This window comes from Chrysemys picta, chromosome 7 (genome assembly GCF_011386835.1).
Source record: "Chrysemys picta bellii isolate R12L10 chromosome 7, ASM1138683v2, whole genome shotgun sequence".
In the NCBI taxonomy this organism is placed as follows: Eukaryota; Metazoa; Chordata; order Testudines; family Emydidae; genus Chrysemys; species Chrysemys picta.
In genome coordinates this window covers 88,939,711-89,175,989 of record NC_088797.1, presented here as the reverse complement: position 1 = coordinate 89,175,989, position 236,279 = coordinate 88,939,711, and the positions used below count along the sequence as shown (strand labels likewise).

General features: G+C 43.6%; 2 protein-coding genes across 8 annotated transcripts in view; one reads left to right on the top strand and one right to left on the bottom strand.

Annotated features, from left to right (window-relative positions):
• Positions 1 to 12,483: 12,483 nt before the first annotated feature.
• Positions 12,484 to 180,126, bottom strand: MCU (mitochondrial calcium uniporter). 4 transcript variants are annotated; one of them, XM_005301737.5, is made up of 8 exons: positions 179,888 to 180,126; positions 41,632 to 41,701; positions 35,098 to 35,268; positions 27,542 to 27,646; positions 23,000 to 23,160; positions 21,985 to 22,188; positions 16,864 to 16,980; positions 12,484 to 14,317 (listed from the first exon to the last, which is right to left on the bottom strand). In XM_005301737.5, exons 1-8 carry the CDS (start codon positions 180,005 to 180,007, stop codon positions 14,240 to 14,242), a joined length of 1,026 nt encoding a protein of 341 aa, XP_005301794.1. In that variant the 5' UTR covers positions 180,008 to 180,126; the 3' UTR covers positions 12,484 to 14,239. The 4 variants fall into 4 exon arrangements, with proteins under 4 accessions (XP_005301794.1, XP_005301793.1, XP_065408070.1 ...); XM_005301736.4 differs by having other exon boundaries at positions 21,985 to 22,191; positions 179,888 to 180,111; XM_065551998.1 differs by lacking the exons at positions 41,632 to 41,701; positions 179,888 to 180,126 and adding an exon at positions 38,470 to 38,563 and having other exon boundaries at positions 21,985 to 22,191; positions 35,098 to 35,577.
• Positions 180,127 to 227,696: 47,570 nt separating this feature from the next.
• MICU1 (mitochondrial calcium uptake 1) overlaps positions 227,697 to 236,279 on the top strand; it is a 228,532-nt gene continuing 219,949 nt past the window's right edge. For 2 of the 4 annotated variants that reach the window (XM_065552023.1, XM_065552022.1), the window contains exon 1: positions 227,697 to 228,046. In XM_065552023.1, coding sequence (XP_065408095.1) covers positions 227,712 to 228,046 — 335 coding nt within the window. In that variant the 5' untranslated portion in view covers positions 227,697 to 227,711. The remainder of the gene's footprint in view (positions 228,047 to 236,279) is intronic. The other 2 variants (XM_065552021.1, XM_065552020.1) reach the window with 2 other exon arrangements.

Below are 236,279 nucleotides of genomic sequence, written 5' to 3'. Positions count from 1 at the left end.
CCTCTCCAGAGACCCCCGCCCCTAACCACCCCCGCGGGATCCCACCCCCTATCCAACCCACCTGTCCCCTAACTGCCCCCACCCCTTATCCATCCCCCCTGACTCCTTACCATGAGATGAAGCTCCTAGCCTCCCCGCAGAGCCAAATACTGTCCCATGGGAGTGCGCAGCCCCAGCCCCCAGAGCGCTGCACGTGTGGCGACATGAGGAGGGGGGAGCGTGTCTGACTCCCTGCGGAGCCCCAGCCCCCAGAGCGCTGCGCACGGCGGCACAACTCCAGGGAAGCGGGGGAGCATGTCTGCCTCACCGCGGAGGCAAACGCTGCCCCACGGGAGCGCACAGCCTCGGCCCCCAGAGCGCTGCACGCGTGGCAGCATGGCTCGAGGGAAGGCGGGGGAGGGGCCAGCGGCTTGCTGCATTTGGCCAGGCACTCCGGCCCAGGAGCGCGGACCCCGCAGCTTGTCATGCCGGGGAGTGGAGCCATTTTCCCACCCCTGCATTAGGGTGTGCCTGGGCACACCCGGCACACCCCATGCGCACGCCTATGCCAGTTATGTATTACTGTATATTGCTTCCCTGGCTGCTCACATCCATCCCAGCAGTGGCTGTCTTTCAGGGGTGAAGCAACTTCCATATGTACATAGTTTGTAAATGCTTTTGAGATTTGTTGGGATGAAGGTTGCTATATTAATACCTGCTACAGCCCCCGCCCATAAAATAGGGTTGCCAACTTTCTACTCACACAAAACCAAACATCCTTGCCCTGCTCCACCCCTTCTCCAAGGTCCCACCCCCTGCTCATTCCATCCTCCCCACCCCAGTCGCTTGGTCTCCCCACCTTCACTCACTCACTCATTTTCACCAGCTGGCTCAGGGGGCTGGGATGCAGGAGGAGGTGAGTGCTCTGGCTGGGGGTGCAGACTCTAAGCTGGGACCAGAATTTAGAAGTTCTGGGCGTGGGCTCCATGCTAACTCTGAGGCCGTGGGTTGAGATACGAGAGGGGGTTGAGAGCTCCGGCTGGGGGTGTAGACTCTGGAGTGGGACTTGGGGTGCAGAAGGGTGGTCCAGGCTGGGATTGAGGGGTTCAGAGGACAGGAGGGGGATCAGGGCTGAGGCAGGGGTGCAGGCTCTGGTCAGCGTTTACCTCAAGCAGCTCTCGGAAGCAGCGGCATGTCACACCTCCGGCTCCTACGCAGAGGTGCGGCCAGGTGGCTCTGCGAGCTGCCCCATCTGCAGGTGTCGCCCCCGCAGCTCCCATTGGTTGCAGATCCCCGGCCAATGGGAGCTGCAGAGCCGGTGCTTGGGGCAGGGGCAGCATGCGGCTCCCCCTGGCTGCCCCTATGTGTAGGAGTCAGAGTGGGGACATGCTGCTGCTTCTGGGAGCTGCACAGAGCCACGGGAGGCAAGGAGTCTGCCTTAGCCCTGCTGTCCCCCTGACCGGCGCCGCCAGGGTCCCTTTTCGAGCGGGCTTTCCAGTCGAAAACCAGACACCTGGCAACCCTACCATTAAAAAAGGTAAAACTTTTAGTGCATGTTGTAATAGGAGTTGTGAGATAATGCATAAGGTCTTGCAACAGATGGAGAAGAAAAACTAAAATTCACCATCCAAAGCCAGGGAGCACGGAGACTCTGTCTTCTGGGAATGAAAATGATCATCGCTAAACTAAAATCGAAGGGAGAATATTGCAGCAAGTCAGTACTATTATGGTTTGCCATTTTCATTCAGAATCTGATTCATACTTGAATTCAAGGGTAAATAAACTGACAAGTTTGAATTGAAATTCCTATTTGTGTTATGTGTGTGTATATATATTATTTCTCTGCATACAATTTCATTGCCTTCTGCAGCTCTTTTTGTGTATCAGCTATATTAATTTTGATAGTAGCACTGTGGAAGTTGTATGTGAATGACTGATGACTATTAGCAATGGCATCTCACATTCATTCAACTCCAAAGACTAAAAGCTCACAGGCATAGCCCCATAATGGTCTGTCAGGGAACCCAAGCCTGTGGAGATTCCAGCCTTTTGAATGACAAAATTATACTAAACCCCTGACCTCTCCTCTCTATTCCAGGGATTCAGTTTAAAGCTTTAAAGATGCAATGTGCTGTATTTGATCCAAATCTACCTTTGAATTTCTTCTGAATATGCAGTAAAGATAAGGAGCTCATGCAAGCTGTGAGAAAGCCACCACCTGCATAGAGCTCTTCTGTCAGGATACTCATACCTGCCACCCACTTCCTCTCCCCCACAGCCTGGTCCAAATGTAATCATGGATAAGCTAGAATTGTGACCCCCCCCAAACAGGGAAGGTTTAGGTCCAAACTAGGTTTGCCTGGAGCTATTGGTATATGGAGGCTGAAATTCAGGGAGGGAAAGTAAAGTGATGAACTGCAAAGTCCTATCAGTACTTCCATAAGATAGTATTTATTCAAAGTATTGTCAGTGCAGAGGGTATGCTATTGAGTGGTGAGGTATTTCCTGGCCAGTACCAGTTCATGACAGTTCAGGACAGAGGAAATGGCTGAGCCATTTGAAGTGTATCCAATTACACTATTTTGCAGGTACTCACCAGTCAAGATGCAATGTGCTTGATTTACTAACCTTATACAGACAGCTCAGCCTCCTCCTCCATTTAGTCAGATCAGAAAGGCTCATACAGCTTATCTACACAGGGGCATTCACTCATTGCACCATTTCACTATTTGCCATTGTTGACTTTAGGTAACTTCGCCAGAAAAGACAGTTACCTTTTCCGTAACTGGTGTTCTTTGAGATGTGTTGCTCATGTCTATTCCACAATAGGTGTGTGTGCTTGCCACATGTACCGGTGCTGGAAGTTTTTCCCCTAGCAGTACCCATAGGAGAGCGCCCTAGCGACCCTGGAGTGGCACCTCCATGGTGCAGTAAAAGGGGCATTGCGCACTCCCCCCATCCTCACTTCCTTCTTGCCAGACAACTCCGACAGAGGGGAAGGAGGGTGGGATGTGGAATAGACATGAGCAACACATCTCAAACACCACCAGTTACGGAAAAGGTAACTGTCTTTTCTCTTCGAGTGCTTGCTCATGTGTATTCTACAATCAGGGCCGGCTTTAGGCCAATTCCACCAATTCCCCCGAATCGGGCCCCGCGCCTAAGAGGGCCCCGCGCCCAGTGGCAGGGCCGCCCAGAGTTGGGGGCAAGTGGCAGAGAATCCCTTCCCTGGCTAGTGGCACCTTTTTAATTTTTACTCACCTGGCGGCGCTCTGGCTCTTTGGCGGCACTTTGGTGGCAGGTCCTTCAGTGCTGCCGAAGACCCGGAGCGAGTGAAGGACCCGCTGCCAAAGACTAGGAGCGCCGCCCGGTGAGTACAAACCCCACGTGGTTTTTTTACGTGTTTGTTTTTTTAGTCATCCCTGTCGGGGCCCCATCGAAACTGTTCGAATCGGGCCCCACACTTCCTAAAGCCGGCCCTGTCTACAATAAATGATTCCAAGCTATATCTGTTGGAGGTGTGAAGGAGTTCACAAACTCTCGGGATGGAGAATGGCCCTGCCAAACCCAGCGTCCTCCCTGGTCTGAGAGACAATCACATAATGTGAGGTGAAGGTGTGAACTGAAGACCACGTGGCAGCCGTACAAATGTCCTGAATGGGGACATGGACCAAAAAGGCAGCTGACAAGGCCTGTGCCCTAGTCAAGTCAGTCTTAACAACTGGTGGTGGAGGGATTCCCACCAGATCATAACAGGTACGGATGCACGAGGTGATCCAGTTGGAGAGCCGCTAAGTGGAGATCGGTTGACCTTTCATGTGCTCGGCTGAGGTGATGAACAGTGCGAGGACTTTCTGAACAGCTTAGTCAGCTCCAGGTAAAAAGCCAGAGCCCGTCTCACATCCAGCGTGTGGCGGTGGCGCTTCTCACCGGATGCATGGGGCTTGGGGCAGAGGACCGGCAGAAAAATGTCCTGACCCATGTGATAGGCGGAGACCACCTTCAGGAGGAATGAAGGGTGTGGGCGGAGTTGGACCTTATCTTTATGAAATACCATGTACGGGGGCTTGGAGGTCAGGGCCCTGAGCTCCGAGACCTGCCTGGCCAACATGATCGCAACCAGGAAGGCCACCTTCCATGACCAGGAGCACGTGGCTAGCGGCTTAAACGGGGGCCCTGTGAGACGGGCCAACACCATGTGGCAAGCACGCACACCTATTGTGGAATAGACATGAGCAACACATCTCAAAGAACACCAGTTACGGAAAAGGTAACTGTCTTTTCTGGCGAAGTTACCAGAGGTTCCACTGTGGACCTAACATATGGAAAGAGACGATCCAACCCCTTAAGGAATCGGCCCGTCATAGCCTGGGAGAATACCGTGTGGTCCTGCACCAGCGGATGGAAGGCTGATATGGGCGCCAGGTGCACCTTGACTGACAAGGGTGCCAGGCCCTGGGCTCTAAGGTGAAGGAGGTAGTCCAGAATAAGCTGGATTGGGGTGGTCACCGGGGAAACGCCCCGCTCATCCACCCATCTGGAAAACCGAGACCACTTTGCCATGTAGGCTCAGCGTGTGGAGGGCCACCTGCTTTCTAGGAGGACCCACTGAACCCTTTCTGAGCACGTCCTTTCCTCCCTACCTAACCATTGAGCAGCCATGCTGTGAGGTGGAGTGCCACTAGATTGGGGTGGAGGAAGTGGCTCTGATCCTGGGAGAGCAGGTCCAGGCAGGATGGCAACGGCCACGGCGAGGCGACCGCCAGGCCCATGAGGGTCCCGTACCAATGCTGTCTGGGCCATGCCGGGGCAATCAGAAGGACCCGGGCTTTGTCTGTCTATCTTTTCCAGGACCTTGCCGATCAGCAGGAATGGGGGAAAGGCATAGAGAAACTGGCTTGACCAGGACAGGAGGAAGGCATAGGAGAAAGCACCCCATTCTTGCCCCCCCTTGGAGCAGAACCAGGGACAGTGATGGTTCTGCCAAGTCAGGAACAGGTCCACCTGGGGAATTCCCCACACTTGGAAAACTCTGTGCACCACCTCTGGGTGGAGAGACCACTCGTGTTGAGAGTAGAAGTCCCTGCTCAAGTGATCCGCCCGCGCGTTCCGAGCGCCTGGCAGATGGAAGGCCTGTAGGCAGAGGTCGTGGACTACACAAAAGTCCCACAGCCTGAGGGCTTTGCGGCGGAGAATTGGGCCCTGCCTTGCCTGTTGATGTAGAACATCAAGGCCGTGTTGTCCATGAGGACCCTGACTACCCCGCCCTCCAGGTGTGAGCAGAAGGCCATGCATGCCCGCCATACCGCCCTGAGCTCCTTGAAGTTTATTTGGAGGGTCAGATCCTGAGCCGACCACAGACCTTGGGTCTGAACGTTCCCCATATGGGCTCCCCATCCCAGGTCTGACGCGTTGGACACCAGTTCCAGCGACAGGGCTCTGACCCTGAATGGGACCCCTTGGAGCATGTTTCTCGGGGAGGACCACCACTGTAGGGAGGTGAGCACTGGCTCGGGTACAGTGAGGACTTTGTCCATCCTGTCCCTGGCCTGGGAGAACTCCGAGGCCAACCAGAGCCGGAGGAGCCTCATCCTGAATCTGGTGTGACGGACCACGTATGTGCACACTGACATGTGACCCAAGAGCTGGAGGCACGCTCTGGCTGTTGTCACTGGAAACCTTGTGACCGTGTCAATGAGCCTCTTCAGGGTCTCGAACCTGTCCGGTGGGAAGGATGCTCTGGCCGATGAGGTATCCAGGACTGATCCGATAAACTCTATGCATTGTACCAGGCCTAACGTGGACTTGGTGTTGTTTACCAACAGGCCCAAAGTGGTGCACGTGGACAGAAGGAGCGCCACGTGATCCCACACCTGCGATCGGGAGCTGCCCTTGACCAACCAGTCATCCGGCTAGGGGAAGATCTGGACCCCCCAGTGCCTGAGGTAGGCTGCCACTACCGACATACATTTCGTGAATACCCTGGGGACACTGGACAGGCCAAACGGGAGGACTGTAAATTGGTAGTGTGCCTGCCCCACCGTGAAACGGAGGAAGCATCTGTGCCCCTCGAATATATGAATGTGGAAGTATGCGTCCTGCAGATTGAGGGTGGCGTAGCAGTCCCCGGGATCCAGGGAGAGGATGATGGAGGCCAGGGAGACCATGCGGAATTTGAGCTTCACCGTGTACTGGTTCAGGCCTCGCAGGTCTAAGATGGGCATGAGCCCCCCCTTTGGCCTTCGGGATAAAGAAATAGTGGGAGTAGTACCCCTTGCATCCCCCGGTACCGCTTCCACCACTCCAAGGCCCAGAAGCCGTCCCACCTCCTGCTCGAGCAGAGCCTCGTGCGAGGAGTCCCCCAGGAGGAACGGGGTGTGTGTGTGTGGTTGGGTGTGAAGGAAGTAAACTGGAGAGTGTAGCCCCAGGAGATGGTGTTGAGGACCCATTGGGCCGAGGTCAACTGTGACCACTCTGGGAGGAAAGCAGACAACTGATTGGGGAAAGGAAACTTTTTTGAGGATGGATCCCGGATGAGAACTGGCAGGGCGCCCCCGGGCTTCCCATCAAAACCGCCTTTTCCCTGCTTGCTTGTCCTTGGACCCAGGCTGGGGGGCAGGCCAAGACTGCCTCTGTGGGCGCCTCTTATAGTCCCACGACTTCTTATATAAGCGGTCTTGTATTTTGAATGGGTGGCCTGAGCAGGAGTCTGCTGCGGCTTGAACTTAGGTTTAGCCAGAGCCAGAACATAGAGACCCAGAGTCTAGAGAATCGTGCGGGAGTTTTTCAGGCCATGCAGCTTTATATCCATTTGTTCCACAAACAGAGCTTTCCCGTCAAACGGGAGGTCCTGCAGGGAGGTCTGCGCCTCGCTGGACAGCCCAGAGAGCAGGAGCCATGAAGCGCTTCTCATGGACACCACGGAAGCCATGGATCGCACGGCTGTGTCTACTGCAGCCGAAGTTGCCTGCAGGGTTGCCCTGGCAGCTGCTGTGCCCTCCTCCACCAGTGCTTTGAACTTCTTCCTGTCGCGATCTTTGAATTTGGGCAGGGAGCCCCACAGATTGAACTCATACCAGCCCAGGAAAGCCTGGTAGTTTGCCACCCGTAACTGGAAGCTCGAGGACGAATGAATTTTTCTTCCAAACGAGTCCAGCCTCCTTGAATCTTTATTTTTCGGGGTAGGGGCTGGTTGGCCCTGCCGTTCCCTGTGGTTGACTGATTCGACCACCAGGGAGTTAGGAACAGGATGGGTGTATAAGTATTCATGCCCCTTGGCAGGTACAAAATACTTACATTCTGCTCTCTTAGAGATAGGGGCCAATGAGGCCGGAGTTTGCCACAGGGCATTTGAAATTTTCGCCACCTCTTCGTGGAGAGGCAAGGCCCCTCTGCCCAGTGCCAAGGACGACAGTACGTTAAACAGGGAGTCCGAGGGCTCCTCCATCTCCTCTGCTTGGAGGTGGAGGCTTGATGCCACCCTTTTTAAGAGTTCTTGGTGGGCCCTAAAGTCCTCCTGTGGGACGGAGGGAGGAGGGGCCGTAATCACCTCATCCGGGGAGGGTGAGGAGGCCGGTGTGGTACTTTGTGTGCCCACCGGCACCGGAGGGTTCACCACCTGGTTAGTCTCCGGGCACGGTGCTGAGGATGTATGTTCCACCGACTCCTTCCTCAGAGATCTGGAGAGGGAGGCCGATGGTTCTTCTGAGGCTCCGGCCACCAAGCAAGCCCCCACCGGGGACTGTGTCGGGGGCCACGGTGCTCACTGGTACTATTGGACTGGCCACGGGGCCTGGTGCCACTGCACCTGCTGTGGGACCAGCAGAGCCAGCTGTTTGGCCTGGCTGGCCTGGCCCATTGATGGGCAACTACGAAGGGAGGCTAGGCTGACATATGACCTGCTGCTGTCCCTGGACCGGGAGGAGTGGCGGCGCCGGGAATGATGCCGACCACGGGACCGCGATCCCGATGTGGAGGACCAGTACCATCAGTAACAGCTGCTCCGCGATCGGCTCCGGCAGGCAGTCCTGCAACAGCGAGACGCCGGCGATCGACAACCGGGGCTGCGGAGGCGGTGCCATGGCGGGGTCCTGGAGCAGGACGAGGAACGGGAATGACATCAATGTTTTTGCCATGACCGGCTGCGATAGCCCCTCCGAGACGAGGACCTTTGGCGTCATCTGCCTTGGTCCCGGTGTTCGCTCCTCGAGGCAGAGCGGTGCTGAAAGTTTTGGTCAGATAGAACCCAACCAGACAGCCTGGTGGGCGTCGAGGGCGATCCACGTGGACTTTGCCCTGAATGGATGCTGGGCGGCAAACGGCGTCGGGAATGTTCCCTCGACCAGTACCTAGCCGGGGGTGACTGCAGAGATCCCAGCGGCAGCTTGCCTCTGGAGCGCAAGGCTGACATCGGTGGTGCTCCTGGTACCGGCATGGACATAACATCTCGGGCTTCCTGCAGGGCCTCTGGTGTGGAGGGCATCCGGACATCCAGGGAGGCCTGCTCCGAATGGGCCAGGCTACTCCACTCAACTTGAGTCGGAGGCCTAGAGGCCGGTGGGGATCAAGGACTGCCCAACATGGATCTAGCCTCTGTCCCGGGTTTACTCCGGTGCAGTGGCGAAGAAGGCCTCTTCCTAGCCTTCGTGGCGTGCCCCGTGGACAGAGAGTAGTGCCGACTAGTGGATGGCGCCGAAGCGTCGCCACGCACCGACACCACAGTGCCCCGGTGCCGACTCGGAGCAGCACATCGGAGCTGGGGTCAGCACCGACTTCATCAGAATAGCCCGGAGTCTAATGTCCCTTTCTCTCTTGGTCCGAGGCTTAAACGACTTGCAAGTATTGCAGCGATCGCTGAGATGGGTTCCCCCCAAACAGCGTAAACAGTCCGTGTGCGGATCACTCAACTGGCATAGATCGCCTACAAGTATCACATGACTTAAAACCTGTGGCACGGGGCATGCCCCGGCCCGGGCACTCTAGCTAAACTAAACTAAACTAACTACAGGTACTACACACTGAATGAACAAGCAGTTTTGGGGACGAGCTACAGCAAAGCTGGAGCAGAGCAGTTCCAAAGCACCTTCACTGGCAGCAAAAAGGAACTAAGGGTGGGGAGAGCGCGCAGCGCCCCTTATACCGCACCATGGAGGCGCCACTCCAGGGGTCGCTAGGGCGTTCCCCTATGGGTACTGCTAGGGGGAAAACTTCCGGCACCAGTGTACATGGTGAGCCTGCACACCTATTGTGGAATACACATGAGCAGTCACTCGAAGAAGAACCATCCTTATAACACATGAAAGTTAGATGGAAACACTACACCAGTGGCTGTTTGAGCTAATGAAATCTTTCACTGCAGAAATGATCCTGGAAGGCCTGAGAGCCCCTGGCTGGCAGAAGGTGGAAGAAAAAGCAGATCAGCACTTCCTGATGCAGGGAAGCCATTGAAAGCCTGACACATGCTGTAAGATCCCCATCCGCAGTTAACTGGAGGATGTGTGCTCCAGATAAGCCTGGACATGGTGCCAAGATTAATTGAGTGTGTGTCAAGGACTTCTACTTAGATAGCTCTTGTTTCTGTAAACAAGCTGTCCCAGGACAGAGCACTCATGCAGCACCTAGACTGAATTCACAAGATTTTAAACAGCCCTTCATTTGGCACTACTATGGAACTTAAATCACACACATGTGAAGAAAAAGTAATCTAAATTTAAAGGTCACGTTAAGATTAAAAACAAAGTGTTGATGAGGCAGTGCAGTCAGCCTCGAGTTTAGGATGCTTGGGGGGTGGGGGGAGGTGTTATTCCATTCCTCATTTGGCAAATATTCTATTGGAAATTCAATTATACTAATTAGCACCTACACAGCATTCATCCATAAAGATCAAAGCACTTTACAAGGTAAAATAAGCATTATCCCAATTTACAGATGGGGAAATGGAGGCACAGAGAACTTGAACTTGCCCAAGATCACAGAGCTAGGCAACAGCAGAACTGGGACTAGAACCTACCTCCTATTTCAGTATCCTGCCCTTTGGATCATGCAGGCAAGGCTACAGACTGGTACCTGCCTCTAATGCTCTAGATTTGGAAACCAAAATTTGCCACCCTTCTTATGTACATCAAAGAATGCTCTGGTCTGGCCTTCTGCACTTAAGGATCTAAAACAAGGATGTCAGTGTGAGATCAGGAATGATTATTTAGGGTGAACTGGCAAGAGTTTTCAGGATTCAGTGGCAACATTGTTTTATGGGAAATGCTTAGCATTGCTCTTTTTAAAAAATTAAGTTTCTAGCTTGCTAGAGAGCAAAATTCATATTAAGGCCACTGGCATACACACTCTAACCACAAATACAGCATGGCTTTCAACTCAAACAAAAATATAAAGAGTTAAATAAGATGATTCAATAGCTCAGTTAGTAGAGGAAATCTAGCCTCCAAGGATAGAACCAGAAACAATGGGTTTAAACTGCAGCAAGGGAGGTCTAGGTTGGACATTAGGAAAAAGTTCCTAACTGTCAGGGTGGTTAAACACTGGAACAAATTGCCTAGGGAGGTTGTGGAATCTCCGTCTCTGGAGATATTTGAGTAGGTTAGATAAATGTCTATCAGGGATGGTCTAGACAGTATTTGGTCCTGCCATGCGGGCAGGGGACTGGACTCGATGACCTCTCGAGGTCCCTTCCAGTCCTATAATCTATGAATCTATGAATCTTTACTTGATGAGGTGTGGTACAAGATATCCTGGGACAACAGCAGCTTCAGGATCTCTTACCAGCCTAGGGCAGTTCTAGCATATTACAGAAGAGACATTGGAGTTTGTATGTTAGAGAAGTGTGAACTGCAAAGGCAGTTGCTTGTTATAAAATGGATGACTAACAGCTGGTCTATGGAACAACATCATTGCTACCTATAAGGAGAGGGGAAAGGTTAGAGGCAACTCTGGATGGACAGACCTCCAGGTTAGGGTCACCCGGGGCAATGCAGAACTTGAATATCACCTCTCTTGTCTAGGGGAGGGGTATAACACTCCACTCGCTAAAAACACACTTTTAAAAAGAACAGTCACATATCTTGGAAGTGATAAGCACACAGCCTATTGTCTCAGCAACTGAGAATGAACTTGGGAGACAAAGGAACAGATGAACTAAGGCAACAGTTCCCATAATTGCAGCTGCTTCCATCTTGCCGGTGACAAATTACACTGGAGCTGGTGCATGCAGTGTTGCATTAGGCAAGGTTGTCTATGCTTAAATTGGTAACAACTAGAAATTTCATTACTACCTGTTTGGCTTTTAAACAGAAGAGAAAATACATGCAAAAAAGTGCCAGGAGCTCTGAGTTTTTTGGCACTTCTCAGACTATAACCTGGTAACGGTACCCTCCTCCATGTGTCAATCAGATGTGCATTTTGGTGGGGCTAATGGGCAGGGAGAATTATTCAGGTAAGGACAACTTGCAGGGAACTGAGACTTACAGGAACACCAGAACAGACAACCAGCCCAGTAGAAGATTGTAGAATCAGTAACTTCACCTCACCTCCTCCCTCCCTCGCTCTGACTCTCCTCTGGAATGATAAAGGAGGTAGGGAAAAGTTCCTTCATGGTATTTCCATGCCCTGCGACTAGGGATTTTAGCTTTTAGTGGCTACCAGAAGTAGGCCCAGAATACTTTTGGATGCCACTTCTGCCCAGTTCTTTATGTAAAGGATGTTCCAAATGGGTGTGTCTAGAAGAGGGAAGGGACTAATCTAACTACAGTATTGGAAAAAAGTTGCTGTTATCATACAATTAAACTTTATAAAAATTGACCGCAATTACAGATAGGTAAAAACAGACACTTTCAACCTGGTTTTAAATCCTAAAAGGGGCTGTGTGGGAATACTAGCCAATAATTTATTCCACAATCAAACAGGAGAAAATCCTCTGGAACCCAGTGTGTTGAGATTGTAACCAGGATAAACGAAATACCCTGCTAATTATGATCTTAACAAACAGCCATGAATAGCAGGTAAATGTTTGTGTCAAACAAACCAACACAGCCACTAAAGTCTTAAAAGACTTTAAATCTCTGAATGCCCAAATCCAATGAAAAGCCTTTAAAATTAAAAATGCTGGGATAGCTTGAGGTCTAAGGACACAGGTTGCTGCATTCCAGATAAGCTGCACCCTGGATATATTGTTATGCTGGAGTTCCAGCTTGCCAAGATGTCCTCTGATTTCCTCAACCTCTACAGTGACGTATACTGTTCACAACAAAGGTGGTAACATTTGCACAAAGCTTTTACAGAAGCACTATTGATGGAGCTCATGTGTGACATAAGATGGTGACAGCTCCATTTGAGTCTGAACAGGAAGGTTGGTGTCTGCATCAAAATGGCCTCAAATGAGATAAGGTCAGGGAAATGGAATTTGAATTAAAAGAAATAAGGGGAAATTAGGAGTTCAGCTGCAGTCTGAGGGACGCTCCCCCCTCAACTGGGGAAAATAAAGTTTTTTAAGAACACTTGAGTTCAAAAACTGAATAGTTATTTATTGTTCCAGAAGTACATTGCTTTATACATATTTCATAAATGATACAGGATTTTACACATGTTCAGTTTTTTTTTTTTTTTTTTTTTTTAAAGTAAGGATTTTTCTCCATGCCCCTCCCTCACCCCAACACACAGCAAGGTTTCAGCTACAAGACTGTGTTCATTTTCTTTCCCTTTAAAACTCGGCACGCAAACAGGATAAAACAGGTACAAAATAACCCACATAATGTAATTAAAACAAAAAGACAGGGAAAATGTGGGGAGAAAAAATTAGAAACATGCATCCATTCAGTCCAACACGCCACCGAGTGAGGAGAGGCAGCAACAATCCCATCTGTTTTTCCATATCTGCAAGGCACCTGGCATCTTAATATTGGTTTGGTTTTTTTTTGTTCTTTTTTAAACATGGTTCTCCAAAAACTGGAGCCTCTCGTCAAGACACAGTGAGAAGTAAGAATGAACTGTCAAGAGAAACCCCCATCTTTTCTGTGTATTATGTGTGGAGCTTATAAATCAACTAGTTTCAGGCAAGGTGGAGAGCAATGTGTCGGTTTGCCAACCCCAATGTCTTTTTTTAAATAAGAATGGGAGATGCAACTAGCCACCCCTAAGAAATCCTGACCTGTGGCCATCAGAGTTCATTGAAAGCTAGCTAAATAAGGGAGCGGGCTAGCAAATCGAAGTGGAATTCTGTATCTTTTGCTACAGGAACCTTGGCCTTCAACAAAGCCTACAGATATGGCAGTGTACCACAAATGAGACCATTTATCCCATTACACAAGCAGTCGAACTTCATCAAATTTAATTATTCCCATTCTGAAACTGCTTGGTTAAGTAAGAGTCATGATTCTGAGTCAATTTCCTAATCCTTGAAACCTTCAAGGTTTGGTCATCCAGGTGGCTACCAGATTTGGGGTGGGAAAGACGAAAACCTTCCTTCCTTAAGACTGAGTATAAAAACTCTCATGCAATGTTGCCATTATTTCTAGAGGTAGCTCTAGAGCACTGGGACACTTCGCACTTGAAGACGGTATTAAGGAATAATCCAGAGTGTCCATTATCAAACATTTAGAACAAAGAGTTCCATTTCTGATTTGGATAAAACTCATCAGTGTAACAAACAAGTAATGGAAGAAGTCAGTGGGAGGGGAGTGCGGGTGGGGGTGGGTAGGGGAAACTCATGATTTTCAGTAGAAAGCAGTCTTGCAGTAACTTTACAAAAAAGACACTAGGTCTGACCAGGACTGTGTGTTAATGGTGATGGAGCTCATTGTCTGTTCACCAGCCATAGCTCCAGATGGCTTGGTTTTTTGGTGCGTTTTGTTATTGAAGTGTGTCAAAAATCAAAAAAGGAAAATTTAAAAGAGCTCAGCAGGCTGCTGGTGCATTATTGAGAGGGAGACCCTGCAAAGCTGGAAGAAGACAGCCCCCCAGCATTACATTCTCATTATGAAAACCCCCAATCTTGTATTTGTACACCATTTTCATCCAGATACAAATGCTTGCATGTGACAATATTTGCCAAGCCCTTTTTGAGGCTAACATTCCACAATGCCCGATCTTCAGATTTCAGAGATTTTTCCCCCACGGTCCTTTTTTGTTTTAAATTAAAGGTAAAAACCCTCCACCCCCACACTACCTCCCAGCTTTCACCTGCAATGCTTTAATTAAAAAGGCAAGAGCTATGAACAGGTTTTCTTTTTGCTGGGATTCAGACATTCTTTGCTGATCAGTCTTTATCATCGATTTGCTGGACAGGCAGGTGAACCTGCAGTGGGTCCCGAAGTCTCTTAAGATCCAATTCTGCCTAAAAGTAAAGATAAAGTATAAAGAACAGGTTTCTTAAACATCTTCATCAGTGCCTGCCCTCCAACCCCCAGGTGCCATAAGAGTAAATATCCAAAGAGAAAGTCTTAAAGTCATAGTCTTAGTATCAGCAACAGCTATTCTGGTCATTATAGTCACTTACTGAACGTTTTCTACACCTAGAACACTACTCATCTGTTCTGGTATTCAACCATTACAAAATTAACTTAACAGAAGCCAGAATCCATTGAGACAAACTAGTGTCTTAAAAAAACAAACAAAAAAAACAATACAAAAGTCAAGGAACTACCATTGTGTAGTCTTTGCAAAAGGACACTCAACAGCTAGAATCTCTTCTGAACAGGGACTGTCATTTTTTCCTAAACCACCTGTAACCTCCTTGGGACAGGTGATGTGCCCTACAATTCTGTTAATAAATCCACTCTCAGCACCAATGTTGTTATATAAATTAGTAGTAGCAGCAATAAAAGACATCTGTTTTTTCAAGGTGGCCTGATAGAGGACAAGCTGGTACAGCCACAGAGTGAACTGCTCAGACTTGCAGGTTCACCAAGTGGTACAGTCACCCACAGGGGTGGCAGGTTTGTAGAAATTTTGGTGGTGCCCAGAACCCACCCCCGCCCAAACTCCACCCCCCACCTGCCCAAGGCTCTGGGAGGGAGTTTGGGTGGAGGAGGTGGTCTGGGGTGCAGGCCCTAGGCAGGGACAGGGGATTGGGGTGCAGGCTCTGGGAGGGAGTGCGTAGGGAGGGGGTGCAGGTTCTGGGAGGGAGTTTGGGGATGGGAGGGGATGCAGGGGTGAGGGCTGTGGCTGCAGATGAGGGATTTGGGGTGCAGGAGAGGCTCAGAGTGAGATTAGGGGTGTAGGGGGTGAGGGCTCGGTCTGGGGCTGGGAATGAGGGATTTGGGATGTGGGAGGGGCTCTGGGTGAGAGTAGGAGTGTGAGGGGGAGGACTCTGTCTGGGGCTGCGGGGTTTGTAGTGTTAGAGAGGCTCAGGGCTGGGGCAGAGGGTTGGAGTACAGGGGGATGAGGGCTCTGGTTGGGGCTGGGGATAAGGTGTTTGGGGTGCTGGAAGGGCTCGGGCAGAGGGTTAGGGTGCGGGGGGATGAGGGCTCTGGCTGGGACTGGAGATGAGGTGTTTGGTGTGTTGAAGGGGATCAGGGCTAGGGTAGAGGGTGCGGGGGGCTGAAAGCTCTGGCTGGGGGTGGGGGGTGTGGGGTGGGGCAGGGCTGGGGATGAGTTTGGGGTGCAGGCAGGCTGCTCTGTGACAGGGGCCAGAGAGGAGGACTCCCTCCAGCCCTTTCCCTGCCGGCAGCAGCGAGCTCTGGGGGAGGAGCCCCGCTTTTCTGCCCCCCCCCCCAGCAGCACACTCACCCCTACCCCTGTCACTGCATGTGCTCCTAGGGCCTCTCTCAGGTCCAGGAATCTGCCTCGCCTCCTCTGCGGTGGGTGCCAGGGGGTGCTGCATGCGCCTCCTCCCCTGCTGTTGCCCCTGACTGTAGCCTCACTGGGGGTGAGGGATGGGGCTGCCTCCTTGCCCAGCATGGGGCAGGAACGGTGACCGTGGGCAGGGGGCCCCCCCCCTGTGCTGGTGGAGGGTCCCGCCGGAAAAGGGAAGGGCAGGCTCAGAGTCAGTCTACTCTGCCCTGGCAGTGGAGATGGGGGGCACTAGGACCCTGCAACAACTGCTGCTGCAGGGAGGCAGCATGAAGCTGCACGGAAGAGACAGTGACTCTCTGCTCCAGGTCCCTGGAAGGCAAGAGGGGGCCAGGGGACACTCAGGGGAGGCATGGGGGGGTGGCAGGTGGGACTGCGGGGGACACCCAGCCCCAAATATTGGTGGAGCTGGGCTCCTGGGCTCTGAATATTGCTGGTGCCTGAGCACCACGTGGGTATAGAACTCGCCACCTATGGTCACCCAGTAGCACTAATGGAATTACATAAGAGTGGTAAGGAAAGCAAGAACCTATAATCATCAGGCCACATACTGAAAGTCATTGTAACCCTCCAACTGTCTTCTAAAAGCACCTCCCATCCCCATTCTAGAGCAGCAGAAAACAACCGTTGCCTACTATACAGGGCTCTTGATGATCAAGACACACCCAGGGAGACATGAACTGAGTGGATGAAAAGTCTTAACCCCTTAGTAGATCCATAGTGTGTAGGTGAACAGAAGCAGAGAAAGGAGGAAATCTAGACTCAGACCCCCTGAGGCATGAAGTGCTCCAACCATCTCTAAAAAGATGCAAGGTTTGCCAATAGTTTCTCAGAAGCCCTTACAGATACATGGCTCCTTTTTCAGACTCCATCTTTGAACAGCAGTTGCACCTGTTTCCTTACGCATAGCGCATGCCAAAATACTAAACCCAACTAATTGATGGCTGCGACAAGAAAGTAGACTGGAAACCCAAATTAAGACAGAGACTATCATTCTACTTTCACTTGAAATGCACCCATCAATAATGGTTAAAAACACAAATGGGGGATGAGTTCTTTCGTTTTTACTCCGGCAAAACCTTGAATTACCTGAGCAATTGCATCCTTGAGTTGATTGTATTTCTCTAGGTCAAAACGTGTCTTTTTGGCTCCTTTATGGAAAAATAATAAGTACTGTCTGTCTCTGGCATCTGGGTAAACATACTCCTGGAGAGAAAGAGAGGGGAGCAGAGCCAGGGGATGAGAGGCAGAGATAAGAATTAAAATTCCAACCACAGGCTGCTACTAGCTCAGCATACATTAGATGTGCTTTTTGGGGAGGAGGGGCTGAATGGTTACTGGTGATTGAAGTGTGGGTTTGCTTGCTAAATGCAAGCAGTCACTCCACTTCAACACTTACCTGTCTCTGAACCTCAATCCTGACTTGCAGTAGCCCCCCATATGCCCTAAATTTGGGACTCTTTTGAGAAGGAAGAGTTAAGTGTGCCAAACCATCAAACTGTGGGATTATTCTGGGATGCTGGCATATGCGCATGTGATGGGGTGTGCTCCCCCACACTGGCCATGCAAAAGCTGAATTAGGCCCAGATGGGCCCAATCAACTAATTAGGCTGCAAAGGGGAGCTTTAGGCTAGAGACAGGTAATTAGAGAGAAGTTCACCAGCTAGGGTGACCAGATAGCAAGTGTAAAAAATCGGGACAGGGGATGGGGGGGTAATAGGTGCCTATATAAGAAAAAGCCCTGTTCATGTACTGCAAGGGGACAGTGCTGCAAACTTCAGTGCAGGAGAAGGTAATATCAGGATTGTGCCTGGTACTGATGTGCTCGGTACAGAAGTGAGTAGCACTGAAGACAGCTGTACTAGAGAACCTGGTACCATAATCACTAGTGCTGAAGACCATTGATTCTGAGCTAATCCCAAATGCCCTGGGCCTTGATATCAATTCTCAAGGCAGTACCAGAGCTCAGATCAAGCCATAGAGCCTCCGTTGAATGAGAAAGGTGAGATGACTTAGATCTCTTCTTACTGGGAATTCCTGTTGGGGATCTGCCCCTGCTTTTCCTTTTTTGTCTGAGGGCTTAGATTTAACAATTCTAGCTGAGTCCAAAGAAGGCATGGTCTTCAAAGACAAAACACGGGAGCTAATGGATGTGGAAGTCACAGGGCACTAATAGACTGAGGTGAAACTTATCCAGAAGATCTGCACTGCCTGGATTGAAGGCTGAATGCATGGAGCAGTCCAATGAACATTTTCAAATGTGCTTTCCTAGCTTTTAGATCCTTTTAGAAAAGGACTTGCACATCACCCACATATCAGGGATGTGTCCTTCTCCTAAAAAAAAAAAGACATCTTATATGCCCATCATTTATTGGAACTGCCACTTGGCAAGCAGGGCAAGACTGAAAGGCAGGAGGCTTAGGGAGGGGACATTATTAAGTTCCAGTACTGGCAAACTCCTGATGAGAAAAGAAAAACATACAAATTAAGAAATGTATAAAAACTATCAACATGTTGCCAATTGGCAACTACCAAACTATCTCAACCTAATTAACTCTAATATGTACACAAATATTTACAGAAAAGCAAGAAAGGGATGAGTAAAGGGGTATACACTGAGAAGCTCCATCTTGGAGCCCTGGGTGGTGAGAAGCAACCAGTTGGGTCCACTGCGCTTTGGTACCCTCTGTACAGGAGCACAGGAATACTCAAAGCATATGCATGGTCCTAGTGGACACTGCTGGCTGCAAGACTGATGGGGGGCACATGCACTTACAGTGTAATACATACAGACAAGCATTTGAATAAGAATTGCAGATCTTCAAGCAGGTGAGTATGAATGGGTTTTTCTACAGGCTTGGAGTGCTGAGAAAGGGGGCGCAGACAGGCAGAAGGGGCACGGAAGTTGGTCAGACAGAGAGGGAGCTGGATGGGCACTACAACTATGGGCACTACAACTACAACTGGATACTCTCATAAGAAACCAACCTTCCACACAAACTTCCTCATGGATAGACTTTACAAAAACTAGACAAGCCATTTACAAGACAAACTTTGCCTCTCTACAAAGGAAAAAGGACACTAAACTATCTAAACTGCTACATGCCACAAGCAGCCACAACAGTAGTTCCCTTAACCCACCCAGCAATATTGTTAATCTTTCCAGCTATACTCTTAGCCCAGCAGAAGAGTCTGTCCTATCTCGGGGCCTCTCCTTTTGTCCCTCCAGACCCATGAATATGATACAGTTCTGCGGTGACCTAGAATCCTACTTTCGACGTCTCCGACTCAAAGAATATTTCCAACATACCTCTGAACAGCATACTAACCCACAGAATCCTCCCTACCAGCACTACAAAAAAAAAGGATTCTGCATGGACTCCTCCGGACGGTCGAAACAACAGACTGGATTTCTACATAGATTGCTTCCGTCGACGTGCAAAGGCTGAAATTGTGGAAAAGCAACATCACTTGCCACATAACCTCAGCCATGCAGAACACAACGCCATCTACAGCCTCAGAAACAACCCTGACATCATAATCAAAAAGGCTGACAAAGGAGGTGCTGTCGTCATCATGAATAAATTGGAATATGACCAGGAGGCTGCTAGACAGCTCTCTAACACCACATTCTACAGGCCATTATCCTCTGATCCCACTGAGGATTACCTAAAGAAACTACACCATCTGCTAAAAAAACTCCCTGACAAAGCACAGGAACAAATCTGTACAGACACATGCCTAGAACCCCGACCAGGGGTATTCTATTTGCTACCCAAGATCCATAAACCTGGATATCCTGGACGCCCTATCATCTCAGGCATTGGCACCCTAACATCAGGCTTGTCTTGTTATGTAGACTCTCTCCTCAGACCCTACGCTACCAGCACTCCCAGCTATCTTCGAGACACCACTGACTTCCTGAGGAAACTACAATCCATCGGTGATCTTCCAGAAAACACCATCCTGGCCACTATGGACGTAGAAGCCTTCTACACCAATATTCCACACAAAGATGGACTACAAGCTATCAGGAACAGTATCTCTGATAATGTCACAGCTAACCTGGTGGCTGAACTTTGTGATTTTGTCCTCACCCACAACTATTTCACATTTGGGGACAATATATACCTTCAAGTCAGCGGCACTGCTATGGGTACCCGCATGGCCCCACAATATGCCAACATTTTTATGGCTGACTTAGAACAACGCTTCCTTAGCTCTCGTCCCCTAACGCCCCTACTCTACTTGCGCTACATTGATGACATCTTCATCATCTGGACCCATGGAAAAGAAGCCCTTGAGGAATTTCACCATGATTTCAATAATTTCCATCCCACCATCAACCTCAGCCTAGATCAATCCACACAAGCGGTCCATTTCCTGGACACTACTGTGCTAATAAGCGATGGTCACATAAATACCACCCTATACCGGAAACCTACTGACCGCTACACTTACCTGCATGCCTCCAGCTTCCATCCAGGACACACCACACGATCCATTGTCTACAGCCAAACTCTAAGATATAACCGCATTTGCTCCAATCCCTCGGATAGAGACAAGCACCTACAAGATCTCTATCAAGCATTCTTAAAACTACAATACCCACCTGCTGAAGTGAAAAAACAGATTGACAGAGCCAGACGAGTACCCAGAAGTCACCTCCTACAAGACAGGCCCAACAAAGAAAATAACAGAACACCACTAGCTGTCACCTTCAGCCCCCAACTAAAACCTCTCCAGCACATCATCAGAGATCTACAACCTATCCTGAAAGATGATCCTTTACTCTCACAGATCTTGGGAGACAGACCTGTCCTCGCTTACAGACAACCCCCCAACCTAAAGCAAGTACTCACCAGCAACCACACATCACTGAACAAAACCACTAACCCAGGAACCTATCCTTGTAACAAACCCCGATGCCAACTCTGTCCACATATCTATTCAAGTGACATCATCATAGGACCTAATCACATCAGCCATACCATCAGGGGCTCGTTCACCTGCACATCTACCAATGTGATATATGCCATCATGTGCCAGCAATGCCCCTCTGCCATGTACATTGGCCAAACCGGACAGTCTCTATGCAAAAGAATTAATGGACACAAATCTGACATCAGGAATCAAAATACTCAAAAACCAGTGGGAGAACACTTTAACCTGTCTGGTCATTCAGTGACAGACCTGCGGGTGGCTATATTACAACAGAAAAACTTCAAAAACAGACTCCAACGAGAGACTGCTGAGCTAGAATTGATATGCAAACTAGACACAATCAACTCCGGTTTGAATAAGGACTGGGAATGGCTGAGCCATTACAAACATTGAATCTATCTCCCCTTGTAAGTATTCTCACACTTCTTATCAAACTGTCTGTACTGGGCTAGCTTGATTATCACTTCAAAAGTTTTTTTGTCTCTTAATTAATTGGCCTCTCAGAGTTGGTAAGACAACTCCCACCTGTTTATGCTCTCTGTATGTATGTATATATATCTCCTCAATATATGTTCCATTCTATATGCATCCGAAGAAGTGGGCTGTAGTCCACGAAAGCTTATGCTCTAATAAATTTGTTAGTCTCTAAGGTGCCACAAGTACTCCTGTTCTTCTTTTTGCGGATACAGACTAACACTGCTGCTACTCTGAAACTACAACTATTGTACTTCTCATCCATCCCCTCAAAGTGCTGCTCCTATTACTCCTAGGAATACATAGGAGCTCATAGACATGAGAAATTACCCTACTTCCCAAATTAGAAAGAATTGGGCAGTAAAACCAGGAAAAGAACCAATTGAACACATTCTTCTAGCTTTCCTTCTGTGCTCTATAAGGTAAGAACCCTCCTTGATCTACAGGAATAAGGTTCCAGGCTGATCTAATTCCAAGTTATTAAAAGCTAGTCACATGCACAGAGAACACCTACTGATAGCTCTGTTTTATCATGGCAGACTAATAGTACTCTCCTCAACCAGCAAGATACTGCCTCAGTTATGAATAGCTAGTGCATATCCAGTAACAGATTAGGGTAATTTTCATGTTCATGCCACCAGTAGTGAATGGGGAAGTTTGGTGTGTGTTGGGGGAGAGAAATAAAGGTATCGTGAAAGGGGGCAGGAAGGTGTCCAAAGGGCATGCTTTTCAAAGCTTTGCATAAGCTAAATCTGTCATTAAGACGATGACAACACAGAGGGCAAGTCTTACCTGACGTGTCATTACGAAGTAAGCATACATTGCCATTGCACTACCATAGGTGATAAAGTAGGTGACTGGCTCCATAATGTCCCAAGAGTACTCCCACCAGGTGAGTCGGGCCAGAATCCCAAACTGAGTGGCCATGTAGGCCAGTCCACCCCACAGAACCCAGGTGGTCCTCTTCTCTGCTTTTCTGCTGATTTCCATTCTGACCTGCTGGACACAAACAAACAGTTTTGTATTCTCAATACCTTATGGGGTTGAGACAGTCATTCTGAGATCAGGTAAAAAATAAAGGTATACTTTCTACGAAAGTGGTTAGAGTTTACAGGTGCTTAATTTGAGTGTTATAGTTGATGCAGAAAGAGCTCAGGGAACCCAAAACTAACTCTAGCCTCTTTTGGGTCCACATCTCACATATTTACTTTGCTTAAATTATAGAAACTTAGCCACGGCACCATTTATATTCTTGTCAGAAATGTAGATGACTACGTAGGTATACGATTGTCATCACTATGCTGTTGGTGTGTGCTTTGATCCACTATTTTCAGTCTTTGTCTTTTAATATGTTTTATACTAATGGCTGCTCTGGAGATTGTTACAACTACTTATGATATCTCTTACTTTTACTGTATCAAAATATTGCTTTGAAATCAATATGGTTCAAAATATTTATTAGCCTGTCTTGTTTGCTTTATTTGTGTTTTCTTCTTTTCTCTTATCAAATTAAATAAATAAAATGGTTCAAAAATGAAAACACTTTTTGCAAGAATGTGGGGTCTTGGTGTGTGGGGCCAATTTGGGAAGCCACCACGTTTCAACTCTATGCAGCGATACTATTTATTTCTGTGAAGACGATAGACATGGCTTTCCTCTCATTGAGTGAGCCAGTCTTTACGTTTCAAATGGGTTTTAAAGCTTAATGTACAATTAGTGCCACTATTTAAGACAGACTTCATTATAACCATGAAAGTAAATGGGTTCAGTGGATAAGTAGATTTCCATTGGAGATTTCACATCTCACCTTTTCCAGGGGTGCTAGCTGCTCCTTGAGGTCTTCTAGCCGCCCAATCAACTCCTTTTCCTTGTTCAGTTGGTGTTCCTCAATGCACAGAGTGGTGTACAGCTGCTGAACCAATGTCTTCACATCATTCAGCGTGGTTGCATCTTCATGGCTTAGGAGGTCTAAAGAAAAAGGAGACTGCTTTATGTGCCTTTATCCACATTGGTTATCATGTACTCTTCAAAACAGCTATGGGATTCCAGGGATTTGCATTAGTATCTATTCGGCTTGCAGAGAAAATTTATAGAACAGTCTATTGGAGAGCTGCAGCACTCGAGTTTTAAGCAAAGTTATGAAACTTTCTAGGAAGAAAGCTATGCTTCACGCTAGATGCACCTAAAAACTGATAGCAACGGCTATACTGCCTTATACCCAAATATTCCAACATAGCCAATTAACAGAATAGTCTTTATCCCAACACCAAATATGGAATGCTTATTAAAAATCAAGCAAGCCAGTAAAGGAGAGTCATAGCTAATTAAATACTAACTAGTATATATTCCATGCAGAAAATCTCAATAATTTAAACATTAAAGTTGAGAAATCAAGCACTGTAAAGCCATGAAAAGCAATGTTAAAAGATTGGAAGCTTAATTTTAATTCTACTTACTTGTATTATGGCTGCCTTAAAATATGTTATCCAGTGTCAATTTGTCAATACAAGTTAGAACAGGGGTGGACAAACTACGGCCCAGGGGCTGCATCCGCCCCTCCAGACGTTTTATTCCGGCCCTCAAGCTCCCGCTGGGTAGCGGGGTCTGGGGCTTACCCTGCTCTAGCTGGGGATCAGGATTGGGGGCTTGCCCCGCTCAGCTCCTGGAAGCAGTAGCATGTCCCCGCTCCGGCTCCTACCCATAGGAGCAGCCAGGGGGGCTACGCACGCTGCCCCCACCCCAAGCGCCACCCCTGCAGCTCCCATTGGCTGGGAACCGCGGCCAATGGGAGCTGCAGGGACAGCGCCTGCGGATGGGGCAGCGTGCAGAACTGCCTGGCCACACCTCTACGAAGGAGCTGGATGGGGGACATACTGCTGCTTTTGGGAGCTGCTTCAGGTAAGTGCCACCTGGACCCTGCACTCCTAACGCCCTCCTGTGCTCCAGCCTCCTGCCCCAGCCCTGATCCCCCTCCTGCCCTTGAACCCCTCGGTCCTAGCTCAGACCACCCTCCTGCATCCTCAACCCCTCATCCCCAGCCCCACCCCAGAGCCCCCACCCCCAACTGAAGCCCTCACCCCCTCCTGGACCCCAACCCCCAATTTTGTGAGCATTCATGGCCCACCATACAATTTCCATACCCAGATGTGGCTCTTGGCACAGGCACCGACTCCGGGGCTGGAGCACTCATGGGGAAAAAATTGGTGGGGGCGGAGCACACACTGGCAGCTCCCCACCCCGCCTCCTCTCCTGAGCGGGCCGCCATGTCCTGCTTCTCCCTCCAAAACAGCTGTGTCGCGCGGCAAGCCTGGGAGGGAGGGGGGGGGGAGGAGGAACGCAGCGTGCTTGGGGAAGAGACGGGGCCAAGGCAGGGATTTGGGGAGGGATCCAATAGGGGCAGGGAGGGGGCAGAGTCGGGGGCAGGGCTGGGGGGGGGGGCGCGAGCACCCACCGGCGCCAACAAAAGTTGGCGCCTGTGGCCCTCGGGCCAAAAAGTCTGCCCACCCCAGAGTTAGAATGTATATAAACTTGTATACAGTAAATTGCAGTATACAATCTTCAGGTTTAGCTTGATTTCTAGATTTTACTGAGACTTGGAAACCAAGCTAAGTTTAAAAAATATCCATTCAGTAAAAACTAAAAAATATTTGTAGCTTTAACACCAGCAGCTCCATTGTAAGAGATGGCTCAATATTAAGCCACACTTCTCATCTTTCATTTAGATCAAATATCAGCAGACTGTTTTCTTTAATGTAAACAATAAATCACCTTTTAAAAAGGAAGTAGCTTCTACCTGAATGCTTGGCTGAAAATATCTTTTTAACTCAACTTTGTGGTTTCTTGGCATTTATTTTCTAAAATATATTGAAAGAGTATTTGTAAAATGAAAATACAGCTGAAAAGTTAGATGAAACTTAATGGTGGAGATTGTTGGTGAATAATAATTTTACAGCCATCAGCTAATCAAGGAATTCTCCCTAGGAGAATGAGCCAGAGTTGGAAATTTCAATTTGCATAGCTGATCCTAGACTCCATCTGAACCAGCACTACTACTGTCTGTGCTACCACACAGCTGAGCTGTGTAAATTTAGCAGGTCTAGTCATCATCATGTATTAGAGTTCCATGAACTGTTCTACACTGGGACAAATAACTTCTCCTCTCAACACAGAAAAGTATATAATGGTATATTTGATTTAACCAAGGGAAAAATGAGAAGTTAATTGGCAGATTAACTTTGTATAGTGTCTTAAGACTGGTTGAGAAGAGCTTGGGGTCCCACTGGTTTATGGTTAGGAGACACGTTCAAAGTCTCACTCATTCCTTGAACCAATAGGGGTGTGGGAATGTGAGGAGGGAGATTCAGTATTCAGAGAGGGGAAATTACCTCTTCTGGCTCATTAAAGAGGTGAGCAGATGGACTCCAAAGGGAATTCTCCATTGACTCATCTGTTCAGAGACCACTTTGATGTGTGAATTTAAATAGTTGGAGCTTTTGTTTTACACAGCTATTCATAGATTCTAGGACTGGAAGGGACCTCGAGAGGTCATTGAGTCCAGTCCCCTGCCCGCATGGCAGGACCAAATACTGTCTAGACCATCCCTGATAGACATTTATCTAATCTACTCTTAAATATCTCCAGAGATGGAGATTCCACAACCTCCCTAGGCAGTTTATTCCAGTGTTTAACCACCCTGACAGTTAGGAACTTTTTCCTAATGTCCAACCTAAACCTCCCTTGCTGCAGTTTAAGCCCATTGCTTCTTGTTCTATCCTTAGAGGCTAAGGTGAACAAGTTTTCTCCCTCCTCCTTATGACACCCTTTTAGATACCTGAAAACTGCTATCATGTCCCCTCTCAGTCTTCTCTTTTCCAAACTAAACAAACCCAATTCTTTCAGCCTTCCTTCATAGGTCATGTTCTCAAGACCTTTAATCATTCTTGTTGCTCTTCTCTGGACCCTTTCCAATTTCTCCACATCTTTCTTGAAATGCGGTGCCCAGAACTGGACACAATACTCCAGTTGAGGCCTAACCAATGCAGAGTAGAGCAGAAGAATGACTTCTCGTGTCTTGCTCACAACACACCTGTTAATGCATCCCAGAATCATGTTTGCTTTTTTTGCAACAGCATCACACTGTTGACTCATATTTAGCTTGTGGTCAACTATAACCCCTAGATCCCTTTCTGCCGTACTCGTTCCTAAACAGTCTCTTCCCATTCTTGTCACCCAGCTCTGAAGGCAGCGCTGCTGCCAGCAGCAGCAGCGGAGAAGTAAGGTTGGCATATTGAGCATGGGGAAGGGGTGGAGGCACAGAAATAAACAGAGGGGGACAGAGCATGCAGAAAGAGAGACGGGGACGAGCATGGATAAGGAAGAGGAATCACAGTGCGGGAGAGGGGAATCACCAACAGGGGCAAGGGGGAGCTGGGAGGGGTCCGGTCCCGCTGCCGTGGTTGTCTGAGGGCTCCTAGCGGCAGGCTTGCTAGCACCGAGCTGAACTGTGCTGGGGCGCAGCAGGCGATGTGAGGTGTGCGGGGCTGAACCTTGAGCTGCAGCAAGAGGCAGCAAGGGGCGGGGGCCCTCATACTCCTCCCTGGCCCTATGTGGGGGCAAGGAAGCCTCCATGCTCCTGTATGTGTGCCCACAAGATGTAGAGCACAGCCCCCACAATTTTCTGACTAGCCCAGCTCAGCCCCCACACCAAGAAGTGGCTGGTGGCGCCCCTGTTTGCAACCCTTTATACACTCTGCTTAGTTTATTTCGCTGAGGGCTAGCATCATTCAGCTGTCAACACAGCTTCGGTAACAGAGATGGTGGTGAGATTTTGCTACCTCTACTGGCCACGTAGGTAGTTGGGAACACAGTAGGTGCCACATTCAGAAAACAAATCTCCACTACTTAAGTGCCTCAGAATGGTGGAAAGGATTTGTATGTGGAGGGTTCTTCCAAACCAGATGACAGTAGTTTTAATAGAGGTCACATTTTGGATCTAAACTAAAGAGCTTAACACCCCATATTAAAAGTTAAAAAATGCTAAATCAATTCCACTAGTTTTCTTCATTTATTCCTTTATTAGTAGGGGTGTTGCTTGAGAACAGGATGGATATTTGTTTATAAATGTTTGATGCTATATACAATTATACAAACATTGAAGTTAGGACTTCAAGTGGATGATTACACAATAGGAAGATTCACTTTAGAAATACTTGTATAAAAACAGGTTGTCCTTCACCTTTGAAATGTCAATTAGTTTGTGAGACTGAAGTAGCTCCTTAAATAACTAAGTGCAGAATTTGCTACTAAACATTTTTGAAATTATTTTTCAGATGCAACAAATTGGTTTTACCTCTCTTTGGTGGTCGAACATGGTATGTTAAGTCATTGATGACCAGTTTGAAGTCATCCAGCAGGAGGAGGTCTATGCCAGTTGAAGAGGCTACTCGTGTACCATCTGTAAGATAAATCACAGATGGACTGATTAAGGATTAGGAAGAAAACATTCACTTGTATTACTGCAGTTAAAGAAGAAGCGGACACCGTTACTTATACAATTTCTGGGCTAAGAAAGTGTTCAGGAACTCTAATGATTTCCTAGTAGCTAGTACTCTGCCATACCATTCAAGATCTCCCAGTTTATATTCCTGACTTGGCAAGGACTGACTCGTTTTCTGAATCATTTATAGAGGAAAGTAATCCTTCAGTAGTGTGTGTGGTCTAGTAACTAGGACTTTCAGGAGCCAGTCATGTCTTGCTGTCAGTTGGATATTCTAACATGCTACCATGTTCTGCAATAGTACAGACATTGGATGCCCTGTATCTAATCATTTGAGCACTGCAAATCTGCGGATATCTGCTTTATATCTGTAGACCATGTTTGCAGACTGGATGCAGATACAAATTTTGTATCCACGCAGGGTCCTACTAATCATGCTAGTGTAAAATATGATTACTTCCACCCTCTATGTAAGAATTGACAACAGCTTTGACACATCCAACCCAGCGGGGTGCTCCTTTTTGAATTTCCTATCTAAGGTTTTCTAGAAATATATCTAATTCTATGTGTCATCAGTCTGTGACCCCACAGTAAAAAACGGTTACCTACCTTTCATAACTGTTGTTCTTCAAGATGTGTTGCTTGTGTCCATTCCAAGTAGGTGTGTGCGCGTGATCGTCAGAAGGTTTTTCCCCTAATGGTACCCGTTGAGTCAGCTGCGGAGCCCCCTGAAGTGGGGCCTTCATGGCTGTATATATATAGGTCTCTGCTGACCTGCCACCTCTTCAGTTCTTTCTTGCCAGATACTCCAACAGAGGGCAGGTGGGTGGGTCTTGGAATGGACATGAGCAACACATCTCAAAGAACAGTTATGAAAGGTAAGTAATCATTTTTTCTTCAAGTGATTGCTCATATCAATTCCAAGTAGGTGACTTCCAATTAGTTCCCGAAGGAAGTGTCGGAGTTCACCGAGTTGCAGACTGGAGCACTGCTCTACCAAAAGCAGCATCATCCCTACCCTGCTATGTGATGGCGTAGTGCGACAAAGGTGTGGATAGACGACCACATCGCCACCCTGCAGATGTCCTGAATGGGGAGCTGCACCAGGAACACTGCAGACGAAGCCTACACTCTGGTGGAGTGTGCTGTCAACACTGGGGCCAGAATCTTTGCCAGGTCATTGCACGTCCTGATGCAGGCTGTGATCAAAGAAGAAATTTGTTGGGATGAGATAGGAAACCCTTTAATCCTTACAGCGATGGCGATGAAGAGCTGCATCAACTTTCTAAACAGCTTTGTATGTTCGATGTAAAAAGCCAGTGCACGTCTAATGTCCAGGGAATGGAGCATACGCTCCCTGTCATTGGCATGCGGTTCCAGGAAGAACCCTGACAGGAAAATGTCCTGATTCGCATCAGTAGGAACTGCAACACTACTTTGTAGGGAAAGGCAACTGGACCTTGTCCTTATAGAAAACTGTATAAGGGGGCTCAGAAGTTAACGCTTTTTGCTCAGATACCCTTCTGGATGAGGTTATGGCCACTAGGAAAGCAACCTTCCAAGAGAGGTAGAGCAAAGAGCAGGTTGCTAGAGGCTCGAAGGGGGTCCCATGAGCCTGCAGAGGACCAGGTTGAGGTCCCACTAGGGGGGACCAGTTACCGCACCTGTGGGTATAATCTGTCTAGCTCCTTAAGGAAGTGTCCAACCATGGGGCTAGCAAATACTGACTGCCCTGCCACACCTGGGTGGAAAGTGGAAATAGCTGCCAGGTGCACCTTAATTGCTGAGGCCGCCAGCCCTTGTTGCTTTAAGTAGCGTAAATAATCCAGTATAAAAGAGGATTGAGGATTGGAGTGGAGGGATACCCCTCTGCGAGGACCAAACAGAGAACCGTTTTCACTTGATCAGATAAGTGGCACGAGTGGAGGGCTTTCTACTGCCCAAAAGAATCTCCCTAACTGAATCGGAGCACTGGAGCTCTAATGAGTTCAGCCATGGAGTTTCCATGCTGTGAAGTGGAGACATTCCAGATTGGGATGCTGGAGGTGGTCCTGGTCCTGCGTGATGAGGTTCCACTGAGAGGTCTAACAGTGTGGAGAACCAGTGTTGGCGGGGCCACACCGGTGCTACAAGAATAAGGGATTCCTTGTCCTGGCGGACCTTGAGAAGGACTTTGAGGATGAGAGAAAAGGGTGGGAACGTGTACAGTCATTATCCCACCCATGAGAGGAGAAAGGTGTCTGAGATGGAGCCGGGGCTGTGGTTCAGGAAGGAGCAAAACTGCTAGCACTACCTGTTGCTGCGGGTCATGAACAGATCAATATGTGGCCATGAAAGAACTTCCTGAGGTGATCGGCTAGTTCATTTTGTGAGCCCGGCAGGTACGATGCTGCTAACTGTATCGAGTGGGCAATGCAAAGTCCAACCGTTTGAGGGCTTCTTGGTACAGGAGAGAAGAGCGAGCACCACCCTGTTTGTTTATATAGAATATTGCTGTGGTGTTGTCTGTCAACATTGAAACACATTTGCCCTGAAGACGGGCCTGAAATGTCTAGCAAGCTAGACGCACTGCTCCATAGCTCCCTGACATTGATGTGCAGCAATAGTTCTGCCTGGGACCATAGACCTTGAGTCCTGAAGTCACCCAGGTGTGCCCCCAACCCCGGCACCGACGCATCCGTGACTAGTGAGAGCAATGGCTGTGGCTTGGAGAAAGGTACTCCCACATAGACCACCTGCGTCGGTAGCCACCACCAGAGGGACTGGAAGAGCCGAGGAGGGAGTGTGACCAGCCTGTCCAGCATGTGCCGGCTCAGCCTGTACACCTCAGCCAGCCATGGTTGGAGAGGGCAGAGCCGCAGCCCTGCGCGCTGCATTATGTAGGTGCAAGCCGCCATGTGACCCAGCAATCTTAGGCAATGCCTGGCTGTCGTGGTTGAGAATTGATGGAGACCTTTGATAATGGCACTTAGGGTCAGAAAACGAGACTCAAGAAGGGACGCCCTGGTTTGGGTGGAGTCCAAGAGGGCCCCAATGAATTCTATTCTCTGAGTGGGGGGTTAGGGTCTATTTTGCCACATTGAGGATGAGACAGTCTAAGGAATGTTGTCTGCACCAGGTTCATGTGCTCCTCCACCTGAGCTCGAGATCGCCCCTGGATGAGCCAATATTCCAGGTATGGGAAGTCTTGCACCTTGTGCCTGTGAAGAAAGGCCGCCACGCACTTGGTGAACACCCGAGGAGCTGCCGATAGTCCAAATGGGAGGACCGTGAACTGATAGTGCTTATCACTGACCAGAAATCGCAGGAAGTGTCTGTGGGACGGGATTATGGAGACATAGAAGTATGCGTTTTTCAAGTTGAGGGCGGCATATTAGTCCCCCAGATCCAAGGAAGGGATGGTGGAAGCCAGGGAGACCACGCAGAACTTTACTTTCTTCATGAATCTGTTGAGATTTTGCAGGTCTAGAATAGGCCTGAGACGACCCTTGGCCTTGGGGATTAGAAAATAACGGGAGTAGAACCCTCTGCCCCTAAATTCCAGAGGAACCTCCTCTCCCGCCCCGAGTAGAAAGAACGATTGCACCTTCTGCATAAGGAGTTGCTCATGAGAAGGGTCCCTGAAGAGGGACGGGGAAGGTGGGTGGGAGGGAACAGAATTGGAGAGAATATCCCAATTCCACCGTGCTCAGGACCCAGCAGTCTGAGGTGATTTGAGACCAGACATGGTAGAAATGGGATAGACAGTTCATAAAGGGAGGGAAAGGATCCAGGCATTGAGCTAGTGCTCTGTCCTTGGGTGCACCTTCAAAAGTTTGGCTTTGCGCCCAACTACAGTTTAGCCAAGCCCTACCCCTGGCCAGAGGAGGACTGCAATGGGTGCCTCCTGTTACACCTGCCCTGCTTTCTACTAAAATACTGTCTAGGAGGGGCAGAGTAGAATCGTGTGGTGGTCTGGGGTTTAAACGGCTTTCTTTGAGGGGCCAGTGTGTCAATCCCCAGGGACTTAAGGGTCCCCCGTGAGTACTTAAGGCTATGCAGCCTTGAGTCAGTCTGCTCTGCAAACAGGCCAGAGCAATTGACGGGCAGGTCCTGGATAGTATTTTGGACCTCTTGCGAGAGCCCAGAAACCTGGAGCCAAGAGCTGCGCCTCATAGACACTGCCGCGGCTATAGTGCAGGTAGCTGAGTCAGCAGAGTCCAGGGCCGCCTGTAGAGATGTCCTGGTCACCACCTTGTCCTCCTCCTGGACCACTGAGAATTTGGAGCGTGAGTCCGCTGGGAGGAATGCCTGAAACTTCGCCAAAGTGTTCCAGGAATTATAAGCATAGCAGCTTAGGATCACATGCTGAATAGCTATCCGAAGCTTGAGTCCTCCGGTGGAGTATACTTTCCAACAGAAGAGGTCCAGCTTCTGGGCTTCCTTGGATTTAGGCATTGGCTCCAGTTGCCCCTGCTGCTCCTTATGGTTAGCTGCCTCCACCACCAGGGTCGCAGGCTGGGGGTGGGTAAACAGGTGCTTGTATCCTTTGGATGGCACAAAGTATCTCCACTCTACCCCCTTAGCTGTTAGTAGAGGCAGGAGTGTGCCACAATACCTTGGCAGTGTTTTGGATAGCTTTAACAAGGGGCAAGGCTACCCTTGATGACCCTTCTGGGGCCAAAATATCGACCATCGGGTCCATGTCCTGCATGACTTCCTCCGTTTGCAAATTAAGGTTTTGGGCCACCCTCCTAAGAAGGTCCTGATGGGCCCTAATGTCCATGGCAGGCAATGTGATGGATGTCCATGCCACTGCCTCATCAGGTGAGGAAGAGGATGACCCCTTTGGTTGCATGGAGTCTTCCAGACCCGGGGCGGAGGGGGGGCTGCCTGGATGTACGCCCCTTGCATTGCGCAGGTGGCTGCTGTGGTCCCTGGTGCTGCGGTGGCTACAGCACCAGCGCTTGTGCCAGTGAATCCCAACCCCGAGGGGATTATTAGGCAACAAACATGGGCCTCTGACACCATGGCCCTGGACTCCGGCACTTGGGCTTGGTGATAGGTCCATGGTGTCCAAAATGCCCACTGAGTCGACCCCTGCCACTGAGGGGACCAAGACATTATGGGCACCGGTTGCCCCTCATCCCGCCTGGGGATCAGTGCTGGGAGTGGTACCAGCTCTGGCAAACACGTAGGAGTCCGCCTCTGACTCAGAAGAAACGTCCGAGCCCGACCATGGTGGAGTGGATCCAGACATTGCTGGGGAATGGTGCCGCAGCGATGGGAAACGGTGCCACATCATAGTGGACTTGCTCCTGTGGTGGACAAGCATTGGTGCTACTGCTGCTGAGCAGGCTGATGGGATAGCAGGCTGTGCCGTCATGGCAATCAGGTCCCTTGCTACCTTGAACATGTCCAGCATGGAGGGAAGATCAAGATCCTCCTCCAGTTCCTTCTGTACCACGGAGTCCACCAGGATTGATGGACCTGCACACTCCGATGGCTTGGTAGGGGAGCGCCCCCTATCAGTCCTTTTCTTCTTGAGTGGCACCGGGGACTGCGAGTGGTGCCGCATGCTGGAGCTGGTTCTCAGTGCCAGGGAACGACAGTGCCAGGGCTCCTTAGATGAGTCCTTCCTCAGCGCCAAAGCCTCCCGCACCAAGGCCGGTGCACTGGGAGCGAAGGGCTGACTCCATGAGGAGGAGTTTCAGCCAAGAGTTCCGCTCCTTTTTAGTTCTGGAGATAAAGCCCCTGCAGATTTTACATCTGTTCACTTTCACCCAGGCACTTAATACAGGAATCGCGTAGTCCCCCTGTGGACATAGGCTTAAGGAACGACTCACACGACTTGAAGCCCTTAGATCGAAGCATGCCCCGGTCCTGGGGAAGGGGTTATTGCGGGGGTGGGAGGGGACCCCCAACATAAACCTAACTAACTTAAACTAAACTACAACTAAGCTACATAACTGTTTACAGATAGACAAGAAAGATGACCAGTAGGGAAGCACTTGCAAATGCAAGAACGAGAGCTGCTCCAATGACTGTCACTGGTGGTAAGAAGGATCCTATATACATGGCCACGAAGGCACCACTCCAGGGGTCTCCACTGCCAACCAGACAGGTACCGCTAGGGGAAAAACCTTACGACGATAATGCACGCGGCGCGCACACACCTACTTGGAATGGATATGAGCAATCGCTAGAAGAATAACTGTTTTAAAGCTGTGGTGGTGCATACACCATGGGTGATCTAAGCACAGTACTTGAGTGTACTTTGCTCTATGAACACTCCTTCTTGCAAACTGATTAGAGGGCTCCAGTTGTGTCACTAGCAGAGTCTCTAAATCAGGTTTTTTTAGTACACTCCTGCCATGCCTTCAGTCTAGACATTAGGGTAACCACAATCAGGACTTACAGTGGCCATAAGGCAGTTTAGCTGAGCAACTGTACTTTGCGTGATTAATAAAACTTGTTTGGAGACAGGGCACAGGCTATCTACACAAGTTCATGAGGGAGCATCTCTATAAAGCAAAACCATTTGCTTGTTAAACAGAATTTCAACTGAACGAATATTTTAGATTGTAGGGTTTAAAAATATATTTAAAGAAAAAATACTTGAACAGCAGCAGACCCTTTCTACTCTTCCTGGAATGATTTAATTTTGTGAAGACCATAGTAAGGAAAAAAAAAGTGATTCTTCTCGGACTTCTTTCAATAGAGTGTCTCCATGGATAGTCTCTCATACTTGGATGCTGGTGCCACTATCAAGCATGGATTTACAAAAAAGACCTAATTTTCACAGTGAGAAAATGCCAACACCTTTCTAGATATTTGGATCTGATAGGCAGGGAGAGGGAAAACAAGTTAATTAATCCATGTTTATATTTCTATTCTCAAGGTAGTTTTTTTAAAGTGCCCCATGGTACTTTGATTTACCTTTTTTGCTAAAAGGATTCTCATTCAGAGGTATTAATGTGAAGCTCCTCTTTGCCACTTTGATATCCTCAATCATTAAACTCCCAAATACCTATGCAACTTCTAAAAATGAGGTTGTTTGAGCTGTTACATTCACACAGTTACAGTAACTAATGCTGCAGCAAGGGCCAGTGTGCTCTTGCTCCACGCAATTTTCATTATGAATCACTTTTTTAAGAAGGAAACTATAGCTATAGCAAAAAGTAGTTTCTAAGTTGAAGCTTGATGTTAGAAATGTCCCCTCTCCCTCCACATTACTGTCTACCCGGTCCATGAAGTATATGAGCATGCACTCAGAACTAATAGAATATTCCCTATGTTGGAGGCTGCACTTCCACTGGTAAACATGTTCAAGACATTACTTTTAAAAAAGTTTAAGGTCTGAAAAGGTGCTATAGTTGAATGGAATAAGGTGATATGGGTAGTCCATTTGTTTGCATAAATAATCGTACCTGGGGAGTAGATTGCGACCCGGTCAATTCCCCGGTCCTCTGCCTGCAGCTGTTGTAAGAACACTCCAACAGAGTCTGAGATAGGTTTAAGCGTGAACTGGCAACGCTCGCGCCGGGATGGAAGATTCACAGAAATCACAGGTAACCCATTTTGGTAAACCACTGTCACATCTAGAGAAAAGAATATTAGACTCAAGACAGACCATTTCCAAATATGCAGTATAAGGAAAAAAAAATACCTTGTATAACAATCTTGTATATGTCCCATGAAGACATGGCAGGGATGGTTAAATATCAAAGTGGAAGCTCCAAGTTTTTAATTATTGTTTATTACTACACAGACAGCCTTATCAATCTTCGTGTTGAAGGATATCAGAAGTTCTCCCTCCCCACAAGTTCACAGCATCTATTAACTTTCTGGTGCTTTGTTGGAAAGTCTTAAAGTGGAGTGTGATTCTTAGAGATATGATGAAAGTGTAGCTATTGGACAAAAGTGCATGGTAATTAATAGCAGCAGTGATAAAAAAATGTTCTTTAATCTAAGCACCAAACATTTGGTACTTTGCAAGACAAAAGGTCTTTCAGATTGTAATCTCTGAAATAAAGACAGATCACACACTAGGAGATCCAGCAAAAGGACATACTTCAGAAAAATTATGTTTTTACTCTGATTAATTCAATTTTTCCCTATTTGTGTATAATGAACAAATCAGCCTTAAGTAGGACCAATAAGCGGACAGTCAGAATTCTGTCAGAACATACTACCTTTTCCTCTCTTTAATCCTAGTTTGTGCTCTAGAACATAAGTTTACTTACCCAAGTTAACAGGTCATGTGGCTAAATTCCTTGGCCTTTGCTGAAGCTCATCTTCGAGAGAACCAGAGTTTGTGTCTTTCTATTCCAATAAGCAATTGGGAACCTCTATCTATAACTTCCAGTGGTTTGAGATCTGTCTATGGATCAGAGCCTGCATTAAACTGCTAGGATTTCTATAGTAACATTTCTTTTGCTAATTTTTATTCAGCTCTCTATCTGACTTACAGTGAACCTCATCAGGGTACTTGGAGATCTACAACTTGAATTTAAAAACACTCAATTTATACCATCACAGGTTCAATATTGTGTTTTATTTTATGTGGTCTGATGAAAAAAATGCAAGTGGTCGTTGATTATGTAATCTATATGCAAAGTGTCAGTTGTTCAAAGTAAACTCATATTACTTATGCAGCTGTAAAACAGTCCTGACTAGAATAAATATAACTTCCTAAAGTGTAGGGGTATCCATATTCTCCTGCATCAAAATTTGCACTTCACTGAAAGGAAGGGATACATAATTTTCTTTTCTAAACCATTACACACACACACACACACACACACACACACACACACACACACACAGAGAGAGAGAGAGAGAGAGAGAGAGAGAGAGAGAGAGAAAACCTCTAATTGTCTGTAGAAATGTATATGGTAAAGAGCTTACATATTCGTTAAAAAGTTTATGCCTCAAAACATTCAGAGTGTTTTTCAGCAAATTATTATTAAGGACTCCCCTGGGCTCTCACATAATCATGGCAGAAAACCTAGATTATTTTCCCAAGCAAAAAAAATAAAAAAAAATAAAAAAAAAAGTGCTTTCACCTTTGGGAGATAGCCAAATGTAAATTAGTAGCTTATCAGAGACCTCTTAAGCTATCCAATATGTGGTGCTTATTGACTTTTCTACTGAGGCATAATTCACATGCACATTTTCTGTTATACTCCATGCTGGTAGCACAAACTGTTACATCAGAGACTGGAAATATTTTAATTTCAGATGATGCCCTGGTCACACATGTCTTAGACCTGACCCCAATGCTGGGAAAGAATACTCCTTACAGAAAACCTCCCTGACTTTTTGAGGCCCCAGTGTCTACAATATGGTTTGTTTTTTTTGAAGGGGAGGGGGGAACCAATGAGATCAACTTATTAAAACTAACTCAACTGCACACACTATTCCTACCCTCTCTTTCGAGAATGTAAATTGCTATTAGGAGACACTAATTAAAAAAAACAACACACACACTGGAAAAGTGCAAAAAGCTGATGGCAATTTTCTAGAACTGATACAAGTTGAGTTTTAAAACTTAACGAACAAAACAGAAGAAATGTAATGTAGTCTGAACAAGACAAAGCCAGAGTTGAATTAGCCCTTTACAATGACTTGTAACCTGGCCTGAATTCCATAATGAATGTCATTTTTACTTTTTGCTCACCAAAAGCAGTGCACTCTTGGCATGTGTTGCCAGGACACAAGGCCTCTACAGTGATATCTACAATTAAAGACTCCCAAAGGATAACACATTGATTTCAAAAGAATTACAGGTGGTATTGATGTTTAATTGCTTTACACTTCCAGACACTGCAACAGGATGAAACACAAAGATTTCTTTATTACATTCCCTTATACTTTTGAAGTGCTTTAAGATGTCTAAAGTCAGGGATCCAAAAATCACTAGTCACTTTTGAAAATGTAGACTAGAAAGTAAAAAGCAATCATATCAGATTTATCTGAAAAAAGTTGTGCTTGTTTGAACAGTTAAATGGCATTTCTAATCCCATGCTAGCAACTATTTTTAGGTTACTTATGATTTTGATAATGGAGGTCAATGTTTGCCACCTCTTTCACATTACTATATTGCCAGTATATCTACAGGATATCGGTTAGTGTCAGGTAAATTAATGATTTTTCTACTGTGGAGAAATGAGCTCAGAAGGAATTCTGTGACAAACTGGATGAAGTTAAATTGTTTGTTTTTTTTCAAAATATTAACATATTAATATTATGTTTTTTTAAAATATTAATTGATCCTGTGGCTGGTATGCACACAACATAATATAAAATCTAATACAAATTATATATAAGCATGGAGACCATGGGCTAGTATGTGCTAGGCTCTAGTTCAATGTAAAAAAATGTTGGATTTAAAATGCTAGTCTGATCACATAGCCCGTGGACCTTCTCCATTACTGGAAAGAATGAGGGGATGCTGTTTCAAGCTGTCTCTACACTAGCAATTATCTGATAAACTTCCACAGTGACACTAGGACAAGTGCAGTTCCATTGTCTCGAACACTGGTGGAAGTGTGTAAACTGGCCATTGGCATTTTCATCACCATCTGCTCAAAGCAGATCTAGATGACAGTAATAAAAATGCTGCAAACAAGTCTATACTAGCAGTACCCTCAATTGCTAGCACCAGTATAAGATTTCCAAAAAATTTCAAGTGTAGATGAAGCCACATTTCCTTAGGATGACTGGTCTGTGACTATACTGTGTCTTCTTCACAATACCTTATACAATGAACTTAAAAAAAAAATATATCATTCTCAAACCTTATTTACAGCTGGAATAGGCCCATAATTCAGCTGGATCATGGCTGATCCTCCTATCTTCCAGTGAAGGTCAGGCCTTGTCAAACCTTTACTACTGGGGGAAAAAGCCTCAGGTAAGAATGAAACTGAGGACCTCAATATTTCCAACCCAATAGATCCCAAGAAATAGAAACATCAGGCCTCAGGGAATTGATATGGGAAAAGTCAAAGAGGTAGTTGTATAATGAGATAGCCAACCAATATGCAGTATCTTTGTCAGACCTAGCCCTTTGATACCCCTGTGTGGTATGTGACCCGTAGGATTGAGAGGCATATGTAATCGAGTACAAAATGTTTATTTTTAGCATGTCACTCTGGATTAATTTTAAACCAATATTCTAACTTATATCATGCATTTAAAAGTAATGTCATGCATATACTATTTCACGTACACAATTTTCCTACCTTTTTTTTTTTATTGTAAACCGGTCACTTAATGAAAACACAAAGGTTTTTGGAAAACCTCCAGTTAAGCAGTTAGAGTTAGGGGTGGGAGACTGAACTTCATCCTTGCACTCTGTCTGAAATTTTAACTCTGCAAATGTAAGCCTCAAAAATGCAGTGTGGTGTGGTGTTCTTTTGTTTTTTAAGAAAATGTGGTCAGTATTACCTTGGGAAGTGTATTCAATATTAACATTAAAAAACATGGGCGTGTCAAATTAATACTTAGGGTTGAACATTTAACAAAATTACTTGAAGGAATAAAGTGAAATACCAAAGTACACTATGAGAGACTAAAAGATTCAGAACTCATCAAGTCATACCCAAACTATCCTACATAAATTGCATAATCGTATCAAAATTTCACCTGTCCTTCCTTTTATTCACCCTCCCTGGTTCATTTAAAACTTATTGTTATATCTGGTTCCTAAATTTAGCTTGTAAACGCTAGTCTATATGTATTCACTGGCTACACTCAATGTTTATGTTTGTATATGAAAAGCTGCAACTCTCACTAGCACACTGGATCATCCTGCACAAGCACCGTCTACAGTTATCTTGAGCTATGGAGCCATAAAGCAGACAATGTAGAAGTCTTCGGTTTTCATTTTGTAGCATGAGTTTGGTGAACTGGACCTTCATTTCACTAGAGATTACCTTCTTTAGCAACAGATTCCCTTGCCTTATGTCACACAGTGACGCTATTGAAAAGCTCAGTATCTGAGCCCTTTAACTGTAAAGAAAGGAGGAAACTGCTTTAGTAATGAATAAATGATCAAGGCAAGGATCGAGTAAGTAGTTGGTACAACTGCACTTTAAGTATGTTCACTGTTTATTAAATATCTGTCACATAAAAATACTGGGTACATATAGTTCTAGCAGAAGACTACTTAGCATGAATTTTTGCTGGACAATTATATTCTTCCTTTCTTAAAGCTAGTTTTGTAAAAGTGGATATTAGAAAGGTTAACTATAGTTCTTTGCAAATGACACTTTCGTCAAACTGTGACTGGTTTATCTTATATTTAGTTTATCCACCAATTTAATTAAGATCACAGATCTATACAAAACTTTTGGGCTATTCATTCTCTCAGCAGGAAATATTTGCAATTTGGAGCACTTGTTATACTGTATGTTTTCACTAACCTGCAGAACTATTCTGGGATACAAGACTACAAAAGTGCTCTCCAAAGATTTTTCTTCAAATGTACATATAACTGGAGATCTAGCACAAGGAGCTTTGGCAATGACCCCTTTGAATTCTGATCCACTTACAATTTTTGGGGGGTGGCAGAAATGTATATTAAAGCTTCTTTTAGCTTGAAACTGCATGGCTGTGTTGTGGGAGATTTCAGACACACTCCTGTGTGTGGCAATTACATTCTTTTTACATTCGCATGCAGTGGAAGAAGTAACACACGCACCCTATCCAGAGATTCTCAAACTCGGGGGGGGGGGGGGGGGGAGAGGAGGTCACAAGGTTATTACATGGAGGATTGCAAGTTGTCAGCCTCCACCCCAAACCCTGCTTTGTCTCCAGCATTTATAATGGCGTTAAATATATTAAAAAGTGTTTTTAATTTATGGATGGGGAGTCGCACTCAGAGGCTTGCTATGTGAAAGGGGTCACCAGCACAAAAATTTGAGAACCACTGCCCTGTACAGACTTGTATAACAATAAATCTAAATATGCTTGGCAAAGATTGAGACAATGTTTTTGTTCTGGATAGGTGGCTTACTTAACAACATGAAATTAAAGTAACATTTATAAGGTGTGCCTTCATTTGCAGTTTGTAACATGGAAGTTTTTAATGCCAGTTTGTAAATTCTGATCTCTTGAAACTATCATTTCATCTCTATTTTGGGGTAAAACATGGCTGATCCTTTGCATTGCCTCCACAACTTTCCCAGACCCCGTTGACCTAGAAGTACACTGGTGGGGTGAGGCTAGGAGATGCTTTGCTGGACTGGTGTCCCCCTTCAGCTATTTCAAAAGCAGCACAGACTGGAGGGAGCTGGTATGAAAAGCTATGGCTTGTTTGGAGGGAGGAAGAGGAAAGATATAGGAAGAGTAAAAGTAAAATTGTGCTATATTTGGGGCTCAGCAGCTATTTTGCAAAAGAAAGCCAGGGACTGGTTTAGTGGCACAGCTACATGGCATTCTGTAAGATGATGAGAGTGACCTTCAAGACTCCTTGTTCTCATAAGCAAATGAAGTGGGCTGTGGACGCGATGTATGGTTTCTGGGCATGAACATTAATCAAGCCTTTCTGAAGCAAATGACCACTCTCTTCTTAAGTCAGGGAATGAAACTGATGATAAAAAATCCTTTCATCTTCCTCCTTCCTTCCCAGAGGGAGGGTGCTACCATGGTGAAGCAGAACTAGGGAAAACTCAGGGAAAGAAAAGGAGCAGCTGCCCTAGAAGGATTATGTGCATGCATTTATCCAAACTTCAACAAAAGACATAGGGGGAGGCCAATTTTTTTTATTTTACGCAAGCGACTTTATGAACAATATTTCATACTGCTGTTGTCTTAGCATTGCCATTTCATCTCCACCCCCACCCCAGTCCCTGGAGAAAAATTAGATGGCATCATAGGAAAAATAAACAATCACACTGGGTGATTTGAGTTGGAAAGTCATTCAGAAACAAGACTAAAAATTCTTTGCCAAAACTCACCATCAGAGGGCACAACTGTACTGCAATGCACCACTCTCAAGCTCTGCCATGGAGAAAGCCTCTGGTGCACCTAGAAAATCCAAACACAGCAAAATGGAATGGTTAATAAAGAGCAAATGCTGGGTTATGCCAGTCTCTCAGACTCTCACCCCACTGCCACCTCTCTCCACACATCCTAATGACATTTATCTAGGCATATCCTCCTATCTACCACAAGGATGACAGCAAGTCAGGAGTATCGGTCAAGAGCAGCATCTTTTGTTGCCATCTGTCATCCAGAAGGGATTTACCTCCTCAGCCACGTTCATGTCTCATGGTTTCTGCCCACCAAATAGTGTAGTTAGAGAAAACTTTAAAGGGGCAGCTTAGAAATCAATGTTTGTTGGCGTAACAGCCACTTTAGCTTAAAACTGAATTTTTGAACATTAAATTTGAGAGAGTCACAGGTAGAGAAGGCAAGAAAAAAACATAAGGTAAAGAGCAGTACAAGTAGATAACACTTGGGAAAGACAGAAGGAACTGCAACATAATGGGTGAATAGAAAGAGTTATGAAGAATTGATCATTTTGTCCTTTGGGTATATAAATCAACAAAAACAGAGGAAAAGGTCATTTTTATTATGTTTCATACAAGCAAGCTTGTATACAACCACCTTACCAGAATCAGGGAAAAAGGGGCAAGACCACCAGGCTGAAAAAGACTGCCTTGCAGTAATCAGGAGAAAAGTACAGAAGTGGATTAACTTACTTTTGTATGTATTGACGTTATTTACCCTCGGTAAGCCACATATATTAGTTTGTAGAGGAGAGCCTAGAGTCAGGCTGATTTAAGCACTTGTTTCCAGAAATATTGTCTTCTAGGATAACCCCACTACATGGTGTTTAAGAAATGCTTACTGGTAGATTACAGCACTAGCACAAACCTACAAAGTCCCCCCATTTTATAAACTAGATGGTATTAGTCAAGATGGAGCAGTCTATATATTTAAGTAGTTAGTACATTTAGATATTTCAGCTGTTTGTGACCATGTTTAATTGCAAATTATTTTTGTATTCCAAAGCCTGTATTCCAATTACAAGTGTACCTTTAGTAAAGATTCTTGCTTTAAATGTTTTCTGGACAATTTCTGCATTGATCAGAATTTTGTATCAAGAACTCAAACGTGTTAGTTATTGCTGTACCAAGTTGTTAAATGAACTTAAAACTATTGGGTTAGGGGCAGGGTGGATAAAAATCAATGATTTAAAAATAAATAAATAAAAAAGATTTTTTTTATTTAAATTGGATTTTTTTGATAAAATGCTTTTTGAGGAAAAAAACCTATCTAAAGATAGTTTTAATTAAGATACAATATAGCTCAAAGATAGCTCATCATGGAATAGAGATTATCAATCCTCATTCTATAGTACGAGACAATATATTCATGTAATATTTAAGGAAAGTTTTGTAAATGAGTTCCAATAGTTCATGGATTAGGGACCCAATTTTATGGGGTTCCAGGGGCTTCTCTATAGACTATTTAGGTTACTCTTTCTATCTACCCAATGGGACTCAGTGCTCAGTCTAGAAGATACCATCAGAGATGCTTAGTTTTGCAGTTCTCAAACTGTGGATTTGTGTCTCCAGAGATTGCTTGTTAACAGCAAAACTATTTTTAAATAAATTATAAAATAATAGATAGAGGTGAGAAATAACAGACCTCAACCCTATTGTCCCTCTGCACATTTGTGTACACAGAGTCAATACCTTACCTCTCTCTAAAAGTGCAAAGTTTCAAAAAGTTCAATGAATAGAAGATTGTCGGGGATGGAATATATCTGGACAAGGAGAAGTCTAGAGATAAATGTGAGAAGGGAGGGACAAGCAGTAGAAACAAAAGTGAAACTGTTTGAGCAGTATATTCCAGAAGTCTTGAGGTCTTTCTGAGTGTAGCCTTCATTGATTTGAGATCTACCATGCCATTCTCTCACTAGACGGGAAAACCTATAATGGCAGCAGGCCATAAAAGAGACGCAGTTTGGGAATAAGAACCATTCAAGAAATATATGTTTGCTGATGATGTTTTAAAAAAAGTCACACCAGTGAACTGGTGGAAGTTACTTAAGCACTTGGATTCAGAGACTGTTGAAGTGATAATCTCACTTTTAACAGCAGTAGCTTCTTCTGCCAGTGTAGAAAGAATATTTTCTTCCTTTGGACTAATGCATTCCAAATTGAGAAATCGTTTTGGACCTGAAAAAGCAGGAAAGCTTGTTTTTCTTTTCCAGATTATGAACAAACAGGAAAATGAAGGTGAAGATGACTGAGTTAGCTGCAGAAGCCAATATTTTAAGTTTCTCATGTTGACCTGGCTGACATAATCGATTTAATTTGTTTTTTTAAAAACGGTATTTCATTGAACTATTTTAGTTAAAAACAATTTTAAAAAACCCCACAAACCTGATTTTAAAAAACTTAAATGTTTAAATGAATTCAAATGCTTGTTTTGTTAAACTATTATATGTTTGCGGTTGAAAAAAAAAATCCAGAATACAGAACGTTGTTGTTTTAGTTAAATAAAACAATTTAAATGTCTGTCTGGTGATGTTCCCCTCCTAATACAGCATGACAAGAAAATCCTCCAAATATTAATGATTAACCTGTTGAATTGGAGATAGTTCACCTCCCAATGACTTCATAAATATCTGCTTCAATTACCTTCGGTGAATGAAATAACCAAACAATCATTCATTTTCTGATATAGCTGTAAAACTAATCTGAAAAGTTTTCAAAATAAATCACTTAAAAATATAGAGTGTGTACCTTCTAAAAATGAAACCTACATCTATCTCTGAGTTGTGAAGACTATGTATTAAGGTTATAACAACCAACAAGAATGCACTTTTATGTATAAATCCATGAGTAAATAGTCTTCCTGACTAGTGATTTAAATCATGATTTAAATCAAATCCACCCTGGTTAGGGGAATGTCAGTGGAATAAAAATTGCTTTCTCAGCAATTTAATTTCCCTCTCTCTTTTGAAAGCAGTTGTACAAATTGAATCCGGACCCTAAAATCACAATTTTTAGGCTGGGAGATATGTCCACCTGCTGAGAACATTGAAAATTCTAAAAATCCAATGTAACTGGTATTGTATTTTCATTATTTTCTCAGCTTTGAAAATGCAAATCAATGCAAGTCAGTTTCACTTTAGCTTGGGGTCAGTTACATTTTGAACATCTCAGAGCTGTGTTTGGATGGTGAACAAAAGAGAAATGGTCATTTTAAAAGTCTGTCTGAATTTAAAAGAAATGAATTTACACACTTCTACTGGGCTGGAAAAAATCTTGCTTTTTGCTGGAAAAAGTCTACATTTTGGGCCAAATTTAAAATTGCAGTGTCCCTTTAACATTTGAAAATAGCAAGTCTGACTAAAAGCAAAAGATGGTTAGGAATGAAGATCTGGATATTTAATCTGACTGTGGGATCCTAAGAGGAATACTGAATGTCCACTGCTTGAGCTACAAAGCAAAACCCGCCCATTAAGTTAGAAACATGGCTCAATGTGCTTTGAAACCAACTGTTACAGCTCCAGATGTCCTGGAAAATGGTGGTGTTCCCCTCTCTTTGCACTTCTGTTACACAGCGAAGGCTGTGTTAGCATTTGTACTGGAAATTCCAATTGTCAAAAGCTGTTCAGTTCATATGTAAACACACAAGGCTGTAAATATGACATACAGATGTCCCTAGTTCACGAGAAACTAAGACCCTTTTGAATGAAGTTGAAATCACTAACTTCATACTTACATTAATGCTTCTAAATCTACATAAAGTCCAACAGCCATCAGGTATGCACAGATAGTAAAGTTGTGATTTTTTTAAAAATTAAGTGTTCTGAAGACAGTTCTGACGTTGCTCAATATTTCATTTTTGTTTCACCCTGTTTCAAGGCAGAACAGCAAACCCTTTAAACTTAACACTTTTAATCCTTTCCCCCCTTATCTGAAGCCACAATCTGTATGCAGAAACATCAGATACAGAATTACCATACTGCCTGATTTTTGCAGGACAGTCCGAAGTCTGACAGCTGTTCAAACAGTCCCAAATATTCTTTAAGGCCTGTTTTATCACTACCACATAATTGTCATCATTTCAAGTGTTCTTTCTTTAAAATCACACACATTACCCTGGTATGACGTGATGATATGAAGCCAACTATCCCTCAAAACAGTGTCAAAAGTGGCCGTTGTGGAGATATTACACTAGGATTTTAAGTTTAGGAGGCGAGTATGCAGCAGGTGCAGACTAATGCTAGAAACTTTCCTACTTCAATGCAAAATATTCTTCAAAACAAAGGAAGAGGGAAAACAAAGAAATTATGTGGTGTGTGTGGCTGTTCTAAGGCAAGGTGTTTAACCATTGACCATTACTCTAAGATGGTCAAGCACTCATTTTCACACAACACAGATAACAAGGCACCAGATCTATTTTGTACCTACACATCTTTAGGAAGTGCAGGCTTTGTAATTTCTGAGTTATACAGAATCAGTTTAGTTTTGAAACAAGGTTTTCAGTAACCCTATGGAAAGAATTTGGTTCTCACTTCACTTTATAGATTCATAGATTCTAAGGCTAGAAGGGACAACTGTGATAATCCATTTTGACCTCTTGTGTAACACAGGCCAGAGAATTTCCCCAAAATAATTCCTAGAGCATATCTTTTGGGAAAATATCCAATCTTGCTTGATTTAAAATGTCAGTGACAGATTCTAACAAGAACCTTGGTAAGTTGTTTCAGTGGTTGGTTTTTAATCATGAGAGTAACTGACACCTTATTTCCAGTCTGAATTTGTCTATCTTAGGCTTCTGGCCATTGGACGGTGTTATACCTTTCTCTGTTAGATTAAAGAGCCCATTATTAAATGTGTGTTCCCTATGTAGATATTTATAGACTAATCAAATCATCTCAACCTCTTCCTCGTTAAGCTAAATAGATTGAACTCTGAGTCTATCACTAAAGGCACGTTTTCTAATCCTTTAATCATTCTCATAACTCTTCTCCAATCCCTCTTCAATTTATCAGCATCCAGGTTAAAATCACATATCACTTACATTCATCCCAAGATTCAGAACTGGGCCTCAGTATAATGAGGCATTGTCAACAGACATCCCATTCCATGCCAAAGTGTACTATTCAACAGGTTTACAGGGAAACATGGCAGAACAATGAAATTCTGGACCAAAAGAGCAGTTCATTTCATACTTCACTGATCACGTCTCACAATCAATCATTTGAGAACACTTAGTTCATAGCCAAACTCTCTAGTTTTAGCAAAGTGATACACAATAATTATATCCAAGCTCAAACCGAGGCACACATTTACTGTACATTTAATATGAAGAGAGACTAGAACTATGAATTCCCTTTTCATGTCCATTCAATCCTTGACCTCTCTGTCTTGTCCAGAATGGGTTTATTGCTTCACATCTCAGTAGGTGTATCTACACAACATTTTGGATTGAACAGGAACGAGCCTCTAGCCTGAGTCAACGTACTTGGACTAGGAACTATGCTCTAAAAATAACTGTATAGATAGAAAGCCTATGCGTGGGCTTCAGACTCCAACCTCCAGCCCAAGCCATGACTTCAAGACACTGTCTATACAGCTATTTTTAAAAGCACTAGTGTGAACCTCCTTGCACCAAAGTTTGCTGATTCATGCTGGGAGGATCTCTACTGCTCAGTCCAAAATACTATGGAGACATACCCAGTGCTGCTTAGCAGCTCCACCCATGCAAGCAGTGGTGGAAGTGGTAGTGCAGACACTACGTCTACACTACGAAATTAGGTCGAATTTATAGTAGCGGGTTTTACAGAAATCGGTTGTATACAGCCGATTGTGTGTGTCCCCACATAAAATGCTCTAAGTGCTCTAGTCGGCGGACCGCGTCCACAGTACTGAGGCTAGCGTCGACTTCCGGAGCATTGCACTATGGGTAGCTATCCCACAGTTCCCGCAGTCTCCGCCGCCCATTGGAATTCTGGGTTGAGATCCCAATGCCTGAATGATGCAAAACAGTGTCGCGGGGTGTTCTGCGTACATGTCGTCAGGCCCCTCCCGCTCCGTCAGAGCACCGGCAGACAATAGAGTCACGCCTTTTTACCTGGGTTACCTGGGCAGACAACATACCACGGCAAGCATGGAGCCCGCTCAGATCAGCTCCCATCACCATATGTCATCTGGGTGCCGGCAGATGTGGTACTGCATTGCTACACAGCAGCAGTAGCTAACTGCCTTTTGGCGGTAGACAGTGCAGCATAACTGGTAGCCGTGGGGCTGGCAGCCGTAGGGCTGCATTGCACCAGACCCTTGCCTTTTGGTAGAAGATGGTATATTACGACTGGTAACCATCGTCGTCGTACTGCAGTGGCTGTCAATCATGGGCACCTGGGCAGACATGCAACTGTTTCGATGATGATGGCTATCAGTCGTAGTATGCTATTTTCTGCCAATCGCCCAGTATTGTCTGCTAAGCACCCAGAAGAGGCCGAAGGCGATCTGGGTGCTGGCAGATGTGGGGCTGCATTGCTACACAGCAGCAGCCCCTTGCCTTTTGATAGAAGATGGCATATTACGATTGATATCCATCGTAGTCGTATTGCAGTGGCTATCAGTCATGCTGCACCGTCGGCTGCCAGCTTAAGATGTAAAAAAAAGATTTGTTCTGTATTCATTTGCTTCCCCTCCCTCCGTGAAATCAACGGCTTGCTAAACCCAGGGTTTTCAGTTTAATCTTTGGAGTGACCATTCTGTGTGACAGTTGTTTGTGTTTCTCCCGATGCACAGCCACCTTTCTTGATTTTAATTCCCTGTACCTGTACGCCATGTCCTCATTCGGCCCTCCCTCCCTCCTTCCCCTGGTCCGTCAGATACTAGTTTTGCGCCTTTTTTCAGACCAGGCGCCATAGCTAGCACTGGGATCATGGAGCCCGCTCAGATCACCGCGGCAATTATGAGCACTATGAACACCACGCGCATTGTCCTCAGGGCCGGCTTTAGGCCGATTCAGCTGATTCGGCTGAATTGGGCCCTGCGCCAAGAGGGCCCCGCACTGCAGCTCTCCACCCCGCCCCCAGCTCACTTCCCCCTCCTCCCCTCTCCTGAACGCTCCGCCCCCTCCCCTGCTTCCCGCGAATCAGAGATTCGCGGGAAGTCTGAAAAGAAGCAGGGGCGGGCCGGCAGCACAAGGTGAGCTGGGGCGGTGGGGGCGCGAGAAGGGCTCCAGGGAGGCGCTGCCCGTTCCCGCCGAGCACGCAGGCCCCAGCGGCTCTGGCCCGGCTCGGGTCCGGCCCAGCCCCCGCCCGGCCCCCGCGGCGCGGGTCAGGTCGGGTCCGGCCCGGCTCGGCTCCGGCCCCCGCGACGCTACTCCGGTCCAGCCTGGCCCCGGCCCGACCACCGCGGCGTGGCTCCGGCCCGATCGGCGCGGCTCAAGCCCGGCCCCGCGGCGTGGCTCCGGGTCGGACCCAAGCCAGGCAACCCGGGCCGGAGCGCGGCTCGATTCCTGGGGGCGGGGATGCAGCAAGCCCCGCGCCCAGGAATCGGGCCCCGCTCTTGCTAAAGCCAGCCCTGATTGTCCTGGAGTATATGCAGAGCCAGGACATGCCAAAGCGAAACCCGGACCAGCCGAGGAGGCGATTGCAGCGCAGCGACGAGAGTGATGAGGAAATTGACATGGACATAGACCTCTCACAAGGCACAGGCCCCAGCAATGTGGAAATCATGGTGTTACTGGGGCAGGTTCATGACGTGGAACGCCGATTCTGGGCACGGGAAACAAGCACAGACTGGTGGGACCGCATCATGCTGCAGGTGTGGGACGATTCCCAGTGGCTGCAAAACTTTCGCATGCGTAAGGGCACTTTCATTGAACTTTGTGACTTGCTTTCCCCTGCCCTGAAGCGCCAGAATACCAGGATGAGAGCAGCCCTCACAGTTGAGAAGCGAGTGGCGATAGCCCTGTGGAAGCTTGCAATGCCAGACAGCTACCGGTCAGTCGGGAATCAATTTGGAGTGGGCAAATCTACTGTGGGGGCTGCTGTGATCCAAGTTGCCAGGGCAATGAAAGACCTGGTGATATCAAGGGTAGTGACTCTGGGCAACGTGCAGGCCATAGTGGATGGTTTTGCTGAAATGGGATTCCCAAACTGTGGTGGGGCCATAGATGGAACCCATATCCCTATCTTGGCACCGGAGCACCAAGCCACCGAGTACATAAACCGCAAGGGGTACTTTTCAATGGTGCTGCAAGCCCTGGTGGATCACCAGGGACGTTTCACCAACATCAAGGTGGGATGGCCGGGAAAGGTACATGATGCTCGCGTCTTCAGGCACTCTGCTCTGTTTCAAAAGCTGGAGGAAGGGACTTTCTTCCCGGACCAGAAAGTAACCGTTGGGGATGTTGAAATGCCTATCGTGATCCTTGGGGACCCAGCCCACCCCTTAATGCCATGGCTCATGAAGCCGTACACAGGCAGCCTGGACAGGAATCAGGACCTGTTCAACTACAGGCTGAGCAAGTGCTGAATGGTGGTGGAATGTGCATTTGGACGTTTAAAAGCACGCTGGCGCAGCTTACTGACTCGCTCAGACCTCAGCGAAAAGAATATCCCCATTGTTATTGCTGCTTGCTGTGCGCTCCACAATATCTGTGAGAGTAAGGGGGAGACATTTATGGCGGGGTGGGAGGTTGAGGCAAATCGCCTGGCCGCTGATTACACGCAGCCAGACACCAGGGCAGTTAGAGGAGCACAGCAGGGCGCGGCGCGCATCAGAGAAGCTTTGAAAACGAGTTTTGTGATTGGCCAGGCTATGGTGTGAAACTTATGTTTGTTTCTCCTTGATGAACCCTCCACCTCCCCCCACCCGGTTCACTCTACTTCCCTGTAAACCAACCACCCCACTCTCCCCTCCCCACTTCGAGCACCGCTTGCAGAGGCAATAAAGTCATTGTTATTTCACATTAATGCATTCTTTATTAATTCATCACACAACTAGGGGAACAATTGCCAAGGTAGCCCGGGATGGGTGGGGGAGGAGGGAAGGAAAAGGACACACTGCATTTTAAAACTTTAACTCTTACTGAAGGCCAGCCTTCTGATGCTCGGGCAATCATCTGGGGTGGAGTGACTGGGTGGCCGGAGGCCCCCCCACCGTGTTCTTGGGCATCTGGGTGAGGAGGCTATGGAACTTGGGGAGGAGGGCTGTTGGTTACACAGGGGCTGTAGCAGCGGTCTTGGCTCCTGCTGCCTTTCCTGCAGCTCAACCATACGCTGGAGCATATCAGTTTGATGCTCCAGCAGCCGGAGCATCGACTCTTGCCTTCTGTCTGCAAGCTGACGCCACCTATCATCTTCAGCCCGCAACCTGCTCTGTTCATCCCGCGATTCAGCCCGCCACCTCTCCTCCCGTTCATATTGTGCTTTCCTGATGTCTGACATTGACTGCCTCCACGCATTCTGCTGTGCTCTATCAGCGTGGGAGGACATCTGGAGCTCCGTGAACATATCGTCCCGCGTCCTCCGTTTTCTCTTTCTAATGTTCACTAGCCTCTGTGAAGGAGAAACATTTGCAGCTGGTAGAGGAGAAGGGAGAGGTGGTTAAAAAAAAGACATTTTAGAGAACAATGGGTACACCCTTTCGTTACAAGGTTGCATTTTTCCTCTTATAGTGAGGGCCTGCCGGTTTCGTGTGAGAGATCACTCATGCAGTGCCAGGCAACAGATTTCGGCTTGCAGGCAGCCATGGTAAGCCACAGTCTTTTGGCTTTTTTAACCTTCCTAACATGCGGGAATGGTTTCAAACAGCAGCGCCCTCATTTCCCATACCAAGGATGAATTGGGTTGGCCATTTAAAATGGGTTTGCAATGTAAAAGGAGGGGCTGCGGTTTCTGGGTTAACATGCAGCACAAACCCAACTAACCCCCCTCCCTCCCCACACCTAATTCTCTGGGATGATCACTTCACCCCTCCCCCCACCGTGTGGCTAACAGCAGGGAACATTTCTGTTCAGCAGAGCAGGAACGGGCACCTCTGAATGTCCCCTTAATAAAATCACCCCATTTCAACCAGGTGACCGTGAATGATATCACTCTCCTGAGGGTAACAAAGAGCGATAAGGAATGGATGTTGTCTGCATGCCAGCAAACACCGGGACCATATGCTACAATGCTTTGTTATGCAATGATTCCAGACTACATGCTACTGGCCTGGCGTGGTAAAGTGTCCTACCATGGCGGACGGGATAAGGCAGCCCTCCCCAGAAACCTTTTGCAAAGGCTTTGGGAGTACATGAAGAAGGAGAGCTTTCTGGAGATGTCCCTGGAGGATTTCCGCTCCATCCCCATACACGTTAACAGACTTTTCCAGTAGCTGTACTGGCCGCGATTGCCAGGACAAATTAATCATTAATTATTAAACACGCTTGCTTTTAAACCATGTGTAATATTTACAAAGGTACACTCACCAGAGGTCCCCTGTGTGCCCTCAGGGTCTTGGGCGAGTTCGGGGGTTACTGGTTCCAGGTCCAGGGTGACAAACATATCCTTGCTCTTGGGGAAACCGGTTTCTCCGCTTCCTTGCTGCTGTGAGCTGCCTACATTACCTCCATCTTCATCTTCCTCACTCCCCGAACCCTCTTCCCTGTGTGTTTCTCCAGTGAGGGAGTCATAGTACACGGTTGGGGTAGTGGTGGCTACACCCCCTAGAATGGCATGCAGCTCCGCGTAGAAGCGGCAAGTTTGCGGCTCTGCCCCGGACCTTCCGTTTGCTTCTCTGGCTTTGTGGTAGGCTTGCTGTAGCTCCTTAATTTTCACGCGGCACTGCTGTGCGTCCCTGTTATGGCCTCTGTCCTTCATAGCCTTGGAGACCTTTTCTAATACTTTGCCATTTCTTTTACTGCTACTGAGTTCAGCTAGCACTGATTCATCTCCCCATATGGCGAGCAGATCCTGTATCTCCCGTTCGGTCCATGTTGGAGCTATTTTGCGATCCTGGGACTCCATCACGGTTACCTGTGCTGATGAGCTCTGCGTGGTCACCTGTGCTCTCCACGCTGGGCAAATAGGAAATGAAATTCAAACGTTCGCGGGGCTTTTCCTGTCTACCTGGTCAGTGCATCTGAGTTGAGAGTGCTGTCCAGAGCGGTCACAATGAAGCACTGTGGGATACCTCCCGGAGGCCAATAACGTCGAATTCCGTCCACACTACCCCAATTCCGACCCGCAAAGGCCGATTTTATTGCTAATCCCCTCGTCGGAGGTTGTGTAAAGAAACCGGTTTAAAGGGCCCTTTAAGTCGAAAAAAAGGGCTTCATCGTGTGAACGTGTCCAGGCTTAATTCGATTTAACGCTGCTAAAGTCGACCTAAACTCGTAGTGTAGACCAGTAATCTTTAATTACCAACTGTTTCGAGGCCTACTCTGAGCAGACTTATATGATACAGTGATAAAAATGCCAGCATCTTGCCTACTCTTAATGCTCCCACTGGTGCTACAGCAATGGGGGATACACAGAAAAGCATCCTTGGTGAGGAAGCCCATGACTACCAACATGGAGGTTAATTGGGACAGTGGTTTGTGTGTTGTGGAAAACTGCCCACTACAAACTGGATGGCAACCCTATCAACTATTTCACCTAGGCTAGCATAAGTATCCTGATGGTAATGATTTTTGGTTACTAATGTCTGGAACTTGATTTAAACCAGGGACCAAGACTAAGCAACAAAGAAATATGAGTTTCTTTTAAATTGACGTTATTACACATAAAAATATGCTCATTGACAATCTTGAAAGTTTCCCAATTGCAAACTAATCTAGCCATATTTGAGAGCCAAGCTTCAGACCAGGTGCTTAGAACTCTTGAATCACAATGTGAAAGGACAGCACATATTTTCTGAGGAGGAGAAGAATGTTAAAAAGGTTTAAACCAATGAGAGATTGTATTATTTATGATGCAAAATATTTTAAAAACTTCAACATATTAGTGAATGCATACTGCAGTGTTCATGCCAGCAACCTACGAAGGAACCCTGTCAAATCTGTACTGGCCTGAAATCTGATTTGAGCCAATTAGTCTTGTCAACAGTACCAGCCATTTTTCTTCCATACTCAGTTTTTCACTGTGTAAAACAGAATGCTTTTTGTTGGCTCTGACACTGGTTACCTCAGAAGCTACTGGTTAGAATTCCTATGACAAGACAAAATTACTACTAATAGAGTGTTATCTGGTCTTCTGTTCAGCCTCTGGCTTGTACATCTGACTGCACCTGGAATGAGAAGTCCTATTTATGCCTATATGTTCCACTCCACACTATTATCTAAGTTTTTTTTTTTTTTTTTTTTTAAGCTTCTGAGAAGTCTTTCATTCAGAGATCTTTCCTTCCTTCTCCCCTCTTAGGTCCCTCCCTGAACTCATGAATCCTTAGCTGTCCAGCAGGATTTCTCCAGGATTTTGGAGAGTACAATTACGGACATTTTTACTTTCATTACCAGATTTACATCAAGAAATAACTTTGTATGGCAAAAACAACCAGGAGTCTGGTGGCACCTTAAAGACTAACAGATTTATTTGGGCATAAGCTTTCGTGAGTTAAAACCTCACTTCTTTGTATGGCAGGTTTCCTCAAACATTTTCCAACACGATCTTTAGAGACATTCACAGTGTAAAAGTATTCCTTAACTAGTTATGTATTTTAACACATCTTAGGCTATTATGTGTATATTTAAAAGTCTGCAACCCAATAAAATGCACACCAGTAGCCTGATATCATAATGTTCATTGTTACAAGGGCAACATTCAAGCCTAAAGGATGCTGCCCTGTACTGTAAAGCCACATGAGAGATCAAACTTAAGATTCATGACCTTTCATTCCCTGGCTAACAAGGGCTAATTTTTCTTTGTACAGATTGCATCAGGGGCAAAATGGGTGGGAGAAGGAAAACAAGAGGGACAATGGAGGAGTTTTATTCATGCCCCACTTACACCTACATGGTTGGAGAGTAACAGAAGTATCCTGCTCCACTTGAGTGTCTGGGAGCCGTGCTATCAGAGATGCTCTGTTGAGAAGACCTCACTCTTGCAATTCATGTGTTCTCACCAACTTAAAAACCACACCCAAGAAGCTGCATTGTTCACTGTGCACAGCTCCTGCTTCCCACAACGAAGTCCAATAGACTTAGATTTAATCAAATGGCTTAAGCTCATTTCTTGTTCCCCTAGCTTCCTGTTCTTCCCTCCCCTCATTCAACTACCTACTGAATGACGGTTTTGCCCTGAAGAAATGTTTTAGTGTTTGACCTCCAAACAGATAAAGGTCCAAAGTGGTTGTCAAGGTAACTGAGGCATGTCTGAACAGCAATAAAAGTCTCTTAAATCCTTATGTTTTACCAGGACATAGAAGGCAGACACAAAAGGATAATGCCAATAATATTTGGGGAAGCATTAAATCTTTTCCTCAAACGCCGAACAGCAGACTGTCTGAAAGGTCTGGAGGTTGGTTTCTACTCCGCAAAAGAAGCTTCCCTTACGGACGTAGGGGTTACAGTCTGAGGTAGTTGAATAAGCCTTCCACATTAGAGACCCTTTGGTATTTTCCCTTCCCATCCCCTTAATTATGTTACCTCTAGTCTATTACCTGTGTGCAGCTTCAGCTCACATTTATATTCCTTTCCTAGCAGATGTACATAGGGTGAAGAGCTTAAGCCGTGGGTGGCTACTATAAATATTTCCCTGTCAGTGTGTTTCCTTCACTCATCTTTTTTAGTAAAAGAAACAGGTAACAAGCAAATTCCAGGAAAAGGGTGTGTGTGTGTGTGGGGGGGGGGAGTGGAGAAGAGACACAGTGTGTTTTGGGGGGACAGTGTGTGTGTCAGCATGCTGTTTTATAAGTTCAGACAGTGGCAGGAAGCAACCAGTCCTGAGGCAGGGGAAACTCGGACATCGGACCCTGCCTCACACACACACACACACACAAAACCAACACCCCGCCTCTGTGTTCAACAGCAGGAGCATTCCACATTAATTGTTTACTTTGTGTCCTGGAGCAGATGAGCACAGCACACAATGGCTGCCAGAAACGGTGCTTTGAAAGGGGAGGGGCGCATGTTTCCAGGGCAGCTGAGTTCAAAACAATGAGCAGAATGGTCACTTGAGGCATTTTGGGACAGCTGCAGAGGCCAATTACAGCACAGAAAGCAATCAAGTGTCTACACTGGCAATAGAGCGCTGGAGCCTCTGCGCAAATACCTCTGCGAGAGTCATAAGGCTGATTTTTTTGCAGTGCTTCAACTGAGGAGAGACTGTGCACAAAGTGGCTTGGCAGTGTGTACACATCTGCAGTTTGAGTGCAAAAAGCTGCTTTACTGCGCAGAAACTTGCCAGTGTAGACAAGCCCTGACACTGCGTCAAGCTAACTACATCAATATTTACTCTACATCTCTCATAGAGGTGGAGTTAAGTCAATGTTGTGGGAGAGTTACATCGGTGGAAGTGAAATTTTAGAGCTTCTCCCGTTGGCATAGGCATTCCACTTCTCCTAGATTCAGTAGCTATGTCAACAGGAGAAGCACTCCCATCGACATAGCGCTGTCTGTGCTGGGGATTAGGCCGGTATAACTGTCTCGCTCAAGGGTGTGGATTTTCCACACCTCTGAGCAGCGCAGTTATACAGACAAATTCCTAGCGTCAGTAATGCAATATGTCCATTCTCATGGCTTTTCTGTTTTACCTCTGCTCCCTGCCAACGTTATGTGACTATTTACAGACCTGTAGTTTTGTAGGCAGCAGGGGATGCCTAAGAGAACAATCGAAGAGTACAAGAAATTGCTAACAAAGGTTTATACTATAAAGATTTAAAACTACCAAAAGGCATCCAATTTAATCAGTGGGCTAGAGAGCAAACTAAGTTGTATATGAACTTTTACTTTCCCCATTTCTACATAAGTGAAGTGTCTGATGTTTCTCTGCACACCCCATCCACACCTCTTCTATTATAGAAGAGACCGAATAATGCTGACCCACTGTTCACTTTAGATGAACATACAAGAGCGTGGGTAACACAGCAGAAATTGAAAGAGTGAAAGACTATTTTTCAGTAGGAGTAAATCTTTATCAACATAATAAAGAAGGTACCATATGCAACATCCCCTACCTCCCCACCCCTGAGGTTCACCCACTCTGTACCCAGGTGTGGAGCTTTCCCACAGGCATTCTTCTCTCCCCAGCAGATCTTACATTTTTTCCTAGTGCTCCTTTGCAAGGGGAGGAGAAGTGAACCTGGAGTTAATGCCTTGTGTAGAAGGGACAAAGCAGTAATCTGGACCCTGTTGTCTAGGTATGTGTAGAATTGCAGCACTGTAAGCTTTCCTTTAAGTATGAAATATTTAGCAACCCAGTGGTGGATTATTAGAAACATCATACTCCTCCCCAGACAGCAGCTTTGAAATTCCAGATAGTGAGTCTGCAAGCGAAGAAAATGCTATGGATTTATAGCAGTCAGAGTAGAACCAAAATCCTCAACCCTGGATTTATTTTACTTCTCAAATAACAGACAGCTCTAGAAACTTTGTGAACATATGGACTATTTAACTGGTCTTGCCCTCAGCACTCCCAAGTGTTCTTCTGGAACAGAGATGCTCTCTGAAGCATTAAATATTGCAGGAGAACTATGCACTAGAAATTTTGCACAAGGATAATTTAATGTCTTTGGATAAAGTGGTTGTACAAACAACTTTTCTTATCCCAATACGATAGCCCAATTCTCCTCTCCATTAAATGTAACTTTTGGATTTACAGTGTAACCAAGAGAGGATGCTGCTGCTACTACTAGAAATCAATTTGCTAATAAGTAGGCCACCAAATGGACTGCACTGATGAACACTAGTTCCACACAACTCCACTTTCACCAGGGTGAGAAAAAGGTTGGTATTTAACTGGATTTCTTAGAAGAATAAACGGCTGGAACAGCATCTATCTTCATAGTACAGTCATCAAATCATCAAATTAGAGCTATTTAGCTCAATATTTTGAAGTAATCAAAGACAGAGCTCCTGCACTACAAAACTGAATACAATATTACATAGATAAATGGAATATGATGCAGTAGACAGTAGCTACTCAATAGAATTTCAGGAACAGATATAATCCAAGTGGATTATTTCAGCTGAGGTCAGCACTGTTTTCAGGCCAAACCTAATATGGTGTCAAGGGTAAGCTCCCTGGGAGAAGAGACAGCATGCCCCAATAAGCTACTTCCTTAGACGACATCTCACAAAGCTGCATGGGTGGACTGATGTCAAGTTCTGATTACTGCTATTTGTTTATTTCTGTCATTTCCAGTCTTTCCCTTGCCTTAGAACAAGAGCTGAAGTGGGACCGGACATCTGCATGTGTATAAAAATACTGGTAGTCAAAGCTCATCTTTAGTCATATATACACATTTATCTAAACATACTTTAACTCATTGTATAAAGATATTCTGTCAAACTACCAAGAAAAGCAGATGGATGGATAGATGGATGGATGGATGGGTGTGTGTGGGTGTGTGTATTTCAGCAGTTGTCAAAGAAGGTAGTTACTAGATGTAGGCAGCAGCCACTTAAGCTTCTTTGTCTCTGCAGAGTGGTCACCTTTAAGTATAATTTATTTTTTGAAGTGTTAACGTGTTAAAAGCACTTGGATTCATTTTGTAATGATTTCAGTTAACATAAGAAATGGCTTCATGCAAAGCCTACCTTTTCTAACTCACTCTGAAATCAAAAAACCTACACGAACTGAAACCATGGGCACAAAGTCAAAATTATTTTACTTGTAAAAAAATTACTAAAAAAGGTCATTGCAAATATTTGCAGTGGATTTATACTTCTAACCACCTGAAAAAGGCTTCCACTGGAAACCATGGCACAACTTTTTGACTATGACAGGAAAGCACAAAGAGAGTTCTGATATGTGAAGAGACCAAAACAACATTTAACAGTCCTTGGGGCTATGAAAAGCCTACTTTGGATACCTCAAATTACTACTTATAGGCCACACATCAGATGTATATGTATTCCACAGTAGTTCACCAGATTTTATTCTACAGCACTTCAAACTTTCCTTCTTTACAACGAGGCTTTTGCACCAGGTCTGAATAGTAACATATTCATGTTCTATCAGTCACTTAAAAATGAATAAAATGCCAAAATCCTAGCAACTTAAACCAAATCAAGCCCACTTTAACCAGCAATGTAGGTAACAGAGTGCTTCAAGGTGGGCCAGTGTTTCCATTCTACCTTCTGCTATCAGAATCTTCAACTTGGCTACTTTAAATAAAGTGATTTAGGGAAGACAGCTTGCTTAACAAATGTCAGCCCCATTCGATTTTGTCTTCTTAAGCTAACATAATACTTGTGAAAGGTGCCAGGTTTACAGTTCTGTAGAGTTATGTTCTTTATCTAAATAAATGGCACAATATGGACAGAAGTGATGCAAGCTTTCCCAAGAACGTGCAATAACCTGGAAGAACCACCTTCAAAATGAGAAGATAGTTCTAGTTTTCATACCTGTGCAAAATGACCTCTCCTGAGTCCAAGACTCAACAACCACCGTGGGTTACCTCTGATGGACTAACATGGAACTAGACTCAGACTACAAACTCATTTCACACAGGTCAAATTACCATTAGATAATAATGTTACTCACCATCCTAAATGCCAAATTAAATCGGAGTATGTAAAAACAAAAAGCTCCATATACCTATACAATCCCAGGAGCCATAAAAAAGCTATGTCTGCTTCATGATTTAATAGTCTAAGTGGTTACATTTTAAAAAGATAGAAAGCATTAAACTGTTCCTAGCTAGAGTTCAGGAGAGGTCCTAAACATGTCCAGGTTGAGAGATTTTACAGAGACCGCTTTTATTTCCACTGGGGGAGAAAAAAAACAAAAAAAATCAGTGAAAGGGGAATTCTTGAAGTTCTGCTTTTTTTTTTTTTTTTTTTTTTTTTTTTTTTAAAGCAAGATTTCAGCTTCTGCAGAACAGCTGTGAGAATAATTAACCATTGGGGGGAAGCATTAAAAAAAAGGAGCATTGAAACTACTAGAGGTGATATAAATGATTGTCAGATTGAGCAGCAAGTCGTTCTTAAAGATTACCTATCGTGTAACAGTTTCAACAATGGTGGTTGTTATCGGAGACCTGTATGTCTGAATTGCCATTAGCTACCTGAACAGGAGAGCTAACTCCCAAGTTATCTGGAGTTGTAAATTATCCTCTTTCTAGGATTTATAAATAACTTTAGAAAGAATTAAGTCACATAATTAACAGTTGCATCTATTCCAAGAAACGAACTTCTTCCGTTAGCAAAAACAATGACAGTTTATAACACTTGTTACCATGAAGAGTACTGAAATTTCTAATACAAATAGTATTATTTAATTACATGCACGTGACCGTATTCCATTAAAGGAATAGAAAGCAGCTCTTTTCTTTTGCATTGGATTAACACATGTGGGACACAAATTAGTAATCCTGAGATGTGGGATGACCTTTAAAAATTTAGCATCTTCCTCCTTTACTTAAAATCTCCATAAGGTAGGGCAGTAAATTTATAGACTGGACTTAGTTTCTTCAATACAGCTATGTAGGTTTCTTCTAGTTTTGATTAGATGAGCAGAGATTATTTCTCTCAGTCAAAGTTGTACAGCACTCTCCAACAGTTTCATTGCTGTATTTCACTTCATTCTACACAACACCCACCAAACCCTATCTTTTAGGCCTGGTCTACACTATGAGTTTATGTCGAATTTAGCAGCGTTAAATCAAATTAACCCTGCACCCGTCCACACAACGAAGCCATTTACTTCAAAATAAAGGGCTCTTAAAATTGATTTCTGTACTCCTCCCCGATGAGGGGAGTAGTACCAAAATCAACAATGCCATTTCGAATTAGGGTTAGTGTGGCCGCAATTCGATGGTATTGGCCTCCGGGAGGCCACAGTGCACCATTGTGACCTCTCTGGACAGCAATCTGAACTTGGATGCACTGGCCAGGTAGACAGGAAAAGCCCCGTGAATTTTTGAATTTCATTTCCTGTTTGCCCATCGTGGAGAGCACAGGTGACCACGCAGAGCTCATCAGCACAGGTAACCATGCAGTCCGAGAATCGAAAAAGAGCACCAGCATGGACCGTACAGGAGGTACTGGATCTGATCGCTATATGGGGAGAGGATTCCGTGCTAGCAAAACTACGTTCCAAAAAACGAAATGCCAAAACATTTGAAAAGAATTTCCAAGGGCATGATGGAGAGAGGCCACAATAGGGACTCATATCAGTGCTGCGTGAAAGTTAAGGCGCTCAGACAAGCCTAACAAAGAAGGCAAACGGTCGCTCCGGGTCAGAGCCACAGACATGCCGCTTCTACGCTGAGCTGCATGCAATTCTAGGGGGGGCTGCCACCACTACCCCACCTCTGACCGTGGATTCCAAGGAGGGAGTAATCTCAGGCATGCCCGAGGATTCTGAGGACGGGGAAGATGAGGAGAAGGATGAGCTTGCGGAGAGCACAGCGCTCCATTCTCCCCAACAGCCAGGATCTTTTTCTCAGCCTGACTGAAGTACCCTCCCAAGACAGTAGCCCAGACAATGAGGCCATGGAAGGGACCTCTGGTGAGTGTACCTTTGTAAATATAAAACATGGTTTAAAAGCAAGCGTTTTTTAATGGCTGATTTGTCTTGAGGACTTGGGATGCATTCGCGGCCAGCACAGCTACTGGAAAAGTCTATTAACGTGTCTGGGGATGGAGCGGAAATCCTCTAGGGACATCTCCATGAAGCTCTCCTAAAGCCTTTGCAGAAGGTTTCTGGGCAGTACAGCCTTATTCCGTCCTCCATGGTAGGACACTTGACCACGCCATGCTAGTAGCAAGTAATCTGGTATCATCGCATGACAAAGCCTGGCAGCGTATGGTCCCGGTGTTTGCTGGCATTCAAGCAACATCCGTTCTTTATCTCGCTGTGTAATCCTCAGGAGAGTGATATCGCTCATGGTAACCTGGTTGAAATACGGGAATTTAATTAAGGGGACAGAGGTCGCCATTCCTACTGGGCTGTTTGCCTCTGGCTGAAAAGAAATCCTTCCCTGCAGTTAGCCAAGCCAGGAGGTGAGGGGGAGGGCATTGGCGCTGAGCTTTTCGCATTTGGCTAGTAGGGATCTTCCCTGATACCAGCCACGCAGTCGGGGGAGGGATAAAGCGATCATCCCAGATAATTGGATGGGAGGAGGGGATAGTTTGGTTTCTGCTGCTGCATGTTAACAGGAAAAATGCAGCACTCAACGGGCTTTGCTTGGTATGTGGGAAAGGAGGGCGCTGCTTTTATGAAGGCTGCAGAAGCCGAAAGACAATGGCTTACCATGGCTGCATGCAAGCCGAATTCTGTTGCCCGGACCTGCATCTGTGATCTCTAACACCAAAGCCGCAGGCACTCCATATTAAGATGCAAAATGCGACCTTGCACTGAAATCACATGTGCTATGTAATGTGAATAGTGTTGTTCACCATGAAAGAGTAATAAGCATTGTTCTGTAAAATGTATCTTTTTAAAATACTTTTTTCCCTCCCTCCTGCAGCTGCAAATTTTTCAAGCCTCCCTCCTCCGTCCCGAAGGCTATCTCAGATAAGGTGGCGAAAAAAACGGACGCAAGACGAAATGTTCTCGGAAATCATGGAATCGACCCGCAATGAAAGAGCTCATCTGAATGAGTGGAAGGTCACCCTATCCCAGTACAGAAAAACTGCCAGTGAACGTGAGACCATGAGAGACGAACGTGAGGAGAGGAGAGACGCTCAAGATGAGAGGTGGTGGGATGCAATGCTGGGGCTGCTGCGTGATCAAACTGACATGCTCCGGTGTCTGGTGGAGCTTCGGGAACGGCAGTAGGATCACAGAGTGCCGCTGCAGCCCCTGTATAACAGCCCTCCCCCCTCACCATGTTCCATAGCCTCCTCACCCAGACATGTAAGAACATGGGGGGAAGGCTCCGTGCACCCGCCCACTCCACCCCAGTGGATAGCCCAAGCAAAAGGCTGTCATTATTTTGAACTTCTGAAGTGGCCTTTTCCTTCCCTCCTATCCTCCTCCCAAACCCCACCCAGGCTACCTTGTCAGTTCTCTTCCTCTTTTTATAATCAATTAATAAAGAATACATGATTTTTAAATGATAGTGACTTTATTTCCTTTAAAAGCAAGCTGTGATCGAAGGGGGAGGGTGGGTTGCTTACAGGGAATGAGTCAATCAAGGGGGCGGGTTTTCATCAAGGAGAAACAAACAGAACTTTCACACGGTAGCCTGGCCAGTCATGAAACTGGCTTTCAAAGCTTCTCTGATGCTTCCTGGTGTGCTCTTCTAATCGCCCTGGTGTCTGGCTGCGCGTAATCAGCGGCCAAGCGATTTGCCTCAGCCTCCCACCCCGCCATAAAGGTCTCCCCCTTACTCTCACAGAGATTGTGGAGCACACAGCAAGCAGCAATAACAATGGGAATATTGGTTTGGCTGAGGTCTGCGCGAGTCAGTAACGTGCGCCAGTGATGTACAAATGCACATTCTACCACCATTCTGCACTTGCTCAGCCTGTAGTTGAAACAGCTCCTGAATATTGTTCAGGCTCCCTGTGTATGGGTTCACGAGCCATGGCATTAAGGGGTAGCCTGGGTCCCCAAGGCTAACTATAGGCATTTCAACATCCCCAACGGTTATTTTCTAGTCCGGGAAGAAGTCCCTTGCTGCAGCCGTTTAAACAGAGTAGTGTTCCTGAAGACGCAAGCGTCATGAAACCTTCCCGGCCATCCCACGTTGATGTTGGTGAAATGTCCCTTGTGATCCACCAGTGCTTGCAGCACCATTGAAAAGTACCCCTTGTGGTTTATGTACTGGCTGCCCTGGTGCTCCGGTGCAAAGATAGGGATATGGGTTCCATCTATTGCCCCACCACAGTTAGGGAATCCCATTGCAGCAAAGCCATCCACTATGGCCTGCACATTTCCCAGAGTCACTACCTTTGGTAGCAGCAGCTCAGTGATTGCTTTGGCTACTTGCATCACAGCAGCCCCCACAGGAGATTTGCTCACTCCAAATTGATTCCCAACTCACCGGTAGCTGTCTGGCGTTGCAAGCTTCCACAGAGCTATCGCCACTTGCTTCTCAACTGTGAGGGCTGCTCTCATCTTGGTATTCTGGCGCTTCAGGGCAGGGGAAAGCAAGTCACAAAGTTCCAAGGAAGTGCCCTTATGCATGCGAAAGTTTTGCAGCCACTGGGAATCGTCCCACACCTGCAACACTATGAAGTCCCACCAGTCTGTGCTTGTTTCCCGGGCCCAGAATCGGTGTTCCACAGCTATAACCTGCCCCATTAACAGCATGATCTCCAAAGCGCTGGGGCCCGCGGTTTGAGAGAATTCTGTGTCTATGTCCCTGTCCTCATCACTCTCGTTGCTGCGCTGCAGTTGCAGCCTCCTCCTCGCCTGGTTTTTCACTTTCTGGGTCAGCATAAACTGCACGACAATGCGCTAGGTGTTTACAATGTTCATGACTGCTGTCTTGAGCTGAGTGGGCTCCATGCTTGCCGTGGTATGGTGTCTGCACAGTTCACCCAGGAAAAAAAGGCGCAAAATGGTTGTCTGCCATTGCTTTCATGGAGGGAGGAGTGAGGCTGTACCCAGAACCACCAGCGACAATGTTTTTTGCCCCATCAGGCATTGGAATCTCAACCCAGAATTCCAATGGGTGGGGGAGACTGCGGGAACTATGGGATAGCTATGGGATAGCTACCCACAGTGCAATGCTCTGGAAGTCAACAACAGCCTCAGTACATGGACGCACACTGCCGAATTAATGTGCTTAGTGTGGCCGCATGCACTTGACTTTATACAATCGGTTGCCCAAAATCGAATTCTGTAAATTCGGAGTAATCCTGTAGTGTAGACATACCCTTAGAGGGGTAAAAGTAGGTACTTAAGTAGCCAGTGTTTTTCCTTCCTTTTTTGTTTAAATCAAACCCAGATCTTTATGGCGATATTATTTAAAAAACAACCTTAAAGAAAATAGTTAAAGTTAGATTTCAAACCTAACCCTCCTTCCATTAAAAGTTATTGTTTCAGCTTTAAAATAACCTAATAGTAAAAAAATTTCAGCCTTTCCAAAAAGAAGAGTCTACAACTGTGTTAATGCCCAAAACACCCGACGTGACTCCCAACCATAATCTAGACTTAACAACACACATGCACATGCAGACTCCATTCTTTGATTCTGCCAAACAACTCCGTTTTGGGTATACAGAAGATTTAAATAATCTATTATTTTTCCACAATTCCAAAACAAACTTAGCCTCCACAGTTGCTTGGTAAGCAGTTTACCCCTGCTCAAGTTTGTGCTTTGAAAGGCTTAACTAAAGACATTAAGGAAACATTTGAAAGGTAAGAAATTACACATGGAGTACAAGATTCAAATTTTGGCGTCCATCAAGCAGCTGAATTCCATTGTTGCTGGCTGAAACCATGTACCAATTACAGGTTTTCTCCTGCCTCAGACACAAACTACCCTGTATTTCAGGTTCTTTTAGTGGCAGAGGGATGGCAAACATTTTTCAGCATTTCACAGGCATGACCCTAGATGTGAGATCATATAGAACACATGATCAAAGCATGTAAACATTAATTTAAACTGTCTCACAGCACATTGGGCTTCTCTCTTTTAAGGCATACCGTGACTTTCAAGGTGATATTTACCTAAAACCAAGAATTCAGGGAAAAATTAAATGCACAATTGTTGTTTCCTTTTACAGTTTCGCCCCTCCTGAAAAGATGCTTATAAATCAACAAGGAAGCAGAACAATTCTCTCGATACATTAAAAGTAATTCAGGACGTACTTTTAAAGAAGTGAACTATCAGAAATGGGAAATTTTTTTAAATGTGAATTTTATAAAATTAAAGTTGTGACCCTTTAAAGTTTAAGCTACTGAGAAGATCAGAGCTAAAACAGTAATCAAATGTTTCTGAAAATGACGAAGGCAAATACTAAAATATCATGGGACAATTGTCAGAGCTTGCTCATTCTCAGGCCAACAACTTCTACAGTGTGTCCCAAATAGACCCTCAAAAGCAGAGGGCAAGGTGAAAATAATAGAATTGTTTAGGCTACTAAAATATTGATTTTTACAGAATCACATCTAACAAGTGAAAACATCTCAAACATGCTTAGCAGATACAGTTAATGCCACTCTAGCTACTTTAACTAACTTTGCATGTGTCTTTAGATGTAAAATGGATTCAGAAAAGTTTCGGTGGTTTAATGCTAGGTAGACAAGACATTCACTCCTTCACAGCATGTCCTGTTTTTATAGCATCTGGTATAATATTTAATAATGTTGTCATAAGAACATAAAAATGGCCATACTGGGTCAGACCAAAGGTCCATTTAGCCCAGTATCCTGTCTTCTGACAGTGGCCAATGCCAGGTGCCCCAGAGGGAACGAACACAACAGGTCATCATCAAGTGATCCATTCCCTGTCACCCATTCCCAGCTTCTGGCAAACAGAGGCTAGGGACACCATCCCTGCCCAAGTTCCACAGGTTGACGGTGTGTTGTGTGAAGAAATACTTCCTTTTGTTTGTTTTAAACCTGCTGCCTATTAATTTCATTTGGTGACCCCTAGTCCTTGTGTTGTGAGGAGTATATAACACTTCCTTATTTACTTTCTCCACACCAGTCATGATTTTAAAGACCTCTATCGTATCCCCCCTTTCATCATCATGTCCTTTCCAAGCTGAAAAGTCCCAGTCTTATTAATCTCTCCTCATTTGGAAGCCATTCCATCCTGCTAATCATTTTTGTTGACCCTTTCTGAACCTTTTCCAATTCCAACCACATCTGCACGCAGTATTCAAGGTGTGAGCATATCATGGATTTTTATAGAGGGAGTATAATATTTTCTGTCTTTTCTATCCCTTTCTTAATGATTCCCAACATGGTTTGCTTTTTTGACTGCCACTGCACATTGAGTGGATGTTTTCAGAGAATTAGCCACAATGATTCCAAGATCTCTTTCTTGAGTGGCAACAGCTAATTTAGACCCCATCATTTTATATGTAAAATTGGGATTATGTTTTCCAATGTGCATTACTTTGCATTTATCAGCATTGAATTTCATCTGCCACTTTGTTGCCCAGTCATCCAGTTTTTACAGATCCTTTTGTAGCTCTTCGCAGTCTGCCTGGGACTTAATTATCTTGAGAGTTTTGTATCATCTGCAAATTTTGCCACCTCACTGTTTACCCCTTGTTCCAGATAATTTCTGAATATGTTGAATAGGACTGGTCCCAGTACAGACCCCTGGGGGACACCACTATTTACCTCTCTCCATTTTGAAAATTCCTACCTTTGTTTCCTATCTTTTAACCAGTTACCAATCCATGAGAAGACCATCCCTCTTATCCCATGACAGCTTACTTTGCTTAAGAACTTTGGTGAGGGACCTTGTCAAATGCTTTCTGAAAATCTAAGTACACTATATCCACTGGATCCTCCTTGTCCACATGCCTGTTGACCCCCCCCCCCCCTCAAAGAATTCTAGTAGATTCGTGAGGCATGATTTCTCTTTACAAAAGCCATGACTCTTCCCCAACAAATTATGTTCATCTAAGTGTCTGACAATATTGTTCTTTACTATAGTTTCAACCAGTTTGCCTGGTACTGAAGTCAGGTTTACCAGCCTGTAATTGCCGGGATCACCTCTGGAGCCCTTTTAAAAAAGGGATGTCACATTAGCTATCCTCCATTTGGTACAGAAGCTGATTTAAATGATAGGTTACAAACTACAGTTAGTAGTTCTGCAATTTCACATTTGTGTTCTTCCAGAACTCTTGGGTGAATACCCTCTGGTCCTGGTGACTTATTACTGTTTAGTTTATCAATTGTTCCAAAACCTCCTCTAATGATACCTCAATCTGGGACAGTTTCTCAGATTTGTCACCTAAAAAGAATAGCTTAGGTTTGGGAATATCCCTCACATCCTCAGCTATGAAGACCGATGCAAAGAATTAATTTAGCTTCTCCGTGATGGCTTTATCATCCTTGCATGCTCCTTCAGCATCTTGACTGTCCAGTGGCCCCACTTCCTGCTTCCGATGTACTTTAAAAATGTATTACTTTTTGAGTCTTTGGCTAGCTGTTCTTCAAATTCTTTTTTGGCCTTCTAATTATATTTTTATAGTTCATTTGCCAGGGTTTATGCTCCTTTCTTTTTATTTTCCTCACTAGGATTTAACTTCCACTTTTTAAAGGATGCCTTTTTGCCTCTCACTGCTTCTTTTACTTTGTTGTTTAGCCACGGCGGCACTTTTTTAGTTCTCTATGTTTTTTAATTTGGGGAATACATTTAAGTTGAGCCTCTATTATGGTGTCTTAAAAAAGCTTCCATGCATCTTGCAGGGATTTCACTTTTGGCGCTGTACCTTTTAATTTCTTTTTAACTAACCTCCTCATTTGTGTGTAGTTCCCCTTTCTGAAATTAAATGCTCAGCAGAAAAAAGTCTGCTACATTAGAACATATGAAATACAACACTACTATTATAGAAAATGCCATGAATTTGGAAAGAAGTCATAATGAAGAAACTAGTATTGTGCTACACTACATAAGTAAGGAGCACATTTTTTGTATTACTGTTATTTGTACGATGACAACTAGAAATCCCAGTCATGGACCAAGTCCCCATTGTGTTAGGCATTGTACAAGCAGAACAAGTAAGGTCTTTGGAGCTCTTTTTGTTCTAAGTATAAGATGAGAGAGACAGAGACAGACTACCAGGGGAGTACAAGGAAACAACAAGACAATATTGGCCAGCATGATAGGCTGTGATTGTGCCCTAGCACAGTAACAACTTTATGAAATGTAATTAAGAATACAGAATCCCAGCCAACTGACACCTTCTCACTGTAGGTCAGATTAGAATAGCTAGGGTACTGTACCTTACAATTTGGTTGCACTAACAATATGTGAGGAAAGAATGCATGCTTGCACTCTGGGAGATGACACTGGCAGGAAGTTGGATTGTTTCAGGAATATTCAAATCCACCAAATACAATAAACAGAACTATTAGAACTTTATGTCAATACTAGAGACTACAGAATTAACCCCTTGTCCAAAAGACAACTGACATAAATCCATCTAACACAATCTTAGAAGGTAGGGGAATAGACCAGGCTTGCAAAAGCAAATCCTTCCTTTCAGGCTGGGCACAGTGTACGATATATGATTGCAATGATCCATGTTGTTTCTGAATAAGAGGTGTGACTGAGGATTGTTAACAGTAATTCAAAGTGCACTTTGGCTCAAGGAACACAAATTAATAAACTTTCAGAAGTGGGAGTGTATGTAACAAAAAACACCAGTAAAACTAATTTAATTGGATTCAGAAATTAGATGGATTTGGTTGGCTGGATTCCCCTCAAAATTGAAAATAAAGGTCCTTGAAACCAAGCAAGAACTTTTGCTTTTTTAAAAGATAGTATGAAGTTATTATGAGCGATGCCCCATTAGCGAGGGAACAACAAAGGTTAGATAATGGGCAAGCTTGATAGAACCAATACAACCTAAAGGCCTTATGAAATGGTTAAAATTTATTTAACAATCACTACCACAACAGTAAAGAAAGGGAGGCAAAAGTGAACAGAAATCCCCAGAAGGAGCATTATCTTAACTGATGGAACCAGTTACTTAATCTATGTGTTGCAACAGGACCCAATGTTCATTTGGTGTTCCTCTTATAAAAGTTTTCCTGTAATTGGGATTACTGAGACACAGGATGGCCTTTAACAGCTTAGTATCTTCCTCTTTCACCTACCTTCCCCATGAATATAAGAAGCTTCCAGACTGAATTTTGCTCCATTACAGCTATATGGGTTCTACTGTAGTACCTATGTCCAAACAGCTATTGGAGTTAATGGGTACTGACCCATGACAGGGATATGACCTTTTGTAACCCTGACCCAGGCAATTTGATTAGGGCTAGCAAAAGTCTCTTACCAGCACTCCTGCATGTCAGACCCTCCATACAATAAAGTTTGCTTTTAAAAGAAAAGGCTTAAAGTCTGGTATGGAAACTAGAACTGTGTGGGAAAAGGTAACTCCAGAGGATTTTAATATCTTGAATGAATGCCAAAAATATTGAAATTCTCCACAAATGGAAAATGTGGCCATTTGCCTGGCATGGCACATTGGAAGCTCTAGGGTTCCTAGGGTCCAGGGCCATTTGCTTGGTAGAGTGTCCCGGACACGTGGACCCTGGCAGCCCCGATGCCAAAGAACTGGAAGCTTGGGAGCTGATATTCCCAAGGCTCCCAGGCTCCTGACTCCCAACTATCCCATCTGGGGGGCTGCCCACAAGCCTTGCTCCACAGCAATCCACCAGGAAAGCAGCGGAGTAGCCTAGGAGCGTAGGTAAAGTTCCTACGCTGTCAACCAGGCAAGCTGCAGAGCTCATGGTGGGTGGAACTGCCAGCAACCTTACCTAGTTTTCAGCAAATCTTAGTCAAAATGGAACCATCCTTTCCTAACCTTCTGAATGTTTGACCAATCTGCATTCTAAGGTGGAAATATGTTCCATTGGAGAACTTCCAACCAGTTCTAATGGAAACATTCTACCTAGATAAATTATTTTGGGGAGAGACAGTAGTTAAGGTCATTAGAGTTCCTTCTAGTCTACACAGTGTAACTCATTGAAGTTCACCTCAATCAGTAAGCGAAACTGTACACAAGTTTGATAACAACAGGATAGATCTAGAGACTATTTGGTGAACAAATAATACGTGCAACAGATTCATACCCATAAAATGAAGCTGTCTGCTCCCCAAGTCAGGAGCGCAGCCATAGGGAGCCATAAGCCATCATAAGAAGCTGTACTCATCACTGGAGGGGAAGGTGGACAAACAAATACAAGTGGGAGGACCCCCAGCATTTACTGGCATGGGAGCATTTTGGGGTGGGGGGGAGAAACCAGGAGGAGGAAGAAGCGAAGGGGTATGAGCCTGAGGCAAAAGGAAGAGACTGGACTTGGAATCTGAAAGGGGCTGAAGGTGGGGAAAGGACAATGCCTGAAAGGCCAATGGTTAAGAGTAGAAATAGATTCCAAGGGGGGTGGGGATGGAATTTATTCTAAGTGTGAGACTGTGGAAGAGTTTCAGTGGGGAGGAGGGTTGAGGGACCTTGATTTGTGAAAAACTGTGGGATGAATTGATTTAATTGTGGGTTGGAAAGCAAAATTGAGTTACAATTGGAATGACTTTATTGTAATTTGTGGGGAATTAATGATGTACATGGGGGCAGCATGAATTCTTTTTTTAAGTGGGGAAGGAAAATTGATCCTATGAGGAAACATTTGTTGAAGAGCAAAGATGGAGAATTTATTTTTAAATCTACTAATCCTTATTTCGTGGTAGTAACAGGTCCTGGTTGGCAAGCAGCAACCAGTAAAGTAATTCATTAGATGGCCTCACTATTAAAATTTTGGAAACCTCTGGTCTTGTCCACTCTTTGCAAATAGAACCATCACAAATCATAATGTGTATTGACAGTCACTGCTTGCCTCAATGGATCACTGCCATAATGGATGTCAGAGGGTGCGGGGCATAAATAGAAAACCCTCTATTCAACATTCACAACCGTTTAAGGCATTTGCCAGGAATTCCATTTGTTTGAGAATTGCTGACACAGTGAATTAAGTATTGCAGTCAGGAGAGCCATATTTCACATCACATTCTAAATGAGTACTAGCCGCAGACTGATACTTTACCAAGGAAGGGCCCACACATGGTAAGGGAAGAGAAGAGATACAGCAATGGTTTTAGTGCTGAACCACAGTATGATGTGGCTAAACATATCTGAACCAGTCAGAAAGGAGACCTACTCTACCCTTCAAGTTGTGAAAGATACTAATTTTTAAAATATTTTTTATACAGGCAGAGTATTTTTGAAAGTAGAGCATTTGCAATATCACTCAGTCATTGAGATGACATGACAGTCATACATGGGAAGGTTAAAATCTAAAAGAAACCAACATCCTGTTAGCAAAAATACTTATATTGTACTGGTGACTGCACTAGTCTAATCCCTGTTCGAGTGCACACCATTCCTCCGAGTTTCTCAACTACTGAAATCTCTTTCAGGGTTATCACATGCATCCAACACAAGGTCATACCCAGCTTAGTCCCTAGACTTCTAGACTTATTGTATACAAAACTCCTTTTTTCACTACTAGTTATTTCATTTGCCTTGAAATAGGAACTGCACACACTGATAAATGAATAGTAAAAGGTCACTTAGTTTCTCTGTAGCTTTTGTAAATATCTCAGTACCAGTATTGGATCTATTAATGTCAAGAATTATTGGATAGCACAAAACAAGTTGTATACCAGAGGAGTACATTAGATCTCATTTGGTATGGTACACTCACTAGCCATTTTCCGTTACTAAAAATAAGAAATTTTAGCAACAAAGAACCTGAAATTGTTGATCAAGAGAGATCATGATAAAAATTTTTAAAAGAAAAAAATTCTTTTTACATTCCCAAAGGATTTACTGGTAATTTACACCTTACCTTGAGATCGTGAAGTTCATTTTTTCTTACTGGACAACAGAGAATTGATTTTTGATTTAAGATATGTAGCTATAGCAACAGATGTTATAAAAGAATTCTGTAACAGGTTAAATTACAGAGTTTCACCATCATTTATGACTTAGTTCAGTGGTTCTCAACAACAGATGAGAGCACTTGATGATCCACTGAGAGCTGCCAAGTCACATGATTTTAACTCTCCTTGTTTCCACAAGTTAAATTGTATGCAACAAAGCTTTAAAAAAAAAAAAAAAAAAAAAGGTTCCCACTATTACATTTTTCCCTGCAAGCAATTGCTATGTCACTATTGGGATTCCCTCTGAGACCTTTCCACTTGGCTTATCTAGAACAGCTTGCCCAGCCCTGGAAGAACCCTTCATCCAGTTCTCTGGAATCTAAAAAATTCAAGTTTGACTCCAGATTTCGTCACTCAGGTTCCTTTGTTTGGCAGATAGCAAAACTACGCTGAGTTGATCAGACTCAAGCGTAGGGGGCTGGTATAGGCCAGGCCTCAGCTACAGTTACAGACTTCTATGGACCCAAGTGGCAGGGAAGGTAGCCTATTTCAATCTTGATTCAGGTGGAGGCTTCAATAGTAGGTAGGGGCCTAACTTGCTTCGGGTGCTTTAGTAAATCCCAGTAGTAAATTTTTCGGTGCCTAAGTAAGTTTGTAAATCTGGCCTGTGAACCATTATATGCAAATGTTTGAAAAAATCCTGATTAGTTTATGCCTGGTTCTATCTTGCCCCCTTAACGTGATTGAACCATGGGAAACCAGACAAAAATAGCCTCACGTGAACAAATAGCTCCCCATGGAACATCAGTGCAAGTCTGAGAATTGCTGAGATGACATAGTTTCATCTACTCCTGCTGTTTCATGGGGAGGGACTGGTTCTACTCCTGTAACTTGAATGAGAAGTTATTTCTAGAGAGTTTTGTTTTTGTTTGTTATAGTTTCAGATCATTTATAGGGTCTCCTGTTTTCTGGTGACCAGAACCTTACTTAGACCTTTATCCTCCTGAATCGAAGAAGATGAAACAAGATTGTTAAGAGGATGTATAATTTTACAATAAGGTCTATGGGGAGACTTCCTTTTTTCCTTGGGTATCAGCATCTTTTTTGTAGATTTGCCAGTGAAAACATGAGAGGGGTGAGAGAGATCTTGCTGTAGGCTTCCCAAAGACGGCAGAGTGTTTACTGGGCATTTTGGGGCTGAGCTTTGTTTTTCTGGGGAACACCTGCCTCCACTTGTGCTTCCATCTGGTACCTACTTCTGTATCTCTCAGAGGTTTGACCTTGGGTCAGGAATATTGTTCACTGCTTGTGGGAAAAATCTCATCCAGGGAGGGAGATGTCTAGGAAAATATTCACCCAATCATTCCTCTTTGCGAAAGATCCCAGTTCTAGTTCATCTGTCATTCTGGATAGCTACAGCCTTCTAGAGCTTATCAACTGTATTGTTAGATCATTCAGAGATAATCACTAAATTGATATGAAATATACCCACTGGCCAAAAGGGACAAGCCTACAAATCACTGAGCTCCATGTTGCACTGCTGTTAGATCATTTGTTTGAGACACAACTCGCTTTTTGATAGCCCCAGGAGAACTGGCAACATGATGGTATGTAACAGAACAGTTTACTGCAAGACTATCAGTTCTTTGTAATTAAATAAAGATTATAGTAATGTTGAAAACAAGGTACAATGTTTACAGCTAGGATTCCAAGACAAATTCCTAGAAACTACATTAGACCACATCAGCCTCAACTTTGAAACACTGCCTTGTATGTTTATTGCATTAACAAGAAAAATCAAGATTGTATTTAAGTCATTCATTGCTACTTGAAAAAGCCTGTTGGCAGAAAGTACTAAGACCAACACATTCAAATTGATGCACCATTCTTGGCAATACCAAGTAAAATAGGATTCTCAGTCTAAAGAACCCACTATAGTTAGCCATCCTCAATGGAGGGAATTTCACACCAACTTGATCACCAGGTCCTTTTAAAAAAAAAAAAAAGTCAGCTAATCATTCTGAAGTCTCAAACAAATGGATTTACTTCAAATAATTTCTGCTTAATCGGTAGCCTCAGCACCAGATGGTCACAGTAAATCACCAAGTAGGAAATTTCAGTACAGCAGTTTGCACCTTATTGTAGGAAATGCTGTGTTCACACATAGACTTACATTGGTGCACCTGTTTGTGGTCATAATTAGGTCAGTGTTGCCAAATACTTACATAGCACCCAGCACTGCTACAGTTCTAATGACCAATCAGTGTAGGATAGAAAGGAATTTATAAAATCATCATGTTTGTGCCAGTGAATTTACAGGCATTGTGTCAGTCATGTTGGCAGTTGTGCACAAGATTGGAATGTGAACAAACAACCTGCATTATTCCTGAACAAAGGAAACAGGTTGGTTTATCAACTCCCTCCAACCCCTCCCCAAATATACTTGTGAACTTTTCACTTCACTAATTTTTTGTAGTGATCTGGCAGACTCCTAATTTCATAGGATCTCAGGTTAAGTCATCTGAACATAAAATAAAAGCAGTTTCCCCTAACTTTGCAAAAGTGCATTAACAATGAAACAAAGAAAAGCAGAAATATAATCTCCCCTCTAGAAGTATTTTCTGTTTTAAAAAACTGCATGCACACGCCCACTCAGAGAATTCTGTAATTACTATAATTGAGGTAACTTAACTAGAGTTCAGACCATTATTGGCCACCCCTACAAAAACAGGGATCTTTTGTACAGGTTTAGGGAGGCTTAACATTGTCATCACACTTGAGAAAAACCAGAGAACTATTCTTGAGTTTTTACATATTTAAAGATCTGGACCGACCATCCTGGCAGAATGAAGTCTGTCAGTCACAAAACAGATATATACTGGAAAGCTGTTAATGAATGCTCCTCCACAGATGTGCCTGACTAGTCCTACACTTTTTACAGAAAACATCAGAGTGCCAACTGGTTTTATTTGCAGTGATGATTCTTTGTGGTAGGTATCTGTTAACCAACATCAGATCAAGACCACAAACTCATTTCATATACACCAGTGAATCTGAGACATCCTTGAAACACTGATTAGCCTTCTTTTGCTCCATAATTTTTCTTGCCCCAAAAGAGAAATAGACATAACCTGATTTAAACGTGATCTAAAGTTTTATCTCCAAATCTTACTGTAAATTCTTTATGTAAGTCTGTTCTTTGCTGAAAGTGTTTCATAAGTTAATCAGTTAGTAAGCTCCACTGCACAACAAAAGTATACTTGAGTAAGACCACTCCAACTACTGCATAAAGCAGAAGAACATTGTCTTCAGAAGGATCCCCATTGATATAGTGCATATTATATAGTTATGCAACATTGTTTATATTTTAGAAACAAAACCATCACCACAAAAACTAAACTCTTTTCCAACAAACTTTTAGAAGGGGTTTTAATGCTGCAAGATAACCAAATTCAGACCTTCAGAATACGAGAAATCTTGGAAGTAGATTGCCTGGTGTGGTTGTAAAGTTAGACAATTCTGCTAAACAATTCCAGCAAACAAAAATCCTTTCTATTGAGTTTGATTTTTTTTAAAACAAAACAAAAACAAAAAACCCCACTATTTACATTGGATTCAACATTTCATTGGTCACGGCAACAAGTATTCACCTTAATGGGGCAGTCAAATGTATATATGAATGTGCCAGCTATCTGGCAGACAGTTTAGCAGCAATTGTTAACAGCCAGTGAAGAGAAAAATCTCACTTGAGCTTTTTCATCTTTATCAACTGTAGCTATGAAACAAACTCTCCTGCATAGCTCTCAACTATCTGAAGAGAAGAAATATCATTTACTTGTTTGCTAGGGAAAGTTAAGGTGCTACAATTCTCTTCAATAGTGCAACCCCTTAAATACATGCACTGTTACTGTAACATCAAGTACACAAAGCAGGGTTGAAAGAAGACAAGTTTATGTGGTGGTGGGTTGGGTTTTTTTGGTGGGGGGCAGGGAGGCAAGCTTTTTTGATTAATGCAGCTTGATTGTTGATTTGTGCAATGCTTTTCTCTTTTCCCACAGGGTGAAGATTCTTTATCCAGAATTGCATCCAGTGAATCCAGAGAGCAGCCAGCAGAAGCCACTAAATGATGATACTGTAGACTGAGTATTTTATTTCACCTGTTGGTCCAGATTGCCCAAAGTTTTGATAATAAGCTATTTTTTAAGTGGAGCTTTGAAGCAGGCTGTCTGGGCTTTGGGACAAATGGAGCATGAGCCCTCTGTAGTTCCCATTACATATGATGCATTTTCTTCATTGATTTAATGGATGAGAGAGAGATGATTCTTGATTTTGAACCAGCAGATCAGTTCATAGTATAATTTAAGGAAAAGCACACACTAAAAAGTCACACTGACTTCTCCTTCTACACAGGAAGCAGCAGTAGGTCTACAGGGCTTTTTTCCACTGAAAGCAATATTCCTTTCCCACAGTCTCTTTAAACTTAACACCCAACTGAAGAAATACCTGTACATCCTCGTCTCAGGAATGCAGTCTCTTAATTCAAGGCACGTTGTACGTGTGTCTGAACGTAAAAAATGATTTTTCAATCAATGTGGATACTCTCAGCTTTTAGACATGATCAGTCAGCATCTCTTAACTACACTTGCCTAACATCAGTGTAATCGCACACAAAGATTCAAGAGAACTCATCCAGATTTTTGTGCAGGGAGATTTTAAATCAGAGTATGTATAATTGAAGTCTACTAGTTTTCACATGCTTCTCAGGATAAACCCAATCCTAAAATATAAAAAGTGATACATCTCTACCTCGATATAACGCTGTCCTCGGGAGCCAAAAAATCTTACCGCGTTATAGGTGAAACCACGTTATATCGAACTTGCTTTAATCCGCCAGAGTGCGCAGCCCCGCCGCCCCGGAGCACTGCTTTACCGCATTATATCAGAATTCGTGTTATATCGGGTCGTGTTACATCGGGGTAGAGGTGTATATGGCTGGATTATGCCACCTATTCACCACACACTATTGACCTAACATTTTATTATTTAACCTCATAATGCAATCAAAAGGATGAATATCCTGAAATAAAGGAAGTTTAGTATCTTCTATAGTTTTGATCCAGTAGATTATCAAAGTAAATTTTAAAATGCTTCTCAACTTGCCCTGAATTACTGAGTATCTAACAGTTAAAAAAAGGAAGTTTGGTTTCATAGGAGAAGCAGCAGATAGAAGGGCAGAGAGGCATTTGTGCAGATGCAGAAGTATTCCTTAAATCACATTGAGGTGGAGTGCTCATGGCATTTTCTCATCTGATCTGGATTTCACTTCAACTTTTTGTGATAAAGTTATTGTTAGCATAAAACAGAATGGAGCTAAAAGGGGAGAAGTTATTGAAGCTATTCCAACCCAAGGCCAGAGATGGGGCTCAGCTGCAACTCTGTCACATAAGCCCCTGCCTTGGGAGAGTAGAAGACCTGTGTGAGAGGAAGCAAAGATTCACGTCAATGAACTTTATAGTATAATAGGACTGGACACTACGCAAGCCTCTGACCTAACTGAACTCAGGCTAGAATCAGCTTCTGAATCTGTACATCAGAGCTGTGAATCTTGGAACCTGTTCCTGTGCCCCAGGACACTATGTCTTGTGATGAAAATATTAATTTGACTTTACAGCATGTTTAATTCTAGGATTTCTAAGTTACAATGGTAATCAAGTAGCATGCTCAAAGATGGGAAGAAAGCTTGGCAGGGTGGCCCGCAGCCTTACCTGATCATTTTTGCATAGCACACAATACTTTGGAGAATATTCTAACACCAAGAAAAAAAAAAAAGTTCCACAACCAAGGCTGCTGCCATCAGCTGTCAGGAGCAGATATCAGATCACGAGTTACTGAAGTTTTTGAACTGTTTCCTTTCCCACTACCATATTAATTAGCTGTATATGCTCCAGCAGTAGGTAATTTTCCCTTACAATTACAAGAGTCCATGGCAGGCAGGCTGCCTACTGAAATTGCAATGAACAATTTTACCCCATGTTAAGCTTTCACATTCCACAGACACAAGGCACACAGTCTTAAGTTTTAATAACCCTAATTTGCTAAATCGGATTTACCATAGGACAGAAACCTATACCCATTATTCGCATTCCCAAGTTCCTAATTTGTGCTACTGTCCTTCTGCATTTAGTCATCAATACAGCACAGCCTGCTGTGTATTACCAAATTAAAGAGATATGTACAGCGAGTTATCCCTGGGCTAAAGTACAGGCTTTTGTAACTATCCATTTTCATTAACTGTCCTTACTTTTTGTCACAATAGTCTAGTGCTCTTTATTACCACTGAGGGGACAACCACCATAATCTCTTTAGAGCACTAAGACCCAGGAAAAATAGGCCACAGTGCTGCAAACTTAACTAGTTTCTTGGCTAATTAACAAAAGAGAAAATAAGATTAATCAGATGCATGCATGCTATGCATCAAAATTTTCACTCATACTGAAGCTATTTTTTAATTTCTTGCGTAGACAAGCGGCTAACTGAAAGAGCTATTGCTAAACAGCTCTCCACGTGGAGACTTCAAGGTGGGGAACTATTCCAGAATAGCCATTGCACTTAAATGCACACCCTACATTAACATGAAATAATTTTCAAGTGTAGACAAGTAATACTTCACAAAAAGTGTTAATATCAGTGCAATTATTTGTGTTTTCAGAGAACTTTTTCATCCAAAGATGTCAATACCAGATTAAATGTCTAGAAGAGGGACTTCTATGCAGGATTGAGGTAAATGAAAACAGACTAGAAAAAAATTAAAGTTAAAAAAGTGAAAAACACAAGTAGTTTATATTCATCAATAAGATCTAAATTAAATAAAAAAAAGACATAAAAAGACTGCTCCTCACTCACCCACCCAGCCTCCTACTCGATACTCCAGTGATAGCACATATTTAACCCTGATTTGCATGAAAATTAATGTGAATACTCTTGTCAAACCAGAGAGAGAAAAACATACACTGGTCTGAAATTATGTTCATATCTGCACTAGTGCTAAAAATGCCCTACTAAACAGAGGAAGCAGTTTTCTAATAGTAGCAAGCAGATTGTTATCTGACCTTAATGAGAATGGAGAAGGAATATTGATCTTAAAAGCAAGACCAGGAAAAAAAACCTTGATCCCTGAAAGTCCTTCCCCCGCTTCCCCCGCCCCCCAGCTGTCATTAAGTGAAATGAGAAGTTGGACAGCAAGTGAGGGCTCTTAAATAGGAAACCGCAAAAGATACCAGGCAACAGCCCAAACTGCATCTGAATTTGTAGAGGAAGGGGTAAGGGAGATAGAGTAATATGACAGAAAACATGGAAAGAGTATCTTCAGGATTGAGGTGGCCGTTTCTCCACCGTTATCATTTATGCACACTGATGTGTCATTGAGTTACATACAAAGGGCAACGCAACTGTCATTGATTTAGAAAAAATTACTGAGACTTGTGGAAAAACCAGTTAAATGGATGCAAAGAAAAGAGACGGTAAAATTTTGGCTATGCCAACATTTAATTCTCCTTTCAAAAAAATCTTGCATTTTAGACTGCAAATTAAACATCCCTTTTATTTAGTGAAGATATGGGAAATGAAAGGAAGGGAGATAGGGAAAAGAACCCAAAATACTGACTATATGTATTTGTTTTGCATTCTCCTTGTTGGAAAAGTAAACTCAGCTGACTGCATTTTCTAAAACTACCTCTGGATTGGACAGGTATTTTCCTTCACAAGATTTCAGGTCCTTTCTGGCCTTGGAATCTATGAAAACAGCCAGTTATTGCTACAGGACAACGTGGAACACATATGTAAGATCCATATCTTTTTTTATTCGTTATAAAAGGCTGAATGAACCCACATGGAAGCATGTCACACTGCAACTAGATCACCTGGTTGGCTGTTAATCCTCTTGTTATATGATAAAGTTACTGAAAAAAAATTGTGGGAGTGACTAAAGTTACTTTCCAAGCCCAGCTTTGATTATAGACCATTCTGGCAGACCAGTGGCATTGTGACTTGTAACCAGGGGGTTTTGGGGGTGGGGGGGGGAAATGACTTTTTCATTTTGTGATGTCACTTAGGAACTGGACTGAACTGTGCATTCTCATATCACTAAGCTATTACAAGGCAACCATCAACTGCACCCTCAGAATGCATTTCAACAAGTAACATAGGGATTAAACACTCTATAGCTTATTACCATTTCCTAGATTTATACAGCCCTTCTCCTTGAAGTAAGTACAGTCACAAATGTAACATTCCTTTGGCGAAAGTGTTAAACAGATACCTTCTTACCCACCCCATGACAGTTTAACAGCTGCAAGGTGAAAGCCTAGTGTATTGACTAAATCCTTTTTCTATTAAAATAGTTTAGTGTCAAAAGCTGAGAGATCTAGAAATGTATGATGGCTACTCTGTTTGCTTTTATAGTCACTGTAGTGCTAGTATCTAACATGTTAAGTGCTTAATATAAACTCTATCCCCACCCCTCCCTTTCCAAATGCAAGTTTCAGCTACTATTAGAATTCCAGGTCAGCGGGTCAGTCACACTGGACTGTACTTAAAAAGGAATTAAATTCACAGGACATCTTGTGACTGCAGGACTTCCTTTCCCCCACTTCACCTCCTCTGAGCCCACATGCTGGCCTAAAATATTTCAGGGCCTATAGGTAAAAAGGCTATTCTAGCTATCATTTCAGCATTGAATATAATTTAATAGAGGTGTGCATAAAGACATATATATTATTCTGGGGGACTAAGGATGGAAAAGGTTCCAAATGGCAGTTAACATTTCATTTAAACCTTGCCTGAAAGAGGTTTACCACCTTCCCTTGGCTGTATACCGTTCATATATGCCATCTTCACTAGGCAGCACATGAAGTTCCAGCAATCTTCTCACATCCTCAACTCCTGCCAATCTCAAGGACCAACTACCCACTCAATTTTCAAACATTCTGTTGGCGCCTTGCTCAGACTCTTAATCCTAACACTGATAATCACTCAGCTGCTTTCAACGTCATTTCATCCCACAGTGCCCAACAAACTCCAGAGATCCCATGCTGTGCTGGTGAACTTGCCAGGAAGATAATTACTCTCTGTTAAAAAAAATAGAAGGAAACAGAAGACAGGAGAAGAGTATTCAACACTACACAATTTAAATTCTGACTTTTTTATTTTATGACAAAAGGGAGAAAACCCAAGAGGTTAAAATGTGTTTTATTTGCAAAGATGATTTCACTTTGGCCTTTATTTAAAAGGCAGAAACAGTTAACCAATGATTTCTCAATTTTCCTTTCCTGACAAGTAGATAGGATTGAAAGATTATACAACAGAGAATTTAATCTCAGAAGTATGAACTGCCACCCAAGTAAGCAATGAATTAATAGTATAAGGATGTCAGGTCTAGTGGTAAGAGCAAGAGTAATGAGAATCAGCACACCTGGATTCTATATCCACCTGATAGCATCTCACTATGACATGGACAAATCACTTAACCTTATTATGCCTCATTTTTCTTACACATTCCCCATTTACCATTCTCAGATGACGACTGTGGCGTCTAATGTTTATTAAGCATTTTGAGATCCTTGAGAAGTATAAATGCAAATCAATCACCAAGAACACCATCAGCATAGCTGCAAGTTTTCAGTAATTCCAAGAGAATGACAGAACATGCAGTAGGACTGAACCAAACTTTTAACACTAACAGATCCCTCCAGCTCAGGGATGAGGCACAGTGGTGGAACTTTGTTCTGCCCATACGGGGTCCACTGAGGTCATCAACTTGAGATTTTAATCAAGACTAGTGATAGTTGTTTTGCCTAAAAACGCCAGCTCCTGGAGTCAAATGATTACATAAGAATCTCTGTATTTTTTCTAAACAAGTAAGTTTCTCACTGATATGGTTACAGAGAAAAGTTTGAAAATATGACGCCACTTCCCGCAGCTTCCATTGGCTGGGAACGGCAAACTGCAGACACTGGGAGCTGAGGGGCTCCGTGCCTGCAGACGCTCCAAGTAAACAAAACATCCCGACCCGCCAGTGGCTTACCCTGATGGGCCAGGATCCAAAGTTTGCCAACCCCTGAAATATAGGGTCGGCTTATGAAAGGGTCATACGTTTTTTGCTATTTTTACCTAAACATCTTGGGGGGTCGGCTTATAAACAAACGGGCTAATGAACGAGTATATATGGTAAAAACAGAAATATACATACTTCAATTATTGCTTCCTCCTGAGCTATTTATTGCTTATTATAGTAGCTATGTGATATCATAGTCAACTCTACCATTCAAACAATATTACTTGTAATAAGTTTCCTGGATATCATTGTGTGTGCACAGTAATTTTTACTTCTAGTGGTTTTTACTATCATCTAGTAGCAGTGCTTGTTACAGACCTATAAATAAATAAGCAACAGGGAATCCCAATAATGCTTAGGGCTGCATGATTTTATCTTGTAATAAGAGTGATTCAATATGAGGTTTGTATTTCAATCCAATGCCTATTACACCCTGCTTGCCACCACATAAAAACAAAACAGACAAACATGAAGAGTAGGTTTGAAGAGATTTCCCTTTTTTGACTGGGATTTCTTCTAAGGTCTCGCTTAACGCATGATTCATTGCCCAGATATCGTTCATATAGCTTGCCTTTAACCGTTTAGTGTGCCAGTACATATACACAGCAGAGACTTCCTCTGACCCCTTCACTTCACACACAAATGAGGCATCAAAAGTAGTACAGACATTTATGTGGTATAAAAATGAAAAGATTACAACAGCCACGATCAAAAGAAATATGTTCTAAGGTACTCTGCAGAAAACTTCTGTGGTAGTGGAATGAAAATGGAACCATGAAAGAAGTTTATGTTTACAAAACCGAAGCAAACTCAGAGCTCCTATCCTTTGGGTCACCAGCAAATGGGAATACCAGGAGTACAATGGGCACTCCTAATCACTGGGGTTTGGAGAGTTCCAGTCCCACAGAGTTGGGAGCTCCTCCATCACACATCTCCCAACTTAACAGCTGCTTTGGCTGTTTCTGGACTTGCACTTGAAGCTGCAAAGGTTATGTCACATATCACAGCTTTATTCAGAAGGGACAATTCTCCCCCCACTTGACACTGGCAAGGAAGAATAGGGAAAGCAAAGGAAAAAGGTGGAAAAACTTACTTTTTTCTCTATGCATTTGTTGCGTCAAATACATGTCAAAGGAATTTTAAAGGCTCAGGTAATAGGTTCCAAATGTCAGTAATAATTATATTCACATAATACAAGTATAGCTATACAGCCTACATGAAGGGTGAGCTAAGGATTTAATATACTGGTAGAAAGGAAAGCATCTTACAATGAAAGGGTAAAGGACAGCTTTATAACCACAACCAGGGCCAGCTCAAATCCCTTAGTCACTGGTAGTGAAAGAGGAAAAGAGGCTGAAGAAAGTCACTATAGCAATGGTTGGGACAAAGTCAACAGATGCCCTGGGCATTTCCAATTACAAAATAGTTTACAACTCAGAGCTACTCCCCCCTACCCTTTATTTATTTTTTTTAAAATCAGGCCCCACAAAACACGTATTGGCATATACCCAAGTCAGCCAGCTAGTATTTTAGTCTATTCCCTTTGGCCCTTTAACAGCTTCTATTATTCTTTCTTCCTCATCCTCATGTCCCTCTTGGTTTGCTGTTCAATTTCTTTTTTGAGCTCTGCCTTTTTCCTACATAGCACCAGTGTTCAGAGGTACAATCATCAGATCTATCACAATTAGAGCTGTCAACTGATTAAAAAAAGTTAATTGTGATTAAAAAAATTAATCTTGATTAATCACGTGATTAATCGTATTGTTAATAATAGAATGCCATTTATTTAAATATTTTTGGATGTTTTCTACACTTTCAAATATATTGATTTCAATTACAACACAGAATACCAAGTGTCCAGTGCTCACTTTATATTTATTTTTATTACAAATATTTGCACTGTAAAAAACGAAAGAAATAGTATATTTCAATTCACCTAATACAATCTCTATCATGAAAGTTGAACTTACAAATGTAGAATTATATACAAAAAAATAATTGCAACCACAAGTAAAACAATGTAAAACTTTAGAGCCTACAAGTCCACCCAGTCCTACTTCAGCCAATCGCTCAGACAAACAAGTTTGCTTACATTTACAGGAGATAATGCTGCCCGCTTTTTGTTTACAATGTCACCTGAAAGTGCGAACAAGCGTTCGCATCGCACTGTTGTAACCGGCATCACAAGATATTTACATGCCAGGTGCACTAAAGATTCATATGCCCCTTCACGCTTCAACCACCATTCCAGAGGATGTGTGTCCATGCGGATGATGAGTTCTGCTCGATAATGATCCAAAGCAGAACGGACCAATGCATGTTCATTTTCATCATTGAGTCAGATGCCACCAGCAGAAAGTTGATTTTAAATCTTTGGTGGTTTGGGTTCTGTAGTTTCTGCATCTGAGTGTTGCTCTTTTAAGACTTCTGAAACCATGCTCCACACCTTGTCCCGGTCAGATTTTGGACGGCACTTGAGATTCTTAAACCTTGGGTCAAGTGTTGTAGCTATTTTTAGAAATCTCACATTGGTACTTCTTTGCATTTTGTCAAATCCACGGTGCAAGTGTTCTTAAAACAAACATGTGCTGGGTCATCATCCGAGACCGCTATAACATGAAATATATGGCAGAATGTGGGTAAAACAGAACAGGAAACATACAATTCTCCCCCAAAGAGTTCAGTCACAAATTCAATTAACGCACTTTTTTTTAAGGAGCATCATCAGCATGGAAGCATGTCCTCCAGAATGGTTGTTGAAGCATAAAGAGACATACGAATGTTTAGCATACCTGGCACGTAAATACCTTGCAATGCCGGCTACATAAGTGCCACGCGAACGCCTGTTCTCACTTTCAGGTGACATTGTATAATAAGAAGCAGGCGGCAGTATCTCCCGTCAATGTTAACAAATTTGTTTGTCTTAGCAATTGACTGAACAAGAAGTAGGACTGAGTGGACTTGTAGACTCTAAAGTTTTACATAGTTTTGTTTTTGAATGCAGTTATATAACCAAAATAAAAAAAATTAAAAAAAATCTACATTTGTAAGTTACATTTTCACGACAAAGATTTCACTACAGTACTTGTGTGAGGTGAATTGAAAAATACTATTTCTTTTATCATTTTCACGGTGCAAATATTTGTAATCAAAAATAATGTGAGCACTGTATACTTTGTATTCTGTGCTGTAATAGAATCAATATATTTGAAAATGTAGAAAGACATCCAAAAATATATAATACATTTCATTTGGCATTCTATTGTTTAACAGTGCGATTAATCACGATTTATTTTTTTTAATTGCAGTTAAAAAAATGTTATGAGTTAATCGCGTGAATTAACTGTGATGAATCGACAGCCCTAATCACAATATAATTTGCAGTACTTGGATAATGTTGCCAATGGCAGCTCAAGAGCACCATATATTCCAAATAGCCCCCTTTTCTAGGCTTTGCCTTCTCTTCGCAGGAAAGAGTGTCATCTTGTTTGGTGTAGATAGATTCCACATTATACAACACTGAACCCAGTGCAACAGTGCAGCCAAAGGGAAATCCAGGGCTTCAACACTTCATCTCCCTCCTGGAGTTGCATTTTAAATAAGACTAGGTTTCGGCGTCACAGTACAATTACTTTTACATCCCTTTCTGAATCTCAGTTGACTATGTGCCAATACATTCTCTACATAGACTGACTGTACACAACATCCATCCCACATATCCTTAGAGGTCTCCTCAGCGATATCTGGACTACCATGAATCTTTATGGAAAGAAGTTTCACTTAGACCTCTCAGTACAAACTTACAAATGGTAGAAAGCAGGTTATGTAATTTTTATGGTAGTCTAGCTTCACTGCTATAGAAGTATATCCCAGTAGTGAGTTGAGGGAAGGCCTCATGGTCATCTTAGGGCACTCTAGATATATAAACTTTATAAGTAGGAAGAAACAGAAGTCAAGTGGAGGACAAGAAACTCCTTCCTGAAACCTATGCATTAGTCCTTCAGACTTTTTTTTTAATTGCAATTAAGCCTAAATTTAGTGCAACTTTTATTGTGCGTATGCCTGAAAGTTACTCCAGATGTCATAACACTGCCATGTGGAAAACCTATGATCATTTGCTTGCCACTTACTCTCCTAGGCTGTGTAGAGGGGAAGAACCATGGCTTGGCGTTCAATCAATGATTTTCATAGATTCATAGATTCTAGGACTGGAAGGGACCTCGAGAGGTCATCGAGTCCAGTCCCCTGCCCACATGGCAGGACCAAATACTGTCTAGACCATCCCTGATAGACATTTATCTAATCTACTCTTAAATATCTCCAGAGATGGAGATTCCACAACCTCCCTAGGCAATTTATTCCAGTGTTTAACCACCCTGACAGTTAGGAAAAAGTTCCTAATATCCAACCTAGACCCCCCTTGCTGCAGTTTAAGCCCATTGCTTCTTGTTCTAGCCTTAGAGGCTAAGGTGAACAAGTTTTCTCCCTCCTCCTTATGACACCCTTTTAGATACCTGAAAACTGCTATCATGTCTCCACTCAGTCTTCTCTTTTCCAAACTAAACAAACCCAATTCTTTCAGCCTTCCTTCATAGGTCATGTTCTCAAGACCTTTAATCATTCTTGTTGCTCTTCTCTGGACCCTTTCCAATTTCTCCACATCTTTCTTGAAATGCGGTGCCCAGGACTGGACACAATACTCCAGCTGAGGCCTAACCAGAGCAGAGTAGAGTGGAAGAATGACTTCTCGTGTCTTGCTCTCATAATGTGAACTTTGATGGAAATGTACTTTTTTGGAAGAGAAGAGGGGCTATGATGTATGGCTTTGATGGTAGAGGTGAGATTAAAGTGAACAGACACAGAGTGGAGAAAGATCTGAAATGACTGGTCAGGGAGGTAGAATTTCCTTCACCATCCCTCAATAGAGAACTTGAATGCATAAATAAAGATCAATTACCCTTAAGAGCAGCAGAACGTTAACTTGCAGCTCCACAAGAACTCTCCAAGTGAAAATATGTCAGTACTTGGCTTTCAAATTACCTAGAACATAGAAATATCACTACACTCATGGACAACATTAAACATATAGCCATATTTCATTAGATAAAAAAACTCCTCAGTGGTCCTTCTGGGTATCTGAACCTGTTTGGAATACAGCCAGTATATTAGCCTTTTGCAAACACAGAAAGGAAGGGGTTAGCTATGGTGAATCCGATCAGTAGTAGTCACCATTTTGTAAAGAATCCAGTACAGGTCTGTCGCATCTTACACGCATTTAACATGTGCGATTTCAGCTTTACGCGGTCGGCAAAAACAAAAACAAAAAAACAAAATAAAGAGAAAAATAACAATTTTAATACTGTACCTATTGTGCGGGCGATTCCGCCCGCCCTTACACTAAATGTAATTTTGACTATATGCGATTTTCGCTTTACACGCTGACTGAGAAACATAACCCCAGCTTAAGATGCGACAGACCTGTACATTGATGCTTTCAGACAACTACACATTTCCTCCAAGGATATGTCTATACTGCAATTACACACCCACAGCCATAGGTGCTGACTTTCCCTCTGCCGACTGGGTGCTTGACCCCACCCCACCTCTGCCCCGCTTCTTCCCATCCCTGCATCGCACTTGTCCCACCCCCATTCCAGCCCTTCCCCAAAGTCCCCTCCCCACCCCGCCTTTTTCCTACCCCAGCCCTGCCCCCTTCCCATCCTCATTCCACCCACTTCCCCCAAGTCTCTGCCCCTGCCCTGCCTCCTCCCCTGAGCGTGCCGCGTCCCACTCCTCCCCCACCCGCCCGGAAACTCCTAATCACCACCAAACAGCTGTTAGGCAGCGGGGGGGGGGGGGGGAGGAAGGGAAGCACTGGGAGGGAGGGGGAGGAGCGGGGACGCGGCACGCTCGGGGTGGGGGAGAAGGCGTGGGGGGAGCTTGGCTGCCGGTGGGTGCAGAGTAGCCGCTAATTTTTCCCTGTGGGTGCCCCAGCCCTGGATAACCCACAGAGTCAGCGCCTATGCCCATGGCTGGCCTGTGGCCAGCTGACTCAGGCTAAGGGGCTTGGGTTAAGGGACTGTGTAATTATGGTGTAGATGTTTGGGCTCGGGCTGGAGCCTGGGCACTGGGACCCTGCAAGGTGAGAGGGACCCAGAGGTCAGACTGCAGCCTGAGCCTGAAAGTCTACACCACAATTAAACAGACCCTTTGCCTTAGTCCTGTAAGTCAGCTAGCACCGCAGGTGTCTAACTGCAGTGTAGACATACCCTAAGGGTCTATGCAAAGAGAAATACGTGCTAACATTTTGCACCTTGCCCCTCTAGCTAGCTCTACTTTCTTTGCTTCCCCATTCCCACAGTCCTTCACACAATGAAATTCAGCTAACCAGGATAAAATTTGAGAGGTGACTGACCAAGCACATTGCTCAATGCTATCAAGCCCTATAAATTGAGTTTGACAAGAGAAACCACAATCAGAGCCCACTTGGAAAATGCAATTCTCCATTGTGGTTCACTCTCATTCCTTTGGAAGATATAGATATAGACCTTCATCAGTTTTGAATATTTGCAGCAAGAGGAAGTGCTGTTATGACAGCTGCATATGATACTTCAGTTGGCACCCACAAGCTGATCCTTGGACATCACATCCCAGCGCATCGTGAAGAGAGGTGTTTTACATCAGCTATAAAATCATCAATTCTTCATGACCATTCAAATCTCTTTTTCTGTGCTTGGGGAAAGGGGTGGCAAGGGTTTGAAAATGCTAACTCCTTGAAGCTTGTGCATAATTTATCAAGTTACTTACACCTAGTAGTTTTACTCTGCAGCAGTGTCCTAATGTACTGGTTTTCAGCTACAATAGAATCATAACTGGAAGGACCTCTAGTCCAGTCTCCTGCACTCAAGGCAGGACTAAGTATTATCTAGACCATCCTTGACAAGTGTTTGTCCAACCTGCTCTTAAAAATCCCCAATGATGGAGATTCCACAACCTCCCTAGGCAATTTATTCCAGTGCTTAACCATGCTGACAGTTAGGAAGTTTTTCCTAATGTCCAATCTAAACATCTGCAGAGACACACAGAGTTAAGTGTCCCACATCTACTCAGTGACACATGAAGGGTTTAGGCAGTCCTTTTATGTTCAATTTTAGCATTAACTGACGAGTTAGAATCCTCTGTGAGACAGCCAGAATGCCTGCTCCTTATTGATCAGTTTAACTGAGGGCTTGTTGCCAGGTATTGAAAGAAATATTCCAGAAAGAGGAAGTTGTTTATGGCATTAGGGAAAACAAATTCACCCACAAAACTGAATATAGCACTTTTACTTTCAACACCATAATAAATCAATCCATGTATTCAGTTATTTAATGTTGTCATGTTACTGGATTTAAGTTGTTGCTGAATGCTCGTTCCACACATATAACTTAAAAATATGCATGTTTTTCCAGGGACATCCAATGCAGAGTGTGGGGGCAAGGAAAAGTGGGGCACAAGTTTTAGACCTTTCCCTGGCCATCTCATCTTATGCAGTCATAAGCCATTTGCATGCTATCCCTGCTTGGAATTTCATACTGTGGTAATATACCATTCATTTCCACTGGAGCATGACTGACTGAGCTCGAGTCCAAATGCCTCACACTACAACTTTAATAGCAACTTGCGTTTTCTTGGTGAAGAGGGCAGGTTAGCAGGAAAGAATTGCCAAAAGTCACAAGTTCCAACCCGTGCCTTTGGAAACCCTTCAACACTCCCAGATTTCTAGAGGAAGGGGTTAGGCTAGCTAATTTCATAAGTTTCTTCCTACCTACAGCACAAATGCTATTAAAAGAATTCTGACTATGCACATTTTGTCCAATATAGCCTCCAATAAAGTGGCAAGTAACATTTGGCCACATACTTTCGTAAACACTTGAGTTTTTCTGACAATCACTATTTATTGGTGACAGTTGCAACACCAGTTGGCAGACAAATCAAGGCAGCATGCTCTTAAAATGATCAAGCCAGCAGTTGGGAATTCCTTCATCTGCCATGATTTGCCACAACTGAGTCACTCTCAAAGAATTTGAGAAGAGTAGGAAAGTTTGATTCATTTTCACCATAGACTATGTAGAATATACAGCTCATACAAGGCTTCGGTCATGCATCCAAGCAAGGAGGAAGGTGAGGCAGCTCTACAGATGGGTTTTATTTTATTTTTTTCAGTGCAGTTATTTTCAATGGCCCCTTTTGATGAGAACTAACAATCCTTACTGTGTATACAAGTAGAAAAACTGATTGATTCAGTTTGCATGAAACCCTTTCAATTAATTACTAGAAACACTAAGCAAAATATTAAGTCTTGCTGCCCCGCCAGCTATCTGGGGAGTCAGAGGTGAATGGTCACATACATGCTCTTGGAATCCAATCCTACTTCTGTATTTGTCAGCACTGACTAACCTGAAAGCCACAACCTAGACAAACATTGTTAACAATGAAAGGCCCATTTAGATAATTAGCGCAGACAAAAGCAATGTTAAATAATGACAGAGTTCAGTTACTCATAGGAGGACAGATTATATTATGAATATATTTCCTTTCCCTCCCTACCACTACTCATTACTACAACAGCTTTTTGGAAGAGCCTTTTTGAGTGCATGCCAAAAAAAAAAAAAAAAGGTCATCACAGGTTGTTCAAAAAAGAGATAGAACAAATTGCAGGCACAGTTGTGTAAAGCTGGATGAGTAGTGTGGCAGAGGAACAGCAATTGTAGCAGTGACCAAGAGATGATAATCTTTTCCATGTGGTAACTTCAAAGACAGCTTCTGTGTGACTGTTCATTGGTGGGGGACCAAGAGATTTATATATTATAAAGACAATCTTCATATGGATGGTGAGAGGGGAAAGATTTTGACAGGGTCTTTTTCTTGGCCTGCTAAGAAGGGAAGTAGTAAGATTGTGCATTCAAGTTCAACTTGCACATTTCCTGACTTAAGTTCTTACTCTGCCAACGCAGTATTGCCTTAAAATTTAGCATTTAATTTTTTTTTAATTCTATTCCATTTGAGTTCTTAGACCAACCCATCAACATGGCATCTGAAGAAAAGCCCCCAGTTCTGTAACAGCACTAGCCAATCTTGAAGCACTTATAGTGGTCTCAGTGTGCTGAGTGTTTTCAAAAGGGAGTTTCCTTACCTCATAACTAAATGTAGAGATTGGAAACTTGATATATTTGCAATGCTCTTGCTTCCTTTGTGGGAGCAGGAACATGTCTACTACTGGACAACAGAAATACGGATATTAAGATAAAATTATCAGGCTGTTCGCTGGGAATGCATTGTAGTTGCATCAGTCTGCTTGAGGCCAGTCAAGGATATACCCAGGGTGGTGAAGCCACAGAGTTTGGCATGCCAAGATAGTAAATGGCAATATTTTCATACCTAAGAATTAAATAAACATATGAAGCCAAAAATGTTTCCATCCTAAAATGTATACCGTGTTCTTATGCCATCTCGCATAGTATTTTTACAGCTACTGTATTACAATAGTTGACTATGCACGGAAAAGAACAGGAAACCAGGAAGACATCCTGGGACAAGTATGATCAGTTCTGTGCTCCTTGAGTCATTTGGGAAGTTGGGCACAGTGCTGAAACACACCTACTCACAGTCATTGACAGAGCTTTCTACTAATAGGTCTGTTACCCTCTCATTCATATTCATATATTATATACACACCCATTCACAGAAAGCATGCAATTTAAGCATTTCAGGTGTAGTTCTATCCTAAAAGGTTACTAAAAATGGCATTGTGGTGTTCCATATTAGTTGTCTCAGATGTCCATCTCACATTTGCTGAGTTTGTGAATATAAGAGGTGTTCTGGCTCACAAACAAGCCCTGGGCTCCGAGTCAAGATTTGGGGGAGGGGGGTGTGACAATGCAGTTCTGGCGGAACCCAACTGAGAGCGCCAACTCAGGACAAATTGCTAAAACAGGGCAGTTACAGCCCAAGGCTGGGGTTTTTCCACCTCTAAGGCAAACCAAACCAGCCAGACTAGGACGACTTCGGTCTCATCCCACTGGCTAACCGCAAGTCTCACAAGCAATCTCCTTAGACACTCCAGTTTCCCAATATTACCACCAGGGCCACACGTTATGGGGACAAATGGTTATGAAAACCAATACCCCAGTAAAAGAAAAAGGTTCTCCTGATCCCAAAGGACCAAGCCCCAGACCCAGGTCAATATACAAGTCAGATCTTACCCACAAATCACGCTGCTGCCAATCCTTTAGAATCTAAAATCTAAAGGTTTATTTATAAAAGGAAAAAGATAGAGATGAGAGTTAGAATTGGTTAAATGGAATCAATTACATACAGTAATGGCAAAGTTCTTGGTTCAGGCTTGCAGCAGCGATGGAATAAACTGCAGGTTCAAATCAAGTCTCTGGAATACATCCCCAGCTGGGATGGGTCATTCAGTCCTTTGTTCAGAGCTTCAGTTTGTAGCAAAGTTCCTCCAGAGGTAAGAAGTAGGATTGAAGACAAGATGGAGATGAGGCATCAGCCTTATATAGTCTTTTAAGAGGTGTAAGAACACCTCTTTGTTCTTACTGTGGAAAATTACAGCAAAATGGAGTCTGGAGTCACATGGGCCAGTCCCTGCATACTTTGCTGAGTTACAAGGCGTATCTGCCTTCTCTCAATGGGTCCATTGTATAGCTGATGGTCCTTAATGGGCCATCAAGCAGGCTAGGCAGAGCTAATCTCAGCTTGTCTGGGATGTCACCCAGAAGCATAGCATAAGTTTGCCATACAGACAGTATAGAGCCAATATTCATAACTTCAACTACAAAACTGATACACACATATAGACAGCATAATTATAACCAGTAAACCATAACCTTGTCCTAGACACCCCATTTGACCCCCTTTATACAAGATTTGGGTGCCACTACAGGACCTTGGTTGCAACAATGATCTATACGGTCCCAGTTTATGTCAATAATGTCACAGGGGGGTTTGTTGTTGTTTTTTGTTTTAAAATCTCATGGATCACTACCAGATTTATGCCCTCACTGAAACCTGTGCATCCCCATTAGCCTTAAGCAGGGCCGGCTTTAGGAAGTGTGGGGCCCGATTTGACGGGGCCCCAGCAGGGATGACTCACCTGGCGGAGCTCCCGGTCTTTGCTCCGGGTCTTCCGCAGCACTGAAGGATCCGCCGCCGAAGTGCCACCGAAGACCCAGAGTGCCGCTGAGTGAGTAAAAATTAAAAAGGCACCTAAGTTAGGCGCTCTTCTTTAGGGCACGGGACCCTCTTAGGCGCGGGACCCGATTTGGGAGAATCGGCCTAAAGCCAGCCCTGACCTTAAGTGAGTTTACAAAGAAATCAAAAAGGGCATGATCTGAAGGAATGGGGTTTCATAGGTTTAAGCTTCTTCTGAGCTGCAGAACATTTAGAAATGGTTTAACAAGGGGAGATGGGGCGGGTGGGTGGTGCAGGACAACCTGACTCACAAAGCCCAGGCTGAATTTGTGGAACTAGTAACTAGAAAAAGATTTTTGTTTGCAAACTAAGCCCTGGTCTACACTACAAAATTTACTTTGGTATAACTTATGTTGCTCAGGGGTGTGTGTAATCCACACCCCTGAGCTACGTAGTTATACTAACCTACGCGCTGATGTAGACAGCGCTATGTTGGCAAGAGCTCTCCCACAGACATAGCTATTGCTTCTTGTGAAGGTGGAGTTATTAACCTGATGGGAGAGCTTTCTAGAGCCGGAGTGGGGAACCTCCAGCCCGCTGCTTCATTTCATACAGCTCGCAGCAAGGCTCTGCTCTACAGGCCGGAAGCCCCAGGCCTCAGCCACTCCGGTGGGGCTAGAGCCGCAAGTGCTGGCTTGCCCTGCTGCGGAGGGAAGCTAGGGTTGCCAGACGGTTAAGAGTCCGGTTGGCTCCGTGCAGCTCCCGGAAGTAACCGCATGTCCCTGCAGCCCCTAGGAGCAGGGGCGACCAGGGAAGCTCCATTGGCTGGGAACTGTGGCCAATGGGAGCTGGGGGGTTGCAGGTGCGGGCAGTGCACACCTCCCAGAGCCCCCTGACCCCTCTGCCTGGGGCCGGACATGTTGTCCTCTTCTGGGAGCAATGCAGAGCGAGGACAGGCAGGGAGCCTGCCTTAGCCCTGCTGGGCCGCCAACCAGGAGCTGCCTGAGGTAAGCGTTGCCCAGCCAGAGCCTGCACCCGGAATCCCCTGCCCCAGGTCAGAACCCTCCCGGGACCCTAACTCCCTCCCAGACCCCGCCCCCCCCCCCGCCCCAACCTCAGCCGCCTCCCACACCCAAACTCCATCCCAGAGCCCGCACCGCCAAACCTCCTCCCATACCCCAACCCCCTGCCCCATCCCTGAGTCCGCTCCCACATTCCAAACCCCTTGGCCCTAGCTCGGAGCCCCTTCCTGTACCCCAAACCCCTCATCCCCAGCCCCCCCCCAGAGTCCATACCCCCAGCCAGAGCCCTCACCCGCACTCGAACCCCTGCCCAGAGCCCCCTCCCGCACCCATAACCTTTTATTTCTGGCCCTACCCCAGAGCCTAGGGGAAGCCCCGAGCCTCCACGCTCCACCGCAGGGCTGTGTTTGGCCCATGACTGATTTTTTTTCTGTGGGTCAATAGTCCGTGATAGAAAAAAAGGTTCCACCCCTGGCTTAGAGCATCTTTACCAGAAGCACTGCAGCTGCGCTGCTGTAAAAATTAATAGTGCAGACCTGCTCTAAATATATTTGATAAGGAAATCAGTGAGACACACTGACTATGCCACTTTTACAGAGTCACTTTTCAGTGTAGAACTAATACTTTAAGGTAGCATAAGTGCATTATTCTGTGACCCCTCCCCTAGTCTACTCTCTGGTCCCCTGGTATTACTGCAATTTTTCGGCAGTTTAAGTCAGTCTAAACCTTTAGATAGTCTTGAAGTGTTTTTAGCACATCAAAATCATTTGGAGTGGGTGGGGTGAGAGGGGAAATGGAGAGAGGATTGACTGCAAGGCTAGGAAATTACTACTTAATCTCTGCAAGTTACCAGCACTGTAGTTTGGACAGTTGTGTTGGGAACAGACAATGATTTAATTTATACTTTTCTTTTTCCTTCTCTTGCACCCCAACTCAGCTTTGACAGTTTTGCACAGAAAATGTTTGCTAATCTGGGTCATGATATTCTGATTACCACTGTAACCGAGGACAAAATATTTTGATTGCTACTTTCACTCATAACTGTAGCATTCACATTTTAGGCTGAAATTTTCTGTGTTTGGTCTCTTCTTGAAGGGGACTTTTTGAAAATCTGAGCAAAATCTCAGCTGAAAAATGGCTGAAGGAAAGGTTACACATGCTGCTATTCTAAAATATTTTTGCCACTCTCATAAGGATATTAGGTAAAGATGGCTGATCATGTACAAATCTACATGTGGCACAACTAGCCCTCACTGAGTTCTCTGACTGGTTTAAAAATGGTTTTGAATAAAAGGAACATTTAAATTGTTCACTGAACATGCACTTGAAAATTAAAGCTTTCTGTGCAAGCTTAGACACAGTGTGCATGTGTGGACAGTATGGGAAGTAAATACTTTTCATACCTGGTTAAATGCCTCTCATTCTCCTTCCCCCAACCAATCAATATTCTGGTACTGGAGTATTAATATTTCATTGTTTTTAAAATTTGCTGATGGAAGCAAGCAAGCTCATCCATCTGTTTCTGCTTCCTTGTAATGTATATTTTTATTTTTTTAAACAGCTCAGCAGCAGCAGAGGAACCAGTAAAGGTTTTGCTATTCAAACTACATGAATTCTACTGCACACTCTGGTGTGATGGGGGGAGGAGTTGGAGAACGGGGGGGGGATGGGGAGAACAGAGGCCAACTCCCTCTGGTCATTCCAAAGGCAGATTTTAAATATTTTTTGCTTTTTTTAAAAGGAAAGAAAAAAAAATCACCCCAGAGACAATCTGATAGAGGATATAACATTGTAGCTTTCAGTCAATACAGACAACAACCCTGCAGCAGCAACACCAAGGTTACTAGTGGCACTCTGTCAGTTTTACTGGAAGGGCTTTCCATGTCTGTTATTGCTGTTTGCTTTCCTGGGGGTGTGATGTACGTGGAAGGCAGGGAGATACTCTTGCTGGATCATGAAATTCCCTCTGCTTACTGAAGCAGCAAGGTTAGTGAAGAGCGTTATGCTGCTCAGAATCCCAGCTCCCCCAACAATAGCAAGGTTCTAATACTATGCAAGTGTCAGTCGGGCTTAGTGACAAAATTAAGCTTTAAAATAAACTCATTATTAAATACTGTCCTCCTTTCTCTCCCCCCACCCTTCCTAAAAAGTGACTGGTAACTATCAGCTTTAGGAATTACCTTTGGTGCAGGGAACTCCCATACTATGCCCTAGAAACACAAGGCAGTTCCGCAGTCTCATTTCCAGCATGCTGTCACGTGCAGGTTTCCCCAGACACTTAGAAATTATTGAGTCTGTTCTTCCCCCTACATGCTTGTCAGTCACGATTAAAATTTATACGCGTACACAAATGCAGCAAGGGGTTTTCCAGATGAGCAAGGACATTTCAGAGATCTAATCTTTTCATTTAATCTTGCAATCACCTTGCATGATTCTGTGTCTGAGTTTGAACAATACAGGCTATTGGTAGGCATTAATTGCATTTACATCTCAACCTCTTAAATTGTTCCACAGGTAACCAAATTTGAGCTCTTTATTTCTCCAAATATTCCAAAATAAGCCCCTCTCCCAAGTAGTTTGAATACCAATTTTATAAAATTAGAGCAGAAACGTTAACATTGACATCTTCCCCACCCTCCACTCATTTTATTCTTCTTCAGAAAGCATGCACTTTTATTTAGATGTAAATCTGTTCAAGAATTGCATTAGATACTACAAGTTACTCCTGACGGAAGTATTCTGCTTTCCAACTACAGCCAACAGATGCCAAACTACTGCTTCCAAACCAAATTGTTATGAAATAATGAAGCATGTTACAGAAGACAAAATTAGTCTGCAGCACAGACTGGTGCACTGATGGGTGCCATGTTCTCTACACACGTGACATTAAGCAGCAGAGTTAATCATGCAGAATAGCAAGAGAGAGAAGACTTTCTGAGCTAGTGAGTGCGCTTAGCTTCTAGAATCAGGCTTCAAGAGCTAGGTTGTTCTTAACCTGATTTGGAAGTCACAATAAGTAGGAAGGCAAATACTACAGATTTTACTTCGTTTTTGGAGAGCAACAGTAGCTTTCTACTGCAACAGTATAAAACGGGTGCCAAAAATCTGTGCCAAAATGCCCATAGAGATGGAAAGAATCATGCTCAGCCCTAGGTGAAGTATGGACAGCAAGAGCCCCTAAGATTGCTTCATCATGAGTCTCTTATGTAGCATTCAGTTGTATACAGAAGAAATAAGGTGAATAGACTTGCTTATGTTAAATTTTTTACACCAAAATGTATACTAAGGGTACGTTTACACTACCTGCCGGATTGGCGGGTAGTGATCGATCTATCGGGGAAATCAATTTATCGTGTGTAGTGTAGACGCGATAAATCGCTACCCGATCGCTCTCCCGTCAACTGCTGAACTCCAGCTCGGTGAGAGGCGGAAGCAAAGTCGACGGGGAAGCGGCAGCCGTTGATCCTGCGCCGCGAGGACGCGAAATAAGTGATTCTAAGTCGATCTAAGATAAGTCGACTTCAGCTACGCTATTCTCGTTGCTGAAGTTGCATATCTTAGATCGATTCCCCTCCCCCACTGTAGACCAGGCCTAAGAAGTGAGCTTTCAAAAAGGTTCCAAAAACTAATTCTGGTGCTTTTCGTCGGCAAAACTTTTGTCGGTCGGGGTGTGTTTTTTCCACACCCCGACCGACAAAAGTTTTACCGACAAAAATGCAAATAGTGTCTGTTCTAGAAGAGCCAGTGTGCTCACCCTCACATGACTTAGGAGCGACTTGTCTTATTCCTAATAAGGTCCGTCCAGAAAGATAGCTGTGATATGGGACCTTAGTTTGTAATACAAAGGAGGCTGAGAGTGAGATTATCCAAGTTCCAACCACAGCAGACCGCCTCAAAGGAAAATGTTAGATATTTTATAAAAGCTAGAGGTGCAATGTCATACATTCAGACCCTGCACTATTTCAGACAATAAAACCATCTGAAGACAGTCTCCAGTGATACTCCTGAAACAAGAATGGTATACATACAGCACTGCAGCAACTTCACTGAACAGCGTAATACAGAAATTAATTTTCTGCATTAATCAACCCATTTCCTCTATTTAGCTGGAGGAGAGAAATCACCAAAAAAAAAACCCAGTCAATTGTTGAAATGTAAGACATTCATGGCTCCCAGAGATGAGAGAAGGGAAGACGTTGATCTGAAATGAAAATCATGTGGTGAATCTGACAGATTCTTTTAGTCATTCTTGGATCCAATCATAATGCAGAAGCCATTGCCTAACACCACTGCTGGATACTAAGAGACTATTAAAATTAAAAATGGAAAGCACAGATCTTGCTTAATGGTTTGACATATTGTTTACTGCATGAGAAATGCAGAGGCTAGCATAAAACCTGGCTTGCAAAAAGTGGTATGGCAAGAACTGAGTGAGCTTCAATGGACAGGATGCAGAATTCATTCTTAACTATACTAAAAAATACTCAGTGCTCTCTCTGCAGAAGCATAAGGTGAATGGGGGAAATGGGAGAGAGACCAAAGAAAGAAACAAAGGATGTCCAGATGAATAGATATCCCATCTGTTATATTTTGAATTTACTGACAAGGCTGTACCCCCAGAGTAGACTTTCCCTCTTTCTCCAGAGGAAACGAAGGTGCTTGAATGCCGACTTGTGGCTTCTCCATCACAAACAAAGTATCAAATTATCAAATTAAAAGTCACAATCATCAATTTATACAGCTAGGATATACTGGTGAGGTCCCCCCAGATCTCAGTTTCACTTTCTCCACTGGTTCATTAGAGTAACCTTCAGGGCATAACATAAGGTATGCTTAAATAAATAAATAAAGATATCCTATCTCCTAGAACTGGAAGGAACCCCGAAAGGTCATCAAGTCTAGCCCCCTGCCTTCACTAGCAGGACCAAGTACTGATTTTGCCCCAGATCCCTAAGTGGCCCCCTCAAGGATTGAACTCACAACCCTGAGTTTAGCAGGCTAATGCTCAAACCACTGAGCTATCCCTCTCCTTCTCCTAGACTTTTGCCTGAGGATAATTACAGACGGTGATGGTGAAGTTGAATGGTGAATAAGTGTGTCAATGTGGCCCAATAAGAGGCTAGCATATTGGGGAACCATTCTAGTACCCTGGCTAGTCCCATGGTTTGGACAAAGTGTTTACTGAAATGTAAAATTGTTATGCGTGTGGATAAAATGGATGAGTAAATACACCAACAGAACCTGCTTCAATACAGAAATAAAATCCCTTCTGACCGCACACCTCTACTTGTCACCTACCATCCCACACTAAAACCCATTTGATGTATCAAGCAATTACAACCCATACTCGATAGGGACCACATCCTGAAAGAAATCTTTCCTGAACTGCCTCTTCTGGGCTTCAAACAACCCCCCAACCTCATCATCCAAAGCAAGGTATCCACAGACCAGGACACACCAACTCAAAGTAGCACCTGACCCTGCCACAACAACAGATGCAATATCTGTAGACATATATGCACCACTATGAAGACCAAACGTGCCCCACAACTGACCTTTCAAGACCCCTGGATCCTGCACATGCCTATCATAACATGTGGTGTACCTCATCCAGTGCACTAAGTGCCCCAATAGCAATTATGTGGATTAAACCAGACAATCACTACACTCCCCAATGAACTCTCAGAAAAATAAAAACAAACACATCACTTATAGGAGAACACTTCTCACAAAGTGATCACTCCATATCGGACCTCTCAGTCATCACCCTCAAAGGAAACCTGCACAACACCTTCAAAAGATGAGTCTGGGAGCTTAAATTCATAACTTTGCTAAGCACTAAAAATCATGGACTGAACTGAGAAATTGGATTTATGGCTCACTACTACACACGCTTTGAAGGTTACACAGAGCTCTTCTTAAGCAGGTCTCTCTCACCAACAGAAGTTGGTCCAGTAAAAGATATTACTCCCCATCTTGTCTCTCTAATGAAGGAATATAAGCAGCTGAACTCTCAGTGCTTGTTACTCCCATTCCCTCCATCCCAGGAGGGGCAACACTAAACATTTTAGAGCTTAAAAAAATAATATGCCCGTCATAAACAAGGGAAGGGGGAATATTGAAAATGTAGAATATATTCTTAAACCATCTAATCCGACTACATGAAATGTCACTTACTCTTTCAAAAGAAGATCCAAATCTGGCATATTGAGACATCCTCGCCCTATTCAGCCACACTAGCATTGCAGATGTGTTTGAATGCAAAAAAAATACTTCTCTTCAAAGCAATCCTGTGTATATAGTGTGCACCATTACAGGCAGAGCTGGTAGCATAATCTATAGTTAAGGTTGTCCGACACTTTGCATTAATACACATTTCCATGGCTTATAACTCTGTGAAACAACTGTTAAGGCTGAAATTTTCCACACCAGGCATCTTTCTCAGGCTGAATGTTTTTGGCAAGTTTCAGAAAAAAAGGTTCAGCCATTTATGAGAAGGAAAGTAGGTAAAAATATATTTTACCTGATTTAGAAAAGTTCTCACAAACCTTTAGTTAAGCTCTAACACCCTCCATACTTTGAAGCAAGGCCTTGAAATGGCACTCTAGTATCAAGGATGTGCGTTTTACGATTCATTTGAAAATATGTTCTATTTTTGACCAAGTTCTGAGCCTCTGAAAAATACAATTTGCAAATTATCTGTAGAGACTTGTTACAGTTTGGCAGCTAAATTCTCAGAGATCGTCTGCACTGGGTATACTCATCCCATTACAGCTCCCATATGTCAACCGGATTTGGCATGCACCAACCCCACAGAAACTGCGTATGCTCCATTTCAGAGCTACAGAAGCACAGCAGGACTTTCTCTGCAATTGTTGCTCCCTTCTCCTGCTGTGGGCTGCTGTGGCACCAAACACTGGAACAATGAGCAGGCAGTTTCTCCTGCACTCTCAACGCTCGCCCTGCTGGCACCCTTGCAAGATACAGAGGAAGCAGCAGCAGCTATATTGGAATGCAGAGGAATGAGAAATGGGGTAGAAGACAAGGGGGACTGCAAGAGCCAAATGGTCAGGGTAAGCAGAAATGGAAAGTTACAGAGAGGGAGGAGCTAGATATGTGCAGGAACTGGGGTGTGGCAGGAATTGGAGAAGCGGCAGAAGGGGATAGAGGCAGGCTGGGGCACAGGGGGCAGAAGGGTCCAAAGACCACTAAAGCACAGTCCTCTCCAGCAAATTTAACTGGGAGACTTCAAGTCTCTATATGCCTCTATATTTCAATAAATAGCTCTGAAACCCACCTGCAAAATGTGTACGTCATCCTCCTCTCCCGCTCACCCGCAGTGACTAATTCACAAAGGGTAACCGCCTTCTATTTCTCCATTTACTTGGCTAACTCCAGCGGTAGAGAACTGCACTGTGGATCTAAAGGTTTAAATGCAAGTTGACGGTCATTACTCTTTCACATGTTGGAATTTGTTTCAGTGTCTTAAAAATTAGGAGATTATATTAAAAAAAGCCTTCACTGAAAGTATGTTCAGGCTGAAAAGTCAAGCACTCAAAAATTAGGAAATTCCAGAACAAAGTTTGCCTGTGCAACCTGTCTCCTTTGTGCATATACCTTATGATACAGTTTTTAATTACATGGTCACATTTTTTCCACAGGACTCTGCCTCACTCAGTGCACAGGATGGATAGTGCTCTGACTCAGGTCTGTGTAGTGAATGAGGCACTGTCTGTAGGACTCCTGCCTAATTTGCTGCATAAATTGGCAAGTGTGTAGTAAACGAGTCAGGGTATTACAGGAAAAGAAATAGTCTCCTGGTTTAGGCAACTAAATGCCACCCTGCATAACTGGATTCTATCACTGCCTCTGCCAGAGTTCATATATGTGTGACAAGTCACACCAAAATTTTCCATAGTGAGCTACTAGTTTTTTCATTTTTTGGGTGAATAGTCAGACTTCCAAGGCCAAATTTTCAGAAGATCCAAGTGTTCACAACTGCAGCTGAAGTTAACTGGAGCTGTGCTTTGAACATATCTAATACTATCAAAAAAAGGTTAGGTATTCTGAAAAAAAATCAAGTGCTAGATGTCTCAGGTTGAGCACCTAAAATTAGTGGACCCTTTGGATTTAATCTTTCTGTCTCAATTTCCTAGCTGTAAAACTGGGATAATATCACCACTTATTTCCACATGGGTATTGTAAAGATAAATTCACTTTTGTTTGTAAAACTCAGGTATTATGGCAAAAACACCGTAGAAACACCCATGAGGAAATAGTTTCATATTGAGTGCAGTGTTTGGATGGTATGTATTAATCATGTATTTAACAGAAGATTAAAAAGAAATATTGAACAACTAACCATTCACTGAATAAGACAGGGGTTTCTGTGGAGAAAATGGCATGTCATCATATCCTTAAAGACTATCACAGTGCATGTGTACAAGCAGACCAAATTTGGATCTAATATATGCATTAAAGTACAAAAACACAGTGACCAAAATTTTTCTAACAACTAAAAAGTTTTAAAATCTATTCTATTAATTTCTAGGAACTTTGCAGGAAATCCCAGTACCTTAGAAATGGTCAGAAATATATTGAATAAAATGTAAAAGGCAACAGATTGCAATACAAAACACCAATATTCACTTTGAGAATGTCACTCACTTGTCTATTAATATTGACTTAGAAAAGAGAATAAAAACTAATTATCTTTCAGGTAGGCGCTCCATACTTTGCATGTTCATATCACACAGAAAAACTTATGCGACTGTTTTATCAATGTCTGAACAAAATGAAAGCCTTATACCAGGGTTAACAGGAGGGCATGTCAGCCATCTCTATTCTTAACAAACTAACAATCAACTAGGTTTTGCTTGTCTAGAGTTCAGAGGCGGAAAAAGGCCAAACATCCACACCTTCTTGGTACTTTCTTCTCTAATTATTCTAATAATGAATTTGTTAATTTAGTAAAAATTCTACCAGTTTACTAAGAGGAGGGAAGTTAGCTTATGTTTTCTCAAAGTTGTTGCTATAAGTAAATTATTTTCTCACATAATATCCAGTCTTCCTATGTGGCATCTCCATTTGTGGAAGTTTGCAACCATAGCAGCCCATTTCAAACGATCCTGGGCTAATCTCTTTGTGGATGAAGAGTCCTTTTGATTCACCCTACCTATCACATTGTTCATCCAGGATTTTATTTTTCCACCTTGTGTTCTTCTGCCAACAACTTTTCCTTTTAATCAGTCTGTTGGAAACTCTCTTTGTAGTAAGGGATGGCCAAGTTGCATGTTTGTTTTTGTTTTTCTCCTGAGATGCTAGCATATGATTCCCCATAAACAGCAGCTTCTAGGTTCATCCATCAATAAATACATAGAATATTTTTCTGGATACTATTTCCAAGGAGAGGTGACAGATTCTTTATAGCATACAACCAGAAAGGAATCCATAGCCTTTGAAACAGAACCATAATAAAGCGCTATGACAGACTGTAAACATCTTTAAAAGGTTTACTATATATCCCTCCAGTTCAGTGGTCCTGTTTCTAAGTACATGGTTGTTAATGATTACAAATGCATATAGCACTTTTTATCTTTGAAGTTCCAAAGCTTCACTAAGCATCCTTGAACTCCAGACAAATCTGCTGCAGGTATTGTGTTAATTAAATTGTGATTTTGGCTTGAGTGAATAATGTTTTATAGTAGGCTGAGGAAGGAGATCTTTGACTTTGATGTGGAAAAAAATGGCTTAATGTCCTCTGACATCTTGAACTCTTACCTAGTCATATGCAAATAGGATGTTTAATCTCCATCTTTTCATTTTAGGTGCGTCTTGCCAGTTTCTGATAAGAAGCCAAACTGCTGCATGATCTGACCAGGAAATAGAGCCTTACTATGCTGATGTTGCTGTATGAAGCAAAGAGCTAGAGATTTTAGAATATCGGTTCTTGCATATATTCTATGGCAGTGGTTCTCAACAAGGGTTATGCGTACCCCTGGAATATGCAAATGTCTGCCAGGGGATACAACAATTAATCTAGATATTTGCCTACTTGTACAACAGACTATAGGCAATCCTCGACTTTACGATGTTTGACTTATGTCGAACTGCACTTACAACGTTTCTGAATTGACCCCCTGATTCGACCTACAACAATTGGTTTTGACTTTACGATGCTCGGTCCCACAATGGAGTGTATTGAGGTTCCGAGTTATGACATTTCGACTTACAACGCAATTTTCAGGAACCAATTGTGTTGTAAGTCCAGGGACTGCCTGTACATAAAAAGCCTTAGCGAAGTCAGTACAAACTAAAATTTCATACAGGCAGTGACTTGTTTATACTGCTTGTCAAGGCTGTATCCCCACTTTGAACTTTAGGGTACAAATGTGGGGGCCTGCATGAAAACTTCTAAGCTTAACTACCAGCTTAGCTCTGGTCCGCTGCCACCATCCCAAGGCTAATTTCCTTCCCTGGATAGCCTTGAGAGACCTTCACCAATTCCCTGGTGAATACAGATCCAAACCCCTTGGATCTTAAACAAGGAAAAATCAATCAGGTTCTTAAAAAGAAGGCTTTTAATTAAAGAAAAAGGTAAAAATCATCTCTGTAAAATCAGTATGGAAATTAACCTTACAGGGTAATCAAACTTAAAGAGCTCAGAGGACTCCCCTCTAGTCTTAGGTTCAAAGTACAGCAAACAAAGATAAACACTCTAGTAAAAGGTACATTTACAAGTTGAGAAAACAAAGGAAAACTAACACGCCTTGCCTGGCTATTTACTTACAAGTTTGAAATAGGAGAGACTTGCTTAGAAAGATGTGGAGAACCTGGATTGATGTCTGGTCCCTCTCAGTCCCGAGAGCGAACACCTCACAAACAAAGAACACAAACAAAAGCCTCCCCCCCCCCCCCCAAGATTTGAAAGTATCTTGTCCCCTTATTGGTCCTTTAGGTCAGATGCCAGCCAAGTTACCTGAGCTTCTTAACCCTTTACAGGGAAAAGGATTTTGGAGTCTCTGGCCAGGAGGGATTTTATAGTACTGTACACAGGACAGCTGTTACCCTTCCCTTTATAGTTATGACACTGCTCTATACACTGAAGTGCAAGTACAATCTTTATATTCTAACTGATGTATTTTATAATTATATGGTAAAAATGAGAAAGCAATTTTTCAATAATAGTATACTGTGACACTTTTGTATTTTTATGTCTGACTTTGTAAGCAAGTAGATTTTCAGTGAGGTATAACTTGGGGGAACGCAAGACAAATCAGACTCCTGAAAGGGCTACAGTAGTCTGGAAAGGTTGAGAGCCACTGTTCTATGGGGTATTGAAAATGAGTAGTTTCTTCTCTTGGGACTAAGACACCTCCAGAAATCACAGAAACCATGTTTAAACATTAGAGAGATTATTCTGTGTTTGATTTTCTATACTTTATTTTACTGCTGTCTGACCTAACCTCATGTCCAGAACACAATATAATTGCCTCCAATAATAAGATTTCCTTCTCTAAAATCTTCTAGTATGTGAAAGTATTTCCTGGGGAAAAAAAGCATTTCACCTTGATTTGGGGTGTAAGTACTTCCTAAAATTAGTATTCTATCACCAGTTCTACAGGTAAGTAGTAGACATCTGCTTTCATTACCTCTACATTTATCCTTTAATTGGAAAGATACGTTTGGTAACAATGATTGCTATTCTTTTACTTGATGTTCCTGGAGAAATGTAAAGCATGTGGAACCAGTTACCTTTGATGTATTTTTTATGTTCCTCCTTAAGGTGACTTTCTTGTACAAAGCATATATCTGAGACTTCAAGCTTTGATAGCTTGAAAAGCTTTTTTCTTTTTAAAACTATTAAGAGCACTGGTATGTATGGTGTAGAATTTAATTGTATTACCCAGGATAAAATATACAAATTGTTAGCTGGTAGATAATATTCTTTAAAGAAAAAGAAAAGTCAAATATAATCTGAAGCCCTAATTCAAATCATTGGATTTTTTTGCGCCCCCCCCCCCTTTTTTTTAAAGTAATATTTTTAAATTGAAAGTGCATTTGTGCTATTGGTAGGTTTCTGCACTCAAACAAAAATATTCTTCTGCATAAAATATCAAATTTTCATTCTTAAATCTAAATTCATTTGGATCTGAAGATTTTGTTTTCATTATCCCAACCCAACTTAACCTCCAAACCTTTTAACTTTTTGAGCTCTCTTCTCCCCGCTTTTCCTTTACAAACTGTCCTGCCCACCCCTCCATCATTTTACAAACATGTAAAATTAACACCCTCATCATAAATACCTAGTTAAACTTTAGAGCATTATCCTTAGTTTCCGCAATCTCTTCCCTATCTTCTCTCCCTTAAATCCTTCACACCTCAAAAATATACTGAAACAAAAAAACCAAACAAATCCCTTCCCATTTACAATGTGGAGATTCCCAAATGGATGTGGCTAACCAGCCCACTCCTCCCATACGGTGAACTCCCTCTGGGGGGACCTCAATACCCACAGCCTGTGTGAAGCTGGGGCACTGTAATTTTTTTTAAAGAAAGAATAATATCTGTGATGGAATTACACTCAGCCATATTTCAGGCATTACATCCTATTTTAGCACGCAGCTGCACCTCTCTTCCAAATCATACAGCTAGCACATTTGTAATATTTGTTTTCCGTCCCCATTATATTCTGGGACTTAAATAATACCCTTTTAGAGTGGTTCAGAGTATTTCATAAGCAAAGCGGACACTCTGTTTCCTATCCATCATTTCCCTTCCTCTTTTTAAGATTCATCTTGAAGGTCCATCTCCTTATGAATCTTTCTCAACTTCACTGTTCTATTTTTGGGTGATCCCTTTCTCCTAAGTTTAACTAATTGCCAATCTTTATTTTGGCTTTCTGGTTCAATGTCTGTGTCCTCATCCAAGTCTGGATTGCCTTCTACTCATTTTAATCTTTCAAAGCTCCCAATAACCTCCTCCTTTTTCCTTTCCTGTACCTTGTGGGTGAAGAGGAACTTAAGAGCATCCCTTATGCTGATAGTTTACTTTAGAAAAAACAGGTAATTGGTTGATTTATCAAAGCAAATGAAGTGAGATAAAAGTATAGGCTGAAAGAGAGTAAAGTGACAGTTGTCACTAAATCACCTGGTCAGATACGGGATTACACAAGGGTCAGAAAGTCCTGAAGCAAAACGAAAAAGCTCATGAAGGAGGTCAAAATGATATGAACATAGCTCAGATGCAAGAACCAATGAAAACATTTGTACCATGTGTTGGCAATAATTAGTGACCTGCTTTTGGATGTTAAAATCTCTCGAGGCAAGCTCTTCAGAGAAGGCTTCAGAAGTTGTCCAACCCTAACTGAGTCCTTTGGGATTGTCCATTATCTCAACGGAAGCAGTATAGCACAGGTTACTTTAAATCTTCAGCTCTGCATGGAAACAGATTTCAACCCACCCTTAATTTCAACAAGACAGCCTTATTTAAAAAAAAAAAAAAGGCAATCAGAAACTCTTTCTCCAGTATACTCAAGACCCTGTAAGGTTCCCTTTTTTTTTTTGTCCCCAAAGCATTTATTCTTCACCAGAAATTGAATTTTCAAATGAAAGACCTTAGTGTAGTAGGAAACAGCAAGAACTCACCACATTGGAATGTACACGTGATTAATTAGCACATCATGGGAAATCTTTGCTACATTAACTACTGCACCTACTTTGAATAATAGAAGGCTGGTAATAAGCCAGTTTTAAGATTTATCATTCTATGTATTTATAGTTGAAGAGATGCAAAGACTTACAAAACTTTTCTGAGAGACCATATAAAAGTCATAGCATGCATTTTAGAAAACTATTTCTTTAGCACCAAGCTTAACATGGTAAGCATTCTGGTACATCATTCCCAGCATTATGTACCAAAACCTAATATCTTTGTATAGTGCATAACTGAATGGAAGCACATGTGGTGGCAAGGGAAAGAGAAAAGAATAGGTTTCCAAGAGAGAGGGGACAAGATCCCCCTGAAGAATTAATGCTCCAACTACGCATCTGCTTGCAGCTACTATCCTTCCATCCTAGCTATTAGATAACCAGAGGGAAGGTACAGAAACTTATATTCAAGGGCATATATTCTGATGAACCAACTACAGTCATTAGTTGTTACCACAAAAGTCAAGTTACATTCCTGGTAACTTTGCATGTTAAATCAATAATCATCATTGTAATTTTTGTTGAAAGATAGGCTAGTCTTTCACCCATTCATTGTTGCCAATTGAAGAGTTGGAGCCTCCAGAAGCATTCATAGTATGCTTCAGTACAAATACAGTTATGACCACTGTACAAAAATTAATTCAGTGTTTACAATTTGTTTCGCTGTGGTGACAGTGAAACAGCATATCCATTTCCCTGCTACGAGGGATATCCTAAAATAGCCACAGGTTTGTGCATTTCAATTGGCTGGGCAAGGTGGCTCAAGGTCAAAGATACTTGAGTCACTGAGGCATCCTTTTCATTTTTAAAGCCTGGTTATAGTCAGAAAGGGGGCTAAATATGGGACATTTTCCTACTCCTTAGGCCTCCAGTCAAACGTACAAGTCAAAATGAAGATTTAGAAGAAGACTGGTACCACCTCAATTTCAAAATAGCTGAAAAACTCAAAGATATGTACGAAACAACATGGACCTAACCAAGAACAAAAATTATTGAGTTGAAATTGTTGAATTTTATTGTTAATGCTCAAGGTAAAATGCGGCTTTGTAATTCTGCATTTATGTTAGCTCTAAAGGGGTAAAATAAAAGGATTGATAGTTTTTTGCTTAGGTTATTGACAAAATGGAATGGAGCAGACATGCAATACTGGGGTGGTATTTTTACCATGTCATTTTTATAGTCAATCATATTTTAAAGGGGACTTTCACCCTGAGTAAAAAGGAAAAAAAATAGTGTTTACATTAAAAGCAATGTACTGAGGCAGTAGCTTTCTGAATTCCCACTTCTATTTTTGTTTTAATGATCGTCCCGTCACTCAAAGAGAACTAAACTTAGAGAGGTCTTAATTTAAAATAGTTTCAAATGCCCTCAGCCATTGTCTTGCACTCTTTACATTGAAGATTGAGCTCTGTACTAACACCAGGGTCAATAAAAAAAAAAATCAATGATTTAAAAAAAACAAACGGATTTTTTATTTAAATCGGATTTTTTTTTATAAAATGCTTTTTGAGGGAAAAAACAAACAATCTAAAGGTAGTTTTAATTAAGAGATCTCATCATGGAATAGGGATTATAGGGAATAGGGATTATAAATTCTAATTCTATAGTATGAGAATATAGTCATGTAATACTTAAGAAAAGTTTTGTAAATAAGTTCCAATAGTTCATGGATTAGGGTCCCAATTTTATGGGGTTTCAGGGGCTTCTGTATAGATTTAGGTTAATCTTTCTATCTACCCAATGGGACTTAGGGCTCGATATAGAAGATACCATCAGAGATGCTTAGTTTTGCAGTTCTCAAATTGTGGATTTGTCTCCAGAGTTAACATGCTTGTTAACAGCAAAAAGGTTTTTAAATAAATATATAGGTGAGAAATAACAGACCTTAACCCTATTGTCCCTCTGCAAATTTGTGTACACAGTCAATCCTTTTCCTCTCTCTAAAAGTGCAAAGTTTCAAAAAGTTCAATAAATAGAAGATTGTTGGGAGCGGAATAGATCTGGACAAGGAGAAGAAGTCTGGAGATTAATGTGAGAAGGGAGGGACAGGCAGTAGAAACAAAAGTGAAACTGTTTGAGCAGCATATTCCAGAAGTCTTGAAGTCTGAGTCTAGCCTTCATTGATTTGAGATCTACCATACCATTCTCTCACCAGAAGGGAAAACCTATAATGGCAGCAGGCCGTGAGAGAGACCCAGTTTGGGAATATTTTAATGAAGTTCCTCTACCTGTGGGTAAGACAGGCATGCGTGCATAATGCAAACAGTGCAACAAAGAAATGCAAAGCCTGGTTGGCCGAATGGAACAACATCATGAGAAGTGTTCCTTCTCAGGCGGAAGCTGTGTTGAAGATGATGAAAGGAACATGTCTAAACGTGCAGGATCTTCAGATTGGTAAACTTTATTTCATATTTCTTTCTTAAGAGCTGCCTTTCTTCCTTCTGAACTATTCTTGAATTCTCATGTTTGTTGTTACTCTATGGTACTATCATTTTAGATGCAGTTGTGATAAAAAATAAATAGCTGAAATAAGCAGATCTTCCTTTTACAATTTCACCTTTGAAGTAGTACTGAGTGTCAGTGAATGCAACGAGTAATACTAAATGAGCAGTATGGGAATAATCATTAAATAACTACATTGACTTATTTTGTTTAGGAGACTCCATCTTCAACATACAGGATTCTGAAGATTATCCACCTTCAAGATCACCATCATTTTCTACAGTTTCAGTTATCTGCCAATGATAGTGTTTCAGTCACATCATGTATGTCACATAGCCACAGTATATCACCTGTAGCAAAAAGAAAAAAAAAAATCTCCATCATCCAGAAACAACCATAGATAAATTTGTGATAAGAACCAGCAGATTACAAAAAGAGGTAATTGATGAAAGAATTGTCCAGTTTGTTTATGCAACAAACTCTCCTTTCCGTATGATTGAGAACCCAAACTTCATTAACACGGTTCAATCATTAAGACCAGGCTACAGTCCACTCAACAGAGCAGATGTTGCAGGCAAATTGCTGGATAAAGTGTATGAAAGAGAAATTGAGCAGTGTGCAAAAGGTCTAGAGCAGGGGTGGCCAACCTCTGACTCCGGAGCCACATGTGGCTCTTCAGAAGTTAATATGCAGCTCCTTGTATAGGCACCAACTCCAGGGCTGGAGTTACAGGTGCCAACTTTCCAATGTGCTGGGGGGTGTTCACTGCTCAACCCCTGGCTCTGCCACAAGCCCTACCCCCACTCCACCCCTTTCCGCCCCCTCCCCTAAGCCTGCTGTGCCCTTGCTCCTCCCTACTCCCAGAGCCTCCTGCACGCCATGAAACAGCAGATCGGGAAGTGCAGTGAGGGAGAGGGAGGCGCTCATCAGCAGGGCTGCTGGTGGATGGGAGGCACTGGGAGCCAGGGGTGGGGGAGCTGATGGGAGGCTGCTGATGTATTACTGTGGCTCTTTGGAAACGTACATTAGTAAATTCTGCCTCCTTCTCAGGCTCAGGTTGGCCATCCCTGGTCTAGAAGGTAAAATTATTAACCTGAGTCTTGATGGTGGAGCAATGTCCACAATGATCTTGTTGTATGTGCTTGTGTGACAACAGAAGAAGGGAATGTCTTCCTTACAGAAACAATTGATACATCAGGAAATGCACACACAGCAGAATACTTACAAGAAGTAGCAGGAAAAACTATAACAAACTGAAAAAAAAAATCAAATGTCTAGTACGCAGCTTGGTCACAGATAACGCTGCAAATGTATCCAAGATGAGAAGAAATTATTTAGAAGAGACTCACAAGCTAATAACATACAGTTGCAGTGCTCATTTGATGCACCTCCTAGCCAAAGACTTCAGTGTTCTAGAAATAAAGGCTAATGTTGTTGAAATTGCAAAATACTTCCGCAACAACCACTTGGCAGCAGCTGCTCTGAAAAAAGTGGGAGGAACCAAGCTAACTCTCCCACAAGACGTGCGATGGAACTCAGTAGTGGATTGTTTTGAGCCCTATGTCAAGAACTGGCCTAATCTGATGACAGTTTGTGAACAAAATCGTGAAAAAATAGATGGCACTGTCACAGCCAAAGTTCTCAACATTGGGCTCAAGAGAAATGTTGAACGCATGCTGAGTACCCTGAAGCCTATTTCTGTAGCCTTGAACAAAATGCAAGGAAATAGCTGTTTTATTGCTGACGCTCTTGAAATTTGGAAGGAACTGAGTGAGATCTTAAAAAGAGATATGCAATGACAGTTAAATTACAAGCATTAAAAAAACGAATGGGACAAGCACCATCTCCAGCTCGTTTTCTTGCAAATATTCTCAACACTTGGTACCAGGGTCAAACCTAAATTGCTGAAGAGGAGGAGTTGGCTATGACATAGACATCCAGCAATCATCCCTCCATAATGCTAACTATAATCAATTTCCGAGCTAAAGGTGAACCATTAAAACATCATCAGCAAACATATTTCTTGAAAGAAAGTCACACCAGTGAACTGGTGGAAGTCACTTAAGCACTTGGATTCAGAGACTGTTGAAGTGATAATCTCACTTTTAACAGCAGTCACTTCTTCTACCGGTGTAGAAAGAATATTTTCTTCCTTTGGACTAATTCATTCCAAATTGAGAAACCGTTTGGGACCTGAAAAAGCAGGAAAGCTTGTTTTTCTTTTCCAGATTATGAACAAGCAGGAAAAGGAAGGTGAAGATGACTGAGTTAGCTGCAGAAGCCAATATTTTAAGTTTCTCATGTTGACCTGGTTGATATAGTCGATTTAATTTTTTTTTTTTTTAATATTTCATTTAACTACTTTAGTTAACAATTTTAACAAACCAATGTGACTTAAATGTTTAACTAAATTCAAAAATTCATATGCTTGTTTTGTTAAAATATTATATGTTTGCTCTCCCATTCAGAAAGAAAAATATTAGCCAATCTCTGAATGGGACAGGAGAGCAATTTTCAATTTTCCACCACTGAGCAAAACTTAACCAGCCAACAAGAATTAAGCTAATGCCCCCAAAGAAACACGAAGAGCACTTGCATTTTTACCACCATTGCAGAAACAGAGAAGTGAAGTCAAGGAATGGAAGAATATATTTCCACATAACAACCCTCTACAACCCCCTCAGTTAGTCAAATCAATAAAAAAAAATAAAAAAAAAACGCGATCATAACGACTCCAGCCTTACTGAGACTATATATGTTAATGGTTTGCCTTTGGGGCTCTCTATATGGGGACCTATATTTTGGTAAACATCCGTTTACTTACAAACTTGAACAGTCAATATAGAGGGGTCTGTTTGTAAGTCTGAACATTCCTCTCTCCTCATAAGACAAAAGGGGGATGTAAGTTACTTACCTCTAATTCTCACTTCTCAGAAAGAAATTAGAAATCCCCCACTCTTGGATCCAAGCTTTCAATGGAGAAAAAAAAAAAAAACCTGGCTGAGTTCCCTTCTTACTTTAATGTTCTCCGCTGGTAAACTACCTAAGTATGAAGTGACACACACTTATCCACAGCAGATTAAGCAACAGTATTAGTCTCAACTGATTTGTTGTTTTCCCCCAAAACTGTATAGACTCTAGCAAGCACAAAACCACTCCCAACTCTCTGGGGAGAAGGGAAATGGAAATATATTATAGATAAGTATTTTTTCTCTGAAAGGCAAGCAGTATAATAAATCCTCACTCTCAGACTGAAATTCCAATAATATTTAGTAACACTAAGATGTAAACACTTGTTACAATATGAACAAGTATTTATAATGTAATGCAATTAGCATGGTATGCAACAGTAACAAAAATTAGATTTTTTTAAATGTAGAGATGATTAAGACACCTCTTGAAAAGACAACACAGGAAAAAAATTACTTATGGAAACATCATGAAAAGTTAAGCCTACGGGGGCATGAGATCCGGGCTACTCCCAACTCAGAAACAAGTTCTTTAACACTGATGGGCCAAACCTGGCTTCATGCCGTGATGCTGAGTCCAAGCAACAATGCTTTGACAAAGTATCTGAAGAACTCCGATGGCTGCCCTGCAAATCTCCTGGATAGGAACCGAACTGAGGCTGGCTACCATCGCTGACATGCCTCTGACCTCATGCGCCTTAACATGCCCTTGAAGGTTCAGGCCTGCTAAGGAAAAACAATGAGAGATTTTATCAGACAGCTATTTCTACATGTTCTTGGAGATATCCAGACCTAATGTATTAGGCAGGGTTTTCAAAAGAGCCCAAGGAAATTAGGTGCCTAAATCCAACTTCAGTACAATCTGGATGCCTAACTCCTTTATAGATCCCCAACCTTACTGTCCGAACAAAAAAAGTGGGATGAATGTTCTATAGCTTTATTTCATGTGAAGTAAGAGTTAAGGATCCTTTCCACATGTAACGGAGATGGTGCTAGGTGAGTAATTAACTGCTCAGACCTTTAAAACATAGGAGTTCAGCCAGATTCAGACACAGGGAGCACAGATATGAGAATGGAGATCTATTATATTACTACTTACCTTCTTTTCCCCTCACCCCTAGTTGCTGCTCACCACAGCTAAGTGGTTTTTAAAAACTTGGCATGAAACTTAGTCCCCTCCTCCTAGTGACTTGCCATGCTTAAAATTTAGTTTGTGTTTAAACAGCACATTACAAGTAGTATTCTATTTTCCTATGTGATGCACCAGATACTGTTAAACATGTTTTAAGCAGTTCTAGTCAAATGAATGCATTTCCTCTTTTTAAGAGCTGAAAAACAAAAAATATAAAAAATGTAAATGACACTAAACTGGGAAGAGTGGTAGATACGCTGGAGGATAGGGACAGGATACAGAGGGACCTAGGCAAATTAGAGGATTGGACCAAAAGAAATGTGATGAGGTTCAACAAGGACAAGTGCAGAGTCCTGCACTTAGGACGGAAGAATCCCATTCACTGTTACAGACTAGGGACCGAGTGGCTAGGGAGCAGTTCTGCAGAAAAAGGACCTGGGGGTTACCGTGGACGAGAAGCTGGATATGAGTCAACAGTGTGCCCTTGTTGCCAAGAAGGCTAATGGCATTTTGGGCTGTATAAGTAGGGGCATTGCCAGCAGATTGAGGGACATGATCGTTCCCCTCTATTCGACATTGGTGAGGCCTCACCTGGAGTACCGTGTCCAGTTTTGGGCCCCACAGTACAAGTAGGATGTGGAAAAATTGGAAAGAGTCCAGCGGAGGGCAACAAAAATGATTAGGGGGCTGGAGCACATGACTTATGAGGAGAGGCTGAGGGAACTGGGATTGTTTAGTCTGCGGAAGAGAAGAATGAGGGGCGATTTGATAGCTGCTTTCAACTACCTGAAAGGGGGTTCCAAAGAGGAGGGATCTAGACTGTTCTCAGTGGTAGCAGATGACAGAACAAGGAGTAATGGTCTCAAGTTGCAGTGGGGGAGGTTTAGATTGGATATTAGGAAAAACTTGCTCACTAGGAGGGTGGTGAAGCACTGGAATGGGTTACCTAGGGAGGTGGTGGAATCTCCTTCCTTAGAGGTTTTTAAGGTCAGGCTTGACAAAGCCCTGGCTGGGATGATTTAGTTGGGATTAGGTCCTGCTTTGAGCAGGGGGTTGGATTAGATGACCTCCTGAGGTCTCTTCCAACCCTGATATTCTATGATTCTATGACAGGAGTCAAGTTATGCCTGTAACAACAACACAATCTGTCACACTACATATGGGTACTAACAATCTGCAAGGGAGGGGGGAGGCATTTCACTATTCCACAATGAATTCTGAGTCATAAGTGTTAGCAAAACCTCAGAGTGCAGCTCAGCTGAATCCCACTTAGTGAGACCAAGTGGAAAGATCACTGGATAGATGTCACAGGCACCCATGTTGGAGAAGAGAGTAATTTCTCACACACACACACACACACACACACACACACACACCATCCCCACGCGCACACACAGAGAAAGTACTTTCCTCACAAAGGCAACCACAAATGTTCTTCACTAACTACTCTTTAGAGACCTCCTATTTAAGGCAAGTGATAGATTTATGGTGGAGAACAATATCCTAAACTTCACTTACATTTAGAACCAAGCTTATGAAGTTTGTCAACCTTTTGTCACATACCCACCATTAACTCCTGCAGCATCTACCAATATTTACTTCTTGCTTTGAAGTGGCCATGTAAATGAAAAAATTCAACTCCAATCCTTGGAGATTAATTTCCTGCTTAATATAGCAAAGCAAACTCATGCCACAGCACACAATCCAAAGATCATTCCAAAAGGCAGCAAGTAATATTTTATGTTACGAAGCTCTACATTCCCATTTGGCACAACTACAGAGAACCAATAAAGATTACCATTAAGTTCAGGGATGCACTATTATGGGCTCAAACTTCTCACATTCTTTTTAAAAGATAATTTTAAAATGTTAAGTGATTAGTCAAGAAAATAGTTTCATTGCCACAGGTCTTACAATGGGGCAGGAGAGTAAACATATTTAAAGGTTATAAAACAGTAAGCAAGAATTTTATGTTTGAAGTAGCCACTTTTCTGTGTGTAGTTACTATCAACTGTATCATGCTTGCCAAAATATTCTGAAGTATAAAGCATGCAACAGCTTCAAAAGAACTGTTATTCTAATACATCAAAACCATCTTGTAAAAAAGCCACACAATCTTTGTGTGAGGTTCACGAAAATTTAAGTAGTACAAAATGCCTATATTAAGGGTTTCACCTTCCAGCCCAGTAGAATCTTCTTGGGAGGAAGCAAAGTGGTACAGAGTTTGTAATACCATCTCTCCAGGGAAAGTAGGCTGAGGAACCACTGACTATCTCAGATGTGAAGGAAAGACAAAATAAGCAGAGCAGGGAGTGACAGGAAGTAGAGAAATCTGAGCATTTGTTTTTTCAAGGGGTTCATGGGATTTTTTGTTTTGTATTTCCTTTTTTGGGGGGTTGGAGCTGAAGGTGAAACAGACCGTCAAGAGCTACTGCTCTTTTGCAGTAGGTGAAGAGAAAAACTAGGGAAAACCAGCATACAAGTGTCAGTTCTCCTTTAAAAAGGAGGGATAAGGCAAGCCAAGGATTCATTAAAAAGGCAAGAGGAGAGCTCTGAATCCATTGAGTTCAAGGTACCCGAAACTCTGTTTGATCGGAAGGAGCCCAGAATTTATTAACTGATGTAGGAAGTGTCAATTTATTATGTTTTGGGTAGCAAATTTGACTGGTGAGAGTGTGAAGACGTGGCAATTTAAATTTAATAGATTTGACTAGAGGGAATTGGTGGTGGGTATTTGGCATTTTTCATTCAGGTTACCCTAAGGTAAACAGTTGCATAAGTAGGTGTTGAAACTTTTCCAACCCTGCACCCAGAAGCAAAGAAAATGAGAGCAACAGAGTCATCAGCAACAGAGCAATTTTCTACCTAATTCGTCTCATCTCATTCTGGCACCAAACCTTTACATCAATACCTGTCTTGAATTAGATACCCCAAATGAACTTACTCACAGTACCTCCCTACCCAAGACAACAGGTTCCATCTAGATAATGACTGTTCATCCATAGTTTGCTCTCCTATAAAGAGTTTATCCAACTAGGAGAAAAAACAGCAAATTATATTTTAAAATTAATTCTTTGTCTTAAAAGACTACATTACATCCCCTCTCCAGTCTTGCTTGTTGAAAGTCACTAAATACCTTTCTCCTCCCAAGGAAGAGAATAAATCGTGTAGTCCTGCAACTACGTTCGGTCCCATATCATAGAAATGTAGGGTCCTCAAGAGGTCATCTAGTCCAGTCCCCTGCTCTGAGTCAGGACCAAGCATACCTAGATAACCTTTGACATGTGTTTGTCTAATCTGCTCTTAAAAACCTCCAGTGATGGGGATTCCACAACCTCCCTTGGAAGTCTATTTCAGACCTTAATTACCCTTATAGCTAGAAAATTTTTTGTAATATCTAGCCTAGATATCCCTGCCTCTATCAATTAGAACAGGGGTGGCCAACCTATGGCACTTCAGAAGTTAATATGCGGCTCCTTGTATAGCACTGATTCTGGGGCTGGAGCTACAGGCGCCAACTTTCCAATGTGCCAGGGGATGCTCACTGCTCAACTCCCGGCTCTGCCCCCTCTCCACTCCTTCCTGCCCCCTCCCAAGCCTGCAGTGCCCTCACTCCTCCCCCCTCTCCCAGAGCCTCCTGCAAGCCATGAAACAGCTGAACGGGAGGTGCAGGGAGGGAGGGGGAGGCGCTGATCAGCAGAGCTGCCAGTGGGTGGGAGACGCTGGGAGTGGGGTGGGGGAGCTGATGGGCAGCTGCTGATGTATTACTGTGGCTCTTTGGCAATGTACATTAGTAAATTCTGGCTCTCTCAGGCTCAGGTTGGCCACTCCTGAATTAGAAGCAACACTAGCTCCTAGTGCACCCATTATAGTAAAACAACAGACACACTGAACTGGGGATTCTGAAATTCAAAATCCAGCTCTTATTTGAAACTATAAACTGAAATATTACCCAAAGATTTTTTTCTGTTTCAGAGAGTACATTTACAGCACTGTGCAAGGGCATCAACTGCTATTTGTTTAGCAAAGTATTAGGTGTGACACTTTCATTTTTACAGTTTGGTTTCCTATCAATTTTTGGTAGACACTGTGGTATTTCAACAGTATTGGATACAAGTTTTTTTCCTTATCCCCTCTGCAAGACTTCCTTTTCCTTTCTCTATTTTGGTGGCACCCAACAGAGCAAGACCTGTAAGTTATCCAAAAACACATACTTATGACAGCAGGAAATGCATGCTTTGGTTCTCATAATTGCTGGCAGTTATGGTTATGTCTTAACTCTCACCCTAGACTATTTTAGTTTTAACACTTTCTAAAGCCATGAACTCAAGAGCACTGAAGTTTAACATAAGTAACAGGCAAGAAGTTAAATATTTGCCCACTGTCTTAGGGAGACATGGAAGAATTCAGGTTGTGGTGGTTTTTTGTTCTGTTAAAAAAACAACAACACACACACACTCCCCCACAAATTCTTTCCAGATAACTTTTTATTCCCTGTAAGCACAAGAAGCTTCCCACAAAGCATTTAATTCTGAAGGGGGAAACAAATTCTACCTTGCTCTGAGGGCATGTTAATCTTATGGGTCCTGATGCAGCCTGCTGGGCTTCTATTGAGGATGTACTCCCACATCCTGGTCAGACCAGCAATATTAAGGAAATGCACTGTGTTTGCTCTGCACACGTGGAACACTTTTAGAACACAGCCACCTTGAATCACTATGATTTAGTAACCTAGAAAACAAATTGGGGAATTCTTCCAGGGTTTTACTTCAAAGAAAATTTGCCCCAAGAAAAAGTTGTAGCGATTTTATTACAAAGCTTGTGATATTTGGTGTTTTCTTGGAGCCTGGAGTCAGGTAATTACATAGATTCATAGATTCTAGGACTGGAAGGGACCTCGAGAGATCATCGAGTCCAGTCCCCTGCCCACATGGCAGGACCAAATACTGTCTAGACCATCCCTGATAGACATTTATCTAATATACTCTTAAATATCTCCAGAGATGGAGATTCCACAACCTCCCTAGGCAATTTATTCCAGTGTTTAACCACCCTGACAGTTAGGAAAAAGTTCCTAATATCCAACCTAGACCCCCCTTGCTGCAGTTTAAGCCCATTGCTTCTTGTTCTAGCCTTAGAGGCTAAGGTGAACAAGTTTTCTCCCTCCTCCTTATGACACCCTTTTAGATACCTGAAAACTGCTATCATGTCTCCACTCAGTCTTCTCTTTTCCAAACTAAACAAACCCAATTCTTTCAGCCTTCCTTCATAGGTCATGTTCTCAAGACCTTTAATCATTCTTGTTGCTCTTCTCTGGACCCTTTCCAATTTCTCCACATCTTTCTTGAAATGCGGTGCCCAGGACTGGACACAATACTCCAGCTGAGGCCTAACCAGAGCAGAGTGGAAGAATGACTTCTCGTGTCTTGCTCACAACACACCTGTTAATACATCCCAGAATCATGTTTGCTTTTTTTGCAACACCATCACACTGTTGACTCATATTTAGCTTGTGGTCCACTATAACCCCTAGATCCCTTTCTGCCGTACTCCTTCCTAGACCATCTCTTCCCATTCTGTATGTGTGAAACTGATTTTTTTTTTCATAAGTGGAACACTTTGCATTTGTCTTTGTTAAACTTCATCCTGTTTAACTCAGACCATTTCTTCAATTTATCCAGATCATTTTGAATTATGACTCTGTCCTCCAAAGCAGTTGCAATCCCTCCCAGTTTGGTATCATCCGCAAACTTAATAAGCGTACTTTCTATGCCAATATCTAAGTCGTTAATGAAGATATTGAACAGAGCCGGTTCCAAAACAGACCCCTGCGGAACCCCACTCGTTATGCCTTTCCAGTAGGATCGGGGAACCATTAATAACTCTCCGAGTACGGTTATCCAGCCAATTATGCACCCACCTTATAGTAGCCCCATCTAAATTGTATTTGCCTAGTTTATCGATAAGAATATCATGCGAGACTGTATCAAATGCCTTACTAAAGTCTAGGTATACCACATCCACAGCTTCTCCCTTATCCACAAGACTCGTTATCCTATCGAAGAAAGCTATCAGATTGGTTTGACATGATTTGTTCTTTACAAATCCATGCTGGCTGTTCCCTATCACTTTACCACCTTCCAAGTGTTTGCAGATGATTTCCTTAATTACTTGCTCCATTATCTTCCCTGGCACAGAAGTTAAACTAACTGGTCTGTAGTTTCCTGGGTTGTTTTTATTTCCCTTTTTATAGATGGGCACTATATTTGCCCTTTTCCAGTCTTCTGGAATCTCTCCCATGATTTTCCATGAACATCTCAGCTTTCATTTGAATAAAGTTTCTATCCCTCTTGGCTGCATAGAAAAAAAATGGAAAAAACTTGACCACTGAAGGCTCAAAAACAAGACAAATAAAAACGACCACAAATTATTTTTAAAATCATGATTTTTAAGCCAATCTATTTTTCAGTGCTTGCATTTGGCAGTACTGAAGTGGGCTGTATGGCTGAAATATATTTCCTACAGAGTAGAGATGTGTTTCCTAACTCTCAAGAGATGAGCTAGGAGGACCAGGACTATACAAATGAGAAGTCATGAAACTTGGATTAGGGAAGTTTAGGAATAGAGATGAAGGAAAATTCTGCATCAGAGGTATAGCAAAGAAGACCTCAACTGAATTACTGTTGGCTCTCAACAATATACTAGGTGTTTTTTGTTGTTGGTTTTTTTGACAGGGTAGAGGGGTACTGTCAAACACACACACAGTAATGTATTATCTGCTTGTACTTTTCTTCAAAGCCTATACATATGCTCCTGCTAGGCCACAAAGCCTGGTCTACACTTTAAATTCAGGTAGACATAGCTACAATGCTCAGGAGGTGGGAAATGTTGGCTCCATAGTTACGCCATCCTAACTTCTGGCATAGACACAATTAAGTGGATAGAAAAATGTTTCCATCAATCTAACTACCATCACTTGGGGAGGTGGTGTTTCCATAACAATGGGGGAAAACATTTTTCTCTCTATACGCTGCAATCTACACTATGGAATTATTGTACAATGCCAAAGCTATGACACTATAGTCGATGTAGTGTACACATGGCTCAGGTGGTTTCCAAAGCTCCTTTTTCCCCTATTAGGAACATTAAAGTTCTATTCATGTTTAAAATATGATAGGCGATATCTATTAGGGAAGCTCAAGCTGCAAAAACCCACAAATAACCCCCATCCAGTAACATGGAGGACACACTGCTTTTTGGATGTTCAGCTGAAAGTTATAGCTGTCACACAAAGCTATAGCAATACTGGGAGTAGAATTATTTCAGCAGAATTGAGTCACACCACTTTATTCTGTTGTGTCAAATATTTTTTAATGCTTATAAGTGAGGAATGGATACCACTAACAATAGCCCAAAATAGTGCAGGCATTCTCCTCCCACCCACAGCTATACAAGAAGACTCCAATTCTTCTGTACAGCCAATTAACATCCTGTTCTTGGTCTTTTGAACCAGGATGTGACATTAACATCCACTGGGCATTTGGCAAAGAGTAAAATTATTTCCATTTAAATAGCCAAGCTGTGCTTAAATGGCAATTTTCAGGTGTAAGGCCTTAACCTACATTTCTTCTACTACTACTACTACTACTGTTCTAGGGATGGAGTTAGGGCACCATTAGTATGAACAGGATTTTGTCACAGCATAAATCACTGCATAATCATAGTAAAAATTATAATTTCACACTAGGACCATCTTGTGGACTCAGCTGCTGTGCATCAACAGTTTGTTAATTCATTTTGATCTAGTCTTTTTTGAAACAGGCCTGGATCAAAGTGAATTTGCCATTTATGTGGACCCTACTGCTGCACATTAACAGTTGGTTTGTTTGTTTTGATGTTGTCCCATTTCAAAGAGGAATATTGTGACGGGTTGGATCACAGAAACCCCCTTGGGAGCTGCCACCCGATGTGCAAAGACTACCCCTGCTTCTGTTTTCCCTGCCAGCTCAGGACTCCAGCACCCTGTCTTGCTGAGCCAGACACTCCCGTCTGGCTCCAACACAGACCCAGGGTCTGAATCACTTGTCCCAAAGCTGCAAGTTTACCTAAAAACAGCTCACAGAAGTGCGCTTGTCTTTAGCACTCAGATGCCCAACTCCCAATGGGGTCTAAACCCAAATAAATCCGTTTTACCCTGCATAAAGCTTATGCAGGGCAAACTCATAAATTGTTCGCCCTCTATAACACTGATAGAGAGATATGCACAGTTGTTTGCTCCCTCAGGTATTAATACATACTCCGAGTAAATTACTAAATAAAAAGTGATTTTATGAAATACAGACAGCAAGATTTAAGTGGTTCAAAGTAGTAACAGACAGAACAAAGTAAGTCACCAAGCAAAATAAAATAAAATGCGCAAATCTATGCCTAATCAAACTAAATACAGATAATCTCACCCTCAGAGATGTTTCAGTAAGTTTTTCTCAGACTGGACACCTTCCAGGCCTGGGCACAATTCTTTCCCCTGATACAGCTCTTGTTGCAGCTCAGGTGGTAGCTAGGCGATTCTTCATGATGGCTTCTCCCTCTCTCTGTTCTCTTCCCCCCTTTATATATCTTTTGCATAAGGCGGGAACTCTGTGTCTCTCTGGGTTTCCACCCCCCCTCACTGGAAAAGCACCAGGTTAAAGATGGATTCCAGTTCAGGTGACATGATCACATGTCACTGCAAGACTTCATTACTCACTTGCCAGCACACACATATACAGGAAGACTCACAGGTAAATACAGCCATCTGCAGACAATGGGAGTCATCAAGATTCCAAACCATCATTAATGGTCCACACTTTACACAATTACAATAGGCCCTCAGAGTTACATTTTATATTTCTAGTTTTAGATACAAGAGTGGTACATTTATACAAATCGGATGATCACACTCAGTAGATTATAAGCTTTGTAATGATACCTTACAAGAGACCTTTCGCATGAGGCATATCCCAGTTACTTACATTCACTTATTACCGTATTTTCTCTAAAACTATCTCAGTTACATTATATTGACCTATTATCAAGTTTTTATAAAACCATATAGACTGCACAATGTCACAAATATATTAAAGCAAACCAATGAACTATTAATGAGCAGCTTGTAGGATCCATAAAATTGGCAAAATTTACAGGCTCCTTGACAGTGGTGACCACCATGATAATCGTATCCTTAACCATTACATTACATATTTGAAGCCAGCTGAGTCCTAGGTTGCCACACTCATGTGGGAAACAAGAGTTTAATTTTCAGTCTCATACCAAATTGACAGGGACTAGCAGTGCTAAGAGGGTGCTGAGCTCCAGTTGGTAGTGAGAGAAACACCTAGGAAAAGGAACAGTGAAACACCTGAGTGCAATTCATGTGAATTCCAAAAGTCAAAGGCCTGGTCTACACTACGGGGTTAGGTTGAATTTAGCCACGTTAGGTTGATTTAAAAATGACCATGTCCACACAACCAACCCCGTTCTGTCGACCTAAAGGGCTCTTAAAATCGACTTCTGTACTCCTCTCTGGTGAGGGGAGTAGTGCTAAAATTGACTTTGCTGGGTCAAATTTGGGGTAGCGTGGACGCAAATCGACAATACTGGCCTCCGGGAGCTATCCCAGAGTGCTCCATTGTGACCACTCTGGACAGCACTTTGAACTCAGATGCTCTAGCCAGGTACACAGGAAAAGCCCCGGGAACTTTTGAATTTCATTTCCTGTTTCGTCAGCGTGGCGAACTCAGCAGCACAGGTGACCATGCAGTCCCCCCAGAATCGTAGAGCGTAGTATGTTTCTACACTCCCCTTATCTCCGTCCCTGAGGTTATTGCAGATTAGAAGGTGAAAAAAATGCACTTGCGATGACATGTTTTCTGAACTCCTGCAGTCCTCCCGCACTGATAGGGCACAGATTAATGCATGGAGGCATTCAGTGGCAGAGGCCAGGAAAGAATTAAGTGAGCGCAAAGAGCCGAGGCAGGACGCGATGCTGATGCTAATGGGGGAGCAAATGGACATGAGGAAGCGTCTGTTGAAGCTGCAGGAAAGCCAACAAGAGCACAGACCCTCACTGCATTCACTGTATAACCACCTACCCTCCTCCCCATGTTCCATAGCCTCCTCACCCAGATGCCCAAGAACGCAGAGGGGAGGCTCCGGGCACCCAGCCACTCCACTCCAGAGGATGGCCCAAGCAACAGAAGGCTGTAATTCAAACAGTTTGATTTTTAGTGTGGCTACAATAAGCAATGTGGCCTTGTCCTTTCCTCCTCCCCCACCCCACCCGGGGTACCTTGTCCATTATCTCTTTTTTTTTTTAATTAATAAAGAAAGAATGCGTGGTTTCAAAACAATAGTTACTTTGTTTCGAAGGGGGGAAGATGGTTGGCTTACAGGGAATTAAAATCAACAAAAAGGGGGCGGGTTTGCATCAAGGAGAAAAACACACAACTGTCACACCGAAGCCTAGCCAGTCATGAAACTGGTTTTCAAAGCCTCTCTGATGTCTTGCTGTGCTTTCACGGAGGGAGGGGTGACTGACGACATGTATCCAAAACCACCCGCGACAATGTTTTTGCCCCAGGCGGCATTGGGAGCTTAACCCAGAATTCCAATGGGCTTCAGAGACTGCGGGAACTGTGGGATAGCTCCATGAGTAGATGCTAACCACAGTAGTGAGGATGCACTCCACTGACTTAATGCGCTTAGTGTGGACATACGAAATCGACTGTATAAAATCGATTTCTAAAAATCGACTTCTATAAAAATCGACCTAATTTTGTAGTGTAGACATACCCAAAAAAAGCAATACCAATAGCTCCAGAAAGTCTCGATCCAAGATAATATATTTGTTGCTGAGTCTTAGAAGGAATTAGGAGAGACCCTTTACATGACAAAGGGTTTGTCTACACTTAGAGTGGCACAGCTGCACCAGTGCAGCACTAACACTTAGTGAAAATGCTACCTACACCAAGATGAGGGCTTCTCCCATTGACATAGCTACTGCCTCTTGGGGAGGTGGAGTACCTACACTAATGGGAGAAGCCCTCCCGTCGACATAACCCCTGGTGCAGACAGCACTAAGTCAGTATAACTGCGTCACTCAGGCGTGTGGATCTTCCACACCCCGTGTGAAGTAGTTATACCGACATAAATTGGTAGTGTAGACCAAGCCGGAAAGACCCCACCTATTCCATCAAATTGCAAACTTTGCATTTGCACAAATGAACAGTTAATACTGGAGTGCATTGCTATACTGCTCTTTCATTCCAGTGTATGACAACATTTTACAGACATTACATGTAGTTACATTATTATATGTAGTTGTATTATTACATGGAGGTTTTCAGCAGATTTATTAAGATACTGTGTAGGGGCCGGATTTGACCGGTCTGACAAGGACACCCCAATAAGCCTTTGAAGTTTTTAAACTCTAAAAAACAAGTCCAAGATTTCAGATTAATGATGATGCTAGGTGCCTCCATTTTTGCTTAGCCCAGACATCTTCAAGAGGCCTGCTTTTCAGGGTTCTGTGATTTCTGAAAGTCAGACGCCCTCCTTTACAATGTCCCAGAAGTTTGATGCACCAAAACTGAGACACCCAAAAATCACTAGTCACTCTTGAAAATCTTGGCCCTAGTCTTTTTGACTTTCCAATTGCTCAAACATTACAGTACTTTGAGAAAGAGAATCGATTTGTTTCTAAGAGCCATGCTCAATTTTGGCAAAGGTCAAAAAACAACTTTCAACTTATCTGGCTCCCTTGTCAAGATCCTCCTGCCTCTTTTGTCATCATATTCTTTGTTTCAGTTTCATGGATGCACAGATTTCAAGGCCAGAAGGGACCACTGATCTTGTTTGACCTTCTGTATAACACAGGCCATTTAAAGTCTCCAAAATAGCCCCTAGAACACATCTTGTAGGAAAACATCTTATTTTGATTTAAAAATTGCCAGTAATGGAGACTCCAAAACTGTTGGTAAACTGTGTCAATGCTTAATTACCCTCACTTAAAAATGTACTCCTTATTTCCAGTCTGAATTTGTCTGGCTTCAACTTCCAGCCATTGGTTTGTGTTATACCTTTATCTGCTAGATTAATGAGCCTATTATCAAATATTCATTCCCACATAGGTACTTCTAGATACCAGCGTCCAGATTGCTGTCTTCCTAAACTGTGTTAGGGAGATCTCGGGGATGGGTGCTGGTCCACAGATCGGTCATTGAGAAACACTATACTAGACTATAATCAATTCTCCCCTTAACTTTCTTTTTGTTAAGCTAAGTAGACTGGACCCCCTGAGTGTCACTATAAGGCATGTTTTCTAATCCTTTAATCATTCTCGTGGCTCTTCTATGAACCCTCTATAAATTTATCAACATCCTTCTTTATTTGTGGACACCAGAACTGGACACACTATTCCAGCAGAGGTCATACCAATGCCAAATACATAGGTAAATATCCTTTCTATTCCTGCTCGAGATTCCCCCGTTTATGCATCCAAGGATTTCATTAGCCCTTTAGGCCACAGCATCACACCGGGAGCTCATGTTGAAATTATTATCTACTCTCATCCCCAAATCCTTTCCAGAGACACAGTTTGCCAGGATAGAGATCCCCATCCCATAAGTAAGGGATACATTCTGTGTTCCTAGACTATATAATTTACGTTTAGGCATATTAAAATGCTGTGATGTGAGGAGGTTCTGAAGCCCTCCTGCTTAAGCTTCAGAGCCCAAGCTCTGGCCTGAGTCACATCTTCAAAGTGATGCCTACACAGCTATTTTTAGAGTGCCAGCACAAGCCCCACTAGCCTGAGTCTGTTGACCCAGGATGGGAGGCTCATTCCCGTGAGCTCCAACATGCTGTGTAGACATACTCTAAGAGTCCTGGGTAAAAATTATACACATTGTCTGTTCTCTCGGTACTAAAGGAGATAAATGCATCGAGCAAATACACTAAAGTAAGTAGTGTTGTAGTACAACCTCTCACACTCAAATGTAAGTCCACAGGGGTAATTCAAGATCTCAACTCTATACAAAAGCCAACTATAAAGAGAGTTTTGGAAAATCCCTCTCCCTCCACAAGTTTGTGCATGACAATCTTCGGTGGGGCCAACATCACTTATCCAAGGCACAAACAGTCTGGAAGAGTTCATATACTACAATTTCCCTTAAACCTATCAAACTAACCAGCGGTGTTGTTCAATTGACAGTTTGACATACAGTTCTCACTTTCCATGCAGTAAAAACTGTCAAGAACACACAACACATTTATGATTAATCCTACATGTTTTGCAATAGACAAACTGATTAATTTTGATTCCTTAATGAGGATTTCTTGTTTTCTATGAATACAAACCTAAAAGTAGCACGCATCTCTTAACTACAGTTAATCTTTTTATGTTTTAATTTGCTGAAGCACTCAGACAAATGTGTAATAAATTTATCACCATCTTTATTCATCAGTGACCAGCTCTGTTTACTGTATTCATCTTCAAGAGGAAGAGAGTGGGGGGAGGGTAGATGCACATGCATGTGGAAACACTATATTCATTAAAGTTACTGTATTATGTTCACTTACATACTCTAGTCATCAGCCAATATCACACACTTTATAGGAAACTAATCTCAACTTTCTACTTTTACACAAAAGCTTCTTACTCCCACTATCAGATGACCCTTTTTAACAGTCAAACAAAGTCCTGCAAGGCAAGCTGCTATAGAGCAAAACTACAAACTAATACAATTGAGCAAGGTTTTGGAGCTCAGTGCAATAAATGGCAGGGACCTGCTCATCACAGGAATGCATTAGAACAGTGACAGTTCCAACAGTTGTGGGAGCAAAAGTGTCACTTCCAGAAATATGAATGGTCACTGCTACTTGGTCATGAAAGTTAAAGGTATTGGCAAGTGATCACACACTCTTCTTCTGAGATGTGCAAGTGCTAAATAGTCTCTTAATAATGGACTTTCTTTAAAGCAAAGATTTGACTTCAACAATTTTCACTTTGAGCAAAAATATGTTTTAATAAATAATGTATCTGGTTGCTACTAAGCATTACAAGTAACCATAGTGAAAATCTAAAAGCTAGATGAGGGAAGACTATTAAAATTCCTGTTATTTGCTGGAGCATCTAATTTCCATTCAGTTTTTTGTATAGTACTACATTAAACTTAGGGTTTTGAGCCAGCTAAACATCACTGAAAGTTATGTTTATTTCAATTGTCCACTATGATACCAGTCAGCTCTGTGTTCTTGGGGAACCAGGGCGCAGTATCCAGCCTGTCTGACTCATGGAAGATACCACCACACCCGCGCCCCTTCCCCCCTCCCCCCCCCCCCCCCCCCCGCACACTAGTCTTTGCTTAAACCAAAACCCATCAGAGAAAAGATTTACAGAGAGCAATGAAGAGCGGATGGGAGACACACCTAGACACCCCCCCCCCCCCCGACAAGGGTGACAAGATTAAGACATCTCCATTAGCATACAGAATGAAGAACAGAGACAACTCCCCTAGCCTCATCTGCATGTAGGATGGGACAGGGAGACATCTCAATGTGCATACAGCATGGAGAACAGAGAACTGCACTGAACTCTGGGACTAGAAAAGCAGGGAAGCACAGCATCATGGGGGATCTCTGCTCCAGATGCTAATGAACCTATGCCTGCACACACCCGGCTCAGGAATTATCAGACCAATTCTAGTAATGAATCCTTGATTGATATCCAAAATACTGAAGCAGCCTAGTTGCATTGTGAGCTCCCTGGAAGAAAACACCACCCATAGCCAAGAGGGATCAGCTCCTATTGTCTAGCCCAGGGATCAGCAACCTTTGGCACACAGCATGCCAAGGTAAACACCCCGGCAGGGCGGACTGTTTACCTGCCGCATCCGCAGGTTCGGCCAATCGCGGCTCCCACTGGCTGCAGTTCGCCGCTCCAGGCCAATGGGGGCTGCGGGAAGCTGCGGCCAGCACATCCCTAGGCCCGTGCCGCTTCCCGCAGTTCCCATTGGCCTGGTACGGCGAACCGCGGCCAGTGGGAGCTGCTATCAGCCAAACCTGCGGACACGGCTGGTAAACAAACTGGCCCAGCCCGCCAGGGTGCTTACCTTGGCTAGCCGCGTGCCAAAGGTTGCCAATCCCTGGTCTAGCCTAAATAAAACGCTTGAGTCATCAGTTTACCAATAAACAAATCTAGTGTTCTCCCTTGAACCATTGTATTTTCTCTACAAAAATCCCTACTCACCCTCCAGTCAATGTTCTGATGCATAGACCCAAGCGCTGCATCAATTCCACTGGGACTCCATCTCCTGACTGATCATGCTGGGGGCTCTGCCTGTCTCCTGCCCTCAGGACTCTGAGCTACCACCATCACCTGGGAACCCTGACCAGTTCAAGCTTCAGGGAGCGGTGAGATCCCCTTCTTTCTCTCTCGGTTTTCCTTTCTACCTTAGGTATTAACCTTTAATAACGTATGTTATGTTGGTTTAGCCCTTCTTGTGTAGTTATCACTATTATTCAATAAATAACTTGTATGGTTAAGCTGGTTGCTTCTCTCTCTCTTGCTGAGCTTTACTCTTATGTTTTTAGCTTCCCTCATTTACTCTACAGCAACGCTTCTTTTACCTAAGCTAAAGATCCCTGCAGCGCCCAAAATACTGTGGGGTTTGCTCATCAAGTAGGTCACTACCAGTACAATGGTGATGTGAGAGTGGGGATAGGGACGTGCTGAATCTGGGACGCATAAGGGTGGCAGCTTTAAAGTGCTGCTTGACCCAGTCCATTGAGCCCAGGTGCATATAAGCTGAGGCAGCTTGAAAGTGTTGCTCAATCCAGCCCATTGAGTCCAGAGACATGTAAGGGGTCAGCTTGAAAGTGCTGATTGACCCGGTCCGCTCAGACTTACTATGTGAGAGAGAGAGTGTGAGTGTGTTCGGTTCTGGAGGAACCCAGTCCTAGGAAAGCTAAGTCCTGCAGGATAGCTTCATTGGGAGGGGACTTGCATAAGAGAGGAGTAGAGTTCCATATGAAAACACACATGACATAAGCAGTACATTGATAGAATTACATAACATCCCTTTCTCCGCCCCAACCCCCCAGAAGAGTAACCCAAATAAATGAGCATACCCCAAAGTAACGGGCAAATCTGGTAATAACTATTACTTACCCTTTCTAAAAAGGAGGGAAAATCAGTAGTTTACATTTTCTTTTTTGAGAATCATTTCAGAGACAACATTCACCAGGATCCTACTTTCATCTCAACTAACATTATTGCCACCACAGGCATTCGTGGGAGGAAATACATTCTTCCTTGCATTCTTTTCTGGAAGATCCTCAGGTATAATGCGGATTTTGCAATTAAGTTTCATCTGCAACATTCATAGGTGTTTCTGTTAAACTGGGCACCCAATTTAATTGGAAGGTTCCAACACTAGCATCAGACAGCTGGCAGAAATTAAACACATACAAGCATAACCATTTGAGAAACTTGAAAATATGATTTCTGTGCTTTACAGCCCAACTTTACAAAACACAGTGAGGCTCATTTTAACTAATACCAAGATTATCTAACAAATAGAGTTCCAAAGCACCATGTGATGGGGTGTCCACCCCACACAGGACTGGAAGGGGTTAAGGTGGCCAAAAAGGCCTATTAACTGCCCAGGCTGCACCTGGCGGAGAAGCCAAGGAGGGCTGGAACCTAATTGCTGATGGTACCCAGCTGAGGAGGAACAAGTGGGGCCTATATAAGCTAGGAACAGAGCGGCTGCAGTCACTCCCTGGGAAGAGGGAGGAGGGTTTGGAGCTGGTACAGTCAGGAAAGGAGGGGAACCAGGAGTTGTAGGAAGCAGCCCAGGGAAGGAGTAGTGAGGGCTGGAAGAGTAAAGCCCAGAACTACTAGGGTGAGGGTTAGGGTTGCCAACTGTCTAATCGCACAAACACCCTTGCCACACTCCCTTCTCTGCTCCTTCCTCAAGGACATGCCCCTGCCCTGCCCCTCCTCCGAGGCCCTTCCCCCCACCCACTCCAACCCCCCTCCCTCCATCGTTGGCTCTCCCACACCCTCACTTTCACCGGGCTGGGGCAGGGGTGTGGTATGCAGGCTCTAGGATGGAGTTTGGGTGCAGGAGGCAGCTCAGGGTGCAGACTCTGGGAGGGAGTTTGGGTGTGGGAGGGGGCTAGGGCAGGGGGGTTGAGTGCGGGAGGGAGTTTGGGGTGCAGTCTCCAGCTGGGCGGCACTTACCTCAGGTGGCTCCCCGAAGCAGTGTCATGTCTGATAGTGGCTCCTAGGTTTAGGGGCAGCCAAGCAGCTCTGTGCATTGCCCCTGCCTGAAGGCCCCACCCCCGCAGCTCCCACTGCACATGGTTCCCCGTTCCTGGCAAATGGGAACTGTGAAGTCAGCACTCGGGGCAGTGCGTGGAGACCCCCTGGCCACACCTCCATCTAGAAGCCACTGCTGGACATGCTGGCTGCTTCTGGGAGTGGCGCGGAGCCAGGGCAGGTAGGGAGTCTGCCTTAGCCCTGCTGTGCCACTGGACTTTTAGCACCCTAAAACCTCCCGGGCGTCAGTGTGAACAAGGTGTTGCATTACTGCGCTCTGATCAGCCTTGGAAACGTCCTATAATCCCCTTAAGTCAAGTGGCCACGCTTGTCATTGTTTTGGAATTGCTGCAGGAATGTGGATATCAAAGCAAACCATTACTGTAGAATGCAGTGTGTGTGTGTGTGTGAGAGAGAGAGAGAGGCAGGGGGAGGGGGATCTGCTGCTGTCTGAATTTACAAGACAGTATGCTGACATGCTCTCAGGCCTCCAAAAACCCACTCTCTCTGTCACACTCCACCCCCACCCCCTATTTGAAAAGCACATTGCAGCCATTTGCATGCTGGGATAACTACCACAATGCACTGCTCTCTGTGGCCACTGCAAGTGCCACAAATGTGGCCACGCCAGTGCGCTTGCAGCTGTCAGTGTGGACAGATTGCAGCGCTTTCCCTACTGCGCTCTATGAAGGCTGGTTTAACTCAAAGTGCTCTACATTTGCAAGTGTAGCCATGCCCTACAGTTGTCAATTCTATGCTCAGAATTTAAACTGAGCAAAACAGCAGGGGGCAGTTTGATCAAACAGATTCCCCCTCCATCACCCCCGCCCTCATCATTCCCACATCCCTAAATCTTCTGGTCTAAAAGCATCCCAGGCTACCATTAAGCAAACTGTTTGCAACAGGAAAAACATCAGCCACTTGCATATATTGCAGTCTATTTACTCCACATAGCTTTGAAGTTTTCTGATGTGGAATTAACTAGTTTCTGAAACATCAGAGTCCAACTCAAAAGCTAAATATATATCGAATTTCTTTGTGCATTACTCAGTCTTCCACACCCATCCTAGACTGAAGGAAAAGTAGAGAAGGCAGTAACAGCAAGCAGGACGAGAAAATTGACAAGATGCAGTTTAGATAGTAAAATCCACAAACTAGACACAGTGAAGCCCACTCCACCAAACCATATCCCTTCAAGGCAAATAAAAGTGTTGTGCTAGATCTGAACAATTGTATCAGCATCCTTAGGAAACAAACATTACTACAAATGTATAAATATCAACAAGTCACAGAGGCTAGACTGTTACCCTAACATAAGCACTCCTCTGCACTTCAATGTGTTGGATAAGCTGGGTTCAGTTTTACATTTAAGTCCATGGACTAGAAATACTGCAAAGATAATATGCTGAGCTCCTGTGGAATGCATCAACCAACACAACCCCTTCCAACTAGTTTTGGGCAACAGACATACTCTGAAGCATGTGCCTTCTAATCTTTATGAGAAAGAGTTCAGCAGAGATTGTGATGTTTAAAGCAATTGCCTCAGACTCTTGAAATGCTAAAAGCCACAGATAAATGAAAGCTGTCCAAGCTCAGAGATCTCCAGACATTCTTTTATTAACTATCAGCCTTGGTACCCCCAACTACAAGGAGTAGCTCCAACTCCAGTGCGAGTGAAATCCCATCATAGTCTCTTCATTTTGGGGACATCTGTTGGAATCCAAGGCTGCTAGTGTCAAGTTCAGTGAAGGAGGCCAAGTCAGCATTTTTAAAGTGCTGTACCTTGGGGGAGCACTCTAACCCCCCATATTCCTCATCTATATACAATTTTGATATTACATATAAAGCATGCCTTGTAAGGTATCAAGGGAATGGTTATGACCCGCTGAAAATCATTTATCTATCCATATATGTATATCATTAATTCATATGAAATTATGAGAATTGTGTTGTATGGTTGTCACTAAAACATACTGTAAACTGGGGAATCAGCCAGATATTAGCTCCCCAGAGGCAACAGTAAGGAAAGTAACCAACAACTGGGCAGGGTGTCAATCAACCCATCAACCACCAATCTCCAGCAAGGGACCTACAATGCAGTGACTCACCTGCATGAGGCCACACCAGAGGAATTGCTCAACCTTGCCTGGACTTGTGCTCCCCAAGCACATGGGACTGAGGGTATAAAACAGAACAGTGGCCACATGCTTGGCCTTCCTCCTTCACCCACCTGTGCTGCAAGCAATAAGGACACACTGAAGACTCCAACTGAGGGGACTGAACCAGGTTTAAGGGACAAACCTGTATATCAAGGACTGCAATAGCCAGTGGGATGAGAAAAACTGCTTAATCTAGATCAGTGGTTCCCAAAACTTTAACAACCTGTGAACCCCTTTCACTAAAATGTCAAGTCTCGTGAACCCCCTCCTAAAAATGAGTATTTCCAGGGATTTTCTCCTTTACGTGAGTATAAATTATAAAAGCAGTGATCTTGGAAATATAAAATTTGTTTTTATGACATGCTTATTACACACTATTAATTATTATTTATAATTACATTATGAAAACGGCAACACTCTTTCAGGATCTCACTTCCGTAGCTTGTATCACTTTGAATAAGCCTGTTATGAGACAAGGCTCTTATGTTTCATCAAGGAGTATCAGATTTGAAACAGCATGAAGGTATTTAAGAAGCCAACTCAAAGAATTCCTCCTACATAAGCATTCAGGTCTTGACTAGTCCAGGCAAACAACGCACGTTACAACAAAGCTTAAACTTGTTCTTCATAATAATTTTAAAAACAATACTAGCTGCTTATTTAATTTTAAAAACAGCAAAAAATATCCACCTCCCTTTCCATTTCTTATAAAGAGTCTTGAAGTTTAAATCTCCTCAGTGTGATAGAGATGCTTGCTTTGATCTGTTTAGCTCTTGGAAGTCCAGGAGCTCCAGGCTGCTGATCCTGTGCTGTCTAGGATCCCTAGGAACAGCTCTGTCCGCCATTAGGGAATTTTTTCCCCCCCGAGAACCCCCTGTAACATTTCGTGAACCCCAGTTTGGGAACCACTGATCTAAATATAAAACTGGACACTAGGAAGTTTAGACTTGAAATTAGACGAAGGTTTCTAACTATTAGAGGAGTGAAGTTCTGGAACAGCCTTCCAAGTGGAGTAGTGGGGGCAAAAGACATATCTGGCTTCAAGACTAAGCTTGATAAATTTATGGAGGGGATGGTATGAGGGGATAGCCTAATTTTGGCAATTAATTGATCTTTGATTATTAGCAGGTAAATAGGCCCAACGGTCTGTGATGGGATATTAGATGGGGTGGGATCTGAGTTGCTACAGAGAATTTTTCCCTGGGTGCTGGTTGGTGTGTCTTGCCCACATGCTCAGTGTTTAACTGATCGCCATATTTGGGGTCAGGAAGGAATTTTCCTCCAGGGAAGATTGGCAGAGGCCCTGGAGATTTTTCGCCTTCCTTTGCAGCATGGGGCACAGGTCACTTGCTGGAAGATTCTCTGCACCTTGAGGTCTTTAAACCACGATTTGAGGACTTTAATAACTCAGACATAGGTTAGGGGTTTGTTACGGGAGTGGGTGGGTGAGATTCTGTGGCCTGCGTTGTGCAGGAGATCAGACTAGATGACCATAGTGGTCCCTTCTGACCTTAAGTCTATGAATCTATGTTGCCCGGTCTAATAGAGTTGAGAGTTCAGACTGCATGGTTATATTTTCTTTTCTTTTGGTAACTAACTCTGACTTTTTGCCTATCACTTAATATCACTTAAAAATCCATCTTTTGTAGTCAAACATCTTTGACTGTTCATCTTTACCAGTGAGTTTGTCTGAAGTGTGTGGCAAATCTGCTTAGGTTTTGCAAAAGCTGGTGTATATTCATTTTCCACGGATGAAGTGGTGAACCAATTAATAAATCTGCACCCTCCATCTTGAGCAGTGCAAGATGGTATATTCCTGAGGTACAGTGCTGAGAGGATTTGGTTGTGGTGCCTTTCTGTGTGTGATTCATGAGTGGCTCTGGGAGCATTCATGCAATGTAACTGGGTGTGGAGTCTCCACATGTGGCTATGCTGAGTGATAACAGCGCCTGGAGGGGTTTGCTGCTGGTCACTCGCAAGGCATTGTGAGAGACAGCCCAGGCTGGAGAGAGTTAAGGGGGCACAGTGGTCCCACAGTCACAGGCTGCACCCTTCACATGGGATCCCATCACATACAGCTTTGACCCATCTAGGACCATTTCTGAAGGTTTAATGAAAGCCACCATCCTACATCAAAACTGAGAACAGTTTAGAAAAATAATTAGTGGATATGTAAATAAGGAAGCAACTGGGTTTGAGATAGAAGTGATCATAGAATTAGAAGGAACCACAAGGGTCATCTAAACCATCCAACACAGATGGCTATCTAGCCTCCTTTTGAAAACCTCCAGTGAAGAAGCTCCCAAGGCAGTCTGTTCAATTGGCCTAGTCTTCTTACAGTTAGGAAGTTCTTCCTGAGATTTCATCTAAATCTGCTATGCTGTAAGTTTGAACCCATTGCCTGTTTTTCTGCTCTCTGTAGCAAAAGAGAACAACTTTTCACCATCTTTTTCATGGCAGGCTTTCAAGTATCATAACCCCCCTTAATTTCCTCTTTTCCAACCTAAACATACCCAGTTCCTTCAGCCTTTGCCCATATGGCTTGCATTCCATCCCTTTGATCATCTTTGTCCCTCACCTCTGGATCCTTTCCAGTTTCTCTACATCCTTTCTATACATTGGTGACCAAAACTGGACACAGTACTTCAGCTAAGGCCTAACCAGCACTGAGTAAAGCAGTACAAATCACCTCCCGTGACTTGCATGCTATGCCTCTGTTAATGCAATCTAAAATTGCATTTTCTTTTTTTGCAACTGCATCAAATTGCTGACTCATATTGAGGTTGTGATCCACCATAACTTCCACATCCTTCTCAGCAGTGCTGCTGCCAGTCCAGTTTTTCCCCATTCTGTATTTTTGCATTTGGTTTTTCTTCCCTTACTGTAGCATCTTACAGTTGTCTTTGTTGAATTTCATTTTGTTGTCTATAGCCCAGTTCTCCAATTTATTTAGATCCCTCTGAATTTTAGCTCTACCCTCCAAAGTGTTGGCAACCCACCCCCAAGCTTTATGTCATCTGCAAATTTGATCAGTATGCTCTCTAGTCCTACATCCAGGTAATTAATAAAGATGTTAAACACCAGACCGAGAACAGATCCCTGTGGAACCCCAATTGAGATCTCCCTCCAATCTGATATCATTCCATTAGTAGTTACTCTTTTTGTTTGCAGTTATTTAACCAATTATGTATCCACTTAATGGTAGTTCTCCTGAGCCCACATTTCTCCAGCTTACTTATCATAATGTCATGTGGGACTGTGTCAAAAGCCTTGCTGAAGTCCAGGTATATTATGTTCATTTCATTCCCCTCATCCACAAAATCAGTTATTCTGTCAAAGAAAGAAATCAAGTTGGTTTGGCATGATTTGTTCTTGGTAAATCCATGCTGGCTGCTAGCGATTACCCCTTCATCCTCCAGATAGTCGCAAATTAAATATTTTATACATTGCTCTAGTAGCTTCCCAGGTATCTAAGTCAGGCTGACTGGTCTATAGTTCTCCGGCTCCTCCTTTTTCCCTGTTAGCCCTTCAACAGTCTTCCAGGACCAACCCTCTCATCCATGAGTTTATAAATATTATTGCCAGTGGCTCCAAGATTTCTTCTGCTAATTCCTTCAGTACCCTTGATGAATAGCCTCCAGCCCTGCTGATTTTAACTCATTCTGACATGTTCTTTATTTATCCTTATCTGCATCCCTTCCCCTTTATTGTCTACAGTATCTTGGCTAATCCTTCAGTCATGCTATTTTTTTGTGAGAAGACTGAAGAAAAGTAATCATTGAACAGCTCTGCTTTCCTATCATCTTCCATTACCAGCTCATCTTCTCCATTAAGCAGCAGACCCCCCCGAGTCCTTGATCTTTTTTATCTAACATATTTGAAAAACCTCTTTTTGTTGTCTCCAACATTTCTTGCCAGCTCTAACTCATTCTTTGCCTTGGCTCTCCTGATTATGTCCCTACAGGCTCACGCTATTCCCGTGTATACTTCCTTGGTGACAAGGCCCTCCTTCTATTTCCTGCATGTATCCCTTTTGGTTTTTAGATAGCTAAAAAGCTCCTTGTGTAGTCACACTGGTGAAGCAGAGACGTGAAAAAGTGACCATTATTTCTTAGGGCTAGTCTACAACGTGCAGCAATGCTCACCAGAGAGGTGCAAACTGTAAAGCGCTCTGAAGCGTTGCACTATAGCAGTCTCATGTAGACCCTGCTGATAAGTTCTAAAAGGTACCTAGTGTGCATTATCGTAGCACTGTTTCAACTGGGACTACATCAATGCGCACTAGGTATCTTTTAGAGTGCATCAACAGGATCTGCACAGATCAGTTAGAGCGCAACGCTTCAGAGCGCTTTACATATTACACCCCAGATTACACTACAGTGGTGCACATTGTTATACCATGTAGACAAGCCCTGAGTGCTGCATAAGTACAAGAACATAATGAATCTTGTTCAAAATCATCAATTTACAAGTGATAAAACTGATTTAGAGAAATATGTCTGAATTATGAATTCAGACAAGCAAGCAGGTAATTTGCATAATGTCCATCAGCAGAGAAACTCATCACACTTTAGCTTACTGCACATTGTCACCATCTGTTAATAACTGGACAATTTTCTAAGCAAGGTGGTAGAGAGCCATCTAAGGCAATGCTATAGAATGAATGTAGGAAACTTGGTTAGCCTTCAGAGTTATCACAACTTTCACAACTGCTCAAGTTACATTCTTGGTACTAAAATATTTGACATACTTAAGTTCCCCTCCATCACCAATCCTCCCTTCCTTGCTGATTATACAGATTCCAGTAAAACAGATGCAGCTATAGATAGCACACTACTTCTTCACAGCCACCTGCTCAGCCTCCATTACCCTGCAAGTCTTCAAACAGAAACCAGTGGTATATATGGCAAAACTAGCTCCAAGAACAAGGGCTTAAGAGCCTGCTCTAACAAATAGCATTACTATGCAGTATTTATCTATAGCCAAACTAAGGCAACATGAAGCAATTAATGAATCAATAACTTTAGGCAGCTGCATCTCAAACCCAATAGACGTAATCTATTACACTTAGATTTAACCAGTGGATTAGGACAAATAGAGAAGGCAATATTCTGAGTCTGGCCTGAGTTTCTAGAATTATTCCTTCCAAGCTGAAGATGCATTTTCAAAAAATCAACCTCAGGACTTCCTTCGTTTTGTCTGTTAGAACAGTGGTTTTCAACCAGTGGTCCATGGACCCCTGGGGGTCCACAGACTACATCTAAGATTTTCAAAAGATTTTCCGCACCTCTATTTGAAATTTTTTAGGGGTACGCAAATGAAAAAAAGGTTGAAAACTACTGTGTTAGCGGATGGGGTTTGGTTTTCTGTTTGTTTGTTTGTTTGTTTTTTAAACTCACTGCCTCTGGAAGTATTTTGTGTTGCTTCCAAGCACCAAAAGCAATCCATTATGAAGCAGTCCCATAGTTTGGAAGAAAGCCTTTATGCAACATATGAGAAACAGTGGACCAATGTTGGGAATGGAATCTAGCAGGGTGGATTGATTTATATTAAAGTGATTTAAATCAGGAAGCAGAAAACTTTGATCAATTTTTTATCTTGCTTTGTATTTATAATTTTTAGTTATTTTCTTAAAGAAAGGTTGCTTCTTGCTGGTTGGTAACCATTAAAACGTGTTGATTTGCATTGTATTTATATAAAATATATAAATTGCATAATGAATAAAAATAGCATGCAAGAGTATCTGCTAGTTTTAAAATCTTGGATATTGATCACAAATCATTTCTAAACACTAGCTACAATTAATACTTCCTTTGTTTAATTAATCCATTAGTTTTAAATGCAGAACATTTTTTAATAAACTCATTTTTCCCTTACGTATCCACCACATTTAAGATAATAAGACGATTCTTTTACATTTTAAATTGAACTCCAATTTCCACCCGAATGCAGCTTGACAAATCATGAATAAAAAAAACCATAATCTAGTAAATAAGAAATACATCATTTATCATCTTCTAATAGAATATTGTAAAAAATAATATTGAATAGATGCATGTTAAGATATATAATTGCTTAACTAAATGTGTAAAAATAGAATGTATCCTCCTGGTTAGCTGACAATAGTACCAAATTTAGTGTAAGGACTGTATTTAGCTGCAAGTCAACATGTTTTAATGGTTACTGACCAATAAGAATCTCAAACTGGGCGGTACAGAATGTATTGGGGGGGGAGGGGAAGAGGAGATAAGAAGCTTTTGAGGGGGGAAAAAAGCCTTACTGTGCACATTTCACCCACAACAATGAATAACTAGCTGATTCCTCCTGACATATCAGGTCCTCAGATGGCACTGTGCATTTTGATGGATTTCTATTAAGCTTGCATAGCATTATACAAAGTGGCTGCCATCTGTACTTTAATCTGTTCGCTACAACATGGTGTGCACATTTAATTTTAAGGCCTTGGCTACACTTGCGAGTTGCAGCGCTGTAAAGCCGCCCCCAGCGCTGTAACTCACTCCCTGTCCACACTGGCAAGGCATTTGCAGCGCTGTATCTCCTTGGTTGCAGCGCTGCATGTACTCCACCTCTCCGAGAGGAATAGTGAGTATTGTGCTGCCGCTGCAGTGCTGCGGCGCCAGTGTGGCTGCCCAATGCGCTGTGAATGGCCTCCAGAATTATTCGACAGTATCCCACAATGCCTGTTCTAGCCACTCTGGTCATCAGTTCAAACTCTACTGCCCTGGCCTCAGGTAACCAACCATGTGACCGACCCTTTACATTCCCCGGGAATTTTAAAAATCCCCTTCCTGTTTGCTCAGCCCAGCGTGGCGTGGAGTGCTATCAGCTAATCTTTCCAGGTGACCATGCCTCCACGCACCAAGCGAGCCCCAGCATGGAGCAATGGCGAGTTGCTGGACCTCATCAGTGTTTGGGGGGAGGAAGCTGTCCAGTCCCAGCTGCGCTCCAGCCGTAGGAATTACGATACCTTCGGGAAGGTATCAAAGGACATGATGGAAAGGGGCCATGACCGGGACGCCCTGCAGTGCAGGATTAAAGTCAAGGAGCTGCGGAGTGCCTACCGCAAAGCCCGTGATGCAAACGGCCGCTCAGGTGCTCCCCCCTGCGACCTGCAGATTCTACAAGGAGCTGGATGCGATACTTGGGGTTAACCCCACCTGCACTCCGAGCACCACCATGGACACTTCAGAGCCGGTGCGGGGGTGGGGGGGAGGAGGAGGAGGAGGAAAACAGGAGTGATGGTGGTGGGCCGGATGGAGACACCCCGGAATCCCTGGAACCACTTGGTGGATGACAAACAGAAGAGCAGGTTCCCGGTAAGCGTTTTTTTTTTCCGGGAAGGAATTTTTTTCGGTGCGGGCTCTTTGGGAGAGGAGGGTTAAGCATGCATGCCTAGATGCGGAATAGTGCACTGATGTGGTTTATCACATCGCGGTAATCAGCCTCGGTAATCTCTTCGAATGTCTCATCCAGAACGTGTGCAATGCGCTTGCGCAGGTTTATAGGGAGAGCCACCGTGGTCCTTGTCCCAGCCAGGCTAACATGTCCGCGCCACTGTGCCACAAGGGACGGGGGGGGGGGGGGACCATTGCTGCACACAGGCAAGCTGCATATGGGCCAGGGCAGAAGCCGCATTGCAGTAGAAGACCCTCCCTTGCTTCCCAGGTCACCCTCAGCAGCGAGATATCGTCCAGGACAAACTCCTGTGGAAAATGTTGGGACAGTGTTCAGTGTAGGTGCCCCCTGAAGCTGTTGGCTCTCCCCAAGGCACAGAAACCCAGAGGACAGTGCAGCCCTGAAACAATCAGTCCCCATTACTCACCATTTTGAGGCTCCCGTGGGATATGTGTGCTCTGTTTCGGACGGGAAAATTATGCTATTGTGTAGACCCTGTGTGTTTTCTAGTCCTTAAGTGCGGGGGGAATCATTACTCTGTCTGGTATAAACAATGCTGCCTCTGTTAAATGTTACGTTTTGCCTATACAGCTGCATCAACCTTGAGACCTCAGCCGTCTCTCTTATCGCCTGCTCAGAGACTGCAAAGACTCAGGAAGAGACTGTGAAAAAGCAAAGAAGACATGCTGCAATCAATTAAAGAGAACGAGAAGGCACGGGACTGGAGGGAGAGAGAAAGCAGGATCCGCCAGGAAAACGCAGCGCACCGGCGGCAAAGCACTGATAGGCTCATCAGCATCCTGGAGCGTCAAGCAGATACTATCCAGGAGCTGGTAGCCAAGCAGAAAGAGGAGCAATACCGAAAACGCGAACGCCACCCCCCCCCCACAGCCCTTGTCCCAAAACTCTTTCCGTTGTGCCCCACTGTCATCTCCAACCCACTTTCCCCCAACTTCCGTGTTCTTCACGCTACCCGCTGCCTCCAACACCAGTATCTTCACCACCCAGCCCTGAAAACCACGACCCTTACCCTCTACACTCAACCCCCATCACCATGCAGTATAGCTGCCCTGAAGTGCAGCACTCACTGCACAGCACACCAGACAGGACATACACGAATCTGTGATTGTACTGTTCCCACTCCACCCCTTTTTTCTTTTCAATAAATGGATTCTTTGGCTTTGAAAACATTCTTTATTATTGCATAAAGTAAAAGACTCCTTAGCCCAGGAAATAAACAAGCACTGCAAGTCTGCTTGTCTGCTAAGCAGACACTGATTCCTAAAGATTGGAACTACTGCACTTCATTCCCATGCAGGGCACCAGATATCACTGCTGGTTTTCAGCCTCAAATTGCTCCCTCAAGGCATCCCTAATCCTTGCAGCCCTGCGCTGGGCCCCTGTAATAGCCCTGCTCTCTGGCTGTGCAAATTCAGCCTCCAGGTGTTGAACCTCGGAGGTCCATGCCTGAGTGAAGCTTTCACCCCTCCCTTCACAAATATTATGGAGGGTACAGCACGCGGATATAACCGCGGGGATGCTGCTTTCGGCCAAGTCCAGCTTCCCGTACAGAGATCACCAGCAGGCCTTTAAACTGCCAAAGGCACACTCCACAGTCATTCGGCACCGGCTCAGCCTGTAGTTGAACCGTTCCTTGCTGCTGTCAAGGCTCCCTGTGTAGGGTTTCATGAGCCATGGCATTAATGGGTAAGCGGGATCTCCAAGGATCACAATGGGCATTTCAACTCCCCCTACCGTGATCTTCCGCTCTGGGAAAAAAGTCCCAGCCTGCATCTTCCTGAACAGCCAAGTGTTCCGAAAGATGCGAGCATCATGCACCTTTCCGGGCCAGCCTGTGTTAATGTCAATGAAACGCCCACGGTGATCCACAAGCGCCTGGAGAACCATAGAGAAATACCCCTTCCGATTAACGTACTCGGATCCTAGGTGGGGTGGTGCCAGAATAGGAATGTGCATCCCCTCTATCGCCCCTCCACAGTTAGGGAACCCCATTTGTGCAAAGCCATCCACTATTTCCTCCACGATACCCAGAGTCACGGTTCTTCTGAGTAGGATGCGATTAACGGCCTTGCAAACTTGCATCAACACGATTCCAACGGTCGACTTCCCCACTCCAAACTGGTTTGCGACCGACCGGTACCTGTCTGGAGTTGCCAGCTTCCAGATTGCAATAGCCACCCGCTTCTCCACTGGCAGGGCAGCTCTCAATCTCGTGTCCTTGCGCCGCAGGGTGGGGGCAAGCTCCTCACACAGTCCCATGAAAATGGCTTTTCTCATCCGAAAGTTCTGCAGCCACTGCTCGTCATCCCAGACTTCCATGACGATGTGATCCCACCACTCGGTGCTTGTTTCCCGAACCCAAAAGCGGCGTTCCACGGTGCTGAGCATGTCCGTGAATGCCACAAGCAATTTCGTGTCGTACGCGTTACGCGGCTCGATAGCATCGTCGGAATCATCACCCTCACTCTCACTTCGGATCTTAAGGAATAGTTCGATAGCCAAACGTGACGTGCTGGTGAGACTCGTCAGCATATGCCTCAGTAGTTCGGACTCCATTTCCCACAGACTGATCGTGCTGCACAGAAACCATTGAAAGATGGTGCCAAAGGTGGACGGAAACAAAGGGATTTCTGGGATGCGAAGCGATGCATCACGGGACATTGGGACAGGACCCAGAATCCCCCGCACCCACACCCCACAGCGCCAGAATGGGAAAAGGTGCTCTGTGGGATAGCTGCCCATAATGCTCCCAATAGCGCTGCAATTGCTGCAAATATGGCCACGATAGTGGCCACGATAGTGCACTGGGCAACTGTCAGTGTGGACAGACTGCAGCACTCTCCCTACTCAGCTGCATGAAGTCAGGTATAACTCACAGCGCTGTACATGTGCAAGTGTAGCCAAGGCCTAAGTATGGATACGATTCTGCTATGGAGGTCACAGATTTAGTGACCTTCCGGACCTCCGTGACTTATTCTGGGCAAGCCCTGGGGCTGCTGGACCATTGTTTTGTTTTTGAGTGCAGTAATATAACCAACAAAAAAAAAAAAAAAAAAAAATCTACATTTGTAAATTGCACTTTCACGACAAAGATTGCACTACAGTACTTTTATGAGGTGAATTGAAAAATAATATTTCTTTTGTTTCATCATTTTTATAGTGCAAATATTTGTAATAAAAAATATACACTTCAATTTCAATCACAACACAGAATATATATGAAAATGTAGAAAAACATCTAAAATATTAAATAATTTCAATCTGTATTATATTGTTTAACAGGGCGATTAAAAGTGCAATTAATCACAATAAATTTTTTTAATCACAATAATTTGTTTTAGTTAATTGCATGAGTTAACTGCAATTAATCGCCAGCCCTAATTTTTTTTTAATCGGTATATGTACTTGTGTGGCAGGGGGCATAAACTACTACAGACACAAAGAAGGAAGGCACAATCAAATAAATTTGAGAAGCACTGGAATAGATTATAGTAAGTTTAGACTTTAAGACTGATTTTTTTTTAAGAAAAGGTTTTTAATTTAAAAACCCATTTAAAATTTAAAAAACTTTTTTTTGCAAGTCCTGCAATATTCTGGTGCTTAACATGACTCCAGCACCTGATGCTTTATTACATGAGAGAAAAGTATTATTAGGCAGATCAAAAAAATCATTTAAAGAGAAACTTGCACAAAAAAAAACCAACAAACTAACAGCAATTTTTACAAAAGTATATCAGAAGCAGGAAGCCTACCTGGCCAGTGGGGCCACTGGCCAAAGTGTTAAAGGAGCACTCAAGAAAGACAAGGCCATTACAGAAAAGCTCAATGAATTTTTTGCATCCCTCTTGAATGCAGAAGATCTGGGGGAGATTTCCACACCTCAGCCATTCTTTTTAGGTGACAAATCTGAGGAACTGTCCAAGATTGAAGGGTCAGTAGAGATGGTTTTGGAACAAACTGATACATTAAACAGCAATAAGTCACCAGGACCAGATGGTATTCACTCAAGAATTCTGAATGAACTCATCTGAAATTGCAGAACTATTAACTGTCATATGTAACCTAGTGCTTAAATCAGCCTCTGTACCAGATGACTCAATGATAGCTAATGTAACATCAGTTTTTAAAGCAATTCTGGCAACTATTTTCAGCACCAGTCAAATTCTTTGAGGGTGGCAACAAGCATGTGGACAAAGATCCTGTCGATAGAGCGTAACTGGACTTTCAGAAAACCTTTGATAAGGTACCACACCAAAGGCTCTTAATCAAAGTAAGCAGTCATGGGATAATAGGGAAAGTCTTCTCATAGATAAGTAACTAGTTAAAAGACAGGAAACAAAGGGAAGGAATAAATGCCCATTTTTTACAGTAGAGAGGAAAAACAGAGGCATCTCCCAGGAATCAGTACTGGGACAACTGCTGTTCAACATATTCATCAATGATCTGGATAGTTAAGTCCAAAGCTGACTGTGAAGAGTTACAAAGGGATCTCACAAAACTGGATGACTTGGCAAGAAAATGGCAGATGAAATCCAATTTTGATAAAACAAAGTAATGCACATTGGAAAACATAATCCCAACTATATATACACACACAAAATGATGGGGTTTAAATTAGCTGTTATCACTAATAAAGAGATTTTGGAGTCACTGTAGGTAGTTCTCTGAAAACATCACTCAATGTGTAGCAGCAGTCAAAAAAGCTAACAATGTTAGGAAGCATCAGGACAGAGATAGATAATCAGACAGAAAATATCACAATGCCATTATATAAATCCATGGTATTCCCACACCTTTAGTACTGTGTGCAGTTCTAGTCACCCCATCTCAAAATGGATACATTAGATATGGAAAAAGTACATAAAAGAGCAACAAAATGACTTCGTGGTAAGGAACAGCTTCCATATGACGAAAGACTAGGATAGGTGACCGGGGACAGTGTGTGTGTGGACACATGATAGACATGTATAAAATCATGAATGACGTGGAGAAAATGAATAAAGAAGTTTTATTTACCCCTTCGCATAACACATGAACAAGGTGTCACCCAATGAAATTAATAGGCAGCAGGTTTAAAACATACAATATAAGGAAGTACTTCTTTATACACCACACAATCAACACAACCAGGGGATGTTATGAAGGCCAAAAGTATAACTGGGTTCAAAAAAAGAATTAGAAAATATCATGGATGATAGGTCCATCAAAGGCTATTAGCCAAGATGGTCAGGGACACAACCCCATGCTCAGGGTGTCCCCTAAACCTCTGACTGCCAGAAGCTGGGACTGACAGGCCATCACTAGATAAATTGACCTGTTTGTTCCCTTTGAAGCAACTGGCTGCTGTCGGAAGACATCATACTGGGCTAAATGAACCACTGTTGTGACCCAAGTTGGCTATTCTTATGTTATGAGAATTTCATCTTTCATTTTAAAAAGGTACGTTTCTAGCTCTCGTGGTTGCTGAAAAAAAGAAAAAAACAACAACTTGAAAATATGAACTCTGAAGGCTCAAATACCAGAAGACAAATGAAGAGACCCAACAAGGAATCTCATGATGTGTGGCTTAACTCATGGTTTTTGAACACTTGGTATTGATAGTACTCGTTCCCCGCCACTCAAATTTTCTGATTGCTTTTTTGTTAGAAATGCAGATCCTGTCTAGGCAGAGAGGAAGCCTATGACAATGGCTCATAAATAATATAATGACAAAGAAAAGTCAGAAGATGAAAAGGTGAGGTCTAAACAGGAAAGGGTTTTTTAAATTGCTGTTTAAAACTATATTTTCTATGTCCCCGGAAGTGAGGGGGGAGGGGTTAACACCTACTTAGCTGTTCTAGCATCTTCATAGTGGAAGCCTTTGTCAGAGTTTCAACATAGTTTCTGTTCAATTAACATGCTGACAGCTCACAATAAAATTACTCTGACATCCCAGTGGCCCTCCAACCACGCTAGATTCTACATTTCTAAAGCGCAAAAAATTTAAAATTTTCAAAAGCAACAGAGAGTCCTGTGACACCTTTAAGACTTACAGATGTATTGGAGCATAAGCTTTCGTGGGTGAATGCCCACTTTGTCGGATGCATATAAACAAGCATGCAAACATTACATGCATCCGACCAAGTGGCCATTCACCCACAAAAGCTTATGCTCCAATACATCTGTTAGTCTTAAAGGTGCCACAGGACTCCGTTGCTTTTTACCGATCCAGACTAACACGGCTACCCCTCTGATACTTAAAATTTTCAGTTCTTCATATCTCATAAGTATGTTTTCATGCTTCAGTCAAAGTTTCCACTCAGATTTTCTTCAGAATGCAGTTTGTGTACCACTCCATATGGATTAACTCCTCCCCCTCACTTTTTTTTTTTAAATCCTCCCCATCTGTTGAAAGGGAAGTTTGGTGTTCATTTCAGTTCTAGGGTTTAGTCACCGGTTAATAGACGGAGAAGAAATAGATCTAGTGGTGCAGCTTAACGAGGAAGGATTCAGCGTCACCATGGATGCTGCTTAATAGCCTAACTTCACCTTCATCTCAAGAGTCTCAACAAAATGCAATTTCAAACATTCTTTTTAATTGAAGATGGCTCATCTGCTCCATCCCTATCTAACAATGCCATGCGACTTACACTTCAGCTAATACAGTGGAGTACATTCACAGATAACCCATAATTGGCATATTGTGCAATTTCAAGAGTTATTGACATATGGTAGTATTTGTCTCAGTCATTTGACCTTTGGTTCTGTGCCCACATCCTGCCAAGTCCCAACCAAAATGAAATGATGGACAAATCTTTTGTGTATATTCAGTGAAGTCACCATTTTGCCACCTTTATGACAACACTTGCTATAACAAACTTGGAGCAGAAAGGGTATTTTCCTCCATAAGCTAAGAGGTCCTGCTATAAACCAACGTCCGTTGAGCAATCCCTTAAATTTTCCAAGAGCCCCAGTAGTTACTCCAACAGGAGAGTCTCACACATATAAAGACCCGAAGTTATTCCTAACCTGGGTCTCCCAGAATGTAGCAATACCTACAAGACAGGATAGGGGTGAATAAAGAATTGCTAGTAAAAATAAAACTCTGCTTCACATGCAGGTGTGAGGGTGGAGCGTTGTCTAAATTCCAAATTGAAGACCCCTGCAAGTCAATACATTTCTATCAAGCCAAACTCACTTCCACCTACCAGCTTTGTCACCCAGACAAGGCTGACTGTCATGATTCTTGTTGAAAAAAAATTAGATAATATCAATGAAACTTAATGAAAAGTGATTCCAGTTGCTTCACGTAGGAGTTGTTTATCTAAGCAGCATAGTTACTACCCTAAACTGGGAGAATATGCAGTATTAGTGCTATTTCCATCAATACATAGAGAACAAAAAAACTGCTATTATTAAAGAAATGAGTTTTAAGTTTCTATGGCATCCATTTATCTACTCAACTTTTTTTAGCTGGGTAGACCAATACTAGATTCAGTGTTAGTTCGTAGTGACAAAGTAATCCATGTTTTGTAGTCAAGTTAATGCTTTCCAAATGAAAAGAAACCTTCCTGTATTTTGATCTGTTTATGATTTGATTGCTGATACTATCCACATGGCCTTAAAAGTCTAATTTCTGGACTTGTGTGGCCGCACGTATTGCCATTTACCACCCCACCCCCTCCAAAAAAGCTAGGCTATTTAGCATCATTGTTGTGCCTAGCAGTTGGACCCAAGGAGCCTGCGATCTAAATTACAGGTAATAGAAAGCTAATTTAATCTCCCTTAAAAAAATCCTTTGTATAACAAACTTTCCCTTAAGTGGTATCCAAGATTTTCATGCACACACTGTGCTTTGTTTTAGGCTTGCTGTGCAGAACTCTTGATATCGGCTTTTTTTTATTAAGGAAAAAAGCGCACTGAAATACTTGTTTGTTTTGGAGAGCAAGAATTAAACTGACTTTGTAAACAAGAAAGAGAATCTTAGTCCAACCAACTCTATGGGTTTCTAAAACAGACTCCTTAAAAGTAATTTGTACTTTGTTATTTCAAGGAAGGATTTATAGGTGCTGCTTTTTCTCACCACATTTTCAGTGAATGCTAAATCAGTGTGTATATTTTCCTCACACACCCCATTTCCACAAACATAGGGTTACCATATTTTGAGCCTCCAAAAGGACGACACTCCACGGGGCCCCGGCCCCGCCCCCAGCCCCAACTCCGCCCCTTCCCTAAAGTCCCCACCCCAACTCCGCCCCCTCCCCTGCTTCCCGCGAACATTTGATTCGCGGGAAGCCTGAAGCAGATAAGAGGGGTGTGGGGGGAGGAGGCGCGGCCCAGTCTGGCCCCCCCCCGGCGTCTCCAGCCTGGGTCGGCTCAGGCCCTGGGGTGCCGGCCCCGGGCCCGCCCCAGCACCGCCGGCCCCTGGCCCGCCCGGCACCGCCGGCCCCTGGCCCGCCCGGCACCGCCCCTGGCCCCGCATGTCCCGATTTTCCCGGACAGGTCCGTCTTTTTGGGATTTCCCCCCGGACGGCGATTTGGAGCCCAAAAAGCCGGACATGTCCGGGAAAATCCGGACATATGGTAACCCTACACAAACAATGTAACAAATGCAGGTTCTTTGGTTGAAAGTTCCTAGTTACACACACAGTCACTAGACTTGAGCAATAGAACTGCCTTTTTGCCAAATTGGTAAACAAACAGATTAAAAATACTATTCATATGTAGTCCCTGAAGCCAGCCACAGACTAACCTGTTCTGCCAGATCACACAGGTAATGAACTGCTGAGTACATAGGACAGGTCAGATTCCTGATAAGGGAGTGGTAAGCCACACAAGGGCCACATTTCACACAAAACATGAGTCCTGCAGCTCTACATGTGGTTTTATGGCTGGGCATTGCACTAAGACAGAAAACTACACATGCCATAGAAACACTTGCTCAAAAGGATGAGAGTTACTAGGTGGAACTTCCCAGATAAATTAGGGCAACACAGAAGGCTTAGGCATTTACTCAAACTCTTATCCAAAAAACATCTAACAATTACTAGCTGCTCAGATGAACACTTACACAGCCTGAAAATGCCGTGGTTTGTTTTTTTTTCCCCCCTCAGCAGACTGAAGTTAGCCTATTCTTCCCGATATACGCATTCTAGTCAACATGCTACTGCAACAACCCTTGCAAAACACATCTAAGTAATTTCTTGCCTATAGTAATTTTTTCAATTAAGTTTACAGCTAGAACTGAAACAGTTATGAAAGTACACCCACAATGCTATTATTTACAAGTTAGCTGCTGCTTTCTTTATTTGTTGAGTTAGGTTTCCATTGAACCGAAACTGGGGGAAGGAGGAAAAGTCCCTCAGAGAGTTGTCCTGGTGAAACTAAGTGGAATAGCCATGTCCCCACAGATCTCCCTAGGAGGCAAATTTGTTTCTTCCCGAAGCAATCAGAAGTTCCCAACATTCTGAGCACTGGTCCAGCTGATGCTCTTAACAAGTCAAGAATGCTAAGAAGTTAAAATATAAGCAACAGTTGGTCTTCCACCTTTTTAGATTTGCCTGTGAAAGCTAGTTAAAAACATTTTCTTTTCAATTTTGTCTAAGTCAAGACCACTTCTACCTGCTTGTGCAAGACCTAGAGCAGCGGTTCTCAAACTATGGGTCGGGACCCCAAAGTGCGTCAAAACCCATTTTAATGGGGTCGCCAGGGCTGGCAGACTTGTTGGGGCTTGGAGCTGAAGCCAAAGTCTGAGGCCCACTGCACAAGGCTTTGACGCCCCCCAGGGTGGCAGGGCTTTGGGGGTTTGGCCCCTTTACCCAGGGCTAGGGTGACCAGACGTCCCAATTTTATCAGGACTGTCCCGATATTTCCTTGTTTGTCTCGCGTCCCAACCGATGTGTGGCTGGGACACTGGACAAACAAGGAAATGCTCCGGAGCCCAGAAGTGCTCGCGCCCCGGGCCCCGACTCCTCCCCATCCTCCCCCCCATTGGCTCCCTCCCCGAATCCCCGCCTCTTCCCCAGGCTCACCATTCCTCCTCCCTCCACAAGTGCTGGAGGGAGGCCCCAGAGACGCAGGGGAAGCGCGGGGCCAGGGTGAGTGAGAATCCGGCCTGGCCCCGAGCGCAGGCAGGACTCAATCGGGTGGTAGGGAGAGTATGGGGGTGGCCTGTGGAGCCAGGCGGCGGCTGTTCTTCCCCCGGGGCAGCAGGACTTGGGAGCAGGCGCTGCTGCAGCTCCCATTGCCGCGGGGGGAGGAAGCGGCCGATGGCCAAGCTCGGCGGCTGTGGCTCTGGCGCCCGGGCCTGAACCCGGGCCTGCTGCAGGGACCCAGCAATGCGCACGCTGTGCCCAGCCCCTGGCCAGTCGCATCTGGGCTGCTGCCCAGCTGGTACTATCCCGCAGTGGCCCCGGGGCAGAGGCATCAGCAGCCCAGGCCCGTTCGTTCCCCTACGGGATCAAGCGGGACGGGGGGGCTGGGGCCTGCTGCCCCCACTCCGGGGCTGCCGCGAGATAGCACCAGCTGGGCAGCAGCCCAGACACGACTGGCCAGGGGCTGGGCGCAGCGTGCACGCTGCTAAGTCCCCGCAGCAGGCCCAGGCTCGGGGGGTTCGGGCCCAGGCGCCAGAGCTGCAGCCACCGAGCTTGGCCATCGGCCGCTTCCTCCCGCCGTGGCAGTGGGAGCTGCAGCAGCACCTGCTCCCGAGTCCCACTGCCCGGGGGGGGAGAACAGCCGCCGCCGCCTGGCCCCGCAGGCCGCCCCCCTACTCTCCCTACCGCCCGACTGAGTCCTGCTTGCTCGGGGCCAGGCCGGACTCTCACTCACCCTGGCCCCGCGCTTCCCCTGCGTCTCCCGGGCCTCCCTCCAGTGCTTGTGGAGGAAGGGTGTGTGGGTTTTTTTGTTCTTGTTTTTTTTGCCCCGCCCCCTCCCGCCAGGGCTCAGAATGAGTTGCACCAAGTCCTTGGCCAAAAATAGAGCGGTTGCAAGTTGAGCTAGCAGGGAAAGTGTTTGCTTGACTCATGTCTTTACAATATGAAAGATCCTCAGGATAAGCAACATAAATGTGAAAAAACCAAGCCCACTACCCACCAGAAATCCTTACATTGCAAATCAAAGCACAAACCTGTTTTATCCAAAAGATGGGTTTATATTTTATCTGTACTAATTCACAGAAGTTGGTTTAAGAGAAAAAAAACCAGAAGGCTTTATAAAATGTTAATTGGCATCCACATACAGGCAAGAGGATCCTCTAATACTCAATAGAAACAATTTATTCTACAGATGTTTCTCAGCTTGCCCATTTTAAAAATAGTCTGCGGAGCAGTTTTCAATCTACTTTACTATTTATAATCCTGGGGTTTTTTAGAAACATGAAAAATGCATTCATATGTTTGGAGTTAATGGCGGGCCATTTGCAATTCTAGCCTGAAGCAAAAGAGCTAGGGTGATACAGGCAGCCACTGCATATTGTACATACAGTACAGGCATGCAAGATTTTTATACATCTTTCAAATGGGCTTCCCCTGTGCTTTCCAGAAGAAAGACCCAGCATTCTAGTAACGGCTGGCCAAAGACAACAGAGGTAGTTCCCTCCAGATCACAATGCCATTCCTTCAGCATGGTGGAAAAGCATCAGCGCAGAATAAAGCACAAGTGCTTTTTTGCCCCACAAGTTACACATTCTGCCTCTGCGATGCTCCTCACTCCTGTCAGCTGGTGACTGCAATCATCCCTCTGATCTCTCAAGAGCACAAGCCCACCAATGTTTAATGTTGAATATTTAACCAAGACTGTCCAGCTGTGCACCACTATCATAAACCTACCGTTTTCAAGCACCCCCACAGGAGGGTGGAAAGGAAAGAGAAACCCCCCCCAAGTGTTAACAGCCTCCCACAAAGGTGGTCAGATGAGAAAGAAAGACCTGTCTTCCCCATTTTGGGGTTAACAATCAGAACAAAAAGATAAGTGACCAAAGTGATTAGAGGTATGAAAAAACTTCCATATGAGGAAACACTAAAAAACTGGGCCTGTTTAAATTTGAAGAGGAGATGAATGGGAGGATATATGAGAGGTGTACAAAATAAAATAATGAATAGTATAGACATGGTAAAATCAGGCACTCCTATTTACTCAGTCAACATATGAGCAAAGATGCTCAATTAAACTGAAAGGCAATTTTAGAATGAAAACTTTTACACTATTAGCCTATGGAGATTATTGCCAAACTATAGCATTGAAGCTAAGAGCTTATCATAGTTCAAAAACTATTAGGCATTTATATAGATTAGGACATCTGCAATAACATCAGATAGAATTATAAAAGGGTCAGAAGTTCAGAAGAAATACAAATCCTGTTGCTTCACAGCATGCAACCATCTCTGGAGGAGGAGGAGGCTACCCCGATAGCTAGATCATTCAATTACTCACACTTCAGGCTTCTTACACCTTTCTCTGAAGCATTTAATACTGGCCACCTTTGCAGATAGGATCCCGTACTAGATGGAACATGGGTCTGACTTGATATGGCAGTTTTTACGTTACTAAGTATTTACATGTCTATTCGGCTCTAGCCTGGCAGTAACACAAACCTATATTCATTTAACTCAATATGGCCTTTCTAAATGTTGTATTACAAATAAAAAGTTTGTGGATATGCATTTTTGTTGTTGTTGAATTATCCTCAAAGCAGTATATGTGAACACTAATTCAGGAAAAGAAACTATTGACCCCACCTCTGACATCCTGTACTGTACATGCACATGTAGAACATACGAAGGACACTCACATGAAATCTTTTCTTTAATGCTTAATAGTATTAAATAACTTGGCCCATTTCTGCATACCACCTGCAAGCTACTAAAGTCACCAAGGAGCTCTATGCTAAATAATCCCAGTGATCCTTAGTTTGTGTGTACTCTATGAGCCAGCAATATTATTTATTGATATCATTATTGTATGGTACCTTTTTGAACTGCAGATAGAGTGAACAGAGCTATGCAGTTTGCAATACAATCAGTTATGATCTTAGGAATTACTGTTTTCTCCCTCCTTTTCACCCTTTAAACACAAGGTACTATATAATCCCAAATGTAACTGTACTGCTCACAAATTAGTTTAAGAATGTATTTTGTTTAAAAGCTTAAAAGGATCCAAGAACTACAGTGTTGATTTTAGGTGACATCCTGCACTAACATAAGTCATCAATTACAATATAATGGAGGTTCTTGGAAGTGATAAATACCCACATCAGATGGAATGTATCAAAGAGACCCCATTGTAGTATCAAGCGATTTGTTAGAAGCTGTGTTATATCCGGATAAGGAGGAATTTTAGAAAGCCAAACAGTTTACTGCTGCCGGAACTGCAGCACTGAATTCCTTTGGGGGCTCTGTACAGCTTCCAAGAAGAGAGTGGAGGGGGATGGAAAGTCTGTATGAAAAAAATGATTATAGCTTCTCTCTGCCAGGGTTGCCCTCAGCCCCCATCTGTGAACACATGCTTACTCATGCTGAAAGCCTGCAGCATATTACTGACGTCAGAATCATTCTGTATAGCTTCACTGCCAATTGTATCCAAAAGGATACACACATACAGAGTAACTTTGCTTTATTACAAGCTGAAGTGCCACATTTTTCAAGGATAGTATACACCTCTCCTTCAGTCTCCTATTGCTCTTAAAAGTGTGTGTTCTCAACCTATTGGTTTTTGACAGCCATGGGGATAGTCATGAGGTGTCACAGATAAATTTCAGAGGCTCACATCTTCCATCCATTCTTTTATGGATAGATAAAACAGGAAGTTTCAAAATTTTCCTCAACATAGGTCAGAGAAAGGAGAATGTTGAGAATCCCTGCTCTACTGCAAAATGAAAATTGGGAGCAGTAATACTACATTGCCTACTCCTTCCCAGCCACCAATTTCTAGCAAAAAATCAGTTCATATTAATGGTCATTGTTACTTCTTGGCTCAAGATCCTAAAACACTGGATCATTAAGAGGATCACGACAGTCCTCTTAGCTACATAATAAACATCTCCACATTTAAAAAGAGTGGCTCGGAATTAATCTTTAAAATTTGATGAACTAGGACGATCCAGATGTTTGTTTCATTATAATCTAGATTTTCACCCAGTAGCCATACACTGCAATCTCACCATCAGCACCCTGGTGCCTTTATATAAAATTATGTGTGTTAACTATCCCCATATGTGAGAGGCCGCTACTATTTCCCCCAACTCTTTCTCCAAAATGTTGACCTTGTCTAGTACTTTACAATTGAGTTAGAGGCATCTAATCTGTCTCTGCATCCCAAAGTTCACATATAGTTAGAGCCCTACCAAATCCATGGTCCATTTTGGTCAATTTCACAGTCATAGGATTTTTAAAATCATAAATTTCATTATTTCAGCTATTTAAATCTGAAATTTTACGGTGTTGTAATTGTAGGGGTTCTGACCCAAAAAAGGAGTTGCAGGGGGGTTGCAAGGTTATTGGGGGGGGGGGGTCGGTACTGCTACCCTTACTTCTGCGCTGCTGCTGCTGCTAGCGGCAATGCTGGGTAGCTGAAGAGCAGTGACTGCTGGCCGGGAGCCCAGCTCTGAAGGCAGAGCTACCGCTAGCAGCAGTGCAGAAGTAAGTGTGGCAATACTATACCATGTCACCCTTATTTCTGCACTGCTGCCTGTAGAGCTAGGCCCCCAGGCAGCCGCCACCACTCTCCGGCCACCCAGCTCTGAAGGCAGCAGCGCAGAAGTAAGGGTGGCATGGTACAGTATTGCCACCCTTACTTCTGCACTGCTGCTGGAGGGGCACTGCCTTCAGAGCTAGGTGCCCAGGCAACAGCCACTGCTCTCCAGCCACCCAGCTCTGAAGGCAGTGCAGGAGGGTGGCAATACTGCAACTTCCTTTAAAAACAAAAAACAAAAAAAAGAAAAAGAAAACAAAAACTTTCGCAACCCCCCTGCAACTCCCTTTTGGATCAGGACCCCAAATTTGAGAAACACTCATCTTGTCCATGAAATCTGTAGAGTATAGGGTAAAAGCACACGAAGCCACATTTCACGGGGGAAGAGACCAGATTTCATGGTCCATGACACATTTTTCATGGCTGGGAATTTGGTAGGGTCCTATATATAGTAGAACCTGAAAGATACAATCACCAGAGTTATTGACTGACCGGTCAACTGGACACCATGTGGAACCAGAAGTAAGCAATCAGGCAGCAGCGGAGACACCAAAAAAAACCAAAACCCAGCAAATACTTCATTGTTCCTGAATTACATCTTAAAGGTAGGTACACCTGGGTTGCCTGTCCCCACCCCCAGCCCACCCATTATTTGCCACATGGTGGGGGTGGGAGGCAGTCACTTGCAGGTAGGAGGTGAAGATGCTGAGATGGTTTCACAGGCACAGCTGTGAGCCCCCGAGCAGCAAGAGCAGGAGCAGCGCTGGGGTCTCAAGCCATGGGTGCAGTTTCTCCCCCCTTTCCCCAGGTCAGCTGAGAGGGGGACAAGCTTGCATGGTCAGTCCCAGATGGGAAAGCAACTTCCCGATCTCCTGCTGGAACCTGGCCTAGAATCTTTGCTGCTGGAGCCCAAGCTCCTGCCTAACACTGTGCTCTGGAGGAGCAGCTCAGTTTTAAAGGGCCACAGCCCCAGGGTGCCTCAGTCATCACACTTGCAGCCACAGAGCTAGAACCAGCTGCTTGTCCTCACCCTCACTCACCAGGCAGCCATTTACTAGTAGGAAGTGCGAGGTGAAGACGCTGAAGTTTGCAGGCACAGCTGTGAGCCCCCGCTCCAAGCAGTCCACCCTGAGGAGCATCCCATAACATCTTGTTCAGAGTTACGAATGTTTCAGAGTTACGGACAACCTCCATTCGCAAGGTGTCTGTAACTCGGAGGTTCTACTGTATTTATCAAGCGGCAGCTTTATGCATAGGCAGCTGCATAGGGACCCACTCATCCAGTGGCTCTGCACATACATATGACCCATAGCTGAGTGAAACAGCCTTTGGCACAAGTGAGAAGAGATTGGACAGAGCCCTATATATCCTGCTTCAGAGAGGATACTCTGTATTTATATATTAATATTTTGTAAATACTCAAATATATCTGACCACTTCTTAAATCCGTATTTACTAGTGGGCAGAATGGATTAATGCTTCAGCTATACTGATGCAATTGGTACTTCCAGCAAGTTCCACAATACTCCAGAAATGGCTCCACTGACCTCTCTGGTCAAGGTTTTGCACTCCAGAGTGGATATGTATCACAAGTCAACTCTCAAATATTTACATTTTAAATATATAAATTCTATACATAAAATTGTTATTTATAATGTGTATGTCTTAATCAGTACATATTTTAAATGTTTACATATTTAACTAGCATAAGACAGATAAACAGCAGCGTGAAGTAATCTGAGACTGGTACTTACAAAGTAGTGCTACTAAGACTGCTGTGCATGGATGGGGTGCTCTGTGTGCACCCAGAACAAAATGGTTACCATGGACACTTTGAACCAGTGCAATTTGTACTGACTGAATCACACCAGAACAGGTTGCAATCATGCCACCCTCTAACAGACAAAGCTTAAGAACTCAAGCTCTTTAAAAAACTATAGCAACAAGTGGAAGGAGGAAAAAAATAGATGCATCTTTTCTTAAGTGATAACAGCCTCAACAGCTTCTTGTGTACCAGACACCCAAACCTTCTCTTGTGTGTGCACCATTGTTGGTGGAACCGATATGCCACCCAAATCCACTTTGTTCTTTGTTGAGTAGAACTCTGGCAGCAGTGCACGCTTCCAGTGTCATCAGTTAAAGTTAATTAATGTATACTTGGGTATGAGAAGAGATGGCTGAGGATGATGGCTGCTCAGCCAATCCAGAGCCACTCTCACAGCATAGTGCTTGCGTTTCTGGTTAGAAGAAGCTCTCTGCAGATATTTAGAGGCCTGCAGCTCTTAAAGGGTGATAAAAGTAATGAGGAAATCAAATCCCTGGGGCCCTTTCTAGGTCATGTATAGAAAAGAAGCTGTTATTCTCTGTCCTGAGGGCAGGTATTATATGAGTGCTATCAGCTCTGACCTACTTACAGCAGTTTTCTACATGGGGAACTCCAGAATTAAAGTGTTTGATGCACTGTGTTTCAGTTCAGGAAAACTAAATCTTGATGGATGACTTCATAAGGATTAGGTACTTCAAAAACAAAACCAAGCTGTTGTTCAACAGAAGCCCTCCATAATCATCACCTAACACTTGCCCGCTGATTGTCATCCATAATGCTGTTTTAATGTTCCATGCAGGGTGGATTGATTTAAAATCGGTGATTCAAAATCAGGAAGCAGGAAATGTTGATTTAAATAAATGTCTGTATTATAAAGAAAAATTTCCAATAATCCATCCAGGAGCTGGACATTGGGGTAGGATGGGAGAATCTTGGCTGGTGAAACCTGTAGCAAATACTTTGCACGTGTTTTGGGTACAGCAATCTATGGACACCAAACAGCAGCATAACTGGTCTAAGTCTACTGTAACAGGTCAACTGGTAGAAGTGTTTCCAGAGATTTGAATTATTCTTACTCAGCTCTTCTATCAATACAGTACAAGTGTGGTGCCCACCATCGTAAAAAGTCATGAATGGGTCCCGTCTGCTCCCTCTTAGTCCCACCCTGCCTACTTATTACAGTGAGCTTTCTTGTAAAAGGGAAGCTCCTGTAATTAATTCTGCATTACACCAAACTGATTGGCACACTAGTGCAGAGAATAAAATTAAACATGCCAGCTCCTAAGTGGAAACATGATTCATCAACAGGGGAAATTTTCAATAATTACTTTTTTATTAAACAACCTATATGGGTAGCTCTGTTTGCCTGTGCTGAGTAAAAGGGGCTGCTCACTTTGACAGTTATAGAGAAACCAGACACTACTTCACAGACAAGTGTGACTATTTCCATATGAACATTTACACCAAAAGTAAATCAAAATAATTAATTTTAACAGGGATTAAACTAGATCACTTGGAAATTGATTGAGGGGAAAGTAACTGATTTAATTGCTTTCAGTGAGCTAAATTTTCTAAATATAGAAACAAGACTGATGGACTATTGTTTAAATATTATTGATTATAGTAAATATTTCTGGATTTTCAAATTACAAAGCCAGATTTTCCATTTTAGGGGAGAGGGATAGCTCAGTGGTTTGACCATTGGCCTGCTAAACCCAGGGTTTTGAGTTCAATCCTTGAGGGGGTCACTTAGGGATCTGGGGCAAAATCAGTACTTGGTCCTGCTAGTGAAGGCAGGGGGCTGGACTCAATGACCTTTCAAGGTCCCTTCCAGTTCTAGGAGATAGGATATCTCCATTTATTTATTTATTTTTAAACGACAAATCAGAAAGCTCAAGCTCCAACTCCAGTTTATATTTAGAATTTTATATTTCTAATTTCCTTCCATGAAGTAGGAAAACAGAACCATCTTCCATCAAGAAAGTTACTAAGTCTGCAGCTAACTAGTTCATACTGAACAGGTGTATCTGTCATTTAATTGTCAAACACAAAATGGATCCCACTTTAATACAGATATCGATGTAAATTATCATGTGTTTCCATAAAACCACAATGATGCTTCATCATTGCAATTCCAAAAAGACATCCCTAAATAATAGTGCATTCCATCATACAAAAATGTCAATCCAGAGTAATTCTGTTTTACAAATGCTGCCAAATCAAATAAATTAAGTTAAAATTACTGTGAACAGAACTGTTTATATGAGTGAAATATTATGTAGCAACTTCAATTCAAAGGACATGTGCATTGTATGAAGAGATATCAAACGAAACAGACAATCCAATAAGGGAAAGGAAAGCTCATGTTACATTCTGAAAACAAAAACTGTTTACCCGTGTAGAAGAGCACTACCAGAAAAGCTGTATTCCCAGTTCTGGACTAGTTTAGATCATGATTGTCCATTTTTCCAGTGCTGCTTACCTGAGTAATTACTGAAGCAATGCTTCAGTTCTCTCCCAACCCAAGTTTGCCATGAATGAACTTGCAGTATGACTGGAGGTACTAAAGATCCATCTTAAACGATGAACCCTATCTCCCTTGCCTGCCCACTCACTTTCATATTGGCTCAAACAGTTCTCCTATGATGAGTACAACATTGCTCTCTGGGGCTAGGCTTCTTAATATACAATACGTAGGAGTAAACATGAGCTATTAATGGACACCATCTTGGGCAAAAAGTAGTATTTCTTGCCTCAAAGCAGCCAAGTGACCTCCAAACTAAAACTCCTGGCATTACATAATGAAAGTCACAGATTAGTTAAACTAAATTCTGTACATTCAATCTACAGTGGCAGCACTCTCACTGCAGCCAACATAAGCATCTAGGTGTTCACCTAATGTTTTCTCCTATAGCCTTGCCCTCACTTGCCTTCTTATAGATCAAGTACCTGGAAATGTCCCAAATATCATTCCCTCTGCTGTTTCAGCACTTAAATGATGTGTGACATTTATTAAGTTTAAGGGACAGCCAAACAAAACAGTACTGCATCATTTTTTGCAAGTCAGTCATACAAGCACAACAACATATCTGGAAATTACAGCAGGAAGGTAACGTTCCTCCCTGTAGTTCTTGAATTTATTTATGAGTTTTTAGTAATACAGATTACTTGTATACAAGTCTTGCTCACAAGGATACAGACTAACTTGATTCCCTTGCAACCACCCAACTCGTTCCCATTTAATACCATATCACCAAATTGAAAGGAATAGGAATGCAGTTGTGTATTAATTACCAAAACTGCAAACTGCTAAACAATTAAATCCAACAGAACTCCAGGTATTACAGTTTGTACCATTAAAAAAAATAAATCTCTGACTAGGGCTAACACTCTTTTCAGCAACAAGCCCTTATGAGCTCATAGGATGTGTCTAGGCAGTTAGACACCTGCAGCTAGTCCATGCCAGCTGACTCAGGCTTGTGGGGTTTGGGTGGCTGCTTTAACTGCAGTGTAGATGTTGGGGATCCTCTGGGACCCTCACACCTCTCAGGGTCCTAGAGCCCAGGATCCAGCCCAAGCATCTACATGGCAATTAAACAGCCTCTTAGCCCGAGTCAGGTGGCACTGACTAGCTGTGGGTTTTTAATTGCAGTGTAGACATACCTTTAGTATAGCAGATGCCATTATGAATTTTGAACACACTATGGTCTGTCATGTGAAGAAACAATCTCTAACTTCTGCTTTTACTTCTGCAGAAAGCCAAGAGGATTTCGCAAACATGATAAATGAGAGCATTTCCACTCCAAAAAAGGAACAGGCTTTTTGCTGTGCAGTATCAGCATTTTTCTGTTCACTGTCATCTAAGGAGAAAGCAAGTTACTCTTCCTTTCCCTCTCCCTCACAAAAAAAAAAAAGTCCAGCCACTACAACCCAGGCAAGATTCTTACTGCTTAACATAAGCACCTTATAATAGGCTTATTCAAGTTCGATACACAGAATACGTTCCAGTTCTGTCTCAAACCAGAACACATGGCTGAGACATGAGAGATCAGACTGTACAGAGAGACCTTTAAATCATTTTTCCTCTATATAGTGTTTATTATCACACACGATCTGTATATTGATTCATTCTCATCAGCAGTCCTCCAAACCCCAGAGGCAAACTTCTGGCCTCTGGATGGTTCTCTAGCATTAATATGGGATAGCTCAATGGTTTGAGCATTGGCTGCTAAACCCCGGGTTGTGAGTTCAATCCTGGAGGGGGCCATTTAGGGAACGGGAGTAAAAATCTGTCTGGGGATTGGTCCTACTTTGAGCAGGAGGTTGGACTAGATGACCTCCTGAGGTCCCTTCCAACCCTGATATTCTATATAAACCACATGCATCTCTTGAGAAATTAGTTCTGACATTGCCCCTTTATTTCCCCCCGTTATCTTAAAATCCTCATCTGTCATTATGACTACACCTGCACTCAAGAGCTAGGGGTGCGGTTCCCAGCTCATGTTGACCTTCCTGCACTAGCTGCTAAAAATAGTAGTGCAACCATGGCAGCATGGGCAGGGCAGCAGCAACATGGAGTAAGGCAGGTTTGTAGGGGGTGGAGTCCTGAGCCTGTGCCACCACTGCCGCTGCCTGTGCTACCGTGGAAAACACACCCCTAGCTCCAAGTGTAGACATAGCCTAAGAGAAGGCATTATATATTTAAAGCTTTCCCATTTTTGGAGGTACTTTGCCAAGCAGAGTGCATTCCATTCTGAGTCAAACAGCAAATAAGAACAAGATTGTTATGTTATGGGAAAAACACTAAATAGGGTTCAGTGCTCCATTTAATAGGAATAATTTTAAAAATCCCTCTAAAAATAGTTTGTCAACAGATCTTTGAAATTCAAAATATACCTTGGATTCAGCCATTCTGATTAAAGCTCACTGTTTGCATTTTGACTGGTAGTATGAATATTTATTACTTTTGCTACTTTGCAGATTAGGAATAAGGAAAATGCACAATAGGAACTTTTTCTGGTAGCAGGAAGTGAGGATTTTAGCGAACACTTAATAGTATTTGTGAAATTACTATACGAGGTACCAGGAGACAAAGGAAAAGAAAAACAAAATCTCCATTTGAAGTTATCCTAGGAGAGCAAACATTTGTGAAAAAAGTGGAAGGAACCCTCTGCAACATTTCCACGAGTCATTAGCACATTGTCAGTTTTTCATTGAGTGTAATGAGATGGGAGAAGGTAACAGATTTAAGTGCTGAATTTCTGTTTTACTCCATCTTGCTTCTTTTGGATTTCAAGTTTTTCTTAAGACCTAAGAAACCTCTCTGGAGTATGAGATTTGTTATTTTAGTTTTCAAGTTAAGATTCCCTTTACCAGTGTTACAAACACACCTACAGGCCCCAGTCATGGATAAGGGTTTGAACTGTACTATATATCGTAAAAGCACATAGAACACTGACTCTGTACCAAAGAATTTACAGCATAAATGCAACACAAGAAAGAGGTGTACAACAAGATGGAGGGAACACAAGGAACAGAGATGAGACTGTCTGATAAGCAGAAGACACAGTACACCAACTTTTAGCAAACAAGCTTTAAGGGTAGAGATTGTGTCTCCTACCGAAACTAAATGAACCACAGTCTCCATTCTACCATCATCATATCAACAAGAAGCCAGAATGATGGCTGAAGAAGTTACAAATAAAAACAAAGACAACTGTTAAATTCTGTCTTAAAGAGCCTCACAATGGTGCAAGCTACCCACTCCCTTTTAAAATTAATATGATTATGGGGGTCATACTGCATTATCTAAACAAAAAACAAAAACAAAAACACACACACCACCACATTGCTTACGTTTTTACACAGAAATAAAGAAACAGAAAAATTTTGGCTGGCTCAGAGACTTGGTGAATATTAGACTACCAGCCAAGAGAAAGAGGACAGGAGCAACATAGGACTTGCTCCTCTGGCCAGCATTTGAAAGATAGAGGATGGACTGGAAGTATTAGAGATAATACTCAGCGTCTGGAAGAGAGAATGCAGTTTGCACTGCTTCCTGGCAACTCCATGTGGCCATGTAACAAGAGACAAGCATTTGCCACATCCCAGCTCCAGGGTATGTGCAGACTTAGCCAAGATGATAAATTTGTGGTAGATATGGCAATTTCCCGCATACCCTTGGGAGACTTTACTGAGTTATGTTGGGGCCCATTGTATTACATGCAAAGTTTATGTATTATTGTGGGCTGGGATTGGATGTAACCTCTGTTGGGGAGGGAGGAGGTGTGATGTGTGGCCTGGGAGTTCAAAGGACTATATTGAAAATGTGCCAGGCAAGAATGGACTTTTGATACCGTAAGTATGAAGTGGACTTCATGAGGAACACCAAAGAAGTGGGATGTAGCCCACAAAAGCTTATGCTCAAATAAATGTGTTAGTCTCTAAGGTGCCACAAGTACTCCTGTTCTTTTTACCAAGGGAGAGGTTAATGTAAATTCCCCACCTCCAGATATGCAAAAACCTAGACTTTTGAAACTATGCTCTGAGGAGTGGGTCATTGTCTGCTGTCCAGTCTCTGGGAACAGGTAGTCAAAGCCAGAGTTATGAAAACAAAAGGCTGAAATGCCCAGCCTGGGTTCTAGTTCTGAATCTGAAACAGTTATGAACTTGCCACCATGGGGAAAACCCAGCTGTGAGTTTTGAAGGACTGACACCAACCAGAGCTTGAGACTGGAGTTGGGGGTGATCTCTGGTAAGCTTTTCAGCATGCATAGGTTCTTTTATTGTTTTTAATATTGTTTCTCCAATATGTTTACCCTGTATTACAAGATGACTGTCATTCAGCATCGGGTTTTTAATGCCCATCAGGGATGCAAAAAGAACATCTGCTCACCTTCCCTGGAGGAATAGGTCCTGCAATTGTTTGTTACACAGGAAGTCTGCATAGCACTGGTTCCAAAGCAAGTACAGCACACAAAAGTCAGTCTGCCAAGTCTCAGCTAAAAGTGCTCTCAGAAAAGTGACAGTTATGTCATTGTCCATGATGAAAACTCATAAGCTCAAAAACGTTAAGACTCAAATAGCTTATTTAAGCATATTTTAACACCTCCTTTCCAATAACCATACCACCTCAGCTTTATTTAAGTGTGTGACTGACCTCCCCAGACCATTTCAAGCCTTGCACTAATCCTAAAGAAGCACTACTACAGACATACTGCATTTAACAAATGACGCTATTCTGTCAGTCTAAGGCTTAGCAATTGTACCTGTGTATAGAAGTACACCCAAAGTCCTCCTTAAATGGAGCACACAATTGCAATCCCCAAATCAAATTCAAAATTATTATCCAACTTATTGGCTTTATAAGGCTGGGAATTACCTCGCTGCATGGCAGTCCCTGCCCCTCCATAAGGGCTAATTCAAGTGATCTACCAAGATAAGCTCAAATACTCTGAATTTCTGCTCACCCACTTATCAAGGTATAGCTATGCTACTTGAATTATTCCTAAAAGCTGCCACAGAAATTTAAGGACATCATAATTCACCCTCTTCATGAAGAGGGGGAAGGTACTTTATATTTTACAAGAGGCAGCAAGCCAGTGTGAGATCATCTACTATTGGAGAATTATTTCATGTCATACTGGAACACTATATGTTTCCATCTTTATTAATAGGATGCAATATGAGACAACAACATGGGGAAAGTAAAGGGCTGCCAAAATTTTAACAGGAAAAAAAGGATGAGCAACTTTCTTCTCAATGCTAAGGCCTGATATGTCCTAGAGGGCCTAAAAACATTTAGTTTGCTGAAAAACCATGTAGCTAAACACTGTTTAATATTCCAGCAATACCCAAGGTGGTTTATTCACCAAAAAATATTCCTATAATTATAACAGTTACTCCATACACTCCTACATTACCATCTTTCAGTATCAGAAATAGAGCAATCATTCAGGTAGGTGAACCAGCCCAAACATAGTGCTTTCTGTCTTATGAAGTTTCTAGACCTAAAATGAGAGTGCTGCAAAAGCAGCATTCAGCTTGGTGGAAGGCAGTGAGGAGTAATGGAGGGAGAGATGCTGAACAAAACACCCAGAGAGGTGGTGACTGGAACATAGGGGAAACTAAAGAGGAATAATCATGGGAGGGAGCAATCCAAGGGTGGACAGTTTAGGGAGGTGCAATTCCTTTCAGGTTTGGGTGCACAACACTATCATATAGCCCTTGAACATGGTCTGGACAGAGATATTAGAGCAGGGGTGGGCAAACTACTGCCCGCCAGCTGTTTTAAGCCAGCCCTCGAGTGCCCACTGGGGGCTCCAGCCAAGGGAGCAGGGTCGGGGGCCGCTCCACACGGTTCCCGGAAGCTGCAGCATGGCCCCTCTCCAGCGCTTCAATGGGAGCTGCAGGGGCAGTGCCTGCGGACGGGGCAGCAAGCAGAGCTGCCTGGCCGTGGCTCCGCATAGGAGCTGGAGAAGGGACATGCTGTTGGTTCCAGGAGCCGCTTGAGATATGCACTGCCTGGAGGCTGCCCCCCTGAGCCTCTCCCCATGCCCCAACCCCCTGCCCCAGCCCTGATCCTCCTCCCACCCTCCAACCCCTTGATCCCAGCCTGGAACACCCTCCTGCACCCCAAACCTCTCATCTCCAGCCCCACCCCAGAGCCTGCACCCCAGCCCAAACCTGCACCCCTTCCCACACCCTAACCCCCCTGCCCCCGCCCTGATCCCCCTCCTGCCCCTCGAACCTCTCGGTCCCAGCCCAGAGCTCCCTCCTACACCCCAAACTCCTCATCCCCAACCCCACCCCAGAGACCGCACACCCAGCCAGAGCCCTCACCCCACTCCACCTCCCTAGCCCAGAGCCCCCTCCTGCACCCTGAACTCCTCATTTCTGGCCCCACCCCAGAGCTTGCACCCCCAACCAGAGCCCTCACACCCACACCCCAACCCCAATTTTCTGAGCATTCATGGCCCGCCATACAATTTATATTCCCAGATGTGGCCCTCGGGCCAAAAAGTTTGCCCACCCTTGCAATAGAATGACAAGACTGAACTGAATCTCCATTAGACGAAACTTAAAGAAGAGAATGACCTGGAGTCATTCCCATTTTTGTCCAGGCACCCCTGACCGACCTCACTAAGGCCGGCCAGGAGCACCCATGTCTGCCCAGGCGCCCCCGACCAACATAACCAAGGTCAGCCAGGAGTACCTACGGGACGACAACTAGCAGTCGTATTGCACCATCTGACGTCCGCAAGGCAAGGCAAGGCAAGGCAAGGCGATGCTGCTGTGTAGCACTGCAGTACCGCGTCTACCAGCAGCACCCAGGAGACATACGCTGACCGTGAGCTGAGTGGGCTCCATGCTTTCCGTGGTAAATTGTCTGCACAGGTAACCCAGGAAAAAAGGCGAGAAACTATTTTTTGCCATTGCTTTCACGGAGGGAGGGGAGCCTGACGACATGTACCCAGAACCACCTGCGACAATGTTTTTCCCCCATCAGGCATTGGGAGCTCAACCCAGAATTCCAATGGGTGGTGGAGACTGTGGGAACTGTGGGATAGCTACCACAGTGCAACACTCCAAAACTCAACACTAGCTTTGGTACTGTGGACGCACACCACTGACTTAATGCGTTTAGTGGGGACACACACAATCGACTGTATCAAATCGATTTCTAAAAAACTGACTTCTATTAAATCGACCTAATTTTGTAGTGTAGACATACCCTTAGAGACTCTCTCCTACCCTCTATTGGTATTTTTTTGCCAGAAGCTTTTGGAATCTCAAACCAATATGGGGGCAAACAGACCATGGATAAGGCAAAAAACTGCACACTCAAAATGGATATTTCCAGCCTGACAGAGAGTTCATAATCTCACACAGAATTCATAAATTATACAGATCCTCCAAATCATTACACACGCAGCCAATTATGTTTGGCAGCACTTAGAGGTTACAGGGCAATGCTGACTAGCTCCAAGGAGTGTCCATTTTCAGTTCACCTTAGCCAGGAATGGCCAAGATGCAAGGAATTAGACAAGGGACACAGCTTTCACTTGTGGGAAAGAGGGCAGGACAGCTTTCTGATGCCAAACAGTTCAGCTATCTCAGGAAGTGCAGCAGAAAAGTGAATTTCTGATGCAGATAATTTTTTCTGCATTAGCAACATTTAGCTGCTCCAATTGTCAGAAATGTGTCATTCTTCTAATGTAGACCAGTAAAGAGGTCTCTAGAGACAGTCCAACACCAGAACCTATCTGGAGATATTATAGAAGTGTTGGGTTAAGGATTTTAGCTTGGTGGACCAATTGTGGTCACAGCATGCTCACCCCAAGATGAAAAGAGACAAAGAAATGTGATGAGCTCTACAGTATTATTACAACTCATCTGACAGTCAAGCTTCTTAAGAAAGGTCTTAACTACTCTTGATTTGAAATTGTAGTTATGATATGGGATATTCCAGGAGAGTAGGGCTCAGACAAGCTGAGTAAATTGTGATCTTTGGGGATAAGCTACTTCAGCCTTGGGGGCGGGGGGGGGGGGGGAGAGGGGAGAAGAGAACGTAGACAAGAGGAGTCCTTCCCTGAGAGTCTGGCAAGCCAAGCAGTGCCACAGATTATTCTTGCAGGTAGTCATTAGTAGAGAGTTTTAATATTGTCACAAAAATTCCAAATCCACACAATCCAGGGAAACTATTAGAACCCTGCTAAGCAACAATGTTTGAATGGTTATTGCTACAATTGTTTCAGCCATGGAATGGACAGCATCATTGGGCACATGCTGTACCTAAACCTATCAGTTCAATGCAAAACAAAGGAAAGCTTCTAGAATAAGAACATTTAAACTCTTTCTAGGAACAAAGAGATTATCACCAGACTTTGGTTTTGACGGATACACTTACCATTACATTGATAATGAATATGTACGAGCAATACTGAACAACCTGCACTGAAATCCTAGAGCAGGGGTCCCCAACATGGTGCCTGTGGGAGCCATGGTACCCGCTGGGGCGCCTAAGTGCGCCCGTGTACTGGCCGGCGGATGAGCATCCGCCGAAATGCCACTGACAAGCAGCGTCATCCAGAGGCATCGCTGCCAAAATCCCGCCGATTTTCGGCAGCATTTCGGCAGCAATGCCTCTGGATGACACTGCTTGTCGGCGGCAACGCCTATTGACATTGCTGCTTGTTGGCGGATGCTCGTCCGCTGCCACGGTACTCCATGGCTCGTTGTCTGGCGCCCGCCAGACAAAAAAGGTTGGGGACCACTGTCCTAGAGGTACTCAGAGTGCTGATGAACATAAGTAACCATAGTCTTTCCTCTAAAACTTGAAAAGAAAAAAGAAATCAAACTTTGAATATATATATATAGGAAGCCCATCCGCAATTTTGTTGCATTACTAGAAGTGTTAGATTAGGGACAGTTTCAATAATTTCTTCTTGTTTTATTTGTTTTAAAAAGTCAATGGGCAATTACTACTGTATTATGTACAGAACCCCTTGAGTTAACCACCAGCTGAACACTGCATAGACGGAGAATATGAATTAAAGGAATCCAGCCCAACTCTATTTGCCTCAATGCCATGTAAGAATTCACCACACTGTTTCTTCCCCCTCTCCCCCCCGCCCATCTCTATATAGGAGGAAATCATGAAGATTAGGCATTCAAAACCAGTATGCAGCACAAATGTAGATTATATTTTAAGAACTTTAGTATATAAAATCACTCATGTTTGAAAATATTTGTAATTTACTTCTGTATACTGCTTCTTCACACAAGACAGCTCTCCAACCACATTCCTGCATCACGTAACCATTAAAATCTTACCCTCCACACCCATACCACTCTGTAGAAGTCAGCTGCAACATAGAATCAAATCATAGGTTTCACTGCATGTTCCCTTGCTTCACAATAATCCTTATTTTCAGAAGCAACCATTTAGAAAGAATTTTCTCTCTGACATTACTCAGTAGGCTTTATCGAAGGCAGGCTATCTAAACAGCAGACAAGCACCAAGCCCTGGCCATAATAGCCAATAGTTGCTGAAAGATAAAGACCTTGATAAATTAATTGTTAAGATCATACATCTTATTACCACCCGTCAAATTCCTCAGACCAATAGCGTCAACCCTAATGGCTACTATAATGGCCAATACCTGCAAAAAAGTGAAGTACCTGACTCATTCACACTCCACTCCTATTGTTTAAAATGGCACTGGTTTATACAGCAGGTTTTGTAATACTATACCATATGTTGTAACATTCCACCTCAAGCCATTCAATAGGACATTGTCAGGCTTTTCCTCTCCCTCTCCTATTACTTCCAGTCCTTCCTTCCCACTTCTTCTGAGCAACTCTTCCCATCTCTCCCTCTCTGTATCGGTCACATAACTTACCCCTATCTCAACTTTTCAATCACTTTCCTCACCAATTTTGACCCTGGCTTTCCACATCTCCACGCTCATCCTGGGCTGATTATCGATTATCCATCATCACCCCCAAACCTTTTTCAGTCACTACTTTCCAGGACAGAATCCCCCATCCTGCAAGTATGGCCTACATTTTTTGATCCTAGATGTATGACTTTACATTTAGCCATATTAAAATATATTTTGTTTGCTTGTGCCCAGTTTACCAAGTAATTCAGATCACTCTGTCCGCTTAATTATTTACCCAATCTGTAGATCATTTGGAAACTTTCAGTTCTGCATGCTCTCTCTCCTCCCTTCTCAAAAAACATCCATTGACCTCACTTACCTCCCAGCTCTTCACTTTTAAGATCAAGTGAGCCATAGACAACTGCTGTCTTAAGTTGTTTAGCTCCAAATCTATTTTCTGTTCTCTCTACTCTGTCTTCCACCTTTTTCATTCCATTGAATTTGCTCTCTTCAAAAATATAACCAAATCTATGTAGCAAAAAATGTTCGGTCCAGGGCTCCACCATTATCCTCCTTAACCTCTCTACTGCTTTTGACCTGGATGTAAATTCATTCCTGACATCTTATCTACCTTGCTCTTGTGTGATACTAACCTCTACTACAGGGGCAGGCAAACTTTTTGGCCTGAGGGCCGCAGCAGTTTCGGAAATTGTATGGAGGGCCAATTAGGGGAAGCTGTGCCTCCCCAAACAGCCAGGCATGGCCCAACCCCTGGCCCCTATCCATGAGCCCCCCCCCCCAGCTTCTTGTCCTGATGCCGCCCCAGGACCCCTGCCCCATCCACACGCACCCCGCTCCCTGTCCCTGGACCGCCCCGGAACCCCTGTCCCTGACTGCCCCCCGCCACCCCATCCAACCCCCCTCCTTCCTGACTGCCCCATCCAACTCCCCTGTTCCCCGCCCTCTGACTGCCCCAACCCCTATGCACACCCCCCACCCCCTACCCACCACCCTGAACTCCCCTGCCCTCTATCCAACCCCCCCACTCCCTGCCCCCTTACCGCGCTGCCTGGAGCACCGGTGGCTGGTGGCCACCCAGCTGGAGACACACACACTGCGCAGCACAGAGCACCGGGTCAGGCCCCAGCTCTGCAGCTGTGCTGCCCCAGGAGCTCACAGCCCCTGCCGCCCAGAGCATTGGGCCAGGAGCTCAGGGGCCAGGCAGGAGGGTCCTGCGGGCTGGATGTGGCCTGCGGGCCATAGTTTGCCCACCCCTGCTCTACTAACTATTCAGAAGACTCTCCTCTTGGTCTCTCCCAATGTTCTTGGGGGTACTACAGAGCTCTCTGCCCTATGAGTGCCATTCTACACCCTCTTTGGGTCATCTCATCCACAAAGTCATTAGCTTTCTTGAAAGCCCACTCCTATCATATCTTCAGGGAATTTATCAACTGAAAATAGCAACCATGAGCTCTAACTGGGAGCTTATATATTCTATAAAAACCTCAAACTTTATGTTACCGAGACTCAACCAACCACCATAACAACCGTCCGAAGAAGTGGGCTGTAGTCCACGAAAGCTTATGCTCTAATAAATTTGTTAGTCTCTAAGGTGCCACAAGTACTCCTGTTCTTTTTGCGGATACAGACTAACACGGCTGCTACTCTGAAACGTGTATATACTGAACACCTTCTTCCTCCTCTGCCTGAAGATTATAAACTCACTGGGGAGGGATCTGGCATACTTTTCTGCTTGGAGAGCACATACTCAGGACTGGATTAATGCAAGGATGTTGGGAGGCTACAACCCAGGGCCTCAGATTTCAAGAGGCTCCCCAAAATGTATAATTTATTGCACTGTTTTTCAATTGGCAGCCCCTAGCCCAGATCTGACCCACATGGGACTTCTATTTGGCTGATCACTGGCCATCAGCTGTTCCTTCATGCCACCGAAGCAGCAACAGCCAATCAGAGCTCCTCAGGAAGCAACACAGCTCTTTCCACAGCCCCTCAGGAGCCAACCTATTCTCACAGGAAGGGAGGGGGGGGAGGAGTGGTCCCTGCTCACAAGAGGAGAGGAGGGGTAACAAAGAGAGCTCTGCAGCTCATGGTAGCTTCACTCCCTCTTCCCTCCTCCCTTCCTATGAACAGGAATGGCTCCTCCACTCCTCCCCCTCCCTCCCTGTAACGCCCAGCCTAAGACAGGGTGCGGGGGCGTGATGAACAACTCCTGAAGCTACCTACCCCTCCTCTGCCTGCACAGGAGAACCAACTGCAAAGCCTCCCCCCAGCCTGGGAGGGGGGAGGTGAAGAACCCAATAAGAGAGGAGGTGACGGGGGGGGAATAAAGCTGACGGGGGGCTGAGCAGATGGAGGGGGCTAAAAGGCAGAACTGATGGGGGCTGGCCAGATGCACTTCAGTTTATTTTTCCTTCTGTTTATTGTCATGCCATTAATTTAATGTAGAAACTTTTTCATTTACATTCTGACACACTGAAACTGGACTGTGTCGATACATTTCAACTTAGTGGTACACTTTTAATCAGGTGCTTAATCAGATACAGTAACTCCTCACTTAAAGTCATCCCGGTTAACGTTGTTTCATTATATTGCTGATCAATTAGGGAACATACTCACTTAAAGTTGTGCAATGCTCCACTTTTACATTGTCTGGCGGTCTGCTTTCTCCACAGCTGGCAGCCTCTCTACAGCCCCCCCAGCACCTCCCGCCCGCCGACAGACCCCACAGATCAGCGCCTTCCCCCTCTTCCCCTGCCACCTGCCTGCGGCAATCAGCTAGCTTGTGGCTTTTGGAGGCAGGAGGGAGGAGCGAGGACTCGGCGCGCAGGCTCCTCCTCCCTCCCCTGCCTCCCGAATGCCGCAAGCCAGCTGATTGCCCCGGGCAGGAGAGAGGAGCGAGGACAGGGGAGGAGCCAGGATGCAGCATGGGAAGTAAAGGTGGAGGAGGTTGGGGGGGGCGGAAAAAGAAAGGCGGGTCAATGGTGGGGGCTTGGGGGAAGGGGAGGAGTGGGCAGGCTGAGGGTTCAGCCCCCCACCCCTGGTGCTTGCAGAGTAGGGGAAGCTGCCCTGGAACCTAACCCACCCTATTTACATTAATTCTTATGGGGAAATTGGATTCACTTAACATCCTTTCACTTAAAGTAGAACTTTTCAGGAACACAAGTTCAACGTTAAATGAGGAGTTACTGTACTTTCACAACGTGAAGAAATCAGTAATTGGTGTGCTCCACTAGTTTTACTTGATTGTGTGCTGTGCAATACTTTTCCAAAAAATAGACAATGCAAGCGTCAACATTTCAGGCAGTAACAAAGGGAAATTAGAGGTCCATTCTTCTCATGAGTTTAACTTCTAATTTTAATTTAATATGACAACAGAATTAAAGCAGCATGTTATGGCATTACAGTTCATTTGTATAATTTTGTTTGCAAGATTTTGTTGGACTATTGCCTATCAGCATGCTTAACCTTTTATTTTGAGATTAATAAATCTAATCTGGTACACTTGGTCTTGAAAGGCTGAGACCACTAACTGGTGTCAGGCTCACTTAGGGTGACCAGACAGCAAGTGTGAAAAATCGGAACAGGGGGGTGGAGGGTAATAGGAGCCTATTTAAGAAAAAGGACCCAAAAATCAGGACTGTCCCTATAAAATCGGGACATTTGGTCACCCTAGGCCCTCTAGAGAGCAAACATCTGAAGAGCCCTTTGGCCCTAGAGTGTGCTCTGTGTCTTATCAGGCCTGTCAGAAAATGTAATTGAATATCACTGGTATAGGTAATTAAGCAATTAAAGCATAGCATCACTATGTGTATTACTACCAGGTAAGAGCCAAAATTAAAATGGTTGTGTTCATTTCAACTTTCATTCAGCTTTACAATTGGTATATCATATTTTAAAACCAGAAAAACGAAATAACAGGTAATTTAACAGAGTGTTGGCATTGGGCCTGGGCGATGGTAAAAGAGCAATTGGAAGGAACTGAATATGCAGAGAAGGACTCCCACAACAGCCCCGGTCCCTATCAAACTTAATCCAGTCCTACACGTATCATATTATTGGTCCTATTGGAAATACAGACTAGTGTCATGAGTAACTCCTCACAGCAAGGATTCTAGTTGATTGGTACACCGATCAGCTGTACCACACCACATACACCTCTATCCCGATATAACGCTGTCCTCGGGAGCCAAAAAATCTTACTGTGTTATAGGTGAAATCGTGTTATATCGATCTTGCTTTGATCCACCAGAGTGCGCAGTCCCCGTCCCCCCCCCGAGCACTGCTTTACCACGTTATATCCGAATTCGTGTTATATTAGGTCGCGTTATATCGGGGTAGAGGTGTATTTGTGGCGCTTTGTACTCTTCTTACAATTCTCAACCCTACAACTTTTTGTGACTTTATAATATTGCCCATTAGATTATGGCAGTAATATCATATACACCATTTTTTATATCACAGACTGGATCCACATACACTGTAAAAGTCTAAACTCACTGCAACATTAAGGAGGACCTGTGAAGAAGACCCTAAAACCCATTTAATTCTCCATTGTGCCAACTGCCCCAAACCAACCAGGATGAAGGGACATAGGAATTTAATGCATAAGTGAAAGCCATGCTTCAGGGCCCACAGGCAGAGTTGCCAAAACCACACAATATATCCAAATAACATCACAACTACAGAGAAAAAAATCCACTACAAACACCGAGCCAGCCAAAAGTATTCAGGCAAAGTCCTCCCTCTCCTCTACAATTACAGAGGAGAGGATTCTGAAAGCTTCGTTTTTATTCTATGCCCTCTGGGCCTGCTCATAACTCCAGCAATAGTCTGGCAGCTGGGATGTCACAATGAGACATTGTGGAGTATCACAGATGAGCAGATGGAACCCAGACAGGTGGTGGGATTTTGTTTGTTTTTAAACTTGTTTGTGGGTTGAATGCTACTCCGAGCCTGGTTAGTAGGAACATTCAGCACATAGATTTCAGTCACCTTTGCAATAAATTCACCTTAAAAAAAAAAAAAAAAAAAAAAAAAAAAAACTTAGCAGGAAATACAATTTCAACAAATTGCCCTTCTGGAGCCAGAGTAACAAGGAGAGATTTGATATTTAAACAACAAATAAATGGTCATGCCACACAAGTAGCTTCATCTTACCCAATTTGGGCTTTGTAAATACAAGATTTTACAGCATCTTAACTATGTGGTAAGCACAGTGTTTTGTGTGTTTTATGCAGGACCAAGTACACTTAATACTTCACTTATCAAATACAAAACATTAATAGAAATATGATATATTTGGACAGAGAAATGCATTAACTACTAGAGCTATATCAATTTTTGGAATCAAGCGAGCAGGAATATTCATTAATACAACCCAGTCTCTCCCTGCTCTGATGACTCATGCCCCAAACCAAAGCTTATGAGAGGAGCTGGTCTTACAAACAAATACCATACAAAGCTAGGGGAAAGCTGCAATACTTAAAAAAAAACAAAGCTTCAATACTTTGAAAACATATTCTTAATTTTTTTGTATGTCACTTAAAATTTATAATTAATGCTCCATAAGGTGTTCCAGCTCAGAATCGGACATTCTTACGAATAGAAGTCATGCATTAATTACAACTTTCCACTCAAGCAGCAAATCCACAGGTATCATTATAGACAGATTTATAACAAAACTGTGGTAAGGTAAGAACTGCAAGAAGATGTCACAGTTGAGTATTCTGTACACTCAGTCTGAACTGAGGAATACCACGGTATTTTCAGCAATTCTTTCTTACTCATTTGTGTAGAAATAACCCTTGAAAAATGAAACTTCCTTCCATCCAATTTATTTTTTAGCTCTCACACACTGATTTATTACATATTATACACACTGGTGTGCTGTTAGTAATTTGTTTTCAAATGAAGACAAATATACTTAATAGGCTTTTTCAAACAGACATAAGCAAAATTTGTTTTTTACAAAAATCTTGACAAAGTCTCTAAACAAAGTCCACTAATTTGCTTATAGCACTAATGTACCCATTTTTCTGACCCATTCCCAAGGTCAGTAAAGAGAAAAACTCCATTTGGCATTTGTATTTTATCAAACACTCTCCCTTCTACCCCCAAAAAGCTCATCTATTTGTGAATTACATGTCCTTAACTGATGACCCAACTAGCATGCTGCGAGGATCAAACTCACATACTAATATGTACTTGAGCAACAGAATAGAAGTCAGAGCGGTTGCCGGGAGTCATCCAAATAGAGACTGCCACCTACTGTATACACAGGACGATTGCTCAAAGATGTCTAATTTAATCTTGAAAGGAAAATAAGGAAACAAAAAATTGCTGTCGGTATGTTCTCCCCTCGTTGTGTTTATGATTTTATCCCAACTTTAGTATGTTTGTGTGTTACTCAATATACGTCAGAGAAAACTCAATATACCTCCTTTAAAACCAGGAAAAAAATAATTATACAAAAATCTAAAAGTTAAACTAAACCTCCCCCACTATTGGTTATAGTTACCAATAACATTTACAAACAGTGGGTTTCAAACTTTTTTTTACTGGCGACCGCTTTCACACAGCAAGCCTCTGAATGTGATCCCCCCCTAATAAATTAAACACACTTTTTAGTATATTTAACACCATTATAAATGCTGAAGGCAAGCAGGGTCTGGGGTGGAGGTTGACAACTCATGACCCCCCGTGTAATAACCTCATGACCCTCTGAGGGGTCCCAACCCCCAGTTTGAGAACCCCCGATTTAGATGTGCTAATACTTCTATGAAGACATCATCAGATTCATGCCAATTAAAAGCTACTTCATATTCCAAGGCCAGTTTGAGACCATTCATCCAGGAACTGATTGCTAACAGTGTATAATCGAATATCTCACTAGATTAGGATGCCACAGAGACGACGACTTCTCTTTCAGCTTGATTACAGATCTCAAAAATGTCCCTTGTATACATCTGACAATAAGCTTTCCTTAAAGAGCTATTTTGTAGTTCTACCATTTGTTTAAATATATTGTAAACTTCCTAAACCCAGTGTAAACTAGTATCATTCTGAAAACTAGAAATGAAGAAAATACGGCATTCATTTTTTAAAATCCTATACGTCATTTGACAAGCGAGTTGTCTGCCATCTGTCTTATCACAATACTTACTAACCTGTCACTTAACAACTGTACAAAGATTTCCTATTCAGATAGCTGTATGCAGATTATTTGCCACTTATCCAAATAATAAGTCTGCGGGTGGAGGGAAAGGTAAGTTTGACAGTGTTTGCTCAACAATGATGGCAGAGAAGTAGTGTAAATAGCAGTACTGAAAAGCAGGAGGGATCATGTACCAAATTTTCAAGCAGTAACTTGCAAGTGTAAGATGGGATCGAAAAGTTACACTTTTTCAGCTATAAGGTACAAGATCCTCTTTTTTTTTTTTTTTTTAATCAATACTTCTACTTTGGCTCATACTTTCTTAGTTTCTTATCTGTACATCATTACATTTGAATTTAGCCTTCATTTTAAATAGTGATTTGTAGAGGAAGATACAAATGCAGACCCTATACAATCAAGGCACTTTTAATTCAAACTTCACATGAATTAGCCATCACTACAGCAGAGAGCAGATATGCAATAACATAACGCTACGAATGTTGAACAGTTGCTTTACTGAGCTGTAAGAGCACACTCTTGGCCTTGCACACCCTTCCACCTTCAGACCTTGCATATGTTTTATTAATTTTATTTGCTCAGCTTAATTAAAACATTGGTTGGTTTTCTAGTCCCCAAAAAAATTAAACACAGGGGTTTAGAAGATTTTTAAAACAATGGATATTAGTAAATGAAAGGATTTTGTTGGGACATTTAAAAATGGAACACAGTTTATATAATATTAGAAAACAAAATAAAGTTCAGCACAACTATGGGAAAGCTCATGTCAATATTAATGATACATAAAAAAAATTCTGCAACACAACTGAGATACTTTTACCTTTAGAAACTCAATGCTGTCTATACTATTCTTTGTTGCCATATGCATAAAGGGATATCAATTCAGCATCAACTTTGACACTACTGCATGACTCATCCTAGCCTTGATTATTCCCTCATGCACAACCTACACACTACCTTCCTCATTCCTATCCCCAAGGATCATTTTTCTGCCCTGTGTTCAGCAGATTAAGCATTACAGACAAATACATATTTAAGAGGAAGTATCACTTGAACCAACCAGCCTGTATTAGCTTGCTTTCAGTATACAACTTTGCTCTGAGGGAAGGCGGGAGACCAGCTTCTTACAACTATGCTACATTACTGGCTAGGGGCCAACGCGTACGGATGTGGACAATCCCGAATTGATATTCTTCTCACCGCCAAGAAGGAAGCCCCAATACCATTCCTCAGCATTTCTAAATGCAATTAAAACAAAAGCAGGCCCGTGTCACTTTATGGTTGCCCCCCCCCCCCCCCGCTAGCTCACGGGATCTCTCCACAGAAAAAGGTTAATACCATTATCAGCCCTAACCAGAAGGAGCTCTCATCATCACGAGAGGGTCCCCCCGGCGCCTCCCGACCCTTTCCCCTCTGCCAGGCAATAGGAGCCCGGGAATCAAGGTCCACCCGGGAACCCACTGACAGGAGAGGAGATGAAATGGACAGTGCAGGGCTTCTCCCCAGTCACTGCAGCAGCACCTCCTCCCACAGCCCCGGCATCCCTGCACCCGGCATCTCACCCGTCAGACACACGTCTAAAGCACCCGGGGCCCTTCTCGGGATCCCGCCGGGGAAGCCCAAGCGGGCGGAGCAGGGCTGCCCGCGGGGCTCGGGACAGGGCAGAGCCCCCGGGAAGTGCCCGTGTGTCTATGGGAGCTGCCCGCCCCGCCCGCCGAGGGACCCGAGCTCCCCTGCCTGCCTCGCCGGCTCCGCGAGAGGCGGAACGTGGCCGGGCTGCTCCCCCGGAGCCCGCTGCCGGTGCGGAGCTGCTGCCGCACGGGGAGAAAGCGACTGCGGCGGTCCACGGGGGCTGTTGCGGTCCCGGCGCTCCCGCCTTCCCGATGTCCTGCCCGCACATCCCCCAGCCGCTCCTGCAGCACCTGAAGGGCACAGCCCCGCCGCCTGCCGCGCTCACCGTCCTGTGCTGCTGGCGGTGCCTGCCCAGCCCGGGGAAGCAGCCGGCGGCTGTCAGCGCCCCTCCGCCACCGCTCCGCGAGAGGAGAAGCAGCAGCGATCTCCTCACGGCAGCCGCCATCTCTCAAGTGGAAGCAGCCCGAGCGGCCCCCGCCCCACTCAGGCAGGCTGCACCGCTGGGCTGCCAGGGGCCGGGGCGGGCGTGCAACCACCAGCCAATCACCGGGCTCCTCCCGAGATAGGGCGGGGCTAATGTTCGTCTCGCTCCCTTCTGCGAGTAAGCTGATGTAAGGCGGGACTATAGGGTGTCAATCAGCGGGGACGGTTAGCAAGCGGTGGCCGCGAGGCCGGAAACAGCGCGGGGAGTTCAACAGAGAGGGGGAGGGGCAGGACGGTGACATTCCTCGGGGGCGGGCTTGTAGGGCAGCGGGTAGGGTAAAATGGGTTTGTAATTAGGGTTGCCAATTTTGGTTGGATATATTCCTGGAGATTTAAAATTCCTGGCGACTCCAGGCCAATCATGGAGGATTGGCAACCAATCTGTAATAGACTGGAAAAGGACACTGGGATACCTGGAAATCTCTTGGACCCCAGCTAGGGGGACCAGGTGTCTGGTTCTCGACTGGAACACTTGGTCAAAAAGGGACCCTGGTGGCTCCGGTCAGCGCCACCAACCGGGCCGTTAAGGTCGGATCGGCGGTGCTGCGGAGCCAAGGCAGCCTAGTCCCTACCTGTCCTGGCACCACGCTGCGCCCTGGAAGCAGCCAGCAGGTCTGGCTCCTAGGCGGCGGGGGAGCCACAGGGCTCCGTGCGCTGCTCCTGCCCTGAGCACCGGCTCCGCACTCCCATTGGCTAGGAACCAGTCAATGGGAGCTGGGGGGGGGGGGGGGGCCGGTGCCTGCAGCAGTTTGAGCAGCGTGCGGAGCCTCCTACCCACCTCCATCCCGCCTACTAGTGTCGGACCTGCTGGCCGCTTCCAAGGCGAGCGCACCGCGGTGTCAGGACAGGCAGTCAGCCTGCCTTAGCCCCGCTGCACTGCCCTGAGGCTCCCCAAACCTGGAGCCGCCTCCTGCACCCAGGGCAGGCGGGGCACGATTTGAATACCCGGCGGTGGTCTGGATCTTCGGCGGTGGGGGTGTCCGCTCCGGGTCTTCCGCGGCACTGAAGGACCCCCCGCCGCCAAAGTGCCGCCGGGTGAGTAAAAAAAATTTAAAAGGCTCCTAAGGTGCAGGGCCCCAATTCCGAGGAATCAGGGGAATCGGCCTAAAGCCAGCCCTGCCTGCACCCCAAAGCCCTCATACCTAGCCCAGAGCCTGCCCCCCAGCCCAGAGCACTCACACACCCCCAGGCCCCAACCCCCAGTTCTGAGCCCCCCCAAACCTGGAGCCCCCTCCTGCATCCCAACCCTCTCATCCTCAGCCTTACCCCAGAGCCCTCACCCCCTCCTGCACCCCAACCCCTGCCTCAACCCGCAGCCCTCTCCCACACTCTGAATCCCTTGGCCCCACCCCCCAGCCCGGAGCCCCCTCCTGCACCCCAAACTCCTGGGATCCCTGTAAACCTATATACCCCTGGTGCCCTCTGCCAGCTGGCATGAAGAGGTTCTTGGGTCAAGAGACTTTGAAATGATTTGCAATCAAACAATGCAAATCCTATCCTCAATATTATTTCTAGGCTCCTTTTCAAGACCATGGAGTGGAGAAGGCTGTTAGTAAGCTCTTCTTCTTTTACACACACAGACACACAGAGCTGGGGGAGGACACCACCAAGAGCATCTTCAGCTCAGCCTTCTTCCAGACTTTGGAATGAGAGAGTGCCAGAAGGTTCTTCACTCCTACCCCAGTTCTCCAACGTCCAAAGGCATTTCTGCTGAGAAGTTCTCCAATCCACATAAGCCACCATGATTAGCCTACTTTGATCATCTTTTTTCTCTACCCACAAGCCTGAGAGAGGTCTCGGGAAAAGGCATTGGAACAATACACTTTTCAAAGGCCATAGTAGCTTTTTCCTATTCCTTGTGCCAGTTCCTGCAGTGCATTCTGGGATGTTCCTATGTGGTGCTGGCACCAGCAAAGAGAAGCAGCAGGTGCTGGTTTCTAAGCAGAGGCAGCTGCAGGCATTCCTTGGGGAGGCAAGAGGGCTGTGAGGCCTTTATCTGTGCAAAATGTAAAGAGAAAGGTCTCTCATTAAACCCACACAACTTTAAAAACTATTTTTAAAAGCAATGTCTGGCTGGGCCAATGGGCTTCCTAGGGGATTTCTAGGAACACATGGAGGGGAGGAGGAGGGGGGCATGGCACAGGATAAAAGGTACTGCAAGGGGGCTAAACAGCTGGGAAAGGGCCCCTCCAGCATGGAGGGGTATAGGAGAGAGGGGTACAACACAGGGTGACAGACTGTATGCCTGGGCAAAGGCTCAACCTGGTCAGGGTAACGGTAGAGCACAGGGGAGGCTACACAATAGGACCTGTGCTTCAACTGCAAGGGGAGGAGGGGGAAAGCTACGATACGGTCATATTCAGGCCTGTGTCTGGCAGGCCAGATTTGTCATGACATAGATATGAAATGTAATGATGGCCTTCAAATGCTGAAATCACAAACAGTAGCATCATGTCATGATGACATATGAGGACACCACAACTCAAGCACATGAAATGTCTGTGTGTCTGCATGATGCCACAATAGGACATAAGGACATTACATTTCAGAGTTGTGAATTCTCAACATAACTTCACTCCATTACCACATGGAGTGATGATGTTGCAGCTCAGAGCTATAAAGATGCAAACCAGCTTATCACACTTGCACTTGATATCATGAACTCATACCTTGAAGCACAAAAGTTCAATGCATAACATCACAGATGAATGTGTTGTCACAGTGTAGTAGAAATGCACCATCATTGGACACATGAAAGCTCAAAATGATGAAATCATGACATAGCTACATCACAAAGCCATATAACAGCATCACCGCTCAAATGAAGTCAACAGTATCACTGTGACATGAGGACATCACATGAATGGATGTAATGATGTAGCTTGAGTGATGAAATTACACTAGCATTGTGCCATCAAAGTACACCTCTACCCCGATATAACGTGACCCGATATAACACAAATTCTGATATAACGTGGTAAAGCAGTGCTCCGGGGGGAGGAGGGGAGGGCTGCGCACTCCGGTGGATCAAAGCAAGTTCGATATAACACGGTTTTACCTATAACGCGGTAAGATTTTTTGGCTCCCAAGGACAGCGTTATATCGGGGTAGAGGTGTAGTGAAATCACAATATTGTGTCATTACCTGGTGGTAGAACCAGATGACAACAGAGATCAATATGATGAATTGGGAATGCAATACAATTGCACAACCATGTGATGTTACAATGTCATAGACTGATGAGGCAATAAAGTCAAAGGGCAACAGTATCATGACATAGTCTAACAATATCATAGCTTAATATGATGAGATCATAACACAGCATCATTGTGACAAGTAATATTGTAGCTTAAAGCATGAAGTTATCATGCAACATGACATTGCAAATAAAAATTAAATCGCAACATAACATCAATGCATTTTGCAGAGTATTGCTTTGCTGTGTGCAAATATTGTGACTTCATCTCAGAGTTGCAATGCAGCAGCATCAGGGTATGACATGACATCGCAACTCAGAGCAATGAAGTCAAAATGTAACATCATTTTGTTGTTAGACAACATGCTGCTACAGAGGCTTTCAGCTATTCTTCAGTGATCTTGTGAGCCATGCAGAATGCAAAACAATTCCATTGAAACTGGAAATTGGAATGTTCCTGCAAAATTTGGAATGGATAGCAACATCAGGGTTTTGATGGGGGGGAGATATATGTAAATATATTAATTAAATCTTGCTATGAATGAAGATTTTGATGTATGTGGGGTTAATATGATGAAATGTGTAAGAAATTCCTTGAAAGGTCATTTACTTTGATTATTTTTCTTAGAAGGGACTTCCTGTCTTTGGGTTATTACAGTAACTCTGATAGTTCCTTTTTTAATTCTGTAAAAGGAATATTCTGGAAAGCAAATAAGAGCATTAATTTTGATTTTGGATGTGGCCCCAGAATTGCTGTATTAAGCGATGGGCGTTAAAAAATAATTTTTTTAATGTACAAGTAGTTCCCACACATACCAATATTCTTATGGCTCTGAATAAAATAAAGCGTTTGACTCAAAAGCAGCTGGATCATGTATTTTTTGAAGTCCAAAGCACAAGATGATTGGTTTCCTGATGAAAATTTATTAGAGTGTTCGTTCTGCATGGACGATTTATTGTAAAACTCTGGAATTTCTCTCAGTCTGTTTATGCGAGATGCCAGGAGCTGGATCACAACAACATCAGCTGCAGGCAGCTTATTGCTATGTTTTGAAATCTGCCATGGTGCTGGACAACTACCTTTCTGATTTCTCCCCACTCCATCCTTACTCCCAGTTTTAATATGCCTTTCACTGTATGTTAATTTTTTTCCCATTTAAAGTCACTTTATGTTCACAGAGTGCAGTAAGCTTTTTTTGTACACTTTGACACAGCCATAAACAGCTATTAGTCTACGAATGAGTATTAAGACTTTCAGCATCCTTACTTCCACTTCCTAACCACATGAACACACCAGATTGGGCTTTCGTGAACTAGTACCACCTGGAACAGACTTTCCTCAACAATTAAATTCTGTACTGGGCTTCATATGATACAGAAACATAGAACTAGGCTTCCCTCAACTTGAAGTAGTCAGAATGGGCATTTTTTAAACCAGAACCTCTGATTTTTTTTTACCTCATGTGTAAAAAGTAAATGACAGAGGGATAGTTGGATAAAGTATAGCCCTTTTGAAGTGAATTATAGGAAAATGGTTAAAGGTGTTAAGGCTGCTGTGATCTTCAAAAAATCACTGGTTTTTATAGATTCCAGATATTATTTAGGGCTGTTGTGCAAGACAGACAACTGTTAAAAATACAGACCAGAACTTGTTGGTGAATGACATAGATAAGGTTTTGCTTTTACATCCCTCCGGTCTCTGTGCCATCATCTCTCTGAATCCTACTACTTTCACAGGCTCTCTAGGTCCCAGTACTATTACAGTCTTTCCAGGTCTGGCTGCTACAGTCCTCTTTATGTTTGTTTTTTTCTACCCTTTACCTTTGGTCTCTGGTGCTGCTTTTCTCTGTCCTCTCGCCTATTTGACAACTGCTTTTTTTTTTCAGGCAACTTCTCTAAACAATATAATTTATTTTTTACATAATGTGCTTCACAGACTGATTTACAGAGAGAGATTAATCTCAGTTTCTTCAGAGTTTTTCACTGAATTCTTCTGCAGGGCCCTACTCTATATGAGCAATCCCTACTGCTTTTATGGCTCCTGGACTCAATTCTCTTTCTCGATGGGAAACAAAGGTGGATTCTCCATCATTTGATATCTTTAAATCAAGGCTGATTGTCTTTCTAAAATAGATGCTGTTGCTCATACTGAAAGTATGGGTTTGATGCAGAAATTACAGGGGAAGGTTCTATGGCCTGTGTTATGTGGGATGCCAGACTAGTCTTATTCATAATGGGCTCTTCTCACCTTAAAATCTATGAAAAGTGAGGATTTCACATTCAGACTCTACCTTGGGGTCCCAGTTACAGAAGCACAGGACTTGAAAAACATTGTTTTTGTATGACCTCAGAACATCCACCGCCCACAACAGCTGGAAATCCCACACTGAGCCTGTTGATGCTCCTCAGTGCTCCTAGCCCAGTCCTCATGCTGGCTGGAACTGCTCCTTTACAAAAATAAAATCATGGTGTCAACAGATACCCTAGAGATAAGTGATTTTGCAGGGTCCAAATTTCAAATGTGGACATCTAAAAAGTATGTCCATATCCCACTCTTAGATTGGTACTTGGATATTTAAATGCCTGATTTAGCAAGTTCTAGACAATCTATTGCAGCACCCACATCTGGAAGTTGGGTTTTAACTCTAATATAAAAAATAAATTTCAACAACTGTTTTTTAAATGTTTTCAATATAACAAAGAGAAAATATTGAAAAATAACATAGGAATTTGCTATCACAGCTGCCTGATGCTATAAATTAGAACACAAGTAATTCACCTCCCACTTGAATGCACAACAAGCATGAGACTTTTATTATTTTTACTCTAAGAAAAGATCTGATTTATAAACACCTAAGATAGTGGTTAACATAATTGAATGTATCTTGCAACATTATTTAAAGTCTCCTTCCTTTTTTCCTGCATTTAGATATATCTTGATATTGCATTCCTGGATTCTAATCTGTAACATTAGCGTGGACTAACTTCTGGTTAGTATCAGTAAAATAGCAGCTCTTACTTAGAGACACCAATACTTAACATCATAATAATGGAAATATTAAAGGATCACAGGTTGCCTAGGCCCAAAATGTAGACCCAGTGCTACTACCTACTCGTCCCTGGGATAAATACCGCCCTGTGGTGCCACTGTCCCCTTTGGCATAGAAAGGTGCAAATTGAATCATTCTCTGAAAAGCACTTGTTCCTCGAGAAAAGAAAGCAAGGTCAAAGAAATACAATAAGTAATCTTTTGAAGAGGACTTAGCTCGAAGAGAAATGCACAGAATTCAGTACAACAACAGATGGGTAAAATCCATAAAGATTGGCAATAAGAGTATGTGGATGAATCCTGGGATACCATCAGAAACAAAGAACTGGCTGTGAAAATATTTAACTTGAGAGAAAATTGTTACCTCAGAGTTCTAATTTTCAAGTACATTTCTATATGGGTTTTTATCTTTTTTGACGAATTTATTTAACATGGTCCTAAGGATTATTATACTGACACAAGGGACCACTGCATATAATAAGCAGCCTTTGCAAATAAGTATTTGGATCTGTCTTTTACCAGTCATGTTTTGCTCACTGTGTCCTGCCTCTTTTTGCATAGAAAATTGACAGAAGCACAGAATGGGCTTTAAAATAATGATAATATTTTGCATATACATAGGCCCTGGTTCTGTAGTTGACTCCATGTGAACAGACTTGCACGCAAGCACAGCCCTAGAGTTTCACTCACACAGAGTCAGTGGCAGGACTGGGTCCATAATACCTTTCTTCTAGAAATCTCAGAGCACTTTAAACCCATTATTTGATTAATATTCACAATATCCCCGTTGTGAGGTAAAAAGTGTTAGACCAAATTTTTTTTTACAGATATGTTAAACTGAGAATAATGACATGCCCAAAGTCAAAATGACACACACAGCAAATTAATGATGGGGCCAGCTAAGTCCTGGTTCCTAGTCTAAGGTACTAGCAAGTACATCCTACCTCATATGACCTACTCATCCCATTTGTTATTAAAGAGAGACTTAAAGAGACTTGATTCTACATCTTTTCACTGTTCTAGAATAGTGTTCAACAGCAGCCTGGAATGTGATTCCAGTGTTTTGTCTATCCCGTTTACTATAAGACATAACTATGACAATCTGATTCTATGGTGGCATCCAGATGTACCACTGGAAAGATAATAATTATGGATCAGAATTCAAATAACCTAGATAGTAAATCTGTATGAAGAATAAATTGTTGATGCCCTTTACTGATACTTTTTAAAGGTTTCCTCAGTAGATATACTGTTGAATATAAACAGAAGTTTTACAGAACACTTCACTGGTGTATTTGAAGAACCATCCTCCTGGAAAATATTCATTGTGGTTCAGGAGCTGTTCAGAAATCCTTCCCAGTGATAACTCTGTCATTATGAAATGGCAGTTTCATTAGAACTCCAGTTCAATAATGAAGTCCCTTTTCATTCTAGATTCCCCAAATGCCTCTTTTATCTACATTTTTGTTCAATAATTGCTTTCTCAAAGGGGGTTTCAAAAGTACTCTCTCTCTCTCACAGTTCTAGTTCATTAAAGACTGTCATAGTTCCCAGTTCTTGGACCTTCAAATATGTACTATACATCACAAGATCATTCCTCAGTAATTTCAAATTCCCATATAACTGTGTTCTCATAATCTTTATTCAGCAAAGACTTCCTCAGATTCCTCAGTGTTCTGCAAATCCCCATCCAGTTCTGGTTTCCATGCCTTCCTTGAGTCACCCTGAGACAGGGCCCAATTTGCTAGTTCCACCAGCTGCAGCAGTTTAGTAATGTCTTCCTGAGGTACGTCCATGTCCTCAGATACCTCTCTGGAATCCTGCAATGCCTATTCAGGCACAGTCAAAAACATGGCCAATTAAAATTTTAAATGTAATGCCCTGATTTTTTGGCATTTTGGTATTTGGCATTCCTACAGTCATTGACAGGAAATGCAACTGCTTTTGGAAGAGCTGAACTGAGTGTGACAGGAACGGACTTCACAGCAGGAAAGAAGTTGGAAAAAAGATGGACAGCCTGATACCATGCAAAGGCTAAGAGGCTAGAAAAAAAGCACAAGATGAGAAAGAGATGAAAAGACCAATAATTAATTAACACATGTATACTGTGCTTTAGGATAGTCATTAAAGTTCATAGAAATGGAAATAAAACTGCCAGACAGTGAGATCAATAAGATATTAAATTAAAAAAGACATTTCCAATGCTTGGCACCAAAGGGTTTATCCAGAGAACTGCGGGGGCTCACTGGGGCAGGATACTGGTAATGAGGTACATGACCGTTTCCTTCTAAGTGAAGTCCATCCCTGGTTGGCAGTGGCCAAAAGTCATCACCATCTAATGACTATTCAGTAGTGAATTGTGAAATGAATGTTGTGGCCTCACTCTAGTTCGTATCAGAAAAATGTCACAAGTGAGGATGCTTTCAGCCCCTTTCCCAGAGCTTTATTGCCATCTCTCTGCCAATTTCAACCTCTAAGGTTGCATTTGCCTACCTCTGTTTTTAATAGCACACATGCCCCCCTCAGAACTTATACTCAAATGGCATTTTCATTCTCCTGTACAGTAAGGACCTTTACAGTAAGGACAAGTGTATTTTATGTTAGTCGGGAGCCTAGCTGGAGAGGTAGCTAAAATACTTCACAGTTTATGATTCCCTTTTATTTTTATGCAGGTTTGCCCTTTCAAAAATAAATAAATAACTGATTTCACTATGAACCGATGTCCTATGTGTGCTCCAAAGGAAGGAGAGTATAAACAGTTCTGGTAGCATACTTATTCCTGCTAAACCACTTTCTGAAGAAATTTTAATAACCAGGCGCCTACTTCCAGAAATGGAATTTGTTCACTTGACACAAATTCCCGATTGAAAATTGTGTAAGTTTTGCCTTTAATGTGACTTCCCTGCCAAATTCCCTGCATTGTAGCAATATGAGCCAATTCTCCCAACAGTCAAGCGAGGAGGGGCATTTTTATTATGTTACAAGTCTGAAACTTGAGAAAGTTTTCAACTTTTTGGGTCAAATTAAAGAGGCAGTGTACTGCAGTGACCTGAGTTCCATTGCCAGCTCTGCCACAGATTTACTGTCTGACACTGGATAAATCACCTAAACCCTAGTTCCATTTCCTGTGGACCACCTCTCTTCCCATTCATGATCACATCCACATGGTTCTCGCTCTCCCCATTCATGATCACATAATGCCTCTAGCAATTACACAATTGCTCATATGGAAAAAAATAATATTAAGAAAGCATTTATGAATTTTGGCTGCTTTTAGTCTGATAAGTGTTTTGTCTGTTTTTAAACTTAATTACACTGCTTTTACTCTTCACTTCATCTACCACTCCCTCTATTCTGTTTCTCTCAGCTGGAAATTAGGGGACAGCCAACAATATCTGATGAGCCAGCCCCACACAGACCACCCACAATTGTTCCAATATCTAATAGTCCCATCTTAAACTTCTGGAATCTCTACTTTCGGGCCTGAGCCATGGGACGTGTGGGGTGAAATATATGGCAGAATGCAGGTAAAACAGAGCCAGAGACATATAATTCTCCCCCAAAGGAGTTCAGACACAAATTTAACTAAAGCATTCTTTTTGTAACGAGTATCATCAGCATGGAAGCATGTCCTCTGGAATGGTGGCCGAAGCATGAAGGGGCATATGAATTTTTAGCATATCTGGCACATAAATACCTTGCAATGCCAGCTATAAAAGTGCCATGCAAACACCTGTTCTCACTTTCTGGTGACATTGTAAATAAGAAGTGGGCAGCATTATCTCCCATAAATGTAAACAAACTTGTTTATCTTAGCGATTGGCTGAACAAGAAGTAGGACTGAGTGGACTTGTAGGCTCTAAAGTTTTGCATTGTTTTGTTTTTGAGTGCAGTTACGTAACAAAAAAAATCTATATTTGTAAGTTGCATTTTCACCATAAAGAGATTGCACTACAGTACTTGTATGAGGTGAACTGAAAAATACCATTTCTTTTGTTTATCATTTTTACAGTGCAAATATTTGTAATAAAAATAATAATATAAAGTGAGCACTGTACACTTGTATTCTGTGTTGTAATAGAAATCAATATATTTGAAAATATATAAAAACTTCCAAAAATATTTAAGAAATTTCAATTGGTATTCTATTGTTTAACAGTGCAATGAAAACTGTGATTAATTTTTTAAATCACGGTTAATTTTTTTGAGTTAATCGCGTGAGTTAACTGCGATTAATCGATAGCCCTAATAATTTCCTGAATTAATAAATAATCTCTGCAGGCAGCTGTGCAAAGTTTCTGTGAACTCTCCTGAGCCAATCATAAAGTGAACCCCTAGTGACACGGCTTTATAGCATTTATGTGCTCCTATGTCCATGTGCCTAATATGCTGGCTGGCTTATCCACTCTGTGCATTCAGCATATATTGCTTCCTAATAGGTCTTTTCCATCTTTGTCTTGTAAGATGCAATGATAACAAGGCAAGGTGATAGAGCAGAACATATTGTAACCTATTCATATCCTACCCATAAGGCTGCAAGTAACCATAAGATTCCTGACATAAGAACCAGAATATGTACAAGAAAATTAAAAAAGGATTTGCAGGCCACCTCTAAGAACACAGGTTAGGTAACTCATTTGTGGGCAAGTAAAAGCCATTGGATTTGATGTTATATGCCTCAATTGGAGACTGAATGACTTTAATCACCAGAGAAGTTCAATTCTCACTCAGGAATGCTCAGCTTGAAGTGTCGGTGTGACAGGATGTAACATAAGAATAAGGGGAATAGCTCAGTGTGTTTTCTAGTCATTACAGACATAGATGTGACATAAGTGACAGCCAGTCAGAAAACTCCAATTGTGCCTAGTGTCAAAAGCCATTCTAGAACTTTACATAAAGAAAGATAGCAGGAAAACTTCCATTTAATTACAACCTCTGTGTTTATTTGTTTTATATCATTTTTTGCCAGTGATCTTATTTATGCCATTCTACAGTTTCTACAGAACTCATCACTGCACAGATCTATCCACTTCAGTTTCCTTCAGTGCTTTCATTTATCTAAAATCTTGGAATTGTATTTTTTCCCCATTTGCAAATGGGTCATCTGGCAGTTTGCATGGGAAGCAGACACTTTGACAGGGTCACATGAAAAGTAATTAATTCTAAAAATAGGGATTGTCCAAAACTACTAAAAGAACAGAAAACTACATAAAGATATCAGATAAAATGTAACACTCTTCCTCCCTCTCTCGTGTACTCTCCTAGTTCATAGATTTACCCCAAAATATAGCCCTTCTGAAACCATTAGTGGACACAATGGAATAATACAACAGAAAAAAAATTACGAAGTCATTCAGTTTAATTTGGTTCAACTCATTTGAGAGGTCACTTTCTAAAAATTTTTACTGATTTTTCACCCATATCATGTTTTGGGGTGCGGGGGTTTAATACATTCTAACAGTATTATTGGCTCTCTTTTATGGCATAACTCAATCAACAGAAAATAATAATGCTGCTGTTTGCTTTCCATGGCAGGCTTTTTCAAAGTGTAAGCACTCACAGAGCCCAACAGGAACAGATGGCGTTATTGCATTCTGTATTTATTCCTCTGCAACACTCTTTTGCCAACTTGTAGTATTGTTTGTTGGTTATGGCAGTGCAATACTTTCTCTGTAAGATGAATGATAATTAAGCATCATATGCTGTGACAAAGTGGGAATTTTCTGTAATATTTTTATGAAGCCTATGCTTGCCTCAGTTTCCCTCTGTACTTTGCATTGCTACCCAATTGGTGCAAAAGGGTTAACACTGCTCCTGGAACAGCACAGGAGACATGAGAGATGTGTGTGTCACCTAGCTGTCTGAGTGGAATGAAAGGGTCCTTAAAGAACTGATTGAAACTGATCCACATCAACAGAGGATCAGGAAAGAGAATGAGAACCTCCAATGACTGAAAAATCAACATAACAGATCCCAGCAGGTGGAACATGTGAACTTAGCTGGAGAACAAAGGGGGAACTCAGGTGGCTGGAGTAAGGTCTGTCTGCCCTTTTGAGGGACATGGCAGCTCTTATCTGGGTGTAAGGACAAAGGGAAGAAGATAGAGCCAGAAAGGGATCCATAACAACTTGGCTTGCTCATTGCACTGGCTTGGCCAGGATAGACTATGGCTTAACCTTTGCCACTCTTTGCTAACCCAAGAGCTTTCAGCTTCTGTATGCCAGGTGACTAATACATCCTACTCTGTTTTTAAAAGGTTGCTTGCTATCTTGCAAATACTCAATGAGAACATTGTGCCCTGAAGGTGCATAGTACAAACCTCCCACAGGAGTCTGGCTCAACTGGGTTTGCTGCAGGGAGCCACAGAGAGAGACAGGGCCCAGTCTCTGACTCATGGAGGACATGGTCCTGCCCTGTGGAACTGTGTGAGTCCCTGGGGCCTGGCTAGGGTGACCAGAGGTCCCGATTTTATAGGGACAGTCCGATATTTGGGTCTTTTTCTTATATAGGCTCCTATTACCCCCCGCCCCCTGTCATGATTTTTCACACTTGCTGTCTGGTCACCCTAGGCCCGGCCCGCTAAAGGGGTCACTCCTAGGAGACTAGTTACAAGCTAGGGCATAGACCACACCTTGTGGATCTGTGACAGACATAGCAAGAAGTGTGGTTATACCAGATACTTACATACCTTGAGTGCATTGGGAAGCGCATGGCTCAAAACCAAGCACCTTTAACCATCCAAGAGGTATCGGTTATAACTGCATCTCTCCAAGGTTGTTGTTATTTGTATTAAATATTTTGAAACATTTCTGTAATCATTTAGTTAATGAGTCTTAACACACATGGTTACAACTAGAGCTGGCTGAATGCTGGAAAAATGTACATGTAAATAATGATTTGAGCAGAAAAGTGCCAAAATTTGCAGTGAATATTATTTGCAATAAATTATTCAACCAGCTCTTCTTATAATAGATTCATGGACAGTCAGAACCTTCAGCACTCAGATTCCATCTTTCATAATACTTTATTACATTCAATGAGTTTTGTCACATTGTATTCCACAGCATAGCATACATAATATAAATAAGAACAAGCAAACAAGCTGTTTATAGCATGTAGAGTGATTATTATCTGTATCTTGCCTGATTGGTTATTGTAATATCCTAAAATAAAGTTATAGTCACCAAGTGGACTCATTAAAATGACACTTGAAGAGAGTGGACACATCCTACTTACTCTATAGCTATGAGCACAAAATCTTCAACGAGTGTGAGCCCTCACTGGCACTTAATATGTTACAATAATAGGCATCCTAGAACTACCACATATGGAAAGATATGATTGCAGAGATTGTCAAGGAACCCAGCCATGGGGGAATGTGGCAGGCTCAGCCGAGGCTAATTGCTCCTCTCCAGAGGAAGCAACAGGAGCTATAAAAAGGCAGAACAGTTGAATGTCTCTCCCTATGGATTTGGACTGAACTGAAAGCCTGACTCACACTTGGACAAAAGAGGATGCTGGTTGAATGAAACCCTTTTGTTTATTTCGATTAGGTCTATGAACCCAGACTGCTTAGTTGTTTCTGCACCTGGCCTTAACTTGCATGGCAGATAATAAATGACTCCTTGTATATTTGCCAGGAGTTACATTTTCAATGCATTGTACAGTGATCTCACTCTGCCACACCAATGATTATCAATAGAGGTCTAAAACCCCTTGTACAAAGTGTCTTCTGAATCTTCATTGCTAATTAATTGAATTTCAGGGCCAAATCTTTATTACTGTCCTCCCTGCAAAGCAATTTAGGTGCAAAACAGCAATGTATTCTGCCCTGCTTCACATACCATAACCAGAAAAAACAAAACTCCAAACTAAGGTGTTCCCAGAAACTGTGAGGAGCTGTGATGTACAAAGCAGAAAAGACACAGCTTTATTGTCAGATATCAACATATTGAGATTTAATTGCTGGCACTTAATACAATAAACACTTTTTTTTGTCCCCTGGGGGTTTTAGTGTTTGTATCATAGCCTTGATGTTCAACATACAGGAAGGATAAAGTATCTACATATATATATGTAAGCAACAGATAACTGATATTAACATAATAGATTAGGTGAATCTCTGTTGCTGCTATTTAGTACTCAAATAAGCACCTAAAGATTAAGTACAAGTAGGAGGAGGAAAAAGGGGGTAAGAGAGAAGGGGAAGAGCAAATGAAGAGAGAGAGAGAGAGAGAGAGAGAAAGCCAGGAAGATAAAAAAGAGGAAAGTGGAAAAGTAGAGAGAGAAGTAACAGTTATTCCTTACTCCTTGGGGAATTCTGCACCACTGCACATGTGCAGAATTCATGTTCCCCGCAGATTTTTTTCTCCACAGAAAATACATTCTGCCAGAGAGGTGTTGCAGTTATATCTTTCACCCACCAGGGACTGCTATGGCTCCAGAACAGAGGCATCCAACTCACCAGCTGTAACAATCAGCAGTCAATAGAGAGAAGAAGAAGCTATGTTCCTCACGGTACCCTGCCCACAGGGCCAAGTGAGAAGGTATGGTATATGGGGGGGGACAGACAGAGGGGGTCACATAGACTGGTATTCAGAAGGGCTAGTGAGGGGAACAGACTGGGGCAGGGACTGAATGGGAGTGGGGGTGCAGGGCCACATGAGGATGGGGCAATGGGGGTGCATGGCCACATGGGGGTGGAGGGTGGCTGACTGGGAGTGCAGGGACACATGGGAATGGGGTGGCTGAGTGGGGGTGCAGGCCCACATGGGAAAGGGGGCGGGAGGTGCATGGGGCAGGGAGTGGCTGAGTGGGGATGCAGGGACACATAGGGATGGGGAGGAGAGGTGGCTGAGTGGGGGTGCAGGGATATTTGGGGATGAGGTGCATTTGGATGGGGATACAGGGACACATGGGGATGGGGGAAGGGGGTGCAGGAACACATAGGGACAGGGGTAGATGTGCCTGACTGAATGGGAGAGTCTAGGGATCAGCCAGAGTCAACATAAGGAGGCTTCCCAACTCCCTAACAATCTCTCTCCACCCCAAAAGACTGTTCCATACTTCTCCCACCCACACCCAACCAGGGCCGGCTTTAAGCCGATTCAGCCTGTGACAGTGTACCCCATAAGGCTTTATGGGGAGGGGGTGCTTATAAATGTATGTATGACATAACTGGAATATGTTTTGTGCTGCCTGTGCCATGTAACATACCTCCGTAAAGGTTATGATCTACTATATCTATTCATCCTATTTGTACATATATATCATTTTCTACTCGAGGTTAAGAATATGGGCTGTATGCTTGCCTGATTTCTAAGTAAGCTTTGTGAGGCATTTGGTCAGCTTCTTTAGGAAGGAATTCACCAGGTTAAGTACCTGATCAGGAGACACTTAGGGAACACTGCATCTTGGAATGCTCCAATCCACATGAGAAGTCTTCCTGGAGACATGCAAGATGCCATGTGGACAATGGCGTCAGCCTGCAAAGACTGAGTCATGCAGGGGCATGTGACTTGCCCAGGTGTCTCCAAAACTCCATCTTAGAGATGGACTTTGCAGAGGAGGGAGGAGGGGGGTCTCCACCCACAACAGAGAGTCTATTTAAACCCAGGGGAGTCCCCTCCATTTTGTCTTCAGCTGGCTAAAGAAGGAGCCTCTCCACCCCCCCCAGGATACTTGAAGGAGACTGAAACAAAGGACAGTAACTGCAGGGGGTGTGAGTGATTGCTGGACCCAGGCTAAAAGGAGATTAGCCTGTAAAAGGAGCACTCTGGAACTGGTGAGGAAATTATCTGTATTCAGTTTGATTAGGCATAGATTTGCGCATTTTATTTTATTTTGCTTGGTGACTTACTTTGTTCTGTCTGTTACTACTTTGAACCACTTAAATCCTACTGTCTGTATTTAATAAAATCACTTTTTATTTAGTAATTTACTCAGAGTATGTATTAATACCTGGGGGAGCAAACAACTGTGCATATCTCTCTATCAGTGTTATAGAGGGCGAACAATTTATGAGTTTGCCCTGCATAAGCTTTATGCAGGGTAAAACGGATTTATCTGGGTTTAGACCACATTGGGAGTTGGGCATCTGAGTGCTAAAGACAAGTACACTACTGTGAGCTGTTTTCAGGTAAACTTGCAGCTTTGGGACAAGTGATTCAGACCCTGGATCTGTGTCTGGAGCCAGACGGGAGTGTCTGGCTCAGCAAGACAGGGTGCTGGAGTCCTGAGCTGGCAGGGAAAACAGAAGCAGGGGTAGTCTTTGCACATCTGTTGGCAGCTCCCAAGGGGGTTTCTGTGATCCAACCCGTCACACAGCCGATTTGGCTGAATTGGGCCCCGCGCCTAAGAGGGCCCCGCAGCTCTCCACTCCGCCCCCAGCTCACTTCCCCCTCCTCCCCTCCCCTGAATGCTCCACCCCCTGTTCCTCCCCCTCCCCTGCTTCCCGCGAATCAGATGTTCGCGGGAAGTCTGAAAAGGGGCAGGCCGCGGCAGCAACAGGTAAGGGGGGGGCGCGAGGAGGGCTCCTGGGAGGCACGGCGCGGCCCAGTCCAGCCCTGGCCGAGCGGCCCCGGCGGCTCTGGCTCCAGCCCGGCACGGGACAGCGGCCCCAGTTCCGGCCGAGCACCCCCAGCACGGCCCCACGGCTCCGGCCCCGGCCGAGCACCCCCGGCCCCGGCTCAGGCCCCGGGGCACCGGCCCGGCCCCAGCCCGAACGCCTCTGGCTCAGGCCCCGGCAGCTCTGGCTCAGGCCCCGGCGGCTCTGGCTCAGGCCCCGGCCCCGGCGGCTCTGGCTCAGGCCCCGGGGCGCCGGCCCCGGTCCCAGCCGAGCGGTGCCGGCCAAGCACCCCCGGCCCGGCTTGGGCCCCACGGCTCCGGCCCCGCACCCCCGGCCCGGCTCGGGCCCTGGGCGCTGGCCCGAGCGGCCCCGGCCCGAGCCCCTCGGGCCCCGGCGGCTCTGGCTCTGGCCCTGGCGCGCTGGCTCGGCCCCGGCCCGAGCGACTCTGGCCTGGCCCCGGCCCCAGCGGCTCCGGCCCAGACCCAAACCCCGCGACCCCAGCCCGAGCGGGGCCCGATTCCTGGGGGCGGGGCTTGCCAGCGGCAAGCCCCGCCCCCAGGAATCGGGCCCCGCTCTTGCTAAGGCCGGCCCTGCACCCAACAACCCTCCATGTTCACTCCCAGGCTCCTTCCCAGCAATAATTTTCCTTTCCCTCAGCTCCTCCATTATCTCTGACTCCCCCAAGTCTTTGCACTGCTTCTGAGGGGTGTGGGAAATGTTTCTGTATTGTAGTTTAAATGAATTGTTACTCAAAGTTCTGTATTAATATGCCTAGTAAGGAATCAATTTGTCAAAAAACATTTCCTGAATCTTTTTTGTTGGGTATATTGTAACAGACATTCTTGTTGACAGGTATTTTGAAATAAATTACCAACATAATTGAAACTGGAGTGATTATATTGTGTTTTTTTAACAAATAAAGTATGCAGAATTAAAGTAGTGTAGGAGAGCCACAGACTCGGCTGATAATTGGCTCATAGGCTTCCAGATAAAGGACATTTCTGTAGCTGACACTATCTGCAAAAGAAACAGGTGATATTTATACTGTTGAAAAGGAAAGACTATTTAGAAAAAGAACAATTGGCTGATTTATTTCTATAGAAAAATAAATCAATAGATAAATTACATATTTATGGCACTAAAGATTTTAATCACCTGGGGTCAGATCTTAGCAATCCACTGTCAGCTATCCTCATGCAAACACTGAAAGCTGCATTATGCTCACAATACATGTCTTTCTTAGCCTTCTAGCTCATCGTGATGAATGTCTTCACTCCTCATCTTGTGTCACAACATACTTCTCTCATGTATTATTGAAACGCAAAATTCAGCTTTTCAATGTTATTTAGGTATAGCTAAAAATCACAATTGTTACCAAAGAAAGTAGTTCTTAAGAATTCAGTTGGTTAACAGAAAGCAAACTGCTCCCACACAATTTGTGATTAGCAGTTAAACAGAACTCTGTTTATTTTGTTAGCAACACCAATTGTCTTCTCAGTGAAGACCATTTATTAATACAGATCCACTGCTGCAAGTGATGGTAATCTGGAAAACACAAACCAACAAAAAATGAGGATGCTCTAATTTGAAGCTGACATTTCTCATTTTGTCTTTAATGTGTACAGATATTTTCCACACATCTGGTAAAGGTCTATCTCATGCTGTAAAAATTTAAAATCCTGCAGCAGCTAGAAATGACCAGTTCTCAGAATTACAGAAGTAATAGAAGGGAAAAAAATAGAATAGATCAGATATCCCGTTCCCTGCCACAATTGCAGATTATAACCCCCCACATAGGGGACCTACCTGACATCAAGCTGATACTACACTGGATTTTGTATGCTTAAGTCACAACCTTAACATGATTAAACCATGATGGGACTCTTAAAGTTATTAAAATGTGCTTATTTAACAATCTCTTTATCTTTTTGTTTTTTTCACATTTCAGTAAAATAGATAATGTGTGATTACAAGAGTAAATCATCAGCAAGCTTAAATATCCACATCACTGATAGCATTGTAGATAAAGAAGGAAGGAAGCCTCTCTCACTTCCTCATTAGTTCACCATCTAATCTATAAATACAGATTGCCCTGTTATGCTTCTTAATTTCTCCATATTAGCCTTATGACTGAATTATTTTCCTTGCGTATATACATGTGTATTTAGTGGTTGTGAAAGGCACTAGACTGAGCACCCTGGAGAATATTTATTTCTTCATTTATTTATTTTGATTTATTCAGACATACGATAAAAGCATGCCTATCCATAGATCTAATGCACTCTTGACAATATTTAAATGGACAATCATTGATCCACACAAGAGACAAAATATGGATAGCATATTCCCTTGCCAAGGTGTCTGCAGGGATGCTGTTCTGGAGGGACCACCTCTAGGACAGAGAAGGATATTTCAGTCTAAAGTCTATTCAGTCTTTGGCCCGTTCTCAAAGGCTACCAACATACTGTGTAGCATTTGTGGATAAAATTGGTATGAAAGAAGCTATATAAAATAAAGCTGAGATGGACTGGCTTTCTTAAATTATCCATTACAGGTGCCAACTTGTCCAAAAATGTTGTCAGAGAGTTTGTCATAAGTTTGTCCACTCACTTCAAGACTGGAAAATCTGTCACCAGGTCAGTCAAATATTTATTTGTAGTGCATTAGGAGCCTGATTCAACTGCTATTGAAGTCAACAAGAATCTTTCCTTTGACCTCAGAAGGAACTGATTTGGCCATTATAGCTGATGCCATGTATTTAAAATACTTTTTTGTTTAGAACAAAAGTAAGTAATACATTTTTATATGTACTGTGATAGTTCTTGGGGTACCCAGGACTGTGAGTCACCTTGCTACTCCCTGCCCTCAGCATGAGGGAGTCTTGCTTGTCATAACTGGGTATCAGCTCCCTAATACCACCAGCCTGTTAGCCACTGAAGTGCTCTCCTCTGGGCTATGTCAGGCCTGACTTAAGGTTAAGCCTTACAAGTTAACAACAGGTGCACTGCAGTACTTGAATCCCTTTGAAGTGTTCCCCTTTGTTACCCAGCCCCTGAGACTGGCTACTCACAAAAATCCCAGATCCTCTCCCCGCAAAGGTGCAGTGTACTCCAGTTTATTAATTTTACCTTAAATCAGAGGTGGGCAAACTACGGCCTGTGGGCCACATCTGGCTCCGTGGGACCCTCCTGCCCGGCCCCTGAGCTCCTGGTCCAGGAGGCTACCCCTGACCCCTCCCCTGCTGTTCCCTCTCCCCCGCAGCGTCAGCGTCAGCTCACTCCGTCACCAGTGCAATGCTCTGGCCGATGGGGCTGCAAGCTCCTGGGGCAGCGCAGCTGCAGAGCCCAGCCTGACCCAGTACTCCAGGCAGCGTGGTAAGGGAGCAGGGGTGTTGGATAGAGGGCATGGGAGTTTGGGGTGGTGGTCAGGGGGTGGGGGGGTGGATAGGGGTTGGGGCGGTCAGAGGGCGGGGAACAGGGGGGTTGAATGGGAGCAGAGGGTCCGGGGGGGCAGTCAGGAATGAGAGGAGTGGTTGGATGGGGCGGCGGGGGGCAGTCAGGGGCAGGGGTTCTGGGGGTGGTCAAGGGATAGGGAACAGGGGGGTTGGATGGGGAAGGAGCAATTGTTTCTGCTAGTTTTCTATTGATAGTTTTGGGATGGAGCAAGGCTAGACAATTGAGCCTTTCGTGACATCAATGGCTAACCAGTGCAGGGTGAAAACTCCTACGTGCCTGAATGACTCATCACTGAGATCTATTATCCCCTCATGACTAACATTTATTCCAAATCCACAAAGCCTACTTTCAATATAAATACCTTATTACTTAAATATTATCTGTATATTTATCTCACAATAATTATGAATCTTGACAAATTACAAGCTATCTGTCAATACCTTATATGTTACTCTTTATGGATAAATATCTTGCAAGACATGTGTGGTATAATGAGTATGTCAGGTCTGAGGTAAAAGTTGTTTGCAAAAGAACAGGAGCCTCTGTGTCACATGTACTTTCCCAAACTTTACAGTAACTGTTCTTCACACTAAGCACAGTTCAATTTTACTAGGAAGAGATCAGCTCTGTACTTTGTACTAGCTTCTGTAGAGATTTTTCTCCATAGTCTCATACAGAAGGGCATGTTTGCATACTAAGTGAATGTGCTTCTGCTATGTGTTAAATATATTTGGAGTCCAATTCTGTAAAATATTATATTGCTTCAGAGAAATAAAACTTGCCTTATAATAAAAAACAGTACCTGGCTTCAATTAGTATTGGCTGAATATTTAGGCTTTGTAGGCCTATTCCCACTTCCCCTCAGTCAAACTTTCCTCCGCACTCCTCTACCATTTAGATATGAGCTTGAGGATTCTGAGTATTTTGCAAAGCTTGGCAGCATCCACACTAGGGTGACCAGACAGCAAGTGTGAAAAATTGGGACAGGGGGTGGGGGGAATAGGAGCCTATATATATATAAAAGCCCCAAATATCCGGACTATCCCTATAAAATCAGGACATCTGGTCACCCTAATCCACACATACAAACCTCCTGAAGGAAGATTTCTTATCTACAGGAGGGGATTGTCTCTCCTGCTGAAAACCCAAGGAAGAGGAAATTTGTGGAGAGTCCCTGGGTGGTGTGGTTTGTCCCCACCTCCCTTCTCCATCTGAACAATGGAGAATAGTTCAGAAGCCCAGATACGCTGCAGATGCCATGAGAGTCACATGGATTTTAGGGGATCCACAAACAGCACAGTTCCATTTACTGTAGTACCTCAGAGTTACGAACATTTTGGGAATGGAGGTTGTTCGTAACTCTGAAATGTTCGTAACTCTGAATGAAACATTATGGTTGTTCTTTCAAAAGTTTACAATTGAACATTGACTTAAGACAGCTTTGAAACTTTACTATGCAGAAGAAAAATGCTGCTTTTCACCATCTCAATTTAAATGAAACAAGCACAGAAACAGTTACCTTGTCAAATCTTTTTTTAAACTTTTCCTTTATTTTTTAGTAGTTTTCATTTAACACAGTACTGTGCTGTATTTGCTTTTTTTTTTTTTGCAGGGAAGGGGGCGGTGTCTCTGCTGCTGCCTGATTGCATTCTTCCAGTTCCAAATGAGGTGTGTGGTTGACTGGTCCGTTTGTAACTCTGAGGTTCTACTGTACATGAAGACCCTGTGGCTCTGCACCAACTCCAGGGATCCCAGCATTCTCTTTGGTTCCCTGGCAGTATGACTCCATTGATAGATACAATTTTTCCTCTGTCAGATGTTCCTGAAATTCTCTTTCACCAGTGTGAAGGGGGCACTACCTAAAAGTTAACACAGCCTCTGACGGAAGTAACTTTTTAGTGAATTTAGTGCTGGTTTCTGGGAAAGAAGGTCACTCCTGGATCCTGCCTTTGACTTACACTTGGCACACTGACTCCCCATGTTGGAGGTCCTAGACAACCCTTTGCAGATCCACAGTTGAGAGGGGCGGTGTCACAGAGATAGCTTATCATCCACACACAGAAGGCAGCCTCTGGATCCCAGGGGAACAATCCCCCTGTGATTATAGTTTCCACTGGACGCAGTGCAATAAAATCCCTTGAGAACAAGGATATTCTGATAAGAAAACATTGGCTCGTCTGTAATGGAAAGTTAGTTCTTAGAAATTCTTCTGTCCTGGGCTAATACTGGACTTGGAGAGTAACACCTTTGTTGTCAAATTAAGTCTCAACAATACTTCTCTCCCTTCCCACCCCCAGTGCACAAACCCAAGAGGAAGTGTGGACCGTCTACAGATATAGATAACCAGAAGGGCCCAATCCTTAGCTAGTGTAAAATTGATGTAACAGCATTGAATTAAATGGAGCTACATCGCTTTACACCAGTTTTAGATCTGGATCTTAACTTTTTACCACCTCCTTGCTTATGTCCAATTTCTGGGACTGCCTCCCAATAGTGGGTTGGTCATAGTGGGTATTACTACAGCTGGACAACACAAGAAGTTTCTCAGGGAAACTGGTTTGAAACACTATTGCTCTGTTTGGATTCAAAAGTTACCATGCAAGTCAATCACCCAGCTAGTTTTATTCCATTTGACATACCCAGAAAAACATCTGGAAAATGAATCCCCTTAGCCCCTACTCTTTGTTGATATTCTTTTTAACAGTAACTTTTTGAGCTGTTTAAATGAACTTTAACATCAATTATTAATTTTGCTGAAAAGCATGCCTTTCCAGTGGATTTTTAATACAGATGCATCCCAATTATCTGAATAGTTTGAGCAACATCAAATTAATTTGGATAACTGGGAATTCCTACAATCAGGAGTCAATCTACTGGAAGAACCCTGGTGTTTGTTGGTTAGGGATGTTGTATGCTGAGGTGTGTATACCAATGTTCAAGTAACTGAGATCCCACTATGTCTTAGTTTGCTTTATTTAAAATAAGTGGATGCTATACATATTTTGGAACTTTTGAAATAATCCAATTATTGACTGAGTTACACAGTTAAGAGATGGAGGATCAGAGCCTCAGCTGGGGTAAATCAGCATAACTCCACTGAAGTCAAAGGAGCTATACCAATTAACAACAGCTGAGTACCAGACCAAGCACCTTTAAGGTTTATTGTGAAATGATCAAATATGACAGATAACAGATAAGTCTGACTAGTCAATGAGAGCACTGAGCTATGCTGTTATCAGCTATAACCAGGCAGCGCTGACCTTGCTGACCACTCAAGACCCCCAGTTCATTCAAAATAGAATGATCTAAAAGCAGTAACAAATGTCACACGTTGTGCAGCTGTTCAGGAATCCCTCCACTTCTAATCTGGTTGGCCATGGTGCGAGGCTTATTGCACTAGTGGCATGTGAGTATCCTGGCCCATGTTTTCTGGCTTACATTGACTGTATCTTTAGGGATTTTTTTTTAAACACACATTATAAGTACAGTTGACAGCAATGGCTCCTTTCAGAGCAGTTCTGACCTATTGTGCAGCTACAATACAATGATTTTTCAAAGCTTATATACTCAATAGATTGCTTTATTTTCCCAGAGGGATATGCAATATCTTGAAACTGCACAGGATCCTTAATCTCTGAACTTTGATTTCTATTGAAAATTGACTTTGCACATGTCTTTATGACACAAGAACTGTATGAAACCTGTTATTTAAGTCCTGCCATTGCATAAACATCCACTTACACCCTTTCAAGAGAGTGCAGCGTATCTTGTCATACACAGCCCTACAGAAAGTTTTACCAAACTAGGGTGACAGCATTTGCTTTTCAAAGTTAATAATCTTATCCATTTTTTGTTTGATTTAAATTGACTGAATTATATTTATGCCCTTAATAAGTACATTTTAAAACTGAAATTATTTTAAAGTTGAAAAATACAAACATAAGAAGCATTTGAAAGCAGGGCTGGTATGGCTAAAATTAGCTCCCACCCCACCCCAACAATGAATTATCTGTTTGGATCACAGATGCAAATTTGCACATGATTCAGCATGCATGTCATATTTTCCCTTCACTGTGTCATACCATTCCTGTGACCATGCAAGTCACTGAGGGCTCAATCTTCAGAAGCATCTAATAAGCGCTGGGTGAAGCAGCAGAGGGAGAAGCTTATAAAGGAGTCTTTTGCTGCTCCCCTATCTTGGGGCTGGTTCTGTACTGCCCTTGTCCCTCATGCTGGCATAGTTTAGAGCAGCGCTTCTTTAACCTATGGCAACTAGCTTTGGCCTGTAGAGGCTGGTGTGCTAGCTGGAGATTATCAGTGCACAGCAGCACTCTGATTTTGCCCCATTCTGCCTGGCTTCCTACACTATGGGTTGGAATGGGGATGGTGTAAGAACTCACTATGCCAGCTCTAGACAATTTAGAGATTTCCTTTCACTGGGGTAACCCCTCATCTGGCTGATTATGTCAACTTTCTGGCCCCTTTGTTCTACCAGAGTGGTGTAAAGAGGCCACAGCTGGGACAAGGATGTGGCCATCTAAGTGCAAGATAGTTGTAAATGTCACTATATTTGTTTCTCGGCTCTAACCATTCCATAATATCCCTACCTGAGAAACTATTTCTCCCCTCTCTATTTTCTTTTTGGTTTGCATAATAATTTGCTACAACAAATAGACAACATGCTATTTACATTCATCTGGAATTTCAAGATCTGTATGTAGCTTCCCACCTCTACCTAGGACTTTCACAAATAAATAACTCTTCCCAATGAGATAATTGCCATTGTTCTAGAAGATGTCTCTTTTAGAATCTAAGGAATTCTCGCAGTCCCACTTTTATGCACTTTCATCCTTCAAGGCATCATGTTGTGGTGAATATCCTTTTGGCAGAGAGTTGGATGCAACTCCTACTGCAGCCCATTAATATGGAATCAACTAGACAGGCAGCTGCATCATGATGGGTTCTGTCTACAAAGGGCTAACTAGTGGTGTAAAGGACCGATCTGAGTCTCAATTTCTGATCCCCTACACAGCAGTGAACTACATCAGAGGTTCTCAAACTTTAGCAACCTAAGGACCCCCATTTTGATTTAATTTTTTTCACATAACCCCAGGCTGCCCGCTCAGCTCCAGGCCCCACCCCCACTCCAGCCCTTTCTCCAGGGCCCCACCCCTGCCCCACCTCTTCTTGTCCCTGCTCTACCCCTGTCCCTCCTCTTCCCTGCCTTATTACTCCCCCTCCCCCGAGCGCGCCCTGTCCCTGCTTCCCCTCTCCCTCCCAGCGCCTCCTGAACAGGCTGTTCCCTAGCATGCAGGAGGTGCTGGGAGGGAGGGGAAGGGGTTGAGGGAGGGAGTGGGAGGAGTTGATCAGCAGGGCCAGTGGACCCTCTGGAGTACCATCACGGACCCCCAGGGGTCTGCAGACCCCAGTTTGAGAAATGCTGAACTATATTATTCTCGGGTTTCAGTAAATTTAATCTGAACTAGGTTGCATCCTTCATTTTGAGAGTGTGAAAAGGATTTTCAGGCACCAAGGAAGATAGTTTGAATTTGTCATTTTTAAGTAGGAAAATGACTTACTGACACTGACAGTGACTCTGTCCTTTGTGTGGAACCATAAAAACAAATATATTAAATGGGGGGATGTAAACTGGTGAGAAATATGTACAATATTTATTCCAGAACTGAGATTCTTCAATGTCACATTTTTGACCTGTGTACCTACAGTTCATCTATAATCTCCTGAAAAGGACCCTTCGGGGTGTAAAGTGGAGAAATGCTCACATCTTTGTATGTGCTTTCAAGCTGTGAAAGTGCAAGGAAGTGTTGCTGAGTGGTTAGAGCAGGAGACTATGGTGTATTTGTGGATCTGCCTCTAACTTGATACAATATATTTTTAATATAACATTAGTGCCTAGAGACCCCAATTGGAGACTGAGGCGTCATTGTGCTCGATGCCATATACTCTTTTAATAAAAATACAACCCGTGTCCCAAAAACGTAGTTTTAGCATCTGGTGAGAGACAACAGGGGAAGAGAACAGATAGACAGAGGGAGGATGAGGTAATAGAGAAACAATCATGTTTGGTAGCAGCAATCTAGGAACATCAGCTGCTAACCGTTGACTTGAACTGCAGTTGTGGGTGCCCAGCATTTCTTAAACATCAGACCCAACCTACTTCAAATGGGCATCCAAAATCAGTGGCCACTTTTGAAAATGTCGGCCTTTGTGTCTCTCTACTTCACTTTTTTTATCTGCAAAATGAAGTTACAGTACTAAATCTGAGCTACTTCACAAGTGTGTAGTGAAGCTTAATTACTGTAATGCTGGGAAAGAGAGGTCAAAGTCCTCAGATAAAAGCTGCTACATAAGGGCAAAGTATCATTGTTACTGCAGCTCTGGGAGGTGATATGGTGATAATATAATTCCTCATGGAGAGGTGAATAAAACAATTCAAGAAATTTCTTCAGTAAGAGAGAAGTCATATATTTCAATATGTCTCTATTTCACTGAAGAATGCATTCAAAAATGGCTTTTGCTTACTTTATATTATCATTATTTTTCATTGAGTTCCCATTCTCACAAACAATTAGTGCTATGTCATAACAGAATATTCTGTATATAGATGCTCAATATATGTTACTGTTTGTAATTAGAAAACCTCTACAGAGACAGATTTCTCTGGCCACAGTATTTTGTATTTTATTCAGACCAGTAAATAGTGGTATAAACATAGCTATCTCACCTACATTGCAAACAGAGTACTTCTTACTTCTGTTTGTCACTGTTTCTCTAAGACATCTGTTAACCTGTGTGGAAAGGTCTAGCCACATGACAAACAAGACCTTGCATTCCTGTTTCTGTGTTACCCTTGTTACCTTGTCTCTCCTCTTGTCCAGAGACAGTGTAACTATGGAGGTAGGTGTGTTCATACACAAAGAAGCAATACCCTTCTGTGCTGTAGCATAGGTGTTACTAAGGAAAACATTATTGTATACATTAAGCCATTTATCAAGAGACAGTTAAGAAACGAGCTCTTGGAGTCAAGAGCCACATAAACAACAAGGAGTCTGATGGCACCTTAAAGACTAACAGATTTATTTGGGCATAAGCTTTCGTGAGTAAAAACCTCACTTCTTCGGATGCATAGAGTGCACTCTATGCATCCGAAGAAGTGAGGTTTTTACTCACGAAAGCTTATGCCCAAATAAATCTGTTAGTCTTTAAGGTGCCACCAGACTCCTTGTTGTTTTTGTAGATACAGACTAACACGGCTACCCCCTGATACTTAAGAGCCACATAGAGATTCTGCACTGAGTGAAACTCTGCTTTTATTGCCCTCATTAATACAACCAAATGAGCATACTGTGCAGTTATGATCCAAAAAGTGACCATGAAAATAATAGATATAGGTGCCCCATATTTACTCTCTGTATCAAGTCTGCTTAGTTTAAAAGTCAAACAAGATTCACCAGAAGAAATGCAGCCACACCTGCTAAGGTGCCCCAAATAGAATCTTTAAAATGTAGGGAGATTTTAGTTACAATAGGGTTGTAAAGGGATATTGAAATGCTGAAATGTCCAGTGAAGTCATAGGGAGAGAAAAGAGAGCTAGGAGCTTTAAGGGGGAACATTATCTACTTAAAACAGACTGAAGGCATGATTGACACATTGTGTCAAATCCAAATGCCTTGGAGTCAATGAAGTGACGCTGAGGATGGATTTGGCCCAGCGCATTTTGATTTTTAGTTTGGCTAAGCTACTTGCACCATATTGTTTTGAGACTCCTGCAGTACATCTTATTGATTCCCAGGAGAACTGTCTCACTTTTGAAAGTGAGGTTTAGAAAAGAGAAAGGCAGGAAACCTAGACAAGGCCAAATCAGTTGCTACCATTTCCTTCCAGGTTTTATTGCTCCCTCCTCCCCAGGTTTTAGAAGTATGGTACGTATTGGGTCCATCTCTTCATATCTGTGATCAACTGTAGGCAAAGGCTATAGGAAGGGGTTGCTTCTGTGCTCCCTGGGGACTGTATTTAAATTTTATGTTCCAGATATGTATAAAAGAACATAGGTAAGTGAAAACTGAAATTCAGAAATGCACACAAGGTGAAAAATGAAAAGACCATAAATAGCTGCTTTTCTACAAAATTCCCATTTTGGACTGTGTCAAGATGGAGCAGTACCAAAAACATTGACATTGATGCCCTGTGAGTGAACTAGAGACTGGTGAAAAGCTTTATTTTTAGTATCTTAAATTTAAAGCTGTCATCTTTTAATTTCTTGACTTTTATGGTTTGGGGTCAGATTTATTTAAAAAAATATTTCCTTTTTTAATATGCAAACACAATTATCCTAGAGACTATGTATGAAGTAAGGTTCTTCATCAGTTCATATAGTATTAGCAGCAATTTTGTGTATTGTGAGTCAAAGATTATTATCAGTATCCCACTGAATGTTATTTTATCATATGGCATGGCACTTTCAATGGTCTAGTCTGATGTCAATGTACAGAGATTTGAATGTGTAATTCTCATCCTTTCGAAAGGAGTTCATGTGGCCAAGACTTCCCTCTACTGCCTTGCCCACAGAGGTGTGGCTGTATTCCTTTTCTCTCCACTGCACCGGGCAAAAATACTTCCCCTAGATGAGTCACCAAGAAGTGCCATTCACTTTAATGGCTTACATTGCTATTGGGGTTGTCACTGAAATCAGATGAGCATTTGGACTTATAACAGGTTGTCATGGACTTTTGATGATTCACCCTGTTAGCAGGTGTTGAAACTGTGAAGGGAGATGCTGTTTGATTTCTGCTGACTCACTGTGGCAGGTATGGTTTGTTAATCCTATCCAGGTAGTTGATGACCAAAGCCCTTCCCTTGGAGCTAAGTATGGGTGTGGGCGGGTGGGGGAGAGACTTGGATTGAGGTTTACATTTTTGTTGCTATTTGAGTTACTAACAAAACAAATCCCAGAAAGGGAGGTAGCTTTAGATTAAAAACAGTGTGCACAGATTTTGTTCAGAGGAGGGTGGGAATCCCAGCTGCTTCCAAGATCATTATCTTGTTATCGAAAGTCTGTGTGAAAAAATAAAGACTACGTACAAAAACAACCAGTGCAGGGGTCAGTTTTGAACTGGAAGACAAGACATGGCTCATAGCTCTGATACAGGATTTCATCCTAAACAAAGAGACGGGCAGTAAAAACACAGAGCAATAGCAGAAGCTTCAATCTGGGAAATAAAGGGAAACAACATAAGGAGGAAAACAGCAGGAGCAAACAAAGCTCTAAGGCAACCATCCCCCCTAGGGTGAGAGATAGATCTGAGATGTCGTGAGAGCAGGCTTTATCATCCCACTTTGTGGAGTTGAACAGCCAGAATTAGTCACAGATGGGTCAAGCTTCCTCCTTTAAAATTCCATGGCAGGACTCCAACTGCCCTCACTGGGAGTTGGATAAGCCCTTTAATAAAATGGTGTTTTTATGTAGGAGGTATTTGAAATTATATGTTAAAATCATGCTGCATTAGTGCCTTTATGTAGGCCAATTACGGGCCAAATTCTGGCAGGTCACATCTAAGCCCACCAGAGGGACCATGTGACAGATGCTGAGTGAGCCAGTGTTGATATCCTCCACAATCAGCACAGAGGGAGCTGCAGAGATAGGGTTGCCAGGTGTCCAGTTTTTGACTGGAAAGTCATGTTGAATGGGGACCTGTACTGTGTCTGGTCAGATGTACTGACCAGACACCAAAAGTCCAGTTACTGTGGGTAGTGAGGGAGGTACCAGTTCATCAACCCGCACCAGCCTCTGCTCAGCAAGGGCCGCCTCCTATCAGCATCTCCTGGGCAGGCAGGCTGGCTCCATATCAGGGGCTGCAGCTCCCATCCCAGCCCCAGAGTAGAAGAAGCCCAGCTGGGGTGGGGGAGGGAGATGGAGAGGATTGAGTGATGAGGGAGAGGAGCGAGTGGGGGTGGGGCCTGGATAAGAGACAGAGCAGGGGGCAGGAACTTGAGGGAAGAGGTGGAGCAGAAGCGGGGCCTCAGGGGAGAGGCAAAACAGGGGCAGGACCCAGGGGGAGAGACAGACCATGGGCAGGAGCTCAGGGGGGAGAGGCGGGGCCTAGGGTATGTTCCGGCACTCCTGATGTAGTATCCAGTTTTCAGAAATTAGAAAGTTGGCAACCCTATGCAGAGATGTGTTGCAGAGTGTGGCCCAGTAGTTGATATATGGTTTATAGCTATATGCTCTCTGGTCTAGTGTACACAGAGACATGCATACATCTTAGCTCAGACAGTCTGTGGGGGGCAGAGGAAGCTATGTGTGACTGTTGTTGGCTTGCAACATAGGTGTCTTCAGCTGCTAGCATCCCCTTGCAGCAGCATAAGGAGGTACACAGGCATAGCTCTGTCCCCCACTATGCTGTCACACCTGATTTACATTTGTCACATCCTTGACAAGGATCACCCCCTCCCCAGCCAGGTCCTCAATAGTTTCTGTCCCCTTTAGGATAATGGGGAGGCGGAAATTCCATGGTTCCTGTAGGAACTAATCAGCCTAGTTTCCCTGGGTTTCAGAGCTTCTTCTCTAAGAGTCCGTGGTTCAGGTAGATAAGAGAACCCAGGCCCACTCACTTCACTGGGTTACAGCTCAGGACCCTTGTTTGGAAAAGCCAGAACCAATCCTGTGTTGTTCCCTGAGCTACTTCCTACCTCTGTCATCATCCCCAGATTCTTGCCCTGCTTCTCCCTCTTTGGTGGGTTGTTCTGTCTGGCAGCTTCTCATTAGCCTGGTGGAGGGATCCTCTCTTGTTTCTCTAGCAGCTGTCCCACCCTCCTGCCTTGCAGCCCGTTTATCTGACTGAGCATGCAGGCAATTGCTCTGTTATTCATTTGGCTGCTGCACCATCATGGGGTTCATAGACCCCATGACACAGTCATAATAGAGAAGCATAATAATGCTGCTCTTACAGAACCTTGGCCCTGATTCTCAGCTGCATTGCAGCCACTTTGCACTCCCCTGCCTGTACAAACAAGCTGTAAACATGGTATATCTGACCAGTGGAGGATTTCCCTTGCACAGGAGAATCCTCCAATGGCATCAGGTGACCAGAGGAGCTCATACATCACCCCTTCTCCTGAGCCCCTGCTATAAAAGTCAGAATGGAAGAACCCTGGCATTTGTTGGTTGCACCCCAACACTTTCCAGCCTTTGGGTGTTAGTGAAAGCTGGCATAAAGTAAAACCGTACTGAGGCTGCTCAACTTTAAGACTAACCTAGTGGTTGGCTAGGTCCAGGATTTTGGGATGGGGGTGAGAGAAGGGAGGGAGGACTGAAATAAAAGTAGCCTGACTGTAGCTCAGATGCAGCTGGGGTCTAGCCCTATTTACACATCCTTTCTGGGGCATCTGCAGAAGGACCTATATCACTTTACCCTCCACTGACATGCAGCCATCTCTGGCATGGAGTGGGGCACACCTTTAACAGCAGAAGGGTCCAGTTTTTGTTAAACCCAAACTTGGTTTTTAAAATGTTTTTATTAATTTTATCATTTCAGAAATGGGCCCGGGGCTGACACTTGACTATATACTGGTACTGATTTCCACATCTAATTACTACTACTACTACTACTGTTACAATACAGTATTATATTATAGATACAGTATTACTTATTGCTGTACCTTACATGCATGCATAGAACACTGCATAGAATACTATGTCCTTAACTGAAATAATCATTCACCAAAGACACAGCATTTTCATCAAAAATCAGTCAGAAATATAGGACTAGCACTTGTTGCAGAACCCTAAAACAGGCTATTTAAAAATGGGCTCTCTTTTCTGAAAAGTATGTGCATCAGTTGTGAGCGTTGTGCCATCATTCACCAAGTGTGATTAAGGTGGGAAAGGGGTCTAGAATCTAATAAATGATTATGCAAGTTTACCTTTAGAGTTCCTAAAATAGGTTCCCTTAGTAGGCATTTCTTATTTGTGCTAACTTGGATTCTTTCCAATCAACAGCCATGAAGATGTGGAGATTATAATGCTTAAAGAGCAGCAGCTAATCATCAGAGCTAGTTCAGCGCCTACTAGAAGGCTTTCACCTGGTATAGACAATCATAGCAACATTTTAACAAATTTATTCAAGCTCTTTCATTGAGATAAGAATGACAAATTTAGAAAAGGCAAGAAGCCTGTATGTTCTTCCACAATTGCTTGATATTTCATTGAACAGCACCAGACCTTAGCTGCATCTTGCTGGATCTTTGCCGCACTACAACACATCTTCAAGGCCCTGGAGAATAGACTGAAGAGGACCTCCCTCGCCTTCACATGACATTGTTTGCAGATCATTCGCATGAAATGTTATCTTGGATCCTCTGGAGCCTAGTAGGTCAGAGCATTCTTAGAGTTGCTAAACTGTGGATTACACTAAAGACCTTTAATGCCCAGTTTGTTGACACAGCACAACATCCACTGTGTAATCTGTGCACAATACTTATACAAATAAAAATTCCATAGGAAAAATCTATTTGCATGCATGCTTAGTATTTGCTGGGGTTTTTTGTATTATGTTTTTCAATAACTGAAACATGTTTAAAGATTTAAGCAGTTTCTCAAACTATATAATACATAAATACACCTCTACCTCGAAATAACGCTGTCCTCGGGAGCCAAAAAATCTTACCGCGTTATAGGTGAAACCGCGTGATATTGAACTTGCTTTGATCCACTGGAGTGTGCAGCCCCGCACCCTTGGAGCACTGCTTTACCGCATTATATCTGAATTCGTGTTATATCGGGTGGCATTATATTGAGGTAGCGGTGTACATACGAATTACATAAAATCTCCTACAATTTCCAACATAAAGACAACCATAAGCGTGCAAATCCTCCTTTCACAGGGATAATCAAAACAATATAAAACTGAAGCACTGTAGATATATCCGTATCCCACTAATGTTCACAAACAAACCTTCAAAGGTAACCAAAAAGCTTGTTTAGTGGGCAAAGATTGAAAAGAATAACATAGGACATTAGGTAAAGTTACATATGGTGATAATTAAAGAAAATTAAAAAGCAAATAAATACTCCAAAATATTAAGTTCCCGCAAAGGAGACAATCAGAGATAACACCAGTTGTTACAACACACTTTCAGAAGTTTATTGGATACAGCAGAAGAGATTTTCCATGGTATACTCAATCCACCAGGCAAAACACATGCATGGGATACTCACTCCCATATTATGGTTTGGCCTTATTAACAAGCAAGTGAATTAAGACAACAGAGTCCAGTCCAAACTTTCTCCCCAAGAATGGATGCGTCAAAAAACCTGCCCCTTAGACCTTCTCTGACAGACCTAAGATCACTCATTTAGTGCAGATGCATTGTGAAGCCTGCTTCTTTGGTTTTCATTCTCTCCAGTTGGCAGGCACTCCTTCCAAGCTTGTCATTGTTGGCAAGTATGGTAGGGCTGGACCATCTTCAGCCCCTTTCTCCAGTAGAGATTATTTAGGGTTACCATACGTCCTCTTTTTTCCGGACATGTCCGGCTTTTCGACACTCAAACCCCCGTCCGGGAGGAATTGCCAAAAAGCCGAACATGTCCGGGAAAATGGCGGCTCTGCTCCTCCCCTGACTCTTCGGCTCTGTTTAAGAGCCAACTGCCCCAGCGCTACCGGCTTCAGGCAGCCCCCATGCCTCCGGACCCCAGCCGCCGGCCGGGCACTTCCCCTCCCGGGCTCCAGTGGCGCAGGGTCCAGAGGCACGGGGGCTGCCCGAAGCCGGTAGCGCTGGGGCAGTTGGCTCTTAAACAGAGCCGAAGAGTCAGGGGAGGAGCAGAGCCTCCAGCCGCGGCGGCTCTGCTCCTCCCCGACTCTTCGGCTCTGTTTAAGAGCCGAGCGCTACGGGCTTTGGGCAGCCCCCATACCTCCGGACCCTGCGCCGCCGGAGCCCGGGAGGGGAAGTGCCTGGCCGGGGGCGCAGGGTCCGGAGGCATGGGGGCTGCCCGAAGCCGGTAGCGCTGGGGCAGCCCGGCTCTTAAACAGAGCCGAAGAGTCAGGGGAGGAGCAGAGCCTCCAGCCGCGGCTGCTCTGCTCCTCCCCGACTCTTCGGCTCTGTTTAAGAGCCGAGCTGCCTGAGCGCTATGGGCTTCAGGCAGCCCCCTTGCCTCCGGACCCCAGCCGCCGGGCGGGCACTTCCCCTCCCGGGCTCCGGCAGCGCAGAGTCCGGAGGCATGGGGGGCTGCCCGAAGCCGGTAGCGCTGGGGCAGCTCGGCTCTTAAACAGAGCCGAAGAGTCAGGGGAGGAGCAGAGCCTCCAGCCGCGGCGGCTCTGCTCCTCCTATGACTCTTTGGCTCTGTTTAAGAGCCGGGCATGGGGGCTGCCCGAAGCCGGTAGCGCTCGGGCAGCCCGGCTCTTAAACAGAGCCGGGCTGCCCGAGCGCTACCGGCTTCGGGCAGCCCCCATGCCTCCGGACCCTGCGCCACCGGAGCCTGGGAGGGGAAGTGCCCGGCTGGGGGCGCAGGGTCCGGAGGCCAGGGGGCTGCCCAAAGCCCAAGCACTACTGGCTTCACGGTTTGCCGGGCAGCCTCCAGACCCTGCACCCCCGGCTGGGCACTTCCCTTCCCGGGCTCCAGCTGCGCTGGGCAAGCGCTGGCCGGGGGCACAGGGTCTGGGGGCTGCCCAGCAAACCGTGAAGCCGGTAGCGCTTGGGCAGCCCTTTCCCCGTGGCTGGGAGTGGGAGGGAGGGGGCGGAGTTAGGGCAGGGAAGGGGCGGAGTTGGGGCGGGGCTGGGGTGGGGAAATGGGCGGGGCCAGGGCCCGTGGAGGGTCCTCTTTTTTTATTTAATAGATATGGTAACCCTAGATTATTAACAGCTTCCTGCTTTTTTCATATGGGGTTTATCAATCCTACCACACAGTGCATTTTGTAGAGAGCAATTTCCAGTCTAACTACTCCTTTTATAACATTCATATTACAGTGCATGGGTATTTCAAGATTGTAATGCCTCACAATGTGGATTACAGAATTAGTTAGAGTCTCACCCACACAACATATTTATAACTTTACAGCAGCACATTGTAATATGAGTATGGCATCATTTTTAAACAGCATATTGACTGATATGTAACGAGAGATGACTATAACTGTATGAAGGACACCAGGTGCTAAACAATCATCATCATAATAAATAATGAGTGTGGTATTCCTACGTAGCACATATTGAATCAGTCATACAATCTTCCTCCAAGTTCTGTGAGTCCACCAGCTAGGTTAGTAAATTCAGTTTCTTTTTCTCCCCCTCCTTCCCCCCCCCCCCCCCGTGAATGAGCCAGCTCCTTCAAAACCATAAGTAACCTCCATGACACACTTTGATTTAGCAAAATATAGCCTAGCTAAGTTAAGTTAGGTCCCATGTTGTGTTCTTAGTTCTTTAATAACTAAGAATCACCATCACCTATTCAAAGCAGAAGTCAGGCTACAAGGCCAGATCCTGGTGCTCTTGACAGTGTTTCAGACCTTTGTCACGGTCTTCAAGGAGACCAGGATTTAGTCTATAATCCTGTTTTATGGACAGAAACTGCAGATTAACACTTCTAGCAGTTTCAGAATAAGGATACTGGTGCTCAAGGATTCACAAACTATTGAAATTATTCCCAGAACGGCAGTACTACAGGATGTTTACCTCTAGGAATTTCATACCAGAGGTTAGTATAATGAACTCCAACCTTCCTTTTTGGCAGCATATCCTTTCCCATCACCCCCAAAAAGTTTCCAGGTTTCCTGATTCAGCTTTTTCTGCTGACCCTAAAATGCCTTTGCAAGAAGTCTCATCTAGTTGCTATGTTCATCCACTTTATGTCGAAGGAATTTGTTATCCTTGTAAAAGGCAGAGTCCATTACAAGAGGTTTCAAGGACAGATATAGTCATACACTTTAAGGTCAGAAGGGTCTGCCAGATCATCCAGTGGAGCTCCTGTCTATCACAGGCCACTAAATACCACCCAGTCACCCCCACACCAAGTCCAGAATTAGACCAGAATATTACAGCCCTCAGGAGACTAAACTGTTGTGTGCCACAGGCAGAAAACAGGAGGGACTGATGTGCACCAGTGCCCAATATTTTCTTCTCCATATAGTGCCACCTTAAGGAGGAGGACTTCATTCTTTCATCTAGAGCCTTAAGAGACTTCTGAGGAACATCATGTATGTTATGGATCAGATGTATGCCTTGCTTGTAGGCCTGCTTAACATCTAGGAGCCTGGCATCCCAAAATTAGGGGTTCACTTTTGTGGAAGGAACTCTAGTGGAATTCCCCATATTAGGCTGCAGTCTTTTAGAGCTGAATTTAAAAAAGGAAATCCTTACAAGAGAAGGAGCCTTGTTTTTTTGGCTTTCTGTTAGCAGCAGACCTTTAGCTGTCTTTTCATTGCCATCACAGAAAAAAAAAAAAGAAAGATTTCACATGAAGTTTAAGGGTATAAAATCTTGAAGGGATGGAACAGAACTCAGGGGATAATAATTGAACAGCAGCTCATTCACACCTGTCACAAGCAGCTGTTTACATTTTATTATCATCATTTGATTAATTTTTTGATGTTGTGAGTGATCTACATTACGGCCCACAGCGGTATCAGTATAATTCTCTAGGAGGCACTTTCTTCTCTGGGCTACAATGCCATGCACCACTGGACTTATTGTGTTTAGATTCCTTTATCACAACTATCACTATGGTATCTAATCCCCTTCTTCATATCTATGCTTTGTTTCTGGCTAGGACTTGAACCCTGGTTAACTATGTAAAAGACCGCTATGTTAACCATTACACAACTATCATGCCTTGGACTCATATTCAATGCTGACAGTAAAGAACTGAGTTCCTATGGAATCATATGTGCCTCTTTTTGAGGTGCTAACTGTTCAGTCTGATTTTAAATCACAGTCCCTTCTGCCAGATTGGTGGTTGTGTAGGTGAAAGCTAAAAATCCCATGGCTCTTTAGTCTTTTCTGATATAGTGGGGAGAATCCCAGTGTCCCGGCGAACTGTCTTTTTGTGAATCAGATTCTAATATCCAGAGCTGAATGTGAGCTATTTCTGAGCATGACTGCTTTACATCATAATTGCACTAGAAGAAACTAATCCAGTACTTTGTACAAACTTAGAAATCCCTCTAGTATAAATGTAGTTGAAATAAAACCAAATTCTATTCTATAAATTTGATGTTCTGAGTAGAAAACACTTAGAAAGCACTTAGATTCTCCATTACTCCCTGATTTTCTATTTGTTACAAAAATTCCAAACAAATTTTATATGATCCTGCCAACACCTGTAGCAACTTAGGTGGTAGAAGAGAAAATATAGCTGATATTCGTGTGCAAAGGATCTCTGAAGACAAAAATAGTTGAGATCACATAAGATGTTTCCTTAATTAAACATTTATATAGGTATTAAAAATGGAGCTGAGAAAATGGGTTGATAGCCTGTTTTCCATCAGCAAGACTTGTGTCAAAAACACTGCATAGAAAAGGTGAGCTTTGAATGGCAGAGCAGAGGACAAATAAGATCCAAGAATAATGACGATGAGCATCCTCTCGGATGATTTCCAAAGACTAGGCAAGGAGAGACCACACAGAAGACTGTATCCATCTGAGGGATTTCATAGGAAGAAAAAAAAAACTAAGTTAGCCAACAGAGAAGCATAGCCCTCCAATCAGCATTTGAACTAGCCACTTTTATAAAGCTCTGAATCTATAAATAAAGGTGTCAACACCATACAATCCATCTGCTGTCAACACAGAGAACTTTTTAAATTGCCCTAATTAAACATTGAATTATTCATTTTGACAAGAGGCAGCTTTAAAAAAGACCTTGATTGCTAAATAAAATATAGATTGCCAAATTTACAGCTGGTGTAACTGATCAGACTTCAGCAGAGTTATGCCTCAGATGAATTTGGCCCAGAGTATTTAGCCTAATCCTTTGCATGAACATACTTTGCTTCATGCTGCTCATGAAATGCTCACCTTGCTTAGGAAATTAATGCAATGCGCAATTATGAGGCTGGAGTGTAAATGTTATGTTTCCAGATGGACAAGAGGCACTTGGAACCTATGAATTAAAGGAGTAGATTGAGGAGGATTTCACTTTACACTCTGTTGAACCCTTGGCTAATGATATATTTCTAACCCTTTCTGCTTGATGATCTCCTCCACAGACTAAAAGCAGATGCAAGAACAGATCAAAAACATGTATAGCATTAGTGTCACGGTCAGGACATAGGCAGTTGAGCTTACTGGCTAGTATAGAGCCGGGGGGACTGGTCCTCACACCAGCGAGGGTCCAGAACCAGAAGGACAGGAGCCCAGGTCAGGAACAAAGAGTCTGATACCAGGAATCAGGCCAACTCAGGAAGCCAGGATCAGAACACTAGCCAGAACTCAGGAACCATGTGTCAGATACAGAAATCAGGCTGAGTCAGGAAACCAGGAGGTCAGGACCAGGAGACGAGCTAGTAGCAGTGAGGTGAGCAGACCAAAGCAGAACAAAGGCCAATTGTATAAATGGCCTTCCTGTTGCTCGTTCTAGCTTAAGTAAGGGAAAGGACCCAATCAGGAGTTTTGGTGTTCCACCAATTGGGATTCAGGGGTGGAGCCGCCCATCTGAACTGGACTTCAAGGATTCCTGGTCCTAGTTGCTGCTCATCAGCTGGAGGACTTGAGTGTGATGACCTTACAGGACCCCTCTAGATTTGGGTTTGAGACCCATGGGTCATGACAATTAGCTATCGGATACATTGGTAAATCAAACCAAAAGATGAACCATTTCATCATGAAAATGTAGATAAACTGGAAAATCCATCAGCAAAATATTCAGTAGTGAAATGTTCTTGCTTGAAATTGCTTTGGAATAATTGTTGCTAGCAAAGGCATTACAATAGGGCCAAATCCTCGGGACTAGAAAGGCTCCCTACTCCCCAGAAAGGAGCCCCGTAACAGCCTGACCAATCCTGAGTGTGGTCAGATCAGCCCAGTGAGGCATGTGAGGTAGCTGTTTGATAGTCAGGTCCCCTGCAAGCCCGAAAAGTGGCAGAAAGATCATACAGATTAACTCCCTGTTCCCGCCACTAGGCCTGCATTGCTTTTGCCCCCTCTTCGCTTTGCTGGGGTTGCAGAAGCTACCCTTGCCTAGAGGCAGAGATAGAGTATATGGTGCCACCTGAAGCGGTATTTAGTCAGAGATCCTCAAACAGCAATTATTTTGGTGGGAGTTGCAGGAAATTGAGGGGGTTGCAGGAAGCTCTGCTGCCCCCTACTCCTGACTGGCAGGTAGGATTTTGGGTCAATGGGCCCAGTTCCTGACTGACAGCTCAATTTCTGAGCTGTTGCCTGACTTTGATGCCCACAGATATGAAATGATCTTTGCAATGGGCCCTATTTTGCCCTCAATACATGAATGCAGCTATAGCTGATGTCAATGAGAGTTGCCTCTCCCCCCTTATCTGTGGGCAGAATTGGACCCAAAGTATTTTGCCTGAGGAGTGATGACAAGAAGATGATTGTGTAATAGAGTGTCAGAATCCATGAAGCTGCAAGGATGTTTACATGTATATTCTGGTGTTAGAATCCTACAAACATATGTACAGCTGATACACTGACCTGTGGTGGCAATCAGAATGGGTTTCTCCTATTAACTCCAACTCAGAGTATAAAAGGGATTGGGGCTCTGTCTGAAGTAGGTTGAATTACGATTAAAGGCAGAAAGGGCCTGCAGAAAAAAAAACTTAGTTATATCCAAGCCCAGGAAAAAGCTTAAGGCAAGGTTTTTATTTCGTTGTTGTTAACTTCAATTAACAATAGAGGGAAGCTCTGTAAAGAGGGTGAGTTTGGACCAAACTTATTGTGGGTGTTAGGAGCAGGATGGGAATGCCACCTGCTTGCAAAGTGTTATGTGCAAATAAATAGATTTTAAGCGCTTTGCGTGATTAAAAGAAAAAGTCATTGATCTCATTATGGTTCAGCTGGAAGCCAAAAACAGTTGTATTGATTCTAGTCATGGGGGCATGAAGGGCTAATTTGTCTAGACGTTATTATATGGGGTTTCTCCCTTTCCCAGGTCCTCTATTTGCAAATCCCATATGAGAAAAAATAAATGCATTTGATATAAAAGCTGAAATATGTTATCATTTTTTGAAAAACAACTCAATATTGTTAATTTTTTAAGCTAAAAAACAGACAGCCATCACTTACCTTATAGTGCATGAATGAGGACCTGTATGGAAACATGAAATAAAATCTGTGTTAATTAAAAATTTATACTGAAGAGCAAATAAGAAATTAAATATAAATTGTCTTTTAGTGATTTTAAAAATAGTTACCGATTTGGATTTTTGCTTTGAAGTACCCTATTAAAATACATTTCTTAAAGGATTATTTCCTGCAACAGCACTCCTAATGTTGTCTCATCTTATCTTCTTTAACATTGACTGCCCTTTCCTCACATGCAACCCACACTTGTACAATCCACACAAAACGGGAATGAAACCGAGGAAACACAAATAGTGTCAACATTGATACAGGTACTGAAACATATGGTGCTGATAGAAAGCTGAGATTATGTTTCATTTTCTTACTGAATTATTACCATCATAATTCTATCCTGAATCAAAAGCAAGTTAAACAAACCATGGATTATAGCAACTTGGTTTCTCATTTTATAAACTTGAATAAAGTGATGATTGTTATGATAATTTTGTTTGTCAGTAAAGTAGCAAGAGAACTTTACCCACTAAACAAAGAGGAATTTCAGTCCATTTTCTCTCTCTCTTATTATAAAAGTGAATCTATGCAGTAGTATAATGATAGCTAGGGAAATAGATATATTTCACTGCTCATTTTCATATAAATGAGATCTCAGATTTCATGATAAGCAATTTGGCAAGGTCTACATTTAAAACACTCTACAAATTCAAGCCTTTTCAAAGACGAATTTTAAACAGCAACATTACACTACACACCCATTGACAATGGCAATATTTTTCTAATTCAAAAGCAGATGTCAGATTCATTAAGGTTCTGTAATGGTATTTTTTCCCCACAAAACCTTGCACATGTATGTCTTTAAAAATTATTAGAAAATGTATTGATTATGATTTTAGAGTTGGGGTACATACTTATAGTCAATAAAATTATAGCTAGAAATAGTGTGTGGGGGTGATGAGTGTGGAGAATGAGAGACAGAGAGAGACATACACACACATTCCATTGTGACTAGTCTTGAATTTCCTAAACTCTCAATCCTTCCACTGAAGGCAATGGGAGTTTTGGCATTGATGTCACAGAGAGCAGGATTGGGCTTAGCATGCAGGATTGAGGCTTATATATATTCTATTACTATAAGATAAAACAAGTCTGTTGAGAGGTATGCAAGTGAACTTGAAATGAACTAGTTTTTCACTTTTCATTAGTTGCTATATTTTAGGCAGAGATTTTTTATTTTTTGTGCATTTTTAAGAGGAAGAAAACAAATTACATAGGGGAAAAGCAGTGAAATAAATATGAGCAATGGGCTGGCATAGCAGCACTGGCGCATAACATTTGTATTCTATCTTGGTTAAGAAGAGATCATCCTATTAAGGGTCTAGCTTCTATTTGCATTCTATTTCTAAACATTGACTAGTGATTAGGGCAGGTGGCTGTCATCTAGGGCTCCTTGGCCATGTCTACACTACCACTTATATCAGAAAAACGTATGTCGCTCAGGGGTGTGAAAAAAACATACCCCTGAGTGACATAAGTTTCGCTGGCATCAGTGGTAGTGTGCACTGTGCTATATCAGCAGGAGAGCTTCTCCTGCCAACATAGCTACCACCACTCATTGAGGTGGCTTTATTATGTTGACGGGAGATCTCTCTACAGGAGCGGCTACACAAGTGATCTTACAGTGGAACAGCTGCATTGGTATAGCTGTGCCACTGTCAGCTCATTAGTGTAGACAGGACCCTAGCTTCTAAGCAAAGTTTTGCCACAGACTTTCTGTCTGACAGTGTAGTTGTAGCTGGCTCTCTCACCAACAGAAGTTGGTCCAAAAAAAGACATTACTTCACTCACCTTGACCTTGTGCAAGACATTTAGGGTTAGATCCACAAAGCTTAGGTGCCTAACTGCCTCTTTAGGTCCCTAAATCCAACATTTAGACTGTCAAAAGCCCTGCTCAGCTGTAGCCTGTAAGCACCTAAATTGCCTTAGCCTAAGTATTTGCCAATAAATTCTCCAAGGTGCCTACATTTCTGCCAGTGTACATGCACATAGCCACCTGACTCTGAATGCCACTGAGTAGCGCAGTGCCTAGCTCACACCTAAGCCCTAAATTAGGCATTCCCCAGTGGGCCCAATCCAATAGGCATTCTCAGAGCCTGGCGAATCAGCACAAAAAATAGGAGTAAGAGATGGTGCCCAACCCAAGAGCCCCCTGACTAGAGCACTTATTCAGGCTGTGGGAGACCCAGTTCAAATCTTCACTCTCCCTGATGTGGAACAGGAATTTGAACCCCAATCTCTTAACTCATACATTAGTGCTCTAACCACTGTGTTATAGGGTATTCTGACATGGTGAGATTCTCTCTTGTTAAAGCTGTTCCACTTTGTATAAACTATTTAACTATTAATTGGTGTAGGGACTGGTAGCTGGGTCAGGTGAGTGCCATACCCACTAGACCAGAGGTGGGCAAACTATGGCCCGCGGGCCACATCCGGCCCGCGGGACCCTCCTGCCAGGCCCCTGAGCTCCTGGTCCGGGAGGCTAGTCCCTGGCCCCTCCCCTGCTGTTCCCCCTCCCCCACAGCCTCAGCTCACTGTGCTGCTGGCGCAATGCTCTGGGCAGCAGGGCTGCGAACTCTTGCCAGGCAGCACAGCTGCAGAGCCGTGGCCTCACCCGGTGCTCTGTGCTGCACTGTGGTGTGGCTGGCTCCAGCCGGGCGGCACGGCTGCCTGTCCTGGTACTCTGGGCGGCGTGGCTGTAATGCCGCCAGCCATCGATGCTCCAGGCAGTGCAGTAAGGGGGCAGGGAGCAAGGGGGGATTGGATAGAGGGCAGGGGAGTTCGGGGTGGTGGTCAGGGGGCAGTGGTGTGGATAGGGGTCGGGGCGGTCAGAGGGCGGGAAACAGGGGGGTTGAATGGGGGCAGAGGTCCTGGGGGGGTCAGTCAGGATGGGGGGGTTGGATGGGGCGGTGGGGGGGTAGTCAGGGGCAGGGATTTCGGGGGTGGTCTGGGTTAAGGGGTGATTGGATGGGGCAGGGGTCCCAGTGGGAGGCAGTCAGGAATGACAGGAGGGATTGGATGGGGCGGTGGGAGGTAGTCAGGGGCTGGGGTTCCGGGGGAGGTCAGGGGAAAGGGAGGGGTGGATGGGGCAGGGGTCCCCAGGGGGCCGTCAGGGAGCGAGAAGTGGAGGTGGGGGCTGGGCCACAACTGGCTTTTTGGGGTGGCACAGCCTCTGCTAACTGGCCCTCCATAGAATTCGGAAACCTGATGTGGCCCTCAGGCCAAAAAGTTTGCCCACCCCTGCACTAGACTATAGTCATTCTCTTTCTGGCCCAATGACTACTTAAGTAATCCATATAAGTATTACAACTTCAACAGGAGAGATTGAGAGTGCCCCACCCTAGAATACCATATAACTCAGTGGTTAGGACACTCACCTGGAAGAAGTGGGTTCAAGAACTTGTTCCCCAGCAGGCAGAGTAGAGATTTGAACCTGCATCTACTACAGCCTGAGTGCTCTGGCTAGGGGTGATAAGGCAGTGGTGACACTGCTTTAGTTTTGCCTGAGGAAGAGCTGACCTAACTTAGGTGCCTAACTCCAGAAGATGGTTCACAGCTGTACATTCTGAGTAGATGGAGGTGCTTCCCTCCAGCGCAGAACTAAGTGTCTAACTCTCTGAGGAAGGGAAGGGCTTAGGCTACAGCAGCCTTCTCTTTGGCATATCCTATGGGCTAGCTTAGGCGGCTCCCTACTCATCTTGCTGTCTTCTGTGAATCCTGTTGTTAGGCTTCTAAATTGTCCCATGTATTGTATATGGAATTTGAATGCCTAATTTGGAGCTCTGAATTCCACTGAGTGGCAGGGTGCTTAAACCAATAGACATTGCTACACTGTCACATATAGAGTTGACACCTGTCTGGTTTTTCAGAAGTTTGTTCTGTGTTCTGACCAGAAGTCTTTGAGTCATAATTTCATCTGGAGGCATTTTGTAGCAGTTTGCTTATTGATTTAAAAATTGTGATGTCATCCCGAGTTTTGCATATATGTTTAGTGGTTATGAATGGCTGAATGATCTTGAGGTAGTATTTTAAAATCTTGCACTACTGTCAGGAGAAATTTGAATATGCCCAACTCATGTTCCTCCAATTGTTTTCAGGTCAGAAATATGATGAGTATTGTAGCATTTTGTAAGTTCTCAACATTCTGCCACAGAAGAGATAACTAGAGTTGCTGAATTAATTTTAGGAAACAACTCAGAGTTTTTATATCTTTAATTAATTCTTCTAGAGATTTTTTTTGACTATTATTTCTAGGGTAGACAGCACCATTATAACTGGTATAAAAATGTCTTCACTGTGGCTATAATTATGGCTCAAAAGGCTTAAGATGACTGCTTTTATGTAACCTGTACTGGGTGATGTATATACTGAAAAACTGTATAAAAATGCACCCCAAGATAAGAAATAATCTGTTGCAGCAATGAAATAGGAGAGATTTAATAAAATATTGTGCACTTTTTAAAAATGAAGAGTCTGTGTTTCAGGAATTATAAAACACCATTCACATCAGAAGGTTGGTTGTAAAAGTCTTTTCTTTCCTTAAAACTGTACTGGTGATGTACTGGCAATTGCTGATGGTACACTTTACAATATATGCAAAGGGAAGGTATGTAATTGCCTAGACGATAAAGGAATCATTGTACTTTGTGAAAAAATGTATTTTATACATATAAAAAACAGTGATAGTGCTGTGTTCCTGGATGTCACTGGCAAACTTCCCAGTGGCTGCAGTCTTGAAATAAAAGAACGAGTGTGGGAGAGAAGAATAAATGCTGGCGATTGAGGAGCTAGAAATCAGACCAAGGCAGCTTTTTCCCTTCAACTCTAAATGGTATGGCTCCACCCAGGGATGGCGTTAGACTCGCTGAGGCCTAGGGTAGAAACTAAGGAGTGAGCTCCCACCCCGCATCCCTTACCTGCTCACACATTGGATTTCTGCAACATTTCTGAAGCTGAAGCCCGAATGCCACAGCGCAGGGCTGAAGCCTGAGCCCCACCACACTGGGCCTCCTGTGGTGTGGGGCCCTGGGCAATTGCCATGCTTGCTCCTCTGTAATGTTGGCCCTGGCTCCACCCTGCTGTCATTTGCTACCACTCTATTCCTTTCCCTGAAAGGAGTGGTATCTTTACCTTGGTCTAAACCAGGGATCGGCAACCTTTGGCACGCGGCCCATCAGGGAAATCCTCTGGCGGGTCAGGCCGGTTTGTTTACCTGCAGCGTCCACAGGTTCAGCTGATCGCAGCTCCCACTGGCCACGGTTCGCTGTTCCAGGCCAATGGGGGTGCAGAAAGCGGCATGGGCCAAGGGATGTGCTGGCTGCCACTTCCCGCAGCCCCCATTGGCCTGGAACGGCAAACCGCGGCCAGTGGGAGCTGCGATCGGTCGAACCTGCGGATGCTGCAGGTAAAGAAACTGTCCCGGCCCGCCAGCAGATTTCCCTTCTGGGCCATGTGCCGAAGATTGCTGATCCCTGGTCTAACTAATTATATTACTAGTGTTCTGTTTTGTTAGCCCTCTTGTTCAACATGTATGCTAGACTGTTAGGAGAGTTAAATCCTCCAGTGTGGCTCCATACAGATGCAGTGGGTCCAGCCATGTGGCTGCAGTTTCAGGATTGTAGCCTAACTCTCTTAATGGCCTCACATACCTGGAACAAGAGGGCTGACAAGACAGAACAATATGGTAACCCGCATGCGTGAGCTCTCAAAGCAGATAAATTATCACCCCTAAATACCTCCTGAATCTTCCAAAAAAGAAGGAACAGAGCCACTCAAGTGTGACTTAATCTACCTGGGACTACAGGTGTGTGAATGATACCTTATGGTTAATGGTACATGAAGCTGATGATAGAGCTAAAAGAATGGCACAGGCACATGATCTTCATCCATTGTAAGAAGGAGATGTTTAACCAGTGAAACTACGCTATGATTCCTGTATCTTTTCCAGGCCTGAAATCAAAATTACTGAGGTCCAGATTTCAGATTTTGCTAGCATTGTCTTGCTTCTTGTAACCTTCTGAACAATGCTTTTCATAACAAGAAGAACAGGAGGACTTGTGGCACCTTAGAGACTAACAAATTTATTAGAGCATAAGCTTTCGTGGACTAAGTGGGCTGTAGTCCACGAAAGCTTATGCTCTAATAAATTTGTTAGTCTCTAAGGTGCCACAAGTCCTCCTGTTCTTCTTTTTGCGGATACAGACTAACACGGCTGCTACTCTGAAACCTTTCATAACAAGGTGCGCAGAAACTACCTCTGGTGATAGGAGCTAGTACAAAACTCTGCAATAGATAGAGAAAGGGAGTTTTGAAACAAGGTAGTTCTTGTCAAGAGATTGTTGCTCAAGCAGAAGCCTCATACTTGCATCTTTAAGGACAGTTGGCATCCTGCCCTCCCATATTTTCCACTATTTCTTCCAGTTTCTTCACTGTACATTTTGACAGCACTTCGTGCATAGTCATATTCAGTATTTGCAATTGATTTGTGCTAACCTGAACTACTTGTGGCCTAGAATGGCTTTTTAAAGAAATCCTTGACTTGCAAAATGGGAAGAAGAAACACAGTAATTATTAGAAATTCAAACCTTGCAAAGCTCTGACACACTTTGTATATTGTCAGTTACAGCCTGATCTTGCAATGAGCTCTGCATGGGCTCAGGGGTCCACACATACAGATGTAGTGCAGACTGGAGCATTAGTTTCTCCTGGTCCATTTGTGCATCTCTCACACAATAACAGAGGATAGATTAAAAAAAACACATATAAAAAGGTGATTGCAAAGGCACAGAAACTAGCATGGAAGATTGGGGACTGATTTAGTACCTGAAACTATGTTTTACTAATTTTTTTGAAGTTGATTAGATTTCAAGGTGACTGTCTCCTAAGTTAAGCAATATCTTTATGGGGCTTCGGGATCCCTCTTTGGAGGGTGCTGTAGAACTGCAAAGTATTATCATCACTACACAGCCGCAGGCCAGTTAAACGCATCCACCTCCAGGAGAGGGCCAGGCAGGCAGGGAAGCCAAAGGAAACGTCCGGGAGCTCAGGTCACGCCAGCGCCTAAGATGCACATTGGTAAAGATGTTCACGTCCGGCAGGCTGGGCGTCCCAGAATGCACACGCTATGACATCACATGGAGACGTCATCACGTGTGGGTTTTGCCTGACAATGCCGTCACAGAGAGCCGGAGGTCAAGGCGCAGGCAATGGCAGAACGCCACAGCCCTACATCACAGCGAGGGACCATCCCGTCCCGGCTCGGTCCGCCACCATCCCAGCATGCCTCTGCCTCCGGAAGAGCGGCGGGGGCGGGGCCTTTTTGTACGCCGCTCCAGTTTTCTCTGTAGTAGGGCCGGTGGAGCTGGTTGCTGGGGCAGGAGACTGTGGCGCCGTCGCTGCGGAGCGCGGCACAGTAGGTAAGTGCGGCCGGTCCCCGCACCCAGCGCGCGCTGCAACCTCCTTAGGCAGGGGCCTTATTCCCAGAGCCGAATGCACGTAGGTGCCAGTGAGTCCCTGCTGCGCATTCTGCGTAAGGGCGAGGGCACGGGGGTCTCTGCGGGGAACCGTGACCCTCCGCGGTGTGGCGGGCCGGGTGGCTCGTTACCCTCTGCTGCTCCGCCCCCCCATCCCAGTCTGCGAGCCCGGTTTGCCGCAGCGTTTGCGGTGCAAGTTCGGTGTGTCAGCAATGGGTTGGGGGAGGCGGCTCTGCTCCCTCTACGCACTGGGGTCAGCGGCTGGGGGCTGCCCTCAGAGGAGTGCTGGGGGTCCTGACTTATCAGAGGCCAGCCATGACCTTACGAGTGAATGATAGAGGGCTAAATGAGGGGTCTGTGCCTCACAGTGACGGCTCCACTGCCCACAGCCCAGTTTCAGAGGCGGGGTACAGCCGCTGGGGCAGGGGACAACAGCCCAGCCCAGCCGCTGGGACGTGGGAGGATAGAGGGGTTCCTCCTAATTAGGGATAAACTTGGCCATACCCCCTTCACCCCACATCCCAGCTGCGGGTTGGAAGAGAAAGGAGCACGGTCCCTTTTGCCTGTCCCAGTGTCGGGACTTTGGGTGGTCTCTCCCTCGACTCCAGTGCCTGCTGCTTAGCCCTTCCAAGTAGCAAAAGTAACCCTAGACTGGTCAGTTTCATGCCCCTCTTAAAGAACCCTGTGAGCCGCAAGGGAAACTAACAAGACAGCTTCACTCTGCTTCTTGGGAAACCTCTGATCATCATCAGCTGAGTCACTGAGTTGTTTAAGGCAGCACTGCCTACACTCCCCTTCAGAAGGGGATGAGGACCATATAGGTGGAAGATAATTTTTTACAACTATAAGTTCTAGAAGCTCTTTTAAAAATGAAAGCTTAAATTCTATAGAAATGCATGATTCCCATAGTTGACAGATACCCTTTGCAAGCAGGAAGTGTTAAGTAGGTGAGTGGATTTTCCAAGCACTGCTTAATTAAATTGTATATTTTGAGTTATTTATGTAGAATATATCACCTAAATTTTTCTAATATTTTCAATCTGGTCTTTTTGTTTTTAGAGGATATGTGACTTTAATTATCCTGTAAGAAATCTTTTCCTCATGTTGTGCCTCTTGAATAGGTAACTCAACAGCATTCAGAAAAGTGACCCATGTTGCAGACCTAGTATGAGTGAAGTCCAAGATTATTCCACTGAGGCAATCTTAAAAATAAACCATCTTGTTCTAGAACAAACATCCCTTTATTTTCCATCTTCAAATATAGTATATAGCTCTTTTAAGCAACACTGTCTATAGCAGTGGTTCTCAAACTTTTTTTGTTGCACCCCCCTTACTCGTAATGGAATCTGTCCACCCCCAAACTCCCACGGGAACTGTCAGGAGCCGGGGGTAGAGGCCTGAGCCAGAGTGACACTGGGTGCAGAGTGGGGCTGGGTGGTGCTCTCTTTCCTCCTCACTCAAATGTTCCTCTGTGCCTCACAGTTTGGGGACCACTGACCAATAGAATAACAATCCTATTTGTCCCATGAGGCCACTAATGTTACAGTTTTAAATAATGAGTATATTTTGTTTGTATTCTGGAAAGAGTATTTGAGTGGGCTTCAGCCTTAATGTTAGTTACAACTCCACATCAGCCTTATACTATAAATCAGTGGCTCTCAACTTGGGTATGTGTACCCCTGGGGGTATGCAGAGGCCTTCCAGGGGGTGCATTAACTCACCTTGATATTTGCCTAGATTTACAACAAGCTACATAAAAAACACTAGCAAGGTCAGTGCAAACTAAAATTTCATACAGATAATGACTTGTTTATACTGCTCTATATACTGTACCCCGAAACGCAAGTACAATATTTATATTCCAATCGATTTATTTTATAACTATATGGTAAAAATGAGAAAGTAAGCAATTTTTCATTAATAGTGTGCTGTGACACTTCTGTATTTTTATGTCTGATTTTGTAAGCAAGTAGTTTTTAAGTGAGGTGTAACTTGGGGGTATACAAGACAAATCAGACTCCTGAAAGGGGTACAGTAGTCTGGAAAGGTTGAGAGCCCTTGTGTAAATAGATCAATGGCATTATCCAGTTCAATAAGCTGGGTTTCCAAGGAGCAGAGAAGTAACTATTGATAAAGAAGGAAAAAAAGTCTGTGAAAAAGGACGCTGATGTTGAAGTTTTGGAGACATTGTGGGATTTCATGGAGGGTTCATGCCATAGCTCTGGAGTAGAAGGAAAAAAACCCAACCCTACTTCCTGAAAGTCTTCACCATTGGACAGTGTTATGACTCGTGACTAGCCAAACCTAGCATTACAATAAGAATATAATCTGCAAAAATTACTGTACAGGAAGCAGGTTAATCAGTTCATATTAAGTCAAGATTGCAAGTGATCAGAAGTTATCATCATTTGATTACTCAGTTGTCTATGTAAAATGAACTGGTGATGGAAGTTCAGCATCATAACTAACATCCTTTATCAGAAAGGATGAATGACAGAGCCTGGAGATGGTCATTCTGTAACAAGGGCACATAGGTTGGAAAAAGAAATTAGCTTGTTTTTGTCAATGCTGCACTAATTTTAATGGATAGGCCTTTAGTCCCCAGTACTGCCAAGGTAGTAGTAATTCCCTTTTAAGAAAGTTGGCTAAACCTTGTATTCAGTAACTTTTTTGTTTAATTCATTTTTCTTTCAAATTATTTAGGGATATATACATTTTGCCTTTTATATTAGGGTAGTTTGTCAACATTAATATAATGAGGACTCTGGGCACTGTTTTAATCAGAATTGTATTGTATTGTTCCAGGTGCTATATACACAAAGTCCTGTTCCAAAGAGATTACAACCCCCAGTGCCACCACTAAATACAGCTGTATTACATAATCATTTTGGGGGTGTCCCTCAGCACAGAATGGGAACTTCTGTAACACTTCTGTCTCATCTTAATCAAGATGAGATGATACTGTGCTGGCTTCATTTTGAATTCTTTGTGCTTTACCTAGGAATAAAAGTAGATTTCTACTTTCCTGCTGCTTGGAAACCTGGCTTGTTAAACTGGATAATGCCATTGATTTATTTACGGTATGGGGTTGATATGGAGTTGTAACTAACATTAAGACTGACGCCAACTGAAATACTCTCTCCAGAATACAAACTAAATATAAACATTTAAAACTAAAAAGTGACTTTGTAAAAATGACATGGGTTTCCATCTCTATTGTGTCTCAGTCAGAGAAGAGTGCTTTAAATCAATGATTAAATCATGATTTAAATATGTTGATTTAAAAAAAAAACTTAACACACGTAAGTTGAATTTTTTTTGCAATTGCACCTTTAGTTTAAAATTTATAATGCTTCCCGTTTTTATGACCGACTACTTATTTAAGGTATAAGGTATCTTATTTTAATTTTACAGAACTGCTATAGGTGCAAAACAAAATATTGAAAATTAAGTTCCTGATTCTGCAAACACTTTATTTGTGTGACTAGTCCCATTGATTTCAGTGGGATTACTCATGCTTGTGAATAAGTGTTTGCAGCAACAGGGGCAATAATTGTATTTTTATTTCAGACTTTTCTTAGTGGCATAAAATGTTTAATACTTGAAAATGAAATTGCCTTAGTGTTAATAATAACAAGTTAGTTAGACTTGCAACAAAATTGTTGTGAACTTTTTTTTGTACACACGGGCCAAAATCTTCAAAAACAGGGACCTAAAATTAAACGCTTAAGATTGGGACTTTCTCAGCACTCTAGTGTCTTAAGAGCAGAAGTCCCATTGATTTTAAACTGCAAACCCTGATGGAGTATAGCCTGGTTGGAGTCTTTGAGCTTTCTTGACTTGTGGATATTCCATATATTAGAAGGCAGTGTTGGTTGCGATAAAGACCAGGCTATTTGCTTATCGATTTTGTGTTTGAGTTTGTATTCTCTCAGTAAAGATGTTAATCAGACTCTGAATGTGCCATTTTCAGCATAGGTGGGCATTTTAAGTGTGACGATTCATAGAAAAGAATCTGTGTAAAATCTGAAATTCTGCTAACAACTAGGAAACTTAAGACACAAGCAAACATTTATTTTGGCAACTTAAAGGATTGTTTAAAATATTATTACATTTAAAAATTGATTTAAAATGTTTTGATGATAATTTTTATCTATCCTCAAAGCTTCCACATTAGATGTACGCCGTGTACAAGTAAAAAAGCTTTGAGAAACTGCCAACCCTATAAACTCAGCCTAAGATCTGAAAGTGGTTATTTCCTTCTTGCATGTTATCAGCTGTTAAAAAAAGTTTGGGCTACATTATGGTGTCAGACAGTTGTGTAACCCCATAGTTTGTTTTATTGAAGTTGTTCACCATAATAAGTGTGCTCTGCAATTAATACTTAGTAAATACTTTGGTTGATGCACAAGAAGGAATAGAATGCAGCTCAGTCTCATAGCTGTGTTGGCTCTTGCTGGGATAGTGACAGTAAAATAAAACTGGTCTGTAAAGTAGGCATATATGGTGTTGAATATTCACAGGAAGCAGATCTGATGAGTAAGAAGTTTCTTTTATATAGTCATGGTTCAAAGTAGAACCAAACTTGAAAGCCTTGGAAAAGTAAAAATCTAATGGATGTCATTGACTATCTGATTTTCCTACACAATATGTCCCCTTTAGGAGTTTTTGCAGTATAAATGATATTTTAATATTGAAAAGTGGTTGAGTTTTTTGTGCTGCTTTATTAGATCTTACTACACATTCACAAACCAGTTGTTCTACAGCAACCTATAGCTATGCTGTCAAGATGAGATGGTCACTGACACAAGCTTTCTTTTCCCCCTCAAAATGTTGAAACTGCTATTATATAGTGTAGTATATAGGGTTTTTTTAAAGATTATTGTGACTGTGGTTTGGTCTTGAGGTGTCACACACCCAGCCTGCATTTAGACTTGCCTTTTGAAAAGGAGCAGGTAAAATAAAGATGACATTGTTAACAATCAAATCCTTGCAGACAGACTTGTAAATATGCAGTCATTTAATTTGCAATCATAAATAGTCATTAGAATTAAGGCTATGATTTTGTCATGGACGCTTTTACTAAAAGTCAGGGACTGGTCACGGGCAATTAACAAAAATTCACGGAAGCCATGACCTGTCCCTGACTTTTACTAAAAATGGCCATGACAAAAAGGGGCAGGGAGGAAGGTCCAGATCCCTGCCCTGCTGTGGCTGGGAGCTGCGGCCCGTGGCTGGGAGCTGGGAAGGACCCTTGCCTGTGGTGGTTGGGGAGCTGCCTGGGTATTTCCCCCCACCTGCAGGTGGTGGCATTGCCCCCACCACCCGCAGTGGCTGGGGAGCTGTTGGGGCATTATCCCCACCCCTGCTGCCCACGGTGGCTGGGGAGCTGTGGGGGACTCCCTCAATTCCAGGCAGCAGGGGGACCCTGAACCTCCTGGCCACCGTGGGAGGTGGGGGTAGCCTGCAGCTCCCTGCCGCTGCAGGCTGAAGTCACGGAGGTCTGCGGAAGTCACGGATTCCAAGACTTCCGCAACCTCTGTGACCAAATTGTAGCCTTAATTAGAATCAGTAAAAGCAAAATCTGACTCTAGCAAGTGAAAAATAATTTTGTTTTTCCTCTCACAGCTTATGACCGGACATGCTAATTCTGTGTTTTAATAAAGCAGTTTATTATTTCATAAAACTCATTCATTGGGTGGTAGGTTTAACTAATTTGATCATGGGTTTTCTGTTCTGTACATTGTTTGACATTGTACCATATGACATTTTGATTAAAAAATTAGAATGGTATAAAATTAAGATGGCACACATTAAATGGATCAAAATCTAGCTAACTGATAGGTCTCAAAATATAATTGTAAACAGGGAGTCGTCATCAACTGAGTATGTTTCCAGTGGCATCCCACAGGGATTGGTTCTTGGCCCTATGTTTTTTAATGTTGTGTGTTTGTTTGTTTGTTTGTTTGTTTTTTTAAATCAACGATCTGGAAGAAAACACAAAATCATCACTGATGACGTTTGCAGGTGACCCAAAAATGGGGGGAAGTGGCGAATAATAGAGGACAGATCACTGATTCAGAGTGAACTGGTTCTTTTGATAAACTGGGGACAAGCAAATAATACGTGTTTTTAATATGGCTAAATGTAAATGTATACATCTAAGAACAAAGAATGTAGGTCATACTTACAGGATTGGGGACTCTATTTTGGGATGCAGTGATTCTGAAAAAGATTTGGGGTGGATATTCAACTCAATGTGAACTCCCACTGTGATGCTGTGATCAAAGAGCTAATGCAATCCTAGGATGCATAACCAAGGGAATCTTGAGGTAGGAGTAGAGAGGTTATTTTATAGTTTGTCATTGGTGCAACAGCTGCTTGAATACTATCTTGTTCTGGTGCCCACAATTCAAGAAGGGGATGTTGATAAATTGGAAAAAGTTCAAAGAGCCATGAGAATGATTAAAGGACTGGAAAACCTGCCTTATAGCAATAGATGCAAGGAGTTCAGTCTCTTTAGCTTAAAGAGAAGGTTAAGGAGTAACTTGATCACAGTCTGTAAGTATCTACATGGGGAACAAATATTCAATAATGAGCTTTTCAATCTAGCAGAGAAAGTTGTAACATGATCCAATGGCTGTTAGTTGAAGCTAGACAAATTCTGACAGGAAATAAGGCATAGATTTTTGACAATCGGGGTAACTAACGATTGGAATAATTTATCAAGAGTTGCGGTGCGTTCTCCATCACTGATAATTATTAAACAAGATTGGATGTTTTTCTAGAGGATCTGCTCTAGGAATTATTTGGGAGAAGTTCTGATGCCTATGTTATACAGGAGGTCAGACTAAATAATCACAGTTGTCCCTTCTGGCCTTAGACTTTCTGAATCACACACTTGGTATGAAAATGCTGTGTAAATCTTGGAATGGAGAAATAAGTGCTTTCAGTCTTGGATCAGGGTCAGTGTAGCTTTTTAATAAAGGGATCCTGTGACGTTAACTCAAAACCACAGAAATACCATAGGCCTGTTTACACTAGAAAGGATTTGCCAGGGTAGCTATACCAGCATAGATATACTGCCACTCCCTCCTAGGCTATGTCTACACTAGCACTTTGGTCAGTATAACTTATGTCGCTCAGGGGCATGAGAAAAATATACACGGCTGAGTGTGACATAGGTTATGGCGACAGAAACGCCGGTGTGGACAGCACTCTGTCAAAGGGAGAGTGTTTCCTGCTGCTCATTCGGGATGGTTTAATTATGTTGATAGGAGAGCTCTCTCCTATTGGCATAGGGCAGCTACACGAGAGATCTTTCACTGGCGCTGCTGCACTGGTTCAGCTGTGCCGCTGTAAACTCTCTAGTGTAGACATGGCCTAACTAGTGGAGATGCAGGTTGTACCAGTAACAGCACTCTTTGGCTGGTATAACTTATACCAATTCCTTAAGCAAAATAAGCTATACTGCCCTTTTTGCTTGTATAACTGTTTCAATGCTGGCAAAAACCCTAGTACAACCCCCTCCTTGCCCCACATCGCATACTCCTAATAAATATAGCTATACCACCAAATCTTTGAAGTGTAGACCAGGTCTTAATGTTAGTGGGCAGTGGCAGAGATGCTTCAGACAACAAGAGTTTGTGTCAATGACTCTGCTATTCCTGGTTTTTTCGGTCCGGTTTTACCTCATGAGTGTGGATACTACAGTGCAGGCTCCTTTGGGGAGGCAGACTGCCTATTAGCGTGGTTACAAAATTAAAACACTATTTAGGCATTGACAAAACAGAATGCATAAAACTGTTCTGCCCAGAAAAAGACAGTCTTATCAGGTTTACTGATGAGTGGTGCAAAAACTAACAAGGTAGACTTTGAGCTTTTTCCTCCGGAAACCTGGGTGTAAATTCTGCCTTAGGTTAGAGAGAATGTACATCTGGGTTCATACTCTTTTCTGGGTTGTCAGGCTCACAACACCTTCCCCGCTCCTGCTCCAACAATGATTTTGCTTAATTGGCAGTTTGTGAGAGATCCAGGACAAGAATATTAGGTGGATATTTCATGTGAGCATTAACCTGCCTTGACAGGATTAAGTGGGTAAGACAGTTCTGGAACTTCTTTCCAATCTAGTGTTGTTCGTCTCTCAGTTTTTAATTTTTTTCCCTATAGTCACTCA

What these genes read in the sequence shown, in the direction of transcription:
- MCU (XM_005301736.4), bottom strand. Translation starts at nt 180,007, where the DNA reads ATGGCGGCTGCCGTGAGGAGATCGCTGCTGCTTCTCCTCTCGCGGAGC. An exon ending in ACCGCCAGCAGCACAGGACG is followed by an intron (nt 41,702 to 179,887) that starts GTGAGCGCGGCA and finishes TGGATTTTCTAG; the next exon opens with GTGCACCAGAGGCTTTCTCC. An exon ending in TACAGTTGTGCCCTCTGATG is followed by an intron (nt 35,269 to 41,631) that starts GTGAGTTTTGGC and finishes TCTTTTCTCTAG; the next exon opens with ATGTGACAGTGGTTTACCAA.